Raw genomic sequence first — 217,311 nt, 5'->3', positions numbered from 1 at the left:
ATCCTTACTAGTGGCAGAGATGTGGAAACATAGGTCAACTGGATAAACGCAGAAGACTTCCAAAGAACATATTCCACACCTGTTTTTTGCAAATTTCATCAGATGTTCAAACCATTTCGAGACAATCCACAGCTCTTACCTCATTGTAAAGTACATGCCTTTTTCCCAGAGGGCGATAGAGTCAATGCCTCCCCTGGGACATGCTTATGGGATTCAATGACTTCTGCTACTGCAAGTGTGGGAAGAAGTGTCATCAGAATTCCCTACCATGAACTGCTAGGGATGCATGACTAACATCAAACCTATTTGGGTTGTTGGCAAGGTCTAACCTAGTCCTGACATATTTCTTATGAAACAATCTTCAAAGCAGCAGCTATCTGTCCTTTCTTTGTATTAGTGGAGGAGACACAGTGTTTTGGATGGCTTTACATTTTGATGGAATGGGAGGAAAGGAGAGAAATGGAGCAGAAGCTATACAGCCTGGAGATACTCTAAACATAACACATGCCACATGGGACGTAGAATCCTTTGACACCTAAAAATGTCTGCAGATAGGTATGAATTGTATCTGAGATAAACACAGAACTAAATACAATAGTTGGTTTTGTCATTTCATTGGGCTAAAAAAAAAAAAAAGCCCAACCAAACAAAACCCTATTTTATTTGCATCCTTCTGCAGTCTGTTAGCTTCTCAGGAAGAGGCTTTTCTTACTTAAACCAAAAAGCTACAAGGTCACAGGTGGACACTCTCTTATTGATCCACCTGTACAGAAAAACAAAATAAAAATAAAGAGGTCCTCACCCTTAATTTGTCACCATTATCAGCAGTTCCTTACCATCATGCCTCTGTCTTAAGGCATCACCCAGATGAGGTGAATGTTTAGCCACCGTAATTAGTTGCAGGTAAACTACTTTAGTTAACCCGAGACTGATTCTGTCTGAAGATTGATGTCAGGATGTACTTGTATGAACCAGAGAGAAGGAAGCCAGCAGAATAAAGAAGTATTTCTATTAATTGAGCAGTAATGAGCACCAGAGTCCATTACCTCTGTCACCACAAGAGAAGTATCTCCCTCATCCAGGAGAGAACCCCTGCCAAACCCAGGAACAGGCACAGTGATCTGCAGCCAGCAGAGAGGACTCTCTATGGCTTCATGTCTTTAATTGTCCCTGCAGACTTCTCCCTTTCATTCAGCCTTATACTGTGCAGCCTCACAGGAGTCTCGGGCTTTGAAGAATAAAAATCGTAAGAGCAGCTGCCTCCTACATTTTGCAGATGGGAGTAGAAAACCCTGCAAACTTCTTAATCAGTGAAAACAGGACTAATAGAGCAGTAATTATACCTCAAAACCTTTCTGCAGGGATTCTGGCAACAACTTTGTTCCACATTCTGATTAGATGTCTAACTGATCCTTTCTTTCATTCCTGCTGCTGCTCTAAAATCTTGCTCAGGTCTACATACAGAATCATAGAATAGTTAGGGTTGGAAAGGACCTTAAGATCATCCACTTCCAGCCCCCCTGCCATGGGCAGGGACACCTCACACTAAACCATATCATCCAAGGCCTCGTCCAACCTGGCCTTGAACACTGCCAGGGATGGAGCATTCACAACCTCCCTGGGCAACCCATTCCAGTGCCTCACCACCCTAACAGGAAAGAATTTCCTCCTTATATCCAATCTAAACTTCCCCTGTTTAAGTTTTAACCCATTACCCCCTGTCCTATCACTACAGTTCCTAATGAAGAGTCCCTCCCCAGCATCCCTATAGGCCCCCTTCAGATACTGGAAGGCTGCTATGAGGTCTCCACGCAGCCTTCTCTTCTCCAGGCTGAACAGCCCCAACTTTCTCAGCCTATCTTCATACGGGAGGTGCTCCAGTTCCCTGATAATCCTTGTGGCCCTTCTCTGGACTTGTTCCAACAGTTCCATGTCCTTTTTATGTTGAGGTCACCAGAACTGCTGTTACATGCTGGTCAATTATCCTGGGTTCAGCTGTAACAGTTATTTTTCTCCTTCTTTGCAGCTGGTGCAGTGCTGTGTTTTCAACTTTAGTCTGGGAACAACGTTGATAATACATCGATGTTTTTAGCTATTGCTAAGTAATGTTTACTCCAATCAAGGACTTTTCAGTCTCATGCTCTGCTAGTGAGGAGGGACACAGGAAGATGGGAGGAAGCAGAGACAGGACATCTGACCCAAAGCAGCCAAAGGGGTATTCCATACCACAGCATATCATGACCAGTATATAAACTGGGGGGAGTTACCCAGAAGACCCTGCTTGGGTAGGGCTGGGTATCGGTCGGCGGGTGGTAAGCAATTGCATTGTGCATCACTTGTGTTTATTGTTTTCTTTTACCCTTTTATATTCTCTCTCCTTGTCATTTCCTTTATATTCATTATTATTATTGGAGGTAGCAGTAGTAGTTTTGTGTTATACCTTAGTTACTGGACTGTTCTTATCTCAACCCGTGGGAGTTGCATCTTTTGATTCTCCTCCCCAGCCCTGTGGGAGCTGGGAGGAAAAAGTGTGGGGGAAAGTGAGCGAGTGGCTGTGGGGTTCTGAGTTACCAGCTGGGCTTAAACCATGACATCGATACAGGTTTTTTAGAACTTCCCAGTGATATCTGTCAATCAATTCCAATCCAACAATCAGTGAGCAGAGACTAAGATAAATCATACCCAGAATTTAACAACAGGTTTTGTTAGAAGGGTGTAACAGAGACCAAAGATTAATTTATTAAAGGCAGTCATAAGTAGTAAAAACAAGTATCAGGGAGTGTTGTTACCATAATATGTACAGAAAAAAATACTTTTCACAAAGGAAAAAAATAAAAAAAGCTTACTTCTATAACTGCTTACTCTGCTCTACGTGTAGAGCAGAATATATTTTGACTTAGGCTTCCACATACGCTCATAATCTTAATTTTGAAACTCCAGGTTCATTTTCCTTAGTTGGAATGAATACTTGAACAGAATAGGCATTTGTTGACTGTACTTGACGCTTCTGTATTCTTTGTTGTTCTTTTTCCTACTTCTAAACACAGTTATTGAACCAGATGATACAGCTTTCACCTGTATCTCCCAATTTATGATGCCTTATAATGTAAAGGATTTTTGATGTTTGTTTACTGCTTAAAGCCCTTGTTATTAAATAGATTCTTTTTTGTTACAACTCTTCCTGTCTTTATTGAGTACCAGTCGTTCAAAGAAAACTTCAACTATTTTATATCAACTTAGATTCATAATACTCCCAGAAGCTCAGTTATGAACATTTTATAAGGAGTCATCTGGAGCACCAGGAGACAAGATAATCTGCCACAAGATCATTCAGCAAGCCTGTCTCACAGCTAAGAAAGAATCCAAGCTTCCTGATTTATCAGACCTGGACTCAGAATTCTTTTAAGTATCATTAGCTGCTGTTGTTGGGCTTTTCACCCTCTTACACACTGTAGGACACCTCTGCTTCCTAAAATCTAGGAGATATTATTACCCTGTTTGCGCAGAGGTCAAAGGTATAGGAAGGCTGCTCTGAGGTCTCACTGGAGCCTTCTCCTCTCCAGGCTGAACAGCCTCAGATCTCTCAGCCCGTCTTCACAGAAGTACCTCAAAGTACTCATCTCTCGGCTCCCAGCTGCACTCGCCAAACTCCTCAGGCTGTAACGGCAATGCCCGGGAGGGCTGTGAGACAGAGGCAGGCCATGCCACCGAAGTCTCAGCCTCCTCAGCAGCGGACGGGGCTCCGGGCTTCAGGTGCAGGCTCCTCCCGCCCGCACCAGAGGGCGAGGCTCCCGCCGCCGCCTCCCCGCGCCCCGCTCCGGGCGGGATGCGGGGCGCTCGCAAGCGGCTGTGCTCTGCCTTGGTAGCCGCTTACGTCCTCTTCTCACTGTACGCGGCCTACGCCGTCTTCCTCCGGCCCCGGCGCCCGGCTGCTTCCCGGCCGGCACACCGTGATCACCGCGGCCCGCGAGGTGAGAGCGGCGGTGGCGTGGCTCCGAGCCGCCTTGCCGCGGGCAAGCGGGCGGGCGGGCCTGGCTGCCACCGGCGGAGCCGCTGCGGGTGTGCGCCGGGGCCGAGGCGGTTTGTCAGGCACTGCCTGCGCCAGAAAGGCCCGGGCGCCCCGGGTGTGGGGGAGCGGCGGGGCCTTCCCGCGTTGTGTCCCTGGCCTGGAGAGCACGAGCCAGGCCGGAGGCAGCGTCTCGTCTGCCACCGCCTCTGCTCCGGAGCGCTGGGGGACAGCCCCTGAGGGAGACGGGGCCGCGGCTGAGCCCCGTCGCAGGCCCCGCGCTGGCGGCGGCCATTTCTCCGGTGCTTTCTAAGGCACCGGGCCCAGCGGAGGGAAAGCGCCCGGCCCGGGGTGGCTGGAACCTTGTCAGGGACTGCGTAGCATCATGAGCTGGAGAGAATCCGTCCGTTTGCTAAACTTGTCAGATTGTTGTTTTGGTGTTAATTACGCTTTTGGGTTCTTTAGATCATGTTGTCGTGGGAAATGAAGAGTGGAATCCATGGGAAGGGGACGAGAAGAGCGAGCTGGTTGCTTCTCAGCAAAGATATGAAGCTAATCTTAAGATGATAAAAAATGCAAGATCTCACTTAGAACAAATGAGCCTTAGAGTACAGATCTGGGGCAAAGCAGCAATTGGTAAGCAGAAGTAATCAATGTCTGTTAACCACTTCCTGTTACAGCAATTTACCTTTTTTTTTTTTTGTCTGAAATGTACATATATGACTAAATAATACAGATAGCTATACATGAAGAGTGTTAAGGAACTGGTAGATGTAACTCTGGTTTATGTTAATACTAATATATATGAGTAGTTAGAATCCAGTTTCTTTGCACCAGTTCAAACTTGTTTTTCAGATCTGACAAAGAAAATAGCTCAAATGGTACAGAAAGACAGATACTTTTTGCATAGAATCTAGCTTACAAGACAAGGACAGGCCTCTTACTTGGCTAAACCAAAATATATATTTTTGTCACACTTCAGCTTTGTGCAGTAAAGCATCACACACTGAGGAATAAGGCGTTTTCTGTATTGCAGTACTACTACTGCTGCTAAACTTTGAAATTATTCAGTTGTAGAAGACACTGAATTTCCTTTCTGTATAGACTGGGGGCCAAGATCCTCTCAAGCTCTTTAACTACTACTGAAGACATATTGTTCTTATTTAGCCTTTTTTGAACATGTAAAGTTTCCAGGTTCATTTGAACTTTACTTGCAGATAATTGTAGAATACAGTAGTATATTATGTGGTGATGCATTCCTTCACAAAAATTTGATGTGTTCCAGAAAAGCCTAAGAGAAGTAATGTCCTTGAAGTGCTGATTAATATTTCCTCATTTTTAGCTGGTATGTGTACTGGAAAGATATGCTTAAATAAGTGGTAGAGTGGTATATCCTTACCTGCTGATACTTTGACAGCCCAAGAATCTTTTTAAAGGCCCCAATGTGTGAAAAATTCATCTTCACTAATTCAAAGTCGTATGGAATATGACATATATGAGAAGCTTTGTCATTTCTTTCCCATGTTCTTGTGTTGTTCCTCTTTTTAATTTCCCATAAATATTTTATTCGCTAAGAGTACAGAGTAGGTAAGATCTGTGCACTCAAGTTTTCAATCCTATGTTCATTTATGTAGGTCTTTACCTGTGGCAACATATTTTTGGAGGGCACCTTGAGCCACTTGAGGTGACTGCACAATGGAGAGAAGGAAGCCAAAAAGCAGGAAGCACATATTTCAGGTACCGGTTGCATGATGTTGACTTTAGTTGTGGTACCTTTACCAAATGATGTATTGGAAAGTTAAAGAACATAGTAAGATGCACAGGTGCGTTATTTTGTCTGTCTCAAAAGCTGCAGTTAGTTTAGTAACTGGAAGAGGTTTCCCAGGGAAGTTGTGAATGCCCCATCCCTGGCAGTGTTCAAGGCCAAGTTGGACAGGTTGAGCAACCTGGTCTAGTGGAAGGTGTCCCTGCCCGTAGCAAGGGGGTTCTGACTAGATGATCTTAAGGAGCTTTCCAACCCAAACAGTTCTTAGTAGCAAATACTTTATGTTTGTCGTGTTTTGATAACTGTGGAATATGCACACACTTTCTGATTCAGAATTACCACTGGTTAAACTTATTCATGGAAAGACATACTTGATAGAACCAGCAAATTATAGCCCAAAACTTGTGACTGTTAACAAATAGAAAACTATGGAGCAGTTTCATCTGTTCTATGAAAAAATCTGGAAGGACTTACCAATGCTGAGAGGGAGGGCAGCCAAGGGACCTTGGGAGGATAGGAAAAACAACCCTAGGAAAAGTTGAAGAAATGGGGTTTGCAGCTCATAGCTTACTGAAAGAAGCATGGAGTTATGAGGCAAGAAAATGTCTCCTGCTGTTTGGTTTTTCTTCTAACTCTGGGAAAAGGGACTTCACTCATTCATTCGTAAATAGGACTGTATCACAACCATGATTTCATAGAATCATAGAATAGTTAGGGTTGAAAAGGACCTTCCAACTAACCTTTTAGAATCATAGAATAGATTTACAGAATACTTAGGGTTGGAAAGAACCTTAAGATCACCCACTTCAAACCCCCCTGCCATGGGCAGGGACACCTCCCACTATACCATCTCACCCAAGGCTTCATCCAACCTGGCCCTGAACACTGCCAGGGATGGAGCAGTCACAGCTTCCTTGGGAAACCCATTCCAGTGCCTCACCACCCTTACAGTAAAGAACTTCTTCCTTATATCCAGTCTAAATTTCCCTGTTTCAGTTTTAACCCATTACCCCTTGCCCTATCCTTACAGTCCCTAACGAAGAGTCCCTCTCCAGCATCCTTGTAGGCCCCCTTCAGATACTGGAAGGCTGCTATGGGGTTTCCACGCAGCCTTCTCTTCTCCAAGCTGAACAGCCCCAACTTTCTCAGCCTATCTTCATACAGGAGGTGCTCCAGTCTTCTGATCATCCTTGTGGCCTCCTCTGGACTTGTTCCAACAGTTCCATGTCCTTTTTATGTTGAGGACACCAGAACTGCACACAGTACTCCAAGTGAGGTCTCACAAGAGCAGAGTAGAGAGGCAGGATCACCTCATTTGCCCTACTGGTCACACTCCTCTTGATGCAGCCCAGGATACAGTTGGCTTTCTGGGCTGCAAGTGCACACTGAAGCCGGCTCATGTTAAGTTTCTTATTGACCAGCACCCCCAAGGCCTTCTCTGCAGGGCTGCTCTGAATCTCTTCTCTGCCCAGCCTGTAGCTGTGCCTGGGATTGCTCCGACCCAGGTGTAGGACCTTGCTCTTGTCATGGTTAAACTTCATGAGGTTGGCATTAGCCCACCTCACAAGCATGTCAGGGTCCTCTGGATGGCATTCCTTCCCTCCAGCGTACCGACCGAACTACACAGCAAACTTGCTGAGGGCACACGCAATCCCACTGTCTGTATCAGCAACAGAGATGTTGAACAAGACCGGTCCCAACACCAATCCCTAAGGGACACCACTCGTTAGTGGTCTCCAGCCGGACATTGAGCCATTGACCGCAAGTCTTTGTGTGGCCATCCAGCCAGTTCTTTATCCACCGAGTGGTCCACCTATCAAATTGATGTCTCTCCAATTTAGAGACAAGGATGTTGTGTGGGACAGTGTCGAATGCTTTGCAGAAGTCCAGGTAGATGACATCAATTGCTCTACCCCTGTCCATCAGTTCTGTAGCTCCATCATAGAAGGCTACCAAATTGGTCAGGCAGGATTTCCCCTTAGTGAAGCAATGCTGTCTGTCACCAAGCACCTTGTTTTTCGTGTGCCTTAGCATGCCTTCGTGGAGAATCTGCTCCAAGATTTTGCCAGGCACACAGGTGAGACTGACTGGTCTGTAATTCCATGGGTCACCCATTTTCTCCTTCCTGAAAATGGGGGTTATATTACGTGTTTTCCAGTTGTTGGGAACTTCACCTGACTGCCGTGATTTTTCAAATACGATGGATAGTGGTTTAGCAGCTTCATTCACCAGCTCCTTCAGGACCCGTGGATGGATTTCATCAGCTCCCATGGATTTGTGTACATTCAGGTTCTTAAGATGGTCTCGAACCAGATCATCTCCTACAGTGAGCCTAGGGTGTTCATTCTCACAGTCCCTGCATCTGCCTTCCAAGACTTGGGTGGTGTGGTCAGAGCCTTTGCTTGTGAAGACCGAGGCAAAGAAGTCATTACGAACCTCAGCCTTCTCCAAATCCAGGATAGCGAGTTCTCCCTATAGCTTCTGGAGGGGGTCTACGTTGTCCCTAGTCTGTCTTTTATTTGCTGCGTACCTGTAGAATCCCTTCCTGTTATCCTTAACATCCCTCACCAAGTTTAATTCTAACTGGGCCTTAGCTTTCCTAACCCGGTCCCTAGCTTGTTTCTGTTTATAACAAAAAACATCCTGTGAGCATCTGGTTAACTGCTTGATTTACAAAAATTACACTTGAAGCACTGCTTGTTATAAAAATGGGTTTTGATCTGTGATCATGCATGTCTTAGGACAATTGTCAAACGTTTTATATTTAATGAACAGTATAGAACTTTGAGGTCATATTTAATATCATTTTCAAGGCTTTCTGTAAGGATACAGTGAAAGCTGAAGGATTTATTTGTTTTTTTACAATCTGCAGTAGTAGCTCTCCAGTAGCATTTAGTCAGTTTTACCAGGATCCACTTGTTAAAAAAAAGCTTTCTTTTAAGGATAAATGATGTAGTTAACTGTTGATTCAGAAAGGCAGTTATTCCTCGCACAGTAAGATAGGGTTCTGGTTGAAATTCACAGATAATGTTTGAAATAAATACATGACTGTGAATGGAAAGGGTTTTTTTCGAGGAGAAAGGGTACAATACTTTCTTTGAATGGAGACTTGTCCCTGTGGTGTTATCTTGGTTAGATACTTCTGTTTCCAGAAGTAAAATTTTAGAAGCTTTAGAAATCAATGGCACCCTGTCAGATAGATTGTCATCTTGGTATGGATGTGAGAATTTTTTCCAAGTCCTTGCCTTTCATGTTTATAAAATGAAGGTAATTTGCTGCACTTAATGAGTCTGTCCCTTGACTGATTATGGTTATTTTCTCTCTGGTGTGCCTGTTTCAGGTGAAAAATAGCCTCCCATCATTCCTTAGGGTATGCATCTCTTAAAGGAAGACGTCTATACTAGCATTTAAATATCTGCTTGTTATGCTTAGAGGAACCAGAGATAATAGAGTCTTTATTTTAACTTCAACTTGTATGCTAGATCCTATAAAAATACAGAGTTTAAGTTTGGTATCGACGTAACAGAGGTTATAATTTGACAGGTTAGTAGGAACTTGTTGTGTAAAGTATAGAAAATACAAATATAACTGTTACTTAAATTATTAGAATTTTGAAATTAAATTGTTCTACTTTTTACTCAAATGGGAAATGTTATTTTAGTTTGGGGTTTTTTTTGGTCAGAAATAATTACTACATGATTTTTTCTGCTCTCTGGTTATAAGATATTACAGAATTGTTGATTTCTTTAATGCCTGGCTGAGGTAAATTATCTCCAGTTGATTACTAGATGATGCTAGAGGGAACTAGCTGAGGTGACATATTTGGAGAATATGTGCTGCTGTGCAGTGTTTTGTGACAAGCAATGATTGTTAAAACATAGAGCTCTCATGAATGTTCTTACAGAATGTCAAATATAAAGACACAGTGCCAAAATATCACTTGAACATGGGTGCATGAAAAAGCCCCTTTTGTATATTTATGATAGAGAATACACATTTTATATAGATTTTGATGGCTTCAAGTTTTTACCAAAGAAGTTGCCTAAATAATGCTAAAATTACCAGCTTCTTCATTAAATGCAAGGACATGTACTTGAAAACACAAGTGGAGAAAGAGATGCATAGCTGTGGATTCTAGTGACATTGGCACATTCATACAAGTAGGAGAGTAGGATTTTGCACTCTCCTTGGCCTGGAGCAATTCACATCCTTCCCCCCTGTCATCTAGGAGGATGTTGTTGAGCAAGGAGTGCCAAACTACTTATCTCTTGTCCTTAAGTAAGAGCATTCCTAAATTTCTGTCCCAGTGAGGGTCACACCCTCTCTGTTTCATAAATGTTCAGTGCTGCCTTCTCCGAATCCCTCTTAACTCCAGCTGTTCAGCAGTTCTTAAGTCTGGTTCTCCTGTCCTCCTTTCACAAATTGCAACATCATGATTCATTCCAGAATGAAAGCATATTGGTCAGCAAAGATTTCTTTATCTGCCAAAGGATTGTGCCAAGAATAGCTTGTGACAGTTCAGTTTCCTTAATACCCTTTGGTGAAGCTTTTTGAAAATCCAAATACACTATGTCTTCTGGATCTTCTGTATTATTTACATATTCATAGATTTCTGTCAGATTAGTGAAACAGCAGTGTTTGTCCATGTATGTGATCAGTGATTTTACCTGTTGATAAGATACAGTGATCTTACTATTTATTACACTCTTCCAAAGAGGGAACTTACACAGACTGGTCTGCTCCAGAGTCCTCAAGTTGTTCTGTAGATGGGAATGACACTAGTGGACCCCTTCTTATAAGGCATAATATCTCTTTATAATGACAGCTGCACACTTTTGCCAGAGGTTCTGCAATCCCATGTTTGAATTCCTTAAGAATTCCCAAGTGAATGCCACCCAGGTCCAAATCCTCTGTTTGATAGAATATTTGTGGTCTTTTACCTTATATTTCTTGCTGAAAAGAATGAGTTAGGTACAGGATTTTTTTTCTGCTATAGCTTTGTCATCCCAGTTTAAACTGTTGTCTCTCCAGTTCTGTAGTTGTCTTTTTGATACATTTAAAATCTGTTTTGGTTTTCATATGTTTCAAGAACCTTTACTTTTAACCAAAGCATCTTTTTGCAAGGTGCTTTTCAAATTGCTTTTAGCATTAATTTTATCTTTGTATTTCGTGAGCAGTATTTTGTGAGGTTTGATGTCCTTGTTTGGGCAAGCTTTTAATTGTTTTCAATGTTGACCTTTGGCCTTTGACAGCTTCCCTAACTTTTCTGTTAAGCCATATGCGTTTTGGAGGTCTGTATTGTTTCCTTTGGGGATTGAGGCACACAGCATACCTGAGCTGCTTACACAGTGGTTTTGAAGAGCCTACAAGCTCTTTGCAAGCTGCTTCTTACTTGGGCTACTCCTGTCAGAGGGACTTTTTTCCTCAATTTTTCTCATTTTTAATTCCTTTGTTTCATATGGAGTATCACTATGCTGATTGTATTTGGTACATTCCCTCCTGCTGCAGTATTAAGCTTAATCATGCTTCTGTTGCAGAACAGGTGTCTGACTAACACCTTTGGAGTGTTGTCTGGGTGACCCAGTCTGAAATAGCATCTTGTCATATGGGTTCTAAGACTAGTGAGGAAAAACAAGGACTTGACAGGAAACAAGTAATTTATTGAGTCCAAAAGTGTAATCTTCCCATAGCATCCTTGAGCTAACCTTCATGTGAGTAGTGAAAATCTCTTAGAACTACTGCCTGAATTTTGTAGCTTTTGTTATCTCTCTTTACCTTTCTCGGTTGTGTTCCAACTGGAAGTTAATAGTAGTCCTGTGGTTTATTGGAGTGTAGGATTTCCATACTTCTTTTTTTTTTTCCTGACTTTTTTACACTGTAAACGTTCACATTTTCCTGCATACAGGTCACTGCTTCCCCACCTGTACATCTGATTATTCCTATAAACTTGATAAGCCTCACAACAGTGTGTCAATAGATGAAACACTTTTTGCCCCAGGTCTCTTTTTCAAGGCGATCACTGGATTGACTACATACATGCTTCACTATTTTGGGCATTTTGGTGCTCAAGATGTACTCTCTTACAAATCTTTTCTCATTGCCTGTTCTCATGTCTGTTAAACTCTTAGCTCCAAAATATGCCACTTCCACCAAGACAGCAGCATGTTAGTTTAACTGAGGTTTAGAAGAATGCTTGCCTGACGTCTGTCTGCTTCAGATAACCTCATTGGAATAGTTTTTACAGCTTTTGCTGTGAATTCTGTTTTCCTCACTAAGCACGCTTGACCTGAAACTAGCTGACAGTCTTGGTGCTTCATGAGTTAAAACTTGTGCTCATTCTAAATCTGTTAAAACTCATTCTGAATTAAGCATTGCTGGTAGCTGAAAAACTGTAGTAATGCAGCAGACTTGAAAAACTTAACTGGCTCTTGGGGGGGGTGAGGGAGTGTTAATTTGTTTTCCTCTACTCTTCCCAAGCTGTAATCACTAATACTTTGAGTTCAGTCAATAAATAGTCTGTTAACATCTCAGTTACTGAAGAATAAGATCTGAACCAAACGCTGGTTTGCTTAATTTAGGTTCATAATTAGCTGTTGTCAGATACTTGTAAATGATTAGTGATTTAATGATTTTGCTACATGATTGAAATTACTCTGTGAAATACATTGCAGAAGCTCAAGAAATTCAGTTTTCTACCTGAAATATTTGTGCTTACTAGTTTATACCAGAGCATAAAGTTTGACACGTAGGTTTATGTTTACTTAGACACCTCTCATGTTACAGATTCTACTCAGTATCAGATGACACAGTGGTTTTCTGGTCTAACCTTAACTGCACCAAGTATGCCAACCGGTCCTTCATAATGATACAATATTCATTGGCTATTACTGGAATTAAAAAAAAAGTTGATTTTCAGTGATCATTAAAGTATATCCCTTTTGTTTTTTACAGTTGATTGGTTTACCCACATGTTGAGTTTTGAATATGGTAGTAGTTCTGATTTATTGACAAAATATCTTATAAGTCTGAATCTCCTTTTTCCACAATAAAAATGAAGGCAGCTTTATTCCCGTGTTAAGCTGTGAATACTAACAACAGAAATGCTTACAGCTTCACAGTTACTTTGCAGTATACTGCATTTACTTTCTTGAAGGAAAAAAAAATATCTTTGGAGTACAGAGTGTGTAGTAAGGGTGTTTAGAGCATTAAGGTAAATGATTTGTCATAAGGGTGTTTACTGTTTGTATTTTGGTTTTCACAGCTTCATCACTGGTCCATCTGTAGTTCCTGGCTACTTCTCAGTTGAAGCTGAAAACGTTGTGCTAGTTCTGAACGGAAGAGAAAAAGCGAAGATCACTTACGCCACTCAGTGGTTACATTACGCAAAAACGTTAATTCAGGCTCGCAAACTACAGCATGTAGCAGTTGTGCTGCTTGGAAGTGAGCAGTGCAACAATGAATGGATTCAGCCATATCTGAAAAGAAATGGAGGATTTGTAAATCCACTCTTCATTACGTACGACTATGCATTGGTAAATGAAGAAGATATTTTCCAGTGGCCTTTAGGAGTAGCTACGTAAGTGCTCTAGACACAAATTATGATTGAAACAGAATTGTTATGCATAAAGTATGGGAAGTACTCATGAATGTTTCTGCTGATACCCAAAGCAATTATAGTAAGTAAACAGTAGAACGTGAGCCTGTTAATGATTTTCTAAATCAGGCATTGGAATCTTTGGAATCGAATTTAGCAATGAAACTGGTAACAGGAAAAGAATACTGGGATTTAGGGAGCTTAAAAAAAATGAACCTGTGTCTGGTTAACCAGGTTTTCTGTTTGATTATTTTTTTCTTCTGTAGATCTGTTGTTGAGATTTATCATAACTGCTGATGTACTACATACCAGTGACACAGGGATTTAAAAGATACTTATGTAATTAAATTTCAGCTACTGCTTGTTTAGGAAAGGAATGGTAGTGGTGGTACTTTTTTTTAACACTTGTTACTGATCTCAGTAGGAAACTTTATAGCTCCCATTTGGAATTACTATACTCCAGCATCACATACAAGCTGGTTTAATTGCTTACTCACAAAAACGTTTTTGATGTGCTTACTGCTTAAGCTATGTGGGGTATATAAAGGTTTGGTTCAGTTAGATGCATTTTTATTCCATATTAACAGAGTTAATAGTGGTTTAGCTACTTCTGGTAATATAAGATGAAAAGATGATATCTTGTGTTGAATTTAAATTCAGTATCCTGTTTTGAGCCAGTTGGCAAACTGTATGGAGTTTTTAGATGTAGCGTGAACACAGTGTCATTGAAATAGACTAGGTTTGAATTCTTGCTGGTGTCTGAGAATTGTAGGCATTGGAAGTTCCTGGCAAAAAGCTGAGTTTTGAGATGCAAAGATTAAGTTGACATAACAGAAAGTAGTAAGAGTTACAGCAGTAAATTGCAGTGCAAAGCTGGGTGTGGAAGGGTGCATCAGGTATCAGAATGGGGCTTCAAAGCACTTGCACACCAACAGTGGTAAAAGCTGTGGTTAAAGGTATGCAAATGTGCTAGATTTTCCAAATGAAGAGGGAAAAGAGACATGTAGAGCTCTTCATAAATATTTGTCTTGAAGAAAAAATGGTTCTCTGAAAGTAAGTGAATTAACATTCATCACTCAGCAGAACGAGGAAAGGACTGTTTTATCAAAATTCAATGAAAAGAAATGTAAAGGGAAATTTAACATAAAGGGAATGTAAAGAAACTGAATACGTCATCAGGACCATTAACAGCAATGATGAAATCAATACATAATAGAGACTGTCTTTGAAACAAGTAGGAATTGGGATCAGGGTATACCTTTTCTTACAAAAAAAAAAAAAAGAAACAGCAGAGAAGTAGAACAGTGATCAAGCAAAAATAGCAACAGTAGAAGGAGTATCTGTCTTTGAGAATGCGGAAGAGCTGAAACTGTCTTAACATTCAGCTGTTGCGGAAAAAATACTAACTTTATGTAATGGATACTAAGTGGAAGGTCCTACACCTGGGTCGAAGCAATCCCAGGCACGGGTGCAGATTGAGCAGAGAAGAGATTCAGAGCAGCCCTGTGGAGAAGGACTTGGGGGTATAGGTTGATGAGAAAATGAGCATGAGCTGGCTTCAGTGTGCACTTGCAGACCAGAAAACCAACCGTATCCTGGGCTGCATCAAAAGGAGCATGACCATCAAGGTCGAAGGAGGTGATCTTGCCCCTCTACTCTGCTCTTGTGAGACCTCACTTGGAGTATTGTGTGCAGTTCTGGTGTCCTCAACATAAAAAAGACATGGATCTGTTGGAACAAGTCCAGAGGAGGCCACAAGGATGATCAGGAGACTGGAGCACCTCCTGTATGAAGATAGGCTGAGAAAATTGGGGCTGTTCAGCTTGGAGAAGAGAAGGCTGCGTGGAAACCCCATAGCAGCCTTCCAGTATCTGAAGGGGGCCTACAAGGATGCTGGAGAGGGACTCTTCGTTAGGGACTGTAGTGATAGGGCAAGGGGTAACAGGTTAAAACTGAAACAGGGAAATTTAGATTGGATATAAGGAAGAAGTTATTTACTGTAGGGGTGGTGAGGCACTGGAATGGGTTTCCCAAGGAAGTTGTGACTGCTTCATCCCTGGCAGTGTTCAGGGCCAGGTTGGATGAAGCCTTGGGTGAGATGGTTTAGTGGGAGGTGTCCCTGCCCATGGCAGGGGGGTTCGAAGTGTGTGATCTTAAGGTTCTTTCCAACCCTAAGTATTCTGTGAATGTATTCTGTGATTCTAAAAGGTTAGTGCTAGCCTCTCAGCTGCAGCAGTGTTTCGCTGACTGGCATGCTGACCAAAATAAATGAGGTACGATTCAAAGAATCAGTCAAAATAGAAATGTCTGATGTGGTGAAAAGATGTATTGAAGGGTGGTATACAATTTACATTAGATTCCAGGATTTTGTGTTGGTTTTGTTGAGTCCAAAAAGACAAGTTAAATAGCTTGTATGACAACTGTGTAATAGCCAAAAGATTAATGAAGTCTACCCAGATCAAAGTGAGATTTTTACTTTGAGAGGATACCAGTGTTATTTTCAGTTACTAAGCATGTCCAGAGATTAAGGTAGCTGACACTTGAACTCCATAGTTACCATTAACCCAGCCATTTCAGTTATAACTAGAGGTGGTACGAAGAACAGCTGCTTTTGAAAAAGCATGTTTCTCAAGGATGCTTTGTAACATGCACACATAATGTCCCTCATGTCAAAAGAAAACATAAGTAGTATTCTGGAAGGTCTCTGAGGGCAAAGGGAATAGAGACAAACTTTCAGGACACAAAACTTGCACTGGCTTGCTTGTGTGTCTGTGTTTATAGATGTGTATTAGGAACAAATAGGTTGTTTTAGTCTTAGAATCTGCTGCAGTAAAGATGAAATGGTGTAAAATGTTTTTTCTTTGACATAAAACATACACTTGTCTAACGCATATGTTGTTTTTACAGCTACAGAAATTTTCCAGTTGTAGAACCCAGCTGGTCGATGCTACATGATCCAAGATCTTACTTATGTAATTTCTTAGGAACAGTTTATAAGAACTCTTCTAGGGAAACGCTAATGGAAGTTCTGCAGCAGGATGGGCTTGACAAACTTTGCTGGATTGCAGCCAGAGAACAGTAAGACTTTGATTTACTTTGTGAAAATACTCAAACTTTTTTGCCTAGTTCATTATTACCAATCCTTTATTGAGTGTTAAAAAATAGTACAAAGAAATGTAACCAGTCAGAATTAAAACAGAGAACATTCCTGACGCTCTTTGTTTAGGTCTTCATAACATGACAGCCTTTCTGTTGCTATCTTTTACATAAAGCATATTTTTAAAGATATAGAAAAATCCCTGATGTATACTACGTAGAAAGACCATATTTATTTTTTTTCCTTACACACATTTGATTATGGTGGGAGAAGAAAAATTTCTGTTGTACCTTGTGTGTGTTAATATCTTAGTAGAACAAAAAGATATCTGTGTTTTGTTGTATTCCATATAAGAGACTGGCTTTAATCTGCACAGCACAGATCTCATTTAAAGTAAGTAAAACAGATCTTTTGACTAACAGCATGAGGGTTCTGACTGTATGTATTAATTTTGCCAAGCAACACCTGTAAAATGTTTGATAGCATTGGGAAGACCTCAGCTACCCTGACAATCTCAGGAACTGCATTATATCTGTGACATAAAAGATACTCTGAGGTGCTTCAATCAGATGGATTCAGCTTAATGGCTTGCTTTACATCCTAACTTTTGAAGAGCAAACCTCAATTGAGTTCCAGTGTTTAAGGTCCAGAGAAAAAAAAATCATGAAGTCCATTAAGTGTCTCCCTGTATGTCTGTTTCTGAACTATGATGTGAAGTAAATTGACGTATGCATCATCCAGGTCATGCAGATTTAAAGTGGTTTTTCAATTTGCTTGTTGTACTTCTAAGTATTAACAATTTCCTGAAAGGACCATATCTTAAAAGTGTTACAATCTATTTTTAACAGTGACTGGTGTTTTCAGAGAACTTTTAGAAGACTCATTAGGTATAGTTTATACAAAAAGTAAAAGCCAGTTGATTGTGTGTGCAATGTGAAACTCATGTTGACAGCATTTTCAGTTTTACAGATAATTGAAATAAAAGCATATCTCTTTTCATTGCTGTTCCTGTAGGGAAAAATACTAATTTTCAACCACTTTACCTTCCTAGGTGGCAGCCTCAAGAAACAAATGAAAGTTTCAAAAACTATCAAGATGCCTTGCTGCAGAGTGATTTGACATTGTGCCCAGTGGGAATAAATACAGAATGCTATAGAATTTATGAAGCTTGTTCATATGGATCTCTGCCTGTTATAGAAGATGTAATGACACCAGGTGATTGCGGAAATTCATCAATGTACCACAGTGCTCCATTACAATTATTAAAGACCATGGGGGCTCCATTTATCTTTATTAAAAACTGGAAAGAGCTTCCTGCTGTTCTAGAGAAAGAAAAAAAAATGAGCTTACAAGATAAGATTCAAAGGAGAAAAAAGCTTTTAGAATGGTATCGAAACTTCAAAGCATGGATGAGACAGAAATTCATTAATAGTCTGGAAAATTCATTTTTATCCACTGATAAAGGGTAAATTGTCCCTTTTGAAAAGCTAGACAGGGTGGATGCATTCCTTTTGAAGTCAACAGAATTGCAGTAGCTTGGCCAGGAGCTATGTTTGGTTTTCATCCTTAACAGTTTCTGGAGAGGCTGTTGACTTAGAAGGATGATAGTCCATAAGGATGTCAACAGTTTTATTACTAGTTTCACAATTTCCATGTTGCTGTGTGACCTGATAATTTTTTTTTAAGAGAATGTCTTTTGAGCATGTGAAGTTGTTAAAATCCAGCATGAGAACAACAGTTGTGCTCAAAGAAAGGGAAGGGAAAAGCTGTATTGTACAGGGTAATTTATTATGTAGACTGAAGAAGAGAAGTATGATTATAGCAAAATTGCCAGGTTTAGCACAGTCATTAAGATATATCCTGGTAAGGTGCTTGTTTTGAAAACGTGAACTGTTTACTTGATTGACATTTCATTTCCAAGAAGGTGGACACAAAGCTGATTAAACACTCTGAAATAAAAATGTTTATTTCAAGGTAAAAACAGAGACCTTTTTCTTAGAAATGCTTCATAGCAATTTATTTCTCCTTTAACTTCAGATACCAAAATTGCTTTCTTTCATTTCTGTTCAGTCTTGGGACATAACCCTTCTGAAGTTCTCCTCTGGGAGTATTCATTACCTGCATTTACAGCAGCACATTCCAAACACCAGGCTTGAAACGTGAATCTGCTTGTAGCTTATCTCATTGCTCAACATCTGCTGAAACTTGTCAATTCCAAAAGATGGCAGAAGTATAATAGTGCATGTTTATGATAATACATGTACAACAAGCAGTTTCAACAGGTTTTGTTAAATGTAGCCCAAGGGATCTGTTACTGTTCTTGTACATCAGAAATGACACCTTCAGAGTGTTCAGCTGTGCAGTGTTGCTGTTAAACAACAGTGGCATACCAAAGGTGGTGTTAACAGCCAGTTTGCTGTTTTCGAGTATCAGTGGGTTCTTTCTTAAGCAGGAATTCAAAAGCCAGTGGATATTGCTGCTCAGTAATATCCATTTGTGTAATAATACTGTCTAGTTCTCTGGAATAAGCCACACACAGAAAAACCCCCAAATAAGCAAGCAAGCAACAATAAAAAAATACATAAACCCAGTGGTTTTTAGTTTGCTAACAGACAATTATATTCGTGGTGGCTGCTCTAGATCTTGGTATAAGGTACGTTTCAGAACACCTGGATTTTAGGAGTTTGTATTCTGTATGCATAGAAGAAAAAGATGGTGAAAATGATAGTTAATCCCCTGCACAACACGTCCAGGCAGGAGCAGATAGTATCTACTGTCAGTGAGAAGATGAAGAATCAATTCAGTTGTTTGAGAGAATACATGCTCTGCTGTTGCAGTCAGCCCTCTGGTTTGAGCTGGGATGGTGCAGCATGGCTTTCCAGAGCACAAAACATCAACTTGAAGCCTCTTACAACCATGCATGCTGTTGGAGAGGGACTTCAGCACAGAACCAAGCCTGTCCTGGTCAAGAATGCCAATTGTAACCTCAAATATTACACAGATTGCTCATTATGCAGTGTTATTGCATCAGATTTAGATTTGTATGCAGCATAGATAACTACCAGTTTCATTATTTGAGGTATTTCCTGCTGATGAAGACTACATTAAGCTGGATTGCCTTTCTATAAGAAGAAACAGATCTAACTTCTCATAATTTCATGTAACTTTCGTCTCTCGTATATAATTCTGAACCTTTTAAGAACGGCTGTGAACACGTGGTGTAAACTGTTTAAAAGTTCAGCTTCTAGAGAGCAATATGTTTCCAAACAAACAGAAGTAGTCTTTATAACTGCTGGTAATCCTGTAGATAAGGAAGTGGCTTGCAAACGATGCAGCTGCCAATTGCTTACCATTCTTGAACATTTAAGTTGTGACTGTGTTTCAATAGTTAGGTTTTCTGATGTTTTTAGAGACTTCTAGTGACTGGAACTTAACACAGTGACTGATACTACTAGGAGCTTTCTAGAAGCCTTTATCACAGCACTTACTAAGATGAATTAGGATTGCTGTGTGCTGGAATCTCTCTTGGCTTATTGCCTTCACCAAAACACGCAAACCCACAGAAATACAATGCTGTTACTTCTTGGGAAACAGTGCATGTCAGTAATAACCTCTAAGAGCTGGACAAACTCAGAAGCAGCTTCCATGCTACAGAGTCCTAAAGTATTTCCAGGAATTCTTCCTGCTGGGGTGGGAAACATGGATGATGGTTGAACAAGGTTATGTTTATTTTGGCATGTTCATAAAGACTGACACTGGGAGAGACAGAAGTATTTCAAATGCAGTTCCAATTGTGCTATAAGACACTGCTGCTTCCAAGAAAATTGTTACTGTAAGGCATGTTGGGACTGCCATTTTCAAGTAGCTAAGGAGAAGTTTAATGTTTATGTAGTGCAGTGAATCCTACACAAAGGGTTTGATGAGTCACCACCCCAAAAAAAAGCTGACCTGATGAAAGTGCACTTGAAAGGATGATGTACACTTTACATTGGATCCCAATGTTGGGTTTTGGTTTTGACTATACAAAGATAAATAAGTTTGTACAATAAGCCCTTCTAGCATCACTCCAAAGTGACGCTAAGGCTTTAAACTCATCTCAGCATTTTATGCAGTTACAAATAATTGCATAAGTTTCTTACTCATCACCTGTCCAGGAATAATGACTGATAATCCCCCTGATAAAAAAACAGCTTGCAAATGGTCATGTTACCGACTGATACTTAAACTCTTTGAGTGGGTCTAATGTCAGGATTTCTTCAGTGTCTCCTGAACTATAAAAGCCAGTAAATGGGTATATATTTTTATCTTGTCAATATAAATTCTTTTTACATCTTTACCTGAGCGTGGAGGACTGCTTCGAGTGTTAAAACCCCTCCGTGTGACTTTTAAAGAATGTAAAAGCTGAAAAGGCACTAGGGTTGAAAACACGATAAAGTGGAATGCCAGTGGGAAAAAGATTAATGTCGAAATATGTTTCTTATATATGTAATTCAAAGTTTTTAAGAGAAAATCCATCAGAGACCTGGAACTATGCAACAGTAAAACAGCGAGGCAAAGAGTTTCAAAAGGGGCTACGTGACATTAGTGCCCTAAGGTCTGGTGTTTCAGTTTGGCTAGTATTTTAAGCGTCTCTGATACAAAGTCCGATAAAGAGGCCTCAGTCTTCAGAGAAAACTGCTACACGATTTGAAAACCAAGAACCTGTTAAGATAGCTTGTCCTGGGTTCAGCAGTAGCAGTCATTTTTCTCCTTAGTAGGTGGTGCAGTGCTGTGGTTTTGACTTTCGGGCTGGGAACAGAGCTGATAACGCTGATATTTTGGTCTGGCCAAGGACTTTCTGAGCCTCATGCTCTGCCAGGGAGGAGGGAAGCCGAGAGGAAGCAGAGACAGGACACCTGACCCAAACTGACCAAAGAGGTATTCCATACCACAGCATGTCATGCCCAGGATGTAACTGAGAGTTACCTGGAAGGGCTAGTGGACTGCAGGGTTGGACTAGGTGTCGGTCGGTGTGTGGTCGGGCTGGGGGGGTGAGTTATTGGTCGGCTGGTGGTGAGGTGTTGTATTCTCTTCCCTTGTTATTTCCTTATCATTACTGTTATTGGTGGTAGCAGTAGTAGTTTTGTGTTAGTTACTAAACTGTTCTTATCTCAATCCATGGGAGTTACATTCTTTCGATTCTCCTCCCCATCCCTCTGGGAGCGGGGAAGGGGGGGGGGGGGCGAGAGGGGGGAAGGAAAGAAAGAGGGAGGAAAAGGGGGGGGAGTGAGTGAACGAGCTGCCTGACTGGTTTTAAACCACGACATGGCTCTAGTTCAGTGCCCAAAAGCCACTGCCTGGTTTAGAGAAGCTGGCCACGCAGCCCTGTATTTTTGTACAGTAACATTTCCTACCTCCTGGTTGTGCTGAGTGCCCTGCAGCATGTGCTTTTCTATTCACATTTTCCTCTCTGGGACCTGAGTGCAGCTCTGAATACCGCTGTAGTAGAACACAAGATGTTTCTGATCCATAGTCACACACAGATGTGTTTTGTCAAGCATGCCACGGAATAATGTGACTCATTCTGTCAGCCAGTCTTGCACCAGCTTAATCACAGATGGATAGTTTTAGGTAAGCATCCTGAAATTGTTTCTTAGTTGATACTCTGCACAGTCCCATCTGACAGTGCAAAATGTCTGATTTTCATGTGACAGCGTTTCCAATTCCTATGGTCTTCTTTCCTTTTTTTTCATCTTCAGGCATGTATCATCTGTGGCTTGAGCTGCATTAAAAAAAAAATGAAAAAAAACCCTACCCCCCCCAAAAAAAGGAAAAAAAAACCGCAAACAGAAAAATCCCTACAGAACTGAAGCATTATACACAATTGCCATTAAATGTGTTTTCAGATGATACGAGATGCCAAATAAATGCATCAAACAGAAATGAGTCATTCACTAACATCCAGATGAAGACATAACCCATTGAAAGAGAGCAAGTTGTGCAGGTGGCCACAAGTAAAGGAAAACGAATCTCTGAATGACTGAAATTAGCTTGATTCTTTCAGATGAAGTTATTCAAACAGCATAAATATGTTAAATTTTGAAGTTTGCTGTATCAAAGTACTTTTGTTCAGGGCCCAAAATACAAGGTTTCTACATAAGTGATTTCTTTCTTTTCATGGTTTCCCCTCTACAATGGAGTTTTCTGAAGAATGAGAGTAGTCATAGAATCACAGAGTCACAGAATGGTTTGGGTTGGAAGGAACCTTAAAGATCGTCTAGTTCCACACCCCCCGCCATGCTCAAAGCCCTCTCCAACCTGGCCTTGTCCCTGGCCATGAGGGGAGATCCACCGTGAGTAATATTCCCATAGGAGATGCTGAAACATCTTCCTCTGAGGCTGCTTATTTACTACACTCCAGTGTTTGTGACAGCCCTTGTCAGCAATGAGGCTAACATGGAGCTAGATGCTAACCCACAAAATACTCTGGGACTGAAATACTCAGGTGCAAGCCTTTGGTCCAGCAGGGACACTGCCATTGCTGCTGCCCAGCAGCTGTTTCAGAAGCATTACCACAATTCAGGGCTGTGTCCAGTCTTTGTGCCCCTGCTTTTGACTGGGGAAAAAAAGTTTCCTTTGTCATGGTGGAAAGCTGGGAATAATAAATGAATCTTGAAGTTCTGTTTGAGACATGAAATAGTCCTGTGCTATAGAAGACAAAGGAAACCATCTTTTTCTCTGGAGGAAATTGAGAGACCCAAAGAAATAATGTCTGACAGGCTTGGCATAAAACATGGTTATTTTTTACTTCTCATTTTTTCACTTCTGTTTGCTCTTTCTCATACTAATCGTATTTTCTGTTGAATGGCATTTCATCAACATAACGCTATGCTAGAATCAAGCTATTTGAACAGTAAAATCTAACCTGTAATGCTGAAATGTAGCAGCAATGTTTGGATCTTGCTTGATGTTAAAGAATTTTACAGGAGAAGCAGTGGGGTAATGGGTTAAAACTTAAACAGGGGAAGCTTACGTTGGATATAAGGAGGAAATTCTTTCCTGTCAGGGTGGTGAGGCACTGGAATGGGTTGCCCAGGGAGGTTGTGAATGCTCCATCCTTGGCAGTGTTCAAGGCCAGGTTGGACGAGGCCTTGGGTGAGATGGTTTAGTGTGAGGTGTCCCTGCCCATGGCAGGGGGGTTGGAACTTGATGATCTTAAGGTCCTTTCCAACCCTAACTGTTCTATGATTCTATGAAGTTGAAGATGTCCCACTTATTGGACAGGATACTGTCACTATTTAACCACCTTTTTTTATTCATTAAAATGTGCAAAACCACAAACATATTAAGAAATGTGCCTGTTGCTCTGAAATTCAAATTATTATAATAGTCCTGAGCAAATTTAATAACAGAACTAAGCTTGAAGATAGAATACTTAGTAGATTCTACTAAGAATATTTAGCAGGTATCCTTATTACTTAGTTTGCTAGTAACATAAATTAGGCAATTGCTACTTCAGGTATAGCACAAAGATTTCTTTGTATCCTTAAAAAAGAACTATTCTATCAAAAGGTAAATATTTTTTCAAAGCAATATTCTGTTTGCTACCATTGCATATGAGGAAAGCTGGTAGCTTGATTTCGAAAGAGTTATTCTTAGTTTCCACAAACACAGCCCAATGGACTTGAGCTTATGGGTTCTCTTTTTGAATATGGATCTCCATATTCATTCTGCATATGGCAACTGAGAATTAAAGACAGCTCTGTTTCCACTCAGGGGAAATGGAATGTCCTGATTAATTGCTGTAGGAATTTAAACAGTGTTTCACACTTCCTTCAAATACGAGCCTAGATTTAAGACAGTGATGTGTGCTCTCTGGTATGCAGTCTTTAATTGCATATTCCTTATTGCTGGAGGGCTCCGTTTATTAATTTAATAGTGATTTATCAATCTCTGTCAATGCAGCCCTTTGCTGATGATTGTAGAGTATCATGATTGCTTTAAAGTGAAAACTAAGTAGTCTTGCTAATGCTAAAACTGAAGACAATATACCATCTGATGAGTTTACAAGCAGGAATCTGCACGTTATGCCATGTTGTATCAATTTTCCTTCTTCCCCTGTCTAATTTGACTCTGATTCTTTTTTGTCTTGTCTCTTTTTTAGGCCCTGAGAGATGATTTTACTCTGCTGACCCTCTTTCCACATTGTTATTTTCAGACCATAGCAAATTGCTTTCTAGCTGGGAGGGATTTAATTTCCTTGTCCCCATGGAGAATTTCTACCAGTTACCGAATCTTAGTGTAGATGAAATTAGGCTTTTGCTGAATTTCTGCCTTAGCAAAGCTTTTGCTGTTCCACAGCATGCTACCAAATTATCTGTCTGTAGGATATTACATTATCTGAGTGCTTGTTTCTTAAGCATTTACAGTCTGTTGTATCAGATTTTTGACTGCATTAAAAGTTCAGTGGAAAGGATTATGTTTGTAGGAACAGAAAAGAGGACTAACTTCAAACATCTCTTTGCTTTCCATTTTGCAGCAAGGAATGCGCTTTATTCCCTGAAAGAAACCTCCCATGCAATTATAGATATCTGAAGATAGCTTACGGTATTTGACATTAAAAGTCCTAGACATTGGTTCATGACTTTTGAGATCTGAATTCAGTTCACCACAACAGAAGTTACCAAGTGCTTAATCTACCAGAGGATGCTCACACTCAGTGCAAAACCTATGAGAGGTCAGTTCTGCTTGGATTAGCTCTCAAAGGAACAGTCTTTTGAACTGCTGCTGGACAGCCTACGGTGAGCTGTGTAACACCAGAAAGTGGTCCTTAAAACTCCTGCTTCTTTTGTTTCTCAGTTGCAGATGCACATTCCCCACCTGCAGATAAGTAAGTTCTCCCTGCCACCAGGGTTGGTGGTGAAACAACACATCATTTGCTACTGATCTTCAGTAAAGTTGGGGCTGTTCAGCCTGGAGAAGAGAAGGCTGCGTGGAGACCTCATAGCAGCCTTCCAGTATCTGAAGGGGGCCTATAGGGATGCTGGTGAGGGACTCTTCATTAGGGACTGTAGTGGTAGGACAAGGGGTAATGGGTTCAAACTTAAACAAGGGAAGTTTAGATTGGATATAAGGAGGAAATTCTTTCCTGTTAGGGTGGTGAGGCACTGGAATGGGTTGCCCAGGGAGGTTGTGAATGCTCCATCCCTGGTGGTGTTCAAGGCCAGGTTGGACAAGGCCTTGGGTGATATGGTTTAGAACGCAGTGTCCCTGCCCATGGCAGGGGGGTTGGAACTTGATGATCTTAAGGTCCTTTCCAACCCTAACTATTCTATGATTCTATGATTATGTATGCTCATGTTCCTTTCCCTTGGGCCCCATTACACATGCCCACAGCATGCCTGATGCACACCTCTTGGGCTGGATTCTTCAAACAGGAAAGGCAACCAGTTTTGTTGAGACAGCTGCACCTGAGGTGGAGGGGATTATGACTGTTCCTTCATGTCACTGCTCAGGCGTGCGAGCACTTCCCCAAGATGTGTATGAACTGGGCTCTGTTCTCTTCTCCACCTGTGAAAACCTGAACCCACATGTCCCAGCTCCCAGAAGGAAAAGCGCACCAAGTGTCAGCATAGACTGGAGTTGGCTTTTCTCCATGTGATGTCATCCCACTCTTCACAAAACCTTCCAGTATTCAGCGGGATAGCAAATATGCCTATATTGGTTATGGCATCTACCTAGAGGACAGACATCCTGAGTTCCTGCCTCTGTTCCAGATGTTCACAACTGATAATCATTAGGTAAACACCATTTTCCCATCACTTGTTGCAACCCGCCTTCCTTGTAAGGCATCTCACTTCTGTAGGGACTTAGATGCATAATTCAGCACAAGGGGCTTCACTGCAGAGATCAAACACCTAAGTTGAACACTGCAACACTGAGTTTAATGCCACTTCAATGTCCTGGACAAACCTAACCCAGCACACCTCTGTGGCTCTGGTCACAATATGAATGAGAGACACTACACCCATATAACATAAACCAGTTCAGGGCTATAAGCTTAGATCTGGAAAGCTGTAATGCTACATCCCTCATGCATCCAAATGCAGTGGTATGTCCACAAGGCTCTCAGAGAGGTTCACAAGGAGCAGCATCACACTGCGCACAGCAGTCCCCTGGCTAGCAGGGTTGCCACTGGCTCCTCTTCTTGCTACATGCCTGCAATGGCAATGTAAATATGGGGTCAACCTAAAGAGTGTTAATAAAAAAATATCTTGTAAGTATTTTAGAAAGAAACACTCGAGTGATTTATGAGCTCCTGAGTTTAGCTCCGGCTCCATAATCCCCTTTTTGCCAGTTTCCCTATTTGTAGAACAGGGATATCTCTCCCACTTCCCATGGATGCAGATGTTTGTGAAGCTGTACTGATCTGCTGGTGTTTGGTCAGTGGGCTGATGGTTCAGATTGGAGGGGGCAGGAGTGTGACTACACCAGATGACTTTGGCAGCCTGAGGAACCAAAATTAGCCAAAGCCCTAAGGCCTGCAATCAACAAGACATTTATTTCTGCTGCATATAGCACCTACCAATCTCCCCCTTTTTCTCTGTTGACTTTAATTAGTGTGTCTCAGTTACTGACTGAACCTCCTTCACACAACATTAATTTGTTTTATCAAAGGATCATAGCTTTTCCCTGTTGAATTCACAGTCTATCAGTAACACCTTGTTCTCCAGTGTCTTGATTGCTCTGATCTTTCATTAGTGGTGCCTCTTCTCCTCAGGGCTTTGACTAATTCTGGTTCCTCAGACTGCAAAGTCATCTGGCATAGTCACCCCCTCTCCCCCCACAAGGGCTACTCAAGAACATAGCTATCCTGCTGGTGCCGTCTGCTACACATAGAGAGGTAACAGATACTGAAGGGAGCCATTGTTCTGTTACGATCCAGAGTCTTGGAATGATAGTACATCACTTTGATATACCTCTCTCAGCATGAGAAGTATAAATCAAGAGCTTTGTTAACGATTTCTCAGCTGCTTAATGTAGGAAGGATATGCAACATTAATGTGAAGGGTGTGTTAGACAGCAATAGACAAAGGGCTGACTTGCAACGGTTCAGTAGGCAGAAAAGAGAGACAGACAAACACTGCAAAATCACTGCATATTTTATGAACTTGCAGCAACACTTGACAAAGAAATATGCAAGTTGCTAAGAAACAAATACAACTGCACCAAAACAAAGTTTTCACCTTCATGGTTTTTTTCATCTCTCACCTATAATCAAATAACAGTCTGAGTTTTGGTGACCTTATTGGTAGTGTTTTGTAGGTGGCATTTCATGTGGATGGGACAGCAGAAAGACAGAAATCTGAGGCTCCAACAGCATGGGAGAAATGAGGACTGAGGGCAGCAGTAGCAAGGTCTGCTTTGAGTATCTTCAAGCACCGCCCAAGACAGTCACTTCCCACTCTTAAACTCGGTAGTGTGATGCTTTTACTACTTGTGTATATCCTGGAGGCCACCGTTTCAGGAGTCACCAGTGAAGTGACTCAGTAATGTGGGTAAATGCACTCTTCACAGAGACAAAAGACAGCCAGCAACTAAGGGTTTGGGTAGATTTTCCCTGAGTTTATCCCAGACACACTTGACACAACACTCCTGTGCTGTGCTTTCTGAAAGCTAGATGCTTAGACCTTGAGCAGAGCTGAGACCTCTGAGCAGGTGGGTTTTATTTAAACAACAAATTCATAGCATGGTAGCAGAAGGGGAGTTAAACCAGGAGCACTGGAGACAGCCACAGAGACATAGCAGATTGCACACTGGTAAGGAGTACTACTGCTCCAGTTCTGCAGAAGCAAGGTCAGGGATCACTCGTTTTCAAGGCTATTCATGACTGGTTGAACCAGAAAACAGGGTTTGAGCACCTTAGATGAGAACTAGACCCCAAAGAGCAAAACAGAAGAGGAGCAACGTGTCTGATAAGATTATGGGCTAAAGTGTAATGTTGTCTTTGATTTTGGTGATTAAAGAAGCAAACTTTTACAATATTTTAATTTGAAAGTTTTAAGAAATATTTTATCTCCTCCTGAAACATTCACTGCTTTGCTTTCAGAAGGATTAGAGGAAGATTCTGTGCAAAATTTCAGCACATCCCTCCTTACTCCGATGTAATATTGCAGCTGGTGAAGGTGAAGTTCTTTGACTTTCTCTACCTGAAATAACATGGATTGTAGTCAGCCATGAAAAGCCACCACTCACCATTTGAAGGAAGAAGAATGCTTGGGGAAGGTAAGCAGCAGGAGCTGTTGTACTGGCTCTGGCTGGGGTAGAGTTAACTTTCCACATATTTTCCCCTATGGTTTGGATCTGTGACTAACCCGGTGCCGATACCACCAACATTCTGGCTATTGCTGAGCAGTCCTTCATAGTGTTGATGCTTTCTCTTTTTCTCTCTCTGTCCCCTCCCATGCAGTGAGAAGGCAGAGGGGTGGGTAAGAAACCAGGAGGGGACACAGCAGGGACACCTGACCCAAACTGGCCATAGGGATATTCCCTGTGGTATGTCAGCTCAGCACTAAAAAACTGGGACTTTGTCTTCCAAAACAGTCATTGCTTGGAGATCTGCTTATATGAGCATTCAGCGCCTCATTCACGAGGCAAATGATTGTTTTATCACCTCATATGGTGAATGCTTTTGTTCCCCCACTTTTCCCCTTCACTTATTAAGCTATTTTTATCTTGGCCTATGAGCGTTCTTGCTTCTGCTCTTCCTGTTCTCTCCCTGTCCTGCTGAGATGCTGTGTGGGTTCTTAGCTGCCGGCCATGTTCAATCCACCACAACTTTCCATATCTGTGGTTCTCTTTATGCCAACGTAGCAGGCAGTGCTGATGACTGCTTAGATATGGTTTGGCCCATAGATGGTTCACAGAGCTCAGCATTTCACGATATCTTGATGCTGTGCATCATGTAGCCTCTGGAGAATTTTAGTTCAGGGATCATCAAAAGTAACCCAGTTCACCAGACTATAGTCTACTGCCCTTGCCCCCATTACAATCTGTAATCAGAAATCACTTTATATTTGATAGGCCAAATCACTTGTTACCTGGCCTGTTGATGATATGTTTTGTTGATTTGCTGAGCTGGCTAGTGAGACAAGGGGGTTCTCCGAGTCACTAGATGTCACCTATGGTTCACATCCAGATGGATTTCACATAACTTCTGACCTGTGGCTGGTGAAGCAATGAGGATTGCCTGCTGCAATTTCTTCAGTCTCCTCTTGTTTACCACTCTTAAGGGTTCTTCACAGTCCATTCACTGTAAATATGTGTAGAGGAACATAAATGAATAAAGAGTCATTTTTGAGGATTGATCATGAAATCAATAATCACTCATGAAATGCTGATGAATTGTTATTTATTGTAATCCAAGGCATTTCCAAAAGAGGGTGGTGTGCTGCTGTTCTTGCTGTTTACATCAAAGTCTGTAACCAAGTCACAAAAAAGATCCACTCCTGAAGCAGTTGTCAGGTCTTTTTCCATTATCTAGTAATTTTTTTCTCTGAGAAGTTCTATGTATGGTAGAGGGGTGACTTTACCATTTTGCTGTATCTGATATTGGACAACTCGTCAGTTGAAGCAATGATTGCTTTGCATAGATCAAAATAACCAAATGTAGAATGGATGTAAAAGTCTCACTGATCTAATAAAATGCCTTCTCCTAAAATGGTGTCAACAACCACTGGTGCAGCGTAAAGCTCATGCAAAAGTGTTAGGTGTCAGATGTTCCAGCTACTGGAACTTAAAAATTAGTATAAACAGGGAACATTTCATGTCACTGGTTCATCTACATTTTGAAAATGGTTTAATTCTTATCCTTACTTTAATAATCACTGTCACCAGTGGTTATGAGGCCCAGGAAACAAAACATTGTCTCTTTGAAGCTTACATTTGCTGTATACAGTCTCGTGAAGCACTTGCAGTATTTTGCACAAGTGATGGTTATTAGTCTTGGCAACAGGATTATGAACCAGAGTAGATAGGCCATCTCTTCCAGGCTTTCCAACAACTGTTGCTTCTTTCTCTGAAAGATCCCAGATAGCGAAGAAAATCCAAACAGCAGGCAACTGAATCTCTCAGACAGAATGATTATCAACAGAAGTATCTGCCAAAACTCAAAGTTTGGCACTGAATTGACATTGGGAATTTTGCCACTTTCTAGCCTGTGCAGTTGGATCTTACTTGAGATAACACATATATACTTCATATTTTTCTTGAGCTCCAAGTCACCAGTGCAGATCGCATGTGCTCTTCAGAAGGTTCACTGCTTGAATCCACTCCCTTGAGGACCTTATTTGAAGTCGTTTGTGGACAGCCTGCCCCAAGGGAAATGGAATTAGAGTGCTGCAAATACAAAAGGTGGCCCAGAACTCCAAAGTATGAGCAGGCCTCCTGCTTCGCTTCCACTGCAGCTCAGAAGGGAAAATGTAAGGTCACTGCACACATAGCATCTTTCATTACAGCTGCTTATTCAACATCTTGGTTATCTGCAGAAGCATCTTCTCATGTGCAGAAAGTTTCTTGACAGTAGGACAGAGCTTAAATTGAAAGCAAAAAAAAGATTTATGCAACGTCTCAGTCATGAGTCCTGTTCTTCTGTCAATCCCAAGGGAGACTGAAGTGCCTCAGTGTCCAAGGACCAGCGATTTGGTTCAGGTCTATTTATCTTATCTAATCATAGGGAGGTGTTGACAGAAGTTAGCTCTGGACTTCTTCTCTGTGGGAAATCCTTAGAAGGGATTCATTATGGGCATGTCTAAGGACATATCAACGCCAGTACCTGCAGCGATCTGGGATATTTTTTGCCTACCTACACCTGTCTGGTTCTTTTCAGGATGACTGGTTATTATCAGAATGATGTTTGGTGTTTCTTTAATGACCAGCACTGGGCAGCAACACAAACATTGCCTATGGTATTCCTGGAACCCTGCAGCACCTCTTGTTAGACCCTCAGATTCTTGACTTGCACAGCCATTGCAATTACTGTAAGCGTCAAATCAGTGGCAAACTGCAGCTTTTCTTATATGCATCATTTCACTACACCAGTAATGTTTGTAGAATCATAGAACTGGTTAGGTTCCAGAAGATGGATCATCAAGCCCAGCTCTTAACCTGGCACTGCCAAGTCCACCAGTAAGCCATGTCCCTCAGTGCCACATCTACACGTTGTTTAAATACCTCCAGGGATGGTGACCCCAACACTTCCCTGGGCAGCCTGGTCCAATGCTTGACACCCCTTTTGGTGAAGCAATTTTTCCCAATATCCAAACTAAAGCTCTCCTGGCACAACTTGAGGTCGTTTCCTTTTACCCTGTCACTTTTTTACGTGGAACAAGAGACAGAACCACACTTGTCAGGCAGCTGTAGAGAGTGATAAGGTCCCCCCTGAGCCTTCTCTTCTCTAGACTAACCTACCCCAGTTACCTCAGCAGCTCCTCACGACTTGTGCTCTAGTCATCACCTGCTGTTCACTGGGAACTGAGTCCACTGAGTCTGCAGTGAACATAATGAACATAACAACAAAGGAAGAGTTGTAACAGAAGTTACACAGCATGAGATCTTCATGGACTCTGGTTTAGACTGATCAGTCCATATTATCAGTAGGTACATGGAACAGATGGACAGTTTGTCACTTGTGCAGCACTGCAGACACCACGTGCTTGTATGTCCTTCACAGCAAGTATCTGAGGGAGCAGCATGGACTCGAAGATGCCAGCTGTACTCCTGCATCCATTCCCTTCTCAGCATCCAAGTCTGTTGTCCCTGTTGTACTTCTGGCTGGTACTTCTGCTTCGTGCTTCTCCCGCTGAAAGCTGAATCAGGAATGCAGAAAAAAATCCCCAGAAGTTGCTTTTTAAAGTCACATTTAATTCCTTTCACTGGAAGTAGATGAGCTTCTGCTCGCCCTTATTGTTTCCCTCCCCCCGACACAGACTTCTCATGGAAAGTACTAGTTTGCTGGAGAGACTGAATAGACACAAAGTGCAGAGAGCAGAGCTGTAGATAGTTTTCACTTAAGCAATAAAAAAGCAATACTGCATTATTTAATTAAAGGAAATGGGTTAATGATCTGGTAGAACATTTTTTATTCCAAGAAGAGCTACATTTGTATACATCTAGTCTAGCTTGCAACAGAACCAGTACAACCTCCTGAAAACAGCAAAGAGTTCTCCATTTTAGGAAATGCATTTCGAGTTAGCTCCTCAGCCTCCCTCTTTGTGCCCCTGAATAAATGTGTGTGGCGTTATTTATATAGGAGTACCCTCAGAAGATATGGAGCTGGCATCACATGTTTGGTGGGATCTATTCTCATTTGTCACCTTGTCGCAGTATTGTGGCCATGCCAGATAATAAACTGTAAGACTGTAGAAGAGTAGAAAAGTATTGCAAAGAGCACATAGTAATTATGGACTACTAATCTGTGTAGTTCACAGAATCACAGAATCCCAAGGGTTGGAAGGGACCTCAAAAGATCATCTAGTCCAACAAATAATTATTTCTCAAACCTTCCTTTGCTCAGCTCTCTTCAGCTCCCCAGGTCACAGAATCACAGAATCATAGAATAGTTAGGGTTGGAAAGGACCTTAAGATCATCAAGTTCCAACTCCCCTGCCATGGGCAGGGACACCTCACACTAAAGCATCTCACCCAAGGCTCTGTCAAACCTGGCCTTGAACACCACCAGGGATGGAGCATTCACAACCTCCCTGGGAAACCCATTCCAGTGCCTCACCATCCTTACAGTAAAGAATTTCTTCCTTATATCCAATCTAAACTTCTCCTGTTTAACTTTGAACCCGTTCCCCCTTGTCCTATCACTACAGTCCCTAATGAAGAGTCCCTCCCCAGCATCTCTATAGGCCCCCTTCAGATACTGGAAGGCTGCTATGAGGTCTCCATGCAGCCTTCTCTTCTCCAGGCTGAACAGCTCCAACTTTCTCAGCCTATCTTCATATGGGAGGTGCTCCAGTCCCCTGATCATCCTCGTGTCCTTCTCTGGACTTTTTCTAACAGTTCCATGTCCTTTTTATGTTGAGGACACCAGAACTGCACACCATACTCCAAGTGAGGTCTCACGAGAGCAGAGTAGAGGGTCAGGATCACCTCCTTTGACCTGCTGGTCACGCTCCTTTTGATGGAGCCCAGGATACAGGTACACATGTGCGATCTCCTTCTACCCAGCAATTGTCCTCTCTCTCCACACTGGTAATATATTCTCTATCTCAGAGCCATGATGTTTCATCAACAACAACTTGCCTATGAATGGGAATGGGAAGGGACATGTGGAATAGCACTCACATCATGCTTTGTCTGGAGGTTTTCGCCTCAATGCCTGAGCAGCTATGACTAGCCAGAGCAGTGTTATGTTCCATTAAGATCATATACAGACTTGTGACAATTGCAGCAATGCCGTGTGTTCTTAAAGGTTGTTTTGTCCTAAAACAAAATTGAATTTGCCTCTTATTTTTTGACAAGCATGATGCCTTCCCCATAGCAGCAGGTGGCTGGAACCATTTAATCACATTTGTTCCAGTAACTTTCATCTGACAATAGCATCTTCTACTGTCTATCTCCAGGGAAGCTAATGAGACATGTGCCAACAGCATCAAGAGCACTGTGCAAAATGTTGGGAGAAACGTTCTCCACGTTCATGTTTCTAAGGAGCAGAAATGCAGGCTGCCCCTGCCAGTGCTCAGCTCAGAGAAGGGGATGGTTGCTGCAGCTCTAGAACATGAAGAATGTTCTCAGAACCGGTTTATGGGTAGGACTGGTAAAGATCATTAAATATACAGCAGGAGAGGATTCTTTGTGCTGTCCTTGACTACACCCCATGACCGGCAGGGTATTGGGCTACAGGTTCTCCGAGATGGTATGAGCAGAAAAAAGACATTTTTCAGTGGTTACAGGCTGGCATCCATTAGGAGTAGTGAAGTGCAGTTTCTTTGGATTTTTTTTTTTACCCCCAAATTTTCAAATAGAGCACTTCCATGATGACTATTAAAAAAATGGTGTGTAGCTGGGACAATTTTCAGGACACCTTTTCTCCAGGGGAAAATAGTAATTTATGATGCAGAGCTTTTCAAAGGAAAACTTATGTGTCTTCTTCTGGAAATCCATATTTTGGTATAAACCTCATTTGTCTAATACAAATCTACATAATAAATTCAAGCTGTTTATTTCAGAAAGCTCTCACAATAACGCCTCATCCATACAGTGGAATAAAAAGACCTGAACACACCAGATGAAGTGATCTGATGGGTGTCACAATAAGGCTTGAGATTAACCTTCATATCTGAAAACTAAGTGGTTAGATTAAACCAAACAACATCAAGGCTGAACGCTGGCTGTAGTGTTCACCAGCTAAGCTCATGAGCTGGGAGACAACCAGGTATGGTTAGAAGAGAGCAGAGGGTCTGTGTTGCCAGATGCACACATAATGCTCAGCATGGATAGTACAGGTAGTAACTCTGGTGCTGGACACCCTGCATGGGGCATGACAGAGGGCAGCTGCTGGTCAAGCAGGAGAGTACTCCTGGGGCCATCAGTTCTGCTATAAAGAGCAAAGAAAATCATCCCGTATGGGATGGGCAGGTAGCAGGAGGATGCTGAGGGGTTCCTGGGGCTAGCCAAGGCAGAGCTGATTGCCTGTTGAGCTGAGTAAGTGAGGCTGCATTGAAGGCCATGTGCCATGCTTCCCTGCACAGCCTGTGCCCTCAGAGAAGAGTGGAAGCAGAGGGATATTGCGAACACTTTGAAACTTCCTGTGTGCCTCTGTAGTCAGAGGAAGATGAAATTCTTCCATAGTCAGTACTCATGGGATGGAAATTGTGGGTGCAGGCACAACCAGTGCCAGGGTCACTTCTGGCTCCTGGCTCCCCTGCCCCAGTCCTCATTGCACCCTGGCAAAAAGAAGGGAAAAAATGAGCACTTATTTCACCTGAACTCAGGATATCAAGCAAAAGAATGGGTCTAGATGCCAAGGAATGAAATAAAAGCTGTTCCTTTAAGAACAGAAATTCTGAGTACTTGGTGTTCTTCAAACCTGTAGGATGATTCAGACAATGAGGCTATTAAAACAATGGTTTATGCCTGCTGAAGAAACAGGGCAAAAAGGAAAATGGAGCAGGTCTCTGTGTCAAACATCACCACTCTCTCTGAGTCATCTACAGCTGAATATAAATTGCCATGGTTACACCTGGATCAGTGCTCTGTGAAGGCAGAAAGAGCCTCCCAAGTTGGTATTTGCCACCGACCATCCCATCACTTTGGTAAACACAACCACCAACACATAAACAGATGTCTGTAACGTGCAGGGAGAAAAACCAGTATTACTGTGAGGGGGTTCAATAGGAGTGGTTTAAACAGAAGACTCATAAAGCTAGAATGAAATATGCTTGAAACTCTTCAGCTTTATAAATGATTATTCACTAAATACGGAAACACAGCATCCAGTTTCCGGGGATTCCAGTCTTGCAAAGACTTTGTCTTGCAAAAGAGAGGAGAAAGGACTGTGCAACAAAACCTCAGTACTTGTTGAGGTTACACTGACAGTGTTTTGGCCATAAACAGCCCGTTTGCTGTGGAGCCCTGCAGGCTTTGGTGGTTAGCCCCAGAGACAGCTCTGTCTGGGTTTGGGGGGCTCCAGCACTGGAAGTGTTTAAACCAAGACCGGACCTTTTTCTGAAAAACACGTGCTGTTTCAGAACAATGAGCTATTGGATCTAAAGCAGCCACTAACTGCAGAAATCTCATGCTCTGTATAATGCAGCAGGTCAGCCTTGGAGATCATAGTGGCTTTTCCTTAATAACTCAGCCTTAATAACTGTGAGCATTAGTGTAAGCTAGTGCCATAATTTACTGGTGATGCCATATGCCCAAGCACTTGGTATTCTCAGTGTAAACACTGTAAGCTAAACTTTAGAAACTGATGGATTGTAATGTTTGAGTTTCTTCATACACTTTTGCCTTTATTAGAAGGCACTCCGTTTACATTTTGCTGTAGATGCTGTATGTTAGCAGAGGGATCAGCGGTCTTTTCTAACATCCAGATGATGTGGCATATAAATGAGAATTGTTTTCATGTAAGGCTGAAGAAAGGAATTATCATCCAGAGAGTCGATATTCTATTAACAAATATCCGCCAAGGACCAGAAGCCAGTGTGTTCATGAAAGTAAAGGAAGAACTGGCACCGTGTCAAACCATTCTAGAACCTACACTTGTCTGTATCTTGCTTTGCTCATCATCTTTAGCAGCTTTGTATTTGTATTCCTGGTCAAAACAGAAAGTCAAATCCACAGAGCTGTAACCAAATATTTAGAAATGACACACTCTGCTAGCATACCTGTATAATAAATAAATGTAATAAATAATCATTATTATTCTGACAATAATAACAATATTAATTGCACTAAAATAAGATACTGGAAATTATGTCTTCTTTTTCTTTTCTAGGAAAGAAAATGCTATAGTCTGACATCGTCAGTTCAGCATTGTGAGGATGAACTGAGTCATCATTATGGTTTGGCACCAAGACTTCTAGGTTTTACAGAATACCATTATATCAACTTACAAGCTTTACTGTTACAGATGAAGATCAGAAGGACCTTGAAAGGCTAGTAGAGTTGGTGTGTTTGCTCTGATGGCAAAATAGGATCCTCTATCAGTTGATCAGGTCAGCTAGTCAAATCTCCAAATGGTCTTTTATTGTCTAATTGTTGAACCAAGATACTACTATACTACTCAGTTTAGTGCCACAAGAAATGCTGCCTTGACTCTTATAAAAAACCCTTAATCTGTATTTCTCATCAACTGCACTTCCTGAGGCATTTTTATTTTAATCCAGTCCCAGGAAAAATAAAAGCAAAGTTTTCTATAAAATACTGAATTTGAGCCAGTTTTAAATAACCAGGAGTATGTTGATAATGGCATAAAGAAAGCAGCATTCAGACTCAGTTCTTGCTCAGCAGAGTCTCCTAAATGGCATTTGTGGGAGGTAAAGTCAAGTCACCCTGAAATGGAAGAAAAAGGATTATGTCTTTTCTGGCAGAAACACTGTTCAGAAGCGTTTCCTGCATCTTAGTTAACTGACTGGTTACCATAGGCCTCTGCTTCTCCAGGTTCTGTTCTCATTCAGCTAATAAGCCTACTCCTACCTGCATGCACAAAACCTGCTGCTTAGTGTTCAAATTAAACATTTTCTTTCCACCAACAAAATGTATCCTATTCCCCCAAGAAAGGCTTGTTATTTCAGTCACAGAGATGAAAAGCAAGCCCTCCTGAGGGACCAGATGAATGACAGGGGACTGTACATAGGCAGCTGGAAGAAAGGGATGCTACCCGCAGCACCTCTGGCCCAGCAGCAGCCAGGAACCTTACAGGAGAGAGAGCACATCACTCTCGACTGCTGAGGAACCCCTGCAGTATGCTGCTGTTATATCTCTATAGGGAAAAAGGCTGCCTGAAAAGTCAGTCAGCTCATCATTATTGTTTTTCAGCTGTACAGGCCTATTTTTTTAGATACTGTACTTATCTGATTTTGACCAAGAAATCCAGTAGATTTCCTCATCTTAGAAATATTCATCCTGTTGCATATTCTTTAGAGATTAATGCTCTAAGCCCTCTTCAAATTAGAACAGGATATGTGCAATCTAACAGTGACACACCTCAGTGCTTGAAAACCTTTGGCCTCCAGTCTTGGGCACATGAAGGATGGAGCAAGTTGCATCCTGTTCACTCCCTCACAGCTCAGTTCTTGAGGGCCCAAACGTGCCCTCGATGAAGTGGAGGGCAGAGCTCCAACCTTAATTGGGTTTTGCAGAAGTTTAAGCCTTTTAGCTATGGAGACATTTTTGTTTCACAATCACAGAGCCACATTAAACACAGGGAAGAGCCTGGTAAGATGTTTGTCAATGTGAGGAAGATTGGGATGGTGGAGAGAGCCCCAGCCTGGAAACTGGGACATCTGATGACAATTCGTGGCTCTGCCACAGGCTGTCCATAACTTACATTTACTGAGTATGGCTGCACTGCTGATTGAAACCCAGGCTGGCTTGCTGCAGCTGTTCAACTGTGCCAGCTCTCACCCATCTTCTATGTCCAAGACAGCTAAATTTGCATTCACACTATAGATGTTGTTTCATGGCACAACCTTCCACCTGGCAGGTGGTTTTCCAGGGAGATGCCATTTTGTTCTTATTTAATGTATGTTAATAGGAACATTAAGGAGCTCAGGCTGGGTGCTCAGAACAAGTCCTGGTGAGAAGAAAGGAAAAAAGCATCCATAGTTTTAACACTGGACTTGCTTTCCTGACCATTTCAGACTATTAGTTCTGAAGGTGACGTAAAATGCATCCCTCCTTCTTGTTCTTCTTACGTCTCTTAGACTATAATTATAGTGCCTTTTGCAAGATCATGCACCAAGTGAGACCACTGGAGAGAAAGCTACTCTGAGTGATCTAAAAGGGGAGGAAGCCTCTCCCTTCTTCCTTTTCTGACTCAATGAATTTTCATTCTTGTATAATGAGAATGAATTCTGAGTTACCACATATCATCAGAGAATTTACAAGTCCATTCATGGAAAGAAGATCTTGCGAGGCAACAAACTTTGTAAGTTCATGATCCCTTTTGGATGTGGAAACCAATGTGGCAATAGATGTCGGCTAAATCAGCGAACCTCTGGAAAGCCACAGGAAAACAAGGCTGGGAGTCTGCATCATTTAGAGACTGGGAAAGGAGAACTGGTGGAATAGTTTATTTACCAAATCCTGTTTTCCAAACCTGCCTTTTACATGCATGATTAGGAGATGCTCCTGCTCAGCACTTGCATTCACACTCGTACAGCCCAGTGCAGGCTGCTCATCATGAGCAATACCTTAACCTTAATTTTCTTGCCAGGACCTCAGTGGAGGTGCAAATATCCATCAAAAGGGAACATACACAGGTGGGGAGGGCAGCACCAGAGGCGAGTAAAGCCTGCTCTTGGGACGAAGAGGAACTGTTCTTCACTCAACTCTGGAGCCTCTCCTCAAAGGGTTTTCTTCTCTAATTCCTCCCACTACAGAGAAAAGTTATTAAAATATGAAAAGATGCTGGGATAAAGCATCAGCATCACTGTGTTCAGTTAAAAATATCTGTACCAATCTCCTAATGAACTTTTAGCTAAGGCACAGTAGACTCTTCATTTTACCTGGAACTGTGAGGAAAACTATCTTATTTGTCCTCACAGTGCGAGTCATCCATAAAAGAGGAGCTTATTTTTCATAATTAATGACACCCACATAAAATGAGACTTTTTCTTTCCCTGTGAGCTAAAGCTTAACTTGCAGAAGGATCCTTTTGAACACAGTGGTGCTAAACTTACCAGTAGGTAAGCACAAAGCGTTTTCATCATGCTTTGAAGCTGTTCATGAGGTTCTTGCAGTGGCAGAGAATAAAGTTACCTTTCCCTCCTACATGCTCCTTCATCACAAGATCCCCAAGGATCATGGAGAAGCAAAGAAAATAATAAATATGAATTTCAAAAAGCTCAGCTAACGTGTGTGCATGGGGACTTCCAGTGGGTTTATGAAAAAGCACTTTGGAGGCTTTGCTGTGTTCCTCTACATAAACCCAAGAATATCAACCACTCAGAAGAGTCATGGCTATCTCTTTCTCTAAATTGTACTGCAAGACCTTATTTCTCCTGTACTTCACCTTTTAATCATCAGACAGCTTTAAAAACCCTTTATCTTGAGCACATTACAGGGTACAGTGGACTCGACATGACATGCAATAATCCTTAACTTTGCCATAGGAGTATGGGTAATGATGCCTCTTTTTATCATAGAATCATAGAATAGTTAGGGCTGGAAAGGACCTCAAGATCATCAAACCTCAACTCCCCTGCCATGGGCAGGGACACCTCGCTCTAAACCATATGTATTTTATACCTTGAGGGATTCCTTCTTTAAATCATACATGTTGTCTTCTTCATTAAAATTGGTAACCAAGCTGAATCACACTTCTTGTTCTAGTCATACGTTATACAAAATTGTTTTAAATGTGACTTTACCTCCCATTTGCTTCCTTGGTTCAGTCTGAGTGCCAGAGCAGCACAACTATCTACTTTCTTTGCTTTCTCCCCAAAGTCACCTCTGGCCTCCTTTTTTCAAGAAATAGAAAACAGAACAAAATTACAGGCTCTGGTATTTTTATTACTTTCAGTAATAAAGGACTTCCAGTTTTCACCACCTAAGCCACTTTTCAAGGTGCTGCAAAACTGCAGAGCAGTATTTTGACCTGGGCCTGCTCCCACCACATCACCCCCATCCTTACCCAAGAGGTAGCTTCTCAGGCAACGGAGCCTCCTGATATCCCTATCTGCAATCCAGCCATTTAGAATCCAGCCTTTCACTCTTCCACCTCCCAGAGCCCTGGAGGATGGTCACAGGGCCACCATCATGCCTGCCCTCAGCCCCCCAGAGTTTCAGGGAGCAGATACGGCACATCTGTATGACAGGCCAGGCTGCAAGTAGGAACCCGGAGAGATAGACAGATCTACTCTGGCTTAGTGACAAGGTGAGGTTTAAGGGGAACAGGACAGTTGCAAAAGCCCTAGAGGTGCAGCAAAGTGGGGACTGAAATCTCTCTGCCTATGGGGCAGAGTGCCAGTGCTAAGAGCAGTGGAAATTCCACTCATGAGCTCTACTCCTCAAGAAGGTGTCAAGGGAAAGAAGGGAGATGGATCAGAGCTGTGAGAGCTACCTTCTGCCTTCTACTCACCACCCCAGGCGCTATACAGATTTAGCTGCAGCAAGGAAGTGCAGTGCTAGGAAGATAGGAGCCTGCACCTCTCATTTGGTCTTATCTCACCCACCAGGAATCCATCTTCAAAACAAGAATGAAAAAGTCTTACTTCTCAGTCTGACATAAGATGAAAGAAAAGATACTTTTTGGCTGGCATATGAGAGCTGGACTTCGAAAATGTGACAATTCTGAAGAGCAACGTGAAAACCATAGTGTTGTGGCAGAACACAGCGCCCAAGAATGAGACGAGGTGTTAGGTAACTGAACTGAAGCCACCTTCCATGGAGGCTGCAATCCCCATGTTCTATTCTGACAATGAGGTTCAACTCGGGTGTTGCGATTACGGTTTAATGTCTGGCTTAGCATCTCAGTGAATCAGCTACTGACAGCATGGCTGAAGGGGGAAAATACGTTTTTGCCAGCAAAGAATACACAAGTAGAGAACTGTTCTCGCTGGAACTTAATTTTATCTTCACCTGTGGGCCTGCTTTCTGTAAAGGGCATAAGCTTCATACTCCCTTGGCAAGGTCAACCCTAACAAATGCTCACAGTGTGAGCTGTGTAACATACGAACTTTGAAACGTTCATTTTCAGGATAGTTATTCCACATGCACATTAAAATTTCAGTTGCAATGCTAAGAAGTAAAAAAAAGGTTAATGAGATTTCTGGCAGTGAAAGAACCATCTCAGATAAAATGCTTTCCAAACATTAGGTATAGACTTTTTTTATTCCTTTCTAGGAAGGAGTATCAAGTCAGAGTACCTGCCCTTTCTTCCCAGTTCAAGGCAAACTGTAGCCACTCAGTTTGGGTGGGTTGACTCATCTCAAGTTAACATATGAACTGCTAAAAAGAAAAGCGACAGAGGGTTTTTTCACTCTCTCTGGCATGTTTGAAGAGCCAAGGGAAGACAAGCTAGTTGCAATTCTGTTTGCCTGAGGCAAACAGCTTTTTTGACACAAGTAAGGCATTATTAGTTTTTTCATCATAGTAAACATAGGACAAGCAGGGCTGTGTGCCTGGGCTTGTAACTTGTCATGACAGCTTTGCATACTGTAATGATTCACGTAATTAAATAATGCATAATTAAATAATGTAATGAAGTTAATAAAAGAAACACAGCTTCTCCCATCATTCAAATACTCACCAAGATACAGAATCCTAAGCTTCTTTAAGTCAGTAAATCGATGCCAAATGATTTCAGCAGCTTTGGAACATACACATAAGGATTAATTCAAATTTTCCTTCCACATTGGTACCTCCTTTGTGTGGTGACTTATCCAGGGCGTTGTTCTAGCAAAAGGTAAGTAAAATACTTCCTTAATACTAAAGCTAGAAGAATGACTCCAATGCTCCTTTAGCAAAGTAATGAAAATCCAGGAAAAGAGATGGTCTAGCTCTTAATACTAATCTGGGACCGGTCCTGTCTTAGCAGACTAAACAGCTGGCCAGACACCTAATGTTGCAGTGTGCACACTTGTCTGCCTGACCTAACCATCCTTTCTATTCCTGCTTTTGGGCATTCAGAGGATCAGACTCATCTGAGTGTCAAAACAACTGTTCTGGACCTGTAATTAAACAGATCCAGAGAGCTTAGCTGAAGAAAGAAGAAAAGGAAACAACAGGTTGCATGCCTACTGTTCATACAATGAGCTCAAACTTCAGCACTACAGAGCTTAGTGTTGAATGTCTGGGCCCCAGAACAGAGCCCAGGAGCCTGTACTACAGCTTCATAGTGAATGCACAGAGGTAGTCAGGCATCCCACTAGTACTGCCTACTATTATGATGGCCTGTTTATGCTTCAGTTCTCCATTCTGATATAACTCCCCTGGTGCACTGCATAGCTTCGTACCTGACTTTGCACAGACTTGCAAGATGCCTGACACAAACCTTGTGATTCTGATTTGCATGCCAAATACCTAAAGGCCAGTACCTCGTCTGACTCACCAGCACTAAAGTCCTCATTTGAATTCAGCCGAAGGAAGTATCAGTTTAAACCCATGAAACAGAGAATTGGACCTGAGAAGAAAAGGAAAGCTTTAATTCCCTGGATAAATGTCAGTGTGCTGTGGGGCATTTGGGGAAGGTGCAGCTGCAGTTGCTGGTGTTCTTGAGGAGTCGGAAAAAGCACAGCTCTGCAAAATGAACCTGACTTGACTTGTTCCCTGCGGCTCCCCGAACTGAGTCATACTTTTCACCATGTCCAGCTTTGGTACAAACCCTGTTCATTACATCACTACACAAGTAAAATGGATCCGGCGCATGCTTTTAACTTGCACTGACTGTCTTTGCCAACTTTTTCTAATCAGTGAAGATTCTCTCCATGACCTATTTTCAGGAACAGAGCAGTTCAGTCGGGCCTGTCTGATAAGAGTCTACACTTTTACTTCTACAAAATAACTAAAAGGCTCATCTGTAGCTTCAAATCCCCCTTTAGCTTCTGCAAAAAGGTTATAGGTACAAAACAGGCCACTTATTTTCAAGGTTAAACCCTGAAAGTCTTTCAAGTCCTTCCAGTCCTTAACACTGCAGACATTTTTGATCAAACTCTTCTTTACTTCACCTCCACATTACCTTGTGGAGCAGATGTGACTCCCCCACCTCAATTCCCCCCCAGACTACAGAGTAAGACTTGCTGTCATTTTCTCTCTTGTGGTCCTGCCTGTTCTTCAGTGAATCTTACTGTTCTATCTGAAAAACTGTACAGTTTAACAGGTGGAAACTACTTCCCTGTTGCCTATAGTCTAGTGTGCAGGACACTTTCCTGGGCAGCGACAGAAGTGGCTGGGGATGCCTTTGGCTATGGCAGATATGCTTTCTGAGGAGTACTCTAACACGTAGGCAGCTACATGGTGGAAAAGATTGGACTATGCCCCATCCTTTAAAAGAATAACTATAGCTATCAGATGCTATCTGCCCCATATAGCCTAGACACCCACTCCCATGCTGGAGAGCTGAGGAGGGATTTCAGACTTACTCCCATGCCCATCACTCCTGGCCCACACAAGGCAGCTCCTACACAGCACACAGGATGCTACGGGCAGTTGCTTCTCCCCACACACTATAAAAGGGAAGTGAACACCTAAGGCTGCATTTGGCATCAGGCACTGCAGTGCTTGATTTGTAGGGACTAAAACCTCTGAAGTGTGCTGATAACCCTGTGTCAATTCTTCACCATTATCTATGATAACAGATATGAAGTCCTACCAATTTAACACAATTTCAAACCAAAACAAGAAAATCTCCAACAACAAAAAAAACTTGTGCTAGATGGTTCTGTCATGCTCTGTTCTGGCAATTCAGATGGGGTGCATCAGCTGCCAGTCCCCCAGCTCACTGTGAGTGCTTTGAGATGCCCAAGAGGCTCTAGATTTAAGAAGTGGCTCTTAGTTCTGCTCCACAGGCTGCACTTGCCAACTTCTGAGTCATGTCCTATTGCCATGGGCTTGGGTTTTGAGACTGATTCCTTTTATTCTCTCTGTAGGTACTTTCAAGATAGCTGGGAAGGTTTGGGGGAAGGGGGGAGGGAGAGACAGTAACTGGATTCCCTTCACTAAATGTTTCACAGAATGACAGAACGGTTGAGGTTAGAAGGCACCTCTGGAGATCATCTTGTGCAACCACCCCACTCAAGCAGGAACACCTACAGCTGGTTTCTGAGGACCATGTTCAGATGGCTCTTGAGTATCTTCAAGTATAGAGACTCCACAACCTCCCTGGGCAACCTGTTCCAGTGCCGTGTTCAATAATGCCTATGTTCATATCATAGTAAGCTTTGCACATTTCATACATCTTATAAAATTAGGTGAGGGCTCCATACATATAAAAGGGCGAAAACAAAAGAAAAAAAGTATAATGTGAAATTAGTTGAACATTCTGAGTAAGAAGAAAGAGTGCCTGAGAAAATTTGGCTTTTGCTCTCATTTAACCATACAGCAAGAAAGGTGTACAGAGCTGAGTACGACATCAGGGGATGCTATTAATTCTATCCTCTCTTAGATGATCTCCCATGGCTGTTTTCTTACAAGAAATCTAGCACTTACTCAGTTATTTCTTGAAGGTTCCTTAATAAGCAATTAGGTATAAAACCACCAAAAGAGCACAACCTCAATGGGGATTTTGGCCCATATATAAAAATAAATAAATAAAAAAAGAAGAAATGGACTAGTATTTTGATAGGATCATAGAATCATAGAATAGTTAGGGTTGGAAAGGACCTTAAGATCATCAAGTTCCAACCCCCCTGCCTTGGGCAGGGACACCTCGCTCTAAACCATATTACCCAAGGCCTCGTCCAACCTAACCTTGAACACTGCCAGGGATGGAGCATTCACAACCTCCCTGGACAACCTATTCCAGTGCCTCACCAGAATACTGAAATAAGTTAGAACTGAATACCTTTGTCTCAGAATTCAATTCAAAGAACTCTACAGCAGATGGCTAATACTGCTGGAGGCATCTTACCTCACTAGAAACTTGCCCATGCAACTTGAAAATTCTTGTTTGGTATAGTTGAATTTCCACATTTATCTTGGATTTCTTACCTATGAGCAACAAAGCATCTCCTAAAGTCTTTTCAGAGGCCTAGTCCAAAAGGCTGTCTCAAAGTTTATTTAAGACCTTCAAATGGGCAGGGGTCCACAAAACAGAAATGTGAAATCATAACACCCTTTCAATTACCCACCTTGTAGTTAGAGTATTTACCCCAAAGTAGGAGATCTAATTCACACCACTGAAGCGGGCTTGAACAGAGGGGTGACTGTCACACTGCAGGGTGTCCCAGACAGTGTGCTTCGGGAAAATGTTGACAATTTTTGTGCTGACCCTGGGTCTGCAAAGATTCATGAGATCTACAGCTTCTTCCCTCCATAAGTTCTTCACAGAGGCTAGCACACTGAAGACCATGGATTAGACTGTGCATCACAGCCGTGATTTTAAAAGCGGTTTCACTCTCAGTCTTTTTTAAGATACAGTGCAGTAGTTACAGTTTACAGAAACCTAGGAATATAGTATACATTGGATCTAATTTTTCAGCTGTATTTAACTTACCTAAATGTAGATATAGTATGTTGTAAACTACTGCTACATGCCAAGATGGTCTGCGTATTAGTGGCTTTCCTTACACAAGGTAGAGGTCCAAGCCATAAGAGAGAAAAATAACACCAATTCCTTGTTGGTGTGAGCACAGAGATGTAAGCACAAACTGACAGAGAAAAAAGGAGCAGCGTTCCCTGACTACATGAAGGATGCTTTATAAATCCTAGAAATCCTAAAATACTCAAGAGAAAGAAAAAAGCTTCTGCATAATTATCCTGGAACTGCGACGCTGTAGTGTGTGCTTAGGAACAACACCAGAAGCACAGTATGCTTGGTTAAGGCAAGGCATATTGGTGATCAGGAAAAGGAGCTTTATCTTGTTTTAAATGTCATTTTTGAAGCAATCGGGCAGAGTCAATGCTCTTAATTCTATGGTCATGCACTATCACAGGGACATAATTTAAGACACTTACTTGACAAGCTTACATGCAGTTGCCAGGCAACACCTTACCTACCTTGAGAACAGATAACAATGCACATGGTTTGTGTAGTGCTGCTGCTGTGTCTCCAGATGCTGATACCATTGTACCTAACACAGGTTCTCATAGGCTGAGCCACCACCTAACTATAACCATCACGATGAATCTATTCCTTAGTTTGCCAGCACCATCCATCAGCCACAAGCCCATTTTTAAACAGCTTGAATCACTACTTAATATAGACAGTAACATAAGCACAAGCTGGTTGGAAAGGTGCAGCGATGAACTGCATTAAACCCCATTAATTACTTTTCTTTTCATATCAAGTTATCAATCTAGTAATATTACATTATTCATCTAAAATTATTAATATAGGTGGTGGTTTAAATTGTATTTGGAAAAATGAAGATATTTATAAAATGCATGGATCATAAGGCATCATGTCCCCAGAAGCAACAATGATTTCTGGGATAGGGAAGTCACACAAGAAATGATACCCAATATCAGAATATTGGAGATCTTCAAAAGTAATTGTTCTGTGTTTTCAGGTTCTTGGAAAGAAAGAACCTATTCCCATTCTGGATCTGTTACATAGCCTGGGCTAGACTTTGTCATTCACATGGACATGGCTTCATTCATAGTCACACTTAAAAAGCCATAAAAGGAGGAATCAGCTCCTGTTGAGGTTCAAAAATACCAGTAATCTGTGTTATGAAAGCAAACCTACACCAACTCACATATGTTCAAACGAATGACATGTATTTTGTGTTGCATTTGTTTCAGTTATTTGATGTTGAAGAATACTTGCAGGATGTTAATATAGGAAACCTTCCTTATCCTAGTATATCTCAGATGCTGTGATTTCATAAGCCGTGCCACCCTACTCAACACAAACAACTCGATTTACATGGTAGGTAACAGGAAATACCTGGTTTGAGTCTATATGAAAATCTGGTATATGTAGATTCATTTTCCCAGATTTTATACAAATCTTTGGTTCAAATATTATTACGTTGTGTGGAGAGAAGGGAGAATCAGCTAATGCACTGGGGAGTGGGGAGAGAAGGTGGTTTTAATACTTTCTTTTCGAGGTTGGGAACCTTTAGGGTGGTGCCTGCAGAAACCTCCTCCTGGCACTAGTCCGCTGCCTGCCTCTTCCCACTGGAGGGAGCTGTGACATCTGAAATGCATTTCAGGTTCGCTGGAAACCGTCCAGGTGGTCCCCAGGAAGGATTTTCTACGCATCTTTTGTCTTCTGCACTTTTGTGAACTATGGATCACCCTAAGCAGACATTGTCAGTCGCATTAAGACTCTGGTCAAAACAAATTTTTGACTCGGTGTTAACAGAAACCTTTTGGTTATCTGTGTGTGCAAGAGAAACAGGTAACTCCATAAAGCACATTATGCACTCGGAGGCAAGTATGCTTTTGTGTAGTTTGCAATACTTGCAAACCCAGTTATGGTGACATTGGTCTGATGAACAAAAATAATAACGGGAAGATAACAGTAAGAAAAGCACAAATGCCAAAAATAAAAGCAAAAATTGCTCCTGAGCTCCTTACTGATTTTGTCCCATGTGGGACGTGTCTTCCTGAACACTGGAACAAAAGCTTAACAGCTTTACTTTGAAGCCACAATTGTGAGGATAAAACCATTATATTTTACCCTTGAACTACCGTGCCTTTCCTGTTGATGAAAGCCAGCAGCCTAAGTGTGCAGAGAGGGTAAGCTGCAACCTGAGGGTAGGACAGAAAGCAGGGTCCAATAAAGAACATGGGTACTCACAGCATCTCCTTCCTCCAGCCCCCAGTGAGCCCACACTTCTGCAGCAGGCACTTGGGCATTGCCTGAGGAATCACAGGTACCTCAAAATTCACCCCAAACCCTGCAGGCAACATGAAGAGATTCTCACAGCCAGGCAATAAGAAAAGGCAAGGAAAAGGAAATGCCTGGAGTCTCTCCCTCCTGCACAGGGATAGGTGTTTAGCACAGAGTTTTGAAAGGGAGCCTGCAGCAAGGAGTTTCCCTTTAGAGAGTCCCACCTTCCCTTTAGAGAGTCCCACAAGTATCAAGTCTTTAATTGGGGTTATCCCTTGCCTTTTAAAACCCAACGGCAGGAGGTGGAAATTGTGATGTCTTTTAATACAGGGGAGCAGCAGTCTGAGAAGCAGAAGGTCTGGATTCAGTCGTTTCTGCAGCCTGAAACTGTTAAAGCTGCTACCATCCAGCTCACCCAGGAGTGCTCTCAGGTCATTCCAGCTGCTGGGATTTTGAGTGATGTTAAACTCATATTAAGCAAAATATAGAAATACCAGGTCCCCCAAGGCCCAGCTTGGTGCCTGTGTCCCTTCCTACCTTCATTTGCCCAGGTATCACCACCTTCAGCCATCTGACTGCTCTAAAACAGCATCTAAATACTCTATCCCTGGCAGTGTCCAAGGCCAGGTTAGACAGAGCCTTGGGTGACATGGTCTAGTGTGAGGTGTTCCTGCCCATGGCAGGGAGGTTGGAAGTAGAAGATCTTGAGGTCCTTTCTAACCCAAACGGTCCTGTTATTCTGTGATTCTATGATTCCATGGCACCCCTCCTGCATGATTCTGGTTTGTCTTTTTTGCAACAGCAAAGGCAAAAGCGGCTGAGGGATAAAAGAAATGGGGAAAGCAGCATGTTGTTACTCTCAACAATCAAAAGAGAAAACGTTACAGGAAGAGCTTTTCTCTTTCCACTCATTTCTCTCCATGTATGACTTTTTCTTGGGCAAGGGCTCAGCCAGAGGGTGTGCTGAGGGGCTGAATCAATGGCAATGTGCTCAGTAGACCAGTAATAGAGAGGCACTTTTGGAGCCTGATAGGCTGCAGCTGTTCCCACCCCTCTAGCCCACACTAATGAACAAGCAGGCTAGAAAGATGCTTCTGAGAAAATGAACAAGGCTGACATTTGAAGTGTCATTGCTGGGCTTCAAAATTAATGCCCTTTTGAGATAAATGAGGGTGATTCACAACCTTTAAACTACTGGCTCTGACTGAAGCAGCCCAGAAAGATGAGATCGTGTAAAATCTGGATGGCCCATGAAGGCCATATAAGGATAGCAAGACCAGGAGCTGCGTTCCCCTATCTAAGTTGTGTGGGTACAATCCAGCAGCCTTATTCATATAAGCATTCTAGTTGAAGTCAGATAACAGCAGCATGATGAAGTACACAGGACTGATTTTAAAAAATAGAATGTCCTTAATTCTCTGATGCTGGAGTTTCTTCTCCTTTTCAACTTAACCCAATTTCTAATGTTCTCCACTCAAAATCGCTAGCATGAGAAGGTCAGGAGCAATGAAATAGCAGGCGTATTTCATTTTTAGCTGGGAACTGACAGAACAAACATAAACAATGCAAACGGAAAATTTAAAACCAAAAGCTCATTATCAGAGTTGCAATTATCTGCTCATCAAAGACCATGAATTACCACTAACATAGCCCCTCAGGCTCACTTGGAAGAGTTCTCTCAAATACATTGGTGTTCCCTCACCAGATTTGGAAAGAAAAGCTAAACCAAAAACCATCTTGGTGCTTCTCTGGACAAAATAGCTGTTAAATTTAAGAAGCTAAAGATCCAGAATAATGCTAATGCATGTTAGCTGGCAGATGTAAGGCACATGCCCTTGTCTAAATTTAGATGTGTGAAGCTTGCAAATTGGACATTTGGCTCATTATGTTGAGAAGTGGAAAACCAGAGTCTCAAAGCCTACCAAAGGGACAAAAGTAGCCCCAGAGAGAACACAAATCCTGCAATGAGGATGCAATTACTTCTATATTTCTTCAAAGTGGCAAGACTGCCTCAGTCTCTTCTCATTAAGTGAGAAAGTTACTTCTCGGAATTGATTTTTCCTTGTACTTACTAATTGGGAAGTGAATAGCAACACCATATTAAAAAAGGATAATACTCTTAACAGTAAAAGGCATAAAGTAGCCTCATCACTTTATATTAGTTATGTCATTAGACCTATTAGCGCTGCTAAAAATGAACAAGTTAACAAGGAAACATTACCATGCATTTCATGACTGTAAAAGCCAAAGGACTAAATATTGACAACCCAGTTACTGCTTTAGGTTTCATTAATTTCTTCAAACAAAATAACAATGAAACTAATTGGGTTTGTGCTTTTCTTTTTGCTTCAGAAGAAATACAGTGCTTGTTCATGTCCCAGACTGCATCAGTCCTCCAGGGCTGAAACCTTACCATATTGAGACAGAAGGATCTCTTTCATTTTAAATCAGCAATTTCACCTGGAAGATTTTTCCTGTGATGTGAAAAATTCTCCACTGGATTCATATGTATTTCATGCTGAGAGCGCTATCACATGCATCTGAACACAGCAGATTGGCTGTAAACACACACAGATTTATGTAGAAAGTACCTAATATCTAGTGGTCATTTTCCCAAATCCTCCTTCAGATGACATGCCAACAGGATTACTTCCCAATGTGACCGCAAATAGCAAACGAACAAATGCAGTCTGCATATGCTTAGCTCTGCATTTTATTCAGGGGCAAGGGACTATAAATAATAACCATATTCCTAATAGACTGGTGTTAACATTCAGCATATTACACTTGGGTTTTTATGAAGAGGATAACGCTCCTGTCTTATATGTCCCTGATGATGACAGCAAGGAAAACTGAAACAAGATCCATATTAAATGGAATGCCTAAAATAGTAGTGATCACTACCGAGGATGTGCTCACCTCTCTTGACTAACTTTTGAGGGGGGTTAAATGACTTGGTTAAATGACTCATTTAGACTAAGCGTATGACTTTAGTTGCCTAAATTTAGCTGTGTGAAGCTCACAAAATGGACACTCAGATCATTATATCCAAAAGAAACCCACCAATTGCTCAACAGAGAAAAACAGTAATCTGAAGTACAGAGTAAACTCCTAGGGATTGAAAATGTTATGGGCCCAGATATGGCGTGAATTTAAAGTGCATTACCAATTCTACATACTCCACCTTGTAGATACTCTTACTGTGCAGTAAGAATTCCTTTTCTTCATTTACTTCTGGAACAGATCATGCCCACAGACCCTTACAATCAATACAGCCATGTCAGTGGCCAGAGTACTGTTCCTACAAATGAAAGGTTAGTGACTGCTTAGGCTTACAGAGAATTTCAGGTGAGGGAAACATCTTTCCTGAACTACTGAAGTTTGGGCAGCTCGTGATACTCATTTCATTGCTGTGAAGGTCCAGATGAATGCTTCAGAGCCACTCACTTTCCCATCAGCCAGGGTGAAGCCCAGGCTTTTCTGCAGCCTGTGACAAAACCAATAAGCCCAGATTTTGCCTCCATGTCTCCGGAGTTTATAAGCACAGAGCAGCATTAAGTGCTGCACAGCTGGGGGCAGAGAGAGAAAAAAAAGCCTTGCTGGTTTTATATCTTAGATAAGCAACTGTATTTACTAAAATAATCTCATTCCCAAGCAAATAGATTTGATTCTATAGAAATGTGCATCTTATCTGGGGCAAATATTTGAACATGCTCTTTGAATGGTGCTTCTTAGTGATTTTTCAATAATAATCAAATGTTTCATTGTTTCAGTTAAAGCTTGGTCTTTCATTTAAGGACTTACTGTCCAACTGTAAAGTGACTGATTGCCAGCAATTATAAAGCCAGATTATTTCCGTCTTCTTTTCAGCCTAAAGAAAATTAGTGTATGGTTTTGTTATTTAAGGGGGTCAATGTGTTTCATTATGTGCTCACAGAGAACAGCTCAGTGATATTCCAGCAATCAGTTATACAGTCTATTTTTATTATCAGCACAAGAAAGCAAATACTGCACAGCTCATCAGGCTGTGTAAATGAAATGCAATAATGAAGTTCTCAAGCAAGCAGAATCCAGCATGCCCAGGTTAGTCCCTTTTTGCACTGAGTGCATGAAGTATTGCAGGAACTGCTCTCTGTATAAACACATCTCTGTTTTATCATACATAATTCAAGACTTCCAATTCCCTGATGGAATAGACTATCTAACTCCACACACTGAGGTACAGTCTGCAACCCTGCACCAGTATTGTACCACTGTAGTACCCTGCTACCCTGCATTACTGATACAACTCTGCCTCTTGCAATGACGTATATGCCCTCAATAAGCTTTTTCCTAATACTTTTAAAATGACTATAGCATCCTTCCTGCCAAGACTTAGATATATTCTACATACAATAATTCAGAGTTCATAGAACAACACTATGGATAAACAAACTGTCAAGCATCATTCACAGGTGCACAGGGCTTCATATAGCAAGCCTGTTCCACAGCTCCAGCCTTGCTCCTCTTGAAATCATTGGGAAGTCTGTGGGGACCTCTTTGAGAACAGGTTTCAAAAGACAAGCATTTCTGTAATAATCTTCTATGTCCTGGAAGTCACCTCAACCCTGGCATTGCAGAGCCCAGCCATGGTCTGTTCGTATGCAATCACCATTCTCACGATGGGATTGCAGGCTGTATAAATCAGTGCAGAATTGAGTCCGGAGGCTTGAGCTGCCATGAACATCTTAAAAGAAGATTACCCCCATGTAATAATGCACAATCCTTTGCCAATCCCTAAAGAAGAGCGGGGGGGGGGGGGAGGGTTTGGAAGGGAAGGGAAGGGAAATCAGTTTTCTCAGCCAGCTCAATCTTGGTTTTCCTGGACACCAACCCTAACCCAGGGATCCAGAATCTGTGCAGCTCTGAGCCTGGCATACTCAAGCCTCCTGGGACACAGGTCCACCCGTGGCTGGTGGTCCTACCATAGACACACAGTCCTGAGCCGAGTGGTTGAGTGAAGGGAGATCAATCTTCAAAGCCAGAAGATGGCTTCTGCATCTTCACAGGCAATTGCCTTTGCAGAGTAACAGAATGCTCTGTCTGCAACCTCTGGTTTGGCTCTGCTAAACCAGACCTATCATCTGGCTGCAGCATGTTAGCACAGAGGGAAGAGCTGGGCATGTGAACCTTGTGCATGGTTCACATGCTCAGCTCCTGAGCAAGGGAGATGGGGACTGGCCTGGCTGGAGATGCCAGCCTGCATAGCCTCATGCAAGACATTGAAGGCTTCACCACCCATCTTTGTCCTCACCATTTGCAAAAACACCGCTCTTCAAGACCAGGCAAGACTCAGCTAATCTCCAGCTAGTGCCCCATGTCCCTTGGGAACGCAGTCCAATGTCTTGTAAATCAATCCATACACAGTTTAACAGATGGGCTGGAACAGCCAGGAGGCAAGACAGTGAGCATCAAAGACTGAGATGAAAATCAGAGTTGGGTGGGATTACAGAGATGACTGCTCTTTTGAGGCTGGCTTCTTACTCAAGGGATGTAATTTGACCATCCACCTTGGAGTTGAATTGTCTTCAGACAATAACCTCCTGTACCAAGATTGCTTTAGGTGATCTGAATTGGGATCAGCACTGGAAAGAGATTGTGCTGGGAGGGCAAGAGGAAGACACATAATAAAATCACAGAGAACAATACATGAAGAGGGAAAGGGGAGCAGGGATCGTGTTACCATGATCCCGTAGCAGGGGAGAGCAGGATACCTAAAGAAACTGACGGATGAACTGCAAGGGACAGATATACACACTCATTGCTGAGATGTAGAGGTGTGGAAGTGAGGGACTGCAACAATAAGGCAATGTGTTTATAAGAATCAAATATAAATACAGTTATGAATGCCTGCATAAGTACAGTTAACTGTGCCACTGCCCTCCAAGAGCCAGGTCCCCATAGCACTGAAGCTCAAATCCAGCCAAATTACTGGGCAGCCTGCTTGAACAACCCCAGCAGTAGATGATCCCACCGTTCACTCCTGTTTGTCCTGAAGGGTTAGGTCCTGGCAGTGTCAGGATTCCAAAACAGGATCCCTGGGTACTTTCACCAGAGGAATCATACAGCAGCCAGCTTTAGAAACTCCTTGTGACTAGTCCTCAACTTTGCCTAATCACTCCTGGACATATGTAACATCAGTAAAGCCCTCTCTGCCTCCAAAGTCCCCTGCTTGCCTTTAACCTCTACAGAGCTGGCCTCCTTACAGACCAAAGTTTGTAGCCGTTGCCTTGAGGTTCAGCTTTTGTCTTTGACCCATGACTGATGGCCACATTTTTTGCCCATCACAAGCAGCAGTGCCCACTGCTCTTTGCTCTTTCTGTGTTTGAGCTGTTTTTAGCAGGCTTTTCTCAGGTAAAGAGTGAGTTTCAGGCAGTCAGAGAAAAGGGGTTGTGCAACCTGAATCACACCTGACTCCCGAAGGTGACTCCCAAACTTGTCCAGGACTAAGAAGTGTGGCTACTGGATCTGTGAACAACTGTGCTCAACTCCTGGCACGCACAGCCTCATCTCTGCCTGCAGAGCTGGCAGCAAGCTCATCCTGCGCAGCCCCAAAGGGCTGAGCCAGGTGCCAGCTCTGCAGGCAGAGAAGGAGGCTGTGTCCATCGCTGCTGGAGTCACACAGGAGAAAGAGTACGCCTGGGCTACCTCTCCCCTTTGGTGACCTGCCAACTCCAGCTCTTCCTGCGCTTCTGGACCACCTTCATCCTTCACAGAGCCCCAGCTTCACAGGGAGGGCTGTGCACCATCACTCACAGGGCTGGAGTCCATCCTTCTAAAGCTGACACTGATCATGACCATCTGAAAGGGTCAGCCCCCATGCATGCCACACACAGCAATTCAAGGCAACAGCATTTTGGATGGCCTTCCACCCCGTTTCGCTTCTTTCTCTAATGTGCCGCAGGCAGTGCCCTGCATGAGGGTGCTGACAGTCCTGCCCTCCAGAACAAGCCACATCCGAAGGGAGCAAAACGCAGGTGAAGGCAGAAGCAAGACCCGCTGTCCCGAGGACCACAGCTGCCCTCTTCATAGTGCCCTTACCCTGTAGGGATCGGGCCCCTGAGCACGCCGGTGCGGCCATGGCCCCTATCAGCACAGCCTTAGCCTGCTTCCACTGAAACAGGGAAGGAAAACCGGGTCCCCCAAGTGCACATCTCCCTCCCCCCAGCCTCCACACTCCCCTTGCGGCTCGGCGGTGGATGCACACAGGGCTTTAACTTTCCGCTCCAGACCGAGGGCTTGCTGTCACCCTATCGCCTCCTCACCCACCGTCCCCTGCGGGCACCCGGCCACCATATGCTCTCTTCGGGCCGCGGACGGCGACCCCTTGCCTCCCAGCGGGGCCTGCTAGGCCGCCCGCCGCGGGGCACCCCAGGGAAGGGAGCGGCGGGGCCTGCGGTGGGCGGTTGCCGGCAAGGGGGAGGCGGAGCGGGCGCCACCGGGGCCGAGGCGGGCGGGGAGGCAGGAAGGGAGGAGAGAGCGGTGGGAGGGCGGGGAGAAGTTTATTCCCGGAGACACCTCTTTAGGGTGCGGTGGGGGTGCCGCCCCGAGCCGGCCGCTGCTCGGGTGCGGGGCTGGGACATGCGCCTCGGCGCAGCTGCCGCCCGGGGTTAGTTACAGTGGGGAGACGGCTGCGAGTCCCCACCCAGCCGAGCGCGGCGACCGGAGTAACTAGTGCCTGCGGCGTGCGGACCGAGCGCGGCCGCCTGTCTGCCTCCTTCCCTTCCCGTCTCCCCAGTGCGTGAGGAGCGATAACAATGGTGGGGCGCAGCCGCCGAGCCCCCTCCTTCGCCTAGTGGAAGCGGGTGCCCCGCGGCAGCGCCGCCCCACCCTGTGGCGGCCCCGGGCCGTGGACCGCGTTGCTGCCGGCGGCGGTGCCTGGAGGCGATGGTGCCCGCGCCGGGGTTAGCCTGATCGCCGCCTCCCTGCCTCACCGCCTCCCGTGCCGGCGGCGCTCCCGAGGGGCCAGGCCCCACCCCCCCGGCGCCGCGCTCGCTCGGGCTTGTGGCCATCTCATACAACTTGGGAGCCCCTCCAGAACAGCATTAGTAATTCATAATAATAATTTAAAACAAGGAGAAGAAGGGGAAGAAGCAAGTGGATAATGTCAACCCCGAGCAGATTCAAAAAGGACAAAGAGATTATAGCGGAGTATGAAAGTCAAGTGAAAGGTAAGCGCGGGGAGGGGGGACCCCTCCCGGGTGCGGGGCGGAGGTGGGGAGAGCCCCCGCGGCGGGACGGGCACCCCGCCGGTTCCCTTGCCCGGGCTGGGGGCTGCGGCCAGCCGATCGCTATCGCCGGCCGGGTGGTCGGTCCCTGTAGCCTGAACTTCGGGGCGGTGCCGGTTTGTGCGAGGGGCCGGGACCGGGCGGCAGCTCGGCGGTGTCCCGGCGGAGCGCCTTCCCTTCCTCTGCCGACTTCGGAGACACGAGGGAGGGGGATGAAAAATGGAACTGAAAAGGGCTTGGCAGTTAAACTGAGTCGAGAGACAATAGTGAGCCATGCTCCTTTCTTAAAGCACATGGCTGTGCCCCCCACCCTCCCCTCAGGGTTGTAGTTTCTGTGTTGGGCTGTAGAAGACGGCTAATAAAGAATTACCCTTGACTATTGAATGAGCCCTTTCAGCCATCCCAGGAAGTATTTCAGCCTCGCATCGCCCGGTTGTATTGCATCCAACTATTGTGCCAAGGGCAGCGCCGGCATACTCTGGATTGAGCCACCAGCGCTTCCAGACCCTCGAGTTTCCTCTCGTTGCCTAGCGTTTTCCCCTCTGCCAGCGTCTTGGGTGGAACAGAGGATGGGAAAGTAACGGCATGGGCGGTGGGGTGTGGGTCTACTGGTGCACATCCTTTTCTTCTGGGTGCTGTCGGGGAATATATTGCATAATACACTGCTATAAACACAAGCTTTGAGATGGATGCGAACCTGAAATGCAGCATTTAAAAAGCTTTGCGATGCCTGAACTCTGTCAAAATGGTGTGGGTGTGGACACACATTTGTCTTTATATACGTGGGGTGGACCTTCCTTGATGCTGCCCGCAGTCTGCGATGTGCAGGAGTGTGTCCCCATGCCCCGTGGGCTCCAGGGGTCCTCCTGTCCCATGCAGGCAAGGTCTGGGGACCTTCAGACTGAGGTGTCTGAAACAGGGTGGGAGGACTGTAATTGCACGGTAATTTTCCTCTTGATCCTGCAAGATCAAGTTTTCAAGACAATTCTTGGAGTTTCGTTGCATTTTTATTTACCCTTGAAAGAGGTAGTTTTTGAGTTGTCTTCTTTCTAAGCATAACTTATTTTGTGAAAAATACAGCTCACCAATGAAAGTCTTTCTGGGTCCAGGAAGGGATTTAGGCTTAAAATGAAAGACCTGCCCGGTAGGTGGGCAGTGAGGGATGTTTTCTGAGCTAGCAGGTAGGCCATGCTTTAAGTGTCTGTTTGACATGGGCAGGGCTGAGCCAGTTCTCACGTAGCTGGTGGATTCACTGCCATCGAGCCCTTGGAGGATTGGTGCTTCTGCCTCTCTGTGGAGATGGTGCAGATTTGTCTTGATCACTGAGCAGAAAAACTGTTCGAGATCTTAAGCTCTCTGCAGAGTGTGCACGCTGTTCTTTACTTCCTCCTAACACGATTGTTAGTCTCAGCCTTTAAGTACAGCCGGTTGCTATGTAAGCTGATCTTTCGAGTAATGAAGGAAAAATGCCATGCCCTTCAGCTACGTATATTGGATCATTTCACAAACAACAAAGATTAAGGTAGAAAGCACCTCTGATAACTCAGCTCTCCTTTAGTGTAATGGTCTGCCATCATAATTGCAGAGGGAAGTGGCATTTGTAAACATGGCTTAGTAGCAATTTTGACTTGCTTTGCTCCTTTGTGGTGGTCTGGGGTGCGTACAGTCTGGTTTCAACTGTCTTGCCTGAATTGTTGATCAGCAGCTGTTTGGAAAAGTATGCTGGGCTGGAAATTGTAGCCAGAGATACATTTGCTTTAACCAGGATGACTACAATTGTATTTCTGGTGGCAAGAGCTGCCTGTGCTAAGATATAATTCTGCTTGGTGATAGCTCAGTGGTACTGTAACGGTACCAATACCATCGTGTGGTACCTTGAAAAATCTTTGATACTGGGGGGGTCAAGGGCTAAGAAAGCAGTCCTGATTAGCCAGCAAGGTAACTCCAAGGCAATGCAGGAAAAGTAGGTCCCTATATACTACTTAACATTTCATACATTAGGATAGGAGAAAGGGTGTGGCCAAAAAGCTTTTGCTGCTTATGATTTCTGGTGTTTGCAATGGCTAGCTCATTTCTGACTGCTGAGAGTTCAGTAACCTGAAGGATGTGAACAGTTTGGCTCCAAACTGGCCATTTGAGGTCCTCTGGACAGGTGCATGCAAATGATGTTAATATCACATATATCCTTTACCTTATTATGAAATTGCATTGAGCCCAGTATTCGAGAGCTCAGCATTCTGAACACCAGCGTTAGCAATTCAGTAACCATACCACTGGTGTTCGCATGTGTAAATCCTGTTGTAAGATGTCTGAATATTGATACTGGAGAAAGAGGGGCCTCTAATTTACATGTCCTGTGCGGTATGCATGTGGTGCCATATTTGGAAATGAGGATTTAACATTGCCATTCTTCACATAGCTTTTCTGCTCTTAAGTCCTCAAATAGGAAGCAGTAACAGATGTTAATTGTTCTACCCAGTTCCTGGGTGGTGTAAACTGACATCTTCTCCTTGAACTTTTTGCAGTATCAGTAGATTGGCTGTGCCATTAGTGGAGCTCATACAGAAACAGTAGAAAGGCTGCAGATGTCACCTGTTTGTCAAGCTGAAGTGGACAAGGTACTTCTGACTTGCTGGATAGAACATCTTATTGCACATGTTTTTTGCAACATCAGTTTTGTTCAGACTAACTTCTGTAGAGAACTATCCCAGTTGTAACGGAAAGGAACAGCATAGAGAAAGCAGAGGGGTATATCTTAAGGATGTCTAAATGCAGAAGTTAGATCTGAGTGGGGGATTACCTATACCCATTGTTTTGGGTGATGCAACTATATTATGATAGGTACCTTAATTTATAGATGCAAAAGCACATTGGGAGTACTGCTTGGTTCTATAACTCTTACTTATTGGAAATGAGTTACCTTGGTATACTTCAGTTCCAGTATAAACTTGTTACTTGATAATTTTGCTGAAGCACCCACTTCTCGGCAGTGTTTCACTTTCTAAATCAAAAGCTTTAGGGAAAGCATCAAGAGTTTGTTTAGTCAAGAACATTTTGACAGTTCTGAAGAACACCTTATATTGTTAAAATGGCTTGGGCAATGTGCCTCGTAGACTTTCTGCAGACGGTACTGGATAACTGGGTAAAATGGCTTCTTAAAATATCCTGGTTCATCTAGATTATCAGTTGTATGTAGCTGTTTGGTTTTTTGTTTTTTTTTTTGAAGAACATGAAAATTGTATAGGCCCTCTGAAGTCATTAGAGAGGTAGGTTTCCTACCAAACTTGTAACTGGGGTGAGGGATGCAACTAGAGCTAGGAAGTGAAAGGAATTCTGTTTAAATGAGCAGCAGACTGGTGGTATAGACGAGAGCTGAGTATTAACTTTCTAATACATGACCTTGCTTAGATTTACTTGCAGAATTCCTTAACTCAAAGCTCAATTGAGTACAATAGCCTATAATTATCCTACCTTTTGTATTCTGATGACCAGTTGCTCCTTGGTGCTGCTGATAACATCAACTAGTGTCTGTTGATAAAGTTATTGAGCAATCTGCAGTAGTGAACAAATACTAGAGCATGCTGTGATGGCCCTGTGGGTATCTCAGGTATGGTGAAGGGTGAGCTAGTGAGACCTTGCATACCTTCTCTCTCTCTGGAGAAGAAATGTGTAGTAGTAGCAGAGAATGGGGTATGCCACTCAACAGCTTTCATCATTCAAGTGTAAAACTGGCATGCTTACCTTCTTAAGACTTGTAATTGGCCTTCTGTGCACAGGAGAAATGTGCTTTGGATAGGTAGGCATTGACTGATTATCTGGGCCTGTCTATTCAGGGAGTTCCTTTGTATGGTTTGAACTGTTGAGAATCCTTGGAGCTCAACAGTCTCTTGGCCTTCCAAGCAACTGCATCTCCAACTGCAAAGGACTGAGGGAAGAGCTATTTAGATGCTTCCTTTTTCCACTTTCATTTTCCAGTTGGAAGTGATATAAGCCCAAAAGCAGCTTTGTGAAGGGAGACACTTCCCTAAGATCACTATTTGCGTGGTCTTCAGAACAAAATACTTGTGTTTTCCACCAGAAAAACATGCGAACACTGTGTTACACTGCTGAATTAATTTTTATGGGAAACAGGAATTCTAATTTGTGAAACTGAATTTCAACTTCAGATTTAAACAATCTAGAATTAAGCCACCACCGCCAACAGAAACCTCTCTGAGGAAAGGGCAAGTTCTGAAATACAAATTGGGTTGACATTATAGTAAACTTACAAGTATTTTGAAACAAAAACTTTCCTAGTGAGAACCTTGATGCCTTGTATGATGCCAGAATCGTGGAGGTTTATTTCAAAAAATCCTGATGGAGCAGTTGCCACTTTCCAAAGTTCAAGTTTATCAAGTGTGGTTTGGTAGGAATTTTTCTCATCAAAGAGCTTGACCACAGTGAGTTTTGCCTTAGACAGAAAGGGTATTGTTCTCTGTGTTGTTTTTCAGCTGGAGTTACATGTTGTTTGAGAGATGGGCTAATAAAGGGTAGTCACTTACCTTTTTCCCCTGCTACCTTCTCCCTGTTCTCTGATCCTTCCCTTCAGAGCATGAGCTTCAGTTGTCTGAGTAAATGTTAATGAGTTTGTCCTTGGCTATGCAGTGAGAAGGGGTGTCTGCAGGTTTAGATAGTTCAGTCATAAACTGAACAATCTCATTATTATTATTATGTTGCTGTAATTACATATTCAGTGCTCTTGCTCTTCTCACAGCTTCCTTGGAATGAAAACCAAGGAACTTGTTTTAGTTCAGTACTGTGTGCACCATATTACTTGAGGGGTGCCCTACAAAAAGCCTGCTTTCCAAAGGTCGGCATTGAGGAAGTTCAGAGCTTTTGGCCTCTATATTGCTATATAATTAGAGCCCAAAAAAGTGCCTTTTCTTGGTACCATTTGGAAAATGGGGCCAACAGTCAGGAAAGTAGACTTTTTGTCTTGGTTTGACCACGCTGCAGTACTGCAGTGAAACTACGTTTTATTATTTTACTTGAATTTAAAGGCGAATAAAGGTGTAATTGCTGTAGTGCACACGAAAGGGTGAGCAATGAATGGATTGTCTGACCAGGGTTTCTTTCTGGCAATATGTCATTCATAAAGCTTACTCAGTGTGTATGTCTTGTGCATACCTGGACTTCTTTGGTTAGTTTCTAAGAAAGCTTTAGCTCTCTGAAACAGTTTGGGTCCTTTATGATCACTTCTTTGGGGCTATTTTGCTTTTCCAAGCATACTTTCTGCGCAGTTTTGCTATTGCAGAGCAATGCCCTAAATCATGCTAAGGTTCATTTAATTTCCTGCCATTATCTTTTATTGGTCACATTTTTATGAACTGAAGTCCTTGTTGCTAATAAAATTAAACTTACAGCTTTGAAATGGCTGCAGTTAGATGGAATGGCATCTGAATTTCATCTCATTCTCTGCTTCAGACTTCGCTTGGGTTAGATTTTTGCCTATTGTGAAAACTGGTCTCCTTGTCAGTCAGAGGTGATGGATGGTAGCACTGGAAAAAAGTGGGTCAGTGCTGTTGAGACTGGATAAGAAATCCCCTGCTGACCGTTACACAGCCTATTAGAAATCACTGACCATGACTTGACAGTGCAGCACGTCTAATCTCTGTTTTGGAGAGGGCTGGACATGGGGGAGAGCACAAATGGAGCTAGGCAGGTGTCAGTGGAAGCTCCTATGGTATTTGTTCTTCCCTTAACCCTTTTTCCGAGCCCCTGCTGCATCTAGCTGTCACACTATCCCATGCCAAACCTTTCTGGTCTCCCTAGTGGAAATCAGTGCTATCTTAACTTGTATTAATCCCTATTAGAGTCTAATCTACTCTTACTGCTTGGCTTTCACGGGGCAAAATAGGCTTTGGAGTGTGGGGGTTTGTTTTTTTGTGTGAGTGATTAGTCTAAATGTGTACCAGGGCTCCATGCGCCACGTGTGCTGCTCCCTCTGCTTCCTGCAGGTTTTAGTTTCATGGCAGCATTTCCTCTGTGACTGGCTTGTGCCACCTTGCCAGTTACCTATCCACCTGCCCTGGGACACCCCTGTGCAGTCTGCTCTGAGCTGTCTGGGCTGATGCCATTAAGTGCTGGCCATCTCCAAGGCAAGGCTGGCTGACCTTGCTCTCAGCTGGCAGTCTGGGAGCTGTGAGTCATGAATAGCCTGTTCTGCCTCAAGTCACTTTGTGTCTTTTCCTTTCCCGCTTCTTGTCTCTCGGGCACTGTGCCTAGCACCCTGAGTCCAGGAGGTTGTGGGGGTATGTGTGTGTGTATGCACGTACATGTAGAGGACGAGCAACAGCTGAAAACTGGAGGCACAATGGCTGCCATCGCTGCTGATATAACCACTAACAGGGATGAGCCTGGTAGGGTCTGCAGTAGCAGATGCTTGATCTGAAGCACACAGAGCCATTTCTGAGAGCATGGGATCATCTTCTGGGTGAGAGGCAGAGCTGTCTGCACAGGAAGACTGCTTGCTGAGTGCGTTTTACATTACCAGGACTATATCTGGCACCAAAAGCAAAGGAGTTAGTTATCACTGCTCTTTTTCCTTTGTTTCCAAGCCTTGAACACTGCAGGCTGTTAGGGCAGTTTGTGTGGTGGCTTGGTCCTGTGGGAGTGCTCTAAGACAAACAGTTCACTTTGATCTATTGTAATGAGAATGGTAATCCTGAGGCACCACTTCCTGAGGAATCTACTGGTTTTTGCAGCTTGTGGAAGTTATCTTCTGTTAGACACAGAAGTGTGTCACAAGTCTGTTATAGCCACCGGGTAGGCTAAAGGTGGTGTATTATGTTTTACCTGTGCTCTGCCCACTAATCTATGTTGTCCAGGCAAGACTACAACTTAGTAACTGAACAAGTAAAGTCTCTTCAGTATGCCCTTCCTTCTCCTCTGTTCATGTCACTGTTTCTCAGGCATATACCCGTATGAATTTCAAGATGCAGTATTCAATCTTGCATTATACAACCCACTGGAAACCTGGGGTTTACCTGGAGGTGACTGTTTGATAAATCCAGAAATTGAGATGAAATTATGTTATGGAAAATTAAGAAGGTTTGGAAATAACCCCAAGCAAATCTAACGTTCTGTTTCCAAGAAGTGGATTGTATAGGGGCATGGCCATGGTCATTACTGTATTGCTCATGGCTAGTCAGTGAGTGCAAACATTATAATGAACAGTTTATCTTCTCTAGAAGGAGAAAACACTTAGTTGATGTTTGGCACAATAAAATAATCCCACTGTGCACCAATTTAGGTGCATATTAGTGCGGTAGATGTTGCATGTAGGAAGAGAAGGTGCTCTTCATAATCTTCCACTTGAAACATTCGGTCAAGAAAATGAGCCAGCCTCCTACATCAGAAAAGTATGTAGGAAACAAGCATCAGCAAAACCACTAGATGCCTGTAGAAAATGCTGTGGAGAAAGCTTATAGTTTATGATGTGGTTCTGTAATAATCATACCTCTGAAATGAGTTAAGGATGACCTATGTCATTAACTTCTAACTCTGTCCAGTGCAGGGCAGTGCAGTTGATTTGGTTTTAATGACGTCCCTCCAAAGATATGTTGGTACTTGATCTTCATTTACCTTGATCATAGCATCTGGGAGGGTTGCTTTAAATTACAGAGTGGCAAGAAGGGAAAAAAGTGTGAGGTAATGTCCCTGTCCATGGCAGCGGGGTTGGAGCTAGATGATCTTAATGTCCTTTCCAACTCAAACCGCTCTGTGATGCTATGAACTTGCTTAGAAGTCTGATTATGGATTCATCAGTTAGAATACCCCTGTTAACTTTGTTATGTATTATTGACCAATAAAACCTGTTTGAGTTTCAGTTGCAGCCTCCCGAGACTTGCCATAACATATGTAGAAGTGCTGACAAGCAGGCAAGAGAGCTGTATTAGCATATTAACCAAAGCAGTCTCAATACAGGAGACATAAAATCATTTTTTATTGTGAAACAGAAGTTACAAAAAATGTAATTAAAGCACTTATGGTATAGTATTTCTTGTTAATTTTACTGGGAATAAAAAGCAAATGCAGCTGGCTTACTGGATGATGACTTTCAGGAAGTAATGATTGTAACCCCTTACATAATTAGCTGTTGTGGGAAATATAACTGACTACTTCAGATTCATGTAAATGGATTGTCCAGACGCCTTAACTGACTCAGTGCTTACTCATCTGAATTGCTTCACGTGTAGGATCTGCTAGCAGTGTGTTGGTGCTGTCTTGTGTTGGAAGTCTTCAAAATGCTGCTTTGACTTGTTCCTTCCAAGGTACCAGAAATGGAGTGGTGCACACTTTTGGCTTTTCTCTGGCTGTGTGTTAAACTAAATAAGGAGATGTGCTGATCCCCTTTCACTTCCCAGTGTACATTCTTTCATAAGGTAAAAGAAACCACTCTTTACTGTTCTAGCCAGTTCCAGAATATCTGCTTCCTGAAGATCAGAGGAATCTGCTCGTGTTTACAGAGTACAGCAGAAGTCTAATGAGATTCAGTGATAGTTCTTGTACGGCTCTGTTCCTTTAACAACCTGTCATCTTTCAAGCCTTGCTGTTCTCTGCTTTTCCCCTCTGACTCTTTTTTAACAGGAGAGGATAAACAATCTCAAGTGCTAGGTCAGATAAAGTAAGTATTCATTCAGTACCAGTGTGAGCATGCATTTGAACCGAAACTTTCAAACTCAACAGTTAAGTTACCATTTTAGAAAGCAATAGAGGAATTGAATGGATTGTAAGTCACTTTTGGCTTTTTATTATTATTATTGTTATTATTATAGAGCAAGAGCTATTCTTCTATTTTTCCTGCTGGGGGGGTGGGGGGGGGAACCCAAACCCAAACTTTAGCTTTTTGTCATTATTCTTTTTTTTTCTTTTTTACTTTTTTTGAAGTTACCAATTGTCCAGTATAGGAAAGATTATAAGCCAAGCCAGGATTGCATGTGGTAACAGGAGACTGGACTTGATCCACACAGTCCCTTTCCTTGAAAGTTTCACATTCGTGGTAGTTCAGGGCACTGCATCAGACAGCTGTCTAGTGCCACTAGTCATTGTTCTTGCTTCCTAGATACGCTGCAATACAAGCCTCTGTACCAAAACACACTGTGACTAAGTTGATAGGCATAAAGTTACTTTTACTCCTTGGCAGTGTTTATGCAAAATGAAAAGATATGTCAAGATAGATAATCCAAAGAGATGTCAAAGTATATCAAAAGATATACTAAAAAGAAAAAAAAAAGTTCTGCCCCTTATTACAGGATACTTAACACACCAAAGTTGTGTTTAGATGGCACAGCATGCTGTTCCTCTTGCAAAGCACTAATTTGATGATTACTAGAAATGAAGGTATATAAACTTCTGTTCGTAGGTGTCTTGTGCAAATTGACATCTCTGCATTCTTGGCATAAATAATATCAGCTCCATGAAGAGCCACCTGTGTAATGGAAAGGTAGCTTGTTTGTTTTGTGTTGCAAAGGGAGAACTGGTGTCTTTAAGAACTTGATTTAGGTGAAGAACCTGATTTAAGAGCTTGACAATTACGCTGTCTTTGCTGCCCAACAGAGTACTTGAGGTTAAGATCTAAAGTAATAGGGTTGTGTGCATTATGTGCCTTTCTTTGAAGTTGCCTTCATGTATTTGTGCCTTCATGCAATTTCCAAGTAACTGCATAAAGGTAGTGAGATTCTTAATGTTATGTCAGAAAATAAAACAAAAGCATTATCTCTTCAGATACTGTTGCACTGAAGTGTCAGCCACGTGCAGAGCAGGAGAAGGTCCTCTGTGCAGAAGAGATGAGCCTGGTACAGGTAGCATGTCCCCACCTACTAGGTGTTCCTCTCCTCAAAGGTGCTATGAAGGAGCCTGGCAGCACCTAGTGCTTGTGCACACCCAGCTTCATGTCTTCCCCAGCAGCCTGCTATGAGCCATCTGTGTGCATCTGCAGCTGAGCTCATTGGATTATCATGAACTGTATTGTAATCCTTTAATTGCCAGCCACTTCTGATGCCATGATATTGTAGTTGTGGGTCAAATCCCATGCTGCTTAAGCAGTGCTTCCGCTGCTGTCTTTAGCTTTACATGTGGGTTGGTAGAATACACTACCCTTCACAAACTTGACCATATGGTATTACTGAGAAACAAACAGCCAGGAGCATCTCTAACTGTCCTGTCCTTTTTAACTAACTGGAGTTAGTTCTGACAAGGTTTTAATGCATTATTGTAACTATTATGAATAAAGTCATCTTAAGGAGGCATGGTATCTGGTCTTGTGGAGATGCCTCTGGTACTTTAAGCAAAGAAAAATACAAAAATGTTAATGGCAAAACTGTGGACAAGAGGAATAGGCTGTATTTGAGCAGGGCTGCAGCACTGCTTCTACCTGCTAACATGGCAGAACAAGGGGAAGCAAATATGGAATTGTGTGGCTTTGGCTGACTGTACCTGCATATGGAAAACTGGATCACTTTTTCCTTTAGAGACTGCTTTTGTGTTTGTAAGGAAGTCCGGTGAAGTATATGTATGTTGCAGTAGACTGCAGTGAGGCATGCAGTACTGAGAGGCTGGTGGAAGAGCAAGGATAGCTCTGACTACCAAAAACCAAGTAGCTAATAGGTGTAAAATTAGCTTAGCAGCTTTTGCCTGACTATTGGAGCATCTGTTGGAAACCTTTGTGGACAGTCCCTGATAACTGGTTTTAATAATGCAAGAAAACCTTTTATAAATCAAAAGGGCAAGATAAATGAAAATAAGAGCCAGTGTGTAATTCCTGCAGTGCATGCCACCCTGCCTAGTACAGTGGGTTACTGGTGAGAGGGGTGGGTTGGCAGAGGGACTGTGGAAGGAGATACCAAGCACATGTCTTGTTGGTGGCCCTCCACCTGGTCCAGTGTACCTCTGTGTCATTCTGTGGTGGTTGCTGGATGGAATGGGGAAATCTCTGCTCTCAGGCTACACCAGCAGTTTTCACACTCTTTTATAGGGGCTCAAAGAGGCTTAGGGTGAAAAATATTCTATGGGATTAAGTCCATAAAAGAACTCTTAACTCCTGTGGTTGCCTTTCAGATGCCATGTTTAGGTCCCCTTTGGCTGTAGGCTCACTTCAGAGGTGTCTGTGGGTATGTTTATGTGGCTGCATATACTGGCCTACATGTTTATTCTGCAGACTGTTGGCAAGAGTTATAATTTGAAACTCAGCATCTCACTAACATAGTTCCCTTATTTATAGACCAGAATCTGCCTTACCTTCAGCTGGCAGAGGCAACAGGTAAGTGTTGGCCCCATCCATGCTGATGTCATCTAAATTGCCACCAGAGAAGACCTGAAAATGTTAGCTTCTTTTGTGGAGCCGTGTGGGAAATATGTATGTAACTGAAGCATTAGGAATCTGATCAGTGCATCCTTCCTCGTGATCAGATCATTTGGATGAGGAGTCTGGTTTCACATCTTTCTACCTTTATCTTATTAAAAATGGAGTCTTTAACCCACCTTTCAAGTGATTGCCCTGAGAGCTAGGGAATAGAGTATTCTGGGATAAGACTCCCTGTTTTCTTGTTTGTTGAAGCTCTCCTGCTTTTTCCCAGACTTAATGAATATTTAAATTATTTACAGAGTGATTATGAATCCATTGCCTGGTAGTTAGAGCAGTCACCTGAGAGATACAGTTCTCACTGTGTATTGCAGCAAGTAGGTGTTTCTGCTCTACTTCTTTGTGAAAGAAATGGAGAAGAGGGAGGGAGGATTGAGGTATATTTGTGACCATTCTAAATTAAGAATACTTACTGCATTAATCTGGAGGGAGAGGTATTCAGAGGATACCTTATTTATTCATTGCACAGGGTCATACAGTATACAGGAAAAAAAAACCAACCCTTTCCTTTGAATTGGTTTTTTAACCTTAATGCTCTGCCAGTGTTTAAGGCAATTTTGGGCAGATTGTCTCTAATTTTGCAGAAAAATCTAAGAAAAAGAAAAAAATTTGCTCAGAGTTATTTGAAAGGGTCACCAATGAATGTTTGTTTGCACAGACCTTTGCTCTGGTGACTCTTTCTGCAGCAGCACTCGCTTCATAGAGCATATTCAGGCCTCAGTCCCATGGCACTTCTGCTCCCCAGTTGCCAGATCACAGATTCACAAACAGCTTTCATTGCAGCCACCATAATGTTAGTCTGCAAATATTCCTGACTTATTTCTTATCTGTGAAGAGCAGGGTTGAGGTTTGGGTTTTGGGTGTTTTTTTTCTGAGGATGGAAGAAGCACCTCAACTGATGTTTAAGGAGGAAAGAAGGAGAGTGGGTCTGCAAATATTACTGAGCAAGCGTGTAGTTGTTAGTTAAATAACAGTGAATGTTTGGGGGTTTAGTGGCTAGAGGGGAATGATTACAGTGTATTAATATAGCTGTGAGAAGAAGGAAACCTGAACGTGGCAGTTGAGTGGGTTATTTTCTTGCAGAACTGTTTTAGAGGGCAGCAGACAGTACTCAAGAAGCCAAGGTACTTACAGGCTTACTTGGATGTATTAACATGTGTATTCTTTACTTGTACTATTTCAGCTGCATGTGGCAAAGTGAGGTTATTTGAACAGTTGTGTGCAAAGTACTGTAACTCAGAATCAGGCAAGAAGATGGAAATGATTAAAATGTCCAAATCCTTGTCAACTTAATTTAAAAAGGGGCTTTAAGAAGACTCTTCAGGTATGTTTCTGAATTTGTGCACTGATGTATTTTGTGTTGGCAAGAACAATTCCTTCTTAGCTCTGTTCTGTACTCGGTTACACAGTAATTTATCTGGCTACTCATTTGGTTACCTTTTTGTTTGAATGAATATGAATGTTTTCAATTGAATTTTAGTTAAATGAATAGCTATTACATCCTGGATCACTAGCAGTTCCTACTAGACAAGAGGATGCTTATAAGCTTACTAAAACCACTGTAAATAAGGAGATAGAGTATATGTGAAGGCTTACTAGAAACCTCAGTTCCCTCACTTAAGTATTTACATGTAATCTGTTGTCTTCACAGTTGTAAAACCTGACTTGCAGAGCACATGCTGTGTACATTATATGGCTTTGTTTTTCCTTAGCATTGCTCATGTCAGGCTATTTGAAAGTAAAAATTTAACTGCAAATACGTTTTTATTGTTTTATAAAACATCACTACAATTACTTTTTTTCCTCAGTGCATAAGATATCAGTAGTACGGGAGATCATGGGATTTGCTACAACTACCTCTAGTTGGAGAACCTTTGCCTTGCTCGTAGGTCTGTTTGCAAGATGCTCTGAAAGAGTTTTTTAGGTTACAACTTGCACATTGCATTGTGCAGTGAGGATTCAGACCTGTTGTTAGGATCATATGGGTCACTGTTCCTATTACAGTGTGTTTGTAACCTTGGACTTAGCCCTTTGAATCTCAACTCAAGAGTCTCTGATTTTGTTAAGACATGCTTATGCTATGATTCTTGTGCAAATAGACTGAACTTACTGAAAAAAAAACCACTTTTAGTCTTTCCTCCAAGTCTGATACAAAACTCTGCTCCAACTTGGGCCAGAGCACTTAATTTAAAGTGAAGTGAGATCTTAATCTCAGGTGATTGAATGCACTGACAAGAGTCTCCAGAAGTTGACTGAAGATAGCCCTCTCAAACCAAAAACCAGGTACCAAGTTCCTTGTAATTTGATGCAAACTACTGGTATATCCCTTTGTGAATTTCATTTTTTCTGTAATGCCTGAGTTTTTTGTTAACATCTGGTGATTAGTCAGGTCCCCTTTGCTTTAGTTTGTGGTTTTGCAAGCAGTGAGGTGGGCCTTGCTGAAGCAGTGCCCCATAGGGATGGGATGCAGCCAGAGCTGTTAAGTGCTGCTAAAACTCCTCAGTTGTCTGTAGGCATGTCAGTTCTCTCTAATGAGCCTTGGCTACAGAAAAAGCTTGAGACTCACTGCTGTGAAATTTCAGTCAGTTAAAGCATTAGGCTTTGTTATATATTCAGTGCTCTGAATAGTTGCTAACTAATGCAGGGCTGGAGGCATGAATGAAGTGGTATTGCTTTTACAAGCAGAATACTAGCTGCCGTGTGTGTCCTGTTATGCGCAGCCTTGTATACTTTACACACATGAATTTGTTGACCTCACCAGAGCTCTTAACCTTCCTAGGGCCACTAATCTCCATAAAAGTCTGCAGGATTGGGCTTAATTTTGGCATGGAACTATGCAAAATGAATGAATCAAACTGTTAGTCATTGTTTTTTACAGTAAAACATTATGACCTAGTCCCGCAGTCCACGTGCTCGGCTGATGCTTGCCTGAGAGCTTGTACGATCTGACCCATGCTTTGGGAATTCTGAGTTTTTAAGTGTAGCAGACACTGTTCTGAAACAAAGGAAACGTAATGGAGAGGATACTGGAGCAAAGCAAGAGCTGTCACTTGATTCAGATGCAACTCTCGAGATAAAATTACTGTTGGTTGTGGACAGGATTATGCCCACTTTACAAAATGTTTCAGTAGTGCTCAAGATGCCTGTAGTGAAGATGTCTTCAATTTACTGAGTGTTGTTTCCCTTTTTTGCATATAATTTAACTAAAGTATGGTACAGTAAAGTAAATTCACTTTTACATTTTATTGGAGGCACTGAATTGTGGAGCTAATGGAGATAAATGATGCGAATGTCACTTTCACCTCTGCACTATAAAATGCAAAAGCACAAACACAGTAACCACGAGCCTTTTTTTTTATTTGATATTTTAATCTTTTAAACCTTTGGAATGTTGGTGCGCTTGAAAGGGCTTCTAAATCCATTGGTTAGTCTGTGCTGTCTCATATTGTGCTCCAAATCGTAGCAGATAAAGCAAGAGTGATCAGAAAGCTTAATGCAGAGCATCATGACCTGTTATGTAAAGCAACATTTGGCAGGGCCTTCCCAGCTGCTGTAAATGAATGTTAACAGCACTTTATCGTCTGCTTTCACTGTCTTTATTACATAATCTGAATATTTATGACCCTATTAATATGTTTAGCTGTGAAATTGCAGTATTGATGGAATGAAGGTTCCAAAGACGATTGAACAAGGAGTATGACTTTTGCTTCAAGGACAGAGGTTATATTAATATTAAAAAGCTTTGAGTTCATATTTCAAAAAAGTTTCCTGAATTGCTTTACAGATGTGGTGTGCTGTTTCCCTAAACACTGTAATGGGGAAAGTATTTTGGTGACGGGATAGTGATGCTGAGCATTATGTGTGTATAAAATACTGAGCACTAACCAGAAAGTGGTGATTTTTGTTTCTTAACACAAGTCTCTGAATGCATGCTGATGACACTCTGTAGTCTTGAACAAAGACAGCCAGCCCGTGGACTGTAGACCAGACCCAGTTTATCAGAATTAACTCCATGCAGAGAGATGCTCCTGTTAGGATGTGGGGCAAGCTGTAGGCCAAGTTGTTATTTCAGAGATTGTTCTTCTCTTTCTTTGGAGGGATGGAATACCAAGGTCTTGCTTTTGGCCCCTTTAGCTTCCACATGCTCTCTTTCTGTTATGACTAGATATACTGTTGTCTTGTGACCTGAAATGCATGTCACATAATTAGGGTGTGTGTGCACCGCATTATATGGCTGGAGGCTAGTTGCAGATGCTGTCACATCACTGATGCACACTTGCCTGTATTGTGAGCATACTTGGAAGGTGTGGGAAGGTAATACAAGTGGTCAACAGATGAATGAGGAACTGTCAGGTATTTCCTTTGGGAGTCTCTTGGACTATATTCTGCCCGCAAACAGAACTGAATACTACTATTTCAACAGACATTGGCAGAATTCTAACCTGATGTTAAGAGGTTTGACACTGTTGTGGTCAGTCACTTCCACCTATGGAATTTACAGGTGTTGTTGGTATCATGCTTCATTATCATTCTGCAGGATAAACAGCTCAGCTACAGACACGTGTCTGCAGGTTGCCTGAAGAAAGCAGAGTTGGATTTGTTTTGAGTGGGGTGAGGTTGTTGGTCACTCCTGACTGCAAAACCTATAGCTTGTCTGAAAGCTGCTGTCCTGCGTGTCTTGCCACTGATTACAACTGTCTGGGAAATGCAGCTGTTTGTTGGAGAACCCTTTTGTTTGCAAAAGTCTCATGGGAGGTAGTGCCAAGTCCTGTGGTGTGTTCTGGTTTGTTCTGACACAATACCTAATTCTGAGTAACAATGTTTGTCTCTTAATGGTCCCTACTTCCACCCTCTCCACAGTTGAGACCTCATGAGCTGGTGCAGGAGGCAGCTGCACATGACTGCAAGTGGCCAAAATGTTAGAAATGTAAAGATAGGTGGGTACAGGGTGTGGAGTGTTGGAGTCAGGAGGAAAGTTTAAATTTATGCTTATTTTTTAATAGCTTTTTGTCCCAAAGCCAGTTTGTTATAGTGACTGCTGAGCTCCAAAGGACTCTCTTTCCTTGTGGGGATTAGAGATTTAAGTATGCATTGTTCTTCTGGGCAATAGTATTGAACAGTCAAGTAAGGTCCTTAACAGAACAAGGAAACCTTTAATTAGGATGAGTTGCAATTGCATTCTTTTTTGCTTTGTGTAAGAGAAACTTGCATTAAATCAGATAAATAAATAAAACAATGGATGGGGTGGGCGAAGTTCGGAAGAAGCACGTCTGTTTACAAAGTTAAGTGCTGAGTTTACAATAAAGCAGTAATTTTTACTTGGGAAGCTCTTAAAATAAGATTCCCCTTCTCCACATCCCTGAGCATCTGAGTCAAGATATTTTAAGGACATATTTTTCAACTTATTCAGTGGTTTGGGTTTGGGTTTTCTTGCTCACTTTAATTTTTCATACAGGAAATACCTTTATAGCAATGTAAAATTAATAGCAGTGCTTATACTGTTATATTTTGGGTTTAGGTCTGTACACGCATGTCGTAATGTAATGTAGTGACATTCTTCCCTTACTCATCTTTGTCCTTCAGTTTGTGTGATCTAAATAAAACATGGTATTTCCTTAAACAAGAAGAATGACAAAGATCTTTTCTGGTCTGTTTTGGGGTGTACGTTGCTCTGTGTTGCCAAGCTCCTGAAGTCAGTAACCTCCTGCACAGCCTCAGCAAATTGCAAGTGTGCAATAAATTGTAAAACTGGGACCTTTAAGGAATAATGTGTACTAGCTTCAAGGGTTTCTTACTTTGTCTTTGACAAAACCACAAAATACAGTTTCCTCTTCCAAACAGCCACTGGTAAGAGGAAACCCAGTAGATTTAAAGCTGTTTTTCTGTTGCACTGGCTTATCTAATTTTTACTGGTTTAATATGTGTGATGAGAGAATGGACTAATCTCCTGTCTTAAATAATTTTTTATTAAAGGAACACCTCAAAAAGATGGTTGTGATGAAGCTTTGGCCATCTGTCCTATGCCTGTCTTCTGCAGTTTAAATGCCGAATCCAACAATGATAAAAGATGCTGTTGTCTGGGAAACAATTGATTCTACTCGTTGTTTGGGTCGAAAAGCTCTAGGGCATGGCACACGACAGTCTGTTTCCCTATTTACCTATACTCTTTGGGTATTTACATCCTCCTGCTCTTGCCTATCAAGAGAGTGCTTTCCAGAGCAAAATCCATAATGCCTCTTTAAAGGACCTAATCAAAACTCACTAAATTCAGAAGAAAGCTACTATTGACTTATGGGGCTTTTGGTCAGGCTTTTGGAGAGGAAAGGTGTAGCCCTTCGCATTAAGTAACTGATATAATCTTCATTGGTCAAACATAACACTCCAGTTTTATTCATGAACATTAAACTCCATTTAAGTGCAGAACACTGCATCTTTCTTGTGGTGGTGCAAAGGATACTTCACAGTAACAGTACTCTTGGAAGTTGTTTGAATCTCTTGCCCTGACCCACATCTTGAGTCCGCTTTGCTGCATCCCATATGAGTAATTTGCAGCATAAAATTATTGTCTTCCCTCCCCCTGGAACAACCTCAGCTGGCATGTGGGATCCTTTACGAGGAAGGAGAGGCAGGGGCATTGTGTTGCATTTATAGAATGTGCTACTGAATGATTCTTCCTGTTGCCTGACTTGATCATGACTGGTTCTTGTTTGCCACAAGGATCAGTATGGTAACCTCACATAAGGAAGATACTAATAACTTGACAGTGGATATTTATAGAGGTCTTTTTTTCCTGCATATGAGTTAGGGCCCACTGCCTCTTGTCCTTCTGCTGGGCATCACTGAGACATAACCCTGTCTCCCAACTTCCCTCTTCCTCTCCCCTCTCACCCATTACATATTGTTAAACATGGTTAAGGTCCTCTTTGAGTCTTCTTCAGGATGGACAATCCTAACTCTCTTGGCTTCTCCCTGTATTTCAGATGCTCTGGTGCTTTAATGATCTCTGTGGCCCTTGGCTGGACTCGCTCTAGTATGCCCATTGTACTGGGTAGCCCAAAACTGGACACAGCGCTGCAGATGAAATCTCAGCAGTGTTGCACAGATGAAACAGTCACCTCCCTTGACCTGCTGGCAACATCTTCCTAGTGCAACCCTATTGTTGAGCTTGAAGAAGGTGATCCTTGAAAACCAGCCAGCTGTCCTAGGCCTCTTCTCTCCAGGACAGTATCCCATGGGCTGATAGTAGGCCCTTGAACAGCCCAGAGTCTGTTCTCCTGAGGTCCCGATACCCAAGGCGGTACAGAGAAAAGGGGGTGGCTTACAAACTCAGGGTATCATAGGAACTGATTGTTGTCATGTCTTGATGGCTTTTTGTGTTGCTCTTCTGGAGACATTTTGTCATACCAGGACAGCTCTTAACACAAACCGTCCCTGCTCCTGTTGAGTAATTCCTGAAGCTGCTCTGTCCAGAAAGAACAGAGAGAAATGCATTGCTTGTAAAATTCCCCATGACTACTCGTCAGGTCGTCTGTGTAGATTAGGATATTTTGTTTGTTTGTTTTTCCCTAGCTCAAATTTAGGATCTGTGCCTTAATCCACATGGGATGGAACACATGGTAATGATGCACCAGCAGTGAATGTGTGTTTGTGATGGATGGATTTATCGAGCTAATTAACTAAATTTAATACAGTTTAGATTGCATAATTAAAGCAATCGGGAAAATGCTAGTATATAGTTATTAAAGTCTGGATTGATACTAAAGATTTTGTGAATTAATATCTGTGGTTAAAGAGTGATATTCCTCTGTAATCATTTTAAACCTGATACTGAATAATTCTAGAGTAAATGCTGCAGAGCAGATTTAGGGTAAGAATGTCCCTAGGTCAGTGATATAAGCTAACTATAGTCTTTGCAAGAATTCTCTCTGTGAACAACAACAACAAAAAAAGTATATCTGCCATCTTAATTGAACTCTTGAAATTCATGCCTACAAACCAAATGAAAATGGAAACTTTATACGTCTTGTCAGCAAATTGCAAGCCATCAGTCACAGCTACAGATGAAAGCTAGCACGACCTACATCTGTCGTGTTGCTACAATGGTGCTGGCATTACAGTTCCATTGTTTAGGTTTAGGGTCAAGCCTGTGGAGACCTCTTTTTATTCAGCTTTGAATGTATCCATTTTCATTAAGTTTTTCAAAGCCATATGAAAGACTCAGCAGGGCAAGGTGTGGCAGTGTCGGACCCAAGTTAGTCTTGCAGCTAACTGTCTGGTAGTCACAGATGGTCACTGTGATTGTCCACACCAGTCTACCACCAGAGCTGCTATTGAAAGGGCACAAAACTGATGGTACAAAGGGACGCCTTTTTTCCCCATCAGTAAATGAGGCTACTGTTGCTCTGAGCTGGCATTGTCAGAGGTTTTGTGAAGGAGAAGAATGCCTGTTGACAAACCAGTTTCCATGCTAAAAAATGCTACTCCTATTCCTAACCTTAAGAGATCTTTCCTTGGGTGAATAACTGTCTAATACCAGGGTGGCATTTTGTAAACTATTTTCATTGATTATGTGGATGATGGCTGTACTGGGAGGTCCAATGCTGACAGCAGTAAATGCAAGCCTGTTAACGTGCTAAACAAGGCATGCTTCTGTTTCGTAATTCCATTAGAGGAAAATCTCTTTGGCTGTACACTGTTAAAAACATCGGGAGCATTAATTGCTATTTTTCTGTGTTTAATCTGCAAACGTTAAAGTGTCCTTACATGGACTGAAGGAGCTTGGTGAGTTGTCTCCTGCACATAACTTGGCTAACCATGTACCAAATATCTTACTTTTCACACAATGAAATGTAAGGCATCAGAGGTAGTAAGTAAATCTTCCAAATCTTCTTTAGTGTCAACGTGAATGTGCTTTTTGTTTTGTTTTGTCTTTAAACAGAACAGCTTTTCCCAAGTGTCACCTACTATTTTTCTCCTTTCTTGGTATGGTGGGGTGAAAGCCTCTGCACAAATGACCTGCCTGTTTGTTAGCAGCCTGGCAAAGGTTCTGGGGAGATTAAAATAGTTCTTGCCTGAAAGAACAATACAAAGCAATAAAGCTGATTCCTGTTGTATGGGATCCTTTGTGGCCTTTGACAGATCAGTTTACCACTGGCAAGGGAAGCCTTAAAATTCAAGTGACTGCAGTGATGAAATGGATGCTTGCTCCTGGATGGGACCCGTTACAGAGACTAGTTGAATTATTCACCACATAACATTTAGAATTCATACCTTAATAATGAATGTGTACATTTTTTCATTGGTTTATTTTTTTTGCCCCACTTACCCTACTGAAGCTGTCCATTGGTTAGCCTCCTGGGCTATAGTGGAACTTTTCAGCTCCCGAAGGCCTTCTATAACTTGTGAGTGGCCCCTTGCCTCAGGAATTTCATAGCACTCTGACTGCATGAATGTCTGTTTGTTCTGCTGATCTGGGAGTCTGTTGCTACATGGAATGTCTTGCGTAGACAGGTATAAGTTACAGAAGAGTATATTTCTACATGTAACATAGAGGTAATGAACCTCCTAAAGTACTTTGGCTTGCAGTCACCAGAATTAAATACTTGTGTGATAAAGATAGAACTGAAAAAGTAATATTTTTCCCATAAGATGAAAATAATTTGCAGAGGGATTGGTCTCACTGTTCCAGAAAGAAACTTCCAACTTTCTTCTGCCTGGATTATTCTGTCAACAAGAGAATCTAAAGAATGAGACTTTTGCTGGGAAAGACATGAATATTGATGATTTTTATGATTCTGAAGAAACTGAAAGGAATTTGACACTGACCTAAACTTGAGTCATTTGTGCAACTAGCCCTTAACAACCTCAGTCAATGCCCCCTTGCTTCTATGGCTATGCTTTGTGCTGCCTTGTGTGGGCTCAGCTCTGGGATTATTTTCCCATTTCTGCCTTACTACATGCAAATAATCCCTAAGCAAACATGATGTAAATTATTAGAATTTGTCAGTAGTGACTTCCTGGAAGCTGCGTCCTGTTTGGGGGTGGCTTCTGTGCTTGCGGTTTCCTTTCTCATAGCTAGCCTGTGTTTAGCATGATGTCAGCGTAGCCTATGCTGTGTGTATTTCAGGCAGAAGCCTTTCCCCATTGTTTCTGATGTAACAGGTGCTGGTAGACTGAGCAATAAATGTAGTTGAGCCGAGTAGTACAGAATTCACAAATGGGAAGCCTTGTGCAGAACCAGTCAGCCTCTGGAAGCCATGGGCTGCAGAGCTCCAAGGTCTGGGGCTGACACTCTGGTGACATGACCGGATCCTGGTTCCTCCATTGCCAGAAGCAACGGGCCTGGGCAAGCTCTGGGGACAGCCATAGCTGCTTTCAGCAGTGCCTATGCCAGGGTCATCCTGCACCTACCTGATGTGTGGAAGACTCTTCTGATGCCACTGTTTCTGTGTTCTGGGAGCCTACCACCTACGGATAGACAACCCATCAATGAGCTGGTTGGGCACTGGTTTAATTTCTGGTTTAAGTAATACTGATAAAGACCGGCTTCAGGTTTTCCATCATCGTCAGAACAGAAATACCACTTCAGCTCCACATTTCGGCTTCAGTTAAACTCCACATCCAGAAAAAAGTCAAGCCCTGTCAAATGCACTAGAGTCAAGCAGAAGATTTTACTGACACGTCTGGGTTGTACCAACAGAACAAGTACTTGCTAAGCTTCATTTTAAGATATTGCTTTCTGGTGTTGCACATGGGCTGAAATTTCTAAGGATCAATAAATCTAAAGCAAAAACTTTTTAGTATGCTCTGCTTAGGGAGTAGTTCCTGATCTGTTTAGACTAATGGTACCTTCTTTGTCTGGTTGCAGATCTGTCTGTAAGTCAGATGGAACAGTAAATTCAAAACCAGTTAAAAGATCTAAGGGGTAGTTTGTGTGGTGTTGGTTCGGGGGTCTTTTTGGTTTTAGATTTACTTTACAATTAAGGGAAAATCTATGCTAATGTTATCCCAGAGGAGTTTAGTTATTAAATAAAATGTGCTGGCTGCATAAATTATATGGAGGTTTGAGCTTTCAGGTAACAGCAGCCTCCTGAAAATGTGGGGAAGCATAAGGTTTGGATGGAAGAAAGGGAAACCGTCGTTTGTGAGGAGTTACCACTCTGCACACTGCACTTGCTGTTCACATTGCAAAATTAACATCGACATCCCAGTGTCATAGGAACATTCTGCCAATTATGTACTTAAACGTCCAAAGTGATTCTGTATGCATTTCCTTACTGTTCTGGTGGTTTCAAATGATGCTTTCTTATCCTATGCCACTTCTTTTAGAAGATACTTGTAAAAGCAACTATGCAATTCCACACACAGCAGACTACTGTAGCTTCTTTGCAGATTGTAAAATGGCTCCTAGATGTTCACAAAACTCAGAACAGTATAGGGTTTTTTACCTTACCTGATGATAGAGCTGAAAACATCTCCATCACCTTTCGAGAGATACCATGTTCTGTGACAGAATTAAAATGTCTGTCAAATGTACTGTAGGCTGATTATTAACATTGTCATTTTCTTCACGATTCCTATTTCTAGTAACCTGTCTTGCATTATGGCTTTTCTTCAGAAGAAAAGAAGAGATTCTACCCTGGGTAACTGCATTCACCCAGACCCTTTTCATACTGTCTAGGAGCCTGAGGGATGTTTCAGCATTCCAGCCTGGCAGGAGGATACAGGATCCTAGAATTCATCAGCTTGGGGCTGTTGCTGCATTAGAGCTTTCAGTGTGAGAACACTTGGGAGTTCATGAACTACTTCTAAGGAGCTCTGCAGCCAGAAAACTAGGAAGACAAACCTGTTAATAACAGGCTTGTGTTGGCTGTGTACGTACATCTTCTGCAAAATGCTTGTGCTGCTGCTCAACTCAAATGGGATTGAAATGCAGGACAGTCAGGTACTGCATTGCTGTATGTCTCAAACTACAGTGTGTTTTAATTGTCAGGACCATTTTTCACTGCTCTGGGATGCTTGCTTTCTTTTGTGTTCACTCATTTTGCATCCCATTTCTCAAAGGTGGCTGGCTGTTGGTACCCTTTTTGCCTCTGAGCTCTTCCACCTAAACTCTTGATCGGTCTGCACTGTGAGAGCAAGTGCGCTGCCCCTGCATCTCACCTGCCAAAAGCACTAAGTTGATGTGTTAGTCTTTCTGAGGTGACTGGACCTTGCCCACGCTCTGCCTGTCTGCCTGTGAGGGGTCAAGTGTCTTAATTTTATAAGCCTTCGTGTGTTTTCAGGGCATTTGCTGTTGGTTACCAATTAAATAGTTCTGCGTGACAAACAGATGCTACTTTTAGAGCTCCTTTCCCTTCATCCCTTGACTTCCTTTCAAAAATACACAAAAAATAAATGCAAATTTTTCAGGTACTGCTGTTACTATCAGTGTAAACCTTTCAAGGCATTCCCCTAAGGGAAATTAGCAACACCTTATTCATCATCGTACTTGGTAGCAGTCTCGCTGGATTGGGTTGCTGTTGTCATTTAGTTACTTTGTGTTCTGGTACAAAGCATAGGGAAGACTGAATTATTTCTGAGTGGTTTATATCAGGAAGAACTGGAATTTGCTTTTTCAGTCTTTAAATGTATAATTCCTTCGTAAGTTGCTTATTAAATTAAAGACTAATTACTGCTGGGGCTTTCCATAGAACTGAGGGGTGGCAGAGAGAAGAAGACTTACAGTAATACCTTGAAAGCTGTACATTGCAACAGGGGCTGGAATTGGGCCCCGTACTTCCCAAAGAGGTGGCCAAACCTCCATGCTTTAAGTTCATCGTTCATCACCTTGACTCAAGGAAGAACTGATTTTTTTCTCCACCTTACTGCGTGGTGCTGTCTGTTTAAAAGCAGCTGAAGATGGACTTTTTAATTTTTATTTTTTTAGGTGGAGTTTAACCTTAACTCAGTACATTTTTAGAAGAAATATTTTTTGAAAGCATGTGATATAAAAATCTCAAAATTAAAAAGCACAAAGGAAATTCTAACTGCTTGAGCTGCACATGCTTAAAGTTTATGAAAAAAGGTATTCAGGGACAGGGTGCAGTGTTGTCTTGCATCCTCAATGCAGCTGCTTAGCAGCGATAAGGAAGCAATGCTCTATTCATGCTGACCTTGTTTCCAAAGAAGCCTTGTCCTATGAACTACTGAAAATAAGGAAGAATTTCCTGTGACATGCTGCTTGTGTTGGCTTTTAAAGGGGAGTAGAATGGAATCTCTGAGCATGACACATACTGTATCTAACCACACAGGATTTCCTGTGCTGGAATGGAAGCTTAGTGGAAGCCACGTTTTCTCTCTTCCTCTTAATTCATTCAGAAAAATAGAGGTCAGCATCATGAATTGATATGGCTGCAGTCACTGTTAAAAGCGAAAATCAGCAATTGCTAATGGATGCATTGTGATGCCAAGGCAGAATTGCTCACCTTCAACATAATGAAGCCTACACATGCCCCTGATTACACTTTTAAACTATTGTGAGAAGACCTGTGCAATTAAAAATTCCACCTCACTGAAGGTGAGAAAAATAATGTGTATGTTACATTAGATTTCAGTGTCTTTTGGTGTATGCTTTTCTCTGTCATCAGAATGAATTAAGCTAGTGAAGTCATAGAACAGCGCTTTGATTTTTGCCTCTAAAAACATTGCTGAATATGAAAAAGGTTAAAATTATTTGTTTTTCCTTAAATTAAACTTCATTTTATAATACTTCAATAAAAATTCCAGTGGGTTTTTTTCTGTCTTCTGCTAATTTGCAACATTATCTTCATTGGGTCTGACTAGTAAAATCGGAGCTTCCTGCCGTAACCACAGGGAAGTTTGGGGTTATGCAACTGATGTTGGCAGGATAAAGTGCATGTATTTTTAATCCTGTTTTAAAACATAGTCACCCTGTTTGCCGTAGATCTTCAGAGTGAGCTAGCAGCCTGTGCCTTTTCCTCATATCCTACCTGTGCTTAATGGCAAGTCATCTGGACACACACTGTGTAGTGGGACTATGCAAGCTCACTTTGCTCCAGAGCCAAGCTGACCAAACAGCCTCCTGACTATGCTGTCTTGATGGGAAAATCTAGAGCCTCCTTCTTACTTCTTGACTTGGGTTCAATGCTTTTAAATCACTAATGCATTTTTATTCTTCCTTAATCCAAACTGTGGTCTGGTGTCATCCTGGAATTACAGGTAAGAGTGTGTTTACTGACTCAAGTTGCTGTGTGCACACTGTGCAAGTCTACTTCCTACCTACAGTATTCATAGAGGGGAGTGATTAGTTCATCGGTAGTTTTCACTTTTACTCAAGTGATGTGACTTGTATTATTTAATGCCATCTATATTTGCTATTTACTTTTTTTTGTCCAAGCAGTAAGTTTTCTTATGCCTGGAATGGTTCTCCATCTCTCTAGCAATTCTGGGACATCTGTCTTAAAGAGCTGTTTTTCAAAGGCGAAAGGTCATCTGGTGGCACACCTGTAGTGCTTCTTCTTGGTAGGGTTTCTTCATTTTCTCCCACAGTATTCATAACCTGCTCCTGCACTTCCTTGAGTGTTATGAGAGGCAATGAATGGTATATGCAAGAAACCTATACAGGCAGACTTGACCTGCTTTCTAGCACAGTCCCATTTGACATGTTTTCATGTTGCACATACCAACATAGCACATAAGCTGTTTCTATGCAATGTCTTTGCAGGTCAGTTTTTACTAAAGTCAGGATTTCCATTTGTATGTTACAGGGAGGATATGAGGGTCTTGTATGTCCCATTTAATTGATTAAATATTTTAAACTCAAAACAAAATCATAGGAGGCAAACAATTAAGGATTTTTTGTGTACGTTTTACATGAGGACTTCCTTCTGGGCCACTCTGCATATATTTGATTGTGTATTTATCTTGAAAGAGCAGAACAGTACCCTGGAGTCACTACAGACAGATGGGTATGTAAACAGTTTGCAGAAGCAAATAGAACTTGTAGATCAGAACATTTCCACTCAATTGGATGATCTGTTAAATAAGGCAGAGTTTAAAGGCACTTCTAAACAAAATGCGGTGGGTTTTTATCTCTCTTTGCGCAACCCCCAGCTCCTCCCTGGATGATTGCCTGAACAAGTGTTCTACTTATTACTAGAACTGGATAATGAAAGAGGGAATTCTGCCTTTTTTTGTTTTGAGTTCACTGTAAAACATTTTGAGTTGCACAGAGAAGTCGCGTAGCTTTTAAAAACCTCTCATTCGCAACACAAAGCATCGCAGGTTTTAAAAGTGACAATTTAAAAATACTGTATATCTTACCACACATTTGGCAGTTGAGCTAATACTGTCTTTTATCTTTTTACCCAAAAGGAAGTATTCTTCATCTTTGGTTTACGTATCATATTTCATGTTGTACTCTCTGTGAGGACAGCAGCATATGCCATGCAGTCTGAGCAAGGCTATAGTTCCGTTGGCCCAGTAGGAATAGTTTGGGAACTCAGGGTAAGTCCTAGAAGTACTTCACTGAGAGGAATAAAGTTTTCTCAACTCCTCCAAGGTTTGTACTAGTTTCGATGTGATTTTCATGCTTCCTATTTGTTTGGTCCCCAAAGGAGCCATGCTTCTTCAGGTGAATTTCCTCTTCTGAACAATCCTTATGGGTTTGCACGGCACAACCAAAACTAAGATCCGTTATATGTGGGTCTGCTGCTCACTGCTTATCTCAGCCTACAATGTCTTTTACTTGCCAATTACCTATAATAATGTGGCTAAATTCCAGTAACAGGTTTTACCTGGTCCCTAGGAAAGCACCTAGTGCATTTGTGCTGAGTTTTCTGAACCTTCCCATTTAACTAAAACTTATCTGTGCTAAGAGGACGCAGGCAACCTGCGTTTCAATTTATGGCTCCTAGGCTTCTTAACTGGCAATTCTTTTGCAGTTCTGCAGTTTGGCTGGCACAGCTTGGCATACCCTTATCTGCATTACAGTTTGACTTCAGTGCGTTACAGTTTGGCTTTTGCAGCTATGTAGTAAGGTAGTGTGATAATTATGCTCTGTACCTGCTTTTAAGGAAGTAAAAGTAGTTTTAAGGTGACAATTTGCTGTTAGCAACAATCAAATAAGGTCCCAGAGTTGATAAAACCAAAAGGGAGATACCTGAAACTACACGTATAGAAACTTGTGTGTGTCCTGATAACTTAGAGGGAAATTCTGCTATATATTGCTTACCACATGTGCTAAATTTACAGCAGACAGACATCAGTGCTTAGTACTCTGATCACTGGCCTTTTTTTCAATGCTGCTTAATGAATGAGTTGCAAAGAACAGCTTCACATCTGTAGGTTGGGAATGAAACACTGAATTGCATATTTATATGATGGGCTCCCTGTGTGGCATTTTGGTTGCTCAGAAACACTAACCACACTTCCTTTTGATACCTAATTTAAATACTTACATACTTGTGTGTGTGTATATAAATATGAGATACATAGTATGAGGATGGCATTTTAAACATATGGTCTTCTCTTACTATGTGGTAACCCAGAAAACCAGTTAAAAAGAAAAGAATCTAGTGTATTTGAGAATCATATTGTAAGCCTGTTGTTTTAGCGCTTTCCTGACATTATTTATGTGGATGCCTCCTGAAGTCTGCATGCCCAAAGGCTGTCAAGGGGAAGGTGGGACATGCATTGACCTTTATGAGTATCGAACTGACATTACCAGGCAATAGTGATATGGCTTAGCGTGAGGTGTCCCTGCCCATGGCGGGGGGGTTGGAACTTGATGATCTTAAGGTCCTTTCCAACCCTAACTATTCTATGAGTCTATGAATGTTTGCTGTGAAGATGCTGAAGGGCAGATATTGAGGATTATTTCAGCTTACCTTTCATGGTATTTTTGACCCTTCTTTTGTCCAAAGACAAAAGAAATTTTGGTGGAATCCCAAGACGCCAGCCTGACATTGTCTGCTTGCTTGTTAAACGGTTTACTGCTCATGCGCATCTGAGAAAAGGACACTAGCACAGTTATCTGCAAAGGAAAGAAACACCAATAGAAGAGGCAGAGAGGAAGGCGGCAGTAAAAACTTTACATTTCATTTTAGGCCTTTTCAGTTTGAAAATGTAAAAGCTTTGCTTTTACTTTGCAGTGGAGATGATTGTTTCCTGTTGCCTGTAAACAGATTCATCAGTAATCATATTGGTCTGCTAGCAACTGCATTTGTGTTTTGTGCAGGTACTTACATATGACAAATGAAAGACAAAAAAATATCCCTGAATTAGTATATAGAGATCAGGAAGGACATATTGCCAGAATTAAAAGAGGAGAATATTTTGTTGAATAATAGATGAAGTGAGGAAAGAGGAATCTTTTTGTATATCCACCATTATGTGTCTGTTCTGCACATGCAGAATAGGAAAAGTTGTACTACTGAGCAAGAAATCTTTCTTGTGAAAGCACCTGATAAGAATTTCAGGACTTTGCTTAATACTTTGTGTTTCCTTTGCATTTCTACTGTGTCCTTATTGCTACTGCCAGTGATAACACACACTGACACAATGATACACACATGATATGCCAATGATGCATACAATGCCAATGATACTCACAATGGCACACACACTGACAAATAACAAACAGCTGGTGCAGCTGGTCACAGATGTTACCAGATTTAGCACTCTGGTCAGATTGATGTTGTTTTGAAGCCATGACATGAATTGAAGTGTACCCTGTGCCTCTTCAGAAGGCTGATGTCTGTCAGGTTCCAGAGCATCTTTGGCAATCTGGAGTCACAAAGTACACGTGGGCTCCCTGTAGAAGAGAAAGTCATAATTACATTGAGGGAGGACTGCAGCTTCTGGTGGATTGCTTATTTAAAAGAGATGCAAAACTTTCTTCTAGGAGTGCTCTGGTTTAGGAGTAGTCATTTTACCAGAGTAATTCCCAGAGTCAACAGCCTGCATCTTTCACCTTCTCCTTTGGACTAGGAGGAGGGAGCTGTTTTTGAGTCTCAAGATATAGCCTGTGAAGTCCCTTCTGTATCACAGTAGAAGGCAGAAATCCTCATCATGGGATCTGGAAGCAGCAGAACTGCATTTGCCTGAACCTGTGTTGGGAGCAAGAAACTCTTGGTTCTCTACCCAGTTCTCTCCCAGCTTAAAGACTTGGAAAATGCAAACAAATGTGAATTTGGGATGATGTCTCTTCTACAGTAGAAAATATAAAAATTCTCTGGAGAGAACGAGTTGAAGCATTATTAGGTTGTATCAAGAAGCAAACTGCAAAAATCCCTCCTACCTGACAGTATCATTTAACCAGAGCACACAAAACAAGGTGATAAAAGCAAGACCCAGTCTGCAAGTGCTTCTGTACAAATATCAAAACCTTTATGAGCAAATACAGGTGGACTGGAGTGTCTCTATTTCAGTCAGGATACTTTCACAGTGACTATCCCAGAAGTTGTAATACTGGGTTTTACACTGGAATAAGAGCTGGTTACAGCTAAGATCATGCCTTTGTGCTTTAAGGAAAGTGAAACTGGATAGCATTAATGAGCCAAATGTATCAATGAGTGACTCACTGCATGTGGATATATATAGAAATGATCCTGGAAATACACCAGCAGTTATAACACAGAGTGGAGTTAATGATGCAGAATACAGAGGAGGATGAGGATTGCTGTGATGTTAGAAAACAGTAATGACCAGAGGCTTCACTTACCTCTGCATACGCAAGGGAGAAGTCACAAAAGGTATGATGTGGAAATAATGGCCAAGTATAAATGACTCTGTTGGAGAATCCAGAAAAATTCTCATTTTGTCCTGGGGCTTCATTCACAATTTATATGCTGAAGACGTGTAACAGACAATATAATCTATTTTAATTCAGTTTTCTCATTAAAAATGAAAAGGCCTCCAAGAAAAAACCTACTTCCTGCTATACTGTCCAGAAAGGAAGTAGATAAAAATAAGGAAACAGTCGAAGGCATATTAAAAGGGTGACAGCTGAAAGGGTAAAATACATAATAGACTATGGATTAAACAATGGATGAAGCTATTAAACTATGGGTGTGGTTTAATGTGTTGTCTTTAAGTCTTCCAAGTTAATAGTATGCTATGTATCAGAAAGTCTGATATAAATCCATGGTACAGAACTTCTTGAACATTACATATGATTGTAGTCACTCCGTCTCATAAAGAAGGTAGCCTGACTAAAAATGTATGGAAGACAATCAGAAGTATGCAACCACTTTGGTGCAAAGGTGATTACAAATAGCCTGGGAAGAAATGGCTGGGAAGGAAAGGGTAAGTTGTGTGTAGCTGAAGTCAGCAAATTTAATGAAGGCTATGGAGAAGACAACTAGAGGTGACTGAAATGGTGACATTCTGGAACATACTATTCCTGGGGATGGTGAGTACAGAGCATGCATAATTGGAATTAGACAATTATTAGCCCTCATCAGAAGTGTCCAGTATGAAAGGTGGTCTCGAACCTGGGAAGCTGCTACCAACTTGTAAGTTCTTCATCCACCAGCAGTCAGAGATTGGCATAACATAGGAGTCCGTCTGTACTTTTTCTTTGCTTACCCTGGCTTTGTTAACAGATAAATGACTTTCTGCATGGACTTTCAGAATGAGTTGTTAATGGCTGTTCTTCTGTAGTGTTTGTAACACTGAGTTTCATATAGATTATCTTGATTCATGCAGCCTGTGGACATGAAGCATTCATGGGTAAAAATGACGGGCTGTTGGAATTTTCTTTCTCAAAAAGCGTTTTATTAAGTCTTGTGAAGGTGAGATCTATTGATTGACAATTGAAAAGATGCCTCTGTGCCCTATGAATAGGATATAGTTCTGGCTTACTATGTTAAATTTTTTACCAAGAAGGGAATATTCAGTTCAAGGGTGAAAACAAGTATTCGGGATGCTCAAAAGTCTTGTACTATAAAAAATGTCACCAATTCAAAGGAGAGCAGTTTTTCTCAGACTTTCAGTACTTTGGGAAGGTCATTTGCTTGATATGTTGCTTAGAATGACTTTTCTTTGGTAGTTGTTCACATTTCATCAAATTGTCTGAAAATGTTGCTTTATAAAAGAAATGTGAAGGATCTGGTTCTAAACCTCATAGGATAGATCTTTGGGGAGCTGCTGGGCTTTCTTTTTAACTATTCTTTTAAAAACTCAGCCTTCATTAAGCAATTCTGGTGGTATTTCCAGTATGTTGGTGATTGGAATAGTACAACTCAGAATATGTATCACTTAACCACAAATACACGGACATTTTTATTCCTGAAGAATTTTTCTCACTGTATCCTGAAATTTTCCTACATTTTTGTGCAGACATTAAGTTAGATGAAGGGAGGCAAAGATTTTTTTTTCCCTGAGTGTTTTTAGGTTGATGGGATCATGCTTGCGTATTTGGATGACACTTCTTCTAAGAGGTAATGCAAATAGCAGTCAGTGGCTATTGATGTTGTCATAATAAAAACATTTGAAAGAGCTTTTAGTCCACTCTGGTGCGTGTCAAGTAAGTGTAGTTAACAGTCACTGTCTTTACAGAGCTCTGTATTCTCTCATGGAATTCCAGATGTCTTTCTTGCCCAGGCAAACCGTGTACACAGCAGTACTGAGTATTTTTATTTTGAGAATTATTTTTCTTCTTTCCAAATGAGTTTAGCATATGACCTTGTTCATTTGAACAAAATCCTTCCTTGTCTAGGGGAGTGTCGACGATGCAAGGAAGAGTTCAGTCCTGTTAAGATTTCTTTAACTGTGTAGCAAAGTTACTCACAGAGCGATAGGTGTACATGAAGAAGAATATATACATTCACTTTGCTGGTGAACATGCAAATAATCTTTTCAGCACCTCTATAGAATTTAGGTATAATTTGGGTTGAAGGCACATCTGGAGGCCATCTGATCCAGCCTGCTCCAAGCAGCCTCTTAGATGAGGTGGCCCAGGGCCATTTCCTCTTGAGCTTTGGATATGTCCAAGGATGGAGATTTCAGTGCCTCTCTAGGCAATCTATTCCCTTGTTTGACCACCATCATGGAGAAAACTTCCTTACAGCTAATCAGGACTTCCTGTCAAGCAGTTTGTGTCTACTGGCCCTCCTCCTGTTACTCTACACCTCTGAGAATAGCGTGGTCTGTCTCCTGTATGACTTCCCTAGGTATTTGAGGATGGCGCTATTACTTTCCCTTGTATTTTAGTCAATGATTAAAAGTGGAAAAACATCCAAGTTGCCATTTTGTTTTCCTGTGGAAATTGTAATATTGAAGTATTCTGCCTCAAAAGTTCCCTATCAGCTGAATCTTCTAATTATAAGAGCTCTCCTCCCTCCGCCCCCTTTTTAAAGGTCCGTAGTCCACTTGAAGTTGTCCATTAGATGGTAGTGGAAAGTGTAAAGCACTGGAATTGCATCTCTCTGAGAATTACAATTCCATTTTTGACTGAAGATATTTTCAGCTTGAAGTGTTTTGTTCTTTCAGGCTCTCTTCCAGCAAAATACAAAATCTTGTGTGCATAAAGCAGTCTTTTATAGGAAAAACTTGAGCTTTGCCATTCAATATAAAATTCAATTTTTTACTTTATTTTGCCAGAAAGCTTTTAAGCAGATGTTTAATACATCTAATACATCTGGACCCCTTTCTGCTGCTGCCAGGGTGTTTTCTGAAAATCAAGGCCTTAGTCGTGTTTTCCAAGCCCTCTGAAAGTTCAACTTTCGTGTGTTCGAAGTTGCAGCAGTTTCTGATGTTCCAACCAATTTTGTTGTGGTTGGAATTATTGCCTCTTTTTATGCCTCTTTTTAATAACCAACTGATTTTCCTTTATTACTACTCTAAGAAGCATAAAATGAGTGTAGTTTCTGTGCACTTCCCAGTTATTCAATTTGAACTTGCTTTGGAGTATCAGGGAAACAAAAAGGCAGGAGTTGTGGCTATATTGAACTGTGGCATCTGGTTCTATCATACCTATTCAGATGGGTTTAACTGCTCAAAACATACCATGCATAAGCAGGCACACTGAGCTACTGTGAAACCAGGACCTCACTGCCTCAGTATTATGGAACAAATATCAAATTAGATGGTTTTCTCTTCTAAGGTTTATAAAGAAGCATTTTGATGGTTGGAGGCTTATATGATTTAAATACATAAAATGCTGGTATTTTCAAATTAGTAAAAAAGAGAACCTAACCTGATTTGTTGTGACCTCGCAAACTGTAACTTACCTTGTTCAGATGCATAAAACACAGTGAGATTCTTAAAGCCCAATGTTAGAAGCTAATGAACATAGCCCCATGGCTTTAATTTAGTTTGCATCACATCTCGATGTGTTTGACAAGGAGAAGACACCTTCACCTTCTCAAGTTCATTCATTAGAGTGCAAATTTGGAAAGTCTTTTAATCTTAGAAGGTTTTAAATGGCTCGTTGTGGCAGGCAGAGGCAAACCCCATGCAGTGCTTAGGCTTGAGTTCCCAAGGGAGTTAAAAGATAAATGAGACAAATTTTTACAACTCATTCTTTAGGGGTAGCGACATTGATGAACATTAATGCAGCTGAGGTTAGAAGGACTGCGGGAAAGCACTGGCAATTTCTTTCAAAGTATTTCTCATGACACACACTGAAAGTCCTCATAGCAACTATCACCAGGGAGACCAGTGAAATCCTGAGAAATGCTAAGGTCAGATGTGAGCACCAGGAGACATTCCATCTCTGTTAACTGGGCTTTGGACTGAGCAGTCCCTTTTCCCCGCATTTAAATGACTTTTTAGGTAGCTGAAGAGCACCATGCTTTAGAATAAAGTTAGTTTTTCATTTCTGAAAAAAGTTATATGGGCACAGACAGTCTTACATAAGGCTAGTATGGGGCTGGCATCATACTGATCTCAAACCTCAGAGTAAGCTGTCAGAATACCAAATGGCTGTGAAAAGTAGTTGTGATGGACACGCTTAATGCATATTAGGCATGAGTCCGCAGTCCAACTGTTTGCAGCTTCTTTTTAACGTATAAAGGGCCGCCTCCTGCAGGCACTGCCTTTCTTTTTCCTTCTTTCCTTTTTGTCTTTAAAACTTCCTGGAAAATTCTAGGTAACATTGATTGATTTCTGTTTCAGGTACCATGACAGAGTATGCAAAGCTTGGAGACATACTGAAGGATGTGTTGTTTGGATTTGTTTTATTCTCAGCTAGTAAATTAGAAGGAAGTATTTCACAATTCTTTTACAAATGTTAAGTTAAAAATGGGAGCATCTCCTGTATGAAGATAGGCTGAGAAAGTTGGGTCTGTTCAGCTTGGAGAAGGCTGCATGGAGACCTCATAGCAGCCTTCCAGTATCTGAAGGGGGCCTATAGGGATGCTGGGGAGGGGCTCTTCATTAGGGACTGTAGTGATAGGACAAGGGGTAATGGGTTAAAACTTAAACAGGGGAAGTTTAGATTGGATATAAGGAGGAAATTCTTTACTGTAAGGGTGGTGAGGCACTGGAATGGGCTGCTCAAGGATGTTGAGAATGCTCCATCCCTGGCAGTGTTCAAGGCCAGGTTGGACAGAGCCTTGGGTGAGATGGTTTAGTGTGAGGTGTCCCTGCCCATGGCAGGGGGGTTGAAACTTGATGATCTTAAGGTGCTTTCCCACTCTTAACTATTCTATGATTCTGTAATTCTATGATTTTGGAAATTCAAAATGTGTGATTGGCAAATCCTTGCACAATTTTCCCATGATTTTTGAAAGGGCCGCTGCTGGATCCAAATGTCGCATTTCTCTAGAAGCGCTTAAATATAGTAGGTACATCATCCTTGTTGGCACTGTCAGATTTTTTACAGTTGCTTTTATTTTCCTACAGTGCTTTCTTGAAAGGGAGCATCTTTGCATCTTCTACTTCATACATGCCTCCTTTTTCTCAAGTTTATTTTGCTGTGTCCAGGGCTCCATTCTTTTGCACTCTAAAGTATTACTGTATGTTGCTGGCTTGAGGATTATCTGTAACTTGGCAATTTTATACTTGGGTTCTGGGAAATGCTCACAGACAGATGTCACACTCTGGTTCACTCTCCACTGTCCACCACTCATCTGACACGTTTTCTGTCTTGTGGCCTTTTTACTGCTGCTTTCTAAATGAGACCAATAAATAGGCCAACCAGCATCAGAAGTGGGTGTAGCTGTTCTCTGCCTTCTGCATGAGCACACTTTTTAATTTGTGTGGATAAACAAAAGCAAAGCAGCCAGGCCAGCAGCTCGTTGCTTATGTAACATTTCCAAATGAGCCTTTCTGGGCTGCAGACTGGATCGGTTGGTCTGGCTTGTATTGATAAACTTAGTGGTAGTGGAAAGGCACAGCAGCTATTAGTGTAACTGGCTTCACTGGCTTGTGACCTGATGAGCTCTGTGTAAAACAAATGGGTAGAAAAGCCATTAGGGTTTGTTTTGGGGTGGGGGCATCCTTTGCATTCTGAAATAAATCAGATCTCACCATTGTGACTGCTATTACTGAAGTTTTTTATTAAGAGGATCTTCAAGGTGACCTATGCTGCTGTTCACAAGCAAGGTGTGAGGTTACAGACCATGCTATTTGAATGCCGATGCAATTCTGCTGCCTTCCTGATCCCCTCCATACATGCCCTAATAAGCTGACAGGGTTTTGGAGATCCCAGGGAGCAGCCACTGAGTGACTCTGATGGCTGCAGCCCAGCCAAACCCTTGGAAGTCACATGGAGAGCACGGCTACAGTGAGGACATGATGCTTTCTGCAAGGTAACCTGGGCAGCCCATGCCAGGATAGTGGCAAGGTTGCAAAGAGAATGGCGGAGGGGGTAATATCTGTGCAGGAACAAGTGACTGCCCATGCAGTGTTCCTAGAGGGCAGGAATAGATATACTTTCCTTGGGATGGTGGTTGTAAGAAGAAGAAAACAAAGGAAAGCAGAATGCGTTCTTACAGAATGGACCAGATCAGATGTCTTAGCATTGTATCAGTCGCCATTGTCATGATGAGGTGTAATGCTAGAGAGAAAGAAGTACCTATTTTAAGAACTATACGAGGTGATGCCTGTGGTTGCAGGAAAATCATCAAAGGATTTGTGGCACTTTCCAGTATATTTCATGCCTATACTTCTAAATTAATCTTTGGTATGCAAAAAAGTCTAGTTCAGAACAGTCAGTATTTACAAGGGATGTCTTAATTTTAAGTTAGCGAACTATCCCTAGTGTTCCAAGTTCTGCCTTAAAACTCATAATCCTGTAGCTTTCAGATGGTGCTGGCACCATCCTATTTTCGTTATATATCTCTAGCTGTCTTTGTGCTGATCCCACTTTCAGCTTAGACAAGGCTGAAGTTAATGATGCTGTTACATATACACCACACGTTAATTCAAGCTTAATAAAGGTTGGAAAGTCCTCAAGGAAAGAACTGATTTTGTTGTGGAAATGAGAATGTTTTTAATACAGAACTTTCATACTATATGAAAGGACAAATTGATTTGACCTTCAATTTTGATGTATGTAAAACAGAAAAAAACCCCAAGCAATTTCCAATAACTTTTATGAAATTTGCAGAGCTTTGGGGCTGGGATAAGGGGGGTGGATTGTTTGGTTTGCCTTGGGTATTCATAGAATTGCAAAACACAAGTGTAGGAAATAATTTTTTATGAGACTTCTATAAATGCCCATAATATGCCTTTAATAATGGTATCCCTGCCCATTCTAAGCAAATAAATATCACGGCATTCACAGAGAAACACATCCTGTACCATTTAACATTTTAGCTTCATAACAAAACGCTCATGAAAAGAATGCAGAATTGCATAAGAATATGCTGTTTGCTCTCAATAATAGGAGGAAATTCTTGTGACTTCAGAGATATATTTTATTTTTAGTGATGGTGATGGTGGAAGTATGTTCTGAGAGATGACAGTTTTCTCACAGAATGTAGGAAAATAAATCTTTCATTTCACTGGTTTGCTCATAAGCCATCAGTTTGTTTGCCAGGGTTATCAGTTTCAGGGAATCTCAAGATGGAAGGAATTGGGTTCGTTTGTTAACTTTGCCTTTTAACTATTGGATTCTTTATCGCCTCTGTTCTTACTGATCAGAACATGGTAATTCGGCATTTAAAAAGGACTGGGCTGGCAGTGTCACTCTATTGGATCATTTATAAATTATTTAACTGTATTAATTACATAGTTGATTTATATATTCCCCATTCTTACGATATCAGGGATGGTTTTGACTTTGGAAGGTTGCTTTTGTTCAGACTTCCAAGCTGTATCTCAAGCACTTTTCTTCATGTGGGCTTGTACTGAGATCTCGTTAGGCAGTTCAACTCCACACGTATTTATGGAAAGCTTCATTCAGGTTGTATGCTCATTTTGCTTGCTTCAGATGGTGTTGTACAGTGTAGTGGCTGCCGCAGAATGCACATCCTAAAATACTTTGCTGCAGCTAGTGCGTTGATTGCTGGGTGGGCAGCAAGCCCGCCCATGCCTTCCTGGCATCTCCAGTTGTGTCCTGAGTGAGAGATCTTGAACCCTCCTATTTGGTGGAGGAAGCCTGCAGCTCTACCGCGCTTAGGTGGTACCCGGAGTTTCATTCCTCCAGTTATAGGTTGTGGTTTCCTCACCAAGCCCATTTTATTCCCTAGACTGTGTAATTTTGTTCTTTTTGGAGCAGGGACACACTGGATTTAGAACAAAACTGGTACAAAATAAGCTTTAGCTTTGAAAACATTAAAATGGTTTAAATGCAGTGCATGTTTACTAAATGTTAGTAGCCAACACTGGATGAGCTCAGATCTGTCTTTGCTTCCCTGTTGCTGGGAGCACTGATGCTTTGGGGAGCTGCTGGCAATTCATCCAGCCTTTGCAGCAAAGGTGCTGTTTATTTTGATCTGGTTTTGCCAGCTTCTGCAATGCAAGTTTCTCACCTAATTGGAGACAGAGGAAATCAATTCATTGAAGCTAACAGCTTGGCCCATTGTATTTCAGAAGTACACTGAAATGTTCTTATCTGAGAACCTATTGTGTTGCTTCCATGTTTGGTCTTCCCACAGCCCTATTGAATTTCAGCATTAAGACATACAATAACTGCCCTATTAGACAATGCTGAGTTATGGACTCTCAACAGCTGGCTCATGCTACAATGCCTCTTTTTTGCATAGCAGCTTTCTTAGTATTCATAGTTTTATTGTGTATTATTTCTATTGCACAGCTTATATCATCCATCTTTTGAATCATGGCTGACATATTTATATGTTTGCTATTCCAAGGGCAGAATGGCCTATCATGGCATTTCTGATAAGTGTGCTGGACTCAGACCACACAATGTGGTTCTTTCCGTGGCTACTTTGAAAAACATGTGATATTTCTGTCTGTGAGAAATTAAAGAGTGCTCTCTGTACATCTACTGGATTTTTTTAAGACCCACCTCCACAGGTAAACTGCTTCCATCATCTCCAATAAAATGGATGTTAGTAACGATTAAAATAAGCCACTCAGAACAAAAGCTGAAACACCTGCAGGTAGAACAGAATATGACAAAATCACAGTGAAATGTTTGATATCTTAATGGTAAGTAGGCAAGAATTGAATGGGGCTCTTGGCCACTTTGAGTTGAACTGGTGGTGACTCCAAAATGACAAATGACTCATTAGTGGGCTACAATTTTTAAAGGGGGGGGAAGGTGGCCTGGCAATAAAAGGGGAAAAGGGATGAAGGAGAGTGAACCTTATGAGAGTTGTATCTTGTGGACCTTGTGAGCTGTTGTATCAGGTCTCTGCAGATCTGGATTCCTTCCACAGCTTTCTGCATGGCTTGAACAATGTAAAGCAGGGATGGTGCTTGCTTTGTCATCGTGCTGGTGGTAAACTTTGGGAGAGTGTTGTCTATTATTCTGTACTTGCACATCACTTAGCACAGTGGGGTTCCTTCACAGCTGGGGGTTCTGGGAGATTTTATGCATAAGGAGTAAAATAATTGTGTCTACTTCAATTATTAAACCACATACAGCTAACTCTTTTTGTACCACAGAAATAAACTTCATACACTTAGCTTTCTTATTTAAATATACACTTGATGCTAAAGAACACTAACCTTGAACAGAAATATCCCACCAAATCTTCTACGCTCAAAACCTTCTTTGAAGGGAAAACAGTTTGTAGTTCTCCCATGTGGAAAGAGTTGGGCTGTTAAAAGATATCACAACCCTCATTAAAAAAATAAACTCAAGATTCTGTCAGTATCGGTAGGCTCCCAGAGCACTCCCATTGAAGATGTTCTTAGCAGGGAGCACTGACAACTCAGTTGAGCCATTGTTTTTTCCAGTTGACAGAACTAGGCAAAAACTTCTGTCACCGAATATTCTGAGTTGGAAGGGACCCATTTTCTGAACTTAAAAATTTTCATCTAATAACAATTCATAGAGCACTTAAAAAAAAAAAGAGCCATCAAAAACCAGCGAGCGCTGTAACCATCCTTGGAATATTGAAGAAATTGTGCACTGGATTTGTACTGAACCACCAGTGATGCCTTTTTCAAGACTCTTTTGTATCTCCGATTTGCTTCTCTTCGATCTTAGAAGTGTTTCTGCATAGGTGAAAGCTGAGAGGCGTAGGTGATCTACTGAGATTAACTAAATCCCAATGCATGGAGAAGTTTCCTCTTCCTGAAGGTAAACATTCAACGAAAGAAACCATTGCTCTTCTAATTATTCTTGTTTTATTTACTTGACTTTTGTAAACGTGCTGCCTTGGGCACTAGGCTGTCTAGCCCTTTTTGCTCTGATTGCATCATACTGACACATGGTTTAGTTAAACCCCAAGTTTTCCTGTTTGCAGTCTAGAGCACTCTCCTGCATTGGACTGGGGGAGCATCATCTTCTCAGCTTTATGGCTCTCAGGCTTTACTGAGTTGTTGACTGCCTGAAGAGTGAACTTACGTTTCACTGTAAGTGCCTGTGCCCTGCTGGTGCCAATATGATTGCTTGTGTTATTCATGCTGGAAATGTATGACTCTTCACAGGGTCATGGCTGTGTAAAAAATGTTTATATTATGCATGGAATTTTTGTTCTGGTAACTTCCAGTGGGTTTTGGTGACATTAGTGGTATGAGCATCAGAAATAAATTATGGTTTAACAAATGTGCATCACTTCAGAGATTAATTTCATTCTTGCTTTTCTGACTTCCTCGATATATTGGGATTTCACTAACACAGTTATGCTGGCATTTTCAGAAGCTGTCTTGAGTTCTTAAATACTCAGAACTACTCATCAGCATTCCAGTTTGCCTGTCTTTACTGGCTGGTTCCAATTTCCTTCTTAAAAGCCTCAGATGGTAATTTGTTTTCTGACAGTATAAGAGAACATGCTTGTTTGTATTCCTTTGTCCTTCAGATTTTTACCTGTTTCCCCAAGGAAACATGTACCAGAAGATCCTGCTGTGTCTGTCTGCCTGGCTGCCTGCCCTTTTCTCCAGCACCTTTTGAACTGGTGGGCAAACCTCAGCCACATGTGTCAGAGGGTCAGCAGTCTGAAAGGAGGGAGGTTTTATTCCTGTTCCAGCTGAGGGATGTGCTGATTAGCTCATCTTTCATCGGCTATCGGGAGACAGAAGCAAACAGGTTTCATCACTTCCGCTTTTATTTTTTCCTTTCCTCTGCCCTTGCCTATGGTTTTCACTGTTTGCTTCCCCTCTCTGAACAATGCCACTCTCTTGGGAGATCCTGTTGTTTGTCATCCTGTTATTTTGACCAATACTCTTGTCTTTGCTCCACAGCTGCTTATCTTTTAAACTTTGCTTGCCTAAACACTATTGGAGATGCTGCAGGGAGGCCAGCTGGGAGTCAGAAAAACCATCAGAGCTGTGAGGTCTGTCAGGAAACAGGAAACCATAGTTGTATGGTGGGGGGTTCTCTACTGCAAGGGTGCAACCAGTGGGAAGTCTAATCCTGCCATCCTTTGCTCAAGTGACTGGTCCGAGCTTATGTGCTCAAGCTCTGGGATGTCAGCAGAGATTATCTGTGTGTGTAAGGAGTTGCTGGACCAAGTCCTTATTTTGAGTGCCGCCTAAATTGTTTCTTGCTTTTAAAATCAGTGCCAGCAGAAGCAGTCTGTATGCACTGAAAAACGATGTGCTTCAGTGCGCTAATCACTTCGATGTTCGACAAATATCTGAGTGGTAAACTTTAAGCGGATTATGTTACACTGAATTGTTTTCCCTGTTTGCTTTTTTTAAATGTCATGCATATCATAATGTAATTGATGAAGACATGCCTTCAAGGAGAACCACAAACACTTATAGGGACACTTACTTCAGACAACATATGGCACATACTATGAATTATTCACAGCCGACATACAGCAAATGGAGGCAGCCTAAGGAAATGATTCGACCTGTTATCTTAGCAGTGACTGTGCGTTATTTTCACTTGACTGGAAAAAGTGGAATTTTACTCTAGATTGGGGCAGAGATTGTTGCTTCCAGGTGCAATGTATTAACAATGCAGCGTCTAGGCGGGTTCTTACAGGCATTCAGTCATAAGCCCGCAGATGGTAGCCTCGCGCCAGTGGCTCCTATCTTCAAACCCGGGCTGATGGAGCTCGTCTAGCCTTGTAAGGACACTCTTACAAAACCTACAACTTTGCTGTCACCGTCCTAGCTAACTAGGCCATGGCAGATAAACCTCAGGTTTAAAGGATGGGGCCAGTTCTGCGCAAGGTGCGCTTCACCTAAAAAATCCACTCCGCAGGCTGCAAGGGCTTACTCTCACTTGTCTGCCTGGACAGGCGAGGGTCAAAACGGTAGGTGACAAGGTGCATGGGAAGCTGCAAGATCCAACCTTGCATGCGGATGGACCAGTGCATGGGTAGCTTGAAATCGCTCAGGAGATGACAGTCCTGGTCAGACACTTCCTGTTTGTTTAAGCACCCTTTTTTCCAACCAGATTTGCATATCCCACTTGCCCTTGGTCATTGTGCTTGTAGCAAGCATGGTTAAAGCCCTTCCCAAACCTTTGCTCGCGAAGCCAAGCCATCATATTAACAGTGCATATGAATATTTAATGATTGCTAGGAAATGTGGTGGTTTAGTTTTGGCAATGCTGTTAGTTCGTTGAAAAGCTAGTTCTCTCCTGGGCTGAACCCTGCGTTCCTGGTGTAGCTGTTACAGTCCTATTGCGAGAGTAGCAGCATAAAAATAGATCTCAGTTTTTGTAAGTGTATTATAGTAAACAAAAGTTACACACCTGCAAATATCACACTCCAGATGGGCAGCTTTCAGCAAGTTTGCTTTTATCGGTTCCTGTTTTTCTTTATCTGAAATGTAGATTTTACGTTTTTACACTCAGGTTAATTGCATTGTTCAACCAACAGGATTTGCTCATCCTCCAGAGGAAACGCTATTAGGAGAATGCTGATAAAGCAGAGTTTGGACTCTTCTGAGGTGAAAGGCGCAAAGGCTTTTACTTTAAGTCCTGGCTTTGCTTCTGAGGGTTGTCAGATGACTTCAATAGCAAAAACACCTAAAACCAGCAGCACTTTTCTGAAGCTGCACAAGTGGCCATGGGTGACTGGGCATCCAGGACATTTGGGCCGGCTGTAGCAGTCAGTATGGGGTGGCCTTGCTGCTCCCAAAGTTTCTACTGCAATCAAAGAAGTGTGGAGGTGACATTTTCAGTTTAGATGGTTCCAGTTTGTGTTGCAGAGCTGAAAAGCTTTTGGAACTTCATGTGTGTGATTTGAGTATTGCAAAACTAAAGAAACTGAAGTCATATAAAAGAATGAGCTGCTTTTTCACTTTAGGGTTTCCAGCCATTTCTGCTCTACACTGGGAACCTGTCAGAAGGTTAAGCACTGGACCGCCACTCTCAAGCCTATCTGAAAAGCACTTGTACCACCCATTATCTCCTCTTTTCTGATAGCCTTAGCCATTGAATTCTTCCCAGCTGACTGATAGTTAATTAGGTGTTCTTTAGCCTCTTAATTAGGTATGTTTCCTGTCACACTTTCTCCTAGCCATCCTCCTAGGAAGTGCTATGTGCTGATAATGAGCTAAATCACAATCCTTACTCCATGTTAACAGTCTTACTTCTGCCACTGTCACTTTCAGCACTCTATATATTACGTATGTGAAAGTGTGTTGGCTAAAGATATTAAAGCATCTAGGTAGTACAACACTGTAAATCCATAAAACTCTTATGCGTCTGAACCTTTGATAATGTTTTCTGGCTCTGCCTTTCCTGAAGGCATCTGTCAGAGGACTGTGTAATAGCTTTCATCACAGAGAATTCAAAGATGCTTCACAACGTTTGTATAGGGAGGGAGAAGAGAGGGCAGGAAGTGTCTCAACTAGATGATGAAAAACATTGTTAGTTTTGGAAGGGAAAATTTATAGGTAAATCTTCATGTCCTTGTGTCTAGACTATATGGTGAAAGGTATTTATCTGATTGATTCTCCTGGAAATACAGGGCACCTTCCTTTAAGAGAAGCTAGAGGGAACATGACTCTTCTCCTTTGTAAATTACCAAGACTTAGTGCAGTGCTGCCTTGCTCTGCATAGGTACAGGTTAAGGCAAGTGTGGCCATGATGGTGTGCAAGACTGATAGATTTGGATGTCATATATAGAATCATAGAACAGTTGGGATTGGAAAGGACCTTAAGATCATCAAGTTCCAACCCCCCTGCCATGGGCAGGGACACCTCACACCAAACTATGTCACCCAAGGCTCTGTCCAACCTGGCCTTGAACACCACCAGGGATGGAGCATTCACAACTTCCTTGGGCAACCCATTCCAGTGCCTCACCATCCTTGCAGTAAAGAACTTATTCCTTTTATCCAATCTAAACTTCCCCTGTTTTAGTTTGAATCCATTACCCCTTGTCCTATCACTACAGTCCCTAATGAAGAGTCCATCCCCAGCACCCTTATAGACCCCCTTTGAGGTCTCCACACAGCCTTCTCTTCTCCAGGCTGCACAGCCCCAACTTTCTCAGCCTATCTTCATATGGGATGTGCTCCAGTCCCCTGATCATCCTCGTGGCCTCCTCTGGACTTGTTCCAACAGTTCCATGTCCTTTTTATGTTGAGGACACCAGAACTGCACACAATACTCCCAAGTGAGGTCTCACAAGAGCAGAGTAGAGGGTCGGGATCACCTCCTTCGACCTGCTGGTCACACTCCTTTTGATGCAGCCCAGGATACGGTTGGCTTTCTGGGCTGCAAGCGCACACTGAAGGTGGCTCATGTTCATTTTCTCATCGACCAGCACCCCCAAGTCCTGTTCTGCAGGGCTGCTCTGAATTTCTTCTCTGCCCAACCTGTAGCTGTGCCTGGGACTGCTTCCACCCAGGTGTGCAGCTGGAGATGATGTAACTCTTAAAAGACATTGCATTTATTCAGCTTGATACCTCTAAAAATCCTGATCAGGACTTGATCCTAGTTTTACTATAAAGGAGTCCAGAATCCCAGATGTTTTCTCTTTCTTATTCACCATATCAACATCTGTAGAAATGAATATCCACGCTGCAGGAAGATCAGGCATTTATGCCTTGTATTATGTTGAACAAGATCCTTGTACAGTTAGTCAAATCTCAGCATAAAATTTGAAAGATTTAAAATCAGAACAGAGCTTTTGGTAATGTCTCTTAAAAAGCTCTGACTGAATTGGTCTTCTGTTTTATGCTTAGTGAGGTAAAGATTTTCTAAGAGAAAACCTATTCATGTCTTTTCATTCACCTTGGCTTTTCTCTGTGGCTCCAACACTCCTGCTAAGCCTTGGCTAGCCTGAAGCTGTGGATCTCATTAAGTTCCCTGATCTTTGAAAAAATAGAGATGATTTTTAGGATGTAAAGATGCAATGGACTTGAAAGTAAGTGAACAGGAAGCTGATTTGTCTGACGGCAATCTCATTAAGAGGCACAGTGACCTAGGAGCTAGCTCTGCAGCCCTGCTGCCTGCTACAGCCCAGGTCACCAGGCAGGCTTGTAATCAGAAAATGTCCTTTTACTTTTGAAGCAAGTATGGTTTTCCTTTCTGGGAGGCAATGAGAGCGTTGCCCTACATTTTAGAGGCACTTTTTACTCAAGAGTCACAAAAGGCTTGATTTCTTTGAGTCTGAGGATTTGTACTTTAACGTAGGGATTTTCCACAATCCTTTCTCCACTCTGTAAGATGCAGTCACTGTGCTGAGTTTCTTCAAACAAGGGAAGAATTTCAGGAGCACGGTTTAATAATAAATCTTAATTTTAAACCGGAGTTGGCTTTAACTGCTGCTTTTCATCTCACTAATGTATGCATCACTACTTTCCTCATCAGATAGCTTTTTTCAGACAGGAAGCAGAAAATGATAAAGCAACTTCTTATTATTCAAAAGCACCATTTAAATTCCAGAGTTAACATTTTAGACTTGCAGCCAAGATAATGCATAATAACTACAACTTCATTTTGGAGCTTTCTGAGTTGACTGAAGTTGCAAATTATGAGCAAATACTGTAAATGTAGGTTGGTTGAAATGTTGCCATGTAATCTACTGCAGCTTTTGAGTACTTCAGATATTTGTACATGACTGTGGTCTAGTTGTGTATTTCCTTTGTTTTTTCTTTTTTTTTCCTCTTTTTAGGCATTTTTTTCTTCTATAATGGAACCTCCTTGCACTCTACTCAACAGTAGTACTTATTTCCTCTTGTAGCCCCAGCTGCTGAAAGTACATTTAGACAGATGTAGGGCTCTGCTGCTTTTGAACTTGGACAATAAAGTGCTTGTGACTATGCAGATGTTTGTTTTGCACACTGAAGGCAGCATTGCACACAATTTCCTCTTTTCATTCAACAGATGTCCATATATTTGGATTGTTGAAACTGGCTTCTTGACACCTAGAACAAACTGCTTTCCTTAGGAAGCAGGAGGAAGATATTAGTATGCAAACCTGCAACAGAGCTTTCAAATGAGTATTATGAAAGCACTAGTATGTGGGTGAATGTGTTTCATATTCTCTCTATAGTCAAAATATTCACTCCTCCTGGATTTTCTTTACCATCATAGAATAGTTAGGGTTGGAAAGGACCTTAAGATGCCAGGTGTTGCATCTGTCAGTGTGCTATGGGGTAAAGCCTATAGCTGATAGGAGGAGGTGATTTTGGTGTCACAAATCTGCTCTCACAGCTCCTTGTGCTGCTGCTCAGCTGTTTCTTCAATGCTGTGCCCTTGTTTCCTCCAGTGGGTCCTCGGATAAGTCCTCCTGCCTGTGCCTGTCATAGTTCCCCAGGCACCACAATGGCGCAGCGATAGCTGCCTCACTTTTTGCAGTGCTTTGGTAAAGACTGTGTAGAAGTTCACTACAGCATTAATTGTATGTTGTTTTAATATTTTAATAAGGGCAGACTTTGTGAGTCATGGGAGATGATCACCTATAGCTTGGAGGCCTATGTTAACCACAGGAGACTAGAATAGAGTCCTGATGGTGGGGGGGAGCAGCTGAGGAAGAATTGACTGTGAACCATCACAATGAAATGTACAATAATCTCTGTAGCTTGTGGGTCCCTTGTGTCTGACTTCATTAAGGTCAGGAGAAGGAAAGAATATACTCTGACCATCTCAACACCTTTTCCTCCTCAGTATATGATGGTAGCAAGAGAAGAAGGACCCTATCATTTCTTTTACTGTCTGGCATGAGGCAGGCAGGAAGAGATGTGTGAGCATTCTCCCACACTCTCTCCATCCCCAGTAGCCCAGGAAACTGACTAGGAAAAATGAGGGGAAAGGAGCCATAAGGGACTGAAAACAAATTTTTAAGGAGACAACCGTGTCTCTGGAGCATGAAAAGGAGAGGACATAAAGGATGGGAAGATTAACACTGAGATGGGAACAGCAGCGTAACATCTGCTGGCACTTGGCTGTGTGGAGTAGGGCTGCTCTGAGATGGGGGTCTATCACACACTCTGCTGTGATGTCCAGCAGTCAGTGGGAGGTCATGGCAGACACCCAGAAACAGCAGCAGTGCATCTTCGAGGGAAACACTTAGCTCAGTAGGTTAGAGGGGGAAATGCTTTTCATTCTCTTAGTGTTTGATCCCTGTGTATTTCATACCTAGTTAGTTTTTGACCTTTCTTCTGTAGCATTGATTCCCCAGGAGCTTTTTCATTTTACTTTGAGGAGGAGGAGTTTAACATGTGAGGGAAAAAAACACCAAAACCAAACCGTAAAGTTAAAATCACTGATCTTTGCCTGGGTGACTCCTGGTGGCTTGGAGATCAGCTGAGATGAAGTTGGTGGTATGCCTTCAAGATTGGAAGTGATAAGGGAAATCAAGCCAGGCCAGCTGGGCTCTGCAGAGAGGCAATCCTAAAAAGATTACCGCCCCATTAGAGCTTCTCATTCTGCCATAGTTAGGGGCTTCTCATTACTGTGGTTTCCTAGCTATCATCTTACACCTGGAAAGCATTAACACAGGATTCAGTTCCTTGTAGAATTCCCTCAAATGCATTTGTTCGTGGAAGTGAGTTATCTGCTGCATTTGATGTGATATTCATGATAGTTATAATTCCTTCCTTCCGAGACAAATCCTTGTTTTGTTGTTGTAAATGTTTGTTGGTTTGGTTTGATATGGGTTTTTTGTTTTGGCATAGCATTTCCTTTCTATCTGCTTCATAATTTTAAGTCCCTTTGAACAAAGAGATACTTGATTTTGCTATTTAACTGTTGTAACTACTCTCTTTCCTGACTAGTGTATTTGTAGGCATTCATAACTACTTTTGTGGTAGCATTCCCACATCTGGACTCAGAAGTTCTTACTGAGTGCCTTTGATCTATAATATGTGCTAGTTATCATCTTCTGTAGAGCTCTTACATAAGCAGTTGCCCTTCGATATCAAATGTATTGCATCTTATGTTCCTAGCAGAGAAAAACAAAATGAGTTGGAAAGACCAGTAGCAATAAGGGAAGTGTTGCTGTACTTGCAAAAGGCATCCCACTGGTGTAGGAGAGGTTGTCTCAAGTCAGTCTGCTTTGGCACACAGCGAGGAGGCATGTTTCTACTCCTTCAGAGAAGAGCAGTGTGTGTTCCTGTCTAGTATGTGTGTATTAGCCAGCTGGTGACCTGGCCAAGCTCCTGCTTGGCAAGGCTGTCCCTTTCATGCATTGATGCATAGGCTAATGTTGTATCAAGCCCTTCACAAAAGGGAGAAGTCCTGAGCAATGTCCTGCCTCTCTGGGACTGGCCATTTCAGAGAGCCAGCTCCTGCCATAGGAGTCTTTTCTCTCTCACCAATAAAAATAACCGGACCTACAGGATAAGGTATTTCCTTTTCCTCACAAGTGAATAACAGCCTGACACCTTCACACACAGGCTTAATGCACACATGATGAAGCAATTATATGACAGTTTCCTCCCCAGCTTCCTCCATGATTGGATTGCTTCATATTCCCATGTACTCTCTGTACTGGTTGACCTTTCCCTTGTCACAGGTGTCCAGGACCCTTGGGACCAGCAACCTGCACAAAGGTGGTGGAGGAGTTATTCACTCTGGGTGTTATCCTTGCTCTTAATTCCCCAAGGGAGGACTCTTATCATAGTTCACTAAGGAATAATTAGGTTCCTGCACACAGGTACCACTATGTCTATCTTAGATACCTGATATGGGTGCTTGCCCTCCTGAGGCATAGCATCCTGTGGATTCCTGCTATGTACCACTGCAAACCCAGTAGTGTTAAATGATGGTCTGATCCGCAAAACCAAAAGGCTTCCAGAGGAAACAAGGTGAAATATGTGGTTGTGTCTGCCGGAGGCTTTAGGCAAGAGAGTCATTTATCAAGGAGAAAGCTATATCATCCCTCTTGTTAATGCTTTACACATGCATTTTTACTCAATTGCTTGACAATATCCATTGCATTTTATGGCTGACAGTAACAGAAATTGCCCCCATGCTGTAGGATGTGGACTGGAAGACGGTGAGCCCTTGGCATTAGTGCCATTACTCTTGCTAGGGCATCAGAGCATCATTTTTAGGGAAATGCATTGTAAGTGCTTCACGGGGTGCCTAATGCGCAGCTGACAGATAAAACAGCCCTGTGCCAGCACTGTGAGAAACACCAGAGCATGCAGTCAGATGACACTGCATCGCACAGGGCAAAGAGGGCTTTTCTCTAACCTTTTTCTCTAATCCCTGACACGTATGACCGCACATCTGAACAATTTAAGTGAGTTTTTGTCTATGCGCCAGTGGACCCATGTGCGCTTGGTCTTCTTGCCCCTCCTTACTCACTGGCACAGGGGGCTGCCGATGGCCACTTCAGGTGCTACGGATCTGCTTGGTGATGCAAAAGATGGATTACACAGTGGTTTATTGTCGCCAAACCTTTTGGGGAAGGGCTCCTTCTGTCAGCAATGGAGAGAGGAGCAGCTCTCCCAGGGAGCCAACCATAGCGTGGGGTACTTGGCTGCTGCTCTGAGTTGGTGGCTGAAAGAGAAACAGGGTGGAAGAAGAGCTCTCCTAGGCCAGAGTAATAGCGCAACCGTATTATAGTGGTGTGGATGGAAAACAAACGTGACCCTCAGCTCCCTCACCTACATTTCTTTTTCTGGCTGGATTCAGGCCTTGGTCTGACAGATCATGCAGCCACATGCATCTTACCTCTGGAGGGGCTAGAAGGAAAAAGGAGGGGTGAGCAACCAGGGAGAGGAGGGAAGGTGGGACCACATATTTCCTTAGCAGCCCACAGCTAATCAGCTAACAGGGATCAGCCAAGGCATCAGTCCATCTGCACTTCAGGTCCCATTAGCATTCTTAGCTGCTGTCGTGTTCTTGCCTCTCCTTCCTCTCATGCTGGCAGCACTGTGATTGCAGTGAGAGCTGATATGAAGGATAATCTTCTTTTCCTCATTAATTTTTAGTGAGATCAACACCCTGAGCAGGCATAACGCATGTTAGTGCAGATGTGCTGCTTTAGTTCCAGCTTAGCTCAGCGTAAGTTGAACTTTTGCAGTGTGCAAAGGGCAGAGTCAGAGACTGCTGTTAACAGCGAGTGCAAAGATAGGCAATAAGGCTTCACTTCTCTCATAACACCAGATTTGATGTGATATCCCTAACAGTTCTACTTTTGATAGTACCTGCAGCAGATAGGATGGCCTTCGGGTTTTTGGTCTGCTGGATTTCCATTTTTCCTCATTGAATCACTTTGGTTTAGCTTTCCGAACAAAAAGGTGAATGTGTCCTCCCCTCCATTGCTTTGTCTAAATGACAGAGCCTGGGTTTGACTCCCTGCTGTTGTTGTGTGAGGTCAGCTGGATTTTAGGCAGTGATAAGTGGCCTATGGTAGAGAAAGTACGGTCAAATACAGTCCTGTCAAACTGAAGGTTTTTGGTTTTATTCACAATGTCCGCTCCTACGCTCCTAGACAGCTTCCTCTTGAGATAATACTCCTTCATTTAAAAGTGCCTTTTTTTTATTTTTAAAAGAAAAAGGCATGAAAGTACATGATTGCCTACCTTAGGTTCTTTTTAACAACCCAACTTTGTACTGAAATGCCCTTCACCTTATTAAAAAATACGGAACAACTCCCTTTTTTTCTTCTTCCTTTTCTCTGGCTTTTTCTATTTTTCTTTTTTCTCCTTTTTTTTTTTTTTTGGATTTTTAAATTTTTTTCTCTTTTTTCCTCTTTTTTTTTTTTTTTTTAACTTTTAAAATCAAAGGTACAAAAATTACTGAAAAGGATGAGTAAGTTGCAAGGTTGCTGCAAATTCTGTCACAGGGGAAGGTAAAACACCTCCTTAGATCATGGTAGAATTTTAGTGAAAGCTGAGAATAAAGTCCCTGTTTCCCAGGTGCTGTGTTTGTACTGTCATCACCCTCAGCCCGGCAGCCCCTCTCTTGCCTGCGTGGGTTCTGGCCTCGTGAAAGACACATTGTTCCTGTATGTGCAGCATTTGTCCAACAGTGGTTTGAGATTTAGATGGACATGGTGGGTAGAAAAGTCACCATTATGTACCACACAAGAATGAGTACGACTGCACATCCATTCATTTGATCAATACAGCTGCTGTTGTGAGCTGTAAATGGCTTCCTTGACCAGATCCTAACAAAAGATGTCTCATATTGAAGAGAGTGCAGTATTTTGTCTTTTTTGTGCAGGAAAGGTACAGCTTTCTGAGCTGACCTGACCTTTACTGTATTTTTTCTTAAGTGGCACACCTGTATCCAGATGTTTATGTCTATAGGCTTTAATAAGGAATATCTGTAACATCGCAAAAACTGGTTCTGTACTTTTACACAGGAACTTTTGAACTGAAAGATTAAAAGTCTCATGTATTCATCAGGTAGGTTCCTCTGCCCTCTTCTGCTCTTCCCAATGTTTCTCATGTAAGCTGCCTGCAATGGAGCAAATGATTCCACTCCTCCAAATTTAAAAAGAAAAAAAAAAACAAAAACAAACCCAAAACATATGGGGAATACCGAGGGAGCATATGTCTGCTAACGAAAACATCTTGGTAAATAGAGAGGAGCATCCTGCAAACCAGTGTGTTTTCCATGTCTGTCTAGTGCCTGTGTGAAAAGAGAATGGAAAGGATTTCCTTTGTCCCCCAGGTACTGCAGGTTCTTCCTATCCCTCCCTCCCATTCAAAAAAAATCAAGGAGGCTCTTGAGCGACAACAGAGGGTGTTGGGATGCCCATCTAGGGCAGAGGGAATACAGGGAAGGCATCCAAAATCCAGTTTAGTTTGGGATTCATTTGCCTGGAAGCTCTGTACTGAAGTCACCCGTGTACGGAGGTGTTCAGAGGATGGACGTAGGTGGTGGTGGATCCAGCCCACAGCAGAAGCGGGTGTATTTGGTGTTGAGCAGCAGCCAGCCAGGCAGTGTGTTCTCTTGCATAGCTGAGGTGTGAATGAGTGCAAGTTTCTAATACAACAGGGGGGTCTGAGGTGTGCGACAGCACCAAGTCAGTGAAGTGTGTGCTGAGTAACAGCACAGGGAACAAGGATGGCACTTTTTCTTATTATATTTCAGTGAACAAATGCATATATCTAAAGATAAAATTGGAAAAAGACAGATCTGTCAGGTATCCCCCTGCCAGATGCAGACTCTGCAAGGTTGCTGGTTCTCCTGGATCTGCTGCTGTTATGCCAGTGAGAGGGCATTTTTTCATCCCTTCAATTTCCTTTAGTAGCAGTTATTTAGGTCTTTTTACTTGGAGATTTAAACTAGAAAGTTTCTGTCTAAACCTCACTGGCTAATGACATATTAAAAGAAAATAGTCAGAATTTCCCACCTGCAGGAAATGGGAATGTTTTGAACTTTTGTTTCCATCTTAATTGCAAGCTTTTAATAAGCCAAAAGACTGAAATTTCGCAGAGGAAGGAAAGTTTTAATTGAAATCAATAGGTACTTTAGAGCTGGAATATGTTTGTTCTTCTTTGTTGAATAGGAATGTTTAAGGGCTTTCCTGATTTGTTTAGATTTATCTGTTTTAAATCACCTCTGCTCACGCTCTCCATGCGTCCTGATGGGTTGAGATGGGCTTTGAAGGTGTCTTTCCTTTTTTTCCACAAAGCTGGTAGCGGGAGTGAGCCCAGTGTAGGCAGCACCCAGGAGAAGGCAGGCTGTCCGGCTTTGAGTTCCTAGCACAACACCTGAGGGATGGAGGCAGGTTGAGGTGAGCAACACTGAATGGAATGGCAGAGAGGAGTCTTTTCGAGAGGAAGGATCCATTGTCAAAGTTGTAAGCGTCCTAACCTGGAACCAAAATCTGCACCTTCCTATCAAAATGCAATTTTTACATCTAGCCTTAATAATGATTCCAGAAACAGTTATTCAGAAGAGTTAAACTGTTGCAGATGTGCGTCCTGCTCAAAGGACGTGAGATAGGTCTCCAGTTGTCATCTCCTCACATTGTTTCAGTCAAAGGCAACCTTAATTCTGGGTGGGTTTTCCACCCACACTGATGAGCTCAAGCAGCTTGTTTGGCTCAAGTGTGAACTGCTTGTAGGTCTGCGGGAAAACTTTTTCCTATCAAGCTGGCTTGCAGGCAGATTCTTCCATTGGAGCTCCTGGCTTTTCTGATTTGAATCTCTTCAAGAGTGCTGTATACCTGCATAGTTAGAGGGCTGTCTCTGTGAAAGTGGGAAAAGCTTGCTCTGCTGGCTGGGAGGAGGAGGCTGAGCTCAGCAGCATGGCTGGATGCCATGCGCAATGATCTTCCAGCCCAAGGGAGACCAAGGGAGCAATTCTGGAGATCTGGCTCTAGGGGGAACAAAATAAACGCCTCGTTGTAACTTATCAGTAGATTCCAGTTGTATCTGCAAGCGGTTTCACAGTGATTGACACAGTTCTGGGCAGGATTGGGTTTTCTCCAAGTAAATGTACTGTTGTGTGGAGGAAGGGAGGGGAGGCTCCTGGTGAGGTTAGCTGGGCTCATCTGCAGCAGGATCTGGGTGTTACAGTGCTGTTGAGCTTTCTGACCAGCCTTTGTTCATGGATGAACTTCGCTTGTTTTCTCATGGGTCAAAACCAATGCTGATTTGGGATGAAACTGGGTCTTGGAGACACGGAAAGAACCATTACCTGGAACAACATGTCAGAAAGACTTCACTTGCAGGATATGTAAATACTATTTGAGCACTTACTGTCATTGCTTTCCATTCTAGATGAAGTGTTCATTCTTTTTCTTCCTATCAGCTGTTTGTTCCTTCAAAGCAGATAAAGGCAAATTATATTCAAAGACCTTCTCAGCATTTCCTGGTTATCTTACTCTTGTTCCTTATAACCTCAAAGTCTGTCTAAACAAGTAAAAATATATCTGCAACATTTTTTATGAGACTACTTGTTTTAGAAGTTGTAACTTGCCTTTGGACTTCAGATGTTTGGACCTTGCTATTTGTAGTAAGGTAGTGTTGAGAAATGAAGTGTGGAACACCAGGATCCTACAGTTTCCAGCCCAGTGTGAAGGTGGAAGAAAAAATACAGTAATAGTCTTGTATTTTCTTCGCAAGCAGGTCATGCCATCTGTTAAGGGTAAGTCATCTACAGATCACCATGGCTTCACCATTAACATTTGATACATGTTGTGGTACTGCCTACAGTTGCATCCTGCCTTGGCGCTTTGTTCTGCACTGCACAGACACATAGTAAATTGGAAGTAGAAGCTGGGTTTTAGACACCTGTCCCGAGGAGGATGCAGCTAGTTGTGAGGTGATGGTTGTTGGCTAGAGAAGCTGCAGAGGAGGTCTTTCAGATAATGTCCAGTTTGGACATGAGTAATCTACAGTATTAGTTTTGTCAGGTATCTGCGGTGAGCAAATGGAGTCAATTGGGTTGACTTCAATGTCATGCAGATGTAATCTTCACTTTGTGATTTTTATGTAGCTGGATTATGACAGATGACCACCAAAGTGGTAGAGCAGTAGATTAACACTAAAGTGAAATGATATATCCAGGTAGGGAGGGCAGGACTGATCTTCCAGTAAACACTCTCTTTGTACTGTGACAGACTAGGTGCAGGAAGGAAGCTGTGGCCAAAATGCAGGTTTTGCAGCAACTCAGAAGATTAAATTCTTTTCAACCAGGTTATCTGTATTTTTCATGCCCTTCAAAGTTTTAAATGCAAAGGGAATAGAATAATTTGAGGCTAAGGACTGCAGGTAACCTGAAACTGAAGGTCAGCTGGGTTTAGATTATCCACTGTCACTTGATAAGCTCAAGTAACTCTAATAGCTTTCCACTGTACAGTTTTCTTTTCCACAGACTGTCTTGGTTTCTCCTTATCTCTCTGCCCACTTTGGTTTTATAGGAGTGTTTCTGATGAGAGCTTTAGTAACTTACTTGATGCAGAAGTAATGATTCGATGGCCTAGAACGTGATGGTATCTCTCGCTGTTCCCCCTGCCCGTTTCCACGAGATGCCCTCCAGCCTTTTGGTCACAGCAACCACGTTCAGGGAGGTGGGACACATTCTTGTCAGCAATTTGGCCAGTGCACCCCTGGGCTCATCTAGGCTGAGGTGGTGGGTACTGCCCACACCTCATGGCTTTTTGGTCCTTAGTTAATCCTTTGGTTTCAACTCTTTTCCCGATAGTCTCGTGGCTGACTTTAGCTCATCCTTGTGTTTTGGGTTGTTTTGTTCAGGTTTTGTTGTTGGTTTTGTTTTTTTTTTCTTTAAACAGAACAGATCTAAGGTAAACATTTGGAAATTTAGTACTTTGTAAATCTGGTATCAGGAGTATTTAGAGTATGCCTGTCATCCTTCACTGAGGATAAAGCCTCCTTTGACAAATTGTCAGAAGTCAGACTCGTACCACTTGCTGGCATGTCTGGTTTGTCCTTCTGAGTACCCTTGCTTTCTTCTCCAATCTGTGTCCATGTGTACTGCATTTATTCTTTGCAAAAGTTCCCCTAATTCTTTGCTCCTGGTTGGAGGACATGGTTCTCATAGGATGATTTCTCCATCATAGGTGTCACATCTTTGATTTCTTCACTAAGTGTGAATTAATAACCTCTGTTTCTTTTCCCAAAGTAGTGAATAACTATTTCTGCAGGTTAAAACTTTGCCATCCGGCTGCTATGGCTGCTGAAGTTCATCACAGAGCTGGCACTATATATGCATGAAAACTAAGTGGCTCAGGTTCAATTCCAGTTTAGCCCTGGAAACTGAGAAGCCGCTGCTCCTGCCCTGCCTGTTGCAACCCTTGTTTTACCCACTCCAGCAGGGCTTTTGCTACCGGGATGTCTGCTTCCAAGTGGAGCTAGTCTAAAAACATAAGCAATAGTAGGGGTTTCACAGCCTTTTTATTTTAAATAAAGGGATCCTGAACTGAGTAGCGCATGAAGGATTCATCCCTTGGCCTTTCACTGAAAGTGCCCCAAGTGGCACATCTGTTTCCTACAGCTGTTCTTGGAGTCTTTACTTCCATAGAGCAGTCATGGGAGCCCTGCTGGAAATCCTAACCACCCGTATGTCTCTCACAGAGAGACATTTGCAGAATAGACAAACCGCTGAATTAATGCAGGAAGACGATAGAGATCCGTAGGTTCTATAAATCATCAACTTTCGATTTTGCTGCTGTGATATTTCAGCTCATTAAAAAAGTGGGGTTTTGGTGGTTTGGTTTTTTTTTAAACATTTTTTTCAACTTCTAACAGACTGAAGATTGTTTCCAGGGGAGCTGGAAACATGCAAATGATTTTAGCTCAAGGTTCGCTCACAAGCAGATGCTATTCTTCATCTTGCTGTTGAGTGGGCGATCAATGGTTACCTACAGTCTCACTAGTGGATATTTTTTTCTATTCCCATTAGCAGGAAGCTCAGAGGGGCCTTTCTTCTCCTCCTACTGTAACAACTGAAGATAAATCTAATTAAATGTGATCCACAACCCAATTTATACTTCCCTGTAACAGGAAGATGGAACAAAGAATCTGCTGTGTGACACTGAAGGATTTGTTTTTTCCCCAGATGCTGTTAGTGGAATTTGAGGCTCTGATAATTGGGTTCAAACTTTTCAGAAAACCCTCCTTTGAGGTAGGCGTTTTATATTCTCACTTAGAAATTACATCTTTTACCAAATCAGAGCAGCACAAAGACAAATGTATTTAAAGCTTGGCAGAATTTATATCACCTTATAAGTTGATGACATATAAAAATACCTGGCTGCTAGTGCTATTTGTGTGGTACTTATAATCAACCAGCATGATGGTTATCATTTTGCTTCTTTTAGGATTCCCAGAGACAGAAGAAGTTCTTCCATCATGATGGGGGTTATTGTTTTGCTTAATTAATAAAAATGTAATTTTTACAAAGTTGTTTTTTTTTCCATTACCAGGTTGGGATGTAGTCATGTTTCTTAAATCATCCTTTGGGTCAAATTCAGTATTATTTGCTGTGAGAAATTGAGACAACACACTGATACATATTTATGAGTATCAGTCCTGCTCAGAGGACCAGTAATCACAAACTGGAACTTCCCTTTTGCAGAGTCAGGCCACATCTTTACTAAAAAATGGTGCAGCTCGAGGTCATCTGGTCTCACAGACATATTCCCCAGTAAGGCTTGCATTTGTACATGTAAATCTGCACAAGGAGTGCGAAGCATGGTGATACGTTTTAGTTCAGAGATTTATTGGGTGCCGCACACCATCCTTTGCTCAGCATTGAGTGGGTGAGAGAGCAGCTCCCATCCCCCACTGCCATGGAGCCATGTCACTGATACAGAGTGATGGGGACAGTCCCTGGTCTGTGCTGTCCCCTGAGCCCTGCACAACCAGTGCCAGTGAGGAGGGTGTTCACAGGCAGGGACTAACGCTGTGCCCAGAAATGTGTCAGCAGCTAAACCAGGGTGTGCAGCTCTGGTGTGCTGCCCAAGATAGTGTCTTTGCCCCACTTGGTTGACTGGAATAGACAGGGCTTTATGCAGACACAAGGATGTACTTAGGTGAGTCATGGGATGTGAACATAAAGTTTTAAAACTGGTGTTGAAGGCATCATAGTGTCATAGCTGTGTATGTCAGTGAAGAAAAGGATCATCATGGGTCTGTTACAGCAGAAAGAAAAAAAGCAAAGAAGTTGTTTTAGCAGAGAACCACCAAAGTGCTCAATATGTTAAACCTGCATTTTTTTAAGAGTTAACTGTGTCAAAGATAGATGAGCAATAGTGGAAGTATTTTGCTGCATGTTAAGCAGGTTGGGCTGAAAAGGGATGTGGGTAAAATCCTGGCAGACAGAGCACAAACTGCGGTTTCCTTTTTGTCCTTAACTAGACTGTGGCTTCACCTTGGGACTTAAAAAGCTGTCACTGAAAGTCATGGCTGGGTCAAACCCATGCTTTTATTTATGGCATGCATTGGGGTGCATGTCATACTAAAAATATTTTACTGACCTACTAAAGATGTGCCATGCATGGAGAATTGTTTTCACAGGATGTAAGGAGGGCATTTTATCTAGTTATTAATTCCTCAGTCTTATCACAGTGATAGTCATCAACATACAGGAGAGGCTGTATCTGATTGATGTGCAGATTCCATGGCTTTCCCTTGTGTCCCGCTGCTCAGGAGTTCCTGCCCTGTGCTGCCAACAGCATAACCCTCATTTTAATAGATACATCACCTGCTGGGGGTTCAAAATGATTCTAGTTTTGTCCAGAAAAGATGCATCTCTTAACATCTAGTTTCTAGAAGAACCCTTCAGACGTCTTCACTTGTCAGCTGTCCACCTGAGATACTAAGAAGGAAAGGTTTTAGTGTGGCAGTGCTTAAAATGAAGCGCGGTGCTCATGGCTGTATGGTAGGGAGGTTTTGGCTTCCCCAGAGGTAAAAGATGTGTGTCAGCAGTGAGCCTGGGGTCATAGGCACTGGTGGATCGGTGGTACTGTGACTGTCACAGAGCAGACGCTGCTGTGCTAGCCAGCTCCAGCCTCTCAGCCTTGCGGCAGGGACTTAACCTGGCTTCACCCGTGTACAAGTAAGGAAGCTGATGAAGATTGTTAGGTTTTAGTTACTGTTTGGATCATGACAAACTGTATTTTCCTGCTCCAGACTTGCCTTTATATTATATTATATGCCTTTATATATATATATTATATTCTGCACTTTGAGGAAACTTCAGAAGAACCGTTGGAAAACAGGTGCTGCAACTACCAAATGCTTCGTGCTTAGTGCACAGGCTTAACTGCAAGGGCATACATGTGCTGCTTGTTGCAGTCCTGGTACAGCACCTAGTAGCTGATTATTTGTTTCTGCTTAATCTGGGCTAGGGCAGAATGATGGGAAGCGTTCTTTGAATTGTCACATTCCATCTTTCAAGAAAATAAACTCCTGGAGATTGGGCAAGCATGGAGCAGAAAAGACATCTACAATTAGGGTGCTAAAGGAGTGGAGTTGCCTTGAATTGTTTCCAGGGTAACTGGGAACTTGCATTCACTACAGATCCCATTTTCTAACTGGCACTTGGATATTATTCTGAAAAATCAGAGCACTTATGGAAGTCTGAAATCGGATTTAGATGTTTTTTGCCACCTAAATTTAATTAAAGGAGCCATGAGTTAATAAAAACACTACAGTAATTTCTAAATGCTAGAGAGGAGTACAAAAAGGGGACCTAAATCTGCCACACTGAGATAATTAAGCAGTGTCAGGCAGGACTCAAGGTTCTTCAGTGCTTCAGCAGGTCTGGCATGCTCAGAACACCATCTCCAAAGTGCAAATTAAAAGGGGAAAGGAAAGGACTGCCACGTCTTCCGTCTGCCTTACAATTTCCTCCTTTTTGCTGCTGCTTGCAGCGGAAATTGCAAAAGCCAATATAGCTGTGACCAAATATAGTTTAGTATGGGAAATAAAAGATTATCCAGAAGTCCTCCATAGCAAGAATGGTTTGTTTAAAAACCTTGCCCACATTTTGGTGCTGATTCCAGGTATCACAATGGTGATATCTGTAAACCTGCATACATCTAGCATTGCTTTTACATGTTACCATCAGCTGTAAGACTACCACCTGCTGTTCATTTTGTTCTCCATTTGTTGCTGTAGTCTGAGGGTACATCACTCATCTCAGAGTAGCCCTTTGGAGGGCTGCAGTCCACACCGTCTTGCTAAGGACACTCTGTGGCCAACGAGCCACCGCATCTAGTCTCCGAGTAGGTTAGGGCTGTGGGCCCAAAAATGCCCCTGGAAGTGGGGCACTGGGCCTGGAAGTTGAGTTGAAATTAGACTGTTTGGGGAATGCTACACTGAATGCAAAAGAAAGATACATTTCTTGGCTTCTTTTCTACCATGGTCATTTTCCATTGGCAGAGTCTGGGCAATGGCTCATGTTATGGTGCTTATGTCTTTGTCCAGCTCTATAAACAGTGCCCTGAGCTGTAGCAAACTTTGTAACTATGTCCTCAAGTCTGTTCTGACTTTAAAGAAAAAAAAATTACAAAACTCAAACCAGGGATAAATTATTATACTAATTTTTAAAAAGCAAATATTTTGAGTTCTTCATTAAAATAGTGAATTCACAGGTTGAGAATTGCTTCAAAAATAGGGGGATTTTATTTTTTTGAAGTTCCAGGTGACCTGAAATAAAAGCACAACAGATGAAGTAATACATACAGAAAGATAAACCTGCTAGTGCTTTATCTCTGAAGAGCAAGAGAATTGACTGTCACCCAGAAAGATGATACCTTGTAGTGTGATTTCTTTTGCAGAACAGATACAGCATTTCAGGAACAGTAAAACCACCCCACCTGTCGAGCAGGGGCATGTTCACTTCAGAACAGCTTCTCTGCTGATCCCCAAAGATCATCCCATCCATAAGGCTGTGTTTCTCTCGCAGCCCCACTCTTGTGGCAATGGCACGTGTGTGCCAAGCTCTGCTTCCACCTTGCCCACCTGCACGCTGCCGTCAATGCAAACTGGGCCCCTTCCCCAAAGAGTTCATGCATGCTCCTGCCCAAGCCTGCTGAGAACGTAGTATTTCACTCACCAGCATAAGCTGCTGCTGGGAAATGATCTTGGCTATAGCTTCATAAATCTTCGTGGAAGGTTTGGAAAGAGAATGAGGCTTATCTGCAATGGCACTGACCACTCATGTCATAGAACAGCTGCACCTGCTGTTCTCTTCCCTATTCTGACAATACCCGTGGAGCATAACCATCAGGAAACACTTCTTTTCCCGCTATGGGTTAGTCCTTCTGCCTGTAGAAGTTCTGGTACTGAGACACAGTGACCTGGGAGAGTTGTGTAGCATGGATGCAAGAGGGGAAAAGGCTGCCTGCTTAGACAGCAGTGTGTCAGTTGGATAAGCGTAAGCTTCTTGTAAGTTTAAGTAAAGACAGTAATCCCAGCGTGAGTAAAGTTAGCGGCAGATCTATTTCAGGGAGGTCAGAATTTAGCTCACGAGCTTTGATCTTTCGCTGACATGAATTTTGTGGGAGATGGGAGTTTGACCATTGGTTGAGGGTCAGCTAAAACTGCTTTTATAGCTGTAGAAATGAAGGGGTTCTTTTGTTCCTCTTTATGAAGTGGTGTAGCTGAAGTAACACTTCCTTAGGTGCTAGTTCAAATGTAGCATTTACAATCTAAACAGAGAAGAGCAAGTATGGAACAAGAATACAGCATAGAGCATGTACTGTGTGAATTCTGTTGAATAGTTAAGAGATGGCTGGTTCTAAAAAGAAATAATTTTCTATAGAGACAAAATAATCAGAAGAAAGGGTACATTTCAGCTACTGATTAGAGCAATCACAGCACTCTGTAATAACCAAATTAAATAATAGGCTTACAGAAATCTTCGGCCAGGAAGGGATGTGATTTGGGTTTTTCTTTTTCTTGTAGCGTGCTCATGTCAATCCAGCATTCCAGACATTGCTGCAAAGAATTATTCAGAGGGGAGCCATGAGTCATTTTTCTGCTCTGCTGGTGAGGAGAAAGATTTGGACATCCTGAATCTGCTTTTAATTTTCTTCTTGGCCCAAAACTGAAGTCTGCAAGGAAAGGCTCATGGTATCTTTAACAAGCACAAAAAACCCAGACAGCTGAAGCCCTTCAGAAGCTTTAGAATAAGTTGTCACATAGATCTTGACAGGTCAGATGACCTAAATGGGTTTTTAGACACCTACTGCATGATCGCCTGTCTGCTTGGCAGACAAAGATGCACACAATCTCTTTGTCTGGCTGTCTCTCTTTTAACTTTTCTCTCTCAGGCTACGGACCTTTTGCCATGATCGCCACAGTTGGGGTAGCTTCTGCTTTGTTTTGTTCTTAAGTGTGTTTTGGGGCTTGTTTGATGTACATTCTTTGCTCTTCTCTTGTATGCTGGTGGTTTGCAGAGCTGATCTGCTTATCTGGACATGGGACAGTTGGATTGAAAGACAGCATCTGTTCCCACAGCAGGGGGTGAGGACTGGTGAAAGACCTTTACATCAGATCACTGAGGCAGAGGAGGTATCTTGCACTTTGCCCTCTTCTGTTCATCAGCGTTCCAGGATGAGCTGGGATTTTCTTGTTGACCAAAACAAAGGCTACTCTGAGGGATGAACAGTTTTGTCCTCAGAGTCCCAGCTCCTGTGACCAGAAGAACAAAGCACGCCATGCTCGAGGTTTGTTAGGACATAGTGCCAGCACTTAGTTATGGGTGCAAAGGAGCAGTTGCCGCAGAAGCAGCGGCACTCAAAATGTGGTGCAGGCAGACTGCCTGCTCAATTCCACGGTCACTTGGCAGTAGTGCTGTGGCAAGAAGTGTCCTGCCAAGTTGTGAGCTGGCACACTGCCCTCCATTCAGGCTCGGACTGGAGGCAGCCAAGTGACCAGCAGCTGTGGCTGTGGAAAGCAGGAGGGCGTTAGTCCAAGAACAACAAGAAGAAAAGCTTCTTCAGCTACGTATAGAGGTTTTCTTAGCTTTTCCAGACGTGTCTTCCCATTTCAAGGGGAACTGGAAGGTGGAAGGTGCCCTAATGCAGCCACCTGTTTTGAATCCTGTTCATTGGGATCCCCCAGTTACACGGGTCTGGTTGGGGACGTGTTGTTGATCAGTCTGTGGCTGCAGTAGGTAGAAGGGTGTTTGCTTCAATGTATAGAACAAAGTTTGCTGCTGCAAAGAGGGAATTGTTCTTCCCCTTCTCTCTTTGTTTCAACAAGACAACTGAAGTGACCTGTAAATAATTGTCTTCATCCTGGAAGTGGCTTCTCCACCAGCTTCCCTTGATAATGGCTGCACAAGGACTGTTTTTATCTTTAAGCATGCCAAAGTGCTTGAATGAACAGGGTTTACATTTTCAAAGGGGCTGACAGGTGTCCATAGGGGCTTCAGGTTCCTGACCCTTTGTACAGCTTTTTAGATACTTAGCTTGCTTCTGACTCCCCATCCGTTTCCACAGACAGCGACAGCCTGGAGATGTGTTCCATCAAAGGTAAACTCAACCACATCCCAAAAGAAACCCAAACAAACAGAGAGTCTGAAATTAATTATCTGGGAAACGGTACAAAACCACACAGTAAATTTAGAGCTGGGCGGTGCTTTGCAGAGGTTTCACCTCCAGTGGGAACATGCATAAAGCTGTATGCTCAGCATCCTAAGTGAAATCAGCTGGGAGACAAAGTCCACAGAAGTCATGCCTTCAAAAGCTCAAGGGCATCCCTGTCCACGCAGCCACACTTCTGACTTGCATGTTGAACATAGGGAAGCGATTTTCACTAGTCTGTCATAGAAAGTTAATGTTTTGGGACAGGCTCATGATCTGTTTAAAGCATTTCTGCAGTAGCTTGTGAGATACTCACCCCAGCATCTCTCATCAGCTGTCAGGCTGGTGGAATTTCCTGGCTTTTGAAGTGGAATTTTGCGCCTGAGGTCCAGGGAAATGGCAGCAAGGACCTGGAAGGGAGCGTGAACCAAACTCCCTGCCATTTGTCATAGGAACACTATCTTTCTAGCCATGGCTCTGTTCAACACTAGTAGCTTCAGGCTGTGTATCTCAGAGAGGGGAGTATCAGCAGCTGGGGCAAAGCACCCACCACAGGGCTGATACTTCTCACCATCTTTATCTTCTTTGTCTGTTGAGAGGCAGGATAACGTCCCTAGGAGATACGGGAGCACTGATCCTAGGGGCAACATGGCATTAAGAACTACTAAATGTGCACCGGGGCACCTCCAGGCTCTTCTCAGTGATTCCTGATGTGGTTTCTCTGCTGGCAGCATCATTGTTGGGCTGCAGCTAAGCATCTTCCTGAAACAAAACCTATAATTCAGATGCTGGCCAGCTGCATTCAGCTGGACCAAAGCTCTGCCCATCTCAATGGAGAAGCCAAAAGCAAGTTCTTACAAAGACAGAAGGCTGAGATGAAACTAGAAAGATCCGTCCCTTACTGCAGCACCCCAGCTTCTAGCATCAGGCTAGGACATGAGCCTTTCTTACGCTAAATAACTGAGACACAGTGAGAGTCATGTAAGACTCAAGTGCCTTCATGGAGGAACTGCAAGATAATTAATGCTCCAATATCTGCCTAATTACAAGCGCATGTCGGTCACCAGATGATGCCTAGGCTGAACTGAAGGTCTGAATCTTTTCCTGTGAAATATGATCCAGATATTGTAGATGTGACAGTGAAGGATATGTGTGTAAAAAAATACTAAGTTGTAATGGTTTAGAAACAGAAAGTTGAAAATACCAGGTGTTGTCCTTAGTGTGATGAGACATTTCTGAATGGTTTTAAACTACTCTAAAACAGTGATTTGTCTGTGACGAAGGTATATAAAGAAAGATGGGAGGTGAGACAGCTTTCTCTGAAGTTACCCAAGCAGATAAAACCTGCAAACATAACTGTGCCTTGTGAGAGCCATTCTGTGCTTTCAAAGAGTTCTGATGAGCTACTTGCTTTTATAATCTTTTGCAGGGTGAGGCCCTGAGGCTGTATTGTTACCCAGTAATACTGCTGCATTAACGTGTCTGCGTAGTTCATGTCTTGTAATCCTGACTTAAATATAGCTCCTTGCCAGGCAGGGTGAGGCAGCAGGTGGGAGGCACACAGTGGGGTAGCTTTCAGCAAACGCCAGAACCTTGGCAGGGCTGCTCCGCAAGCACACGAGTTCATTCCATTTAAATGTGAATTAAAGGTGGCAGGCTGCAACAGCTTTCGGGGTGGCTTGAGCAGGCATGTAACAGCACCATGAAGTGTTCATTAGAGTTGGTTTGGTCAAGAGTTGGTGATGAGTGTTCATGGTGGTCTGGAAGGTCTCCGAGGGCTAAGACTAGGCAGCCTAGTGCAGGGTGTCAGGGGCTCTGCAGCATCGCAGGGCAGGGATGCAGGCATTGCAGTGGGGTGGCAGTCTGCATGCAGAGTGTTGTTCTGGGGTTAATTTGGCTAATACTGCAGATTTACAAGGTGTCTGGCTTCTGAGCAGTGTTTTGGGATGTGATGGAGCCTCGTGCTTTGGTGTGCATGGAAGTGAAGGTGACAAATTTTGCTCCTTGCCAGTGTGGCCAGCATCATCATTATGTGTCACACTGCAGTATATCTCACCATGGGTACCTTCACAGGGGTCACTGGCCTATAACCAGTTGCACCTGTCTTCTCCAGGGTAACCCAGTGTATTACTGCAGTTCTGTATAAGTAATTATCTGTAATACTGTACTGTGTGCAAAGAGTTAACCTTCATGAGTTTATTTCTGATTACGATTTGGGTAATGTCAGTAGTTCAGCTTCATCCACTCTATACTTAACTCTCAAAACAGCTATAATCTTGTTTCCTTTTGCTTTTCATAGTGCACTGATTTAACCTCATGTCAGAAGAAAAAAAAGACTTGTTGAAAGTTTAGAGCTACATTTTGAAGGCTGTCACAAAAAAAAACCTAATTTTATACTTAATGCAGTAATTCTAGAGGGTGGTGTCAATGAGGGCATAGTTGAAGTAATTTTTAACATTAGCATCTTTAGAAATGAAACTACGCAGAGATGATTGATTTCATTGTGGGCACATTCGCTGCTTCCTTGCTTACGTTGGGTGCGCAAATCTTGGACAAAGGAATATTTTCTTATTTGATGTTAATTCAGTCTGTTGAATTTTCTGTAGTGAAAATGGATTTCTTTCGAGCCAGCCCTTGGCCAGAAAACCAGTGAGCATGACTCAAAGCTGCTATAGGGAGAAGGAGAAGGTGTTAATTCACCCAGGCTTTAAACTGCCTGTTCCTGACACAAAGTAGCCTGGCAATCATTTGATATCAGCTACCCTGCAGAGCAGAATAGGACAATGTCATTGTCTATTACAGCTGGTATCAGTTCGACTTTGAATTTAAATGTGCCAGCAAAATAAGAGAGGCAGCCTTCTGCTGCCTGCTGCACCTGTCTCCGTATCTATGGAGTTTGGGCTCTAGTCGTTTTTAACTTGGCACCTTCATGGCATATTGGGTGTATATGTCTTTGAATACCGGGCAACAAATTTCCCTCCCACTCGTTATAGCCCTAAAGAAATCACACATGTGGATTGGTGTTGCCTTGGTGCATTTTTCCATAGCAGTAGATAACGTGTTCATTGCTAGTACTTGGACAGCGGTGATTTTGGGATGCACAGCCGCTCGGGCTGGCTGGTGGTTATGCCGGTGTTTGTGGGGAATTTCTGGGTTTTTTGGGGGTGGTTTTGTTTTTTTTGGTTGGTTGGCTGGTTTGTTAAAATCCACAGCTTGCTTTTACCAGCAAGTGAGAATCGCAACATTTGCTCATTTGATGTCTTATTCATTGCCATCTCCTTACCCTGCCAGCGTGGCATTACACAAGTTACTAGTAAAAGAATCATGGAATCATAGAATAATTAGGGTTGGAAAGGACCTTAAGATCATCAAGTTCCAACCCCCCTGCCATGGGCAGGGACACCTCGCTCTAAACCATATCACCCAAGGCCTCGTCCAACCTGGCCTTGAACACTGCCAGGGATGGAGCATTCACAACCTCCCTGGGCAACCCATTCCAGTGCCTCACCACCCTAACAGGAAAGATTTTCTTCTTCACAGCCAATCTAAACTTCCCCTGTTTAAGTTTTAACCCGTTACCCCTTGTCCTATCACTATAGTCCTTAATGAAGAGTCCATCCCCAGCATCTCTATAGGCCCCCTTCAGATACTGGAAGGCTGCTATGAGGTCTCCATGCAGCCTTCTGTTCTCCAGGCTGAACAGCCCCAACTTTCTCAGCCTGTCTTCATACAGGAGGTGCTCCAGTCCCCTGATCATCCTCGTTGCCCTCCTCTGGACTTGTTCCAACAGTTCCATGTCCTTCTTATGTTGAGGACACCAGAACTGCACACAATACTCCAAGTGAGGTCTCACGAGAGAAGAGTAGAGGGGTAGGATCACCTCTTTCAACCTGCTGGTCACACTCCTTTTGATGCAGCTCAGGATACGGTTGGCTTTCTGGGCTGCAAGCACACACTGCCGGCTCATGTTCATTTTCTCATCGAAAGAATTAGAAAGTGCAAGAGTAGAAAGACATGAAAGACTGGCAGGAAAACTGTATGCTGAAGTCTCTTCTGCACACTGGTCATCTGACAGGAGTGGGCATGCATCTCCCCTTTTTCTCCTCCGTCAAGAGGCCATGAGTTCTCAGCCTTTTGGAGCCAGCATGCTCTTTCTCCTTTTCAAGATTCCTGCAATTGTGGAACTTCCTTCATAAAGCTGCAGTCCCCCTGTACCCCTAACTTACCACCTTACTCAGAGCTAGGACACCTCCAGCCACCATCAGTTTTCAGAGACTAGGCTCCAGTTTGGTTTTCTAATATACAAGTTAGCAGGAAGCCACTACTGTCCACTGGAAGTCCAGACAGCATCAGAAAGCTAACACAGAGTCTCATATTGTATCTGTCATCCCTTGTTCATTGCATCTCTATTCATATATTCCTGTTTCTAAAATCTTACTCCTGTTACTATGGTGAAAGCCTGCCTAAAAAGGAAGAATTATAGCAGCAAGATCCACTGACCTACAAAATAATCAGAACATAGTTGCTCTGTACAGAGCTCTGCTTTTAAAATAACTGGTAGAAAGTCTGTAGTGGGAAAAGGAGATGGCCAAACTACATAGATTTGCATTTAGTCAAAACTCCAGCTTATGAGCAGAATTGCTGCCTCTGGTTAGTGAGTCTGTATAACTTGTTTCCTATATGCAGGATTTTTCCATGATTGCAGCATTAAAAGTAGTAGACACCCAAAAAAAGCAGTCTTGGGATTTTGGTTCTGTTAATAACCTTCCAGCTCCAGTGTCATTTTCTCCTCTATGTACATGAATGTCATTGATACAGTGTTGTATTACAGTGGCTTATCCTTGCTGGAGGCATGGTCCTTTTCCAACAAACTGATGTGAAATTAAATGAAAACCAAACCATGATTTTTTCGGTTCACCTCCCTGACTACGAAAATGGATGGTCTCATTAATGATTAACACAGCAGCTGGTAGCTTAAAGGTGATCTGGAAGAAAACACTGCAGTGTCTCCCTCCTCCACTAAATATGTTGGCTAAACAGATTTTGTGCTCACACTACCTTATTTCAGTGTACACATTTGAATCCCAGCAGCATGGATTTCTGCCTTCATACCTGCTTAAAGATCAGTAAGGATGCACTAGTTCCCCATTGCATCAAATATATTTTTGTAGTGTTATTTCTAGTAACTGGTTTGCAGTTTGCTGGGATGTTAGCTGAGGTTTTTAGGATGCTATTCTTTTTCAAGGCAGTGAGGCATCTAAGATTCCAGCATCATCTTGCCTGCAGCATGGTTACATCATTAGGAATTGAGTAAAAGTTCACAACAATTCTGCATTTACATGGACATCACTTCTGGCACGTTGTTTTGTTGTCAGTAAGTCCCTGTTACAGCATTAAAATGTTTAAAAGTACATACGTTTATTATGGTCACAGAATGTTTACTCCTGTGTTTACTCCACAAGGCTGGATTACGCTGAGCCTGGGCAGCTGACAAAACTCTTAATGAAGCAGTCTTTCAAAAGAGCCAGAGGGATGTTTTTAGACTCGGTGTTCCCGTAATGTGATGAGCTGCTTAGCACCCAAGAAATGAAAGTGCTAAAAAAAGGGGAAAAAAAGAAAAAACTACCACATAGCAGTTGTGCACATAGCAAACGGTGGTAAGAAATCTGGAGGCTTTTCCCTGTTACTCTAGATGATAACTGTGAGCATATATTCTCCTCTAAATTGATTTTGATTTACATTAATGAGTGTACCACAGTGTCTGGAATCTTGTGCAAATCTTCAGATAGCTATTTCTAAATATACACAAATTTTTCCCTCTATATTCACTGTAAAATATTGATGAATGCATTTATAGTACACCAGTTCCCTCCCTGCCAGAGATCATAGAATCATAGAATAGTGAGGGTTGGAAAGGACCTCAAGATCATCAAGTTCCAACCTCCCTGCCATGGACAGGGACACCTCACACCAAACCATGCCACCCAGGGCTCTGTCCAACCTGGCCTTGAACACTGCCAAGGATGGAGCATTCACAACCTCCATGGGCAACCCATTCCAGTGCCTCACCACCCTAACAGGAAAGAATTTCCTCCTTATATACAATCTAAACTTCCCCTGTTTAAGTTTGAACCCATTACCCCTTGTCCTATCACTACAGTCCTTAATGAAGAGTCCATCCCCAGCATCCCTATAGGCGCCCTTCAGATACTGGAAGGCTGCTGTGAGGTCTCCACGCAGCCTTCTCCAGGCTGAACAACCCCAACTTTCTCATCCTGTCTTCATATGGGAGGTGCTCCAGTCCCCTGATCATCCTCGTTGCCCTCCTCTGGACTTGTTCCAACAGTTCCATGCCCTTCTTATGTTGAGGACACCAGCACTGCACACAGTACTCCAGGTGAGGTCTCAAGATGGGGCAGATACAGAAGCTCTTCTGTGCACAGATATGGTAGATGATATTTTCAGAGTTTATCACAAGGTTGTTTCCATAGTGTACGTGATGATACCAACCAGCATGGGCCAGCTGGAAAGCTTCTTGTTTATCCTGCCATTTTTCAGAGCATCAGAAGGAACTGCTGCTGAAACGGTTGTATGCCATCTCCTGCAAGGAGGTCACTCCAAGTCAGATCTGTGCTAATGCCAGAGATCAGGAAGAGGATGGAAGAGGAAGGAGAAAGCAGATGTTCTGCTCACATGAGCCCAGCAGAGTCCTGCTCCCTTGCCATAGCTGTTTATGAGACAGGTAGCAGGTGGGAGGATGCTGCAGCCTATGTCAGTGGTGGCAGAAGTGGGAGCTGCCACTGCTGTGTCCCACCACAGGGTCTGAATCCAGGTCCAGGCAGTGCAGCTGTGATGCTGAAGTGTGCTGGAGCGTTGGTAATTTGGGTTGGTAACACTTAATTCTCATCTGCCTTCACTGACCTGGGTGGGTATGTGTTTCCTTCATTAGAGATCCGAGCTCAACTCATCGAGCAGCAGAAATGCCTGGAGCAGCAGACTGAAATAAGAGTGCAACTTCTTCAGGATCTGCAGGATTTCTTCCGCAAGAAGTCGGAAATAGAGATGGAGTATTCCCGAAACCTGGAAAAATTGGCAGAGAGGTTCATGGCAAAAACAAGAAGCACAAAGGATCATCAGCAGTACAAGTGAGAGAGATTTCCTTCCCCTTCCCCCCCATGTTAACCATTACGGGAGTGCTACACCACTCTGCTTCTGCTGGTTTTGAGAACTGCTGGGCCGAGCCCAGGTTCGAAGGCATATTTAAAATTCCCACCCCTGCTTAGCAGCGTAGCAGTTCTCATTGCAGCTGAAGGTAGATGGGTGCCTAAATCCTGTTTTGTTGGTATGGCCCCCTGCAATTATTCGTGTAAGCTTTTCACAAGTGGGTTCAGTTTCTTAAAAGGTAAGCTGCACAAATATTACCCCTAACCTACCATATGGAATTTAAACTGCCCGAAATACAGACGAGTATCTGAAAGAGAAGCAGAGCCCCAAGAGGACTTGAAAGCTGTGTGCTGATCTTACAGTGGAGTTGATAGGATCTGAAAGTGTCTAAATAAAGGTTAATCACCATTAGAAAGAAAAACAAGAATTTTGGCAAAAAGGCATTAAGAAAGAAATCTGTGATTTGTTGTTACATGTGGACTTGAGCTTCCTCTTGACCCTTCTTATTCCAAGAAATGAAGATGATGTGAATGCTGTGCCTTCCTTACAATTTAATGTATCCCTTTCATGGCATAGTAACTTGTGTGTGAACCAAAATTGGTCGATTAGTATCTGGCAAAACCTGTGTACAGCATGCTTTCTAAAGTGTTTCAAATGCATTACTTGCTGGCATAGTCTCATCTGGTTATTTTCCAGGCTTGAGCTGATTAATAAATGCGTTCTCTTGGCCCTGTTATGCTTAGGGGTATAGAATAATATTCTGTATTTGCAAAACCAAAAAATAAATTACTTTTTCCACTGTCCAGTCAGTGCTGTGCTGGAGATACACAGATAGAGCTTTTGTTTCAGGACAACGGTCTTTTCCAAACACATCTGGCAATGGAAAAGTTAAGCCAAATACAGCTTGCACAGTTCAAAAGAGCAGTAGTATATATTTCTTCACATTCAGTTAAGTGACTCGGTGAGTCTGTGAAATAACCAGCGTGTGCTTATGTCACTACTTCAAGAGAACCCTGGCTTTCATTCAGCCTGTGGAAAAATCTTTTTGCCTTGTGCATACAAACATCTTTCCTCGTTCTTAAGCATGTTAAATCCAGACTGGCAGATGTGCACAGGGGTTGTTGCTGGAGTCCTGCCTTTGGCTTTGCTCTGCATTTCTCTGCTTTGAGAAGAGGTTGCAGCAAAAGTCACTTTAACTGTGTAACTGTTAACTGGTGGACCTGTGCTGTTCCCACCATTCCTCCAGGAACAGGCAGGAAGGTCTGACGGATCAGTTATGGGACATGCAGAAGCAGTGAGGACCTAGTAATATCAGCATGGCCCTTCAGGGGTGCTCATGTTGACTGACCTGGCTGATAAAACCCTTGCTGTAACACTTAAGATATCCATCCCAATAAAATGGGGAAGTTTCCTTAACTCACTTCTGATTCACGGCAAGGCAAAGCACTGATGTTTAAGAAAAGGCTTTTGTCTGTTAATCATACATCATTGCTTTGATTCTGAGGTAAAAGATAAAGGTAGACGATTAGATGAGGAATTGAGGGCATGTTTCTAACACTGGGAAGAGTTAATTATTAAGACAATTTACCAAGAGTTGAAGGAGTTTCTCCCTGCAGTCATCACCACCTCTGCCTGTTTTTATCGTCACATGCTTGATCCTTTTGACACAGGAATATCCCTGCACAAGAGGGGAAAAAAAGAAGAAAAACCCGAGAGCAGCAGGTTTCTCCAGCACTTAGTTCCAAGGCAAACTTGAAATTAAAATTTCAATAAAATCATAAGACAAATTTTATGAATCAGTTATTGTTGGCTGTGAAACTGTCGTTAAACTACTTGTATTTTTATTTTGCTTTGTATAAAAGAAATAAGAAGTCATCTGTGATGTTGCTTTTTGCAATATTATAAGCGTGGAGTGGGCCTACAATAGAAAAAGCCTGACAAGGAAATTCCTAACTGGACTGCTGTGGAAAAAGCCTGGTCCTGTTGTTTGTCTTGTAACTGAACCGTCTGGGATTGGCAGTAGGACTGTATTTATGAATGCTGATCACAGAATATGTATGCTTGTGACATAAACTACTTTTAAGGAGTTAGACAAATCCATTGCAGTGAAACAGCTACACCTGTGATACTGCTCATGAAGGATTTGGGATGCGCTTGCAGTGCTTGTTCATTTCTGATGTCAAAAATTAATTGCTGTTACTCTTTCAACAGTGATCTTTATTGATTTTTGAACAAACAGGTACTCCATCTGTCAGCAGTCGTGAGCTTTGTGGAGAGTTTGGGGGTTTTGGTGCTCTCAGGTGGTTTGCAGTGTTCAGAATTCTTACACTTTTTCTATATTTTTGTGTCCATGCCTTGTGGGATTTCTAAAATGTGTCTTAAAAGTGATCTGAAGCTTGCCTAACCTGAGTTATTCCAAGCATGGATTGACCAACTGTTCAGAAACAACCATTTTTACAGAATGAGTTAGGACTGTAAATGTCACAGAGATGTTTGTGTTAATAATGTAACTTTTATATTTCTATACATAATACATGTGTGTATCTTCTCCTTAGGAAAGATCAGAACCTCTTGTCACCGGTGAATTGCTGGTACTTACTTCTGAACCAAGTGAGAAGAGAAAGCAAAGACCATGCAACACTGAGCGATATCTACCTGAACAATGTGATCATGCGGTTCATGCAGATAAGCGAAGACTCCACCAGAATGTTCAAGAAGGTAATGCCTCTCCTGCAGTTCTCCAGACGGGCTTGCAAGATGCATGAGGGAGGCAGAAGTGTCCTAATAGGTAGCATTTGAGGAGAAGAATCAGCACACGTAGCATAAAATGTGTTTTAGCACATGTATAAATTCTTCATGACTGTTCTCACGGAGCAAATTCTTAGTGCTGAAATGCCTGGGAAACTGCTGTATATGCTGGTGACCTTAAGAGCTGAATTGCAAATATCCAAAAGGCAGGGGAAAAAGCCTGTTCTCTCAAAAGCACACTTGTCTACCCATGCAGAAAGGAAACAGTTTTCACTTAGGACTCCCAAAATAGTAATGCGGTATTAATGAATTATTTGTAAAAACAGAATTTCATTGTGACGCTGTTATGTAAGAAACATCAAGCCAAAGTAAGGGTGTGCCTTGTAATGCCATAGCATAAAGATGATAGTGTATGCTGCAATGCTCCTAAAAGTGTTTCTGTCCCTTCTCAACATTAAATGCAAACATACACTTTTGATAACATAACTATTTCTAGTAGATCATGTAAGCATTGTCTCTCTACATATTTGTCCTTGTTACGTGCCCATTATTTGTTTTCATAACACATACAGTGTGTAAATCCCTCTTGTGCTAAGCAAGCACTCTGGGCAGCCTTAGTTTGAGATCTGCGTAATGTGTTTGTAGTCACTGTTGTTCTAATGTTCTGAAATAAAAATAGGTTATAAATGCATATCCGTTGGTCACAGTGGGGTGCTGGTAGGCAAGCGTCACACTGAAAAGAGTTCAAAAACAATAAAGGTTAAAGGATGTGTGTGACTAAATGATGGCAGCGGTGCCCAAATAATGTTTTCAAAACAGGGAACTGGTTTCACATATACCTGACCACAGTCCTACATAGATAGTGATGGGTGGGAAGAAGAATCATTTAGGGACCACATAGGTTGTACTTAGAGGAAAAAAAGTAAAAACAGGAAGCAAATTTATTAGTGTACATTAAAACCAGTAACAGTAATAGAGTTGAAATTTATAATTTCTTAGTAATGGTCTGTTCATATAATACATCTGATGCATAAAACTAGTTCACAAACCACTAAACGTACTAATATGGACAATTATTAGAGAAGTTAAAAAGAGAATGGGAAAAGGAACTATGTGGAGATATCTCAGACTTGCGTGGACCAGTAGAAATCTTTTGATATTGAATCTGGAATAGTTTTGCAGTTGCTCATTTCATATCACGAAATCTCTTCTTCACTAGGTGTATGTTATTAGACTAGCCTGTTTGCTTTCAGCGTAGTTCAGTTCTTTAGCACTGTAAATCTTGCTTTTCCTTCCCTTCTCTCCAGGTGGACTGGATGAAAAAGTCTAGATAAAGTTTTCTGTGGAAGAGTGTGTGCCCTCCTTTATTCACTCATTAACTTATTAATGGAGATTGCCTCAGCTTATCTCTTGGAAGGAGGAGAATACTTGGAATTTTCAGTGCATTAACAGGAAGCATATTGTCCCATCATCCTGACAGACTTGTCTGTTTTCTCCAGGTTGTGCCCAGGAATGTGCAACATCTCAGATTTTCCCTTTCTAGCAAAGCTTCTTGAAGAAGCACAAGCAGCTGTTCATGCTTTTTTATTCCTAAATTGGCTCTTCTACAGGGGAATTAAGAGAAGGGAAATTGAGGGAGTCCTGCTGTGCAATAATCCGGAGCTCACATTAGTGGAGCCCAGATCCTCAACAGCCCTATCCTACCTTTCATCAGGGTTTGCCGGCTGACTCTCAGCATGAAAGTGTCACATCAATCAGCTGTTAGCTGAGGCGGAGCATGGGCAGAGTGAGCTCACCAAAGGCTGTGTGAAGGGATCTGAGCCAGGCTGGTAGTGTGAGGGGCAGGGTGGCAGGAAGACATGTGGCACCTCACCATGCTGTACATGAGATTCATGGGCATGTGGCCTGAAGTGGCCGTGGTTGTTCACCAGTATCAGTTCTGAGCACACGTTTGTAGGACAGTCTGCCAGGAGTCAGTATTCCTTGGAGAAAGTTGGTATTTCCAGTAATTCCCTATGTGCACGGTTCTTGCTGTGGTGTTTGTGGCAAAGTATTGGTGATTTATATGTTCTTAGTTCCTAGCTGCACAACTGATTATACCTTGAATGATGAAGTTCCAGTTTCTCTTCTGGGATAGGGAAGGGAGTTATGAGGTGAACAACATTGGACAGAGAGAAAACACTAAGATCTGTGCAGAAGGTGAAGCTATTAGCGTTACTGATGAAGAGCATAAGCTGTCTTATGTTTAGTCCACATGGGCAGCTTCAACCATAATAGTCTTTAAAGGTCTCTCCCAATCCAAACGATTCTGTGATTCTGTGGTAATTTCTGTCAGATGTGAATGAACAGTCTAACTTAAGATATGTCACAGACTGCCTCAGAACTCCTTAATGGAGATCAACCAGGCAACAGGAAGAGATTAGGTGCAAAGCACGTGTCCTGTACTACAGCCCCTCTTGTGGGAGAGAGGTCACAGGAGCAAAGAGAAGGTGCACTTAGAATGAGAAAGGTGACATCCAGCGCTCTCCCCCATCAAAATTGTATTCTCCCTGAAGAAAACAGCATGGAATTTGCTGGAGATCTGTAGGCATCAAATAAAACATTTAAACAATTTTTGTTACTTTCTGTAGGCTACTTTTGAAAAATACTGGATTTGGAATAAAATTCTGTCAGAGAAAACTATAATCAGTCTCGGGTGTTGTCATCCCTATGAAAGAGAATGGGATTTTTTCATTATTCACAGATAGAAGACTAGAGACATGGTATATCCTTCTGGTGTTTCTATACTTGTGCCTGATCATACTGTTCCATGAAACATGTACTCTCTCTAAGTAATAAATGTAAATAATAAGAACAGTAGTAACATGAAGAATTCAATATAGACTTAAGTCCATGTTTAATACCTTACTGCAGTCCATGGTCAAGGGCAGGAAATAACACCTGTCTAACATATCTGTACTCCATTGGCTCTCACAGCATTGCACATAGGAGCATTTAATGTCATTCCAAGTAAGTACCAGCTAATCAAATTTCTCTATATTCAATAATTAGATCATTTAATTATATATCTTACACTTCATAGGGGTATGCATCACTATTATCATCTTGTTTTAGTTTTCCCTCAGTTTTGCAGCAGCAGCTTCTGCATCTTTAGAGGTGCTTTAGCTCTGCTTCCATGTCTGGAGAAAGGGAGTGTCTCAGAGTAGGTTGCCCCATTGCTCCCAAGCAAGATGAGGAGACAATAGCAGAGTTACTCTGAGCTTTTTGGCTCTTTCTGCTGCCTTTTTTTTCTTCCCCCCCCCCCGAGAGGATGAGGCTTCCCATTCGTCTTATTGGTCATAACCCTTACTGACTTCTCCCACCTCACTGGTGGGCAATTAGGTGCGCAAATGAAACTTCTCCATGAAGTGAGATAAGTATTTTCTAGAAGGGTAATGTTTTGCATGCTGTCCTAAGATTGGCCCCACCTTGAGTTGTAGTAATGAATAGATCAGTTAGATTTCCTAATTTCGTGGCCATGCTTACCGGTATTGTTTTATTCCCTCTCCTGCTGACGTCTCCCATGTGGGATACAGTACAAAGTCACGAGCATGTAGCAACCCCTTTCTTTAGTCTTTCTGTAAAAGGTGTGTGTTGGTCTATATGAAATGCAGTGATGAGGGGTGTCTGTGCTCCTTGGTTTTTGTACCTTGCCCTTGTCTCTCTCTGTTCTTTATTCTGGTTCTTCCTTTTGTGTACATCTGTACGTCTGTCTCAACATTTGGATTGCTTTGGTGAGATGATCCCTGTTGGTTCAACCTTACATGTTCTGATGGGCTGGGATATATTGTATTCAGGTACTTGATTGTACATGGCTTTCCTGCCTAGGTTGTCCCATTTAACCTGCAGATATTCATGATTTTTGTTGTCTCAGGAGCTCTTTGTCACTCTTTTTTTCCAGGGGTCAGGAACCAGCATCTGTTTAAATGTATTAACTGCAGGACAGAGATAAGATCTAGTTCAGAGGTTTTGTGGCATTTATCTTATTCTGTTATGTCACACCTCCAGATAGGCACTTAAGCTCTTCTGTTTAGTTGCTGGCATATAAAAGCAGTGCAGATTACTGTTCATGCCTGGCCTTCATGCTGCTCATAAAATTACAAACATAAAGTAGCAGAGTTCAGTCCTTTCATACTTGCATGTTTCTTCAGGCAGATGGGGGAGATGGCCTCATGGGGACAATTAAAGAATAAAGTAATAAGGAAAAATGTCAAGCAGAAGGGAAAAATATTATGCAGAACATTTCATGCAGTGATTCTGGTTACCCCAACATTAATAATCAACTGTATAAACACACCTACAAAATCCTCAAGCAGATTTGTATATTTATAATTTATAAACATGTATTTTCTTTGGACAGAAACCGTCATGAGCCAAGATGAACATATCTTCCAGTGTTTACAGTAAAAGATGCTGGAGAAGCCAAGCACAATAAATATTTTAGTCCCATAATCTGGCTATTAACAAGGAATATGACTACCTGCCAAGTCCATCTGATGTTATAAAGATTGTGGCATATATTGAGGTTTTTTGCATGATTTCCTTAAACATTTGCAGGTTTAGAAGGATGGCAAAACTATTTGTTGCCGTAGACTGGCATTTTACTGTGTGTTGGTTACGTCAGTGTCACTTCAGCTCATCAAAGCTCCTTAAAGAAAGGTTTGCACATCACTTCCTCCAGGGACCAGCAGCAGATTCATTTAAAAGCAATAGTCACAGAATATTTTCCCTGAATGATGTAACTGAGAGTAGTATTTTGTGTGCTAAATACAGACACTAAAGAGTTCCAGGAAGAACTGAACTGACTCTAAAATTTCAGTTAAAAAAAAAAAGAGTAAAGTTTGGCTGCCCAATTGTGCTCTGACTGAGATGGAAAGTTCTTACAGACTTCAGTGAAAGGGTAGTAATGTGGAATAATTCTTTCAGCTTCTCAGATATTAATCCATAAATATAAATCTTGATAACATCAGTAGGAGCACTGATGTGTTGGAAGTTGGACCTGGGTCGGAGCAATCCCAGGCACAGCTACAGGCTGGGCAGAGGGAAGAGATTCAGAGCAACCCTGTGGAGAAGGACTTGGGGGTGTTGGTCAATGAGAAAATGAACATGAGCCAGCTGCAGTGTGCGCTTGCAGCCCAGAAAGCCAACCGTATCCTGGGCTGCATCAAAAGGAGTGTGACCAGCAGGTCGAAGGAGGTGATCCTGCCCCTCTACCCTGCTCTCGTGAGACCTCACTTGGAGTATTGTGTGCAGTTCTGGTGTCCTCAGCATAAAAAGGACATGGAACTGTTGGAACAAGTCCAGAGGAGGCCAGGAGAATGATCAGGAGACTGGAGCACCACCAGTATGAAGATAGGCTGCAAAAGTTGGGGCTGTTCAGCCTGGAGAAGGCTGCGTGGAGACCTCTTAGCAGCCTTCCAGTATCTGAAGGGGGCCTATAGGGATGCTGGGGGTGGACTCTTCATTAGGGACTGTAGTGACAGGACAAGGGGTAATGGGTTAAAACTTAAATAGGGGAAGTTTAGATTGGATATAAGGAGGAAGTTCTTTACTGTAAGGGTGGTGGGGCACTGGAATTGGTTGCCCAGGGAGGTTGTGAATGCTCCATCCCTGGTGGTGTTCAAGGCCGTGCTGGACAGAGCCTTGGGTGAGATGGTTTAGTGTGAGGCATCCCTGCCCATGGCATGGGGATTGGAACTAGATTATGTTAAGGTCCTTTCCAACCCTAACTATTCTATGATTATAAATTGTGCACATACTGAAAGGGGTGGCTTAGGTACACTTACTGGTTCATGGGTGTGATCTGTCCTATTATCAGGTGGAAAAAAAACACTACTGTCTCTTAATGCTTTGCACCAGATGAGCATTTTCAGGAGGAGTTTTTGTGTGCTCTAGCATTTTTGTAATGTTCTTTGTTCTTTTGGTTAATAGATGCTAATACATTTCTCTAGGCCATAGTGAATAAAGACGCACCTCAGTGATCGTTTTTCAGGTTTTAATGGCCTGATAAGAGCTATCAACTCAGCTCCAGGAAAATGTGTGCTGCATCTTATGTTCTGTTGTTTGGCTGCCCTGAGGAAAGGCTCCTAGAGGAGCACACAGTTCAGACCTGCTGAGCTGCTGCAGGGGATAGGTAGCATAAAAGAGAAATAGGAGAACCATTAACCACTGAAAATAAATGCACCTTTTATCTGGTGCTCTACATGCTATATATTACACACTAAAAGCCCTATTGCTTGCCACTCAAGTCAGTATTTCTTGATCTTAAATGCTAATGTCAAACGTGTTGGTTCTTGAAAATAAATCCTTTTTATACTGCTAAGGTAACCAAATTTCCTGATTTTTATTTATCAGTTCCTACAAAATCTGTCATTAGAAAGAAGCAGTAACTGACATGTTATCCATCACTAGAGTTGGAGTCCCTAGATGAACTGGGTGGAAGGATGACTCATCTGTGATCCTGTGGCATTGCTAGGCTGTCTCTTCCTATTTTTTACTCCTTTTCGCTGACTACCGCCCTCCCTCTCTTTTCACTTCCCATTTTAAAGCCTTTTCTAAAAATATATCCTTCTTTGCTGTGATCTCTTCCATTCACTCTCAAATTTACCACTGATCAATGTGTTGCCTGAAAGAGATAATGTGTGCATGGTGGCCAGTAAATCCTGAGGGCTAGATTGCTTGTGCTTCAGTGCTGGGCAAAACTCTACAGGAGCAAAGAAATGGGTACTAGTAAACAGCCATCATTCCCTAAATGCTCAGCTCTGCTGTCTATTTGCAGTCAGGTGCAACCGAAAAGGAGTGTTGATCCTTCAATGTGTGCTTTGCTTATGACAAAATCTGCTACGAGTAAAGAGAAAATTGGCTTGGGGTTTTCTGTCTCACCTTCTCAAACAAACTTTTGCACTGCCAGGTTAAGGCGTGCTGCCTTGGAATCGGTGTTGCTGTATTTAGGGCTTGAGTTATCGTGAGCTTTGAGGTGTTTCATCTTCTAGTCGTGGTGTCAGCCATCTTATTTGTCCTTTTTTTCTGCTAAAGTGATTTAAAAATCAGACCACTCATATTCAGCACTATAGAAGCAGCTATCCAAGAGAAAACAGGTGGCCTCCACTTGGAGCTTGGAGGAGATGTGTAAGCTGTTTCAGAGCTGTGCTGCTGACTTTTAAAGGCAGCGTGCCAATGTAAAGCAATGAAAAGCAATTCAGAATTTTTGCTTTTACTGTGTTTCCCCACAGCAGCTTGCAAATCTGCAATCCTTTTCCAGTTCTTCACAAGCTGGGCACTGTTATGCATACAAATTTTTGTCCTTAGTATTAAAGGAAAATTATCTGATAGTTGCAAAGAAATAAGTAGTAAGTGTTAAGTTCTAGGTACTTCAGTAGTAGAGCATACCTCCTGAAAAATACAAGACTTTGAAAGGTATAAGCACTAAGGAAAGTTTCATAGTAGTTCTGTGTAACTCGGCTTCAAAACCTCAGTCTCACTGTGCCCTAGCTATTACAGCTAATGCCCTTGGGAATACAAGAATTTCACTGAAGTGTGTTTTAATTTATATTTCTAGCTTCTTGTTGGTTAAAAATCATATTGCATGTAAGGATTGGAGTGAATACTGGTAACTGATACAGCAAGTTCCTTAATATACCGCCCAGAGTGCAGAGTACGACAGTGGGAATAGGAGAAATAATTGAAAGCACTCTGTTCCAGCTACTGTATGTGTCTGTTTCAGCCTCCTGGAAGACACAGTGGGTGGGATGTGTGGAGTGGTTCCTCCTCATTTGTGGGCGTTGCACTGGAAATTCTCATTCAGAAACCATTATTCCTGCAGGTGTTGTAGCTATGGCCAAGTATGTGTTAGCAGCTTTGGAGATGCGTTGTCCCTGAGGATTTTCCTGTGGCTCCTATACAAATACAGAGTAGTTCTCATAGCTACGGCCATTATCTATGATGAAGTTGGAGGTTTTAGAAGCTGAGCTAATTATCAATTTATTCACAGAAAATAATGCTGACATTTCCAGCGTGGATGTTACAGTGCTGAGCATTGCAGAAGAAATGTAGCCAGGCTGTTTGCCAAGTCCCGTAGCTCTATTCTATAGCTGTTTTCCAAAGGCAGTGGTACAAATGCTTTCAGTTCTTGCACAGTTGCCATGATTTTCATCTAATTGAGCTACTAGGGACAACAAACAAAGGAATGTATCTGAATGAAACTCAGATACTTTTATTTTGACATACTTGCTTTTGTTAATAACTATCACTAAGAATGCCTTTTATTTTCTGGGTCAGAATGAAAGTGAAGACACAGTCCAGAAAAGCTAAACAAAGCTGTTCCAGCAGCCTGCTCTATGGAATATTATGCAGTTGGGTATCTGTTTCAGAGAGGAGCCACAATTATTTCTAGCATAAATATTTAGGTAGTTGCATGTGCTGAGAAACAAAGACTATTCTAGGTGTAAAATTGGGTGGGATGTCCCTCTAGAATATCACGTTTTATGTGGCTTAGTTTTTGTATATATCGTGGCAGTTATAAAACAGTGCACAGTCTGTTCCATTAAAAAGGCTTATAAAATTAAACCTGAATTTCACCCTTTCTCTTGGCACCTAATTTCCTGACGCTTCACGGGAAAATCTCTCAGATTTCTTCTGGGTTGCCTTTAGATGTCTTGTGTCCAGATGATACCTGTCTACTTCCACATCCCTGAATCAGTATGTTTAGTGCTCTGTAAATCTGTCAGAACGGTGGCTTTGGGAGCAACTTTGCATTCACTGTCAAGGATGAGCAATGATTACGAATATCAAGATGAAAATGTACACTGCAGTTTTTGCATGCCTTTTTCTAATGATTTTTTTTCTAATTACAGAGCAAAGAGATTGCGTTTCAGCTTCATGAAGACTTAATGAAAGTACTTAACGAGCTTTACACAGTAAGTACAGTTACTTACTTAGCTTATCTTATACAAGTTCCATATCAGGCTTCTTCTTAAGCTTTAAATGGCCTTTCGTCTAGTAAGTTACCCCCCAGTGGAGATGGATGTTTTTGTCTTTTTACACAAGTCTAAACTATCTCTTTTGGAAACACTACTCACTTGTTTAGAATACTTATCCTAATGCTTTCAACCCTTTTTCCCCCCAGACTATGCTAAGCTGGTTTGTTAGATGTTTTGTTGGTTATTAATGAGGCAAGTCTACTCAGAGCTTACCAGAGCAAAGCTTCTTCCTTTTCTACTTTGTTTTTGTCCATGCTGCCATCTGCTTGGTTTGACTCATGGGCTGCACTTCAGTAAAAATCATAGGTGCTTGCAAATCCAGTGCTGTGCTGTCTAAATGTTACTACTTATGTGCTCTCCTCTCCTCCTGACTGGGATAAGTAAATAATGAAAAGAAAGAAAGATGATTGTGTAGGCTTTTCATACCATTTAGGGAGGCAAAGAAAAAACCCACTATGAGCATTCTGGCAAACAGCTGCTAACCCTTTGGAAAATCTCTAGTCTGCCTCTTTCCCTGTCCTCAAGATTTGGGGGACCATAAAAAGAAGCCACAATGTTTACATCAAGAAACAATTTGTGATCTTAATTCAGGAAGATAGCAGAGACCACCTCTCCTGACGCAGAGATCAGTCAAATATTATCACTTTTCTGCATCTTGTTGGTTTTTCTTTTGACCCAGGGAAAATGGTGCACCCATCAGTGGATGGGTTGAAGAACATTTGAACTCAAGAACAACTTAGGTGGCAAAAAGGAGATCCAAAGAAAATCAGACCTGTCTCAGTGCCCTGGGTTCTTTTGGATTGTGATTATGGACACAGATTCCTAAAACCTACCTAAACGTGGGGGCTTTATTTCCCTTCTGAAATCACCACTAATCTTGCAGGGTACAATACTGCAAAACCTTGTTGGGTCAGGCCTGTAGTCAATGAAGTATGCTGGGATCAGCTTCTGCAAAGTAATAATAGCCACAGACAATTCACACAGCTGCAGGAGACCAGGGACTGTAGGAGCCATTGCTCAAGTGGGGTTTCAGTGGTGAGTAAGCCCTGAAGATAGTCCTGTTTCCATTAAACAGTGGCATAACTCCAGACAGGATTAGTGCCTGTGCTCCCAGGATAGGAAAACAGTGAAGAATGTACTGAAATACTCTGCTGAATCACCAGTGAAAATCTGCAGGATTGTGCTTCACTATTTTCACTCTTCTTCACACTAGTGCTGTATCTTCCCACTGATGGCTACAGATTAATTCAGATATTAACTTCCGTGTTACAGCTTCCTGTGAATGTCAGTTCCTTTCTCAGAATTTCAGATTTTTGTAAAATAGGAGGTTTTTTTTGAAGTTAGTAAGATACAGAGCATGTGCACAGGTTGAATTAGGTTACTAATGCAGGGTGGTTTCTTGGGATGGAATTTACTTCCCCTAAGTCTCAAATATCTGAAGTGTAGGTGTGAATATCTTAGCTTGTCATCTGGGTTCCAGTTTTAGTCACTGGAAATCATAGAATTATAGAATCATAGAATAGTTAGGGTTGGAAAGGACCTTAAGATCATCAAGTTCCAACCCCCCTGCCATGGGCAGAGACACCTCCCACTAAACAGTGCCACCCAAGGCTCTGTCCAGCCTGGCCTTGAACACCACCAGGGATGGAGCATTCACAACCTCCCTGGGCAACCAATTCCAGTGCCTCACCACCCTAACAGGAAAGAATTTCCTCCTTATATCCAATCTAAACTTCCCCTGTTTAAGTTTGAATCCATTACCCCTTGTCCTATCACTACAGTCCCTAATGAAGAGTCCATCCCCAGCATCCTTATAGGCCCCCTTCAGATACTGGAAGGCTGCTATGAGGTCTCCACGCAGCCTTCTCTTCTCCAGGCTGAACAGTCCCAACTTCCTCATCCTGTCTTCATACAGGAGGTGCTCCAGTCCCCTGATCATCCTCGTGGCCTCCTCTGGACTTGTTCCAACAGTTCCATGTCCTTTTTATGCTGAGGACACCAGAACTGCACACAATACTCCAAGTGAGGTCTCACAAGAGCAGAGTAGAGGGGCAGGATCACCTCCTTCGACCGGCTGGTCACACTCCTCTTGATGCAGCCCAGGATACGGTTGCTTTCTGGGCTGCGAGCGCACACTGAAGCCGACTCATGTTCATTTTCTCATTGACCAACACCCCCAAGTCCTTCTCCACAGGGCTGCTCTGAATCTCTTCTCTGCCCAGCCTTTATCTGTGCCTGGGATTGCTCCGACCCAGGTGTAGGACCTTGCACTTGGCATGGTTAAACTTCATGAGATTGGCATCAGCCCACCTCACAAGCGTGTCAAGGTCCCTCTGGATGGCATTCCTTCCCTCCAGCAGATCAACCGAACCACACAGCTTGGTGTCATTGGCAAACTTGCTGAGGGCGCACTCAATCCCACTGTCCATTTCAGCGACAAAGGTGTTGAGCAAGACCGGTCCCAACACTGATCCCTGAGGCACACCACTCGTTACTGGTCTCCAGCCAGACATTGAGCCATTGACCACAACTCTTTGCATAGATTTGTGAAATCTAATATGGGGAGATCAAACCCCTTTGTCTGATCAGATGCAAGCATCATCTTCCAATAAGATGATCTACACCATTAACTCCATTGTCCAGCTTTCCACTGATTGCAAAGGTCATTGATTACAGCTCGTCAGCTGTAGATGACCACATTTAGCCAGATACAGCCCATGCATAGTAAAGTGATGTATGGTGCAGAGTAGCATCTGTTCCACTGCTTGCATACTTAGAATGATCAGCAGCAGATCTGCGTATTACATCTGCTTGTGTACATAAAGGTAGAACAATATCTAGACAGATGGAAATCTCATGCACAGGTTTTTAATTCTGTGTGGCATTTGTTGTTTATGGAATAAGATCATAATGGCCTTACCAAGCAAGTATTTACAGTTTTGATCTCTGGGGGCTATGTTTCTCAGTCACTTACAAAAAGGAGAAGTCATCTTCCTGTGTGCCCCATGATTTACTGGGGGGGGGAAGGGGGAAAGGGATAGCAAAAATACAAATTTTACTATTGTAAGATAAATCTTTGTGTCCAAAGGAAAGCAAATTGATTTCAGATCTGTGAATAATATACAAATATCAAGGTCTCTCCCTACTACTTAGTTCTGTTGTGGGGTTTTTTGAGGAATGGTACTTTCATGAGGCATAACTGTTAAAATGTAAAGTCTTGTTGGACTTTAAATACCTCTGAAGCCTTTGAATGAGGGAAGGGTATCGGGCCTTTAATGTGTATGCAGAAGGGTTTAATAAATCTGTTTACTTATTATTGTCATTCCTTATCGCACGAGAAAGGTCTGCAAAATAAGGTCACCTTCCAGAATTAAAAACCAATCAACAAGTTGTGCATAAACGTGTGCTGAAGAGAATGAGAGACTGGAATTAAAATCACTAACAGCTAAGGTAGTAAGAGGTTCTTGTTTGGAGACACAGGTCTATAGTCAATGCAAAGAAATTGCGTATTTTACTTGTTATTCCTTAAACTTCTCAGATAAAGAGTGGATCCCTTAGGCACACCTATTAATATAATACATGCCTGGATTTCTGTAATGCTATGGGATCAAGGACTAAATTAAATGCTTGCTTCACATCCAAATGATGAGAATCTCTACCGCCCATCTCTAGCGTGCCCAGCCAGTCCTGAGGCCTCACCACACCTACTTTCAGGCTTGTCAAGCGCCAGGTATCTTGAAACCAGTTCATCTAGAATGATCCAGAAAAAAATGGCATGTTTAAAAGAATTGCTACCGATTATTAATAATAATTAAATAGCTAAGCTTCATTCTGTATATTGCAAGTTCTGTAGTTTATGAGTGGTGAGTACTTTTAATTGTGCATGGCTTCTCTCTGTTTGTGCTATCCAGTTGGTATTTTCAGGTCTGCAGCATCCCAGCTGCTGCATTTCCTCTCTTACTCATCTCCCTCCTACCCTATCAGCCAATGTATACTAGTAATTAGTCCCGTGTTTTACATAAGAATATAAGTTGTTGAAACTAGAGTGAGGTGTATCTTTGGAGTGAATGGGGTCGGGGAAAGAGGAGCCCAGTTAGTTGTGTGGGGTCACAAAGCATGGTTTATTTCCTGGCAGTTACAGGAATAGGAGTTGGTCAGACTGAAAGCTGTAGCAGGTTTGCATTGGTAGTTTTTGTGAACTTAGAGATTTAGAAATCCTCTTGCATGTTGACATAAGGAGGCAACAGATTATTGATTTTATAATAGATCCTCTTTGCAACAGTGAGAGCTCCCCAGTCAAACTCGCTGGAAAGCTAAAATATCTTGCATTATTGGATCAAGTACTGGAATATGGCAATAATGTCTGAGTTATTTGGAATGGCAGGAAACAGAAGGTAGGCAGACATTTTTCTTGCAATGGAGGGAAATCTCCACCAGATTTATTTTGGAGTCAGGGCATATTCATAAATGACCTCTAAAGGAGTCAGGGAGGGATCAGAGAGGTAATAAGTTTGCTAAAAATGCAGAGCTGTTCCAGCAATCAGAATTAGAACAAATGGTAGAGAAAAGTGATTCACATCGTAAAAATCCATCTTTGTGTCTCCCACTTGGCTTTCCAGATTACTCCTACTGGCATCGCATCGCACTTTTCACAAGCAACACAAATGTGAGGCTTTCAGAATAATGGAAAAATAGGGAGAGTCCAAAGCAAACAATTTAATATTAAATAAGACAGGGCTGCTGTGCTGCTTGCATTTTCCGTTGCTTTATCTTACTTTGTAAAAATCTTGACTATTTAATTTCTCAAGGTAGTTGCTGCCAGATTTCCTTTTTTCTTTGCTGAAATAACACAGAATCTAGATTCTCTGTAGAAAAGTTAAGTTCAACTTACTGTAGCACACCAGAGATCTCAGAAGGTGAAATCACTAATTCTGTACTGGTAGTAATATATCAGTCACAGTTCCTAGAAATGCATCAGAGTTTGGTTTGGAAGTGAGCAGGATGCTGAAAACAGCTATTACTGGGCTTGCTTAAAAGCTAGAGGCCACTAATGTAGTAAAATTGGCATAAGGTTTTACTTATTGCTTGGAGGAAAGTGTTGGCTAGCCTGATTTAATGAATCCTTAGCAACTCCACCTTTAGATAAGAACTCACAACAGCCAATTCTGAAGCGATTCAAACACGGTAATTGCAACAGGGATGAACCACTGTTCTGGTAAATGCCAATTTCCTGAGAAACACTATGAAAAAGGTCTTAATTATGCAGTTTTGTTACAAAAATAAAGCACGTCGTAATTCCAATATATTTCAGGTTTGTAGCATTCAGTCTTTGTTATGCTGGGGTAAGAGGTTTTCTAGAAAAGAAGTATGTATGCAGAAAAGGAAAGCCAGCGCCTTGCTATCATAGAATCATAGAATAGTTAGGGTTAGAAAGGACCTTAAGAGCATCCAGTTCCAACCCCTCTGCCATGGGCAGGGACACCTCGCTCTAAACCATATCACCCAAGGCCTCATCCAACCTGGCCTTGAACACCACCAGGGATGGACCATTCACAGCCTCCTTGGGCAACCTATTCCAGTGCCTCACTACCCTAACAGGAAAGAATTTCCTCCTTATATCCAATCTAAACTTCCCCTGTTTCAGTTTTAACCCATTACCCCGTGTCCTATCACTACAGTCCCTAATGAAGAGTCCATCCACAGCATCCCTATATGCCCCCTTCAGATACTGGAAGGCTGCTCTGAGGTCTCCACACAGCCTTCTCTTCTCCAGGCTGAACAGTCCCAACTTCCTCATCCTGTCTTCATATGGGAGGAGCTCCAGTCCCCTGATCATCCTCGTTGCCCTTCTCTGGACTTGTTCCAACAGTTCCGTGTCCTTTTTATGTTGAGGACACCAGAACTGCACACAATACTCCAGGTGAGGTCTCATGAGAGCAGAGTAGAGGGGCAGGATCACCTCCTTCGACCTGCTGGTCACGCTTTCTTTGATGCAGCCCAGGATACGGTTGCTTTCTGGGCTGCGAGCGCACACTGAAGCCGGCTCATGTTCATTTTCTCATCAGCCAGCACCCCCAAGTCCTTCTCCGCAGGGCTGCTCTGAATCTCTTCTCTGCCCAGCCTGTAGCTGTGTCCGGGATTGCTCCGACCCAGGTGTAGGACCTTGCACTTGGCATGGTTATACTTCATGAGGTTGGCATCAGCCGACCTCACAAGTGTGTCAAGGTCCCTCTGGATGGCATTGCTTCCCTCCAGCATATCAACCAAACCACACAGCTTGGTGTCATTGGCAAACTTGCTGAGGGCGCGCTCAATCCCACTGTCCATGTCACCAACAAAGATGTTAAACAAGACCGGTCCCAACACCGATCCCTGAGGGACACCATTCATTACTGGTCTCCAGCTGGACATTGAGCCATTGACCACAACTCTTTGTGTGACCATCCAGCCAGTTCTTTATCCACCGAGTGGTCCACCTATCAAATTGATGTCTCTCCAATTTAGAAACAAGAATGTCGTGTGGGACAGTGTTGAACGCTTTAGACAAATCCAGGTAGATGACATCAGCTGCTCTACCACTGTCCATCAGTTCCATAGCTTCATCATAAAAGGCCACCAACACTGAATGGGAACATTCCTCTCTTGTAGCCCACAGAAGTACAGCAACAGTTACTGTCTTGTTGGTGGATTTGCCCAGATAACCATTTAATGTTTTTTAGTGGGTTTAAATTAAATAATTATCTAAGGGTTTACTCTGATGTGCCTGTCCCTGTGCTAAGTGCTATCCTCTGCCCTAAGCCTACTTGCTGAGCTCTTATGAATGATGCTGAAAATTTGGCACACAAAACAAGACGTTTATATCACTAAGGGAACAGTCTGTCACCTGCAAGTGGGAGAGTACTTAGTTTGGGTAGAATAATTTTTTTCATCTGCTTGTAGTCTGACTTAGTTACCTGACAAAAATCTCTATTTTACATCACTGGATCTGCAGAATCAACCTGTGAAATTAATAGGAGATAAACTCACCATTTAATTTCATAAGGGTACTAGTACATTTGTTCACTACAACAGAGAAGTGCAGCATATGTCATGGTGACAGTTCAGCATCTGCAAAACTACGACCTTGCTCTCTCTTTTCAGTGTATACTTGATGGCTGATCAATAAGCACTTTAGGGACTAATTTAAGTCAGTTCAGTGATGAATACTCTCACAGGATAGTCTATCAGTTCAACAGTTTGGACATTTGAGAAGTGGTATTGCTTATTTCATCAGATTGTTTGTTGCTTGAGTATATGAACATGTTACATATTCACAGATCAGAGATCTGTGGATCTCAGAACTCTTCATACAGTAAGTCTATTTTCAAGAATTATGAAAGCCTGTTACCGTCTTTTACACTATCTTACAGTCTTAAAAGCTCCAGAGAGAAAAGATGGTATAATATTAAGGAAAAGAGTCATCTATGCAACTTTGCATGCAAATTCAAAGCTAATTCCCAAGCTTGTTCCCATTTATTTTCCATACATGTCTGTCTAATGCTTTCTCAAGTTAACTTTAGCTGCTGCCATATCAGCTCTTAAACATTGACAAATGAAAAAAGCTGGACCTGTCAGCTTTCCCCAGAGGCTTGCAAAATAATGATGTCACTAGAGCATGAGATAAGCAGTGCTATCAACATAACAGACTGGACAGGAGTCAAATGCATAGGCTGATCACTGCTCTGTACATAGTCTGTATTGATTTTTAAGCTTGTGTCGCTCTGGTAGGACAAACCCTGACTGTTATCCAGCTCTGAATACTGCCAAACAGAGAGCTGCTTTTTCAATTCTAGTTATCTTGGGAATCATTTGTACCAAGAACTTGTGCAGAGGTTGTTATGAGAACATGGATTTCAAGTAGATATCTGGGTTCCCCATAGAGACTATGAGCTCCATGTAGTTCTCACACTGACTTTCAGTCAGTGTAGGGTGAGACTGACTGGTTGTGTGCTATAAGCAGGCAGTGCGAGGAAGAAATACTCTTCAGTGATGTGAGGTTAGCAGAGTCAACATGGAGACATCTGAGCCTCATGGTGGGAGCGGGTAGTGATACAGCTGTACGCCTTCTCTCAACAAGGGGGCAAGCTGAAATGTCACAGCCACTGCAGAAGGACATTTATGCCTAGTTCAGTAAGTAACATGGCACTCAGAAGATTTGCTTGAAAAACCTCAGTGCTTTACTGCTTTTGTGAAGCAGAACAAATCCTTGCTTCGCCACTTAGATCGGTTGCTTTGAGATGTGCTATTAGGAAACTCTTGAGGTATTATTCCTTCTGCAGGCAGCAAAATTGAGAGGTTACAAAAGAAAATGACTTGACGAGGTGGTAAGGCACATGGGTTAACCTTGTCCCACCAACTAAAAAGTCTCTGGAGCTGACACAGAACAAAAGACAAAAGTAAAAACAAACACCTGTAGCCTTCTGTAAAGAAGGGCTTAAAAAATTGCATAAAGTGGCCAGAAGAAAGGGAAGAGAGTAAACCCTTGGTTTTAACTTCCTTTTCACATCGTTTTTAGTGGAGCCATATCACTTTCTTTGCTTGTTAGCTTTATTTTCTGAACCATTTCTCCAAGAAGCGCATTTCTTCTCTTTGCAGTAGTTCTTCTATTTCCACATGGCTGTGCAAGCTAGACTTCCTGCGCAGAGATTACTGACGGCTTTAGGATCCTTTGTAACAGTGCAGGATACAGCACTGCATGGTCAAGCTGGGAGCTATACAGACCTCAGCTCTGTGGGCTTGCTTTCTCTGCCCATGCTGGGCTTTGTTCGTCTTGGAGGTTTTGCCTCATCCATGTAGACTGTGAACTGCTGGGGCAGCAACTGTTCCCAGTGGGTGTAGGCAGGGAGCTCTGCACTCTGGTCAGGCCTTGGAGTGCAACTGTACTATAAAATAGCAGCAGCAGCAATAACAGTAAGCCCTGCTCTAGGCAGCTTGGGTTTTTTCCATCAGAAAGCTGTAAACATATGTTTCTGAAAATAAAAACAAGGCCACTCTTTTTGATGGGCATCTATGTTTTACCTTCCTGCAGGAAGTTAGTGAGGAGTTGCCTGTTTCATATTTAATCTCAACTATTTCAGGTGTATCATAGATTCATAGTGCGTAAAATCGTAGGATAGTTTGAGTTGTAAGGGCCCTTCAAAGATCATCTGGTCCAACCCCCCTGCAACAGGGACACCTAGACAACTACATCAGGTTGCTCAGAACCACATGCAGCCTGACCTTGAATGTCTCCAGGGTGGTGCATTCCCCACCTCTCTGGGCAACCTGTGCCAGTGTTTTACCCCCTTCATCACAGACAATTTTTTCCTCACATCAAGCCTAAATCTCCCCTCTTCTAGTTTAAAACCATCACCCCTCATCCTATTGCATCAGGCCCTGCTAAAAAGTCTCTCCCCGTCTTTCTCATAGGCCCCTTTTAAGTACTGAAAGGCCACAACAAGGTATCCCTGGGGTCTTCTCTTCTCCAGGCTGAACAACCACAACTCTCTCAGCCAGCTCTTGTCTATCAACAGCATGACATCAGTATTAAATAGTGGCATACGCAGTTACAGTGTATAACATACATGGTTATGCAAAATTGCAGCTCCCTAAAAGCTTCTTTTCTCTTGCACAAGACTTTAAGTAGGCATCAGTTCAGCTATCGCCTGGCATGGCATGTGGTTGGTTTGAGTTGATCCACACTAAGCCATGCTGCAGCAAAGTTGTACTGTCTACCGTTAGAGTCCTCAGCGTTACCACTATGGATGCTCCTTAGACTGGCTTAACTACTCAGTTACAAAAGTATTCCCCTCCCTAGGGAATATTTCAAGGCAGCTCGCCAAATTAATCCATCTCTTCTGTGGGTCACACAAAGCTCTTCTGACAGAGGAGCAGGCTGTGTCCTTCAGAGGAGATGTGAATGGCTTGCATGGTCTCGACCCAAAGGTAACATCTGCTGGCAAGAGCTCTGCTACCCTGTGAAGAAGAGAGGAGGCTGCTGGCTGCCTGAGGATGCCTTCCTGCTTTGTTCTTTGCTTCAAACTGAAGACAACACCAGAAAAAAAAGGGGGGGGGGGGGAGGGAGAGGCACATGGATGACTGGAATGACTGCAGAAAGTGGGAAGTGGGCAGAGATAGCCCTCTCCACCAGACGTGGGTGGTTTGTTGTTGCTTGCTGCCCGCTATGCAGCAATCAAGCTGAGGCTTTTCTTACTTGAAGGAAGGGTGAACTGGGCTGAACCAGTCCCTCTCACTCTTTATGGTCTGAACAAGCAGCCCAAGCTTTCTTGGCTGCAGAACCAGCATGTGTGTAGAGGGAAGATAACAGTATTAACGAGGGAGCTATGGGGAAAGCCTTCTCAGAACTTATTTATCAGGCAGCTTTCTCCAGCTCGTCTGGTTTTATGTCGTGCCCAATCTGTGAGCTGTATAATTGGAAGCCACTTCTTTCCAGGCTGTGGACAACCATCCAGATGGCTGGGGATGTGCTCCTAGAGCAAAGCTTCCCATTGCCATAGCTTCCTTCCTCTTTCCTCAGTGCTGAAGGTGTCCTGCTTTCAAATGTTCAATATCCACGGCTGAGCTGTTAACTTGCCCTGAAGAAGTCAGAAATATATGGCACTGATACAGATGTAGTTTTATTGCTCATTATTTCATTATTGCTCCTTCAAATGTAGGAATCATGAAGTTTAACAGGAAGGATTTTGCTCTTTCTTATCAGAACAATGGGGAAAAAAAATCCTTAATGGGATATTGTCAAATTAATTGGAGAAAAAAAAAGCAACCAGAAGTCCTCAATCAGTGTTGGCAAAGAAACTTGTCCAAGGTCCATGTATAAAACAGAACACTTTACTGAAAAATACTCAGTGGTTTTTCTGTAGATACCTTTCTATTTTCATTTTCTCCTAGCTCTCCTTTGGCTCTGTCTTTTGCAGGTCATGAAAACATACCACATGTATCACGCAGAGAGCGTCAGTGCAGAAAGCAAACTGAAGGAGGCAGAGAAGCAAGAAGAAAAACAGATTGGGAGGTCAGGAGACCCTGTTTTTCATATTCGACTAGAAGAACGGCACCAGAGACGGAGCTCTGTGAAAAAGATAGAAAAAATGAAGGAAAAAGTAAATAATCCTTTTATTTAGCTTCATTTGAAGTAAATTCAGTGCATTTATGTCATTCTTTAGCATGATATTAGACAGAGAAATCCAGATGGGAAATATAATTTAAAAAGGTACACATAATAAACTAGCATTGGGTGTAGATAACTTGACAATTGCCCCAGAGAGGGGAATACTGTATTCCTAGTATAATTTTCACTATATCATTTGTCACGTTGAAACAAAATACTAAGTGATAATTTTGTATTACATTTGTTAGATGTATAACAGGCTGGCAATTAAAATTCTTTCTTATTAATAGGAATGTGTGCTTGAATTGTTACCATTTTTTTTACATATCAAAAAATGAAGTAATTTGAATACATTAATATACAATCTCTCCCCTAGCGTCAAGCAAAATACTCTGAAAACAAGCTGAAATCTATTAAGGCCCGCAATGAATACCTGCTCACCCTTGAAGCGACCAATGCTTCTGTTTTCAAGTATTATATTCATGACCTGTCAGATTTAATTGACGTAAGTAATGGCACGTTTGTTTTTATGTTTATTCTGCTCAGGAATAATACTTTTTTCTTTCTCATTTTCAGAGGGAATTCATCAGTCATCTGGGTTGCCTACAATACGCTTATCATTGATAATATTGTATGGTATAATCAGCAGACTTTCCCTTCAGCTTTCTATTGCACAAAATAAAGTGCCAGTAAGACACTGAGCCCATTCCTTTAAAGTTAGAACGTTATGTTTTCTCCTCATATGGCAAGAGGAAAATATGACAGGAATAACACCAAAAAACACCATTTTGTACTGTAGAAGGATTTCTGAGGTGCAAATATTCTTTACAGGATAAGCTTCTAGAATGGGCATCTAATAATGGCGAAGGCATTTCCTCCCTGTCTTTAAAATCATTTAGTTCCATTCATTTAGTTATGGAATCAGGTTTACAGTGCTTTTTAGTCTTATTTCATGTAGCTTGCAGAACAGACACAATCAGTCCTGTACTCCATGCTGTCAACAGAATTCTTCCTGATTTTCAGTAAGTTACTGCTGTGAGAACATCCCAGGAGAGTGAGGTTATACACTGGTGTTGACTTGTACCAGCATTTGGCCTCCTGAACCTGTATTTATTTAAGGCTTGATTGATACTACAATAAGATTGAGTTCCTAATTATATGAGAAACTCAAAGCTGAGGTTCTGATTTCTGATCTCCACTGGCTCTTCAGCATTGTTGCTTATAAACATCATTATATCCAGTTTTTGTGCTATGCAGACATTGAATATCTTCCGTAGTGGAGTCTTATCAGGCCAGGTTGGACGAAGCCTTGGGTGGCATGTTTTAGTGGGAGGTGTCCCTGCCCATGGCAGGGGGGTTGTAACTATATGATCTTAAGGTCCTTTCCAACCCTAACTATTCTATTCTATGATTATTGACATTTTTCCATAATACAGAGACATGTCAGCTTACATGCTTTGTAAGCTATGTATTTGATAAATTTGGAGACAGCAAACACAGTATCATGAATATTAATTCACTAGCAATGTAGTATTAAATAAGTCAATGTGGCCCATCTGAAATCCTAGATATTTGAGTATGCTTTCTATTACAACAGTATCATTTGTAATTTGCAATAGTAAACAACACTCTCATGCAGTCATTTCTGATGTAGCGTTCACCTGAAAAATAAGCCAACTAAGCTCTGCATAAATTAATACAGCATTTGACAAGAGGTTTCTCATTTCTACTGTCTGGAGAAGCAAAGCTTGATAGAGAATGGGAAAAATGCCTTCTTGAGATGAATGGACTGAAACAGCTGCATACGTGTGTTTTATTGTACATTTTCTAAATACTGGGAGTCAGTTTGCCATTTCTACTGGGGTGTTTTGTAACTTGGAAAATCTTGCCTGATTCTGTTACAACTTTCTCCTTTTCCCTTTCAGTTTCTTTCCCTGGTTTTGCTTCATTTCTTTCTTGTTTTGTTCCAAGAAATTGCAATGTATCTTTTTTGTGTTTTCTGTAGTTCTCCATGTCTCTATCTCAACATCCCTTCTATTCCCCTTTCCTACTCCCTGTTGCACGTTTCCTCTCTTGGGATTTCTTCTAGTTTATTCTGCTGTGTACTGTCCCTGTCTAACCTACACCCATGAACCTGCACATCCTGCTTCACTCACCTGGACTGCCCAGGCAATGAAGACCTTTGCCAGGATCCTGGTAGACAGATGATCAGGACAGAAAACTAAGGACAGGCAGCACACTTGCTAGGGTTCCAGCAAGCGAGGTGTCCCTGCCCATGGCAGGGGGGTTGGAACTTGATGATCTTAAGGTCCTTTCCAACCCTAACTATTCTATGATTCTAAGTGAGAAGGTGTCCCTACCTAATGGACGTTTACCTGATACTCCGTAAAGGATGATGGATTTTTAGCCTGTAGTCAGGGCATGTCTGATAAATGCGAACTTTATGAGTTCTTCTTGACTGCTGGAAGGAAGGAAAGGTCCCTTTCCTCTTCTTCTCAGCAACCCCACCCCTTCTGAAGCTGTAAAGATGCTCATTTTGTTGTCTTTCCTGCCTTCCCTTTTGGAGTTCACCTTTCCCAGTGAATGTCTCCAGCGCCTGTTTCTACATGGTCAAAATGTTCTTGGTTGGAAAGTGCACCTGATTCTTACACATTTCATCAGTGTCCACAGAGGTTGCCATAGCCATGAAAGCCAAAGGGAGGTACCACAGGCCTGGAGCTTCACAAAGAATTGCAAGGGGAGGAGAAGTGAAGCTCTCTGTACATGCATACACAAAGACAGCACTCTTTGGTGCCAGTGTATGTAAAGATATTTACACAACCATGAAGACTAGAACTTTCTAACTGTTAGTTTTTAACAGAAATATACATTCTACAATATTTACTAATGCAGGAAAACAATGCCTACTTTGCATGGCTTTATCCAAGCCATGGATCAATGTAGACAATAACATTCTTTTGGCAAAATGGCTTTAGGAATTACTCGTCCTTAAAGAATTTAAATGGAAAGTCTAGCTGGCCTTTGCATCACTTACTTAGTAAGAGTAGGCTGTAAACATGTGCAACCAGAACTTGCTTCAGAGCCAATCTAATCCAGTTGTGAGCTTGTTTAAATGAAGTGACTTTGAGACATTTGTATTTAACCAGAATATTCTGTGAAAACGTTGGTATCTAGACAGGGTGTTTGCTACTTGACAAAGGAAATGCTTTTTGTAAATGCAAAAGTCTTGGCAAGATTTTGGGGTTATATCATTGAAATGTGAGATATGCTTCCCACTGGCCATATGTTGCAACAGTGCAGATGATCTCATTCTGTAAATCTATTAATGCCATCATGAGATTTGGGGTTTTCAGAGCAGTGGTAGTGATTTCGTTCTTTTCCCATTCTATTTTGTCCCCATCTGCCTGCCTGCCTTTCCGTGCTTCTCTGAACTCTCTGCCTGTACAGAAGGGGATTACCTTTCCTCTGTATCTGCATTCCAGTTAACATGAAGGGATTTAGATCTCCCCAAGCTGTTGGTATTGCCCATAAATGAAACTGAAAAACATGTCAGATAAAAAGAAGATAGATGTATGAAGGAATGCAGTGAACTACTCAGTATTTTTTGTAACAAGACTGGGGAGGGTTGTGTGGCTGGCTTTCTTTATTTTATTTTTTAAACAAAACGAACCCACACTTTCTTGTTTGGATACCACTGCATTTGCATTTGTGAGACTCCTGTGGAAAATCCTAAATTGCAGTTCCTCAGCTGAACTCAGTCTGAACTGTTCAACTCCTTCATTTCATTAACAAAGCTCAGGGCTTCTGACTTAAAATGATGATGTGTTGTTCATCGTAAGCTCTTGTGATAAAAGCAAGATCAAAATATTGCTTAAGTCCTAGCTGGATGTTTTGATGCGTGTGGTGAGTTGAAGGGTGGGACTGATATTTGCAAAGAAGTAGAGGGATAAACAGGATTTGGTACACATGGTGTATTTCTGTGCTCTGCATGTTGTACTAGAGGAATTTGAATATTCTGTTGAATATTTCTTCTCTGCAGCATTTATAGTAGGTTCAAGTGAAGGACAGGCTTAGGTTTTTCTTTATTTGTATCATAAAAAGGTAGTGAAGATTACTTTTTAGCTAAATTAAATAAGTTTTACCTAGTATGTATAACTGGTTTTTTAAATTGCAGGTTTCAGAGAAGCAACAGAGCACACACCCCTGCTAATTTGGCTGTTAGTACCAACATCGGAACATATGGCACATACTATTACTCATTTACATTATGATTTCCATGTAATTGAGTTTATTAGATTTATCTGAGTATAAGAGGAAGACAGGAACCTCTTTTCAGCAACACTGTGCACTCGTAGAAATGCTAGGAAATAGTGATCAAAACAATTTGACTCTAGTTCTGCAGCTGGAATAAATAATATATTCCTGTGTTGGTCTTTCTTAGAGTGGAGTTTCTGAATCTCTACTTGCAGTCTGCATGCTTTGGATGGTTCAGAAGTTAGGAAACATTTAGCTATTATGAACTGAATTTATTCTGTAAAGGTTCTTTGTTAATCATTCATAGAACCAAGCTTAAAACTAGGGTAGAGCATGTGCAGCTCAATCTTTATTGCAGAAGTCATCGTAAAGATGACATGTACAGCTAGATCCCTTCCATAAATATTGATGTCTGTGTAACAGGATGATTAAAAACTTAATTATTCAGAGATTAAGGCTTTTTTATTAATTTCTCTCTCCACTAGCATTAGAATTTTACTATTATTCCTGAAATAAAATGAAGAGCAGCTTGATTGTTGGTAGAAGCTCTGTGCTAAGCACTGCAGTTTGTTTTATTCAAGCATAAATATACTCTGGGGTACAATAAAGACAGTAAATGCTCTTGAGACTGCTTCAGATTTAATTCCAAATAAGAATAAAATGCAAATTATGAAATTAATTTTTCACACATATCCCAAATGCATCACTCATCTCCTTCCACTTTGCCCAACAGAAAGTCTTCATGAGTCCAGAAATGCAATAAAACTCATTGTCTATGACTTCATTCTCTCATTTCTCATCTTCATGTCTTGCTGCACCAGCATCTCATCTCTCCGGCCCATAGATTGATAGCCGATCTCATCAGCCATCCAGGCTGCAGCCTTGGTGTGCTGATAGCAGACCTCAAAGATTTGTATTTATTTTGGCTAACAGTGTGGTTGCTCGCTTGAGCTTCACAAACCTTTCTCCAAAACTACAGGTTTTTCCTGAAAACGATGTGTACATGCATGCACGTGTTTGTGTGTATCTGCATATGTGTGTACTTTGCCACAGCACCAGAAAGGTTGGTAGGTTTTTCTCCAGACATGATCAGACAGGATGTGATGAGGGCAGCAGTTCAGTTGCAGTGATTTTATTCATGCAAAATCTGGTTTTCCTGAAATCATTGAAGCAAAATTCCTAATTCAGGCGTTTTAAATTCCACTCAAAGAACCACTGGTAATAAAGCATTAGTTCAGGTTCTGGATTTAGTTTTGTTTGCTCAGCTAGCATTGGCATTGCAAGAAGATGCCTTAGTCTGGCAGCATATTCTGCTTCACTTGAATTCTTTTTACTGGCTGAGAGACCATATTTGTTACCCCGTTCAGCTGTCACCACCTGGAAAAGATGACCGTGCTTACTGAGTAGATTAAGGGTTAAACAATGAAGTTCTTGGTACTGTCACAGCATAAAGGCTGCAGTCTTAGGGTCTAGCCTGCAAAAAAAGCTGCATCAGAAACCTACACAGCTCACTGTAAATCAATAAGATTTCTACTAATACTCAGATTAATCTTCTGGAGCCAAAATTCAGGCTTTAGATGCCTGTAGCTTTATAATACATGGGTAGGTGGCTATGCTAAACCTGGTATTTCCCTCTATTTCTAATTTCCTCTCACTTTAATCTTCTGTGAAGTCTCTCTGAAACTAATGAACATGAAATAAAACAGCTGGCCTGATCTGCTTCCTTATCAGTACTTTTAGCCTGCCTTTTTCATCCAAGATAGTGAATTAAATATAAGATCTGACTTGACACAGAACAAGAGAAAAACACCAAGAGACTTTTCCTTTTAGAAACAATATTTTTGGAGCTGGAGATCTTTGAAATATGGATGTGCTTTAGTATAGAAGTTGCATAGCTGTTTTACTAAGTGTAACACAAATTCCCATTCTACAAATGCAAGAGAGAGAGGCTAACCTGTATATGTTTGATTGAACACGACATCTGTTTTCCATTTTCTTTAAATGGTTCAGCAGCTTTTTCTTTGGAGAGCCACTGTCCCATCCACAGTAACTACCTGGTGTTCTCGCTAGGACTGAAAGCTTAGTCTTTCTGGCAGTTTTGTTGTGAATAAAACAGCCCTTTGTTGTTAGATTTCAGAGAGCAGCTTGATCGCTAATCATTACTGCACCAATGCAAAGTGTAAGGAGTTTCTTTCTGTTCTACACACAGGTTTAAGTATGGTAAATAGGTTCAAAACTTCCCTGTGCAGTGTGTGCATCTGCCTGTCTTCCTCTCTCTCATTTTCTCTCCTTTTTTCAAATGACTAAGAGGAAAGGAAGGGGAACATGTTCTCCTGTGAGATTTGTGTTTGGGTTTGTGAGGGAGGTATGCATATAAGCAGTGCACATACACATATGGTCTACAGTAGACCGAATTCAGATTGCTTTTTTACCCAATTGCATCACTTAACTTGTGAGTCCTGCAGGGAAGCATGATATCACAGGTAGATGTCCAAAATGGGTGGCTGGAGGCTGACGGATGCCCTGAAGCAGCGTGCTCTCTGACTGCACTAGTCACGCATTAGCCTCTGACTAGAACAAATCTCTCTCTTGTTTGAATAAAGAACATTGCTTTGTATGCAACTGTTAGCAGATTGATGTGCCAGTATTGAAGTGACAGAGATGTTTGTGCTACGTTACCTGGAAGCTCACTGAGCAGAAGCTGAGGGTGTTCTTTACCATGCGATGTGGGGAAAAAGTTAAGGAAAATATTGCTTGCTACATTACTGCTGTGACATTCAAAAAATATATTCAGATGTTCCTCTAAAATATTAACCAGTCATGAATAATGCAAGCTGAGGATGTTTAAAATTCAAGAACAAACACAAATTTATGTTCTGCCAATTAGGTTTCAATTACTTCCCAGTGTTACTCTCACCCCTAGAAAGAAAGACATAAATTACGGCTTTCTTCATTCAGTAACATAATGTACATTGCTGGTTCTGTCAGAGCATGGGAAATAAGGTGTTTGCAGTGAATACATTTTCACTGTCGAGGATGTTAAACCATTCTTGCTGCATCAAAAAGCATCCTAGGTGGGTCACTAATGCTAGAGGCGGTTGTGGGGGGTTTTGTTTGGGCACAGACATGGTGAGCCAAAATGGTTTCGTTTTTATTTTGCTGCTGGCATTGACTTGAATGGTAGAGTTATGTCAGGGTGGGTTTAAATAGATGATCCAAGGCTTACATTTGACAATAAGACTGAAAAGCCCAGTTGTGTGTGTAGACCCAGACCTTTTCTGTGTAAACACAGGGACTGCACATCTGTATCTGATAAATGCAGACATATTGCCATACATGTACACTTGATCTCTTTCTAAACCTGTCCTTTCATCTTTACAACAGAATGAGGATACTAAATACTTACTGTCTTCACCCCAGTACTGTATTATAATTTAGAAGATATTTTGTAAAATACTTCAAAGACAATAATTTCAGGACAGAAAATTATAGTAATAGTTGGATATTGGGATGGTGTTCCTTTTTAATTTGTTTCCTTTTTCCTTTATTGTGTTTTTAGTGTTGTGACCTTGGATACCACGCTAGTCTTAACAGAGCCCTAAGAACATACCTTTCTGCAGAGTATAACCTTGAAACTTCCAGGCATGAGGGCCTAGACATCATTGAAAATGCAGTTGACAGCTTGGAGCCACGAAGTGACAAGCAGAGATTCATGGAAATGTACCCTACTGCTTTTTGTCCACCAATGAAATTTGAGTTCCAGTCTCATATGGGTGATGAGGTCTGTATACTGACACGTATCCCCACCATGCCTGTTTCTCTTTCTATGTAGCAAATAGAGAATTTATCCCTTTTTACACAGTTCAATAAGAGCAGTTATTGCTACCCAAAAGCAAGTGCATCAGCAGTAACATTTTGCAAAATTGGCAGCAGTGTTCTGAGGTTCTTTGGAGTTCTCAAGTAAAAACTGTTGTATGTTACTATGTCTGTATTGCTCATGATGTCATTGCTGTGAATTTACTGGCTAACCTGTGTTCAGCCCAGCATTGGTGTAAATACTGGTTTTAGGTCTTCGCTACTTGCCTCACCCATAATAGAGCTTGTGGGTGTTATCTGAGAGCAGCTGTGTTCTCTGAAATGCAGCCGTTTCCCTTTCTTCTTCCCCATTTTATTATCTGGAGATTTCAAGCATACATTGTACCCCAGCTGGGCCCTGTTCTGCTACACCAAAGGCCAGTAGCAAAGCAGAACGCAGTATCACCTGTGCATCTTTTATCTGAAGGCAACTCCAGGGTTTACATTTCTGTGTGATAAGAGAAGCAACGCAAAGCAGCTGTAGAACAAGGCTGTGCTCTGTAGTCATAAGATGCAGTACATAGTTCCACACCTTGTAACACATAAATACTTTCAATTTAGATGGACACATTTTATTGTATGCTTTATTCAGTTTTAATAGATTTAGTAGGAATTCACCTGGTTTTAAGGAGAACAACCAGAGACTATTGACCAGTTTTTTAATTCCTTGCATCTTACAGCTCTTCTTGATTCTTTGTTAGGTTTGTCAGGTCACTGCCCAGCAACCTGTGCAAGCAGAGCTTATGCTTAGGTATCAGCAACTACAGTCAAGATTGGCCACACTGAAAATCGAAAATGAGGAGGTAAGATCTGTGTCTGCAAGGGATATGCATTGTACACCATTTTCAGGAAGGTGCTAACCTTGTCAAAAGCTTGCAAGTATCTTGAAATGGCCTCAATCTGTATGAGCTATTTTAATTTTTAAAATCAAATGCTGGTAAATACGCTAAGGTAGATCCTTGTCTGCTTTGTAGAGGTCTGAGAACTTCATCCTTTACGTGTCCATACGTTCACATTACTGAGTTCTGTGTTTTGCAGATGTTTCAGAGTAAGCACATTTTTTAAGCTTTGTGGCAGAAAGCCACCATGTAGCAGTTACTGTCGTTTGTGACCACTCTCTGTACAGTCCTCAAATTGCTACTACTGTAGTACAAAGGAATTTGACTGTCTTTTGTGGTAGCTGAGTCAAAATCTCTTGTGCTCTCAGCTACAGCTATTTCGAGACAGGAGTACTGAATGGCTGTGACAGGAATAGCTCACCTGGTAAAATAAAATGCCTCTTTCTCTTTTTGTAATAGACAGAAAAGCTGTGCTGTTCTCTTTCCCCTGCTCTAGCATCAGAGACAGAGTGGCCTCCCAATGGGTTTAAATTATGCTTTGTTAGAGGCCCTTCGTTTAAACAAGAATTATTCCTAAATTAAAACATAGGGATCATTTAATTTCTTGGTGTGGTTTACTGAGAAGTTTTCAGCATTCCATTTTTTCTCATTCTATGTTATATACTGAATGGCTAGAACTAAGTTTTAATGTCCATGAAACATGCCTTAGAAAAAACCCACTTGAATTCAGATAGTATCTCAAGGTAACAAAGACAAAAAGTAGGGGAAAGATTGTTTCTTTCAGTAAAGTGCCAGGGACACAGGGAGAGAAATCATGTAGGCAGGCATGGGTAGGATATTTGCCTAACTGGAGATGTGTGTAGAAGTGAGCATGATTTGGTTAAGCTGACGTTACTAGAGACTCTTTTGAAGCAGAACTGGGAGATAAATCACATCCTTGTGAATCTTGCCTGTTACTTTATTGCATTGCACTCCATTCCCTGTTCCATGGCCTCCATGCCCTGGTTCTCACTATGGATGATGGTGCTCCATAGCTCATAGGAAGTGCTGTAAAAGTGGTGTAAATTGTTCTTTCTCCAGGCCCCCTCCTCCAGCTGTGTATTCCACTTCTGCAGTTTAAACATCACTGTGCTCTTTACCATAGCAGTCATGTCACAGATTTTTATCTTGGAAGAACGTGTTGTTCTGGGAGCCAGATCCCTGGATGTACATACTCAGTCTAACACATTGACCACACTTAGGAGAGTTGACCCTTCAGAGCATTGAATCATTTCTCTTGCCTCCCACATTAGGCACCATAATCAAATCATGTCACATTTCAATTCTAATTGCAGGAAACAAATGCTAGAAAGTGCCATACGGTCAACATGAGTACATCCATGTTTGTGGCTTGGACCACGGTAAAGCAGAGAACTACATAGGAAACATAATCATGTCATTCTTCTGTTATACACTATTTGTTATGGTACACCTAATTTTTCACATTCACATACCAGTTTGTTTGGAGTAGTGTGTCAGAGAATTATTTAAAGTAATGAGCTTCCCTGCTAAGCTGTTCTGATATAAATTTACCTTGCATTTGGCAAATTGTGCTTTTTAATGGCAGGTTAAGAAAACAACAGAGGCTACCCTGCAGACAATACAGGATATGGTCACCATTGAAGATTATGATGTGTCAGAGTGTTTCCAGCACAGTCGCTCAACAGAGTCTGTCAAATCAACAGTCTCTGAGACATACTTGAGTAAGCCTAGCATTGCAAAAAGAAGAGCTAACCAGCAGGAAACAGAGCAATTCTATTTCATGGTACGTTGGTTACTTCCTCATTCAAATGACACTGACCAAATGCATGAAGTGAGCATTATGTAGAAGTTCCTGGAACTTACGTGCCGTACATAGTAATAGATTGATCTGCATCTCTACAGAAATTCAGAGAATATCTGGAAGGTAGTAATCTGATCACAAAACTTCAAGCAAAACATGACTTGCTGCAGAGGACGCTTGGAGAAGGTAAATACACACAATAAACTGAAAAGTGATTCCAGAATATGCAATGAACCACTGAAATGCCAGAGACATGCAGGAAAAATATTGCAGAACTGAAAGCTTAATTGTGCAGTAAGCATAGATTTGATTTTTATCAGTCATAGTTTTGGTGTAGTGCTAAGAGTAGACACTGTAAATTGATTTTATTGCTTCAACAGATATTTATTTCCACTGCATAGACGTTCAGACAAGTGATTATATTTTGAGTGGAACTGTGAATGAAAAATGTGGTGTCTGAAAGGGGAGCTGACACAGTCAGTGCAGTATGGTTTGAGAGCTGTGACAAATGTGCTGTTTCTACTGCCTAATAGTTTCTCTTGACTTGAGGGATTTTTAAGAGCTGGGCAAGAGCGATATTTTTTTAAGCATACAAAATTATCCATGGTGCATCTCTTACAGTGGACTCACTGATGCAACATTTCTGACACATGGACACAAAAGTCCTTTGTGCAGCCTTAACAGCTTAATGATGCATTTATGAAAGGTACATGGTGAAATCCTGACCTCACTGATTTCAGCAGTGAGATTCTTAGGGACTTAATTTAATATTGGGTTCTTAGAAAGTATTTGTGTATTGTGACCTGGAATGAATGAAAACTCCATGAATAGCTCTGCATCTGTTGATTGTCATTATTGCATATAAAATCACCCTATTACAATACAATAAAGTTATGTTAGCAGAGAATTACCACTGTCCTGAGCACTCTCCACAGTTTTTGAATATATATCTTAAAATATACACTAAGTCAGCAGATGTCCATCATCAAATGAAGTAAAGCTGAATTAGGGCTATAATGAATCAGACACTATGCTCAGCTCCAGCCCTCCCAACAGGAACTTCCTCCTGGACTAAAGGGAAAAGGAGAATCAAACTGCAAACCTTGAGGGCTAGCCATACAGAATGTTACAGACTTGAGAGGAAGTGCATTACACTGCAAAGAGTAAAATCCCTCTCCTGAAGGTTAAAGACTATAATTCAAAAATCAGACTCCAGAAAGGAAACTTGCTCTCTAAAGAGTGTCTCTAAAGGATGTGTCCATTTATTTTCATTAGACTGTGAAGTGTCTGTTGTTAATCAGATCTCTTCTTGCTTTTAATGTAAAAGCAGATCCACAAATCCAGGTGTGGAGGTGCCTAAATAGCTAGTAACAGTTCAGTGGCTGTGACCCAAAGCCCTTGTCCAGGGAGTGACTGAGGTTGGGGGTAGGAAATAAATAGCATTTTCTTGCAAGGCTGGATGGTAGAAGGTAGTAGCTGGTTTTAGACAACTAACTACATGTTTTTCCTCATGGAATTTTTTATTTAATAGGATTCCCATTTAATGTGTGCATTGAACAGTTTATTCACACACAACAATGTGCAGCTGATCTTAGTCAGGACAATTTTCCTCCGAAGACTCACAGAAAATGTATTTGGAAAAATTAAGTGTATGTTTGTTATTTGAAAGCCTGGTAAAATTCATGATCATCTACTGAAGGGAGAAGGATGCATGTTGGAAAGAAATAAGGAAAACACACTATGAAAGAAAATCCAAGGAAAAGCTTCTCAGCAGGGTGACCTAAGTGATAAACTGCTGATAGGCTCTGGGCTGTTCTGCCTTGCTCAGGCATGCTTGGACTGTTCTGTTTGAGGAGTTCCCTTCGACCCACCAGCTGTAACCCCAAGCAGTTAATCTGTGTTGCCCACAGTGGTTTTGCATGTAGTTGTTGTCACATCATCATAGCATATCACAGCATATACAAATAGTACCCAAAATGTACATTCAAAGCTGATAGTTCGAGCAAAATCCATCATTCTTACAGGTTAAAATGCCCAAGAACCCCCTTCTATTGAGGTATGTCATGCATTAAAATGCCCATGCCTGGGAAGGAGGAGCTGGATTCTGTACATTCCTTGAATAAGGGTGATTGAAAGGATATAATTACAGTGGAATTATGAACATTATTGCTGTAGCTAGTGTAGAAATTAATCTGTAGGAAGTGAACTGCTCTTCTGCTCCACTCTAACTGCCTTTTCTGGAACCTTTCATGTCAGCAAGACAGCAGACAACACAGGGTACTATGCTAAGTAATGCAGGGGAGAATGGGGAAGAGGGAAAGGATTGTCTGAAGTGTAAGGTCTCCTTTGGCACACTCTCTTGCTTTTACTTAAATATGTACAATTTTAGGATGTAGGCTGAATAAATCCAGATTTCCATCTGGTGTCCACAGCACTGACAGTGTCTGGCTTCTGTTCCAGTTCATCACCAGCCTACTACAGTCTGTTGCTGTTTATGGACACAGCAGATAGATATTCATGATCTGCACAAGGGAGATGGATGAAATGCTCTGTGCTGAGTCTGCATCTACAAATTTGGAAAAGTAAATGAGAAATACTCAAATTGATGCTAAACATAGGAAGTTCACTGATACTGGTATTAATTCAGACCCAAGGCTCTTCTACTGAATGAACAAATGAACAAAGCAGAGGGAAATGCAAGACAGAGAACAAGCAGTTGTAGAAGAAATTGCCCCTGTGTCCCAAATAGGTTTTTGTCCTAATCTGTTAAATATCAGAGATGTGTTTAAAAACCCACAGATGTTGAATTTGTGACATCTTTTTTTTATTAGCTTATATTATCAAGATTCTTAAACTCAATGGGCTTCCCTCAGTTATACGAGTAGGGAGACGTTCCTTGCTTACCCTTTTTCTGTCACAGGTTATTTTACATACTCTTATTTCATCCCTCTTTTCCACCTCTCTAGAAGAGGTGCCAACAATCTTTACATGTCTTATTAATGCCAGAGATTTTGCCCCGAGTTTATTCTTTGTGCCACCTTCTATGGATTTCCACTTTTCTGGTTCTGCAAACTGTATATTCAGATTAGGGGTTTCAGTATTTCAGGTGCAGCTGGACATTGACACATACTGTTATGTTTTGCATACCACTCTTTTTCATTCTCTCAGCAGTGTGACAAGCTTTCAAATTGAGTGGTGCACTTAGACCTAACACAAGTGATGCTAAGGGTGGTTTTCATAGTCACTGTAATTATCTGTAGTTTTGTTAGCTGCATAGGTGTTTAATTCTTTCTTCCCTAATATCTTGAACCTGTTATACTGAACTTCATTTGCCACTGTGTCTCATTCCTTAATGTGGTTAAACCCCTCTGAAGGGCTTCACAGTTTTGTCAGGACTTGATACAAAAGTATTTCAGTCATCTGCACAGTATTCTGCCTCCTCTGATCTCCCCAGGACATCAGTAAATGTATTATGTATTCCATAAATGGTCCTAATGGGAAGGCTTGAGTAAATGACTGTTAACTCTTGTCATGATGAAAAAAAAAAAAAAAACCTATTTAATTTGACTTGGTTTCCTTTTTCTTCACTAGTTTTTGATCAATGAGGATATTTTGCCACTTAGTCCATGGCTGTTTAGTTGCTCCAGGTGCCTCTTGTGAAGAAACCTATCAGGCGCCTTTGAAAGTCAAAGTCAATTAATTCAACTGATTTTCCTTTATCCAACTGACATGTTCAGAGAGTTCAAATAAATTAATAGGGCACATTCCCCTTTGGGAAAACTGGGCTGGTTGGAACTTACCATACCATGGTGTTCATACTGTTTCATTGGTTTGCTTTTCATTGTCATGAGCTGACATGGTGCACATGCCTGACTTAGTGGTCTGTTGCTCTGCAAAAGCTATGCAGGAACCTTCCTGGCATACAGTGTTTTCTTTCTTTACAGTTCTCTGCAGTTCTCTGTGGTGGTTCCCAGTGGTAGCATTATATTTCTTTCCTGCAATACACAGACAAAAGAGAGGAAGGAGTCTGTCAATCACAAGCCGTTGGGATCTAGAGCTCTGCATTTCCAGCACTGAACAAGTTTAGGCACAAGGGGAGATGTAATCCAGTCTTGGCGCAGCTCTGTTTCCATACTTTCCATACTTTTTAGCCACTAAAATACTTGAGCACAAACAATAGGCACTGTTTGGATTTCTACTTCAAATTATTTACAATATTAAGTGACTTTAATATATGGTCAGGCTTCTTAAAAGTTGTTCCATAACATGGGTTGTGTTTGTATTTTGAATGTAACTGTGGAGATGGTAGATAACTGCACTGCCCTGTTTGTTGTAGAATTACATATCTTTCGCTGGCAACATGAAAGTTGGGGTTAAAAGTAACTTGCAAGAATAATTGAGATTTAAAAACCTGAAACCTGCAAATGATTGTTTCGTGTTTCTTAAACTCTTCTAGGTCACAGGGCAGAATACATGACAACAAGGTAAGATGGCTTTATTTGACTTGATATAGAGTTGCAAATGTAATAAAATCTTAGAAATGACAAATTTTAGAACAACTGCATAAAGGCACACATCATCCATTTTTTTGCTGCTGTTCCATCAACTGTGTACAGGCCCTGTGTGATTTAACATTCAGCATTTCTGTTTCAGCATGCTGTTCATTAAGACTGTTCATCTTCCTCATTTTTGTGAGCTGCTTAGGCCAGTGTCTAAGGGTCAGCAAAGCTGGGAGATCCTTAAAAGTATTTGTGAATCACACATCAAATTTAGAAGTTGCAGGGTGCTTTTTGGTGCTAGAAAATAAGTATTTTTCAGTTGCTAGAGATACCTTGCCTCTCATGGCTTGTAATTCACTTTGTCAGGATACATAGTTCAGAAGAACCTAATACAGAGATGAATTTAGGGGATACGCTGCATCTTTGTTAACATAGCTCTGGACAGGAATACCTGCCCACCCCAGCATCCATGTGTTCAGTACTTAAATGTGTCTATATATTCACAGAAGTAAAAGGGATACAGTGTTAGATCTCCATGTTTTATATAGTACATACTTTTTCATTTCTGTAATGCCTCCAGACACAAACACAGAGGAGCACTGCAGCCCCCAGGGTATCAGACTGCTGGGGGCAATGGCAACTGAATTTGCAGCTGCCACTTGTGTGTGTGTCGTGGTTTTAACCCAACCAGACAGCTTGTTACCCACTCCCCCCCTGTTTCTTGCCCTCCCCTTACTCCTGGAGGGACAGAGAGGAGAATCAGAAAGAATGCAACTCCCACGGGTTGAGATAAGAACAGTTTAGTAACTAAGGTATAACAAAAATCATGCTGCTACCACCAATAATAATAATGATAAAGGAAATAACAAGGAAAGAGAATACAACACCACGACCGATAACTCGCCCCCCCCAGCCCGACCAAGCACCGACCGATACCTCCTCCAACCCTGCAGTCCACTCCGCCCTTCCGGGTAACTCCCAGTTACCTCCTGGGCATGATGTGCTGTGGTATGGAATACCTCTTTGGTCAGTTTGGGTCAGGTGTCCTGTCTCTGCTTCCTCCCGGCTCCCCTCCTCCCTGGCAGAGCATGAGGCCCACAAAGTCCTTGGCCAAACCAAAACATCATTGTTTTTCAGCTCTGTTCCCAGCTGAAAGTCAAAACACAGCCCTGCACCAGCTACCAAGAAAGAGAAAAAATGACTGCTGCTGCTAAACCCAGGACATTATCCACCCCTTATTCCATACCATTCACGTCATGCTCAGATCCTACATTTTCAATATACCATCACTCTTATCTAAGTGCACTCTCATCGTAGTGCATGGGTCAGTCCCTATAAAGCTGTTGAGTCCATCTGGTCCATGATGTCAGGCTCCATCTCTTGTAACAGTCTTTCAGAACAGGAGAGGCTATGTACAGTGTTCACACTTGTGAATAACCTGGGCAGTAGTGTCCATTGCTAAGTCCACCCCTCGATCATGAGTCCATCTCGATGTTGCATCTCTGCTATGTTGGCCTTAAGGGTCATGGGCCCACCGGGCCAAAAATAATTCACTTTTATGTTGCCAATCTAAGTCCATCTGAGCCACTTCAATCTTAGCAGCTTTATCCACTTGTTGGTTGTTCTGGTGTTCCTCAGTGGCCCGACTCTTGGGTACATGGGCATCTACATGACGTACCTTCACCACCAGGTTTTGCACCCGGGCAGCAATATCTTTCCACAGTGCAGCAGCCCAGATAGGTTTACCTCTGCGTTGCCAGTTGCTCTGCTTCCATTGCTGCAACCACCCCCACAGGGCATTTGCCACCATCCATGAGTCAGTATAGAGATAAAGTACTGGCCACTTTTCTCGTTCAGCAATGTCCAGGGCCAGCTGGATGGCTTTCACCTCAGCAAACTGACTCGATTCACCCTCTCCTTCCACCCCTCGATCACGGGCCCATCTATATGGTTATTCCGGAAATGAGTCCCGTTGTCTGACTCAATTCTCTCTGGGGTGCCGTGTCGCCACAAAATGTGTTTCTCAAGGCCCAGGATAGTGTTCCGGGCAGTGGCGTGGGGCGCCACTGAGAAAAAATGACTGCTGCCGCTAAACCCAGGACAGTGTGTTACAGAATCATAGAATAGTTAGGGTTGGAAAGGACCTTAAGATCATCAAGTTCCAACCCCCCTGCCATGGGCAGGGACGCCTCACACTAAACCATCTCACCCAAGGCTCTGTCCAACCTGGCCTTGAGTGCTGCCAGGGATGGAGCAGTCACTACTTCTCTGGGCCACCTGTGCCAGTGCCTCATCACCTTCACAGTAAAGAACTTCTTCCTTATATCTAACTGATATAAGGAACTTCCCCTATTTAAGTTTGAACCCATTACCCCTTGTCCTATCACTACAGTTCCTGATGAAGTGTCCCTTTCCAGCATTCTTGTAGGCCCCCTTCAGATACTGGAAGGCTGCTATGAGGTCTCCATGCAGCCTTCTCTTCTCCAGGCTGAACAGCCCCAACTTTCTCAGCCTGTCTTCATACGGGAGGTGCTCCAGTCCCCTGATCATTCTCGTGGCCTCCTCTGGACTTGTTCCAACAGATCCATGTCCTTTTTATGTTGAGGACACCAGAACTGCACACAATACTCCAGGGAGGTCTCACAAGAGCAGAGCAGAGAGGCAGGATCACCTACCTCAACCTGCTGGTCATGTTTCTTTTGATGCAGTCCTATCACTGCTATGGGCACCGTGCTTCTGTGGATGGTGCTGGTGACAGCAGGAACATCCAGACCAGCTTTCCTGGTCTTACTCTTCCCTTTCCATGCAATACATCCTTGCTCAATGCCTTCTCTTCCTCCTCCTTGCTTTCCCAATGGAATGACCTTGCCACCACGCCTCATCTTTGAATTAAATAAATAAGTAGATAAGAGTCTTGACCTCCAGATAAGAAGTTTGAATCTGGCTCTGACTCTGCCTTTGCTGGCTCACTTGGTTTTGTGTAATTTCTTCTGCCTGGTCCCCATATTCCTGGGGATATCCCTGCAGACTTCAAATTAGCCTTTCTCCCACTACTCCATGGTCTATTTTAGCTCTGTGAATTTGGACTTACTTCCTTTCTTTCCATAACCCCAGTTAAAAAGCAGTAACAAATCAGAGCATCCTTCCAAATTGCTGACATTAATTGTGAAACCTGTGGCTTAAACTCTGCTCCCAGATGCTACCAGGAATGCATGGAAGCCAGTAAGCTTAAGCTTATGTCTAATGAAGAACATTTGCTTTCTTGACTCCAAAGCAGGGGACTCTTCATGCTCACATCATCCTAAATTCCCTGCTGTCGAAGCAACTGAAAGATGATGATGGATTTAGGCAATGATTTTACCTTAGTAAAATGGGGAGCAGCTTGAAGCCATCTCCTCTCCTATCTTCTCACAGCTGATCACTATGAGAAAGAAACACTCAGGGAATAGGGCTTGCCTCAGCACCAATTCCCCCACGTCAGCTGGAACCTGCCTGTTGCCCAAGGTTCAGTTATGTTTCCACACTGTAAAACGTGCAAATGGAAATGTCCAAGTTAAATTGTACAAGGGAAGAGGATATCCTTAGAGATGATTCTAAAGTAGCAGGTAGTACCCAAACAGACCAAAGTCCCCCTCTTTAGTATTCTGTGCATTATTGGTCCTCACTGTTTCCACTGAAACATTCCAAGTTTTGCTAATTCCTGAAAGATATGTGGAAACATTGAACTGCTGGTGCAGGGAACTAGGGAAGCATGTAGCTGTTGGCATGACATTCACAAAATAAGTTGTGACCTGGAAGACAATACTTATTTCCTGTAACCTCAGTTGTAGTCATCACATGTATAACACTGGGTAAACATTTGCAGCCCAAAGTTTTGGGTGTTCTTACTTTTCTGGGTTTTTTTGCTTTATGCTGCTTTTGTTTAGTTGTTTCAAGTTGATTGTATTTTTGTCATTCCTTTAGCTCATTTGCAAGGTGTTTCTTTTCTTGTGTGAAGATGTTGATGGCTGGATGTTGAAGGCTAAAGCTGTTCAACCTTCCTGGCTCCAGTTGAAAATGCAGCTGGTTTGGCTTTGAAGCATTTTAGGAGAGTGCTGAGCAGTTTTGATTTCCATTTGAAGCTTCTCCAGCATGAAGCAACTTCTCTGCTTGATAAGAGGTGCTTCGAGTGGCCTGTGTTCTGCTGCAGCTGGCAGGATGAATTCCAGTGCTGGCTGCACATTTCATGCATGACCACAATAGAAAAAAAAGGTCATTCCGATTGTGCAGTGTTTGGAATAAATGTTTATGGTAAAACTGCAAAGCTTGGATTCATAAAGTATGTAATTTATCCATAAGTAACATTGTTTTAATGGAGGTTTTCTCCACTTTTTAATCACTGTTAGATTTAAATTTGATGGAAAGTCTTTACTTGACAAGTTCTCTGTTTATTTTTCCCTTTACAGTGTTCTGTTGTTTTGTCATGACCTTACGGATGTTTCATTTTATTGTGTGACTTAATTCTACCTTTCTCAGTAATCATATTCCCTTCCCTTAGGCCTCCAAATCTTCCCCCTAAGCCCCAGAAACACAGGAAGCCCAGACCCCGATCACAGTATAGTGCTAAGTTGTTTAATGGTGACTTGGAGTCATTCATCAAGGTACTGGCACCAGCCACCCCAGTGGCTGATCTCAACACTTCTTACTATAATGGTCACCACCTCACGTGAGCTGAGGCAGATCATTATGTATAAGTCTGTCCTGGGGCTCTTTTCTTTCCCGGTTGATCAATATAATACTTCCTGAAGTCAGAGGGAAAGAGGGGGATCCATTTCTCACATTAGCCTCCCTACGATTTTGTTAATCAAGTAGGGACAGTATTGGCAGCCTGGTTTTAATAGGAAACTTAGCATCATGTAGAAGATAGGATGTAGTGGTGCATCCCATGACTTAGCACAATTTCCTGCTTGCCATTTTCATTACGTTCATTATTCAAAGTCTTTGGAGAAGCAGTATTACCCTGGGTTTGATATCCAGCTTTTGATTTCCTATGACTTTAGGAATTTATTATATTGTGTGAAATTGTGATCACCGCTGTTCTGGATCCTGTATCTTTGCTGTATTTACTATCTTCTTCTTTTTCATACTTTTATTTCTAATAATGCTTCTAGCCGAGGCCGAAGGAACTCTCACACAAGACATCAGGTATAGTTCTGGTGACAAGAACCATTTCCACCTTGCTCTTGGGTTGCATTCACGCCTGGCTCAAAATTAGTTCTTTCAAAGACCTGGAGGGACAAGTTTGCATTAAGAAATGGGTGTACAACAGGCAAAACTGAACCAGAGCTCAACTCTGGTGTCATCGTGGTTTTAAATGACGGCTGTTCCATATTCATTAACAAGCACCTGCCCATCACAGTCAGTGCCTCTGGACACCAGCTGGCAGAGCTAAGGGAAAGAAATCTTAATATAATCTATCTTTAAAACAGTACATGTATAGATGCAGTGAATTAAATCCCTGACTGCAAGCTCTCTGAGCTGGGTCTGAATGTGACAAGGGTTTTTAATTCTTTCTGTGCAATAACTACCAGCAAATATTGTGCAAAACAAATTCTGTGCTCAGTGGCACCATAGCAGTTTATGTGTCTTTGAACTGAGCTTTCAGCCATCCTTGGTACAACTACGGGGAAAGGCATTATTATGATGCAGGCAGTGCTGTGAGGTGCAAAGAAAGACTTTTCAGGAAATCATCCCATGATGCAAGAGATTAATACCATGAACAGTTTCTCACTCAAGGATGAGAGTAAGCAAAGAAGCAGAAACTCCCCCAACAAAAAGGCCCTGGATTAAAGAAGCACAGAGAAATGGTACTCTGTCATTTTCCCTCGCAGAGGAAAGGGTTATGTTACATGGCAATGTGGGTGACAGGGCTTACTTGGGAGTGGAATCTTACATAATTAGTTGTTCAAAAGGAAAGAGGAAAAGAAAGCTGGTAGACTTATGACAGGTTTGCCAGTGTGGGAGCTAACTAGGAAAGCACCCCTGCCCAAAGACCATGTCATCCCTGATAGGGATGAGTTAGTTTGACAGGCACGAAAGGACAACAGCTAGTGAGATACAGTATTGCACAAAATTGCTTTTTGGTATGTTTTTGCATCATAATGAATTATAAGTAGTGCCAAACATACATTTGCTGACTACAGGCATCAGATTTAATTCACAGCAGTGGTAGGGTCACTGTTCTTGACATTTGACCAACACAGATTGTTACTTCAAATTATTTTCCTGTCATTAGATCCAAAATCCAATTAGTTCAGATCATTCCAGGGGATTATTTCAGGGAATTACTTAACCACGAAGTTGTGCATGGTTCTGAGCAGATTCTCCCAAACCAGATATGAGAATAATTGATTTTGTTATAATTTCTTACTGCAAACAGTGTCTTTTCCAAGGCTTTACATTCTTTGCATGAACCAATGTACTCTCTGGAGATATGGGTGCATGTTGTGCATGTTTTATAATACTCTGGGGTTTTTCCGGAGAGCCAGGCTGCTCAGTGTTGGTGAACATGACAGTATTGCTGGGCTTAGTAACTGACCTGTTTCATGGGTGGTGGGGGGGTTGGGTTGGAAAGGGGGTTATCCAGCTGTTACTGAATCATGACACAATGCAAAATACCAGTGTTCATCCAGACAATTCCCAGTTCGTGGCTCGCCAGTCTTTGCCAGGTTTTAAGTTAAAAGACAAACAAGCTACAATTTAAACAGCATAATTAGCAGTACAGCCTTTTGTAAGCCCTACTAAACCCACATGGAGTACACAGGCAATCAGGGGTTAGGTTAGCTCAGGAAGCACATTGTTTCATTGCTTCACTGTGTGTTGTTTTTCAAACCACTTTTTTTAGTAGTTGGCTTTTCTTCTACTTGGGCTTCATTCATAAACTTCCCATTAGTGTAATTGGGCATGAAAATGAAGAACTAGTTTGTAAAAGGAGATGGGTACTCTGAGTTACAGGGTGCTTTTGAATTCACGGCTTCGTAATGCACACTGGTTTTATATTAAACTTTCACATGGATTAGTCAGTTCTCTGAGCGCTCACGTATTTGGAATTCATTTGGAAAGAAAAATTACAGCTTCCAAGACAAGAATTTCAACGGTACCTGTTATTTAGGAAACAGTCATTTTTCCAGGGTGAGCACCAACTTTTCTCACTACTTTTTAATCATATGATTTGTGTCTTTAATAGGTATTTGATGACTTGTAGTCATTAATGTGCTTGGGTTAAAACATCCTTTTTTTTTTTAAGTGCCAAAACACACAGATGAAGGACTGTGATGGTTCTTTTGAAAAGAATCAGCAGTTTAAAAGAGAAAGACAAATAACTCACTGAAAATTACCGTTATCATCATCTTCTCCCCCTCCCATTAAAAGAAGCCTTTTTTCTCCTTTATTAAAACACTGCCTAACTGGAGAGGTAGCTATAGACCTGCTGCTGTAACATGGTGAAGACCAGCACCTTTGATTACAGATCAAATCAGTTGCAGGCAGGGAGGTGTAGGCTGTGACCCCCCCTTTCCCAATACCTTTGTGCTTATGGAAGAGACAGCTGAACCACCTGCTCAACTCAAAGTGGCTATAGTTCATCACCCACTGGTCAGAGCAGCCTGAAACAACATACCAGGCACTCATCTGCACGACGTTAGGACACATGAATAAGCAGAGCATGTAGGAGCGTTCTCAGATCAGGAGGGAGACACCTGGTACTCCATGCAATGTCCTTTGGTGTCTCTTCTACAAGAACATTTCTGATAGCCCAGCAGGTCCAGAAAAGGACTTGTCAGCGGTTTGTGATCAATATTTTTTACCAAAAGCAAAAAGTAAAAATGGGTACCTTGAGGAATTAGGTCCATTCTCCACCAGGAATCATAGAATCACAGAATGGTGTGGGGAGGAAAGGACCTTAAAAATCATCCCGTTCCAGCCCCTGCCCTGGGCAGGGACACCTTCCATTAGACCAGGTTGCTCCAAGCCCTGTCCAGCCTGTCCTTGAACACTGCCAGGGATGGAGCAGCCACAGCTTCTCTGGGCAAAGGAAGAAAAGAAAGGTAAGTTAAATGGATGCAGAGGGATCATCTTCTTTATTATTCTTAATAATAAACTTTTTAAAAAGCAAATTCACTGCTTTAACTCATTTTGCTTCAAAAATCTAAAACACATGCATGAGCTTAGATGTCACATACAGTGTTAGCCAGATACTGTGGCAGAGATAATGAAGTCTCTGAATTTCCCAATTCAGTGACTTTAACCAAGAACCATAATCCTTTCTTTTCACCCATTCCTTTCCCTCTGTCCCTACATGGGAAGAGAACTCTGTTAGAAATTATTTTTCTCATATATATTTTTTGCCAGCACTGTATGTCCATCTGGATTGACCAGGAAAATGCACATTCACATTCAGTCCAGAGCATGGAGTTTTCCTCTTTCCGATCTGCAGTTTACTCTTTCTGCTCTTATTTTTACAGGATTCAGGACAAGTCATTCCTCTCATCGTGGAAAGCTGTATCAGATTTATCAATTTATATGGTAAGCTCTGAAGCATCCTATATCATTTCGTTATTGCCCTGACTTTTTTGTGTATCTTTTGCATAACGTGTTTACCACCACAGCTTTGTTTTTAAAACAGACATCAAAAGTAGTTTGTAAACTAGATTAACTTCTCACCGCTCTCTCCCATCTTTGCTGCAGGTCTTCAGCATCAGGGAATTTTTAGAGTGTCTGGTTCCCAGGTAGAAGTCAATGATATTAAGAATTCATTTGAGAGAGGTAATTGCCATTTTCATTTATTTGAGCACCTTAATATCTGACATTCAAAACCCTTTTAAATTCTAATTACTTTCTTGGCTGTTTAAACAGTTTGTATGCACTTTGTGTACTGCACCTAAAACTTTGCACTGTCGTATGCTTAAAGATGAAGTATAATGATGACATGTACATGTTTTTCCCCTGTTAATGTTCTAGGAGCGTGAGGTTGTTTTTCATCTTGTTTAGATGAGGCGTATGACTCATGAATCAGCTGTAAGCTTCAGTCTTTTGTTAATGATAAACTGCAAACAGTAGTTTGTCTGTATTTTGTGTTCAAGACACTCAGACATGGAAGGTTATGGTTTTGAATTAGATTCAAGAGACTACTTAATGCAGTTTGAGAACCTGTTACTTGATCTTGTAGAATACAACAGCTCAGCCTTCTGGTCCCTCTGCCAAAGTGGCATCACAACCAATGAGAATACAGGCTGTAAAAGAGTCGTTCCATTTTCAACAACTGTTTTCACTCCCAAAGGAAACTCCAGCCCCAGAGGAGGAATTATGGGGAAAATACTGGGAAGTGAAAACAGATTTTAAACATGAGTGGCTTGCAACACCCAGCCTAGGATTGCTCTGCAAGGGGAGCCAGGATCCATCAATCCCCTAATTGGGTTAAAACAATACTAGTTACTTGGGGTTTCTTTGATTTTGCATTCTTTTTTGTTGGCTCATAGCAGGTGGGATTTTAATTTCCACAAAAAGCTTTTGCAGCTCATCTGCTAATGAGAAAACCCTTGGAGCAGTAAGTCTGGTGACTAAAAGCATGAAAAACATACGCACAGTATTTGTTCTCCTCAGGATTAGTTACGTATCTTGTTAAACCTGATCTCATCTTTGACAAGATACTTGAGGCAACTGTTTTTACATGCTAAGTGAAGCCACTTCCAGCTTCTAAGTCTACCTTACTATTAACTGTTTATTCCACTGTTATTCTGGAATAATAATGGTGTTTTATCCCAGTGTTTATTCCAGTGTTCTTCTGGAAGATACATACATTTTAAAGTGTTTCAGAACAAAGATTAAGTCTTTTAAATGACACGTGGTTCAGTCATGGCTGATGTTTTCAGTTTAGGGTTCCAGTTCCTCAACAGTGTTTTCACCAAATGGTTGCACATATTCCTGAATGTTTTAATTTTTCAGAATGAAGACAGGTTTCAAATTCAGAGAGGTCTCTAACTCAGTTTGTCAAAGAACAGTCTGCAAAACCTTAGTCAATTCAGAACATTCGGCTTTTTTACTTTGCTCACTGTAAATCACAACATGTCTGTGAATACCTAGTTGGAAGTTCAGGACCGGATCACTCAGTTATGTAATTTAAAGGAAGCTTTAGTTAGGCTGCCGGGTTTAGTTTAATCATAGCCTGGGATTTCTAAGTCAGTGTTTATTATCTTACTTGAATGCTTGCCTTGCACCTCCCACACACTAAAACCAAAAAAACCCCAAAGTGTCACTCACAAAAATGTTGCATGCAAGAATGCTCCTGCATGTGTGTTTCATTCACTTTATTTGCTTTTTAAGGTGAAAATCCTTTGGCAGATGACCAAAGTAACCATGACATTAACTCAGTTGCTGGAGTACTGAAGCTCTATTTCCGAGGGCTGGAAAATCCTGTCTTTCCTAAGGAAAGATTTAATGATCTGATTTCTTGTATCAGTAAGTAGAAATCTCTGTTTCTTTTCCAATAGAATTGTACTTTCATCTATACAGTAGTGGCCTGAAAAAAGAGCTAACTTTGCAGATTTTTCTGACACAATTTGTTTGCCATCTGTAACAGTCTGGGTCAGTCATTAGTCATACCCACAGCTGTGGTTGTTCTCTTTTTCCAGTGGGATTAATGTACAGTAAAAGTCTTTGTTTAATAGGGCAGGAAGAATATCTGTTGGTATACAGGAGACAGTTAAATTTAAACACATTATTGTTTTCCTCTGTGCACTGGGTCAAACAGAAGGGGATGAAGTCATGACTGTGCAAACAGAGTACATTACTTTACTTCCCACAAAGGTTTTCACGCCCCACAGCTTGGAGGCGGCACTGGTTAATAAGCACCTACCTGCTCGACATTGTATGGTTCTGGACCTTTATTGTGCTCAGCTTAAAACCCACAATCCAGCTAGCAGGAAAACCCTCCAGTCCAGGAATGGAGGGGAGCAGCTGAGTGCTGCCTGTGGAAGAGCCCAGTCTGTCTTCCAGCATACAAGTTGTAATAGGATGCCTTGGAGGAGCACTGCACGGGTCTGTGCACTGCTGGTGTTCATAGCTGGACACAGAGAGGTGGTAATTTAGGAAGCTCTCAGTGGATGAGTGAATTGCTCTGGCATGTACAAACCTCTTCCAGTTCACAGATCCATCCAGATGTTGAGGAGGGGTAAGGCCAAGCCAACCATCAGTAGGCTTACTGTTCTCTGTGGGTCCATTAGAAGTGGTCAGAGGTACATACTTTGTGGAAGGATTTCCTCCTTGCAACCCTTCCTTTATAGCTTGCCTGCAGCAGCCAAATGGAGGAAGAGGCAGTTTCACAGGTAACGTGGGACAGACCTTTGGGATATTAATTAGGGCAGACGCTTTCCACACTGTGTTACTTTGGCAAAGGGATCCCAGCCCAGCGGGTAGGACCACAGACTGGTGTGTGCAGTGTCCTGGGTTGGCCATTAAATGGGCTTTTCTGGTCCCTGCTGGGGGAACCCAACATCTGCAGTTTCCTTCCCGCATAGTGAGGATTGCAGTAGTTCAGCCTGGAGGTTGCAAATACGTGGATCCCTGTGACCAGGGCTGTGTGCAATACTCTGTGTTTCATTTTTTACCGGGTTTTCCACAGCCGTTGCTATTCGCACACCTGATGGTACTGAGGAGTCCAAAAGGACCTCAAAACCACATTTTAACAGTCTGATCCCAAATGCTGAGGGAGGCACTGTCTCTGTAGCAAGCATAATCTTGGCTCTGCCTGAGCTCAGCTTTAGCCCAGAAAATGTCTGCGAGTCAGAAAAACTGAAATCTAAAAAAGGATCATTTTGAATGAGTGATTTTCTGCCTGACAGGGATGATAGAACTTCACCTAATAATCCTGCACTGATTTCCATAACTTCTGGATGAATTAAAGCATGTCTTCTGGAAAAATATATGGATTTAATGGCATCACCTGACAGAAAACCTACCGCATTCTCGGATAAGCTGTTCAAATGATTAATCGCTTTCATCATGAAGCATTTGTACCAGATTTCCTTTTCAAACTTTCTGGTGTGAGATCCTGGCCATTGGATCTCTTTATGACTTCATTATTTTGACTAAGCATTGAGAAAAATATAAATCGTGTTTCTTGTGTGTGGGGATGGTGTTGCACTCTGCTGTGTTGTAGAGCTCTAAAGAGAATTGTAAAATACCAAGAATGAGTATTCAGCTGACAGACATTGCAGAAGTGAGTTCTTAGGAGGTACAAAAATACTTGCCCAAAACAACCTTTTAAATGTGTTCCAAGAAGAGGAACATGAGTCATTTCAGAGAGTTTCCATTCACCATTGAAGTTTCTGAAGACAGAGTGGGGTATTTGGAAGGAGGGGTAGAAGTTCAGTGGACAATGTGTACATGGCAGCTGGGCAGGTGGGATTGATTCACCAGAGCATCACTGTCTGAGAGAAATCCAGTTCAGTTATCCCTAAATGGTCTTTCGTTACTGAGAACTTTAAGGAAAACCCTAAAGTTCTCAGTAACGTTGATGAATACTAGATTCCTAGCGTTAAGTCTTAGTTTCCTTAGAGAGTGTCAAACTATTGCATGTCTAAGGGAGACAACAGATTATTTTCTTTTAAAAGAGCTGAAGTCAGTAACAACCAATAGTCTGAAACAAAGTCACTGCTTTTCACAGCAACGTTTTAGAATGGGACAGTTATTTGGAAAGAGGCGTTGCCATCTGATCCTGGTTTAGACTGGCTGTTCTCTGAGGTTGTCCTAAATCTGGACTGTCATCTCTACGGCAGCTTGTCAAAACAAGGTGTAATGACTGAGTAGTTCTGCTAAGTTTGACTTCTGCTATTGCTGTTACAGGAGAAAGCAGAAAATTTCTTCCTGATAAGGTGTTTGAAGAGTCCCAGATCTGCTTCTGGCAGGTTTTGGAGGAATCCAGGGGAGGATTATTTTGTGTTTGGTTTGGTTTCCACAAGGTTATCATTAGGGGCGCAGTGAAATGACATGTCAGCACCTTCCTTTAGCAGGGGGAAGAAAGGTTTGGAAGGTGGCAGGACAAAAGCTGTTTTCTCTTTGAGCACATTGGGGTGAGTTTGCTTTGTGTTGTCACAGTGAGAGGGGATTGAATGTGATGTGAGTAGAGAAAGAAGCATCTCCTGTGTCTTGAACCTACAGGCAGCCCCAGAACCACGTGAGGGGAACAGTGGGCTGTGTGTCTGTGTCTCTGATTATCTGCAAAGCCCAAGATGGAGTGTTTTTACAGCTGTGTACCTAGTCTATGTGCTTTGCTAAGTGATCCAGCACTTCCAGGGAATAACACCAAAAAAAACCATAAACCAAAAACCCAGCAAGCATTTCGGAGCAGACTGCCTGTCACACAGCACCTGCATGTCATGTAATATCAAAAACTCTCTGTCTCAAAGCTCCTTTCCATTGCTGTCATTTAACTTTAAAGCTTCCTATATCTTGCAAGAAGGAAGACAGTGTGGGCAAGATTTTTCTCCCACTTCAGACACTGAACCTGTCATAGTTGCATCCATTTCTTTTTCTGTGCTCATTTGGCCTCACATAGTAAGTATATTGGTCTCCATGACAATGGGAGCAGGGCCAGGCCCCCTTTCCTCTGTGAGAACACGCATTACTGTAACTTGTATAGGTCACAGTTGATATGTAAAGTCTAGAAAGCTTTCACATTTTTAATTAAGGGGGTTTAAATATGTTAATTCATATCACATTCACTGGTAGACGATGAGGAAAAGAATAAACATTAAGTTGTGTTCAAATAGCTTTTCAAGATAAATGTCAGTGTGGTTTTTTTACTTGTTGGCAGAAGTCGTTATAGAAGGGGGAGGCAGAAAGCAAATTCATAAAGTTAATGTTCACATAAAACTGTAAAAGGGCAGAATGTCACACATTTTATATGGAAATGTAACATTGCCAGTGAAAAACCCCTTGAAACTGAAGTACTTAGTTATGGATGTCAAGCATAATTGAGGCTACAGCTGCAGAATAAACCTTTCCTCAGTATAGCCACTGAGGAATTCCTTTGCATTTGTGCATGTATTTCCAAATGAAATAGAGCATTGTGATTTAATGCTTTCCCTTTTGTAAATACAGCGGAAACAGTGCAACGTGACTGTGACTTTTAGGGCAATTTGTATTAATGAGGCTCATGAGAACAGTGCTGTTCTGTTTGCATTTATGAACTGGTTTAGATAAAATTTGGGGCAAATTATGGCTTCTCCAGAGCAAGCATGAAAGGTAGGACAGAATGTAAAGAATCCATCTCATTATGGGCAAAAGGAGTGGCCACTGTTGGTAATCGCAGCAGTTGACAACCCAGGGGTAAATGAAGGCTGGGGTGAGGGAGGAGTGTTGTACTGCACTTCTTTCTGTCCCTTTGTAGAAACAGGTTGGGCCCAATACAAGCAAAATACTTGTAACAGGACTTACATCAAGGCCATAATTCACATTTACTGCCGGGCCGCTGCAGTTCTTCTCATGACGTTGAGTTCTTATACACATGAATTACAGTTCATTTTTGCATACATAGCTGTGCAGTGCAGCAGCAGACACATCTCACCTACCCAAACTGCTTAGCTTCTGCTCAGGTCATTATAATTCTTCATGGTTTCACCTCCGTTGCCTTAAATTTGATATACTAAGATGCCAAGATGGGTGAAAGCTTACATCTTTTTTCCTCCTGATTTTCATCCTTTCAGTCCTTTGCCGACAGCAGTAGCCGCTTACCTAAAGGTATAAATGTTATGAAAGGAAACTATTTTATTGCTTTTCCAGACTATTGCCCATTACTTAGAAAGTAAAAAGCCATATTCTGAATTGTCAACTCTTCTTGAAAAAGTTCCAGCAAAATGACAACTATTTCCTTCCCTAAGTGACAGTGGAGTTGTGTTTGTCCTCCTGTAATGCCATCTTAAATAGATCTCTAGAGCATTAAGTGGCATTGCTGAGTTAATACATACATATCTTTTGAGTTGGATTGGACTCATCTACCAAAGTAGAAAGAGGCACAAATTGTTAACCTCAGCACTAATACATACACATGTGGATTACTTGTCAGCTGCGAATTGACCATAAAAATGACATCTGGAAGTCACTCAGTCCCATTTGATGCTCAGCGGGTGTGTAGAATATACATTAGGCATTCACTCTGTTACTAGTGGGCACCACGCCAAGTGAAAGTAGTGAGTGACCCCACACAAAGATACCACACTGGATTTTATCCCTCAGAACAGTGGTCCTAAGGGAGAAAGATCTCTTTCCATTATACCACTGTCTGCTTTCTTCTTCCTCCTTTGTGCTACCTTTGCCTATGAAATATGCTTGGCTTGCACAGCACTGGCTGTTAGCGTAGCACAGTTCATTCACTGCTGACACAAGGTTTCTCCTTCCACATGTTCTGATCAGTAATATCTTTATCTTCCCTTTGCCAAGTGTTTGCAGTTCGTTTGTTACTACTGCGCTTGGCCATGGATGCTGTCTGTTAACAGAGGGTGGCAGAACACACACAATTTAGAACTCATGTTTCTGAGCTCAGACTGCTCCCACCCTGAATCCTCTCCTTGTTGGAATAGCCGTGTCTCACCACCAGTGCGGGAGAGGCCAGGAAAAGTACAGTGCTTTTGTAGAATTTTCAACCAAAGCAGAGTGATAAAGGCATGCAGTTGTCCAGTTGGCCCAAAACATTTCAGAACCACCAGCAATTGCTCTCTCGCAAAAGTCTTTTGGTCCCCATCACCAAAATGCTGCGTTTGTGTATTTGAATGTTTCTTTTGTGGGGTTTTTATGCTCTCCAACTCCAGGATTATTCCTTAATTAAAGTTTAAATGTATGTTTTATTGATGTTATGCAGGATGAATGGATCTGTGTCTTCATTTATAGTTCAGTTTTGGTTTCTTTGTATTTGGGGGCTTCAGTTAAACCTATTTAACTGAAACACAGTTTCACAGTAAACACAGTGAGAAACACAGGCTTCAGCTGTGTTTTCTCCCCTCTCAGTTTTCCTTTACTGTTCTGAGGCAGATTGTTCACTTTTGATCTGTTCCACTTTAGAGTCTGCATTTGCAAAAACTTCAGAAGTGCTTAAAATGTGTTACATCTCATGGAAGAGAAGAATGGACATTCACTGATTCTGTGTGTCTCTGCAGTAAGCAAAGGTGACACCACTTCTCCAGAACAGGTTCCAGTGTTCTTGGAGGCTGAGGATGACACCTTTTAAGGCTTGAGTAGCTAGGATTTATGCCTGTCTCATGCTATTGAGAACTGGTCCTTAGCCCATGGCTGGCAAAGAGGCAGCTAGCTGATGAGTAATTCTTCCATTTATGCGATTACATTAGTCTCATCTGGATTCACTCATCCGGTTCAAGGACAAGAAGTGTTTGCAAAGGCAGTCCATGGGAGATCAGTAAATAAATCCTTTCCAGGAGCAATGCAGAATTGCTCTGCAACAGAATTTCTTGTAAAGGTTGTGATCTGCTTCTTTGGAGGACTTTATGAACAGGTTGCACAGACATCTCTGAGAGGTGATTAAGGTGAAGTCAAAGGGTGAGATTGCAGACTTAAATGACCTGAAGAGTCCTCTGAGCTCTCTGCTTTTCATTCTTTGTAATAACAAGTGGAGGCTCTGTAGAACCCAGGCACCTCTAATGCTTAGATGCCTAGATAGTGTTATGGACACAGAGAAAACCAAGCTCCTTCTGTTATTAGAGTGCTTTGCTCCATTGTTGTCTAATAAAAATACATTAATAGTTCTGGACACATGTGCCCCTCTTTTCCACAGAGCACTGTAGTCATGAATCCCAAAAGCCCGCCTCTTTCCCTTCCCTTGTTTCACCCCACAAACGTCTTGTGTGCTTTGTGTTGCACTGTAGCTCCACTTTGACAGGAGCACAGTGTTCCCATACCAAACACCTTCTTGTCTGGCTGGCAGGAAGCTCTCCTGCTTGTGGGTCTGACCCCCGTGCCTGAGGTGGGTCTGGAAGGCAGGTGTGTCAGAGCAGTGCTCCACAAGTTCTGCTGTGCTCTGAGAACTGGGAACTACAGAACAATGACCATTTCTGTTTCTGATACTGACCTGATGGTAGTCTTGATTTGTGGTTGATATTCACGTGTCCTTCACACAGATTTCCCTTCCCTCCCTCACTCCGCAATGAGAAAACCACGTTTGTTCTCAGTGCGCTTGGCCTTGCCAGAGGCTTGTCCTGTTGCTTATGTCTGAGAATGTGAGTCTCATCATTGGAGTAATGAACCAGTTTTCAAATCCCCTGATTTCTGTTTCTGCTTGGTAGCTAATTGCGCCATTAGAAAAAGTCATGTAATATCAGCACATCAGCTTTCTTAGCTGAGAACTGGGTAATAGCTGACCGGGTGCTGAGGTAGAATCATAGAACAGTTAGGGTTGGAAAGGACCTTAAGATCATCTATTTCCCACCCCCCTGCCATGGGCAGGGACACCTCGCACTAAACCAGATCACCCAAGGCTTCATCAAACCTGGCCTTGAACACCACCAGGGATGGAGCATTCACAGCCTCCCTGGGCAACGCATTCCAGTGCCTCACCACCCTAACAGGAAAGAATTTCCTCCTTATATCCAATCTAAACTTCCCTTGTTTAAGTTTTAACCCGTTACCCCTTGTCCTATCACTACAGTCCCTAATGAAGAGTCCCTCCCCAGGGCTAATTACGATTCTTGAAAATCAGAGTAATGAAAAGAAGGCCTCCATCAGAAGTTGCTGTGAGAGTGGGCGATGCAGCCAGGTTTCTGCAGTGTTGGGATTGCCGGGGATTCCTTGCAGCAGCCAGCTTGTAGCTTGGATGGCCATTGTGCCCTAAGGTTCTCTTCAGCAAAGCTACCAGAGGCAAAGCAATGCTTTCTCTTTGCTCTGCATGGGAAGCAGCGGAGCTGCTGATTCTTTCTGCTTGTATGCAGAAAGATTGCTCTATATTCACTCCTTCTTTCCTACATACCCAAATGCACACTCCATGCTCACAAGAAATCATGACATTTGGCTCCTAGTTTAAAAGCGGCGTGCAAATACATAGCATTCATACATAACTTTATTACCTATCTCCTTTAAACCAAATCAGTGCTGAGAAAGAAAAACAAGGAAAACATGGAAAGCACATAGATTTTCCACTTGGCTGTAGTTTGGATTTTCAATAAAGGGGCTTTCATGCAGGCTGGGACTGGGTTACCAGGAAGGTATTAGAAATACACACACCTTATTCCAGCATGTATAGCTTGTAAGTGTTTCAGTCCAGAGGTGACCTGCTAGTACTTCGTGCTGATTGTGCTCCTAGTAGAGCAGTTGAGATAGCTCAACTCATGGTCGTGCAGCCAAACTCTTTGGACTGACCGCATGTCCATGCTGCCTACTGGGACCAGCTCCTGGCTCATGCACCTTGTGAACCATGTCTAGGAACTGCTTGAAAGAGCTGTAGTTGGCACAGACCACAGGCACGTTGGAGAGTGTGACAGGTACTGCATGGTAGCTGCCTCCTGGTGTTCAAGGCTATAGCCCATCCTGCTTTAGCTCATGAGTTTGGACAGAGCTATTGCATCCAGACAGGTAGCACACTGCTGGAAGGAGCCGCTGGACACAGCTGGAGCCCAGCCAGTGCATTTCTTGGGTCTGATTACAGTTCAGCAATGACTGAACCTGGTCTGGGGCCTGTCTCCAGAACTGGCTGGAATGGGCAGGTCTGCAGCACAAGGCTGTAATGCAGAAAGCAGGTCCTGGTGCTGTGTCACAACTTCTCCCCCACCTTCCTGCATCCAGCAGACAGTGGAAAAGCTGTGCCACAGCACCCTACAGCAGTGCTGTTGAGGCAGGACTATGGAAAAACATAACCATTGGACCTTCCTCCTTGAGCCCCACTCCATAGAGAATCTACCTGTGCACACGCACACAGGCTCAAAACCACCCAGACCTATAACTCTGTCTAGAGGGATTTGCAGACAGGCTTGTCAGGGGCAAGGTCAGATGAGCCAGAGACTCAGAAAGCACCGTGACTGATATAGGCAGGCTTCTTCCATTGGGAATGGTTTAGTTTAGGCAGCTGGAGAAAGGCCTTGCACTAAAACTTGGTGTCTCCAAGATGCTGTATGTACTAGAAAGGGAGAGGAAAACTGTGGTTGCTCTGTGAATCGTCACTGCAAGCAGCTCCCAGGCTTAGCACATCCTGCCACGGAGTCCAGTTCTTAACCAGTAACCGAAATACTGCTTGATTCATGCAGCCCAGATTTGACAGAAACATAAATTTCAAGTCCCATACTCCACTTGAGAAAAGTGTAAGGGCTTGAACTGATTTTCTGCTAGAGTTTGGGTTCAGACTGACTCATTAGGTTATAAATTACACAACTTGTCAGCGGTCCTCTTCCCCACCAGCTCCGCGGCAGCTCACCAGAGCCACTGTTCCAGCCTTCAGCTGCTCTGCCAGGGAATGGGGTTTTACCTCCGTCAGTTCTGCTCTGCTGCTCCTGCAGTGGGTACCACAGTCCGCATTCCCCTAACCCACCCCAGTTTACTACACTGGTATTTCTTACTGCACTCCAGCACTGCCGCATGGTAAACAGAAGTCTTGCTGCCGGACATGCTCTGCTCATGCTTAGTTCTTGGTACCAAAGTACTAATTACTAGACACCAGTTATTCCAAGAACCATAAGTCAACACATATTTTGCATCTACAAACAAATGGTAGTTGGTAGAAATAGCCATACCAGAGAGCACAAATAAACACCAGGAACTCTGTTCACAGTAGAACATTTATATGTAAGTAATTCTTTTTAAATGTGTGCTCTTAAATACCTTGTTTTATGGTAAAGTTGTCTTTTCAGCTATTGGAATCAGCTCCTCTTTCTCATTTCCAAATTTCTGGATGTCCAGTACCACTGGACAGTATTTCTCATGTAGTTTGCTGAGGTTTCCCCTAGATGTTGTTAATGGCAGCATTCTTTCTTGGCTGACACAAAAAGCATTGCTGAAATTTTGGGTTGTTTCTAACAGTGTCATTTACACAGACAACACATTGAGTAAAACAGTGATATATTACATATTCTGAAAAACAACTTATGCTTTTATCCCATCACTACCCCACTTGCAGCTACATAATCTTTCTGACCAACACAGAAGATAGATAATGCATCCTTATTATGAGACATTAGGAAATGATGCTTTTATGAAGCTTACCTTGTTTTGCTGGCTTCAGAAGAATTTTGGTGGACTGCTATAAAGTCATTTGGGAAAATACATGTAATCTTTGTGTTTGTTGCTTACACACTGTAAAACCATAAACCAAACACTGTTTTATGAAAATAACCATTCATTTGAAACACAAATTCATCCCCCGCAGCACTGCTTACACATCTGATTTGCCATTCTGAGAGTTACAGCTGGACGTTTGATTAAGAAAACTCATTAGAGAGGCTCAGTGATTGGAATATTACATCTGATATGAGCGTTCAAGTAAAGAGAATGAATCTGTATTTGAAACTGATGGCAAACGTCTTTCCTCGGTTCCCTGAGGTACTATGGGTTTGTGAGATGTCCATCTCAGCAAGTGGCCAGGGTTTGACTTAGGCAGATTTCTAATTTCTTATGTTTAAAAATGTTACTTTTTAAACTGTGTGGGTTTAACAAAATGCAGGACTTTTAACTTATTTTTCTAATAGGTCAAAATGAGAAGATACTGGCTAGGGACGTGTGGTGATAGAGTCAAATTGAGTAAACTGACTGAATGCTATGTTAGACCATCGTATGAACGGGGACTTAAAATACTTTCTTCTGATTGCAGGAATAGACAATCTCTATGAGAGGGCTCTTAACATCCGCAAACTCCTCCTTACTTTGCCCAGGTCGGTCCTTATAGTGATGAGATACCTCTTCGCCTTCCTTAACCAGTAAGTGCTTTGTAATTCCCTGAGGTACAGTATCTTTATCAGCCTTCCTCTGATTGTACTGAAGTTCTTTGGGTTTATTCATACTTTATGTAGAATTTACATTTAAGCTCCATTTAGCACAAAATATGATCTCTTCTAATTGGCAATGAAAATAGAAGGAAAACACCAGGTTTCATTCAAATTAAAATTCCATTTGTCCAAATCTGAGTAGTAGTAGTAGTAGTAAGAAGACAGATTAAAGTGTTGTCTGACATGGGGAGTGCAGGCTACACTATGTTACAGCATTGAAGCTGGTAACAAAAAAAGCTCATAAGAAAATTAACAAACACAAACTGTAACTGCCTTAAAAATAGCTTATGCAATTTAAAAGCAGAATATTCTTTTTTTGTCCTTATCTCAAGCTGATTTCAATCTCCTGACAATAAAAATAAACAGTATATTCAAGCAGCACAGGCACTGCAGGCTGCCTATTTGGTGCTAGACACCCCCAGGCTGAGATTTTGTGTTGCTGCTTCTGTATTCTGCTAAAAGGACAAGCAGGATAGAGGACATATAGCCAGTGTGTATGCTTTGACATAAAATATCTTGGTTCTCACATTGCAAAACGCAGGCAGCTGCTGGAAGGAGGGTTTTGTCAGAAAAGGAAAGTGGTGTTTGTGTCTTCATCACCCCAGAAAAGCTCCTTTGTTTTCTTCATTCAGAAAATGAAGGACAGGTTGGGCAATTGCACTGTTTCATCCTCCAGTCTTTCACAGCCCTCTCTGGTTTTGCTGACCCCAGTGTGCACTTTGCCCCGATTCTAGCTGCCATGTTGTCTGTTTGCTAATGTATCTGTTTTCATGTTGCCTTTTTCCTCCTTTTTTTTCCTAAATTTGCCCTCTGCTGATTCATTCTGTCTTTGTGACCTTCCCCATTTCATCCATCCTGTCTGTTCCTATAGAAACAGGATCTTTGCAGCCAGGTTATGTGTGCATGCCTGCATTCACAGCTGTTCCCATTTCCTTTCTTCTGGTAATTTCTGAACCTCTTTCAAGCAGTATTTTAAAGAGGGGCAGAGATCTAAAGTGTTATGAAAATTACCATTCCTTTGAAGCACGAATTCAGCCCCCAGAAAGGCACTGTGTAAATGTCTTGAAGGCTTATATCACAGCTTGGCCTCTACTTAGACATACAGATTGACCAGAGCTATGAGGCTATACCTGTTACACAATCATGTTAACTACATCTGTGCTCTCCACAGGAATGCAATTCAGAAAGCAGGCTAACTCCCAAATTGTCTTGTTGCATCCACAGGAAAAAACATTCCCATAGTGTGACTTTCTGCAAATCCAATTCTGCTTTTTGCATATGCAGTTCTGCCTGCTTGGCCACATGAAATCGTCAGACCTCATGGCAGACCTCACCTGCTCTAGCATCCTGCTCAAAGCTTCTAATGTTAGATCAAGCTGTTCTAGGCGATGTCCAGTCCAGAACCACAAAGGGCAGAGAATCCACAGCCTCTCTGTGTTGCCTCCAGAAGGACAATTCAGTCTGCCTAAGTTACATAGGCAGTTGATGGAAAAGATGTGTCAAGGTCTGATGAAACATTATGGGCATGTATATCCGCGTAGCATCCAGTCCACTTGGGCCTCCAAGGTTAAACACAATGAGATAGAAGCAGCAGCAGCTAATGCATTTTACGTTAGCCCTTTAGGTTGCATACGCTAAACACAATGGTGTGAGAACACATACATACATATACATACATATTCATGCTATAAACTGGCTTTATAATGTATATAGCCTCTTGAAGAAATCTCCTTTTTTGTTTTGTTACCTTATGTGGGATTAAGTGCCAAGGAGAACAGGAAATCTCTAAATTGTGATGGAAAATAAGGTTTCTCCAGAATAAGGTTAGTCATAGAGGAAAAGACAATTTTTCTTGGTTTTTCTATTACAACAGCCTTTCTCAGTACAGTGATGAAAACATGATGGATCCATACAACCTGGCCATTTGTTTTGGGCCAACCCTGATGCCTGTTCCAGACATACAAGACCAGGTGTCTTGTCAGGCACACGTGAATGAGATAATCAAAACTATCATCATCCATCATGAGGCCATTTTTCCAGATGCTAAAGAACTCGATGGCCCAGTGTACGAAAAATGTATGGCTGGAGATGACTACTGGTAAGTCAGAATACTTATTACCCTTCTATCTCCTTAACAAACTCATTAGGCTGGTTGTCTGGAAAACTCCTGTGGTACAGAATTACTTTTGCACACAGTAGAAGTATGCAGAGAAACTAAAATAACATTCAAGTCAGATAGGAAAGTGTTAGCTATAAAAATACATGAAGCAAAAGGCAATCGTGATGAGGTTCCCTACATTTTGTGGAGTAAGCTACCCTTGTGTTCATCCAGGAATTCCAGGGGTACTGTGCAGAGCACACAGACAGGTAGGAAACTGGCTCTCTGGCCGTGAACCACATTAACAAATTTCAGCTTATGAAGCCTTCCCTCTGCTCCCTTCCCCTCTGTCATGGTTTAACCTGGCAGGTAGTTAAGCACTACACAGCCACTCACTCCCCTCTGTCCTGGTGGGATGGGGAAGAGAATAGGGACAAAAAGTAAAATTCATGTGTTGGTGTAAAGACAGTTTAATAGTACAGAAATGGAAGGGGAAATAATAAGGACATTAATAACAATTATAGAAGAATTAGAATATATATAACAAGTTATGTACAATTGCTCACTACCCACAGACCAGTGCCCAACCAGTTCCCAAGCAGCAGCCTCCAACCAGCTTTCCCTTCAGTTTAGAGCATGACACCATATGGCATGGAACATCCCTTTGGTCAGTTAGGATCAAAGGGAGTCCCCCCCCAGGTTCTTGTTCACTCCCAGCCTGCTCACTGATGGGGTGGGGTAAGAGGCAGAAAACACCATGACAGTGTATAATCACTGCTCAGCAACAGCTAAAACATCAGTGAGTTATCAACATTATTCTCACACTTCAGCCAAAACACAGCACTGCACCAGCTATTGGGAAGAAAATTACCTCTATCCCAGCTGAAACCAGGACACTCTCCTAGCAACACACACATGCTGCTTATAAAGGATTCCAAGGTTCTGGAAACTTAGGGATAACTGAAGATGCAGTTTGAAAGAGAGCATGTAGGCTTCTTTAGTAACTATGTATTCATAGAATGTCACAAGAATTATGTTGCACATAACTTTATAACATTGCAAGAATAAGTTTAAATAATCTCTTGGGGTGGCATATTTTTGATATGTGTGTTTCTGTGCTCAACCTTTTGCTTCCCTTCAGTGACAGCCCATACAGCGAACATGGTACATTAGAGGAAGTGGACCAGGATGCTAGTACAGAGCCCCACACCAGTGAAGACGGTATGTCTGTCACATTATTGTGCCTTTGATGGGAGTAAGTTTTACAGGTGTTTCATGCGGGAGACCTTCCTCCTTTCCTCATTGTGCCTTATTTGAAAGAAGGGGATTTCAGTCCTGGTGTTCTGTAGGAAAGCCAGAATCTCTAATCTCTGTTTGTGTGCTTTTTCACCCTGATTCATCTGTGTTTGACCAGCTGTTTCCTTGTTCTCTCTTGATTTGCACAGTCACAGGAAGGGCAAGAGAGAAACTATTTCAGTCAGCACATATTATTTTCTGATATAGTGTTACATTCTTAGAGACCCTTTACCTTTTGTCTGCAAAAACTAGACCTATCAACTGTGTCTTTAAGTATTTCAGCTAAGGGATATTTGCCATTCAGTGGACTCTGTTTTGGTATGAATTTTAAAGCTGTTCCATTGAAAGGATTTATAGCTACTGAAAAACATGTGTGACCCCCTACAGTGAAACTTCTGAACAATAGTCGTTTGCTATAAATATTAATCACATATACTCTGACAGTTCTGATTGCAGTAGATATCCATGGGAAAAAATGATGCCTTTCTGTTATATTAATTCTTTTTAGCCAGATTTCCTAAAGGAGTATTGACTGTGATATATTTCAGTTGAACCATCCTTCAGGTGGCCCTCCCAGTAACTTCTGCCCAGTTTCACGCAAGTGTTGCAGATGGAAAGAGGTGGCACAGTTATTAAGCAGCTCCCATTTTCCTGACGATTAGTAGCCATTTAGAGGTGGAGGTTTCAGAATAACAATCCTGTAGAGAAGAGCTGCAGCATGAGCTCACTGCATATCTGGCCAGCAGGCAAGCCAGAGAGAGCAACCAGCACACATGCAGTTAGCACCCTAGCTAAGCTTCCCTTTGTCTGTCTCAGAGGATGTGTGGAAGGAGGAAGAGGAAGAGACAGGGAGGAAGGGGAGGAAAAGAGCTACAACAGAGAGGGGATTTGTTTTTAAAGTATGTCATAAGGGATACTGGTTAGCGACTGGGATGACTGCCATAGGGAAGGGGAACAGGAAGGAATATCTATAGGAAACCTGGCTACACTGGTCCCATTGCACACAGAACAATGTAAACATAGTTCCACTGTAGCTAAACCCATCTGCTTTGCCACGTAGACAAGCTGTCAGTGACAGATTGCTTGTCTCTTCCCCTTTGCCATGGTGAGGAGGGGCAGGCACAGTCTATCACTGCAGATGTTTGGAGAGGAGGGACAGTTGGGTGAGCAGGCATCCCAGAAGGCGGTGGGAAACTGAGGATAGGAGAGAAGTCAGTGTTAATCTTCTGCCTGGGGTGTAAACCCATGCCTGCACCCACAGTAGGGAGTGCCAGAAGTCTTGCAAGATAGCCTGTACATGGTTCCTCTTGATCAGCTCTGTAGAGCTGACCCCTCACCTTTCTACAGCACAGCTCTGCTAAATGGTGTGAACAAACTCATAATTGCATTTTATTTTCCCAAGATAGTATAGCTACACTTTATAAGAGCTCCTTCTTCCATTGGAGGTATGAAGCAAGAGTGGAAGCTGAAGAAGTGTCTTCAGGGACTGTAGTGACAGGATGAGGGGTCATAGGTTCTAACTTAAACAGGGGAAGTTCAGGTTAGATACAAGGAAGATACAAGTTCTTTACTGTGACGATGGTGAGGCACTGGAATGGGTTGCCCAAGAAAGTTATAAATGCTCCATCCCTGGCAGTGTTCAAGGCCAGGCTGGACAGGGCTTTGAGAAATCTGGTCTAGTGGAAGGTGTTCATGCCCATGGCAGGGAGGTTGGAACTGGATGAGCTATAAGGTCCCTTCCAACACAAACCATTCTATGATTCTAAGTTCGTCTGTCTCTCATTTAGAGCACAAGTGAAGCAGTGAAATCCTGACACACTCTGTTGTGTGCTGACACACTGGTTCAGCTGGGGCTAGTTTTGGGGTTCTGTGACCAAACTGAGAGACAGTATGGGTATGGAAAATAAGTGCAGCTTTTCAGCAGCACTCTAAAGCACTTACTTCATGACTAGGAAAGATTAAAACACCACCAGGATCCAGAGGAGCAGGACTGTGGCTTCACATAGTGAAGGCTTCACCTGTGCCTCAATGACCATGGGCTCTACCTCGCCACAGTGTTATAATAACAGTTTTACGTTCCTGTTGTGGTGCTGCCTATGGTATGACTGTGTTACTGGTGAAGAGAAACCCTGAAGAGAATAGCTGTCAACAGGACAAAGTTCTGGTAGATGATGTAACTGCTCAAGACATGGGATTTGCTCACCAGATTGGTCTGGAATTTCATTCGTGTTGCCCCATTGCACGTTTTTAAGTAACTCATTGAGAAAGGAAGTGGGCATTTGTGTTTAGGGAGAAATGTTAGCCCGAAAATATTTGTAATCTGGCAAAATACTGCTGCAAAGGTAAAGATTAGCAAGTCTGCATCACATACAGGAGTGTTTTGTAATTCTGTTGATCACTGGAAAGGGAAAAAGGAAAGAGAAGGAGACACATTTTACTGTAGTGTTTGCAGTCATCTTTAAATGTGCAGAAACTGTCCCTGTTAAGGAAAACACCTAAGTTTCTTCTTTCTCCTAAATCTGGAATGAAATGAAATCGAAAATGTGAAGTTCAGAACATTTATGCTGAATCTGATGCACAAAATATCTGTCGTTTTACTGCAGAAGAGCCTTTACCTGAAAGTGCCTGTATAGTAAAGAGTCAGGATATTGTTCATGCTTTGCTGAAGCAGTTTTTAGCATACTTCCTTTAACTTTGATTTGCTGGAGGTTTTTTATTCTTGTTGGAGGCACATGGAAAAGGGTGGCTAGGTTTGTTTTCAAAGGAAGTAAGCGGGAATTTCCTGAGGAAGTTAAATAGATAGGTGTCTCCTGGGGAAACATACATATAATTAATATCACACTGTTCATAGGTATCTCATAAACATAGGGTAAAAACTGAGATGGTAGTTCTGCTGGAAACAAAAATTACAGGGACACATAGGACTGTAAGCTGTTGTTTTGTTCCCAACACACAGTAATTTCCCCACTTTTCAGTAGTGCATGCTGTGATCAGCATTTTGCCACATTCTGTTCTGTCAGCACCTTGCAACATTTCTTTGCTGCTGTTGTTCCCCAGCCAGAGAACCACTGTCCTGGAGACAGGACTTGGAAATTGCAAAGCAAAAGGGAATTCCCTGATGGGGTGCAGAAGGGGGATAAAGACACTGGGAGGTAGTGTCTTCCCTGGACATACTCTGTTCCCAGCAGCCAGGGTACATCTGAACAAGGGCAGAGCAACCCACCCCCTTCACCTCCACCCAAGAAAGAAGTGCAGAGGATGGTCTCCCCTCTTCCTTAGCTCCTCGTGCCTTGAAGCAGAGAGGGCAGCACAATGCCACTTCATTGCCACCGCCCCTGGAGGGAGGTTAGTGCTACGTCTGGCACTCCAATCCCCAAACTGAAATTAGCACTTGGGTTTCTTCTGCCCTTTCTGCTCTTGCAAGCAGCGAAGCTTTTCCCACAGTTCTTCAGTTTGTCCTAGTTTTTCACTTCCATAGCCTCACCTGAGTCACTGGAGGTGATAGCTGGTGAGATACTTCATGTCATCAAATCCTTTTGCTGTTGTAGGCAGATGCTCGCAGTGTGGACATAGCAGTGCAATCGCATTGCCCTCCAAGCTGTCAATTTTACCATTAGACATTTGGTACTACACAGATTTTAGTTACAGATCCCAAATTTAGCTTTCATCACTCATTTTGGAAATGCTTGTCATTCAGTAAATCTTGATTATTAAATGGCTTAACTTTTAAAAATGCATTTATTTCTAGAAGTAACTGTCATGGTACTTTGGTTTTAACTACTGAGGCTTGACCTCTAACAAGGTGAATTACTGTTTAAGTACAGCCTCAGTACTGTTTGCCCTGTCCATGTAGAAGCAACATTCAAGCAAAGAAAATGCCCCTTTCAAAATGGTAAAGCCTGCCTGCGCTTACTTCTTCCTCTATTAAGAAAACTGTGTGAGATTTACTGGGCACTTCTCCCTGAGGAGCTGGGATTTCTTACCCAGGCAATCTAACAAGCATGTCTCAGAAGTCACATCCATTATGGGTACATTACCAATTCATACAGCTGATTCCAGGGCAGACCTCTGAGAAAGTGTGTGAGTCTTGCAGGCAATGGAAGGATACAAAAAACAGATTCCCGTCATGCACCAGACTTAGATTAGTGTAATTCCACTGAGGGAGATAGAGCTATTTCTAGTTCAGTCCATTAATTTGTAAATAGAAAGACCTGTATGCTCAAATGTGGATACTGCGTGGTCTGTTGAAATTAGCAGAGAAATGGGAAATCCCACAGATAATCAGTGTAGGGATTTATCAATAAATCCAGTACCCTTGACCGTTACCAGTTCACTTCAGAGAATGTCAAAGGAAAATATGTACAGGAAAGCTGGGATTTTCTTACTTGCTGTAAAGGTTTTTTGTTCAGCTGGGGTTTCTTTAAAGTATTACCAGTTAGTGAGTGGCTCTCTGAAAGCTGGGAGCTTTTGCTTCTGAATTCTTGACCCACTCTTCCATAACCCATAATTTACCTGCAATCTGAGAACAGCGTGTTCATACAAACATCTGCTCCTTTTCAGTTCTACCTAATCCCAGTAATACCTTCTTATAATGAATCCCACAAGCAACATGCATGATATGTATAGAAACGGTGTTCTTTTGTCAGTGTTGTATTATTGCCATTCAACATAATACTGCCCTCTTAAACACAATGCAAAATAAATAGGCATGTTTAGTTTCCTTTCTTGTCGTTTGGCAGTGGGGTCTTTCCATGCCTATAGCTGCTTTGTCCCATCTGTACTTTCTGTTAGAGGTAGACCACAGACATAGTATCTAGAAATGACTGCAAGATTGTATATTAATATATATACACCAGCATCAAACATTTTCCAGTTTTACAGAATGTTTCTTCCTATGCCACCTTTACATTTTCTTTCCCTAAAAAACATCAAACCAAGAAGCCTATCATCTCCCACTCACCCACCAGGGAATGCTGCCAACAAGCCATGCTGTAGGGGTGCATTTTCAGGAGTTAATACTGCTATTGCTAGGTTCTCATTGACGCTTATATAATCAAAGTCATTTCTGCCAGCATACATTACTTTTGCATTTGTAGCAGTGAATTCCCCATACCACTGCCTGCCATCCTTGGAAAGGTTCTGAGTTTGTAACTCCTAAACACCCTGCAGGTCATCACTGTCAGGAGCTCTAAGCCTGACTGCAGAAGCAGCAAACCACAAGGCAGCCTTCTGCAGGCTGGGCAAGTTATTAAAGAAACAAGCTGTAAAGTGTAACCTCAATAAAGGTGCTTTCATTATGTTTTCATGCTGCAGGAGGAAGTTAATTTTAAAAAGACATCCCTGTGCAAAACGTTATCATAAGGGGACAGTCACTTTCATTACCGGCCCGGTTCTTTGGGGAGTTACAGCATCAGCAATTTTAGTTTGTACAGACAGAAAGTTACTATGCTATTCATTAGCCCAGATGTTGAATTTCCATCTAAATATTGCTCTAATTGTGTAAAGAAATTTGTCATTTTGGGGACTCTTGAGTTATTGCATTCAGTAAAGTGTTTGATTTTTAAACCTGTATTTTGCAGATTTTTCCTTTTTGAGACTGTGATGACAGTTAGAGCTCAGGTACTTTTAGTTTTGTGCAGAAGAAATTAGAGGTGCTAAAATCATAGCTGTTTCACCAGTGTCCAGGCACAGCTCTGAAGATTCCTGCAGGCAGACCCTCCGCAGGGGCCCTTCACTGACATCAGTAGGTTTGCAACCCAAGCACAGGTTACAGGACAGAGTCCATCACCAGTGTAAGGCTGGATTTACCAGCATACCGACAGAAAATTAGCCAGGACTGCTATAACCAATGTTTGACTTCAGAAAATACCAGTCTCCAGCGCAGAAGCCAGAGGAATTTGGGATTCTGGAGTAGGCAGAGCTGCTTCAGGCAGCTTCAGTCCACACAGGGACTGTCCCTATGGAGGACTCATCCTTAGGTGTCTGCTTCACTGAAAAAGGGTGTTAAGGAAGCAGATTAAAGCACTGGGCTTCAGTGTTGACTAAAAGACTAGGTTTTCACTAGGTCTGCATGCTCGTCATGTAAAACACAGAAGTGTCATCACCCAATTAAGCAAAGTATCCCTACTCATGAACAGATAAATCCCATCTTCCTTTGCCACTGCACATGTTAAAGATGCTCCAGTTTACTTTTTCTTTATCAAACTGGTTCCTCGGGTCTCTGATTGTTTATCTGAGTTTGTTCATCTTCTTTTTGGCCTCCATCCCACGCCCCAGCCATGAAGGAGCCCTTGCAGCAGGAGGCAGAGGCCTCTGTCCCAGCAGCAGCTATTGTAATGTTTGAGTATGCTGCTATGTTTTCTGCAGCTTGTGAGGCAACCCAGATGCTTTATGCTTGTGGCACAGATTGACTGTGTTTCTTTGTAAGGGACATATTATAACTACTGCCTGAAGTCTGCCTTAGCTCAGCTGCTCTCTGATCAATAAGAGTGAGTGCTGAGAAAATGCAATAAATGAGGTTTATGAAACCAAAAGGAGCAGATAAGCCATGTGGAATCTGATACCTATTCTTCTTCTTGTCTCTGTACCCAGAGTGTGAGCCCATAGAAGCTATAGCAAAGTTTGACTACATTGGAAGGTCTGCACGAGAACTCTCTTTCAAGAAAGGAGCTTCCCTTCTGCTCTATCACCGAGCATCTGAAGACTGGTGGGAAGGAAGGCACAACGGAATTGATGGCCTTGTCCCTCACCAATACATAGTGGTGCAGGATATGTAAGCAGTGTCTGGTGTGACTAGATTGTTAATGGGGTGTAAAAACATACTGAAGCAATTAACAAAGTGGTTTCCCAATGGAACAGTGGTTTGAAGTCTCAGATAGGTAAAACATTTGCCTTCTCTGCAGGATGCCTCTGTCTTTATTGCCCTGAATTGACAGCTCTTAATCAAAAGATACTGCTAGGCTAAGCTACCTTGTTTATGGGTATGTTCCCAGTACATTAAGGGGCAATTGTTGCTGCACCTATTTTAATTTTACTGTCTCTTTGCAGCAATTGCTGACATTTAACTTTAGAATAGCAAGGGCTGGAGAAATGCAGCCTTCAACTCTTGTTTTACAGTATTAAGCATGTACTTTGACAAGGATGACAGAGTTCTTCCCTACAGGAAAGTTAAAATGAAATGTAAAGAGCTCAGTAAACAGAAGGATTATAAGGGTTTTTTGGAGACATGGAGGGGCTGCAGTGCATTAAAACATGCCTGGTTTCCTAAGCATAAGGGGGTAAATACCTGGGAGTGCCAAGGTACTCTCTGTCACACTTAACTCTCTGACTTCTCATCTCATCTTGTGTGTTCTGTTCAGGGATGATACTTTCTCAGATACACTGAGTCAGAAAGCAGACAGTGAGGCCAGCAGCGGACCCATAACTGAGGATAAGTCATCATCAAAGGACATGAATTCTCCCACTGACCGTCACTCCGACGTGTATTCAGGAAGGTAAGCTGGAGCAGAACGTGTTTTCAGTAGTGCTGCACACAGCTCAGGTTATACAGCAGTCACCTCTCCACGTGTTGATGATGGGTCACTGTGACTTGTCCTATAACCACTTCTTCATTGGTGCAGGCAACGAAAGAGATCAGAACCTCCACCTCCTCTAAGACGCCCTGGCAGGAGCAGTGATGGTCACTGCCCCGTACACCCTCCTCACCCTCTCTCCAACTCGTCTGTGGATCTAGGTTCCCCCAGCCTGGCAACTCACTGCAGTCCCAGAGCCCTCCTTCAAAATCGCAACCTCAATGCCGACAGCCCTGAGAGGCGGCGCAGGCCTGGCCATGGCAGTCTCACCAACATCAGTAGGCATGATTCCCTAAAGAAGATCGATAGCCCTCCGATTAGAAGATCTACGTCATCCGGTCAGTACACGGGTTTCAATGACCATAAACCACTGGACCCAGAGTCAATAGCTCAGGTTTGTGTTTCCTTTATTTCATGTCACTCTCTGATTTCCTGTGGAGGGAGCGTTGGTGAATAGCATAGCACAGAGCATATATGCTGGTAGGGGTGGGTGTGCAGGAGATTATCCTACTTAGCTTTCTAAATAGAGTGTGTGTGAAAGAAGGTGCACTAAGGGATCCTGGATAGAAGCAGCACAAGGGGGAGTAGACGTTGCAGAAGCAATAAAAAGAAATGATTTCCCGTTATAGTGTAATGAAATTGCCTCTGCCAAGCGAAACAGTAGGATAGTGTATGATTACAACAGCTGTGTAAATCACCGTGCTCTGATGAAGGCTGGCCTATTCTAACTTGCATGTAATTAGTGTTCAATTATTTCACAGTATTATGGTATGTAGAAAAGTGCTCCGACTGACTAGCAGCAACCATTGCCATTCAGAGCACAGATTTGCATTCCAGGGTGTTGTGAATTTGAGGTAGTTTTTGTATAGTTCTTACGTAGTTCATGCTATGTGTTCATTTGATGCTTGGAGTTGTGCCTAAGAACCATAATGTGCAAGCCATCGCACCTGCGTAAATCGTGGGCCATCTTATGCCCATGTGAACGCTCCCCACTCTCATTCCTGGCAGTGAAGAGGTGAGAAGGATGGAATAGGGAGCACCCTGAACATTGAATTGTTCCGCTGTAGAGAGCTGGTAACAGCTCTTGAGCAAATAGATAACTGCTGTCTGCAGAACTCTCATTTTGCCTAGGTAGGATAACTTGATTACTGGGGGCACCCTGAGGGCACGCTATGATTGCAGAAGTATTTTACAATAACACTGGCACTCGTGTTTTAAAATTTAATGTACTGGTAATGCTTGCTTTCAAACTCTGCTTCCAGCAAGGGGTAGCAGGGACTGTCATGCTTGGGTCAGAAAGATGAACCATGTATTACAGTTAGAAAGTGTAAATGTTGTCACTGTTATATTTTACTGTTATTTATGCACTTCCTAGAACCACACAGAGTGCTGTTTGGCTTAAAGCTGTTGACTTTTTTTACACACCTGGACTCGTGATCATTCGGCAATTAGAAAGAAAACTGAAAGTCACTGCGAGCAAGCAGGAAACAACAGATATTTTAAGCTTAGCTGTATCTCAGTACCACTGAAAAGTAGTAAATTAGTGTCTTGGTGTGCTCTTTTAGTATTTTGCCAGAAATTCTGATGAAAAGCTCACTGAACAATACCTTGCATTTTTTTTCTGCTTAAGGTTTAACTCAGAGTCACAAGAGGAGAGAAGAGCTGATAGGCGCACAAGCTTTAGTTCCTTCCAAAACCAGGTTTTATCATCCATTTGAGGGAGTAGGGATCCTGAACACCTGAGGCACTAGACAATGGAAGCAGTTAGTGAAGAGTGAGCAAATGGACTAAAATCCCTGCAGCTGCCAGTACACAGGAGATGACAGAAATCTTCACAGTTAAAAACACTGCTAAGCGAATACCCATTGCCTTGAGAGTCAGTTCGTAAAATGGCCTGAAGTTTTGGTTTAATTGTTTTTTTTGATTCTCTCATATAAACAGATTAGATGTTTGTAATGTCCAGCCAAAGCTGCCATCTTGACAATCATAATGTCTTCCAAATAAATGTGGTGGAAATTGGTTTTAGCGCTGTAATACTCTTTAAAGAGAGGATGGTTGGCAGTTTAATTCATGCATTTTTTCACCCCGTCCTTTTGCTCCTCTGATGCTTTGCATTCAGGAGTAGTTTGAATGACCTGCTGCTCTCTGTGCTCTGACCCAGGACATTGAAGAGACAATGAACACGGCGCTGAACGAGCTCCGTGAGCTGGAGCGGCAAAGCTCAGCCAAGCACGCCCCTGATGTTGTGTTGGACACCTTGGAACAAATGAAGAACAGCCCTACCCCTGCCACCTCCACGGAGTCACTCAGCCCTCTCCACAGTGTCGTTCTAAGGAGCTCCGAGCCTCAGATCCGCCGTAGCACCAGTTCTTCCAGTGACACCATGAGTACTTTCAAGCCCATGGTGGCCCCTAGAATGGGAGTACAGCTGAAGCCTCCTGCTCTTAGGCCAAAACCTATTGTTCTTCCAAAAACAAATCCTAGCATAGGGCCTTCCCCTTCTTCCCAGGGTCCAGCCGACAAATCTTGCACAATGTAGACAGCTCAGCCACCCACAGTGCCTGGCTGGGGTATGCTAGGGAAAAGGATGGAGTAACAATAGAAGTCAGGGCTCCGTAACATCACATGTTCATGTTTGTAACTGGAGAGGCTTTGTTTTTCAGTGTTTTTGAATGTATTGTCTGAAACTAGCTACATTAACATGGGCATTTTTATTTTGTATGGTTTCAATTAAAAGAAAAACTGGACAATTGTGCATCGTTTTAAAAAACAAACATAAACTTACTTGAAAACTTGATGCTGCACCATTTGTAATAAAATCAACACGGATCACAAACGGCTTGCCACATTGTACCATACTTCACAGTCTTACTGTAGCTATGTAATAACCCATCCTGCACAAAACTAAGGGGTGGGAGGGGTTGGGGGGGGGGGGCAGGGGAGGTGGGACCTCTCACTTCCAGGTCACCAAACCAAATCTCAGTTAGGTTAGTAAGAGCTGAAATCTAGCATGTGAGGATTAAGTGTCTGTGTGGAATGTTTAAGTCATCTCAGGCCACATTTCTTACTTAAGACACAGCAAAAGAAGCAAACCAACAAACCCACCACCAAACCCTCACAACTCCTATAATTGGCACCAAGTTTCGCTCTTGTGTTCGTGGTCTCACAAAAGACAAGTGCTAGATGATGTGGAGATCGCATTGCCCTCACTGGTAAAAAGCAGCATTCCAGGTCACAGCTAAAGCACATCTCCGGGATTGCATCTGGAAACTACTTTTGCTGCCCTTCATTCCCTGATACTGCATTTTCCACAAGAGCTGAATTCATTTAAAGTCTATAGTTGAGCGAGCCAGGCTCTGGGAAGTATGTGAACCTAGTGATCCATTGTGCAGGCTGATAGGCCATCGGAGCAATCAACTGCACGGTAGTTTGGCAGAGCCTCCTGTTGACTTTATTGCTCAGTGTCCTATGAAAGACAGGATTTGAATGGTAACAGTGTTTGGAGCTGACCCAGCTCCACTGCCTGCCTTGCCCAGTGCAAACACAGCTCATGTCCCCGTTACGCTGATGGCAGCAAGACGGGGACTCTCTGAAAGGGGCCTCCTCCTGCATCAGTGCAGGGTCACTCACGGGACAGGCAGCTGAGTTCCTACCACCTCGACTCAAGCTGACTAAAGCTTCCATTACCACTTCCCTCCTTCCCCTTTCTTTTACAGTGACAGAAATCAGTACCTTCCTTCTGTCTGTGTGAGTGACGGCTGTCAACTTTGCTTAGCGCTCTGTTGTTAGACTTTGTGAGGCGTGAACTAAATGTACAGCTGTTTTGCACATTGCGACAGTAAGCCATAATATATTTTCCAACATCCAATTCATAAAGTAAGTTTCATTGAAGAGATGGGGGGGAAAAAAAGTTCATTGTGGTCCACCTATAGGAGTACAACTGGCTTTAAGTAAGACTTGTCTTTCCATTGGAAAGCTTGAAGGCTTGTTGTTGAAAGCTATGTACCGCTCACTGTACGTAACAGGTGAGTTTGGGAGGAAAAGAGTAGTGATAAAATTTGATGGGCATAATTAATTACTGAGGTGACAGGAGTAATTGCCTGTTGTTACTTAGGAGCAACTTGTTCCTGCTCTGGTTTACACCCTGTAGATAGGTAATACAAAGCCCCAAGTGTGAGAAGTAGCCCACAAACTGCCTCAGAGGCTCAAACTGCTCCTAGTATTTGCAAACCCTTCTCAAACCAGCCACAGACTTCATGCACATGTAGGTTAGAGGCAAAGACTTAGCCCTCCATGGCGACCGTGAGCAGTGCTCAGTGAACCTGTGGTCCTCTCACCTTGGCTGCCTGGTCCTAACACTAGGGCAAGAGCCTAAGCTAGGCCAGTGCAGTGCTGGGCTATAGGGTCTGTTCACTTGGTCGGGACCAGAGCTGTTTTGAAGTAGTTCCCCAATGTACTAGACTCAGTGGAACAAACTGGAATTCCAGCTTTCATTGACATGCAGTTTTAGTCCCATGCGTTTTTCAGTTGACACACCCCGCATAATTGAGATGGATACCTGTATCTTTAAATGGCATAGGGAATTTTGTATGTTTAAATAACTGTACTGGACTCCATAATACTTATATTAGAAATTGTTTAGCAAAAGAAAATATTAGAAACAGTGCATTTAGTGAATGCATCCACTTAGTGCATTCACACAGTTAAATGTGTAGTTTGATGGTTATTATAGATACTTAAAAGTATAGTAAGTGGATATGTAACAGGAAAGACTGCTACAACTACAGACGTACTAAAGGGTAACTCCTGCACACCTAATCCAATCAGTATTGTCCTTTACTGTCAAGTTTGATAAGTTGCAGTACTGGTAGCTTCCTGCTTGTTGACTGTTACCTAATTGTGTCAATGTACATCTGTAGTATGTACATGTGAAAGTGCCTTTAAATTTTAGAGGAGCTTTAGCCTTGCTCTTGTACTGTTGCATTTCCATTGCATCCTTCCCTGTTCGTGTATGGCTGCATTCCCATTGCATTCCTTCCACTCTTGGAGAACAAATAAAAACATGGAATTTTCACGGTTCTGGAAGAGAAATGTACTGTTAATCTGTTGTGACAATGCACTTTTATGTATAGTACTGTACATTTTTGGCATGTACCATTACAAGCTTCCGTATACATTCAGGTTTGTTCCTCATAGTGTATCTTTATAATAAAGAAGATAGTTCTGTCTTTGCGTGTAGTTTTGCTGGGTAAATCACCATGTATTCCAACATTCCAACCCCGATTGCCAGTCTACCTTCCACATAAAGGGAACACTATTGGCAATCCCCAGCTACCCACACCCCACCCTGCATCTGGTCCCATCAGTGTCTCAGCCTGAAGAATGCTCGTTCCCGGACAGACTCCTATCTAACTTAAAGAGCACCATCCCCATAAGCTCACTCAAGCCCCTCCATACCTGAAGACCATCCCAAAAGAGCCACCAACCTCATGCAGCTCTTCCTGAGCACCCATCAAGGGCAGCCAACCCCATTCACACTGGCTGTGGAATTCCCCAGCCACCCAATTGGCCACTACCCCCCTCCTGCTCCCCACGGGAATAACAGGGTGAAAACAACACCCCTGCTTCCACATTTTATAAACATGGTCCCAGAGTGAGAAGCATGAAGAAGTCTACATGGGGGCATTTCCTAGAGCAGGAGGGGTGCCACCGTGCTGGGGAGGGGGGCAGTGCCACAGGTAATGTTCAGTGGCCTTATGTCCCAGAACTGGTGGTGATGGACACACTTCCACAGCTGGCTGGGAGTGTTGGGCTGACGTCTGCACCAGAGGCATCCAGCGGTGTGTCAGACACTGTCGAGGATGTCTCCTGGGCTCGGGCTGCAGCTGCCCCGACAAGCCCACCAAGTTACCCGTCTTACATGTGTTTAGGGGGAGAAGAGCTACTTGGAGATATATTTCTAGCCCTTGCTTAGGGGCCGGGTTAAGGTCACCTGGCTGTGGTTGAGGACCACCATCTGCCCGGAAGGAAAAAGGGGATGTTGCCAGGTGGGTCAGTGTGGGGCAGGCACAGCAGCCACCCCACCTCAGAGCAGGGCTTTTGTTCTTCATCCTGGAGAAGCTGCTGCACCACAACTGTCCATCAGCGGGCACATCGATCAGCCTGTGGTGGCAGCTTCTGTATGGCAGTGTCTACTGGCCTACTTCAGGTATTTCTTCTTGTCCCCTCCTGCACAAAAGCTGCAGGAAGGGACAGCAAAGGTCACTCCTTATTCAAGGTTCTGCACAGCCTGGAGGACACATAACCCAGTTTCCCCAGTCAGCTCATACGCTGGCGGGGACAGAGGATTCTATGGTGGCTTTTAATCTGCTTCAAGATAAATAAGAAAACACAATAATAGGGGTCTCCTCCTGTTGTGTAACATTAAGTTTCAGTGTTGTGCTGTGTTAGCTTGCTTTGTAGTGGAGAAAAGCCCAGTTCTCATGGAGGCAGCCAAAGGCTTTGGCAGGTGACTGGGGAACGGCTGAGTTCACGGGCACTCAGAAAAGCAAAGAGGTGATGGCTTGTTTTGCTGAGACAAGTGCATCATCTAAACAGGAAATGAGCAGCAGTGGCACAGGGTGTGCAGCTCTCAGGCCACCACTGAAAATCACTGCTTCAAGCCACACGCAGCTCCAGGAGGGCGGCACTGCCCCAGCCTGCACAAACGCCTCCTCAGCCCATGTAAGGAAATCAAAGAGGATCAGCCCAGGGTTTAAGTTATCCTTGGTACAGGTGCATGGTTTGATCCTTCCTCTGCGGCTCACAGGGACTCACCCTGCCTGGAAGGGTCCACAGTCGCTCAGCTCAGTTATTGCTGCTCCATGGAACAGGCCTTGGCGTTAGTCTGAATGGTGCTGGTACATAGGGAACAACTGAGACTGACCTAAGCATTAACTAGTGATGCTGCAGAATGGAAGTACCATTCCTGTAAGTAGGAATATTGCTTTTTCATTAACTTGGTCTTCAAGGGGAGAAAAAATACATATATATATTATATGAAACCCTGAACAGATCAACAGTTCAGCATCTTAAAATCCAATTGGCTAAACCAGTTCAATTACTGTTAAAAACAACCCAAACCAGGCTTGTTCAGCCTGGAGAACAGAAGGCTTGTGGGAGACCTTAGAGCAGCCTTCCAGTACCTAAAAGGGTCCACAAGAAATCTGGAGAGGGACTTTTCACAAGGGCATGAAGTGACAGGATGAGGGGGAATGGCTTTAGACAGTGGGGAGATACAGATTAGACATTCACTATGAGGGTGCTGAGGCGCTGCCACAGGGTGCCCAGAGAAGCTGTGGCTGCCCCATCCCTGGCAGTGTTCAAGGCCAGGTTGGACACAGGGGCTTGGAGCAAGCTGCTCCAGTGTGAAGCAACCCTGCCCAGGGCAGTGGGGTTGGGACTGAATGATCTTTAAGGTCCCTTCCAACCCAAGCCATTCTGTGATTCACTAGTTTAGACATGCCGCTGTAATTGCAGCTACTCCCTCGCTTTCTGTTTTACTCCAGGGTATTTGTAGATCATGCAGCTGACAGCACCGGTCTATGGTGGCACCAGCAGACCCAGTGTGAGCAAGTTTTCTTGCCAGGGGGCCATGACACCGGGATGCTTAAGATGTGCAGGAGCCACTCACTCTCTCTGCCGCAGTGCCGCAGCCTGGAAAACAGAACTGATGTACCCCCCCCAGCCAGATGGGAGAGCAAAACGTGTGTGGTGGCAATAAGCCACACTGAAGGGAGAAAAGAGCAGTGTATTTCCTTACCTCCTTTCTCAGGTGACAGACACAGTGAGAGCCACCAGGCCCAGGGGCTTAGAAGGGGACACACAGAATTTGATGCTGACTAAGGGATTAAATAGCATTAAATGACATAAAATCAGTCCAGATGAATTGGATCACTCACCTTTCTCAATCCAAATGAGTGCAAATAAAAACATGCAGAAATACTGGTTTTATGCCCAACTCTGCAGTCATCTGAGCTTGTGACCAGGTCTGCACAGGGATGGTGCATCCCAGGCTGTGTCACTGCCATCTCCCAGCAGGGTCAAGCCACACTGGTCACCGCAGATACCCAAGAGCAGCCTTGGGTTGGCGGTTTGAGGTTTCCTTTTTGTAATTAACGAACGGCATTGATTTGGCTGAGGGGTTTTTCAAGTGGCACAGTAATGGAATAGGAGCATAAAGTACAAGGGGAAACAAATTCAGCTGTAAAACACAGACAAGTTGTGCTGCCCAAAGCAGGTCAGACACTTGCGGGATTGAATCAATAGCGGCTGCACTCAGTACAGCAGCTTGGATAAACCAAAACCAAACCCTGTCTGTTCTTATTTCCGTGGAGCACATTGATTCCTCCCTTCATATCTGCCATGTGCATTTTCAGCAGTGTACACTGGCATCTATAAACACTGACCAAACAACATAAAGCTGTGATTTATGTCTATCTGAATGAATTACCCTCCAGGAGGGACAAACTGCTGAGCCCAGCGCTGCTCTGGAGGGGAATAAGACAGTCATTGAAATGGTCGGGGTTTTGGCAGGGACTTTTTGATTGCAATGAAATAGCATTAATGTGGAGATTGCTACCTGGGTCGTGAATAGTGACTTTAAGTGTGCTAAAGGTGGAAAATACCTAAAATCCTTCACAACTTAGAGCAAGAATTGCTGAGCACTGCAAAACAACTGTAAAACAGTGCAAAGCATTTTAATTGTTTTTCCCTGCCTACAATGTTTTCATCGATTGTACGATTATGGTAGCACACCAGCATCCCTGGTAACCAGCACCAAGGTGAACACAACAGGGTCATCCATCACTACTCACAGGTTTAAGCTGAATTTCACCGGATGGTTTTCTCAGATCTTTATTTTTCCCTGACTGCTCCTGCAAGAATGCATCAAAACTTCATTTCAGACTTGGTGTCGAGACTTTTTTTACTTGTCAAACACACCACAAGGCTTGTTTGATCATAGAATCTCAGAATGGATTGGGTTGGAAGGGACCTTGAACATCAGCTAGTTCCACAGGCAGGGACGCCTTCCACTAGACCCGGTTGCTCAAAGCCCCATCCAACCCAGCCTTGAACACTACCAGGAAGGTAGAAAGATTTACTTTGTCACGGTGGTAGTTGGGGAATTACATAATTTCTTAAGTGCTGTAGGCCTAAATGCCTTTTGTATCTGTGTACCCCCATGAGGTATGCACACGGAAATGCATATGTTCAGTGAAGCAGCAACTAATTTCTTCTGTACCTGCACTGTAATATTGGGTCTCTGGTTTGACCTCTATGGAACTAACTTGATTTTCTGTTTACAAGTCATCAGTTTTGGTGTTTGCTGTTTCATTGGGTTTACTTTTTCTTACTTTAGAGACATACCAGCAGGCTCAGGTATTTAACTGCTATTTTTGGTGTGCATTAAGTTCCATCTCCAGTATCAGGTACATTTATCATTACTGTAAAGTAACCTCGGTTTTTCCACAGCTCTATTAGCCATGTTAGATATAGAATAATTCAGTTGTGCTTACTGTAGTTTTCATTCTTAGTTAAACAGAATTGATGGGAACGCTGTTCCTGCAGATAATATCACTTTTTTTCCCAATGTATCTTTTTTCTTTTAATGAAATAATAAAGAGTCCTGCTCAGGCCTCACAAATTCCATAGCAGCCCCAGCTGTCAGCTTTGCCTGATGGCAGCGCTACCTAGGTCATAGAATCATAGAATGGTTTGGGTTGGAAAAGACCTTAAGATCATCAAGTTGCAATCCCCCTGCCATGGGCAGGGACACCTCACGCTAAACCACGTCCAACCTGACTTGACCATTGCCAGGGATGGAGCGTTCACCATTTCTTTGGGCAAGCTACAGCACTGAGCAAAACATGAATCTGTCTGCTGCTGCCTGCCCTACTATTTTTAGCAGCTCTGCTTCTCCTCTGACAAAATGTTAGAGAGGGAGAGGTCGATATAAGCTGTAACTCACAGGGTAAGGTCCGGTTACCTGCACAAACGAAAACAAAGTGCTTCAGTGAGTACAAATATCAATTCAGAAATTGAAAGAACCAAGAGGTATCTGCATGCAAGATGCACTGAGACCTAGAAACATTCCTTTCAGCTGATAAAGCCAAAGACTGAGAAAGTCATCTCTTTGTATATAGAATCATAGAATAGTTAGGGTTGGAAAGGACCTTAAGATCATCCAGTTCCAACCCCCCCGCCATGGGCAGGGACACCTCACACTAAACCATCTCACCCAAGGCTCTGTCCAACCTGGCCTTGAACACCGCCAGGGATGGAGCATTCACAACCTCCCTGGGCAACCCATTCCAGTGCCTCACCACCCTAACAGGAAAGAATTTCCTCCTTATATCCAATCTAAACTTCCCCTGTTTCAGTTTTAACCCATTACGCCTTGTCCTATCACTACAGTCCCTAATGAAGAGTCCCTCCCCAGCATCCCTATAGGCCCCCTTCAGATACTGGGAGGCTGCTATGAGGTCTCCACGCAGCCTTCTCTTCTCCAGGCTGAACAGCCCCAACTTTCTCAGCCTATCTTCATACAGGAGGTGCTCCAGTCCCCTGATCATCCTCGTGGCCCTCCTCTGGACTTGTTCCAACAGTTCCATGTCCTTTTTATGTTGAGGACACCAGAACTGCACACAATACTCCAGGTGAGGTCTCACGAGAGCAGAGTAGAGGGGCAGGATCACCTCCTTCGACCTGCTGGTCACACTCCTTTTGGTGCAGCCCAGGATACGGTTGCTTTCTGGGCTGCAAGCGCACACTGAAGCCGGCTCATGTTCATTTTCTCATCAACCAGCACACTGGTTTATTCCTTCAAGCTTTAGGGTTTTACCTGACTAATTTCCACACCTCCTCTCAAGGAAAATCAAAAGACAGCAATGGGCTAGGCAAGGGTGAGGGGAAGCTGCTTTCTAATGTGGTAGCCCAAAACAGTAAGCTTGCAGCCAAAATCATTCACTTTCCAAGAGACACAGGCACTTGGGACAGCAGTATCGGAAAGCCACTCTGTGCAGAATGGCACCTGGGCAGGGTCATGTCTGGATGCCCATCCCTGCCCTCCCTCCTGCCTGCCCCCAGCCTCACCCATCACCCAGGGGTAAAATGAAAGACAAACCTGTCCAAATGCCACAGCACTGGGCAATGCCTGGTCCAGCTTTCTGCAGCAGCAATCACTTCCAGCAGGTGGTTCTTGCATGAGCCCCAGGTGCCCACTTGCTGTTTCTGCTGTGGCATTTGATGCTGCAGGAGCCCTGACGAGTTTTGTGACCACATTTTTGTTTTACTGCTGACCTCTCAGCATTTCCTTCCGATGGGACTATTCCAGTTCCTATGAAAGGTGAAACAAAATCCCTGATGAAAGCCACTGGGTTTGCCTGGGGCAATACACCCATTTAGACAGAGGTTTCCATTTTCTTAGCAAAAGATGCAACCACAGAGGCAATGAACCAGGTATAACTTATTTTTTTGGACCCAATATGCCAGGAAGCAGCAGGGTCTCGTCTCTGCCAGTACTGAGGGAAGCTGTAGAAGTAGCAGGACACTTCAAGCCTTGTTTTCCCTGATGTCTCAACACCCAGAAGATCAGTAAGGGAAAGATGAAAGGAAATCACTGTAATTCAGGTGGAAAGTGATGCTCCATTCCTGTCAAGCTTCCTACCCACCAAAAGTGTGTTCATGTTATGTGCAGTTATTACCTTGTTGTTGAAGGCAGGAGCAACAGCTCACGTTGCAGTGGGCCACCAAGACTATGCAAGAGGTCTTGCCCAGGCAGGAGGCGAGACAGCAGGTACAGACCCACGATGAAAGGCACCACCACATTATTCTCTCACACAGAGATCTGGTACAAACCTGTCTCCAGGATGATTATTTGTAAAACTTTAACCCAAAGCAGAGAGCCCTTTGGAAACCTCAGCTCCTGTTCTGTACCATTAAGGGCACTCCTCAGAGTATGAAATTTAAAGCAATTTATTGTAAGTTCTAGTTTGTACCTCAGAGTACACGAATATTAAAAATTCATGGCTCAATTCATAACAGTTGCTCACAATTCATATAGGTTTTCCATAAGGTTTAACTCTTCAGGAGAGCTGAATGCACTTCTCATGGTGGAAACGCTGGTGTTTGCCCGGCAGCCCTCAAGCAAGAGCCCAGCCACCAGTGAGTTAATCTATATGAAAACATAGGAAGTACTCTATTGGCTTGAGCTCCAAAATACACCATTTGGACTCTTATAAAGGAAAAACCCTCCAGAATGCCCAAACCAAACTGTCGAACAGCCCTTGTGTAGCTTCTGTTTAAATTTGACTAATTATTTCTCAAGTGACACCCTCGTCTTTATACTTGAATGCCAAGTCAGTCAGTCCCACAGTCCTTTAAGAGACCGAGGATTAGAGTCAGCTGCATCTCTTGTTCTATATATTAGATATTAACTCAACATTACAACTTTATGAAGTATACATAAGTTACAAATTACAGAAGGCTGGGCTGTAAAGATATCATATAGCAAATAAGTTTAAGCAATCAAAAGGTCAGACACAAACTAAGAAAACATCATTTCTTGCACAGCCAAACAACACCCTGTTAATACAAGACATAAAACAAAATGAAGCAGCACAGAGAGAGAAAACAAAGCTGGCTTGTAACAGGATTTTCCCTTTCACAGCAAATTCTACAAGCTTAAATATATTTTCCATAATAAAAATGGACAAAAGAATCTCTGTAAATTGTTCCTAAGTGATTTTTTGAAATACTTTTATTGAAATGCTTTGCTGCGTTTTTTCATCCTTACAGAATAAATGCCTTTTATTGTAACATCTTATCTAAAACCACTCTGCTATAATATAACCAAAATACATGAATTGTTGGGGTTTTTTGCTCTTTCTAGAATAAAATATTGCTAAGAATTAGGTCTTCAGGAAACATCCTGGGTTTTACAAAGCAGCATCCTGATGGGACAACAACTTTCAGGAACATTACAGGTCACTTCTGGCAAACAGCTTTGGGGTCTTGGCTCTCTCCTGCAGGGAAGGCCCCTGAGGCACAGAGGGAAACTCCAAGCTCCAAGCCAGGGTGCTAGTGGGCAAATAGTGCTATTAAAAGAGCAGCATTTAAGAGTGCGGAGGAAAAGCCATCAGACTGAGAGCTTCTGTCTGAGAGAGACAGGAAAAAGTTAGCAGCTGCATGTTTTATTTAGGGAGCTCAGCTCAGTGATCTGAGGACACTGCAACACAACCAATCTCCTTCCCTCCAGCAGCACACGCTGCCCTCTGCTCAGCAGGACCCCAAGGAGAATTCATCCAGTGAAACATAAGTCATATAAACTGAGGTTTTCATAACAGTCTTATGAGTGGCAAGTCTTACCCCAAACTCAAGAGATCCAGCTCCTACCTACCCTAAAGCTCTTTCCTACCTGGTTACTTCAGTTTGCAGACACCAGGAGAAGGGATGAAAACTTGTGGTCTTTTAAATTCCAGCTCTTAATCGTTTATGGTTTGTAAATGCCCTGCAGCCACTGACTTTTCACAAACATTGCCTTTTTGACACTACTTTCTTTTAAATGTATCTGTTAACATTAAGTGTCCGTTGGTGAGATCTTGGAGTTCATCTTAGAGAGAAGTAATCCCCATATATATATATATACATATATATATAGAGAGAGAGAGAGAGAATCATAGAATCACAGAATAGTTAGGGTTGGAAAGGACCTTAAGATCATCAAGTTCCAACCCCCTGCCATGGGCAGGGACACCTCACACTAAACCATCTCACCCAATGCCTCATCCAATCTGGCCTTGAACACTGCCAGGGATGGAGCATTCACAACCTCCATGGGCAACCTATTCCAGTGCCTCACTACCCTAACAGGAACGAATTTCCTCCTTATATCCAATCTAAACTTCCCCTGTTTCAGTTTTAACCCATTACCCCTTGTCCTATCACTACAGTCCCTAATGAAGAGTCCAAACCCAGCATCCCTATAGGCCCCCTTCAGATACTGGAAGGCTGCTATGAGGTCTCCACGCAGCCTTCTCTTCTCCAGGCTGAACAGCCCAAACCTTCTCAGCCGATCTTCATATGGGAGGTGCTCCAGTCCTCTGATCATCCTCGTGACCCTCCTCTGGACTTGTTCCAACAGTTCCATGTCCTTTTTATGTTGAGGACACCAGAACCGCACACAATACTCCAAGTGAGGTCTCACGAGAGCAGAATAAAGGGGCAGGATCATCTCCTTCGACCTGCTGGTCAAGCTCCTTTTGATATATTAGAAGCTACTTGATTAAATTGCTGAAACATCGTATTTCACTTCTCCCATTTATTGTGCAATTACTTTCAGATCCCTGCAAGGATAAGGTCGATAGTTCTCAGTTTCTCCATTACACCTGCACAGGAACACACACACACACAAACCAGTCTCACGGCCCTACCCCAAACCGGGGGGCCAGGACTCCCAAGGCTTTGCCAAAGTTTCCTAACATCTTTCCTCAGGCAGAAGACCCATCAAACAGAGATAACATTCCTTGGGTGGCTTATGGATATACATTCATTTAATATTTAGGAAGGCTGAAAGCCTCCATGTCACAAGCTGAACTCTTTGATGCTTCCCACCATCAAAACTAGTTCATGAGCAGCCCAGTTACCTTAATGTGAACTTTCACACAGTATCACAGTATCACAGTATGTTAGAGATTGGAAGGGACCTCAAAAGATCATCTAGTCCAATCCCCCTGCCGGAGCAGGAACACCTAGATAAGGTTACACAGGAACGTGTCCAGGCGGGCTTTGAATGTCTCCAAAGAAGGAGATTCCACAACCTCCCTGGGCAGCCTGTTCCAGTGTTCTGTCACCCTCACTGAGAAGAAGTTTCTTCTCAGGTTTAAGTGGAACCTCTTGTGCTCCAATTTGTATCCATTACCCCTTGTCCTCTCATTGTTTGCCACTGAGAAGAGCCTGGCTCCATCCTCATGACACTCCCCCTTTATATATTTATATAGCAAGCAGCATTGTGCAGTACATTCATGGCAGAGCATCAGGAACCTGACATCTGCTGCTTGATGTTCTTCACAGAAGGAAGAAGATTGGGTCACAATACCAGTTTCTTTTGGTAGTTTTCAGCATGCAGCAACATCTCATTGACACTCCTCAACATGTGAATAAGCAGTGATATACATATCAGAGGAGTTTTAGATGCCTCCACTCACCCACAACTGTAATAGTTTGTTGAACATCTTAGAAATATTTCTAGGGCAAACACGTTCATTCATCAGAGATTCCTATTAAACTATTTGCAGCAATTTCATAAACCCTTCTTCTAGCAAGAGAACAGCCTTTGGAAGCAATGCTGGCCCTGTGAATAAACACCTTCCCAAAAGATGAAGGTTGTGACTGTGTCTGAGTTAGTTTAACACAACTGAAAAGTTCCCTCAGTGCTCATAATCCCCAAATTGACTCATTTGGAGGCTTACGCATCCTCTAATCCTGTGAGCAGCCTCCACTGTAGGAAGTTACTAGCGTGACTTCAAACAGTATCCTTCATCTTGATGAGCTTTAAAGTTTTTCAGCAGCTGAACATAATTAAATCTGCCTGTCTCAAAACACAGTGACAGATATTGTGTCTTTCATTTACTTCCAGTGAGTCTGGACGTAAAGCTAATCTATATCAGTGCAACACCAGTTATTCACAATATCAAAAGGCAGTTATCTTTTATCATCAGGAAGACTGATGAGCTAGAAAAAACCATCACTGTGGTACAAGATTTCTTGAAGCCACCTCCCAAAAATCATGCACAATAATATACCTGCAGAACAATAATGCAGTTTACAAATCTTCATTCACTGGCGTCACCTGATTGGGGACCCAGCTGGATTCACATCGCAGTTTATGCCTGAACAAATATCCAAATAAAGATCCTACGAAGTCTTTTCATACTTCATTTATTTGTAATCGCCCTGTGACCGCAAACTTGCATTAACCCAAACAAAAGTGGACTGAGGAGATTCTAGCACAGAGCAGGGGCTACCAGGGGAGGCTTTGAATGGCTTCTGGAGCTGATGCAACACCTGGACAACAAGACGAGCACTGCACAGGCCTCCCACCTTGCTACTGTGTTTTTGTGTTCGTGGGACAGCCCAAGGAGACTCTGGATTCACGCCCAGCACTTGAAAGGTTCAAGCAAGTAAAAGCACAGAGTATTTTGTATGGAAAGCATCAAGCGGTAGGAAGATGAATGCTCTCACATCTTCAATGAGATGGAGGAGCATTTACCCAATATTTTACACAGCTTCTTGTAAAACTAACGGCTCTGGGAAGCCTGTGTTAAGAAGCCAGCCAAGAAAGGCTGCACCAAGTTTGACTACAGGCCCATGTAGCTCTGTACCTCATCCCTAACAGGAAACCCTGGATACAACCAGGAAACTTGGGAAAAATGGGACCAGCACATAGTGGGTACCTCTCTGCTTCCCAACAACTTGCAGCTGAGAGCTTACCTCACCCAGAGGCTGCATGGTTTTACTTGAATTAGTACATGGGAAGCACGCAGTGAATTTCTGAAAACTTAGTGTCTTAGCTCAATGAGTTTTATATCATTTATGGGAGTAATAAAGCTATGTGCAAGGAAAAAGTAAAAGAAACTATACTTTGCAGATGCCAATAGTAGTGCTGCAAGAGCCGGACTTCACTTAGAGGAACTAGAGCAAGCACTGCAGCACGTGTAGCTGACAGGAGCGCCTCACATGAGTCATATGCTGAAGCACACAGCAATCAGAGCTTTTTAAAGCAAAGAGGACTTAAAAACGCATCACTGTGATTACTTTCCTAAATCCAAAGCTGCACAGCCTTGAGCATAACCCACATTCCAACACAGTATTGTGAGGTCCAAATCCAGAGATGCTTCTGAGCACATATTGCTCCTGCACTCCTCGGCAATAAATACAGTTCTGCTGGCACACCCCAAATTTACCTGCTAAAAAGAGCAGGATAAAATCAAACATTGAAGACACTTATGGAATACCAGTGCTATGATGTTGTACACCCCAGATTCATATTTTACATTTCCTGCACTCCCTGGCGCCTGCAAACATCAGTTTGTGAAAGCAGCATGTACACCTTCTTGTGAAACACCACAAATGCTATTTCTGGAGCTTCGTTTTGTGGTGTATGATTTAGCACAAAACCTCATGGAGGGGTTTGGGACTTTAAAAAGTAGATTATGAACAGCAAGTTTTGTGTTTTAAAAACAACCATTATCTTGAGTTAAGCTGAATATGAGACTTTTGTCCTTACAAAACTGAATTGTTGAATATATGTGCGCTCTAGGAGTTTAGTTTCTTACATGATGGGAAAAAAAAACCAAAACAAGCTGGTCAGTATTTGCTGTTGATTTCTATAGGGGTAAAATAGAAGTTACACCAGCTCTTCTAAGGAAAGAACCACTAAAAGCAGTATAATTTACATACAGTGTTATTTGTCCTGTTGATGACCTATATGAAAAAACCCTGACAAGGAGGAACTGATGCATAGCTCATGAGTAAAGGAAAAAGACTGTTGCTTTGAAAGCTCAAGAAGGAAGGGAACGCAATTTAAATAAAAATGCAACAAAAAGATCCATTTCCAAGGCAGAACATACATTATTCTGCATTGTAAAGGACTATTTGAAGCAAATTTACTCCAGATCAGCTTAAAATTATTTATTCAAATGGGCATCTAATGGCTTATTGGATCATATTATGGGCAGATACAGAGGTGAGGAGCATGCACAAGATTAAGGAAGTGCCTGGAAGCAGCCTCACTAACTGAAGCATGTTTTATTAATACACCTTGTATAATAGTGCACATAATTAGGTTAGGCTTAGCAATTGATGGCTTACCAGAGCTGTTCACTTTCTAAATGTAAAAGCAAAATTTAGCATTGGAATGCAGAAAACCAGGTAACGGTACTGGAAGATGAGGGATGTTCACTGGCTGCAGCGAGTGCAAGTGTTTCTACCAAGCGAAAGGATACTAGGTGAACGGTCAAGTCCAGAGCCACCCAAAATGGCATCCATCACCCTCCTGCAGGAACATGACGAAAATTTCCACTCCATCACCATGACAACTCGTGCTACACCATTGCCATAGTAACCAGCTGAACATTGTTAGTTTTGAACCACATGCACAGTGGCCTATGTGCCAACGAGGAGGAGCCACCAACATGGCTGGGAGCTCAGCTCTGCCCTGCAGCTGGTCCCACCCCAACACATCTTTGTGATTTAATCCAACTTTCTTCCATGTTTCCTAGCCCCACACTGCCAACCGAGCTCACCACCACCACTGGCTCTCCAAACTCAAGTCCATCTCATCACCCAAACAGTCATTTCATGCATTTTACTGTTTCTTCCCCCCCTCCAAAGTGATTTATCATGCTAAGATTAAATGCAAGTAGAAAAATTTCATCTTCCCAATGAGTCACTGAAAATCTGTGCTATTAAACCAGCACACCACAGGGTGGCTTTGGGCGCTGCATTTGCATTCCACACATGCAGTCGCAATATCAGTTCAAAGGCACTGTCCTGTCCCCTGAAGAGCCATGATTTCAACATCGTCGTGTCAAAAGAATGTGTTTACTGTGCACCACCAAAACCCCTGCGATCGTCACTTTAATACTCCAGCTCAGGCCAGGCAGATGTGTGCAGTGATGTTAAACAGCAGCAGGGGAAACTCACGCTGATGTTTTTCAGATCACATCAAAGCTCGAAAGTCCACAGCTAGATAATGGCTTTTATCCAGCTATCTCCCAACAGGGAAGAAGGAAAAATAAATACAATTATTACTGGGGTTTGACCCTGCTGGGGGCAAAAGGTGAAGCACAGCTTATGCACAGCTTGGCTGTAAGCAGAGAAGGATGCATCAGGTTTGTATCAGTTCATGGTGGGGACTATTCAGGGGTTTGGAGTCACTGCTGTGGCCCAGGGGTACCATCCCCACCCTGCTCCTGGGTACAGCAGGCCCATATCCCTGCTGAGTGCTTCAGGTCCCCCCTGTGCACATCAGTCATGCTGAAAGTGCTATGAAACCAGCTTGGGTGGGAAAGAGTGAGGTCCCTGCTGCTGCTTTGGGTATTGCATCCCCTCCACTTTCCCTCTGTTTCTCTCACCACTTGTCTGCCTTGGGGTTGACACAGGCTGCAGCATTGACAGAACTCCCCTAAAGGGAGCCTTCCCCCCACAAGGACTCCCAGCAGCATCTCATGGGGCTTATGATGCAGCACAGCAACATCAGCCCTAGGGCTTGAGCCACCCAGCCTCTGCACTGCCCTGTCTGCGCACCTCAGTCTCCACTGCTCAGAGCTGCTGTGGTATAACCGTACTTTAGCTGGTACAGTTTAACCATATAACATACAGTTATACCATACACATACCTGGTTATACCATACGTACAGATCTATATAGAGATGTATAAATACACACATACACACTGTTATACCATATACCACAGCAGCTCTGCCTACATTAGACTATCAAAACTCTCTTACTTTCCTTTAGGATTAAACCCTAGCCTGATGCTCCCTAAATGGACTTCAACAGTCATTCAGTCATACTGCGCTGCCTTGGCAAAAAAATGATTTAGTTCCCACCGTTTAGGAAGAAAAAAAATAAGGAAGGAGGAAGGAAAACTCCCCACCCCATCTCTTCTAAAATGCAATGCAATTTTAAGTGAATGGGTGGTTTTCAGCAGAAACATCATAAAAGCTTTTTCATAGGTTTGCTTTGGGTTTCAGTT

The 217,311-nt window shown here is 42.4% G+C and overlaps 2 protein-coding genes across 4 annotated transcripts; both read left to right on the top strand.

Annotated features, from left to right (window-relative positions):
* The first annotated feature begins 3,704 nt into the window (after nucleotides 1-3,704).
* Nucleotides 3,705-18,521, top strand: RXYLT1 (ribitol xylosyltransferase 1). The gene is made up of 6 exons (XM_061348518.1): nucleotides 3,705-3,971; nucleotides 4,472-4,642; nucleotides 5,641-5,743; nucleotides 13,033-13,347; nucleotides 16,273-16,443; nucleotides 17,514-18,521. Exons 1-6 carry the CDS (start codon nucleotides 3,827-3,829, stop codon nucleotides 17,929-17,931), a joined length of 1,323 nt encoding a protein of 440 aa, XP_061204502.1. The 5' UTR covers nucleotides 3,705-3,826; the 3' UTR covers nucleotides 17,932-18,521.
* A 38,109-nt stretch (nucleotides 18,522-56,630) lies between these two features.
* On the top strand, nucleotides 56,631-200,260 carry SRGAP1 (SLIT-ROBO Rho GTPase activating protein 1). Of its 3 annotated transcripts, none has more exons than XM_061348516.1 (22): nucleotides 56,631-56,824; nucleotides 127,146-127,341; nucleotides 129,916-130,078; nucleotides 139,000-139,062; nucleotides 150,078-150,260; nucleotides 150,645-150,773; nucleotides 158,082-158,303; nucleotides 159,079-159,180; nucleotides 160,823-161,020; nucleotides 161,140-161,224; nucleotides 165,495-165,522; nucleotides 170,688-170,721; nucleotides 174,039-174,099; nucleotides 174,262-174,339; nucleotides 175,897-176,031; nucleotides 186,371-186,476; nucleotides 188,419-188,643; nucleotides 189,785-189,864; nucleotides 196,531-196,711; nucleotides 197,298-197,432; nucleotides 197,559-197,904; nucleotides 199,672-200,260. In XM_061348516.1, the coding sequence occupies exons 1-22, from the start codon at nucleotides 56,758-56,760 to the stop codon at nucleotides 200,047-200,049; spliced, it is 3,195 nt and encodes a 1,064-aa protein (XP_061204500.1). In that variant the 5' UTR covers nucleotides 56,631-56,757; the 3' UTR covers nucleotides 200,050-200,260. The 3 variants fall into 3 exon arrangements, with proteins under 3 accessions (XP_061204500.1, XP_061204499.1, XP_061204501.1); XM_061348515.1 differs by lacking the exon at nucleotides 170,688-170,721 and adding an exon at nucleotides 170,075-170,177; XM_061348517.1 differs by lacking the exons at nucleotides 170,688-170,721; nucleotides 186,371-186,476; nucleotides 188,419-188,643; ... (3 more) ...; nucleotides 197,559-197,904; nucleotides 199,672-200,260.
* The last annotated feature ends 17,051 nt before the right edge of the window (nucleotides 200,261-217,311 follow it).

This window comes from Neopsephotus bourkii, unplaced genomic scaffold (assembly GCF_033783945.1).
Source record: "Neopsephotus bourkii isolate Nb327-2 ecotype Australia unplaced genomic scaffold, CSIRO-AGI_Nbou_v1 NB_359, whole genome shotgun sequence".
Lineage (NCBI taxonomy): Eukaryota > Metazoa > Chordata > Aves > Psittaciformes > Psittacidae > Neopsephotus > Neopsephotus bourkii.
This window is presented reverse-complemented; position numbering and strand designations above follow the sequence as displayed.

Excerpts from the sequence above, each read along its gene's own strand:
- RXYLT1 (XM_061348518.1), top strand. The coding sequence starts at position 3,827 with ATGCGGGGCGCTCGCAAGCGGCTGTGCTCTGCCTTGGTAGCCGCTTAC. Across the intron at positions 3,972-4,471 it reads TGATCACCGCGGCCCGCGAG|ATCATGTTGTCGTGGGAAAT; the intron begins GTGAGAGCGGCG and ends TGGGTTCTTTAG. Across the intron at positions 16,444-17,513 it reads TGGATTGCAGCCAGAGAACA|GTGGCAGCCTCAAGAAACAA; the intron begins GTAAGACTTTGA and ends TTACCTTCCTAG.
- SRGAP1 (XM_061348515.1), top strand. The coding sequence starts at position 56,758 with ATGTCAACCCCGAGCAGATTCAAAAAGGACAAAGAGATTATAGCGGAG. Across the intron at positions 188,644-189,784 it reads ATGGCTGGAGATGACTACTG|TGACAGCCCATACAGCGAAC; the intron begins GTAAGTCAGAAT and ends GCTTCCCTTCAG. Across the intron at positions 197,905-199,671 it reads ACCCAGAGTCAATAGCTCAG|GACATTGAAGAGACAATGAA; the intron begins GTTTGTGTTTCC and ends GCTCTGACCCAG.